General features: G+C 44.0%; 1 protein-coding gene across 1 annotated transcript; it reads right to left on the bottom strand.

Annotated features, from left to right (window-relative positions):
- Nucleotides 1–120,233: 120,233 nt before the first annotated feature.
- On the bottom strand, nt 120,234–265,213 carry LOC121276264 (fibroblast growth factor 10-like). The gene is made up of 3 exons (XM_041184530.1): nt 264,235–265,213; nt 134,341–134,444; nt 120,234–121,736 (listed from the first exon to the last, which is right to left on the bottom strand). The coding sequence occupies exons 1-3, from the start codon at nt 264,521–264,523 to the stop codon at nt 121,518–121,520; spliced, it is 612 nt and encodes a 203-aa protein (XP_041040464.1). The 5' UTR covers nt 264,524–265,213; the 3' UTR covers nt 120,234–121,517.
- Nucleotides 265,214–288,358: the final 23,145 nt, after the last annotated feature.

Genomic DNA, 288,358 nt, shown 5'->3' with positions numbered 1-288,358 from the left:
TCACTCCCACACCCACACCCACACTCACTCCTACACCGATATCCACATTCACTCCCACTCCTACACCCAAACTCACTCCCATGTTCACTCTAACACCCACACCCACACTCACTCCCACACCGACACTCATTCCCACACCGACAGCCACACTCACTCTCACACCCACACCCACACTCACTCCCACACCCACACCCACACTCAGGCCCACACCCACACCCACGCCCACAACCACGCCCATACACATGCTCACACTCACGCCCACACCAACACTCACTCCCACACCCAGACCCAAACTCACTCCTACACCCACACCCACACTCAATCCCACGCCCACACTCACCTCCACGCCACACTCTCCCACACCCACACCCACTCCCACGCCCACTATCTCTCCCATGCCCACACTCACTCCCACGCCCACACCCACACTCACTCCCAAACCCACACCCATGCTCACTCATACCCCTACACCCAAATTCAGTCCCACGCTCACTCTCACAGCTTCACCCACTCCCATACACACACGGGCACTCACTTCCACTCCCACTCCCACTCCCACTCCCACATTCACTCCCACATCCACACTCACTTCCAAACCCACACCCGGGCCCACCCTCACACCCACAACTTCACTCACTCCCATACCCACACCGGCACTCACTCCCACTCCCACTTCCACACTGACTCCCACACCCACACCCACACTCCGACACTCACACTCTCTCCCACATCCACACACACATCCAAACTTACTCCCACACCCATACCCACACTTACTCCCATGCTCACACTCACTCCCACGCCCACACTCACTCCCATGCCCACACTCACACCCACACCCACACCCAAACTCACTCCCACACCCACACCCACAATCACTCCTACACCCACAATCACTCCCACACCCACTCTCACACCCACACTCACACCCAAACTCACTCCCACACCCACAATCACTCCTACACCCACAATCACTCCCACACACACACTCACACCCACACCCACTCTCACACCCACACCCACACCCACACCCTCACTCAGTCCCACACCCACACCCACAATCACTCCCACACCCACACTCACTCTCACACCCACACTCACTCCCACACCCACACACACTTCCACACCCACACTCACTTCCAAACCCACACCAGGGCCCACTCTCACACCCACACCTTCATTCACTCCCATACCCACACCGGCACTCACTCCCACTCCCACACCCACACCGACTTTCACACCCACACTCACACCCACACTCACTCTCATACCCACACCCACACCCACACCCACACCCAATCTCACTCACACACCCACACCACAATCACTCCCACACCCACACTGACTCCCACACCCACACCGACTCCCACACCCACACTCACTCCCACACCCACATGCACGCCCTCACCCACTCTCAGATCCATGCCCACACCCACACCCAGGCCCATACCCATGCCCACAATCATGCCCACACTCATGCCCACACCCAGACTCAAACTCACTCCTACACCCACGCCCACACTCAATCCCATGCCCACACTCACTCCCACGCCACACTCTCTCCCACGCCACACTCTCTCCCATGCCCACACTCACTCCCACGCCCACACCCATACTCAATCCCACACCCACTCGCACGACCACACCCACACTCACTCCCACACCCACACACACTTCCACACCCACACTCACTTCCAAACCCACACCCGGGCCCACTCTCACACCCACACCTTCACTCACTCCCATACCCACACCGGCACTCACTCCCACTCCCACTCCCACATTGACTCCCACACCCACACCCACACCCACACTCCGACACTCACACTCTCTGCCACACCCACACTCACTCCCACACTCACACTCTCTCCCACATCCACACCCACGCTCACTCTCATACCCACACCCACACCCACACCCAATCTCACTCACACACCCACACCACAATCACTCCCACACCCACACTCACTCCCACACCCACACTCACTCCCACACCCACATTAACTCACACCCACACCGACACTCACACCCACACACACACCCACACTCACTCCCACTCCCACTCCCACACTCTCCCACGCCCACACTCCTTCCTATGCCCACACCCACTCCCATGCCCACACCCACTCCCACCCCCACACTCACTCCCAGGCCCTCACTCACTCCCACGCCCATACTCACTCCCACACACACACCCTAACGCACTCCCACGCCAATGCTCGCTTGCACAACCACCCTCACTCCCACACCAACACTCACTGCCACACCCACACTCACTCCCACACCCACACTCACTCCTACACCCATACCCACATTCACTCCCACTCCTACACCCAAACTCACTCCTATGCCCACATCCACACCCACACCCACGCTCACTCCCACCCCTACACCCAAACTCACTTCCACGCTCACTCTCACACCCACACCCACACCCACTCCCACACCCACACCGACACTCACTCCCACACCCACAACCACACCCACACTCACTCCCACACACACACGCACGCCCTCACCCACACTCAGATCCATGCCCACACCCACACCATGCCCATACCCATGCCCACACTCATGCCCACATTCATGCCCACACCCAGACCCAAATAGACTCCTACACCCATGCCCACACTCAATCCCATGCCCACAATCACTGCCATGCCACACTTTCTCCCATGCCCAACTCACTCCCTCACCCACTCGCACGACCACACCCACACTCACTCCCAAACCCACACCCACGCTCACTCATACTCCTACACCCAAACTCACTCCCACGCTCACTCTCACACCCACACCCACACTCACTCCCACACCCACACCCTCACTAACTTCCAAACCCACATCCGGGCACACTCTCACACCCACAGCTTCACCCACTCCCATACACACACCGGCACTCATTCCCACTCCCACTCCCACACTCACGCCCACACCCACACTCACTTCCAAACCCACACCCGGGCCCACTCTCACACCCACACCTTCACCCACTCTCATACCCACACCGGCACTCACTCCCACTCCCACTTCCACACTGACTCCCACACCCACACCCACACTCCGACACTCACACCCTCTCCCACATCCACATACACCCAAACTTACTCCCACACCTATACCCACACTTACTCCCACGCTCACACTCACTCCCATGCCCACTCTCACTCCCACGCCCACACTCACACCCACGCCCAGACCCACACTCACACCCACACCCACACCCACGCCCATACCCATGCCCACATCCACGCCCACACTCACACCCAAACTCACTCCTACATCCACGCCCACACTCACTCCCATGCCCATACTCACTCCCACGCCTACACTCTCTCCCATGCCCACTCCCACTCCTACACCCAAACTCACTCCCACGCTCACTCTCATACCCACACACACACTCACTCCCACACCCACACCCACACTAACTCTTACACCCATACTCACTCCCACACCCACACTAACTCTCACACCCACACCCACACTCACTCCCACACCCACACTGACTTTCACACCCACACCCACACCCACACTCACTCTCATACCCACACCCACACCCACTCTCACACCCACACCCACTCTTACTCCCACACCCACACCATAATCACTCCCACACCCACACTCACTCCCACACCCACACTAACTCTCACACCCACAACGACACTCACACCCACACTCACACCCAAACTCACTCCTACATCCATGCCCACACTCACTCCCACGCCCATACTCACTCCCATGCCTACACTCTCTCCCATGCCCACTCCCACTCCTACACCCAAACTCACTCCCACGCTCACTCTCATACCCACATCCACACTCACTCCCACACCCACACCCACACTAACTCTTACACCCACACTCACTCCCACACCCACACTAACTCTCACACCCACACCGACACCCACACCCACACCCACTCTCACACCCACACCCACACCCACTCTCACACCCACACCCACTCTCACACCCACACCCACCCTTACTCCCACACCCACACCATAATCACTCCCACACCCACACCCACACTCACTCCCACACCCACACTCACTCCCACACCCACACTAACTCTCACACCCACAACGACACTCACACCCACACACACACCCACACTCACTCTCACACCCACACCCATTCTCACACCCATACCCAGACCCACTCTCACACCTGCACCCACACTCACTCCCACTCCCACGCCCACACTCTCTCCCATGCCCACACCCACTCCCCCGCCCACACGCACTCCCACGCTCACACTCACTCCCATGCCCACACCCACTCCCACACTCACTCTCATACCTACACCCACACCCACACCCACTCTCACTCCCACACCCACACCATAATCACTCCCACTCTCACCCCCACACTCACTCCCACACCCACACTCACTTCCACATCCACACTAACTCGCAAACCCACAACGACACTCACACCCACACACACACCCACACTCACTCTCACGCCCACACCCACACCCACTCTCACACCCACACCCACACTCACTCCCACGCCCACACTCACTCCCACACCCACACTCTCTCCCACACCCACACTCTCTCTCATGCCCACACTCTCTCCCACACCCACACCCACTCCCACGCCCACACTCACTCCTACGCCCACACTCTCTCCCACACCCACACTCTCTCCCACGCCCAAACTCTCTCCCACACCACACTCACTCCCACGCCCACACCAACTCCCATGCCCACACTCACTCCCACGCTCACACTCACTCCCATGCCCACACCCACTCCCACCCCAACACTCTCTCCCATGCCCACACTCTCTCCCATGCCCACACTCTCTCCCACGCCCACACCCACTCCCACGCCCATGCCCACACCCACTCTCATGCCCATACTCAATCCCACGCCCACATCCAAACTCACTCCCACACCCATACTCACTCGCACACCCAACCTCACTCCCACACCCACACTGACTCTCACAACCACACTGTGTGGACTTGATTCAATTATACAAATCAGTTGAGCATGAGATCTAACATGATGATGATGGCATCTGTGGATGAAAGTCTTACCAAATCAGTAGAAAACACCCTCTAAACAAAATTGGATACTAACAGCAACACTTGGCAGTTGCCTCTGGACAAAGAATCCAGATTGTTAATTGCTTTTATAATTCCATTTGGTCTTTATTGTTTTAACAGGTCACCATTTGGAATTGCTTCTGCACCTGAGATATTCCAAAGAATGATGTCTCAGACCCTGAAACGAGTAATGTACCATCTGGACAACAGTCTCATACACGGTTTATTGAGGGAAGAACATGATCATTGAGTAAGAGCAGTCCTCAAAGTCCTACAAAAAGTGGGTTTGACATTAAACAAATAATGTGAATCTGCAAAGCATATGATAAAATTCTCAGGCTACATTGTCCAAGCTTTGGGAATTATGGTCGACCCACAGAAACCAAGGTTAATACTGAGTTCCCACAGCCTAAAACCCTCACAGAGTTACAAAGATTCCTTGGGATGGTCAACCAAATAGGCAAGCTCCTACTAAACTTGGCAGAGATCAATAAGCTGTTATGACAGCTTTTGAAACAAGGTCAACACTGGTGCTGGAATGTGGATCAGCAAAATGCTTTTGACAAGATCAAGATCTCCTAATTTCACCAGAAAATCTAGCGCACTATAATCCAGAGTTGTCAACAATTGTAGCAGCAGGTGCATCATCTTCAGGCTTGGGTGCAGTGCTGTTTCAAGTTCAAAAAGAAAACCAATTTATTACACCTCAAGATCCCTCATGGACACAGAGAAGAGGTATGCAACCATTGAGAAAGAAGCATTATCAGCAACATAGAGCTGGGAGAAGTTCTTTGATTATGTCAGGGGATTGAGTCTTAAGATGGAAACCAACCACTAACCTTTCGTTACTCTTCTTAACCTAAAGGAAATTGCAAAAATTCCATCTAGAATTCAATGTTTTAGACTGAGATTCATGAGATACAATTCATTTACTGAGCACGTTCAAGCAAAGTACCAGATGACAGTGGATGCATTGTCAGGAACAGCAGTAGAAGGAGTCAAGCTGGAAGATTTAACTTTTATTGAGGAAATGGAAGCATATACTTTATTCATTACCACACACCTACAAACTACTGAGAAGGGAGTAAAAGAAATTAAGCAAGCACAACAACAGGATAACGAGTACATACAAATAAAAGAGCATTGTGAGAATGGATGGCTGGATTATACTCCAAACAATCCAGTACTTCACCAATACTTGAAACATCACTACAGGAGTTCCTCAGGGTAGTGTCCGAGGCCCAACCATCTTCAGCTGCTTCAATGACCTTCCTTCCATCATAAGGTCAGAAGTGGGGATACTCGCTGATGATTGCACAATGTTCACCACCATTTGTGACTCCTCAGACACTGAAGCAGTCCATTTCCAAATGCAGCAAGACCTGGACAATATCCAGGCTTGGGCTAACAAATGGCAAGTAACATTTGCACTACACAAGTGTCAGGCAATGACCATCTCCAACCAGAGAGAATCCAACCATCGCCCCTGATGTTCAATGGCATTACCATCACTGAATCCCCCACTATCAACATCCTGGGGGTTACCATTGGCCAGAAACCGAACTGGACTAGTCATATAAATATAAGAGCAAGTCAGAGGCTAGGAATCATGCGATGAATAACTCACCTCCTGACTCCCCAAAGCCTGTCCCCCGTCTACAAAGGACAAGTCAGGAGTGTGATGGAATATTCCCCACTTGCCTGGATGAGTGCAGCTCCAACAACGCTCAAGAAGCTTGATACCGTCCAGGACAAAGCAACCTGCTTGATTTGCACCACATCCACAACCATTTAATCCCTCCAAAACCAATCTACAATGGAAAAACTGTGTACCATCTACAAGGTGCACTGCAGGAATTCACCAAGGCTCCTTCAACAGCACCTTCCAAATCCACAATCACTACCACCTAGAAAGACAAGGGCAGCAGATAGATGGGAACATCACCAGCTGGAAGTTCCCCTCCAAGTCACTCACCATCCTGACTTGGAAATATATCACCGTTCATTCACTGTCGCTGGGTCAAAATCCTGGAACTCCCTTCCTAACAGCACTGTGGGCATATCTACACCACATGGACTGCAGCAGCTCAAGAAGGCAGCTCACCACCACCTTATCAATGGCAACTCTGGTTGGGCAATAAATGCTGGCCCAGCCAGCGAAACCCACATCCCGTGAATGAATAAAAAACATCAGAGAAAACATCTCACAGTCATTGATGACTCCTTAGTTTTTAATGACAGACTAGTCATCCCTAAAACACTTTGACTTGACATTCTCCAAAAAATTCACCAAGGTCACTTGGGAATAGCAAAATATCGAGCAAGACTCCAGCAGTCACTCTGGGGGCCAGGCATCAGTCATTCCATTGAAGAGTTAATCACATATTGCCTTACATGTGCAGTGAACAGCCAACAGCAGAGTGAACCACTGGCTCCCTCCACTTTTCCTTCGCGGTCATGGTCGCTCCGGGGAATGGATTCTTTTCAGTTTAAAAGCAAAGTTTTCATCATCACTATTGATTACTACTCCAGCCTATTTGAAGTGAGTAGACTGCATAACACCGCAGTGGATGGAGACAGTCATTACATCACTAAGAAAAATCTTTGTGACATGTGGCATCCCAGATGTTGTGGTGTCAGACAAAAGTCCCCAGTTTGCTACTGAACTGTCCCATAACTTTGCGCAGGAATGCGGTTTTATGCATGTCACTGGTTCACCTAGAAATCTTTTGAACAATCAAGGAATTGATAAAAAAGAATGAGCCAAACTTAACTACAAAAACTCATCACTAATAAACGGGTTCTTGCCATCAGAACTATTGATGGGAAGATGACTGTGAACACAACTTGCAGCTCTACAACAAATGTTACAATCTAACATTACCTCAGCTGATCGTGAGAAAGTTAGGAAGTGTGCGGGGCAACAAAGAGACAGTCAAACTCGTAATTTCAACTTCAGGACAGTGGACAAGACTTTCAAGCCTTGCTACAGCTGGGAGAGAATGTGTGGATATGAGATCAACAGAAAGAAGGCATTGAAGGAAAGAGCTCCACAACTGAGATCTTACAGAATTGAGATAGGCCAAGGAAATATCGGAAGGAATCAAAAAACGTTCATATCATTGGGAAGGAAACCAATGGAACCTTGAACGTACTATTTAGATCCAGATGGAGACAAGGAACCAGAAACAAGTGGAAACTCTACAACCACCCAGGTGGAAGACACACCTATCAAACAAGACAGTGCAGTTCATCCTCAACCTTGAAACAAAATCAGGACCAGATCGGGGACATTGGTCAAGGTACCACAGAGACTAATCCTGTGAAGTCTGAGATTTTGTGAGGGAGATGTAGGAGGATTTATAAAGCTGGAATTAAGACTTGGGAGGAGATGTAGAGTAAAGGGTTAATATCAGGAGCACCTGATACTGCTGTAACCATGATGCAATGTCACATGACTAAGAGACTGAGATCTGATGGGAAGCAGAAGTACAATCTCGTGTAGAGTACTGAAATGTATATAGATCTGTAAATAAACAAGAAACAAGAATGGTTTTTATGAATAGCAGTTTTTGGTACCATTTTTAGGGTAACAGGAAAACACTAAAGAAACCCCCATCCAGACCCTGAACCCAAGACAAAATGCTAATTTTCATCCAGTCCTTGGTAGTTTTTTATTGACAGTTTTCCAACTAATTTCCTTACTACCTCAGCAGTACTGATTTTCTGCAATTTGACTTTGAGACAACAAACAAGATATTATTGCAGCCCAGCAGTGTGATCTAGCAGCCATCAGTTCAATTTGAGCTTTGAATTTAATAGATCTGGTAATTTGTAGACTAGCAGCAGAAAATTATTATGAAAACTGCTCTATCATTGTAACATGCTCAGCTGGTTCACTAATATTCTTCAGAAAAGAAAAGCTTAATCACCTCGAGGCATTTGGGGATGGACATCAAATGCTTACTTGTCAGTATTATCCTCATCTCATATTTATTGAAAAGTGTGACAGCGGAGTTTAATTGCGAAAATGGTGACAACAAGAAGTGTGAACAATGGAAAGCATGGGTTAGATGTAAGACTTTTACATAGAACTTAAAACATAAAAACATTCAATTTCACCCAACCAGCCCATGTTGTTGTTTATCCTCCATACAAGCAGTTCTAATCTATGTGCTCACTTTGTTCCCTTTATTTTCCTTTTATTCAACCGCTTAACCAAATTATCCTTATATATTATAAACATTAGCTGAGAAAATATATTGAAACTATTTTTGACTGAAGGGAACAGAAATAGAGTTAATCATAGCATCATAGAACAGTACAACACATAAGGAGACTATCTGACCCATCGAGTATGTGCTACTGTGTCAAACAGCAATCCAGTGAGCCCCACTCTCCCACTCTTTCGCCATATCCCTGCATTTCTTTCCTCCTTTAAATATTTATCCAAATTCCTTTTGAAGGTTAATATTGAATCTACATCCACAATACTATCAAGCAGTGCTTTCCAAGTCCTTCACACTCGTTGCATAATAAGGTTTTCTCTCAAATTACCTCACGCTCTTTTGTTAATCACCTTAAATCTGTGCCCCTTGGCTCTCAATCCTTCAGCCATTGGAAACAGTTTTTCTTCATTTTAGCCTATCTATCCACATAATTGAAGTCCCTTCTCTTATATCCCTTTGAAATTGTATCCTTTATTTTATATTGTCTTTCCTTTAACTTCCTACCAAAACCTATTATCAATGGGAGCCACATGCCTTCCACATTTGATTAGTAAATGCAAAGAATCCTCTTTATACTACAAGAAGAATTATAGTTGATCTGCATATGTGGAAGTGTTGATATTAGCTAAAAACAGGATGGACCATGTGAAGGTTGTTGTCTCCCACCCTTGAATGGTAGACTTCTCCAAAGCTCTACTTTAGCTCCAACCCTCTTCAACATCTGTGTGAGCCACATGCCCCCCCATCACATCTAGGAAGTTTGTCAATGCAGATGAACCGGCCATTGCTACCCAGGCAGCCACCCTGGGGATCTTAGCAGCATCTTCTCCTGGGACTTAGAAGTGATGAAGCAATATTTAAATTACTGGCACTGCTACCTAAATCCAGCTAAGACTACAGCCACTGCTTTCCACCTCAGCAACCAGTTGGCTAACAGTGAACACCAGGTCTCCTTTTGTGGCAAATTGTTCAGGTAAAAACCATAATGCAAGTACCTTGGAGTCACCTGGACCGCAGCCTCACGTAACACGAACACTTGAAAATGGTCGCAGAAAAGACCAAGGCCAAAGGTAAGAAGTCACTTGTGGGAGTAGCTAATAGGCCTCTTAACAATAGCTGCACTGTAGGACAGGATTTATAGGAATAAATAATGGGGGCTTGTAAGAAAGGCATGGCAATAATCATGGCTGATTTTAATCTAAACATAGACTGGACAATCAAATTGGCAAAGGTAGCCTGGAAGATGAGTTCATGGAATGATTTTGAAGCTATTTCCTGAAGCATCATATTCTAGAACAAACCAGAGAACAGGTTATTCTAGAGTGTGCAAAGAAGCAGGTTTAATTAATGACCCAAATGTAAAACTGCCTCTAGATAGCAGTGATCATAACATGAATGAATTTAACAATCTGTTTGAAGGAGAGAAGGGTGAGAAGTGGGGGTCTAAAGCTAGTATGTTAAACTTAAATAAAGGCAATTACAAGGGTATGAGGTTAGAGTTGACTAAATTGAATTTAGAAAATAGGTTAAAAGTAGGACACTAGAAAAACAGTGGCAGATATTTAAGGAGAGAGTCCATTGAGAAAAAAAGACTCTAGCAGAAAGATGTATCATCTGTGGCTAACTAAGAAAGTTAAAGATAGTATCAAATTGAAAGAAAAGGTATACAATACTGCCAAGATTAGTGGTAGGCCAGAAGCTTGGACAGATTTTGGAAATCAGCACTTAAGGCCACTAAAAAAATGAGGGAGAAATTAGGGCATGAGAGAAAGTGAGCTAGAAATATAAAAGCAAATAGCAAGAGTTTTACAAATATTTAAAAAGGTAAAGAGTAACTAAAATGAGCACTGATCCCTTATAGGGTAAGACTGGAAAATTAATAAGGAGAGGCAAAGAAATAGCAGAAGTGTTGAAAAGGTATTTTGCATCTGTCTGCACTGTAGAAGACACAAAAACATATCAGAATACGTGAAAATCAAGTGGTAAAAGGAAGGGAGGAACTTAAAACAATCACAATCATCATGGAAAAGGTACCGGGAAAACTATTGGAACTAAAAGTTGACAGGTCCTTGCATCTCTTGGCTTTTATACTAGGGTCTTAAAGGAATTGGCTGCAGAGATAGCAGATGCATAGGATGTGACCTTCCAGAATTCCCTAAGGCAGAATTTTATGCCCTGCAGGCAGGCTAGCGCCCAACCTGATTGAGCGTAAAATCATGTGAAAAGCCGTTGGATGAGATTCGCCACATCCTCCCACACCTGAGCAATCTTCAGGTTGGCGGGCGGGCATGGCTGTCAGAGCTGTGCCTGCCATCTATTAAAAGGCCACTTAAGGCCATTAAAAAGGCAATTGACCCCCATTTTAATTTGCTTGTGCGATTTTGCACCAGCAAAACGGGCAGTGGGCAGCCCACTTTTTGAAAAGCCTCATCCAAGGATGGGATAAAAAGGGTCAGCAGCATTGCCATTGTGAGTAGTGAGGAGTTTCAGAGATAGTGTGCTGCTGGTTGCTTATCTGAACTTGACAGCTTCATCTCTGTTCTGAGCTTCATTCTTAGCTCCATGCTCCACTTCAGGAATCATTGGTGTCTCCAGGACCTCCAGAGAATTTTGACCATGTGGGCCCATCCAAACATCAGACAGCCTTCTGTAACCCTGGTAATGGGGATTGTGGTCTCTGCTGGTGGCACCTCCTCTGGGGAGGAAGAGAGGGGCAGAAGGGAGAGGAGGCCAGGTGCCCAATGCAGCTTCCAAGGGAATGACCTGTGGGAGGAGAGGCGCAGACACAAGGGGCACAGGGCCAGCAGGTAGTCCAAGGCGGAAGGGGCCGCAGAAGGCGCCACTATCCTGCTGCCATGGTTTACAGGCAGCGATGCAGCTACCTCAATATGTCTGAGGTGCAATGCTGAAGGAGGCTCTGCCTTTCCAGGGAGACCATGACCTCCATTTGTCAGAGAATTGGGCCTGAGATCACCTGCAACTGTGTGGGTGGACAGCCCATGCCAGTAGCTCTGAAGGTCACAGTGGCCATCTATGCCTCTGGCTCTTTCCTGGGGTCAGTGGGAGATCTTTGTGGAGTGTCCCAATCAGCTGTCCACAGTTACGTCAAGCTGGTGACACAAGTTCTGTTCAGGTGGGTAATGACATTTATTCATTTCTGTATGGACGAGGTCAACCGGGCTGAGTGAGCCAGAGGGTTGCAGTGATTGCTGGGTTCCCCTGCATCCAGGGTGCAATCGACTGCACACATGTAGCCATCAAGGCGCCAGTGGGTCAGCTGGGTGCCTTCATCAACAGGAAGGGATTCCACTCAATGAACGTCCAGATATTTGGTGGCCACAAGACGCTTCAGAGAGTAGGTGTGATGCAGGTGCTTGGGGAACATGGTTGTCCTCTGGTGTCAGGGGTGGCCCTTCAGGATCCCGAGAGTGAACCCAGTGACAGCCTAAAAGGGAGAAGAAAGATTATGTCATTAGTTAAAGTCATCAAACAGTCACTGTGCATGCCAGTCAGCCTGGTGAGACAACAGAGATCTGCATCATAGTGTCCTCATCTTTCAATGATCAATGGGGACTCCAGGTTCAAAGCTCACCTCAATGAAGAGACTGCACTAGTATGAAATTCTCACCTCAGAGCACTGCACTCTTACCTTTGTCTGACACCTCAGCCTCACTGCGGCCACTTGAACAAGGTGCATGGTGCCTCTCGAGCTCCAAGGCCTCCTGCTCATAGCAAGGGAGAAGGAGGAGTTGTGGGGGACCTCCGCCAGTCTGCGATGTCTCAATATTGTTATGGGATGTCTTGTCCTGAAACGACAGAGGAGCATTGATTAGTCCACCCTGTACCTGCAGTGCCATTGCAGCCTGGCCAACCCCAGCTGAGGAGCACCTAGCAGGGCAGTTCTGGGTCATGGCCCTTGAGCCGCAAGGCACTCAGTCCAATCAGCCAGGGCTCACCCCCTTGGCCAGCTCTGACATGATTGACAGTTGGCACTCAAGCTCCAGCACCCTGAGCTCCACGGAGGATGATGGCCAGCCCAAAACAATTCAACACACTGACCCATGCCAACATGGTACTCACCCTTCCTGAGCACAGCAAATTAGTGAAGCGCTTCCAGTACTGCACCTAGATGCACCGCACCACATCGTGGCTGCTCACCCGAGTTGCTACCTCCTCCCATGTCCTCTTGGTGAGGTGCAGTGGCCTCCTCTTCCCATCTCTGGGGATAAGGGTGTCCCTCCTGGCAGCCGCCTCATCCAGGAGGGCGGTGAGGCACTCATCGGAAAAATGCCTAGTGCCCCCCCGACCTGCCCTCCTGCCTGGCGTTTGCTGGCACACTGGACCCCATCCTTGCAACGGCAGACAGATATCCTTCCCTGACAGCCTTTCTAGGGCTGCCTGGGCCAATTGTAAACAGGCCACCATTGGACCTGATGGACGTCAGGGCCCCGCTTGGCCCTTCCCAGCCAGTGACGAGCCGCATTTCACACTGTGCAGGGTTGAACTGGCCCGCCAGCGTGAAATCGCAGCCGGGCCACGATTACGGGTGGCGGTTGGATTTCTGACTGCCCTTGCTGAGTCCGCCTGTCAAGGGCAAAATTCTGCCCATGATGTTTGTTCCACAGGTGGGGATCAGCCAGGATGTAAGCAGAATTTATTAAAATGGATTAGCTTTCTAAACATCACCACAAAGATATCCTCTTTTGTAAATAACTTAGAAATTTAAATAGGTCAAGTACACGTGCAGAGGGATGTTGGGCCTGAGCTTCCACGGAGTGGTAATCAGAGTTGGATTGCCAGTCCGCTCCTAATTTCTTACCTGAAATCTTTTTCGATCCTATCTCACCTGACATTCCAACTGAGGCCGGGCGAGATCCAGGCAGTGCAGCGTATCCATGGGTCGGGTTGAGACTCGGGGAGGGGGGGTTCAGTTCAGGCCTCATTGGGGGTAGGGTGGTCGGGTCGGGCCTCGGGAGTTGGGGTGTCAGGTCGGGTCGGGCCTTGTGGAAGGTGGTCAGATTGGGTTGGACTTCGGGGGGATCGGGTGGATCCTTGTAGGGGTGGTGGATCAGGTCGGGCCTTGGGGCTGGTGGGGGGGGAGGGTTGCTGGTGTAGTCGGGTTGGACCTCAGGGGTGGCAGTGAAAGTCGGGAGTCGGGCCTTGGGGCGAGTCCCCATGTGGGGGTGAAGAGTCCTAGGATGTGGGGGGTTGGTGTTCTGTTGTGGGGAATCCCATGGCGGAGGGGGCGAAATTCGGTGGGGAGTAATCCTCGGAGGACAGGGAGTTCCATGGTGGGGGATGTTCCCCTTAAGCCACACAGCATCCTGACTTGGAAATATATCACTGTTCCTTCGCTGTCACTGGGTCAAAATCCTGGAGGTCCCTCCCTAACAGCACTGTGGGTTTACCTACATGACAGACACTGCAGCTGTTCAAGAAAGCAACTAACTATCACCTCTTCAAGGGCAATTAGGCTTGGACAATAAATGCTGGCCCAGCCAGTGACACCCACATCCCATGAATGAATAAAAATAAAATTCCATGTAGCTCTGTACCTTTGTCCATATGGACCTTTGTCCTCATTAGGCTCTCCTTTTCCATTAGGCCCACTCTGACATCTCTCTGAGTGAACTCCTGATGATATCCTTGCTTCACTTTGCAGTAACAGAATTCTCAGAACACCCAAGTGATGCCCAAAAGCATGCTCACAAACTGTTGCTGAGATGCTGCTCAGAGGCACGTGGAGAATAATTGCCCTACTCAGTTTGGATTAAATGGGGAAAAACCCAACGGATTCTGTCCTGCCCCAAAATGACCATCATTAACACCTGCCACCCCGGGAACCCCCCCCCACCCCCCGCCCCACCCCAACCCATACTGCCTCCTTTCCTTGGGCTGACAGGAGGTGATTTGTGGGCTTTTGTATCTTTAATGCAGCGGAAAGTTGTGTTTTTGGGCAGAATTGTCCCAGATTTGTATTAAATTCGGTAGCGGGCGGGAAAAAGGATATTTTACCCACCAGTAGCAATGGCAGCTTTTCACGCTGTATTGTCCCAATTCTGCCTCATTAATCATACATTCCCTGGAAATACGCTGTTTCGATGGTGGGTGGGCTCCGATTCACCCGCCACACCATCACTTTGCCGCTTCATTGGGCCAGGCACCGTGTTTAAAGTGCAGATGCGTGCACACCTCTCAGTGTTTCCAGCCCATGTCTGCTGCAAAGAAGACATGGCCCTGAAAGGCAAGAAGACTGCAGCCCCCTGGTTTAGTGACTCACCCCTCGAGTGCCTTTTGGATGCTGTGGAGACCCACCGTAATATGCTCTACCCCGCTCTGGCCGCAGGAGGGTCAGCAACATTACCACTCTGGCTTGGCAGGCGATTGCAGTGGTGGTCAGTGCCAATGCTGCAAAGTGGAAGTTGGCCATCCAGTGCAGATAGAGGATGAATGATCTCATCTGTGCCACCAGAGTAAGGCAACCACCTCATCACTCTAAACTCTCACACTCACAAGCCCTTCACGCATTCACTGGCATCTCACTCACTGCCAGCTCAAGGGACATCACCACTCACTCTCTCACACACACCCTAAATCTCCATCTGGCCTCATCTCCTCTGAATACTGCCTCGTCAGTCCTCACCACCTTGAGGCCACTTGTACAGATCAACTTGTGCCCCCATAGACACACTGGGATACCCCTTTCCCCAGTACAGCCCTCTCCCTGCAGCCTCTTCCCTTACCTGAGGCTACTTCTCACCCTTCCCCAAGCAATCCCTAGTCCTTCAGCCTTTGAGAAGCCACCCCCACCTTGTGGCTGTTCTGGTAGTTAGAGACCGGCCTGAGAGCTCCCCTAAGAGTGATGCAGTGTCGCCTGCGAAGCTTCAAAGCTTGGTGCTGATGACTGCGAATACTGCCTGAAGCAAGGTAGGCAAAAAACCTTAAAGTCCCAAGTGAAGTTCAGCCCGCCAGGTGCATGTTGCTTATGGACAGTTGTGAAACATGTTGGTGTGCAATCATGGCCGCCATTGACAGCTGGAGCGGATGATCACAAACTGGTTTCATGACGCTGTGAAACTGACTTTTGGCCTTCTGGCCATATTGTACGCTCATGTCACTGAACACAGCCGATGCCAGTGGGCATGGAAAATTCCACCCTTTGTGTCAGTCTTGTGTCTATCCTTCCCACCTCTGGAGGTGAATGCTTAGTCTGTTATGTTCCTTTCGTAAAAAAACAAAATATTTGAATTTCCTCAATCTTGCAAGAGGTAAATGCCAGACGCTGTACTGAACTATCGTGGTCAAGAGGTTACCAGGCTCAATCCTTAGTCTGTGCTCAGTTAGCCATTCTCAATGAAGCACTATGATTTTCCTCAGTTTCCCAGTGTGGGAGGATAAATCAGCTGGGACACTTCAAATTGCTGTCCAAATACCCCCAAGGATTCTCACAGTCAAAAAATCTGCTAGTATTAACCAGCACACACCAAGAATCTGCCCTTGATTCCCTTTTTTTCAATATCTAAATGCCCCCCTTTGACACATCTTCAGAAAGTATGGGAAAGTTCCCTAATCGTACTGGTAATACTCAGCCCAATGTCTCAACTCCTTCATTGATCCAGAGATTCTTGCTGAACTCTCCAACTTTCTGACATCAAGTCCCAAATGGGCTAAAACTTCCTTTAGCTAAATATTGGCAAATTTAAAACAATCTTTTTTGGCTACCACCAGCACCTATTAATCATTTTGGCCAGCAACCTCCCCATCTCATCCAGGAGGTTCAGGGCCTTGGTGTATTGCTTGACTCTGAGCTCAGCTTCATACCTTAATCTACTTCATTTCCAGCTTCCATACCCACATCTCTTCCAATTCCAGCGGCCCATGTTCATGCCTTCATCATACTGGTGCTCAACTCTCATAATGGTGCCCTGGTTGATCCTCTTGTCTGAAACCTCCACAACCTTATACTTGATCAAAACCTTCAACCTGTATAATGTATCTCCATCATCTCTGTTTTTCAAACCAGCCCTGGCTCATCATGCTCCAGCAAGTTGACTTCAAAATTCTTTTGCTTTTATTGGAATCTCTCCATGCCTTGCCTTGCCTTACCACAGTGCCTTCCTTCTGTTTTACATCCCACCTGCAGCCTTTACTCCTTTCCTGAATTTTTCTTTGTCCTTGCTCTCTTCATTCTGCCATCAGTATCCATTCTGCTCCTGCTCTTTGGGACACCCTGCCCAGTTCCCTCCACATGTCATCTCCGTCTTGATTTTCTTCAACCAGACTTTTGGACACTTCCCTCTTAACTCCCTCCATTTTCCCCTGCTGGCCTCTTGTTGCTTTGACCTTCTAATGGTCCATACTTTAGGGCATATACTTAAGGGGCTGGATGGTCTATTCCCATTCCTATGCCTCCTTCCATATGAAGAGTGCTTTGGAATTCAAACTGCTGTTTATAATCATACATGAAAATTGGGCAAAATACCAGAAGGCTACTGTAGAACAGTACCATTGTATCAATCAGTGTCTCCAGGGAAGGACAGGAGGAAACTGAGGAAGAAAAGGTCATTGTATTTTTTCATTATATCTGTTTTGTGATTTGGGAGGGAAGTAATAAAGCAATTTTATTCTTACATATTTCCTAATAAAGTTAAATCTCCTTTGAATCAGGGAACTATTACTTTCTAATCACCATATGAAAAGCCTTATTTTTCTCCACTAAAACATAAAAATAAGTAATGATGTCCAAAATATAATTCTGATCTATACAATGAGTTGTGTTAAAAGGTTATAATAACTTGAAGGGTCCAGATGGCGTTGTAAAGCAGGAAAACAAAGCCTGAGTAGTTTATCAATGTCATCTGAACCTCAACATATGTTACGTCCTTAAAATGCAGTCCAACTTGTAGTATTCTTTATAATATAAACCGGCTGAAGTTTATTTGGGCAATTTAATTCCTTCTTCAGCCAGCTGTTGTAGGTTGCTTTTTTGTGCCAGTGGCTTGTGTCATTGGTGAAGAACAACATATGGCAGATTCCCTGACCTAGGAATGTGATTTGGATAGCAGCGCTATCAATTCTTACTTCACAGCATGCTGAAGAGAAATATAATGCCCTGTACACCTAACATAAAAATACCACACAATCTGTCAGTTTATTACCCCAGCAGACAGTTGTAAGGAAAGAGAGCACATGAGGAGGAGTGCAGAGGCATTATTTCCTGGCCCAGAACAGCAACCAAACACATTTCATTCCAATAGTTCATAAACTTGCTGTCATTAAAAGGAACATTGCAAAATCCTTGATTTCCGTTACTCTATCAAAATATTCTATAAAATAGCACTATTGCAAAATGTAACCACCTGGAGTTTCCTTGGGGGTTCTTCAACAGAGATCAGGGAATTCCCAGGAAAAAGCTGTAAGTGGCCAAAAATAGGGCTTTAAGCCATTTCTGTGGGTACTTAAACAGTCTCATGTCACAGCTACAGCCAGAGATTGGGAAAATTGTGCAGATTTTCAGAGCAGAATGGTTGTACACTAATGTGACAGATCCCAGGACAAAACCAGCAGTTGAGGATAGTAGGCTCTACTTGTTATGTACAGGAAACATATGGATAATGGTCTGAACTATACCCTAGGCATTGGGGCTCCAGAATTATGGTGAAAAATGGTTCCCAAGTCTGCACTTGCCAGCAGTGGGTGTGGCTCAGCGTTTTTACCATAGATGGTCTCCTAAATGGCCGACTGTGGGCCTGCCATTCAATTAAGGGTACCAGGCATGTGGCTAATGTTGCCAGCCCAATCAGAGAGCCAGCAACCTTAGTAATGCCACCAGAACAGTTAGTCGTGCTGAGGCAGGTAGGAGATCTTGAGCTAAGTAAATGTTGTAGAGTGACTGAGTTGTGCTATTAATGATAGAGTTGATCAGCAGACACTTTTTGGGTGGAAACATTAAGTTTATTTACAAAATACTCAGCATCAACTGCACGTGTGCTTTCAACTCCAACTCTATCTCTACACTGACTGTTGAGGTAGCCCGTGTTACTCTTCAATTGGTTACTACAGATCATGTGATCTTGCCTAACAAGTATTATTCCTAAAGGCACATTACACACTAAATAAAACCATAATTACTACACTCCTCCCCCTTTAACATGGCTATGCACATTATATTTATATTTACAAGTACATATTTTTCAAGACAACATAATAGTTACACTGGGTAAGGAGTTTACAAGTTCAGCCTTTCAGGTGGTTTCGTGGTACATGTGGAACGTCGCAGATCCACACCTTCAGATTCTTTGTCAGGAACCTCCTTTTCCAAAGTTGCCTGAATATCAGGTGCTTTGGTGGGCATTTGCAGTTCTGTATCCTCAACTCTCACAAGAACATCACACATATCAGTCCTGGGTTGAGTATCCTCAACAGAGGAAACTCATGGCCCAATCATGACGACTGGTGGAATCAAATCTTGGTGATTTATCTCTATCTTCCTTAAATGGTCCACATATTTACAGATGATCTGGCCTTCCACTTCCACATGGTAAGATAGAGGTCCAGACACCGCACTTATTTCACCTGGTAACCACCTTCCCTGAAGTTTATCACGTATTCCGGTTTACCCATGGTAAATTTCCTCTCCCGACTATGCCAGTCATATCTAGTTTTCTGGCTTCCTTGACTCGTTCCCGTCTTCCCCTCTAAATTTGACATTATTAAGCTCTATCTCACACTGAGATGGTGTTTCAACAATAACTCCGCAAGTGTGACACTTATTGTTGTGTGAGGGGTAGTCCTGTAACAAAAAAGAAAGAATGCTAATTTGGTTGCTAAGGAACCGCTAGCTAGGTTTTTCATGCCTGCCTTGAACATTTGAACCACCCTTTCGGCCAGTTCGTTTGAGAAAGGGCGGTACGGTGCAGTTTTCACATGTGCGATGCAGTTGAGGCTGATAAACCATTGAAACTTAGCACTCGTAAATGCCATGCCGTTATCGGAAATAGTTATGTCTGCTAGACCGTGAATGGCAAAACTCTGATGTAGTTTCTCAGTTGTAGCGGCCGACGCTGGTGACTTCACCTCATATACGTCCAACCATTTTGAGTGGGCATTGACAATGAGCAGACACAATGTTCCCAGGAAAGGTCCAATGTAGTCAATGTGTAACTGCATCCAGGGTCTACCTGGCCACTCCCATGGGTGCAATGGAGCTGTCACTGACAACTTTTGCAGTTGTTGACATTGTGCACAGTGCTTTACCAAACTCTGCATTTCACAATCCATCCCAGGCTAACATAGATGGCTGTGTGCTATGGTCTTCATTCGGGAAATTCCTGGATGGGCACTGTGTAGTTCAATTAAAAGTGGCTCCCTTCCCTTTGAACTATCACTTGTGCTCCCCACAATAAGATGCCATCCTGGCTGGTTATTTCATGTCTTCTGTTGAAGTACGGTTTCATTTCATCAGATACGAGAACCAGTAACCAATCATGCAGCACTTGTTCTCTCACTTGAGATAGGACTGGGTTCCGACTTGTCCAGTCTCTGACCTGTCGAGCACATACCGCAAGGATTTCTAAGAGATTTAATAATAAATCAAATTCCTGTGGAACTGAGACTTGCTCGTCATTTTCTTGCAAAGGCAAATGACTAAGGGCATCAATATTTGAGATTTGATTGCCAGGCCTATGTATGAAAGTGTATTTGCATGCTGCCGGAATTAAAGCCCATTGTTGTATTCTTGCTGAGGCCATGGGTGGCACAGTCTTGTCCTCATTAAACAATCCTAGCCATGGTTTGTGGTCTGAAATGATTGTAAAATAATCGCCATGTACGTACTGGTGAAATTTCTTGACACCAAAGATGGTGGTCAGAACTTTTTTTATCGGCAACTATCTCTTTTCCGAAGTGGTGAGCGTTCTTGATACATAACTTATTGGCCGTTCCGTGCCATCGTCCATCCAATGAAAGAGCACTGTTCCCACTCTGTAGGGAGATGCATCACATGTCAATATCAATTCTTTCATTTGGTCATAATGCACTAATGGATTGGACGAGTACATCAATTGTTTCACCTTTATGAAAGCCTCTTTCTGCTGCACCTCCCAAGACCAACGTTGGTTGTTTTTGTGTAGATAATTCAGGGGGGTGAACACTGTAGACAAATTGTGTGAGAATCGCCCATAATCATTGATCATTCCCAGGAATGATTTGAGCTCCGAGGTGTTCTTTGATGCAGGTGCTTCTCTTATGGCTCTCACGTTCTCCTCAACTGGGTGGAGGTCCCGTGAATCTACCCGCTGACCCAAATAGATTATTTCCCTTGCTTGGAATGTGCACTTTTTTTAAATGCATGCTAGCTTGCAAGAAACATTTAAGACTTCTTATAAGTTTGCCAATTGCTCTTTTTCAGTGATTCCTGATACCAATACATTGTCTGAATAGAACACAACCTGGGGCAGTCCCTGCATGAGCTTTCCATTATCCTCAGAATGATGGCACAAGTGGAGGAGACACTGAAAGGCAATCATGTATGTTGGTACAATCGTTCGCGGGTATTAATGGTGACAAATTTCCAGGAGGCATTATCCAACTCTAATACATGATAAGCATGACTCTTGTCAAGCTTTGTTTACATTGTCCCTCCTGCAAGCTTTTGGAATGGGGTGCCCGTCTAGCTTAGCTACTTTATTAACCATCAGTTTGTAGTCTCCAGAAATTCAGATGCTTTGGTTGGGTTTAAGGATGGGGGCAATAGCTGCTGTGGGCCCATTCTGAGAACTGAACAGATTGCATAAAGCCCAGTTTCTCTAGTGTGTTCAGTTCAATGTTGACATTTTCTCGCAGGGCATTTGGCACCCGTCTTGCCTTCACGACGTGAAGGGTTGCTTCCGGATCCACATGATTCTTGGCCTGCAGGCCCTGGATTTTCCCCAGTTTGTCCTTGAAGACGGTGGCATACTTTCTAAGTAGCTCTGGTAACCCACATGCTCTCAACTGGAAGATTTCAGTCCATTCAAACTTAATCTCCTTTAATCAATTTCACTGCAGGAGGCTTGGCCCTTTGACTGCTACCACCATCAAGGGTAGCTTTGCTGATTGGCTTCCATAATGGACAGTCACTCTGCTCTGTCTTCACCCATATATGTTTTTAGCTTGGCGGCTGTTTCTACTAAACTTAATTGATGTTCACCATTATTCAAAAATCTGAAGGTATGTTCCTCAATTACTGTAGTGGAAGTTCCCATGTCCACTTCCATTCTAATGGGTTTGCCGTTTACTTTCACTGTGACAAATATTGGTTCAGTCTTTCCAACTTTCAGGTTAAACAAGTGTCTGAATTTGTTGTTTCAGACTCTTCCACACTGTAGATTTCATTGGGCTTCATCTTTTGTTTACAAGCCTGCTTGAATCTTTCCTTTCATTACCTCATTATATGCCCATTTCTATAATAGTAACATTCAATTTTTTTAAACTGCCAATCGCTAAAAGACTGATTGTTTCCACCTCTATTAAAATTATTCTTTAATTTTGCTGCTAAGTAATTTTTCTTTTTTCTTTGCCTAGCAGGGGCTGCTTCCTGCTTCACAGCGGAGTCTCGCTTTTTGCGTCTCTTTTGACTGGGCTTTCCCACCCGATGTGGAGGAACGCGCCATTTTGTGCACCCTATATTGCTTTTGAATCTCTTACTGTGCTTTCCATGGCCAGCACTATCTCTAGCACCTTCTTGAAATTCAGATTTATTTTGGAAAATAATCTTATCTGAATAGAGTCCTCTTTCACAACTCATACTAAACTGTGTCTGAGCATGTCATTTAGAGTCAAACTGAACTCACAATGTTCTGATGGCTCTTCAAATTTTCCACATAGCATGAAATTGTCTCACCTAGGGCTCGATTTTGCGAATTAAACCTACACCTCTGCATCGTGACTGAGGGCTTTGGTTGAAAATGAACCTCCTTGAGATCCACCAATTCATCAAAATTCTTTGAATCTGGGGCACTGGGCACCATCAAACTTCGAATCAAGCTGTAGCTTTGCTCCTACAAGTACTCAAGAGGATCGCTCACCTCTTCTCTTCCCCCATAATCTCATTTGCTTGAAATAAGAATGTGAGGCATTCTATGTATTGAGACCAATCTGTGACTGGTTCAAAAGGATTAATTCTCCCAAGTTGTGGCATTTTGAAAGGGGATAACTTCTTCAATTCTAACGGAGCTTGCTACTTACAATCACTGGGCGAGGTACAGTGCCAATTTCTTTCTAACTTGATTTCTTCTGTTCAATCCTGTTTTATCCTTGTTGCCAGTTTGTTTTAGGGTGGCTGAGCTGTACCATTAATGATAGAGTTGATCAGCAGACACTTCTTGGGTGGAAACATTAAGTTTATTTACATATACTCAGCAACAACTACACGTGTGCTTTCAACTCCAACGCTATCTCTACACTGACTGCTGAGGTACCCCGTGCTACTCTCCTATTGGTTACTACAGATCATGTGATCTTGTCTAACATATTATTGTTAAAGCTACAATACGCACTAAAGAAAACCATTGTTACTGCAGTAAATTTAACAAAAAATGAAAAATTCATGGGCCGAAAATTTGGAAGGGAACCCCCTTTGGGGAGTTCACTGGGGCCACAGGTGTTGCCTCCCCTGTGCAGCTGCCTCTTTGTGCCTTGGAGCTTCTGGATCCAATAGCCCCCTGGTCTCCTTCAGGGAGGCTACCTTGATTAAGCTGGTGGTCTCCCACACAGCAGGGGCTGCTCCACCTTCAGCAAAAGGCCAGTGGTTCCATAAAATGGCCCTTAATTTTTTTATTATTATTCATTCATGGGATGTGGGTGTTGCTGGCTAGGCCAGCATTTATTGCCCATGCCTAATTTCCCTTGAGAAGGTACTGGTCTGCTGCCTTCTTGAAGTCCATGCCATGTAGGTGCACCCACAGTGCTGTTCGGGAGGGAGTTCCAGGATTTTGACCCAGCAACAGTGAAGGAATGGTAATATATTTCAAAATCAGGATGGTGAGTAGCTTGATGGGGACTTCCAGGTGTTGGTGTTCCCATCTAACTGCTTCCCTTGTCCTACTAGATGGAAGATGGATGTTTGGAAGGTGCTGTTTAAGGAGGCTTGGTGAGTTCCTACAATGCATCTTGTAGATGGTACACACTGCTGCCACTGTGTGTGTTGGTGGTGGAGGGAGTGAATGCTTGTGGAAAGGGTGTCAATCAAGTGGGCTGCTTTGTCCTGGATGGTGTCAAGCTTCTTGTGTGCTGTTGGCCTTTAAGCATATAAATTGGCTGCCCACCTCCTTGGATTGGATTGCAGCTCACCACTGGAAACATGCCCCAGTGGTGGCCTGTGTTGTAGAGCTGTCCCAATGTGGCACCCCACTATTTCACTAGCCAATATCCACCTCCCAGTCTGCCACCGGGGGGCCAATAAAATCCTGCCCAATATGTTTGATGTAATTTTTTGTGGGTGAGATCATAAAATGCTTGCCCCGAAGGATGGTGAAAATAAGCTAGGAATAATTCAAATGTTGTTAATCAAATTAATTCTTCCCAAGAAGATATCCTAAGCCTTTATAAGATTGAAGGTTTCCAATAGCTTAACCTCTTGTTTGTAATGAGAACAGATCCAACTTCTCAAGCTGCTGTAAAACTCAGCCCACAGTGAATCTTTGCTGCATTTTTCAGTTGTTTTTATATCTGTCCAAAACATACCAGCCAAAATTGCACACAATACTCGAAGTGCAGTCTAACTGAGGTTTTGTATAAGTCAACATTACCTCCATGCTTTTGTATTTAAGATTGCGTACAAAACCAAGGATTCCTTTTGTCTTTTTTACTGCCTTAATTGCTTTTACTGCCATCTTTTGTGATCTGTGATCTGCAAATGAAGGTTCCATTGCTCCTCTATTCCTTCTTCTTAGCTGATCTTCTTGCTTTTCAATTTTTGCAGTGAGCCTAAATATATTGTGATAGCTTCCTAAATGTAGCCTTTTTTGGTGCCTGCAAGATTCGTTTTATTACCTAGGATGTGGTCAAGCAGTGCTTCCTTCCTTGAAGTAACAACATGTGCTGAACACATTACACTCCTCCTTCCCACCACAGGCATTTTAATTTAATTAAAATCTCCTATGGTCAATACACTCTTGTCTAATTTGTCTACAAATTTCATCCTAAAATTCCTTTCCACTGTTTGGCAGAATGATATAATCCCAGTATCATATTTTTCAGTTCATTCAAAAAGGATCCTACTTGAACAGCTGCTCTATTTTGCTTGTATGTTTTTCGCTTTTACTTTTAAATGACTTCCTTTTGAACAGTGGCCTTTTAAGGGCTGCATGCATGTTCTCCAGGGCTGCCTTCATCTTGCTCCCTGTACAAAGCTCAATTCATGCATCACTCAATGAGAATAGTTCATTGTTCTGCTTTTTTTAATGTGAAATTTCGGGATGTGGACGTTGTTGGCAAGACTGCCATTTATTGCTCATCCTTTGTTGCCCTGATCTGAATGGTTTGCTATGGCCACTTGAAAAGTCAGTCAAGAATAACCAGGATGGTGTCAAACTGAAGTCACATTTGGTCAGACTGTGTAAGAAAAGCAGGTTTTCTTCCCTAATGGATGTTAGTAACCAGTTGGGGTTTTATGATAATCCAACACTTACATGAACACTTTTTTTCAAATTACAGCACTTTTTTTAAAGATGTTTAAACTGAATTCAAATTATCCATAAGGAGTGTTGGAACATAGTGCGGAATCTTGCTGCCTTTGAAAATATTCTTCTATTGGGGATAAATGAAGGTCCTGTCCCCGAACGTCTGTGAGTCTCAACTGCTTGTGTGATCTTCCTGAAGCTGGCCGATTAAGAGGCCATCTCCGGGAGCCCCGTCCAATTAAGGACAGTGAGATCATGATGTTGCAGGCCCAATCAGAGGCTTCAAAATTTTGAATGGCCAACAGTCTCACTGGGAGAGATGGGCACTACATAGGCAGCAAGGAGAGTATGAGGCACTTCAACATGGAGGAACCCTCAGAGGTGTATATCAAAATCCAAACTAATAAAGGCCAAAGGCCATAGTCCCCTCAAAGTGGAGGGCAAACCCCTATTATTTGGGCTGCGGGTCTGGCCTTGCCTGTCTGCAGCCCCGTCATTGGGGCACAGAACTTTTGGCTACAATGGCCGTCTTGCCTGCTGCCAGGAGGCCACCTCCACAGAGTGAGCAAACAGGGAGGCCCACGCCAATGCCAGGAAGATTCTGAGTGGCGCCCTCACCGTTCCCTTCAATGGGCCCTTAATTGGTAATTATTGGTAACATGCCACTGCCAGGTGGGTATTCACTTCCATTGCTCATCCACTACTGGTAAGGTCACCCAGAGAAGAGAACCCATTGACCTGATGCCCTCATGTCCAAGTTTGCTCTAATCCCTGCCTTCGAACTTGTCTCATTAGGACTGAGAAAGTTCCAACCATAGTAACAGGAACAGGCCATTCATCCTCTTCAACCTGTTCCGTCATTCAATATAACCATGCACTTCAACTCCACTTGCCCACCTTTGCTCCATATTCCTTGATACCCTATTAATTGATCTCAAAGGATATACATTGGATATATGGCACAAAACAAGCCATTTGGCCCAGCCAGTGTTTATGTTCCGCTCACCTTTCCCCACCTAAATCTATCATTGTAACCCTCTATTTCTTTCCCTTCAAATGCTTGTTTATCTTCCACTTCAACCGGACGCTGGGGTAGCGAGCTCCACATTCTCATCGTCCTTTGGATAAAAAAGTTCATTCTGAATTCCCTATTGGATTTCTTAGTGAATATCTTATATTGATGGCCTCTAGTTATGCTTTCTCCAGAAGAGGAAACATTCTTTCTGTATCTACTCTGTCAAAGCCTTTAACAATTATAAAGACTTTCCCTGCGCCTCCTCCAGAACAAGAAAACAACACCCCACCACACTTGATATATGATTCTCTTAAGTAGTGTTTACAGTAACTCAAAACTTTATATAACATAGGGCACAGAAACAGGCCTTTCAGCCCAAACAATCCATGTCAGTGTTTATGATCCATTCAAACCTCCTCCCATCTTTCTCATCTAAATCTACAATCGTAACATTCTCCTCAAATGATTTTCTAGTTTCCCCTTAAATGCATCTATTTAAATCATTTCAACCATTCCCTGTAGTAGCAAATTCCACATTCTTATCATTTTTGAGTAAAGAAGTTTTGTCTAAATTCCCCATTGGATTTCTTAGTGCCTATTTAGGTTGATGGTCTCAAGTTATGTTTTTCCTCATAAGGGGAAGCATTCTCTTTGTATCCACTCTATCAAAATCTTTAATAATTTTAAAGATCCCTATTGTGTCAACCCTCAGCCTTCCTTTTTCCAACCTGTTAATTATCTGCTGATATGTATACCCACGCATTTCTGGTATCATCCTTGTAAATCTTCTCTGCACCCTCTCCTTTGCTTCTACAATCTTTTTTTTATAATATGCTGACCAGAACTGCATGCAGCACTCTAATTGTGGTCTAACCAAGGTTCGATACAGCTTCAGCATAATTTCCCTCTAGAAGTAAAGCCTTGTGCTTGATTAGTTTATTTATGCCTCGCTAATATGTTGCATAACTTTTAGTAATTGATGTATTTGTACTCCAAAATCCCTTTGTTCTTTTACCCCATCTGGATTTCCATCTTCCAAAGAATAAGTGCCCTCCCTATTTTTCCTATGAAATATACTATCACACATTCACCTTTGTTGAAAGCACAATACTGTGGATGCTTGAGATCTGAAATAAAAAAAGAAAATGCTGGAAAAACTCAGCAGGTCTAACAACATCTATGCAGAGGGAAACAGAATTAATGTTTCACGTCCATATGTGTTGTACGGTGGCCGCTTTGTGTTATTAATCTGAAGGCACTTCTTTGGGTGGAAACTTTAAGTTTATTTACAATATACTCAGCAGCAACTACATGTGTGCTTTCAGCTCCAACTCTGTCTCTGCATTGACTGCTGAGGTAGCCCACACTACTCTCCTATTGGTTACTACAGGTCATGTGATCCTCCTTAACAAGTATTATTCTTAAAGGTACTTTACACACTAAATAAAACCATAATTACTACATTTCTCCCCCTTTAATTCAGCTAAACATATTATATTTAAAGTACATATTTTTTAAGAAAACATAATGTTTACACTGGGTAAGGAATTTACAAGTTCAGACTTTCAGATGATTTACCGGTATGTGTGGAACATTGCAACTCCATGACTTCAGATTCTTTGTCAGGAACCTCCTTTTCTGGAGTTTCCTGAATATCAGGTGCTTCGGTGGGCACTTGCAGATCTGTATCCTCAACTCTCAGAGGAACATCAGACATGACTGTCCTGGGTTGAATATCCTCAACAGGAAATGCTGACCCAGCCATGATCACTGGTGGAACCAAATCTTGGTGATTTATTTCTCTCTTCCTTGAATGGTCCACATGTTTACTGATGATCCAGCCTTCTACCTCCATGTGGTAAGATAGATGTTCAGTAACCGTACTTATTTCACCCGGTAACCACTTTGGTCCTTCCCGGAAGTTTCTCATGAGTACCGGCTCTCCCATGATAAATTTCCTCTCGCAACTATGCCAGTCGTGTCTAGTTTTCTGACTTCTCTGATTCCTTTCCACCTTTCCCTCTAAATTCGGTGTTATTAAATTCAATCTCGTCCTGAGATAGTTTTTCAACAATAACTCGGCAGGTGTGACAGCTGTTGTTGTCTGAGGGGTAGTCCTGTAATGAAAAAGAAAGTGTGCTAGCTTGGTTGCTAAGGAATCTCCAGTTAGCTTTTTCATGCCTGCCTTGAACATTTGAAACACCCTTTCAGCCAGTCTGTTTGAGAAGGGTGGTAGGGTGCAGTTTTCACTTAAGTGATACCATTGAGGCCGATCAGCCATTGAAACTCAGCACACATGAATGATGTGTCATTATTGGAAATGATTACTTCTGTTAGTCCATGAATGGCAAAACTCTGACATAGTTTCTCAATTGTAGCGGCCGGCATTGGTGACTTCACATCATATACATCCAACCGTTTTGAATGGGCAGCGACAATGAGCAGAAACATTGTTCCCAAGAAAGGTCCAATGTATCAATGTGTAACTGCACCTAGGGTCTACCTGGCCACTCCCATGGGTGTAATGGAGCTGTCACTGGCAACTTTTGGAGTTGCTGACATTGTGCACAATGCTTTACCAAACTCTCTATTTCACTATTCATCCCAGGCTAACATAGACGGCTGTGTGCTATGGTCTTCATTCGGGAAATTCCTGGATGGGCACTGTGTAGTTCAATTAAAAGTGGCTCTCTTCCCTTTGGAGGAACTATCACTCATGCTCCCCACAATAAGATGCTTTCTTACCTGTTTATTTCATGTCTTTTGTTGAAGTATGGTTTCATTTCATCAGATACAGGCTCCTGTGACCAATCATGCAGCACTTATTCTCTCACTTGAGATAGGACTGGGTCCCGACTTGATCAGTCTCTGATCTGTCGAGCACATACTGGCAAGGATTTCTGAGAAATTTAACAATAAATCAAGTTCCTGTAGATCTGGGATGTGCTCATTATTTTTTTGTAAAGGCAAATGACTAAGGGCATTGGCGTTTGTGATTTGATTGCCAGGCCTGTGTACAAAAGTGTATTCATTGTACTCTGCTGAGGCTATGGGTGGTATAGCCTTGTCCTCACTAAGCCACGGTTTGTGGTCTGAAATGATTGTAAAATGATGGCTGTGTACGTACTGGTGAAATTTCTTGACATCAAAGATGATGGACAGGCCATTTTTTATCTGCAAGTATTCCTTTCTCTGCTGTGATGAGTGTTCTTGATACGTAACCTATTGGCCATTCACTGGTGGAACCAAATATTGGTGATTTATTTCTCTCTTCCTTGAATGGTCCACATGTTTACTGATGATCCAGCCTTCTACCTCCATGTGGTAAGATAGATGTTCAGTAACCGTACTTATTTCACCCGGTAACCACTTTGGTCCTTCCCGGAAGTTTCTTATGAATACCGGCCCTCCCATGATAAATTTCCTCTTGCAACTATACCAGTCGTGTCTAGTTTTCTGACTTCTCTGATTCCTTTCCACCTTCCCCTCTAAATTCGGTGTTATTAAACTCAATCTCGTCCTGAGATAGTGTTTCAACAATAACTCGGCAGGTGTGATAGCTGTTGTTGTCTGAGGGGTAGTCCTGTAATGAAGAAGAAAGTGTGCTAGCTTGGTTGCTAAGGAATCTCCAGTTAGCTTTTTCATGCCTGCCTTGAACACTTGAACCACCCTTTCAGCCAGTCCATTTGAGGAAGGGTGGTACGGTGCAGTTTTCACTTAAGTGATACTATTGAGGCTGATCAGCCATTGAAACTCAGCACACGTGAATGATGTGTCATTATTGGAAATGACTACTTCTGGTCTTTTGTTGAAGTACAGTTTCATTTCATCAGATACAGGCTCCTGTGACCAATCATGCAACACTTGTTCTCTCACTTGAGATAGGACTGGGTCCCAACTTGATCAGTCTCTGATCTGTCGAGCACATACTGATGAGAGTATGATCTGTTGTCCATCCGATGAGAGTGCATTGCTTGCATTCCGTAGGGAGATGCATCACATGTCAGCACCAATTTTTTCATCTGGTCGTAATGCACTAATAGATTGGACGAGTGCAGCAATTGTTTCACCTTCATAAAAGCTTCTTTCTGGGGCACCTCCAAAGACCAACACTGATTATTTTTGAGTAGAGAATGCTGAGGGGGCAGCACTATAGACAAATTGGGTAAGAATCACCTGTAATATTTGATCATTTCCAGGAATGATTTCAGCTCTGTGTTGTTTTTTGTCGCAAGTGCTTCTCTTATGGCTCTCACTTTCTCTTCAACTGGGTGGAGGCCCTGTGAATCTACCCAGTGACCCAAATAGATTACCTTCCTCACTTGGAATGCACACTTTTCTTTTTTTAAACACACTCCAGCTTGCAAGAAACATTTTAAGACTTCTTCTAAGCTTGCCAATTGCTCTTTTTCAGTGATTCCTGTTACCAATACATTGTCTAAATAGAACACAACTTGGGGTAGTCCCTGCATAAGCTTTCCATTATTCTCAGAATGATGGCACAAGTGGAGGAGACACTGAAAGGCAATCATGTATGTTGGTACAACCCTTCGTGGGTATTAATGATGACAAATTTCCAGAAGGCATTATCCAACTCTAATACATGATAAGCATGACTCTTGTCAAGCTTTGTGTACATTGTCCCTCCTGCCAGCTTGGCATACAGGTCTTTGATTTTTGAAATGGGGTGCTTGTCTAGCTTAGCTACTTTATTAACCATCAGTTTGTAGTCTCCAGAAATTCAGACGCATTGGTTGGGTTTAAGGACGGGCTCTATGGGTGCTGCCCATTCTGAGAACTGAACAGGTTGTATAATGCCCAGTTTCTCTAGTCTGTTCAGTTCAACACCGACTTTTTCTTGCAGAACATATGGTACTTGTTTCGCCTTCATGAAATGAGGGGTTGCTTCCGGATCCACACAACCCTTGGCCTGCAGGCCCTGGATTTTCCCCAGTTCATTCATGAAGATGGTGACATACTTTCTAAATAGTTCTGGTAACCCACTTGCTCTCAACTGGAAAATTTCAGCCCATTCAAACTTAATCTCCTTTAACCAATTTCACTGTAGGAGGCTTGGCCCTTCACCTGCTACCACCATCAAGGGTAGCTTTGCTGATTGACTTTCATAATGGACAGTCACTCTGCTTATGCCTTTTTAGCTAATTGTCTTCATCCGTATATGTTTTTAGCTTGGTATCTGTTTCTTCTAAACTTAATTGATTTTCAACATTATTCAAATATCTGAAGATATATTCCCCAATTACAGTAGTGGAAACTCCGATGTCTACTTCCATTCTAACGGGCTTGCTGTTTACTTTCACTGTGACAAATATTTTTCAATCTTTGTCTTTCCAACTTTCAGATTAACAATGAGTAAATGTCTGAATGTGTTGTTTCAGGCTCTTCTACATTGTAGATTTCATTGGGTTTCTTCTTTTGTTTACAAGCCTGCTTGAATCTTTCTTGCATTGCATCATTATATGCCCATTTCTATGAAAATAGTAACATTTGATTTTTTTTAAACTGCCAATCGCTAAAAGACTGATTGTTTCCACTTCTATTAAAATTATTCTTTAATTTCGCTGCTAAGTTACTTTTCTTTATTCTTTGGCTAGCAGGGGCTGCTTTCTGCTTCTCAGTGGAGTCTTGCTTTTTTGCGCCTCTTTTGCTTGAGGTTTCCTGCCCAATGTGGAGTACGGCGCCATTTTGCGCACCCTATATTGCTTTTGAATCTCTTACTGTGCTTTCCATGGTCAGCGCTTTCTCTAGCGAGTTCTTGAAATCCAGATTCACTTCAGGCAAAAATCTTTTCTGAATAGAATTGTCTTTCACATCACACACTAAATGATCTCTGAGCATGTCATTCAGAGTTGCACCGAACTCACAATGTTCCATTAGCTGCTTCAAATTTGCCACGCAGCATGCAATTGTCTCACCCGGGGCTCTATTTCATTAATTAAACCTGAATCTCTGAATTGTGACTGAGGGCTTTTGTTGAAAATGACCCTTCTTGAGACCCACCAATTCATAGAAATTCTTCGAATCTGGTTCACTGCGTGCTATCATACTTTGATCAAGCTGTAGGTTTTGCTCCTACAAGTACTCAAGAGGATTGCTTGCCTCTTCTCTTTCCCCATAATCTTGTTCACTTGAAAAAAGAATGTGAGGCACTGTATGTATTGAGACCAATGGTCTGTGGCTGGTTCAAAAGGGTCAAATCTCCCAAACTGTGACATTTTGAGAGGGGATATCTTCTTCACTTCTAACGGAGATTGCTACTTAGCAATCACTGGGTGAGATACAGTGCTGATTTCTTTTTAACTTGATTTCTTCTGTTTGATCCTGTTTTATCCTTGTTACCAGTTTGTTATAGGGTGCCCGAGTTGTACTATTAATGATAGCGTTGACCTGAAGACACTTCTTGGGTGGAAACATTAAGTTTATTTACCATATACTCAGCAGCAACTACATGTGTGCTTTCAGCTCCAACTCTATCTCTACACTGACTACTGAGGTAGCCCGTGCCACCCTCATACAGATCACGTGATCTTCCTTAACAAGTATTATTCTTAAAGGTACATTACACACTAAATAAAACCATATTTACTACAGTATAACTCTTCCTCAGAGCTAAAGAGAAGTAGAAAGTGATGGAATAAGGGGGGTGGAGCAGGTAAAGAAGCATAGACGGTCAGCGATAGGTGGGGGCTAAGGAGAGATTGACAAAGATGCCATGGTCACAAGACAAAGGGGGTGTTAATGGTAGTGGTAAGAGCTGATGAAGGCGCTGATAGTGGCATAAAGGTAAGAAAGCAGAATGTGCGAATAGCAGAACAAGGGTCAGCACTTTGTGAAAGAACAATATAGAACAAGTGACAGGTGGCCCTTTTGGGGGTGGGGTGGGGGGGGACAGTCGTTGGGGAAAAAGGATAGAAGAAGAGATAAAAAGGGATAAACCAATGAATAAATCAATAAAAATAAAAATAAGTGAATAAAAAATAAAATATACATTATAAAAAAGGGATTAAAAAAGAGGTGAAGATGGAAGACAGAGTTCATGATCTGAAGTTGTTGAACTCAATGTTAAGTCCAGAAGGCTGTAAAGTGCCTAATCGGAAGATAAGGTGCTTTTCCTTCAGTTTGCGTTGGGCTTCACTGGAACTTTGCAGCAGGCCAAGGACAGACATGTGGGCATGAGAGAAGGATGGTGTGTTGAAATGACAAGCGACAGGAAGGTCTGGATCATGCTTGAGGACAGACCGAAGGCGTTTCATAAAGCGCTCACCCAGTCTATGTTTGGTCTCCCCAATGTAGAGGAGACCACATTGGGAGTAGCAAATGCAAGGCCAAATTGAAGAAGATGCACGTGAAGCACTGCTTCACCTGAAAGAAGTGTTTGGGCCCTTGGACGGTGAGAAGGGAGGCGGTAACAGGGCAGGTGTTCCACCTTCTGTGATGTAATGGGAAGGTGCTGTGAGAAGGGGATGAGCTGTTGAGATTGATGGAGTGGACCTTTACCTTTAACTTTACTTTGTTTAACTCAGCGGTACAAAGGAGGGGAGAAGGATAGTGGCATCTTGCGTGGAACACAGGGACAGGAATAGGCCAGTCGGCCCATCGAGCCTTCTCTGTCATTCAATTTGATCATGCCTGATCATATACTTCAGTGCCACTTTCTTGTGCTATCCTCCTATCCGTTAATGTCATTAATTTCCAGAAACCTATTAATTCCTGTCTTGAACATGCTCAGTGATTGATTTGATTGATTGATTGAGCTTCCACAGCCCTCTGGGGTAGAGAATTCTAAAGATTCACCACCCTCTGAGTGAAGAAACTTCTCTTCGTCTCAATCCTAAATGGCCAACCCCTTAGCTGAGGCTGTGTTCCCTAGTTCTGGACTCACAGCCAGGGGATGCATCCTATCTACATCTACCTTGTCATGGTCTGTAAGCATTTTGTAAGTTTCAATGAGATCACCTCTCATTCTTCTAAGCTCTAGAGAATACAGGCCTAACTTTCTCAATCTCTCCTCATAAAACAATTTCACCATCCATGGGATTAGTCTTGTGAACCTCCATTGCAGTCCCCCTATGGTAAGTATATCCATCCATGTATAAGGAGACCAAAACTGTGCACAATACTCAATCTGTAGTTTCAGCTCTATACAATTGCAACAAGGCATTTTTACTTCATTATTCAAATGCCCTTGCAATGAAGGCCAATATTCCATTTACATTCCTAATTGCTTTCTGCACCTGCGTGCTAGCTTTTAGTGACTCATGAACAAGGATACATAGGTCCCTTTGGACATCAACACTTCCCAGCACCTCATCGTTTAAGAAATACTCTGCTCAGAGAAATGGAAGCTCGGGACTGACAAGAGTGAGTCAGTGGTGAGGGGGCATGTGGAGTGGAGTCGGATGCATGGAGGAATGAATTGGGAAGGGCCTGGTGCCCTGAGTGTGGTGGGATGTGCGGTTGGGTGGTTAGAACAGTCAAAGTCAGAACATGAGGAGCCTAAAGGTGTCAGTACTGTTCAAATGCATGTCCATCTCAGGGTGTTGGCTGGTAGAGTCCTTACAGGACTTTGAGTTCACCTACATCATTTCAATCATCTCCACGGAGGGTGATTTCAGACAATATCCTTTACAATGCATGGAAAGGAGGACCAACTGAGGCTGCAAGATAGTGTGATGAGGGCAAAGGAAATAACCAATGATAATATGAATTAAGTAGCTCTAAACTAGAGCACAGAACAAGGGATTTTGGGCCATTGGTGGATAGCAGACTAAAATCAACAGTAAAGTGCATGTCAACTGTAATGATATCTGAATGGGTCTTGGAACATGTAAAAAGAGAGCTGGAGCAAAAATCCCAGGACGAAATAATAAGTCCATACAAACCTGGCTTAGTTGTAGGAGACAGAGGGTGATGACATAAGGCTGCTTTAGTGACTGGAAGCCAGTGTTCAGTGGCGTACCATAGGGATCTGTGCTGGGTACCCTATTATTTGTCATTTATATAAACGACATAGATGACTATGTGGGGCTAGGATTAGTAAATTTGCGGATGACACAAAGATTGGCTGGATGGTTAACAGTGAGGTTGAGTGTCTTGGGCTACAGGATGGTCAAATGGGCAGATAAGTGGCAGATGAAATTTAACCCTGAAAAGTGTGAGGTGATACACTTTGGAAGGAGTAATTTGACAAGGAAGTATTCAATGAATGGCATGACACTAGGAAGTTCTGAGGAACAAAGGAAGCTTGGTGTATGTGTCCATAGATCTCTGAAGGCAGAGGGGCATGTTAGTGGGGTGGTGAAAAAGGCATATGGGACACTTGCCTTTATCAATGGAGGCATAGATTATAAAAGTAGGGAGGTCATGTTGGAGTTGTATAGAACCTTGGTGAGGCCACAGCTGGAGTACTGTGTGCAGTTCTGGTCACCATATTATAGGAAGGATGTGATTGCACTGGAAGGGGTGCAGAGGAGATTCACCAGGATGTTGCCTGGGATGAAACATTTAAGTTATGAAGAGAGGTTGGATAGATTTGGGTTGTTTTCGTTGGAGCAGAGAAGACTGAGAGGCGACCTGATCGAGGTGTTTAAGATTATGAGGGGCATGGGCAGGGTGGAGAGGGAGCAGCTGTTCCCCTTAGTTGAAGGGTCATTCATGAGGGGACACAAATTCAAGGTGAGGGGCAGGAAGTTTAGGGGGGATGTGAGGAAAAACTTTTACCCAGATGGCCATGATGGTCTGGAATGCACTGCCTGGGAGGGTGGTGGAGGCAGGTTGCCTCACATCCTTTAAAATGTACCTGGATGAGCACTTGGCATGTCATAACATTCAAGGCTATGGGCCAAGTGCTGGTAAATAGGATTAGGTAAGTAGGTCAGGTGTTTCTCACGTGTCGGTGCAGACTCGATGGGCCGAAGGGCCTCTTCTGCACTGTCTGATTCTGTGAGTCTGTGATTCCAGTGTTGTTAAACCTGAGGCACTGTGTACAATTCTGGTTGTCATATTACTGCAAGCAAATTTGCACATGGAGACAGTGCAGAAAAGGATCATCAAACTGATATCTAGCTTAAGGCATCTGAAATATGGAGAGAGAGAGTTTGAAAATTATTTGCTCTGGAGAAACAAAAGCTCCAGAGAAATAATTTTCAAATATCCAAGATTCTTAAGCGTATACATAAATGAACCCTTAATTTACATCGGGGATTATCACCAGAGCCAAGATAGAACATTTGGCTTTAATTACTTTACATAAGAGGGTGAAACATGTCAACATGAAGGTCTGGGTACTGCAGCAAATAGGTGAATAAGTATTGTTAGAAATGGCCCAAAATGTTAATGTTTTCCACATTTCATAGAACTCAGCCCAAGGAAAAGTTGTTTCAAATAGCTCAAGGTAAGAGGAGTAGGGGACACAGATTTAAGGATTTGAACAAGAGATGCAGGGGGGCATTTAAGGAAAAACTTTTTATGCAGTGAATATAAATGATCTGGAACTCAGTCTACAATTGAGGTTGAAATGGAGAACAATGCTTTCAAAAGGACATTGAATAGGCACCGGAGGGAAAAGACTTGCAAGGCTATGGGGTAGAACAGGGTAGTGGGGCTGACTGGATTGTTTTATAGAGAGCCGGCATAGACTTGATGGGCCAAATGGTCTCCTTCTGTGCTATAACAACTCTATGACTCCTCTTCATTTCTCTCTCACTTCCTGCCCAGCCTGTCAACGTCCTGACTTTATCTTCAGTACTAGCAAACCTTTCATTCTCTATTTTCCATGGCATTCCATAAGACAGTAGGGGCAACTTCACTGCACCATATTCTGTTGCTATATACATTCTCAGAAGTTGCTACTGGTCTCACAACTACTTCTCCCTCTTGGCTTCACCTGCTGCTTCTTTCCATCTTCACCTGTGCTAGCGTCAACTGGCACATATATAATGAAAACTCTTAACCTTGGCATATTAACCCACTTCCACTCTTCTTGCAAGATAAATTGGCATGTAACAGGGAGGAGGCAACCAATACGGAAGGAGATCCTGCCAAACTGCAAACACTGACCACGATGAAAACAGCCACCATGGAAGACATAGTGCAATCAGCATCAATGATGCTGCTAAATACATTCATGAACTGCAGACTAATTGGTGTTGCTCATAGTGTAGAAAGAGCCAAAGGGCTAGGAATTTCACGTTCATGGTAACTCTGCTGCAGACAATGTTGTGCTTGATGTAGCAGTTGGTTGTAGGTTTGCTTACATGACACAGCACAATTATGTATCAAAAACAAAAACAGAATTACCTGGAAAAACTCAGCAGGTCTGGCAGCATCGGCGGAGAAGAAAAGAGTTGACGTTTCGAGTCCTCATGACCCTTCGACAGAACTTCTGAAGTTCTGTCGAAGGGTCATGAGGACTCGAAACGTCAACTCTTTTCTTCTCCGCCGATGCTGCCAGACCTGCTGAGTTTTTCCAGGTAATTCTGTTTTTGTTTTGGATTTCCAGCATCCGCAGTTTTTTTGTTTTTTACAATTATGTATCAGTCTGTCTGGAAAATTAGATCCTTCTTAAGCATACACTTCTCTTCAGAGAACTGCTGATATCGATATTCTAGGGCCTATAAACTCAATTGGGATGGCAAGTATTCCTTCCAATCACTCTAACTCTAGCTGCAGCTGTTTGCTCCTCCCTAGGGAGATTCCGAGGAGGACATACATCAATAAAGCTCGACAATGGCATAATCCCCTTAAAATCCAGAACATAGATTAGCAACTAGAAGAGCTTTCAAATGCTTTAAAACCAAACACACACACAAACTACTGCAAGAAAAATGTCTCCAAAAGCCATACCTGGCAACAATTGAAACCCTTTAGGTAGCATTTAAAGGTAAAAGGAAAGGTTGAAGCATTTGCAACTATATTCAGCCAGAAGCGCCAAGTCGATGATCCATTTCAGCCTCTTCCTGAGGTCCCCACCATCGCAGATGCCAGCCTTCAGGCAACTTAATTGACTTCACTTAATATCAGGAAGCGACTGAAGGCACTGGATACTGCAAAGTCTATAGGCCCTGACAATATTCCAGCAACAGTACTGAAGACTTGTGCTCTAGAATTAGCTATGTCCTTAGCCAAGCTGTTCCAGTTCATCTACAACACTGGCATTTACCTGGCAATGTGGAAAATTGCCCAGGTATATCCTGTTCATAAAAAGCTGGACACATTCATGCCAGCCAATTATGGCCTCATCTATCTAAACTCAATCTTCAGCAAAGTGACGGAAGGTGCTGTCAACAGTGCCATCAAGTAGCACTTACTCAGCAATAAACTGCTCACTGATGCTCAATTTAGGTTCTGCCAGCACACTTGGCTCCTGAGCTCATTACAGCCTTGGTGAACAAAACAGCTGAATTCTAGAGATGTGGTGAAAGTCACTGCCTTTGATATCAAGGCAGCATTTGACCGAGCATGGCATCAAGGAGCCCTAGTAAATGGGAAGCGGGGGAAAACTCTGCCCTAGTTGGAGTCATAGCTAGCACAAAGAAAGATGGTTGTGGCTGTTGGAGGGCAATTGGCTCAGTCTAATGGCATTGCTGCAGGAGTTCCTCAGAGTAGTGTCCTCAGCCCAACTATCTTCAACTGCTTCATCAATAACATACAAATGGAATTAAGATAGAAACTACAATATCATTGACAAATTTTTTAAAATTAAAAATATGTGGATTGTTCTTTTCATAATGGAGATATTTGACATTCAACAAATGCAAATTGCTCTTTCAGGGACAGTGAGTCTGTTTAATAGTAATATTGAACTTAATACGCAATTAAAACCCACTTACACATCATTCACTAAGGTGTAACTTCTTCTCGTATTTTTTTACAGTTTATGATTTAAAGTTCTTGTCAGTTGAATTATTTCTAAGTGATTGCACGGTGGGGAGACTTCAGCAGCACACCGTCTGGAAGACCATGAAATCTTGGACTGCAACTTCTGGCTTTCCATGTTTAGCTACATATACGAGGATCCCAGAAATTATTGTCAGTATCAGAGAAGTAATTGCAGCAAAAGTGGACAATTACTACAAAATCTGAGCAAGTCAGTCATTGTGAAGCATGCAACAGTTAATTGTTTTCATTTTTGTTTTAACTTTTATTTAGAACATTAGAAACTTCAGTTACCCAGATAAAAATTGAAAGATGAAAGGATTTGGATTTTTTTTGAGTAACATGTATGATTTGCCTCCTCATTTCTCTTATACATAGGTTCTCTTGATTGGTGATTCAGGATTTGTTGTTTCCATACGTTTTTAGTAGTGTTTTGTAGGAGTTTTTGAGCAGCGATCCTCACTTTTGATTTGTGCATTCTACTTCTTCACTTCTGACTGCTACTATTTTGCTTTGAGCCATTCAACAGAGTGACATAAAATATATCATGGCAAAATGCTATGTGAAGCATGTAAGATATTCAAGACTTTTAACATATTAGAGATAACGATCTATAGCACATTACTATCAATGGTAGTATTTTAAAATTCATTCATAGGATGTGGGCTTCAGTGGCTGGACCAGCATTTATTGTCCATCCGTAATTGCCCTTGAGGAGGTGGTGGTGAGCTGCCTTCTTGAACCATTGCAGTCCCTGTGGTGTAGATATACCAACAGTGCTGTTAGGAAGGGAGTTCCAGGATTTTGACCCAGTGACAGTGAAGGAATGGCGATATATTTCCAAGTCAGGATGGTGAGTGACTTGGAGGGGAACTTCCAGGTGGTGCTGTTCCTATGTGTCTGCTGCCCTTATCCTTCTAGATGGTAGTGGTCATGGGTTTGGGAGGTGCTGTCTAGGGAGCCTTGGTGAATTCCTGCAGTGCACCTTGTAGATGGTACACATTTTTTCTACTGTACATTGGTTGTGGAGGGAGTGAAAGGTTGTGGATGTGGTGCAAATCAAGCAGGCTGCTCTGTCCTGGATGGTATCAAGCTTCTTGAGCATTGTTGGAGCTGGACTCATCCAGGCAATGGGGAGAATTCCATTACATTCTTGACTTGTGTCTTGTAGATGGTTGGCAGGCTTTGGGGAGTCAGGAGGTGAGTTACCCATCACAGGATTCCTAGCCTTTGACCTGCTCTTGTAGCCACAGTATTTATATGGCTAGTCCAGTTCAGTTTCTGGTCAATAGTAGACCCCAGGATATTGAAAGTGGGGGTGCCATTGAACATCAAGGAGCGATGGTTAGATTCTCTCTTGTTGGAGATGGTCATTGCCTGGCACTTGTGTGGCACAAATGTACTTGCCACTTGTTAGCCCAAGCTTACATATTGTCCAGGTCTTGCTGTATTTGGACATGGACTGCTTCAGTACCTGAGGAGTCATGAATGATGCTGAATATTGTGCAATCATCAGTGAACATTCCCACTTCTGACCTCTTGATGGAAGGAAGCTGAAGATGGTTGGGCAGAGGACACTACCCTGAAGAATTCCTGCTGTGATGCCCTGGAGCTGAGCTGACTGACCTCCAATAACTACAACCATCTTCCTTTGTGCTAGGTATGACTCCAACCACTGGAGAGTTTTCCTTGTGTTTCTCATTGACACCAGTTTTGCTCGGGCTGCTTGATGCCACACTTGGGCAAATGCAACCTTGACATCAAGGGCAGTTAATATCACCTCACCTCAGGAATTCAGCTCTTTTTTCCATGTTTGAAGCAAGGCTGTAATGAGGTCAGGAGCTGAGTTACCCTGTGGAACCCAAACTGGGCATCAGTGAGCTGGTTATTGCTAAGCAAGTGCCACTTGATAGCACTGTTGATGACCCCTTCCATTACTTTACTGATGATCGAGAGTAGACTGATGAGTCAGTAATTGGCTGGGTTGGGTTTGTCCTGCTTTTTGTGTACAGGACATACTTGATCAATTTTCCACAAAGCCGGGTAGATTCCAGTGTGCCATGAAGCTATTAATGTATATAATATTATTGGATTTTTAAAAAAAAGTTTAGTCTGTGGATGTGTCTTAATTGGAATAAAGCCAGCTAGTCTGGATGCTTTTATGTGTACTAGTTTTGAGATGTAAAAGAGGTAGAGTGCATTTGCATTTTGTTGAATAGATCATTCGAGAAGAGGAGTGAAATTTGGCACCTAGCCAGCAGAGACCAAGCAATGTTTATATTACTAAATCCCTCAGGGATTTTAAACAACTCAGCTTTACCAATGGCTGTGTCATAACACAATGTTGCAGTTGTGCTTGGACAGCTTGGCTAGGGGCATGGCAAGATCTGGAGCACAGGTCTTCAGTACTATTGCTGGAGTATTGTCAGGGTCCATAGTCTTTGCACTATCCAGTGCATTCAGCCATTTCCTGATATCATGTGGAGTGGATTGAATTGGCTGAAGACTAACATTTGTGTTGCTGAGGACCTCCGGATGAGGCCGAGATGAATCATCCACTCGATATTTCTGGCTGAACATTATAGAAACTGCTTCAGCCTTGCCTTTTGCACTGATGTGCTGGACTCCTCCATCATTGAGGGTGGTGATATTTGTGGAGCCTCCTCTTCCAGTGAGTTGTTTAATTGTCCACCACCATTCATGACTGGAGGTGGTAGGACTGCAGAGCTTCAATCTGATCCGTTGGTTGTGGAATTGCTTAGCTCTGTCTATCATTTGCTGCTTATGGTGTTAGGCATGCAAGTAGCCCTGTGTTGTAGCTTCACCAGGTTGAAACCTCATTTTTAGGTATGCCTGGTGCTGCTCCCTGCACTCTTCATTAAAGCAGGGTTGATCTCGTGGCTTGATGCCAGGTGGTCCGTCAGATTTCATTCATATTTTGAGACTTTGGCTGGGATTTTCCGGCCCCATCGTGGGCGGGACCCACCCCAGGCGAGGCAAAGCCCAGCCAGAAGTCCATTGACTTGCAACAGGACCAGAAGATCCTGGCGGCAGGTGGGTGTGGAAAATCCCCTCCTTTGTAGTGGTTTTATACAACTGATTGGCTTGCTAGACCATTTCAGAGTCAGCTGGCATCAAATCTAGGCCAAACCAGGTAAGGACGTAAAGGGAGGAGCATTAAAGGACATCAGTGAACCAGATGGGTTTTTACAACAATTGACAATGGTTTCATGGTCATCATCAGATTTTTAATTCCAGATTTTTATTGAATTCAAATTTCAGCATCTGCCATGGTGGGATTTGAACCTGTGCCCCCAGAGCATTACCCTGGGTCTCTGGATTACAAGTCCAGCGATAATATCACTATGCTATTGCTTCCCTAAAGCCATATGCATGTTTGATATGAAGTACTACAAAGCATAAATTATAGATTTCTATATTGATAGCCTTCTCAGAATAAATGTCTTGTTGTTGAATTTGTTTCAGAGTTTCTCTTGATTGTCCACTCATAAGTTCAGTGGTAAACCCCGTGGAGCAGATTTTGCAGTTGAAAAAGTGGTGAGGTTAATGATGCTCATGTTATACATGTGTAAGTGGTACAGCAAGGAAAGGCAGATGTGTGGTTAAAAGGCAACATCTAAAAGTCACTAAGTTATACTGCTCCGCTGTTTGCTCTGTGGAAACTGCGTGTTGCTGTCTTCTTCACCAATAACTTTCATTAAATATTGTGAAATTGCTGTTACTTGTCTAGTAACTTGCCATAGAAAGTTAGGTCTCATGCCCATTTTTATGATGTGATAATTGTTAATTACTGACAAATAATGTCTCTGGCAATGAAAATTAAATATTACAATAGTGGATGTTCTTTCCTTCTGGTATTTGTTGTTGGAAATTTTCACACTCCAATTTATCACAGAATTCACAAAGAGTCACAGAATTGTTACAATACAGAAGGAAGCCATTCAGCCCATTGTGTCTGCACTGGCTCTCTGAATGAACAATTCACTTGGTGTCATTCTTCTGCCTTCTCCTCGTTACCCTTCATATCCTTCCTTTTCAGATAACAGTTTAATTCCCTTTTGAATGCTTTAGTTGAAACTGTCTCCATCTCACTCTCAGGGAATGTATTCTAGAAATTAACAACTCGCTGCATGAAAAAGATTTTTCTCGTGTCTGTTTTACTTCTTTTGCCAATTATTATAAATTTGTGCCCTCTCATTCTTGATCCTTTCACATGTGGGAATAGTTTCTCCCTATCTACTCTGCTTAGACCCCTCATGATTTTGAATACCTCTATCAGGTCTCTTCTCAACCTTCTCTTCTGCAAGGAAAACAGTCCTAACTTCTCCAACTTAGCTTCGTATGTGAAGTTCTTCATTCCTGGAACGATTCCCATGAATCTTTTCTGCATTCTCTCTAATGCCGTCACATCCTTCCTAAAGTGCTGCACCAAGAACTGAATGCAATGCTCCAGCTAAGGCCAAACTAGTGTCTTCTACAAGTTCAACATAACTTCCTTATTCTTCTATTCTATGTTCCAATTAATAAAGCCCAGGATACTGTATGCTTTATAAACTGCGATCTTAGCCTATCCTGCCACCCTCAATGACTTATGCACATATATACCCAGGTTCCTCTGCTCCAGAACCCCCTTTCGAATTGTACCCTTCATTTTATATTGTCTCTCCATGTTCTTCCTACCAAAATGAATCATTTCACATTTCTCCATATTGAACTTCATCTGCCACCTAATTGCCCCCTCCACAGATTTGTCTATGTCCTTTTAAAGTTCTACACTTTCCTCTTCACAGTTCAATTGCTTCCAAGTTTCATATCATCTGCAAATTTTGAAATTGTGCCCTGCACACCATGGTCTAAGTCATTAATATATATCAGAAGTACAAGCGTCCCAACACTGACCCCTGTGGAATGTCACTACAAGCCTACCACCAGCCCAAAAAACATCCATTAACCATTATTCTCTGTTTCTTGTCACTCAGCCAATTTTGTATCCATGTTGCTACTGTCCCTTTTACTCCATGAGCTATAACTTTGTTCATAAGTTTGTTGTGCATCATTGTCACAAGTGCCTTTTGGAAGCCCATATACACAACATCAATAGCATTGCCCTCATCAACCCTCTCCATTACCTCTTCAAAAATATCCAACAAGTTAGTTAAACAGGATTTTCCCTTAAGAAATCCATGCTGGCTTTCCTTAACTAACCTACATCTGTCCATGTGACTATTCATTTTGTCCCTAATTATTGTCTATAAATTTCTCCACCACTGAAGTTAAACTGACTGATTGTAGTTGCTGTGCTTTTCTATACATTCTTTTTTGAACAAGGGTGTAATGCTTGTGATTCTCCAGTCCTCTGGCAGCACCCCTGAGACTCAGGAAGGCTGAAACATTATGGTCAGCACCTCTGCAATTTCCAATCTCATGTCCACCAGTATCCTTGGATGCATCTCATCCGGTCCTGGTACATTATCAACTTTAAATACAGACAACCTATCTAATATCTCCTCCTTATCAACTTTGAACACTTATCATGCCTGAATTACCTCCTCTTTCACCATGCCCTGGCAAAGACTGGTGCAAAGTATACGCTTAATACCTCAGTTTTTCCGGAGAAGAAAAGAGTTGACGTTTCGAGTCCTCATGACCCTTCAGCAGAACTGAGTGAATCTTAGGAAAGGAGTGAAATATAAGCTGGTTTAAGGTGGGGGTGGGGGTGGGGGGAGAGAGGTTGGGGGTGGTGCTGGGTGGTTGTAGGGACAAGCAAGCAGTGATAGGAACAATAATCAAAAGATGTCACAGACAAAAGAACAAAAGAACACAGAGGTGTTGATTTTGGTGATATTATCTAAACGAATGTGCTAGTTAAGAATGGATGGTAGGGCACTCAAGATACAGCTTTAGTAGGGGTGGGGTGGAAAGGCTAGCAGGGCATAAAAGATTTAAAAATAATGGAAATAGGTGGGAAAAGAAAAATCTATATAAATTATTGGAAAAAACAAAAGAAAGGGGGAATAAACAGAAAGGGGGTGGGGATGGAGGAGGGAGTTCAAGATCTAAAGTTGTTGAATTCAATATTCAGTCCGGAAGGCTGTAAAGTGCTTAGTTGGAAGACGAGGTGCTGTTCCTCCAGTTTGCGTTGGGCTTCACTGGAACAATTCAGCAAGCCAAGGACAGATGTGGGCAAGAAAGCAGGGTGGAGTGTTAAAATGGCAAGTGACAGGGAGGTTTGGATCATTCTTGCGGACAGACCGCAGGTGTTCTGCAAAGCGATCGCCCAGTTTACGTTTGGTCTCTCCAATGTAGAGGAGACCACGGTCTGTCCGCAAGAATTACCCAAACCTCCCTGTCGCTTGCCATTTTAACACTACACCCTGTTCTCTTGCCCACATCTCTGTCCTTGGCTTGCTGCATTGTTCCAGTGAAGCCCAACGCAAACTGGAGGAACAGCACCTCATCTTCCGACTAGGCACTTTATAGCCTTCCGAACTGAATATTGAATTCAACAACTTTAGGTCTTGAACCCCCTCCTCCATCCCCATCCCCTTTCCATTTCTTCCCCCTTCCTTTTGTTTTTTCCAATAAATTATATAGATTTTTCTTTTCCCATCTATTTCCATTATTTTTAAATCTTTTATGCCCTGCTAGCCCTTCCACCCCACCCCCACTAAAGCTGTATCTTGAGTGCCCTACCATCCATTCTTAATTAGCACATTCGTTTAGATAATATCACCAAAATCAACACCTGTGTTCTTTTGTTCTTTTGTTTGTGACATCTTTTGATTATCTGCTCCTATCACTGCTTGCTTGTCCCCACAACCACTCCAGCTCACCCCCCACCCCACCTTAAACCAGCTTATATTTCACTCCTTTCCTAAGATTTACTCAGTTCTGCTGAAGGGTCATGAGAACTCGAAACGTCAACTCTTTTCTTCTCCGCCGATGCTGCCAGACCTGCTGAGTTTTTCCAGGTAATTCTGTTTTTGTTTTGGATTTCCAGCATCCGCAGTTTTTTGCTTTTACCTCAGTTTTTCCCTTTCCCTTCATGCATAAATACCCTTGTTGATCCCTAATCATCCCCGTTTCTTCTTTTTTCACCCTTTTTACTGTTTATATGCTGATAGAAGACATTGGGATCTCCTTTTATGTTGACTACCAGTGTCTTTTCATGCTCCCTCTCTGATTATCTTACTTAATTTTTCACCTCCTTATTAATTCAATATTCAGCCTGGTACTCAATTGTATTTTCTACTTGACATCTGTCATAAGCATATATTTTCTATCTCCTTTGTCATCAAGGGAGCTCTACCTTTCCTATTTGAGGGAATATATCTTGACTGTACCCAAGCTATCCCTTCTTTGAAGGTAGCCCATTGTTCAGTGACTGTTTTTCCTGCCAACCTTTGACTCCAATTTCTTCAGATCTGTTCTTACACTATTGAAGTTGGCTTTCCCCAATTAAATTCCCCCATTTAAGTCCATTAGCAGCAATACTCACCAGCCAATCAACTTATGACTTTCCTGGTTTGATTTTTTTTTTCAAACCTGGCGTTCTGCAGCTGTAACAGCCTGCCTCCTCACTCAATTCTGTCTGCAAGGTAAGTGCTGGGCTTTCGCATCTGGCTCTCAGTTGATTCTCTCCCTTGGCTCTAGCAATTCCTTTCCAGGTCCACCTCTGGCTCTGCTCTTATCTCTGTCTGAAAGGTAAGTGTTGGGCCCTGAGTCTGCCTCTTAATTTATTCTCTCCCCCCTAGTTCTAGTGATTTCCTTTCAGTTCTGCCCCTGGCTCCACTCTTGGCTCTGTCTGTGAGAAAAGTTAGAAAAAGGTTAAAAAATGTTTTGCTTTCCCTTTATGCCTTTTTGTCTCTCTTTTGATTCTATCATTCTTTCTCCTGGATTAATCTTTCTGTACCTGATTTGACATTAAACGCATTGGTCTAGTTTATATTTCCTTCTCAGTCTTTGCTCTGATTATTACCCAATTCTTCAATCTAGTTGGTTAGGAAGATACACAGGTGTTTGCCCTTTTCACTCAGGCCCCAAATGCCTGGTCTCCCTCACTCGAATATAAGCTTGCACTTTCATTAATTTAGTGGGAGAAAATGAACTGATTTGTGCAGGGATGAGTTTTACCAGAATTTTAGCATTCCTACCACTGAAGTTGCAGTGGATAATTGGGATAACCCCACTGCCATGAAAATTAATGGCATCTGTGCTAAGATACTGGTTGCAAAATGGCAGTGGTGTATTTGTCATCCTTAAAAAAGCATTCCAGATATACCAATGAAATTCGGATTTAAATATTGAAAAGCATAGTTGGCCTGAATAGAAGCACAACAGGATATGACTAATGTTGTTCTCCATTGAAGCTTAATTCACTCCAAGAAAAAATTTAAACCAAAGTATAGAGTTATATGCGTACGGACTTTCTTGTGGTAAGAAGAACAGAATTTATGTAAAGTTCAAAACAATCCAAATTGATATAAAACCAAAAGAAAAATAAGTTATAGTTAAAACAGCTAAATTCCTCATGGTATTATGAAATCATGGAATCATGCTTGGATAATGTTCTGCAGAGTATTTTCAAATCCCTCAGATCATGCGATGAACTTAATAAAATCTGATTCATGTTTGTATCTGACAAAAAAGTACAGAAAGAGTAGAACTCTGGATCAGTAAAGGGTGCAAGTGACAAATTTGTGGCTCATAAAAGCTCCCATATTTTTAAAAATTTGATGAGGTCTCCTACTGAATCAAAGGAACACCTTCTTCCTGTCCCTCAAGCATCCAAAAAGTCCTGCTTGGGCTTGAGGAGGCAAGATAATCAATGATACGCATACTCTGAGGAGTTGTCTTGATATAAGTTATAGAAAAGTTCATGTTACTGAGCAGAGTTCAAACTTTTGCTCCTACCTCCTGCCAAAACAATAACACTGTAAAGCCATTTGGATTGCAATGGCAAATAAAGAGTACTTTTTTAAAAAAAACAGACCCTTCATTTTATTTAAGTAACTTGCCAATTCCATTTCAGCCAATCTTGACTAGCTGTGCTGCATTTACAATCTAATGTAGGTCTTTGTAATGATATAATGCAATCCAAATGTTATTCCCGAAAGTGCTGCTCACTGCTGTGCTTGCCTCTCCAGCTAGATGGCTGGGACACTCTCAACCATGGTCTTTTCTATGGTCACTGCTAATGTCATTCTCTGGTCAGCCAACAGTGGTCATGATTCATGCAAAAAGAACTAGCCTATATCTATTTTCAATCCCCTGACAATGAATGTCTCACCTCCCCAACGCTTTGAATCAGTTTGGTATTTCCTCCAATTAAGAGCTGAACACAGAACCTGGTTGTATGTTATACACTGTCATTGATTGAGCTACAGGCTGTGAATGGTTGCTTCCTAAGTTTTTGAAATAACTTTTTTCTACATATACTTTCATTGCAGCTACCTATCAACATTTTCAATTTTGGTAATCAGCCACATTTAGAACCATAGAACCTTAGAAAAGTTACAGTGCAGAAAGAGGCCATTGAGCCCATCGTGTCTGCGCCGGCTACAAAAAGCACCTGGTCCATAGCCTTGCAGGTTATAGTACTTTAGGTGCATGTCCAGGTACCTTTTAAATGAGTTGAGTGTTTCAGCCTCAACCATCAATTTAGGGAGTGAATTCCATATACCCAACGCCCTCTGGGTGAAAACGTTTTTCCTCATTTAAAAAAAAATTCATTCATGGGACATGGGTGTTGCTGGATAGGCCAGCATTTATTGCCCATCCCTAATGGTCCTTGTTCAGAGGGCATTTGAGAGTCAATCACATTGTTGTGGGTCTGGAGTCACATGTAGGCCAGTCTAGGTAAGGACAGCAGATTTCCTTCTTTAAAGGGCATTAGTGAACCAGGTGGGTTTTTACAACAATCAGCAATGGCTTCATGGTCATCTTCAGACTTTTAATTCCAGATTTTTATTGAATTCAAATTCCACCATCTGCTGTGGTGTGATTTGAACGCGGATCCCCCAGAACATTACCCTGGGTCACTAGTCCAGTGACAATACCACTGCTCCACTGCCTCCCTCTAATCCTTCTCCCAATCACCATAAAACTATTCCCCCTGGAAATTGACCCCCAGCTAGGGGAAACAGGTCTTTTCTGCCTACCCAATCAAGGTTCCTCATAATTTTGTACACCTCAATTAAGTCACCCCTCAGCCTCCTCTGTTCTAAGGAAAACAACCCTAGCCTATCCAATCTCCCCTCATAGCTGCAATTTTCAAGCCCTGGCAACATTTTTGTAAATCTCCTCTATAGTCACTCCAAAGCAATTATGTCCTTCCTGTAATGTGGTGATCAGAACTATACACAAAATCCCAGCTGTAGCCTAACCAGCATTTTCTCCAGTTTCATCATTACATCCCTGCTTTTGTATTCAATACCGTGCCCAATAAGGGAAAGCATTCCATATGCTTTCTTTACCACCTTATCCACCTGTCCTGTTACTTCAGGGGCCTGTGAACATACACACCAAGGCCTCTAACTTCCTCAACCCCTTTCAATATCCTCCCATTTATTGAATATTTCCTTGCTTTATTTGCCCTCCTCAAATGCATCACCTCACAGTTCTTTGGATTGAATTCCATTTGTCACTTTTCTGCCCACTGAACCAAACCATTGATATCATTCTGGCAAAAGCAAAATACTGTGGATGCTGGAGATCTGAAACAAAAACAGAAAATGCTGGAAAAACTCAACAGGTCTAACAGCTTCTGTGGAGAGAAAAACAGAGTTAATGACCCTTCAGAGCTAAAGAGAAGTAAAAATGTGATGAAATTTATACTGGTTAAGGGGGGTGGAGCAGGTGAAGCTGATCAGAAGGCCAGTGATCGGTGGGGGCAAAGGAGAGATTGCCAAGAATGTCATGGACAAAAGGACAAAGGGGCGTTAATAAGACCATAAGACCATAAGACATAGGAGCAGAAATTAGGCCATTCGGCCCATCGAGTCTGGTCTGCCATTCAATCATGGCTGATAAGTTTCTCAACCCCATTCTCCCGCCTTCTCCCCGTAACCTTTGATCCACTTACCAATCAAGAACCAGTTTATCTCGGTCTTAAATACACTCAATGACCTGGCCTCCACAGCCTTCTGTGGCAATGAATTCCATAGATTCACCACTCTCTGGCTAAAGAAGTTTCTCCTCATCTCTGTTCTAAAAGGTCTTCCCTTTACTCTGAGGCTGTGCCCTTGGGTCCTAGTCTCTCCTACTAATGGAAACATCTTCCCCACTTCAACTCTATCCAGGCCTTTCAGTATTCTGTAAGTTTCAGTCAGATCCCCCTCATCATTCTACACTCCATCAAGTATAGACCCAGAGTCCTCAACTCAGTTCCTCATATGTTAAGGATCATTCTCGTGAACCTCCTCTGGACCCTCTCAAGGGCCAGCACATCCTTCTTGAGATACGGGGCCCAAAATTGCTCACAATATTCTAAATGAGGTCTAACCAGAGCCTTATAAAGCCTCAGCAGCACATCCCTGCTTTTATATTCTAGTCCTCTCGAAATAAATGCCAACATTACATTTGCCTTGCTAACTACCGACTCAACCTGCAAGTTAACCTTAAGAGAATCCTGGACTAGGACTCCCAAGTCCCTTTGCACTCCAGATTTCTGAATTCTGTCCCTATTTAAAAATAGTCTGTGCCTCTATTCTTCCTACCAAAGTGCATGACCTCACACTTCCCCACATTGTATTCCATCTGCCACTTCTTTGCCCATTCTCCTAACCTGTCTAAATCCTTCTGCAGCCTCCCCACCTCCTCAATGCTACCTGTCCCTCCACCTATCTTTGTATCATCTGCAAACTTAGCCAGGATGCCCTCAGTTCCTTTATCTAGATCACTAATGTATAAAGTGAAAAGTTGTGGTCCCAACACTGACCCTTGTGAAACTCCACTAGTCACCGGCCCCTTATCCCCACTCTCTGCCTCCTGCCAGACAGCCAATCTTCTATCCATGCTAGTACCTTGTCTCAAACACCATGGGTTCTTATCTTCTGTGCAGCACCTTGACAAAGGCCTTCTGGAAGTCCAAGAAAGTAACATTCATTGGATCTCCTTTGTTTAACCTTACCTCCTCAAAGAATTCTAACAGATTTGTCAGGCATGACCTCCCCTTGATGAAACCATGCTGGCTTTGCCATATTTTACCATGCACTTCCAAGTATTCTGAAATCTCATCCTTAATAATGGACTCTAAAATCTTACCAATAACCGAGGTCAGACTAATCGGCCTGTAATTTCCCGTCTTTTGCCTCACTCCCTTCTTAAACAAGGGGGTTACGTTAGCAATTTTCCAGTCCTCCGGGACCTTCCCTGACTCCAATGATCGTGGTACTGGCTGAAGGAGGTGTTGATGGTGGCTTTAAGGCCAGAAAGCAGAATGTGATAATAGCAGGACAAGAGGAAGCACTCGGGAAAGAACTACATGCACAAGTGGCAGATGGCTCTTGTGGGTGTGGAGTGGGAGGAGGGGATGGTGGTGGGAAAAATATAGAAAATAGGATAAAAGGTGGGAATAAAACAATTAATAAAAATGAAAATAAATAAAAATAAAAATGTGGATAAAAAATAAAAATTAAAAAAATTAAAATTAATATTGAAAAAAGAGGCTACTAAAGGGGTGAGGATGGAGGAGAGGGTTCATGGTTTGAAGTTGTGGAGCTCAATGTTAAGTCTGGAAGGCTGTATAGTGCCTAATCAGAAAATGAGGCGCTGTTCCTCCAGTTTGCGTTGGGCTTCACTGGAACATTGCAGCAGGCCAAGGACGGACATGTGGGCATGAGAGCAGGATGGTGTGTTGAAATGGCAAGCAACAGGAAGGTCTGGGTTATGCTTGCGGACAGACCGAAGTTGTTCCACAAAGCGGTCACTCAGTCTGTGTTTGGTCTCTCCAATGTAGAGGAGACCGCATTGGGAGTAACGAACGTGGTTAAACAAATTGAAGGAGGTGCAAGTGAAGTGCTGCTTCACCTGAAAGGAGTGTTTGGGCCCTTGGACGGTGAGGAGGGGGGAAGTAAAGGGGCAGGGGGCAAGTAAAGGGGCAGGTGTTGCACCTTCTATGATTGCATGGGAAGGTGCCGTGGGAGGGGGTTGAGGTGCTGGGGGTGATGGAAGAGTGGGCCAAGGTGTCCCGGAGGGAATGGTCCCTACAGAAAGCCGACAGTGGGGGGGAAGGGAAGGTGTGCTTGGTGGTGGCGGAAATGGCAGAGGATAATCCGTTGAATGCGGAGACTGGTGGGATGTAAAGTGAGGACAAGGAGGACCCTATCGTGGTTCTCGGAGGGAGAGGAAGGTGTGAGGGCAGAGGTGCGGGAGGTGGGTTGGACACGGTTGAGAGCCCTATCAACTACAGTGGGTGGGAAACCTTGGTCAAGGAAGAAGGAAGACATGTCAGAACTGCTGTTTTGGAAAGTGGCATCATCAGAATAGATGTGACGGAGGCGAAGGAACTGAAAGAATAGGATGGAGTCCTTACAGGAAGCAGGGTGTGAGGAGCTGTACTCGATGTGGGAGTCGGTGGGCTTGTAATGAATATTGATGAATTGGCTATCACCAGAAATTGAGACAGAAAGGCCAAGGGAGGGAAGGGAAGTGTTAGAGATGTACCATGTGAAGGTGATGGAGGGGTGGAAATTTGAAGCAAAAGTGATAAATTTATCTCTTTATGGGGTATGTGGAACATTCCTTGCTCCAGTCCTACTCAGGCTCCCTCCCACAACTCTTACCGGTGCATCAATGGCTGTTTCGGTGCCGCTTCCTGCTTTCATCTGGACCTGGGCCATCCGTCACTTGTTCATGTTCTTCTTTCCAGAGTGCTCACCCTTATCCTGCTTTCTGACGCTAATGCCACCATCAGCACCTCCTTCAGCCAGTACCATTACCATTAACACCCCTTTGTCCTTTTGTTCATGATATCTTTGGCAATATCTCCTTTGCCCCCACCTATCGCTGGCCTTCTATCCAGCTTCACCTGCTCCACCCCCCTTGAACAGTATAAATTTCATTACATTTTTACTGCTCTTTAGCACTGAAGAAGAGTCATACGAACTCGAAACATTAATTCTGTTTTTCTTTCCACAGCTGCTGATATAATTCTGGAGATGACAGCTATCTTCTATCATCCACATTTTTGTGTCATCTGCAAATTTCCCAATCATGCCTTCCACATTTAAGTCCAAATTAATAAAATGTATGATAAACAGCAAGGGCCCCAACACTAATCCCTGTGATATGCCACTGGAAACTGCTTTCCATGCACAAAAATATCCATTGACCATCACCTATCACAGAGCCAATTTTGGATCCAAATTGTCACCTTCCCATGTATCCCATAAGATTTCACTTTTCTGACCAGTCTGTCATGTGGGGCCTTGTCAAATGTCTTACTAAATTCCATGTAGACAACATCCACTGCATAACCATAATCAATCCTCCTTTTTACTTACTCAAAAGATTCCATTAAGTTAGTAAGACACGATCTTCCCCTGACAAAACCATGCTGAATATCCCCGATCAATCTGTGCCTTTCTAAGTGACAGCTTATCCTGTCTCTCAGAATTAATACAAATAATTTGCCCACCACTGATGTTAGACTGACAGGCCTATAATTTTCTGGCATATCCTTCGCATCCTTTTAAATTTTGATTCAACATTCACAGACATCTAATCCTCTGCTACCTTGCCTGAATCTAGTGAGGATTGGAAAACGATCCTCAGAGCATCTGTTATTTCCTCCCTATGCTCCCTTTAACAACCTGGGATACAATCCATCCTCCGGTGCTGGTGATTTATCCACCTTCGAGGATACCAGTCCCTCTAGTACTTCCTCTCTCATTATGTTTATTGTATCAAATATTTCACACTCTTACTCTTTAATGAGAATGTCTGCATCATCCCTCCTTAATGAAGAGAAAGTACTCATTGAGAACCCTGCCCACATCTCCAGCATCAACACAGAAGTTATGTGCCCTACCCTTTCCTTAGTTATTCTCTTGCTCTTAATGTACTGTGAAAACATCTTTGGGTTTCCTTTAATTTTACCTGTCAATATTTTTTCATATCCTCTCTTTGCTCCCTAATTTCCTTTTTTATTTCACCCCTTTACTTTCTATACTCCTCTAGGCTTTCTACAGTATTAAGATTTTTGTGACTGTCATGAGCTCTTTTTCTGCTTTATCTCACCCTGTATGCCTCTGGATAACCAGGGGGCTCTATGTTTGGTAGTACCACCCTTTTTCTTTGTGGGGTCATGTCTAAACTGTGCCCAAAGAATCTCGCCTTTAAATGCCTCCCACAGATTTGACACTGTTTTCCCTTCTTGTAGCTGCACCCAGTCCGCTCTCGCCAGTTCATCTCTCAGCTTTGTAAAATTTGTCCTCCGCCAATTTAGAACTTTTACCCTGTTCTATCTTTGTCCTTTTCCACAATTATGTTCAAGCAGGTTCATAGCATCTCTCTGCATTAGAGAGAGGCAACTGATTATCGAGCTTGAGGGGCATCACTCCACAATAAACATGGGGCAAGGCAAAGGAGACTTCTTTTAACTAACATGGAGAGAGTCAATTGTGCAGCCTATGACAAACTTGAATGACATTAACCAGCTAATAGGAAACATGTTTCTATAAGGCAGCCCTTCTTTTCCCCTCAAGACTAAGCCATGCTTAATCAAGGATTTGTAAAATTCACCCAGAGTGGACCTTGTTGTTGTATGTTCCAATTTAATATCAGAAAATGGTTAGTACATCTTCTTGAATCATAACAAAATAAGAACAGGAGTTGGCCATTCACAACCTCACTCCTGTTCTGCCATTCAATTCGATCCTGGCTGAGAATCTGGGACAATATTACTACTACCTCATAAGCGTATTGCTAAGTACAACAGTGTGTCCTGAGGTGATTAGCAGATCCTTTCTTTTTACACTTTCCTTTTTGTCCTAAATATTTGCACCAACTCTCTTGTCTTTCTTCTTCTTGCCTTATCCTGCTTTCTCCTTCCCTGTCTTTCACAATAGCTAGTGTTGCTGGAATTTATGTTGTTTATTGTATAGCAGGCTGGTGGTCACATATGAGCATTGATTAAAATTTAAAGTATGTTGCCGTTGTGTTAGATTTTTAGTCCAGAAACAGCTAATTCCAAACCTTTGTACAGAGCCAATGAACCAGATGCTATTTCAACAGAAATATTGTGTGTTGTTTCATTTTTAAAATTTCAGTTTTAATAAAAACTAATAATTTTGTAGCACCAGATGTGATCTGAGGAATGATAATATAAATGTGCTTGTGATTCCCTTGTCCTTTCTTTTATGGACGTAGGAGAGTGTTTGTAAAGAGACAAATTAAAGATACACTGTCCACAACTGTTGTGATGGTAAAAGTGGTGTGATATTCTCAGCACTTCCTTTTATATTTTTTAAACCTGGTTGGGCCAACTCCCACAGGCATCACATTTTCCTCTTTAGAAATTCATTATGCTAACAGAGAGCATGAATTAGAAAACTGTCATGTCCAGCAAATGTAATGGTGTACTTTGAGGACACAGTTATAGCTGCTCCTGTGCTATTGTTGTGACTTATCCAGAATGGTGGCAGGAATCCCTGCAGATGCTGGTGAATGGGGTTTCCAGCACAATTCCAGCAACATTATGAAGCAGCTCTAAGGATATTCCTGGATATTGTGCTCTGGAAGGAAACATATTGAATAATGTGTAAATTAACTTTTAAAAGGTGTCTGATAAGATGTCACAAGGAATGCTTGTGGGCAAAATTAAAGGGAATGTGGTAGGGTGGACAGGGAGGGAGGAACTCAAGAAAATGACAATCACCAGGAAAGTGGTACTTAGCAAATTGTTGAAACTGTGGGTGATAGGTCCCCAGGTCCGGATGGACTCCATCCTAGGGTCTCAAAAGTGGGATAGTTGATGCGTTGGTTTTCATTTTCCGAAATTCACTAGGTTTGGGGAAGGTTCAATTAGATTGGAAAGTAGCAAATGTAACTCATTTATTCAAAAAGAGAGGGAGACAAGAAAGCAGGAAACTTTAGGCCAGCTAGCTTAACATCTGTCATTAGAAGCTATTATTAAAGATGTTATAAGAGGGAGCTTAGGTAATTTCAAGGTAATCAGACAGAGTCAACATGGTTTTGTGAAACGGAAATTACATTTAACCAATTTATTGGAGTTATTTGAGGAAGTAACATGTGCTGTGGATAATGAGGAACCATTGGATTTCAAGAAAGCATTTGATAAGGTGCCACATCTAAGGTTATTGCAGAAAATAAAAGCTCATGGTGTAGGGGGTAACATATTAGTATGGATAGAAGATTAGCTAGATAACAGGAAACAGAGAGTAGGCATAAATGAATCATTTTCTTTTATTCATTCATGGGATGTGGGCGTCACTGGCTAAGTCAGCATATATTGCCCATCCCTAATTGCCCTTGAGAACTGAATGGCTTGCTAGGCCATTTCAGAGGGAACTTAAGGGTCAGCCACATTGCTGTGAGTCTGGTGTCACATGCAGGTCATACCATGTAAGGACAGCAGATTTCCTTCCCCAAAGGACATTAGTGAACCAGATACGACAATCAATAATGGTTTCATGGTCTTCCTTAGAATTTTAATTCCCGATTATTTTTTAATAAATTCACATTTCACCACTTGCAATGGTGGGATTCGAACTCAGGTCCCTAGAGCATTACCCTGGATTACCAGTCCACTGACAAAACCACTACTTCACCCCTCTGGTTGGCAAGATGTAATGAGTGGTGTGCTACAGTGATCAGTGCTGGGGCCTCAACTTTTTACAATTTATGTAAATGATTTGGATGAAGAGACAGAGGTATGGTTGTTAAATTTACTGATGATATGAAGATAGGTAGAACTGGAAACTGAAGAGGACATATGAAGGCTGTAAAGGGAAAGCTAAGTGAGGAGGCAAAGATCAGGTGAATGGAGTACAATGTGGGAAAATGTGAAATTGTCCATTTTGGCAGGAAGAATAAAAAGAAGCATATTATCTAAATGGTGAGAGTTGCAGAGCACTGAAGAGTCATACAAACTCAAAATGTTAAGCTGTTCCTCTCTCTACGGCATCTCTGGCAATCTCTCTTTTGCCTCCACCTATCGCTGGCTTTCTATCTTCTTCTTTCTATTTCACCTGCTTCACCCCTCTTAAACAGTATAAATTTCATCACATTTTTATTTCTCCTTAGCTCTGAAGAAGAGTCAAGAGGACTTGAAATATTAACTCTGTTGTTTCTCTCCACAGATGTTGTTGGACCTGCTGAGTTTTTCCAGCATTTTCTGTCTTTGTTTCGGATTTCCAGCATCTGCAGTAATTTGTTTTTATATTAAAATAGTTGTGTTTGGACGTGGCATTGGCAAAGGTGAGGCTTTTGGTAGGAGATAGATTGAAATTGGGGAAGAGGTGGGTAATGGAAATGGCAATAGTTTTTGTGAAAAAGAGGAAATGGGGCCCAAAGTTCAGATGGTAGCTTAATAGGGCACTAACATTGCACCCTGAGACAGCCTGAGACAGCGGCTGGGAGGGGATAGAATTGATATTAAGGATTGGGAGTGTGTGGCAGGCTGAAGTTGGAGATAGATTTGATAGGGGTTGTTGGTGGGGGAGAGAGGTGATAAAGGGCTTTATATGATTCAGCCAAATGTGGGGGATGAATGACAAACTGGTTGTGTGCCAAGTGTGTCAAGTTTGCAGATCGCTTACTTAACAGTATGAAGATAAGTCAAGGCAGGCACTGAGCCAAGCCTGAACTGCTGGGACTATGGGGATTACATTAACAACTCTACTTAAGGTGTCAACCTTGGTTGATTGGTGCTACTCACACTTATTAAATCAGAAGGTTACTGGCTTAAGTCCCACTCCAAAGACTTGAACACATAATCCAGGCTGACAGTCTAGTGCACTACTGAGGGAGTGCAGCCCTGTTGGAGGTGCTATCCTTAGGTGAGAAGCTAAATCAATGTCGTATCTGCCCTCTCTGGTGAAGGTAAAAGAACCAATGCACAATTTGATGAAGAGCAGGAGAGATCTTCTAGTGTCCTAGCCAATATTTGTCCTTCAACTAAGATCATTAAAAATACAACTTATTTGTTTATATATTTCACTATTGTTTGTAGGATTTTAGTACCTACAAATTGGCTACTGTGTATTTCATCGGCTGTAAAGCATCCGCATGTCCTGGGGCAGAATTTTCCGTTGTGAGTTAGGGGGAGAGCGTGTGAGGGTGCGGGCCCGATTGCCGCCCGTGATCAGATCCGTGCTGCCTTTTTATGCAAGCGGGCAAATTAAGGCCCGCCTAGCGTATTTGCCAACTCCCATGGATAACAGGAGTATGCGGGCTGTGGTGGGCATGCACAGACCGCCGGGTCCAATGGCGAGCCAGCAGTCTCTTTGAAAGAAGGCCTGGCAGCCTCCTGTAGGCTGCTCACAATGGCCAATTCCAGGGTGCACCACAGGGGTTTGGCTGAGCAGGCCAGGCTGGAGGGAAGGGCAGCGGGGGGCCAAAGCGCCCCTCACTTTTCAGATGACTGCCTTGCTGCCCTCCTTGAGGAGGTGGCAGCACAGTGGGAGGTGCTGGTCCCCCAGGATGGGAGGAGGAGGCCCCCACACATGACGAAGCGTGCCTGGGAGGAGGTGGCGGAGGTGTGAGCTCCTGCAACTTGGTGCGGCACACCTGGATCCAGTGCCATAAGTGCTTCAACGATTTGTTGTGCTCTGGCAGGGTGAGTACCATGTTGGCATTGGGCATTCAACCCAGCAGGTAGCCTTACCCTCTGTGGCTTCATCACATCCCCCCTCAATAACCACCCCCCCTGCCCCATCCCCCCATACCCCCCGCCCCAACTCCCCCACCGACCGAGAGTCTTACTGTTGTGACTGCATTGAATCATGTAGGGCATTTTTCCTTCACTGGGTGAACAAAGAGATAGTGCCCATGCTTAGATCAGCCTTAGTGGTTCATGAGGAGATGATTTCACCCCCGCACTATGTGTTGCTCTTAGTCGCACATGGCTAGTCTGGGGGCAACCTGCAGGAGAGGCAGCTAGGCGCGTACTCTGAATTCCGGCACATGTCCTATTCATGGCGATGAGGTGGTGAATGGGGAGCTCAAGGTCTCCTGACAAAGAACCATCTGCTGCCCTTGACGCTGCACGTAGTTGTGCCTCCTTGTATTGGGAGCAAATACCATATGATTCCTAAAGTGATGTATGCAGCATGTGTCCAGGGTGGCCGTTGGGCGGGGGGGTGGGTTTGGGAGCAGGCGTACTATCTTTGTGTGAGTGATCAGCAGGGAGAGGAGATATTGGAGGCCTGATATGGGCCACTGTCGTTGGGGTGTGGCATGCATGTGCAGAATCCATGTGCAATTTGCCGTAATGAATGGTGTTCTCTCTTTCTCAGGAGAAGAATGCTCATAATGCCTTGGAGTGTGCAAAGACTGGAGACGGCCTGGCACATCTCCTCATGTTAAGTCGCTTCGAGCAGGAAGCCTTTGTGCTGGAGAGGTGGCATGCACCCAAGTCTACTGGTGTCGGTGAGGCTGGGGTGGAATGGGCAGGTACTTGTGGCCAACAGTGAGATCCGCAACGTCCTCCCAGCATCCATAGCACTGATGATTGTTTGATTTGTTATTGTTGCAACATTGCTTGGTCACAGAGTGACAGAGTCAGAGGCATGGAGCATAGAAAAAGGCTCTTTGGTCCTTCGAGAAACATGGGTCAAACACCTTCCAAGGTCGCCTTATCCCATTTCCCAGCACTATGCCAATTGGCTTGTATGCCATGGCATCGCTAGTGCACATCCAAATACTTTTTACATGTTATGAGGGTTTCTGCTTCTACCACCCTTTCAGGCAGTGAGTTCCAGATTCCCACCACCCTCTGTGTGCAAAATTTGCTCATCACATCCCCTGTAAACTTCATGCCCCCTACCTTAAATCTCTGCCACCTGGTTATTGGTCCCTCTGCCAAAGGGAAAAGTTCCTTTCTGTCTACCCTATCTATGCCCCTCATAAGTTTATACACCTCAATCATGTCCCCCCTCAATCTCCTCTGCTCCAGGGGAAATAACCCCAGTCTATGCAATCTCTCCTCATAAGTGAAACTCTCCAGGCCAGCCAATATCCTGGTAAACGTCTCTCCACTGCAATCACATCCCTCCCATAAAGCGGATGTCAGAACTGCACGCAATATTGTAGCTGTAGCCTAAGCAGCATTTTCTGCAGTTGGAACATTATCTCCCTGCTCCTATATTCTATGCTTCGGTTAATAAAGGAAAGTATGCCATATGCCTTCTTAATCACATTAAGGGACCAGGTGACATGCACACCAAGGTCCCTCTGATCCTTGTTACTTCCCATGGTCCTACCATTCATCATGTATTCCCGTGCCTTCTTTGTCCTGCACAAGTGCATCACCTCATACTTATCTACATTAAATTCCATTTGGCACTCATCAGCCCATCTGACCAGCCCATCTATATCCTCCTGTAATGTAAGGCCATCCTCCTCACTAGTTTCCACCTCACCAATGTTGCTGTCCATTGGTCCTGGAAGGTTGAGTGCATATTGAGCCAGGAGGAAAGGGATGAAGTGTGTCACTGTGTGGGTGCAAATTGATCCACCGTCCTTGTTGTTCATTTCAGCATCATCAGAGCATGGCCGGCAGGAGGAAGTGCAGATGACCCTTCTCACACCTGCGGGCCCTCAAGTCTCACCTGCATCACACAATTTCTGTGAGGCAGGCACCAGCGCAAACATTACTACCTCGGTAGGCATTGGAATATCAGCTAGTAACCCGGGGCACATTGGAGAAGGCACTTTACATTCGCTGGAGGAGCTGGCAGAGACTGAGAGAGCCGATGGTGCCAGCAGTCGGAGGACTGCAGGGGACCAGACACATGCTCAGTCGGTGCATGATGATGTGCCTCTGGAGTTGTCCGCCATGCAGCAGCTGCAGGAAATGCGCCAGGTGTGCGGGAGCATCAGGGGGAGATACATGAGGCTTTGCTGCACTTGGTGTCCGTGGTGGAGGAGTCCATGCGGAGCATCACTGATGCAACACGCCTCATTGCAGAGCGTCATGCTTCCTCCATGGAGAGAGTGGTGACTCTCGTGGAGAAGCGCCAGTGGCCACAGTTGGTCATTGCCAATGTGGGAGTTGGTGTGGTCTTCAAGTTTCCCAGCTCGTTGCCTATCCATCCACAGTGAGCAGGGAGGTCCGAGGCGACCTCACGTCAGTGCAGCAGCTGCCCGTTGTATCTGCGGGCTCCTCTCATGGCGCTCCGGATGAGGGTACCAGCTCCTCTGCCCCTCTCCCAGTGACTGTAGCATCCGGTGAGGCTGCGATGACTGGGGAGATGCCAGCTGTGGAACTGGCAGCTCACTCCCAGCTGGGCCCAGCCCAGGCTCCATGGGCCAGAGGACGGCCGCCAAGGTCATCGAGGCCAACAGGACAGCAGAGTCAGCAGGCTGGCTCAGATGTCACTCCGAGCGATGGGGCAGCACCAAGACATAGCAACTGCAAACGGAAATGTAAGGCATATTAGGCACACCATGGGTTTCTCGCTGATGCTTTTATGTTGGCCGAAGATTAGATCCTTAATATTGAGTTTTGCTTGCTTACAGTATTGTTTTGCAATTGGGAGAACATGATTTGAAAATTAAAATTCAGATGTGCGACCATGGCTGAGGGTGGCTCGTTTGTTCTGCATGTTTAAGAAAAATGACATGAGTGTTTGTTTGGACATTCAAATTTATGTATAAAGCCCTAAGTACCTGCTGATGACCTGGCAGATGTAGCACTTAGGTGCCGAGTATGGATGCACCAGGCAAGGCTGGTCCTGCTGATCCATTTGTGTGGAGCTGGCTGAAGGTTCAATGGATTAAAGCCTCCCGGGTGTCCCTGCCTCCTTGGTGTAGTCCCGGATCAGCGTCTACTCCCTCAGCATTCCCCTGTGTACGCTCATCCTCAGAATCAGTGCTGGACTCATCGTGTGCAGCCGCATCCACTGCACAACGTCTTCATTGTCCACCGCGTTCCCCCTTTCGAGCGCAAGATTGTGGGAAGCGCAGCATGCAACCACTATCACTGACACACAATCTGGGAGGGTACTGGAGTGCGCGTCCGGAGTGGTCCAGGCATTGGAAGCACATCTTGATAAGACCGATGGCTCTCTCCACCACAGCCCTTGTGCTGCCCTGGCTCCTATTGTACCGCTGCTCAGCTTCTGTTCTTGGATAGTGGAGAGGCGTCATGAGCCACCTTCTGAGGGGAAAGCCCTTGTCACCCAGCAGCCAACCATCCAGCCGGGCTGGAGCACTAAAGAGCCCCGGCACCTGGGAGTGTCTGAGGATGTAGGTGTCATGGGAACTGCCTAGGTACCTCTCACAGGCTTGTAGAATCTGCATCCTGTGGTCACAAACTATCTGCACGTTCATAGAGTGGAATCCCTTCCTGTTGACGAAGGCACTGGGCTCACCTGCTGGCACCTTGATGGCCACATGTGTACAGTCTACAGCACCCTGGACACGGGGGAAGCCAGTAATGGCTGCGAAGCTTCTAGCTCGCTGTGTTTGGCTTGCCTGGTCCCAGCGGAAGTGGATGAAGGTCAATGCATGCCTGAACAAAGTGTCTGTAACCTGCTTGACACAAGTGTGGACAGCTGATTGGGAGACACCACAAAGATCACCGACCGAGCTCTGGAAGGAGCCAGAGGCATAGAAGTTGAGGGCAACTGTGAGCTTCAGAACTGCTGGCATGCGGTGTCCACTCACACAGTTAGGGGAGATCTCAGGGTCAATCATCTGACAGATGTTGTTGACTGTCTCCCTTGAGAGATGGAGCCTCCTTCGGCACTGCACCTCAGACATATTGAGGTAGCTGCTTCTCTACCTGTATACCCTGGCAGCAGGTTAGTGGCACCTTCTATGGCCCCTTCCACCTTGGAGTACCTCTTGGCCTTGCGCTCCTCGTGCCTGTGCCTGACCTCCCAAAGGTAGCTCCCCTGGAGGCTGAATGTGCATTCCTGGCCTCCTCCCCCTTCTAGCCCTCCCTTCCTCCCCAGAGGAGCTGCCTCCAGTGGATATGTCAGATCCCATATCCAGGATAAGGGGAGGCTTCCGGAAAGCTATGGGCCCGATAAAGATTCCTGATTGCAGGGTGCTGAGCTGAAGGTTCAAAGCACACAGAGAGCTGCTGGAATTCATTCTGAACTGTTACAGGTCACACAGGCAAGTTTAAAATTTCTTCAAGAAATACTCCACAAAGCAGATTGACAACCCCACTGAGCCCTCTGATCACGGCCATGGATGAGGTTCACAGAAAAGTCTCTTACCTGCCTACCGGTTGTGCCTGTGCGCCGACCCGAAGATTGCACAGGTGCCAAAAAATCACCATTTATTGAAAACTAAATTAATAGCGGGCGCACATCAGACTTCATTGCATGCCTGCCCAGCAAAATATCACGATGGCGCACGGTGACATCGGGACGCTCACCCGATCTCACCGCGCGTCATTTTATGGGTGGACGTACAGGGCCTCTGCCCCCCCCCCGCCCCCTCCGCACCCCCCTGCCCCACCACCCACTCCGGCCCCTGCCCCCTCTGCCCCCCCGCTGCTTAGTATATTGTAAATAAATTTAATATTTCCACCCAACAAGTATCTGTAGATCAACTCTATCATTAATAGCAACTTGGCCAACCACACAACAGGTTCCCTAGCAAGCAGTGAGACTACATTGTCAGGTGCTATCTATATGGAAGTTAATCAGAAGTTGTAGCTTTTTTATTGCAGCGTGGAAGGACTGATGGATGTGGTATTGACATGCTGGTGGTGGAAGATCAGTTGAAGCATTGGACAATCAACTGCTGGCCAAGAATTCTAGCTGCAGTTGCTGCTTTCCATCTTCTGTTTCTCCTCTATCTTTGCTGTTGACCCTTCACTATCCAGTTGAGCACTGAAAGGTTCCTGGTTAGCACTACCTCAATTTTAAATTCCTCATCTTTGTTTGCAAATCCATCATGGCGTTGTCTTTTCCTATCTTTGTAATCTCCTCAACCCTACAACAGTCCTGAGATCTCAGCAATCTTCAGGAGACACCTGGTTCAACTTGTGAATTAAGGCCTTGGACAAAATGGCCATGTGTCAATCAGAACAGGAACAAATGTTCCTGGGAAATAAGAGTACCGATCTGAAGCGGCATTCCATTTTAAGGTTTACAAGACCAGTTCGGACCACTACTCTTATTTCCCAGCTTTTACTGTATTTTTCCTATTGGGAGGGCTGCAAGTGCAGTCTGACTTTATCACCTTGCTCCTGTCTGGCGAAGGAGTTAAAATTGGCCTTGGTGGTTACAAGACTTAAAAGTGATTACTTACTCTTAATGCAGTCTCAGTTTCAGTTTCCTGATGTGCACAACGGGTATAAGATAAAGGTTGATTGGACCTTTCATTTGTTGTGGGGTTGCTGCAGGCTTCACAGTTTCTAGGAAGAAGGCATTGGCAGGGCTGATCCAAAACTCACTACGGTGCCATTCCAGGATTAACATCTTGGAAGTCAGCCTGATAGGAACTTCCAAACCAATTAAGTGGTTTATATCAGTAATGTTATTAGTAGCTTAATGGTTGATAGTGTCCAGATGGTACCTCCAGACTGAAAAATTGCCCTATTAGTCATTGGTCAAGTGGTGTATTGCACATAGAGTGCCACACATAGCTAGGCATTGCAAGCAGAAATGAATGACCTTTGAATCATACATGACCAGAGAGTGAAACCCCTGCGGAAAGAATGCAACAGTTGGACTAATCTTTAGGAAGTGGTTTAAACTTGTTGGCAAGAGAACAGAGATTGTGTCTCGGCGAGTTTGTGAGACAACATATAATAGAGCGCATTATGCGCTCTAGAAGGTTTTATTTCCCTTCCAGTTGTTCCAGTATAGCACCTAGGTCTCTGCAACAACCCCTGCAACAACTGAAATTACTGCAGATCCATGATGTAAACTGTGCATACAGAGAGTGAGTTGGCCGCATTTTTTCAAGACACCGTAAGGTTGATTACGTAATCTCATGATTCACATCTCATTTTCAAGGACTGTATTCAATAAAAGCGGTGAACATTCCTTCTTTGTTTGATACTCAACACAATCATGTAATTCATATTGAGCTACAGCATCATGTTAGCAGCATTATATCCCTTGTGCACATCATCTTAACTGAAAATGATATGTGCGCAATCAAAATAAGCAGGCTGTCTTGTAGACACCACAAAGCTTTGCCATCTCATTCCCCCCTCAATCAGCTATTTGCCCAATACAACTCTTCCATTTAGATCTTCATGTATTCATTCCACTGTGACAGCTTGACTCAGCAGATATTGGCTCGAACATTTCCTTTGAACTTAAGAGGTCAGATATTCAAAATCCAAGATGCCCTGGTAACTGTTTCATGGAATATTAAAAATAAAGTGTCAACAGGGGCAGTTTGAAAACCATTTGGGAAAGACAGCTATCAAAATCACAAAGAAGCAAAGAAGCTAGTTAAAAATCTCAGAAAATAGAGGTTGCTTTTCCTGAAAGGAAGAGAAATATTATGGGCTGTATTTTCAACATGACGGAAGCATAAGATTGGACTTGCAGATCAGCTGCTAACACAGAAACCATCTGATGCCCATTTTCATTAATTTCAATGGATTTCAACATTTATTTGTAATTGCTGTCTCCTTACCTAAGGTTCAGCAATATTGAAAAAATAATCTGGGAAGAAAGAGAATGCCGGCATCAAAAATAAGTGAATGTCATTAAGAACCTATCTATTAAGGATTATGATTTTAATTGTTCAACTGTTGGTGGTCATGCCTGCAACTGCCTCATTCTAAATTCTAGAATTCCCTCTCTAAATCTCTCAAACTCTCTATCAAGCTTTCTTCCTTTAAGAGACTCCTTAAAACATACCTCTTTGACCAAGCTTTTGGCAATCTGCCTGAATATCTCTTTAAGTAGCTCAGTGTCTAATTTTGCTATATGGTGTTCCTGTGAAGTGCCTCGGCCATTTAATTAGGTGCAATGCACTATATAAATACAGTTACTGTTATGAAAATATTCTCATCGATGTGTGTTAATTATTACAGCGTTACAATCACAGGATTTGTATAAGAATCTGGATTTTCTGATGTTAGCACAGTTCAGGTTGTAGGGAAAAAAAAATACTTGAATTTATATAGTGCCTTTTGAAGATGCAGAAAATTTGGATTTATTTTAAAGTGTCAGCCAGGACCAGCAGCTAAGGCACCAAAGCATACACAGTCATAGCCTTACATGAAAGCTATAAACTTGTACAAAGGGCTCAGTTGTAAATTTGTAATTAGGAAATGGGAGACACACGAGCAGGGATACGGGATAACTCAATCAAGAAATGGGAAATTGCTTGCCATTTTAACACTCCACCCTGCTCTCTTGCCCACATGTCTGTCCTTGGCTTGCTGCATTGTTCCAGTGAAGCCCAACGCAAACTGGAGGAACAGCACCTCATCTTCCGACTAGGCACTTTACAGCCTTTCGGACTGAATATTGAATTCAACAACTTTAGGTCTTGAACTCCCTCCTCCATCCCCACCCCCTTTCTGTTTCTTCCCCCTTCCTTTTGTTTTTTCCAATAATTTATATAGATTTTTCTTTTCCCACCTATTTCCATTATTTTTAAATCTTTTATGCCACCCCCAACACCCACTAGAGCTATACCTTGAGTGCCCTACCATCCATTCTTAATTAGCACATTCGTTTAGATAATATCACCAACTTCAACACCTCTGTGTTCTTTTGTCTGTGACATCTTTTGATGATCTGCTCCTATCACTGCTTGCTTGTCCCTACAACCACACCCCCCCCAACTTCTCTCCCCCCACCCAAACACCCCCCCACCTTAAACCAGCTTATATTTCACCACTCTCCTTGGATTCACCTAGTTCTGTTGAAGGGTCACGAGGACTCGAAATGTCAACTCTTTTCTTCTCCGCCGATGCTGCCAGACCTGCTGAGTTTTTCCAGGTAATTCTGTTTTTGTTTTGGATTTCCAGCATCTGCAGTTTTTTGTTTTTATATAAGAAATGGGGAAGGACATTTCACACCGTTTGATAGCCATCTTCAAAAAAGACAATGCCCAGTCTCTGCACTGTAATTACTGTACAGGTACACAATTATCAGCTCACGGGGGTGGGGGGGTCATTGTGCTGTGGCCTAACTAATACCATTAAGATGTAACTGATAGTAAAAGATGTATAAACTCTGCTATTTCAAACTCGGTGGAGAAGCGCTTGGATTGCCCAGCATTTGCTCCCCGCATGCGTAATAAAGGAACCACTTGAATATTGCATCTGGACTCCAAGTGTTGAAATTTTGTACCAGAGTATTTCTCAGACCTTTCAATTGGCGCTGCAAGCAGGGTAAAAAAGATGCAGGACACCAATGGGAAACTGGGACAAGTCACAGTGTGAGTACATTTTTGTTCATACTGAATCTGACTCTGTCCCGATCCAGGAAGTGTCAGGCGCTCCGCGTATCCGAAACCTAGGCTCCAGGCAATAGTTCAAGGGGTGGTAAGGGTGGGGTAGAACCGCTTGAATTATAGATTGTTATAATTACATCCGGTATTAGTCGCAAGTAACGAGTTCGGTCAGAAAGGACCCAGGTAAGAACCGTACCACTGACGATAACTATACCTCGACTGTCTTACCCAGATATAGCCAGTAGTGACAAACTCAAGTAGGGACCAGAGGGATCCCTGAACCAGCATTTAGCTGACAAAATAAGAAATTGATAGGCAAAATGATAAAGAACAATTGGAACTCATTTGACTCACCCACTGATCAGGGAGACTGTATACATAGGTGAGGCTCCCACAGGGATTCCACAACAGCCCGAACATCTTCCATCGGGTCACAAGTGAGAAGCTGAGTCAGTGTGATGTAGAGTCTTATAACAGTACAATCTTATAATATGTAGATGATATCATCATAGCGTCAGAATCAGAAAGGGGCCACATTGGAGCCCTCTGGGTAATCTTAAGGACACTGAAAAATGCTGGATTTAAGATAAGCCCCAAAAAGGCGCAAGTAGGGCAAACACTGGTTAGGTACTTAGGACACGAGATCAGTCAGGGAAACAAGATTCTACCACAGGACAGGAAACTGACCCCAAATTGTGGACAATACACCCTGTTGAAACTGTATCATGAATCAGACCACAGCAGAAGGGGCAGTATGCTTAGTAGACTGCTTCAGAACTGGTGATGGACTGGCATTGGCAGGGATATAGCCAAGTAGTGTCAGAGATGCATCATTTGCACCGATCAAAGTAAGGCTATCATACCAGCTGCGCCCCAAGGATCCATGGGAAAACCTACAGATAGATTTTAAGGGAACCCTTCCGACAGCAGGGGAAAGAAATACTGCCTGGTCATAATCGACCAGTTCTCTAGGTGGATGGAGGCTTTCCCCACCAGGGACTGCAGCACCACCACGGTTGCAAAGATCCTCACTTTTGAAGTAGTACCAAGGTGGGGAATCCCTTTACAGATAGATTCGGATCAAGGAACGCATTTTACGAGCAGTGTTATGAAAAGGACGTGTGAGCTGCTCTGGGTAAAACAGAAATTTCACGTACCTTACCAACCACAAAGCTCAGGAATGACAGAACGTATGAACCGCACATTAAAAAATGCTATTGGAAAGGCAATCGCAGCAACTGGTAGGGGATGTGCTCCCTTGCATATTGATGCGACTGAGGGCCACTCCCAACAGGACAACTGGGTTAACCCTTTTATTAATGACCAGGAGGGCATAGCCATCAGAAGCGAGGATATGGGACCCATCGGAGATAAACTTATAAATAATATTAAGCCATTAGATGGACAGCTAAAGGAATTACAACAGGAACTGAAGGACCAACAGGCTATCAGGGATTTAGCAGAGAGGACAAAAAGGGGGCCCTCGTCACCATCGGCTGAGGTCAGAGACATGGTGTTTGTTCAAATCACCCCTAGCCAACCAGGTTTTGCCCCTAAATGGACTGGACCATACGAAATTATTTTGATCATTCTTGTGCCTGCGTCGATATGAAGGGAAAAGGTAGGTGGAAACACTGGTCGCAACTGAAAAGTTAAGTAAGAAAGACTGAATTACCTGGCAGTGGGTGGGAAAATGGGCAACGAGCAGTCCATACTGTATTAGTCAAGTGATTTAGGATTCATTCCCAATCTAGAGGACTGGCCATCCGAAAGACAAAGGGGGAATCCTCAACTACGGGGAGGGTCACTGTGGGCTGTGCACAAGGAGGGGTGAAAAGGAGAAAGCTGCCTCTTACATACGACCTAACCCCTGGTGATCACCAGCAGTATGCTTCATTACAGAAGTAACAATAACCGGGTAACCTCCACGCCAAGATGGAAAAAAGCTGGGTGTCGATAATCATTACCAGGGCCCTGGCTATCACAGCCACCGGAATACAGAACGTAAACTGTGAAGCAGCAGCTGGTATGGGCTTATACTACAAGAACGTCAGTGACAGATATTGCATGAAAGGAGGTGTGAATATCACAACAGAAAGGTCAATGCTCTTCAAGTGTGGCCCCCAGGTTATGCAACTATCCATTGGAATGAGCGATGGAGAGCGCCTAGGGTAGAGCTCGCATATGGGAATGGAACTCCAATGAGAAAATGAGGGCCCACTATGCTTCCAGATCAGCGATGGTTCGGACAGACCCTGGACATGTGCGAAGGGGGCACAAGTCCAGATACAATGTGTGAGAGATTTTTTGTAATTTACCTTCACACCCCGGGACAACAACAACTGGGGTCACTGTCCCGGGGAGGAGGACTTGGGAAGCACAGATACCTGGCATTGGATCTTGAGGCCCAATCACGCAGAGTTGACTACAATGGCCGACCCCGGACTGACACCACCCTGCTATCACAGGACACAATGACACCACAGAGACTATCTTGCCCAGACCTGACCCCTGGGCCACAGAATGGACTGGTACTGTATATGGACAGTGAACTATTGTATGATAATGTTAAACATGAAATTGTACCTGTAATTGTGAACCTGGCAGGTATACAAATGCCTGAGTATTGTAGTAACCAAGCGCCCCTACGAAAACCATACAAATTACTGAGTAAGGCTGTGATTAATCAGGCGGCCGACGCCACAGGCGCCATGAGATTCAGGGGACATGCTGCTTTCCACTGCCAGAAGAGAGGGTTAGTTAACAATGTACTGACAGGGGTGAACACAGGGACTTCCCTGGTAAACTCTCTCGACATTCAAGGAATCAACTCCAAGGTCACGAATCTTAAAGGGATCTTGAGGCAGCTGCTCATCAGAGCAGCGAGGGGTGGAGAAATGGCAGCGGCCCTAGGGTGCAAGAGTGTGGCATCTCTATTGGAAAGCATACAGATTATAGAGACCCATGCTAAAATCACCAACCAATTAATAGAAAGGGAGGAACGACAAGAGGACAGAACCCAAAAAAGCCAGCTGTGCCATGCTTATGGCCAGTGGGTGATTAGGCAATTAAGACACAATCTGGCCCAGATCCAAAGGGGGGAGGTACCGGGCTGGATCAACAGTACCTGGTTCAGGGGGATGGCCAAGAACCCAGGTATCATTGACGCCCGTACATTGAAAAGAATCACCAGGGTATATCCGGTGATTCAGAAGTACACCACAAACCAAATGAATGTGATAGGCATGGTATGGGCAATCCCCTCAGTCACAGCAGACACGGGCCTGCACCCTCAGTACCAACATTGGGTTAATCCAAGACAATGACTCCCTCCGGTACTACCCCATAGACATGCATGCCATACACAAGAATGAAGGCATATAGGCGGTATCACTGAGCTGGTGCAGGAGGAAAGGTAGCCTCACGATTTGCCCCCATCCAGTCGGAACTGGGGCGGCTGGACAAATGCAGGTACAACCAAATAGAGGGTTGTATGTTAGAAATTACCACAGAGAAAACCATCATACCCGCTCAGGATACAAGGGAAAGGGGGAATACTGTGTGACAATTACTGAGCAATCCTACATGTATGGGACCCTATATTGCAACATCACCACTTCCAACTTCTGCTTTAAACCCCAGCTCCCAGTTACTATCGGACACACGCGAATGATATACGTCCAACAAAGGGGTCAGGTCTCAGTCAACACCTCTGACACACTCCACGATACCCTGGAACAGTATGAGCAGCCTAAGCAGGCCCCAATTCCCCACCTCCCCGAAAGTTTGACAAAGATTAAAGGTGATTTACGAAAGGTGGTGAAACAGTATTATGTGTTACAGGCGGCATTTAAAAGGCTAATCAATGATACGGAAGAGCAGTTGAGAGATCTGACCATGGTAGGAGCAAGTGTGGGACTGGGGGCTGAATGTGGACATACACCCCAGGATAAGAATAATCCCTCATATACTTGTCGCTGTGCAGCTAGTGTTAGCATTGGTGTGGGGAATTGCAGCATGTCACACCTGTAAGAAGAAAGCCCTTATACATAGGGTAAAGATAATGTTAAAAGAGCAGCAATGGCTGTTGGGACAGGACACAATATTAATGTAGTAGGTTCTCAGCCTCCTGTCTTGGTGGCTGCGCACCACTGGAAAGACAGGAGTCTCGGAGATTTGGAAGATCATCGGATGAAGATTAATTGGCTAGCTTAACCTAACGGTTACGCACCCGAAAGGGACTGAAGATGCAGAAATTTTGGATTTATTTTAAAGTGCTAGCCAGGACCAGCAGCTAAGGCACCAAAGCATACACAAACACTCGCAGCCTTACATGAAAGCTTTAAAATTGTACAAAGGGCTCAGCTGTAAATTTGCAATTAGACACACGGGCGGGGACACGAGGTAACTCAGTCAAGAAATGGAGAAGTCCATTTCACACCGTCTGATAGCCATCTTCAAAAAAGACAATGCCCAGTCTCCGCACTGTAATTACTGTACAGGTACACAATTATCAGCCCACCGGGGGGTCATTGTGCTGTGGCCTTTATCTAACGAATACCATTAAGTTGTAACTGATAGTAAAAGATATATAAACTCTGCTCATTTCAACCTTGGTGGAGAAGTATTTGCTCCCCGCTTGCGTGATAAAGGAACCACTTGAATATTGCAACTGGACTCCGAGTGTTGAAATTTTGTACCAGAGTATTCCTCGGACCTTTCAATTTTATGACCACAGGATGCCCTAAAAGAACTTAAACCCAATGAAGTACTTTTAAAAGTGTAGTGACAGTTGCAATGTAGGAGATGGAGCAACCAATAAGATCACAGTGAACTCCCACAAACAATAAAAAAAAGCAAAACAAAAATAAAAATAAAAATACCTGGAAAAACTCAGCAGGTCTGGCAGCTTCTGTGGAGAGGAACACAGTTAACGTTTCGAGTCCGCATGACTCTTCAACAGAACTAAGTAAAACTAGAAGAGAGGTGAAATATAAACTGGTTTAAGGGGTGGGGGTGGGACAAGTCGAGCTGGATAGAATGCCAGTGGAGATAGCCAAAAGATTTCATAGACTAAAGGACAAAGAGGTGTTGGAGGTGGTGATATTAGCTAAGGCAAAAACAGAAACAGAAATACCTGGAAAAACTCAGCAGTTCTGGCAGCATCAGCGGAGAAGAGCACAGCTGATGTTTCAAGCCCTCATGACCCTTCAACAGAACTCAATAGATATTATCTAAGGAATGTGCTAATTAAAGGTAGAAAGCAAGACAAGCAAGGTACTGATAGCCCTAGTGGGGGTGGGGTGAAGGAATCGAAATAGGCTAAAAGGTAGAGATAAAACCCCCATGCATGCCCGCGTCATCATACGTCATTTTACACGCATGTATGTTGGGCCCGCCCGCCCCCGCACGCTAACTGTGAAAGTCTGTCCATTGTTTTGCATCTGACAATCTGGTTAGGGTGAAGATAGTTCTCCACAATTATTGATAGTTAAATGTCCCAGGGTCTTCAGCTATGATTGGTAAACCTTTGAAGATGTAACCAATCAAGCCCAGCTATCTTTTATTCATAATTACCTGGAAAAACTCAGCAGGTCTGGCAGCATCGGCGGAGAAGAAAAGAGTTAACGTTTCGAGTCCTCATGACCCTTCGACAGAACTTTATGAGGACTCGAAACATCAACTCTTTTCTTCTCCGCCGATGCTGCCAGACCTGCTGAGTTTTTCCAGGTAATTCTGTTTTTGTTTTGGATTTCCAGCATCCGCAGTTTTTTTGTTTTTATCTTTTATTCATTCTGTTTCTATCAGGAAGTTCCTCTGAAAGCATGGCATACACTGTGGTTAGGATGCTTCTAAGGAAACATCCAACATTACATTTAATGTGGATTCACATACACCAATCGGTCTGTTTTCCTCCATTTGTAAAGTCATGCTTCCAGATTTTTAACCAATTTTCCATTGGATAGATTTGGGAATGAGTTATATTAAAAGGTTGCATTTTAAAATCAAAGTGAGTTCACTCAGATTTAATCCTTATAGCCACATACACTGCAGCTATCGTGACAAAGAGTGGATTAATGTTTTAATAAGCCAACTGACCTTTTAACATTGAGGTGAGACAATAATTAATTTGTTATCTCACTTCAGAAGCCAATACAGTGCCCAGTCAAGATGGTATTCTTGTGTACCCAACAGAGCTACCTTCTGGATATATACTCTTGGCAGGGAGGTAGCAAGTTTATAAAAACAAAAAAACTGCAGATGCTGGAAATCCAAAACAAAAACAAAAACAGAATTACCTGGAAAAACTCAGCAGGTCTAGCAGCATCGGCGGAGAAGAAAAGAGTTGAGATTTCGAGTCCTCATGACCCTTCGACAGAACTTGAGTTCGAGTCCAAGAAAGAGTTGAAATATAAGCTGGTTTAAGGTGTGTGTGTGGGGGGCGGAAGCAAGTTTAGTTGACAGGCCTACTACAGTGAATCCCTGAATGGAGCTAGAAGAACAACCTTCTCACTCTCTGTGAACACAGCAAGGAAAAGGACAAAGGGATACATGTGGAATTCATCAGTGGGGATGGTCTGCTATGAAAAAGATTGTAAGATCATCAATATAAAACACAACCATGTACTTAGTGAAACTTCAAGCCATTGAGAGTTCTTTTTTAATATTATTAATCTTTATGCTTTCACTTTTTAACAAACACTAGACATAATGTCTGGACCTTGTCCATTTGCCTTATAATTTTTAAAAGGATCTATTAATTGCAGCCTCTGTGTTGAAGATTTAGTTGACAAAATACCTTCTATAATTGCACTTTACTGGTAAACCTTTTTGTGTTGTATTTGTGCTTTGTATTGAGTCTAGACAGTTATGTCACTGTCACTACATTCCTGGTAACAATGAGGTATTTTCATTGCTGCTGTTGTCACTCATTCAGTGATAGTCTCACACGCCAGCTTATGTTAAAAATTTGAAGCACTCTACATGATACACAAAATTTAAATCATGTATTCAGACAAGCAACAAAATTTGGCACAAACACACCATAATTGAAAACAGCAACAAACTGTCTCTGAAAGGACATGATAGAAACTTAGTATTTTGGTTGTTGTCCTACCAAAGGAATGTACCATGTCTGGAAGAGTAATTAATCCAAAGACTTCTTTTTAACTCCATTCTTCCTCATAGAAAACCCAAAGAAAAAGTAATAAAGGCAAGGATCTCCGTTCCTCCACACATTGACTTAACCAAACATGCAAAAAAACAACTCAGAAGAACAAAACAACATCAACAACAAAAAATGTTTTGGTATACAATATTGCTTAATTTCAACTCTTTGGTTTTAAACAACTGTCTCCACATCTGTTGGTTATTATTTGAATCCATTGCACAGTAGTTGTTTGATAATGAAGTACCAATTATAACTGCTTCACAATATAAAGATTTGCTTCACAGTTTAAAAATACCATTTACATTTTTGAAATATGAACAATGATGGTGGTAATTTTGAAAATTAACTTGTGGGTAATTTAAATCCATTCAGGTAAGAACTTAAGAAGAATAGTTGATTTTCATTTAGTTGCTGCTTCATTTACACCTATAATCAGAGTGGTAGTGTGGGCACCAGACTATGGGACAACCATGATCTGATGGAAATCCCAGTTCATTTAGTCACCCAGTTTGTCAAATGAGGAGGATATGGCTAGGCCCAGTGTCTGCATGGCCCACGTGAGCATCCCTGTGAGATACTTTTCTACAGACACCTTCAAGGGGGGTCTAGCTGCATTATCCAGTGTAGTGACCTATAGTCTCCTGTAGAATGCCGGTGTTACGTTGCAGAACCCCACACAAGTCAATGGTGCACTCCTCCACAATCTCTGGCCAGGTGTGAGAGCAAGCCCTTTGGAGAGTTGTTTCCTGGGTTATCTTTTCCACTAGCACTTTCCTGTTCACTTATGAACACTTGTGCACTGTGAATCACCCAGTGATAAGTAGTATGTCATAAATGATCAGCTGTCCTTTTTTACTAACAGGCAACTTGATGTTCATTCTTGATCATGTACAACTTAGAATTATCAGAAAGTAAAGCATGATTTTCTTTAAATAATTAAAATCCTCTATCTCATTACCTACATCACCTAGAGTGCCAGTTTCCATAACAATGTTGGGAAAGGCATGAACAACTGAGAAGGCTTCTTTGGGTGAGTTGTCCCCATTTCTTTCTGCAGCTGCTGGGCACTAGTTGTCTGAAGAACCCTGAAAAATAGTCATGGGACAAAGTTTGGCATATATTGGCAATAGCAAGCAGTAGCAGAGGAGTGGTAGTGAAATGCAGCTCAGATTCAAATGTCATGTGTGTGTCGGCAAACATGTGAGCTAGAGGGTTAAATGGAAAGAGAAAATAAAGCAAAAATGCCCAAATATCCTGCTTTGTGTGATCTACAGCCTTGCCATTTACAGAGCTTCAAGCCTTCCCTCTGCCAATGATGTCAATGGCTGCATTCTCCACGGGAACCTGAGTTAACAGTGTTGCGGGATCTCCTCCTCTGAGGACTTATTTTGATTGTGTGCAGTCTTCTCCTGCAAGGAAAGTGTGAGTGGGTCAGTGTGTGCTCTGTTGAAGGCTTGTGAAAGTGTTTGAGACAGCTTAATGTAGTGCGCATGCTGGGAAGGAGCAAGTGTGAGCAAAAGAGGAAAGCTGTTGTCAATAGCAATTGGAGGTGTTGAGTATATATGAGCAGAAGCAGAAAGAGGCGTAATGAAATTCCCAGTTGTGATTGGAGGAGAAACTTTTTGAATGGAGTGGGGAAGGATTTGTTAGTGTTACAGCTAAAACATACGGCAGGGCTAAGTGGAGAGTAAGAGAATATGAACATGCAAATTAGGAGCAGGAGTAGGCCATTCAGTAAGCATATGGCAGATCTGATTGTAGCCTCAATTTCACTTTCCCGTTGACCCCTGATACCCTTTGACTCCCTTCTTTGTCAAGAATCTATCTACCTCTGCCTTTAAAAATATTCAATGGGCCTACCTCCACCGGTCTTTAGGAAAGAGAGTTCCAAAGACTCCGTCCAAAGACTGAAAGAAAAAAATTCTCCTCATCTTTGTCTTAAATGAGAAACTTCTTATTTTTAAATTCAGTCCCCTAGTACTGATCCCTCCCACAAGGTGAAACATCCTCTCAGAATCTGCTCTGTCAAGTCCCCTCAGAGTCTTATTGTTATGACCGATCCCCTAGGTGAGGTCCCCCAATTTGTTATGATTCCAGACGAGATATCTGAGATACCCAAATTGTTATGCTCCTGGGTGAGGAGGGATGAACTGGCTCCATTTCTTTATTCAACCCCCTTGGTCGGTCGCAACAAAGTTAATTTACAAAGGACCCCTTCCTTCATGGATACCTTTCCCCAGTCCAAATGTATTGATGTTTTAGAAGGAGCCAAGTTAACCAGGTAAAAACAAACATGCAGTTTGCCCAGAAACTGCTTTCTTTTAACTCAGATCATGTCCAGAGTCTGGGATATAACTCACCAGGAGATGGTTTTGGCTGAGATGGTAATCAGTTTTTGCTGCATTGCATGCCTTCCTTTGAAGTGTCTCTGTCTGAAGGATGCCTTGGCACTTTTTTAGGTGTGACATTCTGTTCTCTCTGGACTAGGTTGGTCATGTGTAATCCACATAGAAATTTTCCAGCAAGTGGTTAGTTTACAGTCTCAGCCAGTTTTTGCTTGTAGGTCCTTCTTAAAAAAACACCTGACTTACCTAAAAGTTCAAAATGTCTGTAAGTAATTGATCTGTGGTCATAACATATATGTTTCAATGTGGAGAGGAGTCTTACCTTGATCTTACCTGGTGAGGTTAGTATTTTTTTTTCCAGAGCTGCAGCTACACCCATTGTTGCTGAATAATTTTCAGGGTCACTCGTTTGCAATTTGAAGGTCACCTCTTTTCTACAATCTTTACCCAGTAGCAGAGGAATGTTGCAGAACTTCATCTCAATTAGGTTTGTGACATTGTTCACATTCCCATTGAATAGCACCGTTACTTGCCTACTGTAATATGAATGAAGGAAAAGGCTACATCTGCTATCCTTTATTTCCACATAGGATTAAATGGAAAGGGTGATTTACCCGATGCTGTCTGACCTGAATCCTATCATTTTCAATTTTAAACTATTTTTCTGAGAAGGCAGAAAAAGCACTCATATTTCTTGGAATATTGTGAACTGCGAAGAGGATAATGATACACTTCAAGAGGACATAGATGTGTCAGTGGAATGAGCCAAAATGTGGCAGATGAGATTTAATGCAGAGAAGTGTGGTAACAAGAATTTTGGTAGCAAGAGTGAGGAGAGGCAATATGAAATAAAGAATACAGTTCTAAAGGAAGGGGCATTAGCAGAGGGGCCTTGGTATGTGTGTACATAAATCATTACAGGTGACAGGGCAGGTTGAGAAAGTGGTTAAAAAAGCATACAAGGCTTTATAAATAGAGGCAGAGAGTACAAAGCAAGGAAGCTATGATAAACCTGCACAAAAGACTGACATGGTCTCAACTAGATTATTGTGTCCAGTTCTGGGAACCACACTTTAGGAAGGATGTGAAGACTTTAGAGAGGGTGCAGAAAAGATTCACAAGAATTCCCCAGGGATGAGGAACCACAGTTATGCGGATAGATCGGAGAAGCTGAGGTTGTTCTTTTTGGAGAAGATTAATAGGATATTTGATAGAAGATTTCAAAACCATGAGGGGCCTGGACAGAGTAGATAGGGAGAAACTGTTCTTATTATCAGAAGGATCGAGAACCATAGAACATTGATTTAAGATGATTGGCAAAAGAATTAATGGTAGCATGAAGCAAACCTTTTTACACACTGTAAGTGATTAGGATCTGCCTGACCGTGCACTGGAGGCTTTCACGGCTTTCAAAAGAGAATTGGATAATTATCCAAAGAGAAAGGCAACAAGCGAAGACAATGGTGTGGTACTAGATGAGTGTCGCTTGTAGAGAGCCAGCATGGACATTCCTGGCCAATGGCCTCCTTTAGTACTGTAACCATTCCAGGAAGTCAGTGGGGTTCTTCTTAAAATATACAGGTTAAGATCCAATTATATCACCATACCCAGATTGCGATTTTAACCTTGACTAGGAGGAGCGCTCCTCTGGGCCTCGGATGGCAAGTGTAGACATTCCTTTCTCTGTCCTCTGCCCATCTTACATACTACAGGACCCCCCAACGGAATTTGGTCCTTGCGCTCACTTGAGTGCTGGCAGTTGCTAAGGACTGTCTTAAGTTCCACAGGCCGGCAGCTGCTTCCCACCCACTTGTAGACTGGCATTTAAAATCACCGCAGCCTCATTCTGCTGCAGATGAGAATCTAGCAAAACCAACAGTTTCTCACTAGGAACTTGATAAAAATAAAAATCCGTCCCCTTCCCCAACCCCAAGTACTTCTAAAATAAATTGGATTCTCTTTTATGCTGTTGTACAGAAATACCATGCAGCTTTCAGAGGGCTAATCTGCCACGCTGTATTTTTATGCTTTCCATATTGGGAGCTCATGCTGAATCATACTTACGAAACCATTCTCGAAAAGGAATGCTCATGAATTGCAGGCTGATTGCTTAAGTTCAAATAGTTGTGCTCTGAAATAAAAGGCAACAACCAAAGTTTTTGAAATTGATCCTTTGTGTGCTGGAGATACAATCACACCAACACCACAACAAAACGTATCAGACAGCACTTCTCGGTTATTGTTAATGAGAAGCAGAACCAATTAAAAGTTATTTTGTGGGTATCTCTGACCACTGAAATTGCTCTGGAAAGTCTATGCTGGGATGAACATGACAAATAAATTTAACCTTACAGCAACCACATTTAAAACCTGCACTTTTCTGGTTCAAATTCATAAGTCAGAAACCATTCTCTTGATATAAAGAAATTTACTGTAATGGTGGCACCAACAAAGCAAAGAGCCCATTACATCTTGCGGTAACGAACGGCCCACTCTTATTTGGAAGCATTCCATTGGATTGAGGAATCAAGGTAATGTGTTCAAGCAGCTTGGCATTACAAATTTATCCTCTCTAATGTGTTTAAATTGATGTTCTGGTGTAGCAGATTCTCCTTAAAGGCAAGACACAAATGTTCAGTTGTGAAGATCCTGGGGAAGAAATTTGTCTGCTCCCAATTTCAGGTGTGGTTGTGACACGTGATCAGTATGTGCCTGGTCCCATTGTGGCAGACAGCAGGCAACCGTAACACTGCCTCCTCATTTCGATGAGGAGTGTTGAGCCAAGCATGGCCTGCACTGCTGGCTAGCTGAATGTTCAACAGATAGTCTAACTGCATATGAGACTGTTATGTGGTCCAGCTGGCCTGCAGCTCTTAAAGGCAGTCTGTCCTGATAAATGGGAGCTGCACTGATTGAAAGGAAGCTGCTGCTAACTGCCAGAATTGAAATTATATATAATTGGGAACAAAGCAAATGGAGCACCACTAGAGCAGAGAGAGGGTTTGTAGGTTCATTGATGCAGCACTGGTGATCAATAGGAGGAGAGAGGCCATGATTCCACAGGATGCCAGGAAGCCCTCAAGAAATGCCCTCTGAAGGGAATGGGTGCAGACCAGGGAGGTCAATCCAAAAAGCTTGGCCTAGTGGACTTGGCAGCTGCATTGGAAGAAGTTCAGTGACCTCAACCAGATGGTCAAGATCAACGAATGCATTTTAGAGAATTGCAGGGTGAAATTTTCCATGCCTGCTGGCGTCAGGCGTCATGGTGGGCATGAGCAGACAATATGACGGGAAGACTAAAATTCAACTTCACGATGTCTTGAAACCAGTTTGCAATCATCCGCTCCACACGTCAGTGGTAGGCTGCGTTTCCTGCCGACAAACATCGGGAACTTCATTTTTATTCATCTGCATATGGAGGATATGCAGTTGATGGCAGTGCACAAGCACATTCAGGGGTTGTGGTGGGAGGGAAGCGGCCACACAATAGGGAAACCTATTCCTCTGCAGCTGAGACGGTTCAGGCGCAGCCACATTGATATGATTGAAGTTGGGCCTCTAGCTTCTCTGCCCACTCAATCAACGCAGAGGCATGAAAGTGCCACCAAGTGCTCCAGAGCTTTTCATCTCTCAGGTACAGACTACAAACTAATGAACGTTTTAGTGGACTGCAGAATAAGCATTTTAGTGGACGCCTGTGCACATTGTACAATCTCCTTGCTAAAGCTGGCCATGGACTGGTGAAGGCGCTCACAGCCCCTTGCAATGTCATCATTCAGGTTTGGACCAAGTCTCCCCCATGGTTCAAGCTACCAGAGCAGCCTTGCAGTGCGGGTTAGAAGAATGCCTGTGCCTGAGCTGAGAGCACAGCACGGAATCCAATGGGCAAAGCTGCCGCCAATCCATCAGGTGGAGAGGGGCGGAGGTAGGTGGGGTTTTGGGCAGTCATGTAGTGCACTAAACTCTGGCTATCTAAGTAGTGGCCAGCATTCTCTGGGAAGCGTTAAGAGGCCTTCAGACTTAACCAAGAGAGATTCTTAGTACATCCATGCTAATCCACACCTCTGTCTCTGACTGGACAGAGGGAGGAGCAGCACCCTCAGGAGGAAAGGGCGGTTGGGGCTCCCACGCACACTGCTGAAGAGTCACAATGAGCTGTCGCTGGTCGGTGCCTAGGTAGATCCAAGGTTTGTAGACGCCGCCTTTCATTCCTGCAGATGACTGACAACCAGTGTCACTGAGGACTGAGCATGTCCAGGTGTCCAGGGAACTTATCGGTCACATCTGCCACTTGCTGCAGGATTGGCGCCATGGGAACATGGGGAGCATCCACTGCAAATGGATATGAAAGTGACAGTGACACTCGATTTTTATGCCAGTGGCTCTTTTCAGGGCTCCACAGATGACCTCTGTGGGATATCACAAGCCCCCACCACAAATGGACGCCATCTTCGTGAAGGCCCATAACTTTGTGCATTTTTCCCGGGACCAGGAAAGCCAGGATGCAAGAGTGCTAGGATTTGCTGAGTTCTCAGGTTTCCCACAGGTGCAGGGTGCCAACAACTGCACTCACATGGTGCTCAGATCTCTGTGGCAACAAGTGGCCAACTGCGTCAACCACAAGTGATTCCATTTGCTGAATGTGCAGCTGGTGTGCGACCACTACAAGCACATTCTGCAGGTCCGCGCACGGTTTCCAGGGAGTGTCCACACTTCTACATTCTCAGTCAGTCACAGATCCCTGATGTCTTCCAGGATCCACAGAGGCTGCAGGGATGGCTCCTCAGGGACAAGGGATAGCCATAGAGGATGTGGCTGATGACATCCGTGCGGCTGCTTCAGACTGCAGCAGAGTAACAGTAAAAGCAGCAGCTCGCGCCTTGGTGGATCAAACCATCAGGACGCTGGAAATGCGATTCTGGTGCCTGGACCGGTCTGGTGAAGCCCTGCAATATGGTCCACAGAGGGTGTTACTCATCATCGTCTCCTGCTGCACCCCTTACGACCTGGTGTTGCAATGGGGAGAGGTGCTGGCTGAGGAGGAGATGGAGGACCTGGAACTCTCCTCCAATGCAGAGCATGTTGATGGGGATAAGGGTGAGGAGGTGCTTGATGATGAGGATTATGGTAATGAGGCCATCGCACTGGCCAGACGAGGCAGCTGTGTTTGGGAGGCCCTCATGGCTGCTAGATTTGTGGAGGATGATGACGATATGCAGTGAGGCCTAGATCCTCACATTGCACCTATGAACTTTTGACTCTGGTTTATGGCAGCACAGATACCCTCAGTGATAATGCTCCTGCCATGGAGACACAGTGGAGCCCCTAATAGTTGCTCGACTGCAGGAGGATGATGATGACATGCAGTGAAGACACTCCATAGATCTTCACATAGCCTCTGTGAATGTCTGACTCCTGTCTGTTCATGGGTAGCTTGCTTGCACTCTGTGATCAGGGTCATATCATAGAGATGCAGCTGTGAACCTTTAAAGGCATCAGATCCTTTGTCAGCCTTCAGCACCTGACCCCTTCAGGAGCACAGTGTCACTGGTCACAGATGCTGAAGATATGGTGGGGGAGGGGGCAGCCCCACCTTAAAGGTGCTGAGAGGACACAGAGAGAATGATGAAACTCTGTGATGCCTGCCCACAACTCTCTGGCAGCAATGACAAGCACCATTGAGGTGCAGGCATCACTAATGTGTCCAGGGAGTGTGAGGCTGGAACATCACTTTGGTCTGAATGCTCCAAAAAGTACAGGAAAGAGGTCCTGGACTGAGACACCTGCCTTTATCTTGTACAGGAACCAAGGTTTCACATCTGAGTGACACGAACACTGCTCATCGTAACAAGGAGCCATAGGCAGGGAGACATTCTTGGGAGTTTATATACAATAATGAACATAATGTACAAGTGATTAACAGCTATGCCCTTGCTGTGCAACTAACCTTCTGTCACATCTTGGTGCTCCCCGGACATCCATAGTGGAGGTGGAGGCAGCCTGCTGACTGCTATGCCTTGTCTGTGATGACCTTGAAGTGGGCGTCCCTTGGAAGGCAGAGACCTGCGGGATCTGCTGTGTGGCAGTGGTGCCCTCCTCAGTCTCTGGAGCTGGAGCTGCTGGGGACACAGGAAGAGGGGATTTGGATGGGCCGGATACCCCTGGAGTCACCTGGATGGATGGCCCTGGGTTGTGCACCTGCTGATCCTCCTCTTTATGGGTGCCCAAGGGCGCCTGGCTGACTCCTTAAGGAGAACGGGAAGCAGGAGTGAGATTGAGCAACCTGGCACCCTTCTCGCATTGACACTGCTGGAGGCCAACTATGGCATTAGCAATTGAGTTCAGCCCATGCAGCAGTCCAGGAACGACATCCTGGACCAAGGTGTCCATGGCGGCTGCCATCCCACCAGTGTTGACCTCGGTGCATTGGCATACCGGCGCTATCACCTCAGAGTGAAGGTGGACGGACTCCTCCATCTTGTCTTACATCCCTTCCTGTTCCCGAGCTTGCCTTTGCAGCTCCAATAACTGAAGTATGGCCGAGTCCAGAGGCTCATCATCTGACTCAGACTCAGCAGATTTCTGGCCTCCAGCAGTCCTCTGAGCACCAGAAAGTCCTGCTACCGCCTGCTGTGGATCAGGCAGTGTGATGTACTCATCAGGTTGTTACCCTGAAGCTACCCTAGAACTAGGTCCCACCAGGGTGTCTGACTCTGCGCTGGTGGAGGGTATGGGTGAGCGCTGTGACGGGTCTTCAATGAGGGTGCCTTCAGATTCATCTTCAGAGGCTTCACTGGGCTTGATTAGAGACCCTGGGTCATGGACTCTGTTGGCTGTTCGGCAGATGCGTCTTCAAAAACAAGGAGAGGTAATTGTGGTCTGTCCACAAGAATGACCCAAACCTCCCTGTCGCTTGCCATTTTAACACTCCACCCTGCTCTCTTGCCCACATGTCTGTCCTTGGCTTGCTGCATTGTTCCAGTGAAGCCCAACGCAAACTGGAGGAACAGCACCTCATCTTCCAACTAGGCACTTTACAGCCTTCTGGACTGAATACTGAATTCAACAACTTTAGATCTTGAACGCCCTCCTCCATCCCCACCCCCTTTCTGTTTCTTTCCCCTTCCTTTTGTTTTTTCCAATAATTTTTATAGAATTTTCTTTTCCCACCTATTTCCATTATTTTTAAATCTTTTATGCCCCGCTAGTCTTTTCACCCCAACACCACTAGAGCTGTACCTTGAGTGCCCTACCATCCATTCTTAATTAGCACATTCGTTTAGATAATATCACTACCTTCAACACCTCTGTGTTCTTTTGTTCTTTTGTCTGTGACATCTTTTGATTATCTGCTCCTATCACTGCTTGCTTTTCCCTACAACCACACCAACCACACCCCCCCAACTTCTCTACTGCCCCCCCCACCCCCCCACCACCTTAAACCAGCTTATATTTCACCCCTCTCCTTATATTCACTCAGTCCTGTGGAAGGGTCGTGAGGACTTGAAACATCAACTCTTTTCTTCTCCGCCGGTGCTGCCAGACCTGCTGAGTTTTTCCAGGTAATTCTGTTTTTGTTTTGAGAGATAATTAGTGCCTGGCAGTGACCTGAGAAAAAGGACACATCACTCACAGCATGGTTGTCTGATGGATGTTGCGCTGCTGGATCCTCACTTGGTAGACCAGCGCTGACCTCACCGTCAGCACAGGAATGGTCCAGACCCGCACCGGCCAGCTGGATGGCTCTGTTTTCAAAGTTCGTGAGGACCTTGAATTCAGGCATTCCTCCACCAGCCTGCGACCTTTCTCTCTTGTTGTGTGCCAGCTTGTCCTTCATGAATAGAGATGAGTGTAAGCAGGACACCTGCCAGGTCAGATGATAAGTATGCCTGGCATATGTGGGTGGTGAGTCGTGCCATGGGCAGGATGAGGACAATGAAGATGTGTGTGAGGAAGTGAATGGTGATGTCCCTTGAACTGGCAGTGAATGCTGGCCCAGCCAGTGACGCCCACATCCCATAAATGAATAAAAAAGTGAGGTGAGAGCATTGAGAAGAGTGACTTACCCTGGCGGAACGGAGGAGATCATTCATCCTCTTTTGGCACTGGGTGGCTGCCTTCTTTTGCAGTGCATTGGCACTGACCGCCATTGCCACTACCTCGCAACCTGGATTGGCAATGTTGCGTCCCCTCCCGTGGCCAGAGCGGGGGTAGAAGGAATCATGGTGGGGGGCCTCCACGGCACTCAAAAGGCACTGGAGGGATGCGTCACTAAACTGGGGCCTGCAGTCTTCTTGCCTTTCGGGGCCATGCTCTCTTTGCAATAATCTTGGGCTGAAAGCACTGGGAGGTGTACGTGCGGCTGCACTTTAATATGGAGCCTGGCGTGAGGAAGCGGTGAGGTGACGGCATAGCTGGTGACTGAGAGCATCCTGCCATCGAAATGGCATATTTCCTGGGAATGCATGATTAGCTAGGCGGGATTGGGATGATATGGCATGAAAAGCCACCAGTGTGGCTGGCGGGTGAAATGTTCTTTTGCCCACTCGCTACTGCACTTAGTGCAAATCTGGGACGCTTCCGCCAGTAGAGTGGCTATAGCATAGAAGGAGACTATTTGGCCTGTCGTATCCATTTGGTTGTCTGCAAGAGCAAATCAGCTAACCCAACTAACTCCCATGCCCTATCCCTGTAGCCCTGCAAACTGTTTCCCTTCAGGTGTGTGAAAAAACTTTTCTCTTGTTGCTGTTGGTTCTCTTGCCATTCACCTTAAATTGGTATCCCCTAGTTCTTGACCCTTCCACCAATGGGAACAGTTTCTGTCTGCATGACATCTCCTACCCACTACATCACCAACCTCTCACGCTGCTCACTGCACTTCAACTCACCTCACCTCATCCAGCAGCAGTTCTGAGCATTCAGGTATTCCACCTGACCTTCACATACCTTCCATTGGACTCATCTCTTGCTGTCATCACATATCCCCAGCTATTCAGTTATGGCAAACACATCACCCAAACAGTACAGTACAATTACTGACATTATACTTCTCTACAGGACAGGGTGGCACAAAATAGTAGGAAGCAGAAGAGCACCAGGGGATAACTGCAGCTTGCAACCGCATAGAGGAGATGATGCTGTGCATTTTGGATCAGGCTGCACCAGAGTCCATTGTCATCGGGAATATAAAGGTCCCTGCCTTATGACCCTCCTCAAATCTCAGCTTAATTTCACCCTGTGATCTAGCCTGATGAGCAACTCTTTCGAGTACAAACCCGCTTCCATCTGTTTCAGATGAAGTTACATTGTTTCATAGTTTGCCATTGTGAGATTTGAACTCTTGATCTTGGGGTTACAAACCCAGTACCATAACCACTTGTAGCCTGATGAGCAAGCTGCAGATGATGTGACACTGGACTAATTGCTTTGCACACCACACCTCTTCCTTCACCCCAAAACCTCCATTCTGATTTTCTGTTTTCATAGATATTGCCTGCCCAGTCACAGCATCCTTGGCAGAGCAACACCACAACACTGAAGTAGAAGAATCATCACTTGATGTGACTCCCACAGCCAGCAGCAGCGATACTAGCAAAGCAAAAACTTTAAAGGGTAGCATAGAGTTGGCATCAGCTCATGATGAATCATTGGGCTAGACTGGACAGCAGAAAGGCCAGGGGAAAGGAAGCTTGTATGCTAATTTGCCAGAGGGTGAGGTTGCAGACAAGTTCTGCTAAGGGGACTCAGACAAGTACTTCACTGGGCCAGCATACAAGAGAATGCTGATGAGCATGCATACTAAGATGCTTGGTGCATTGACAGGCCTGCCATAGAGCCTCCTTCACACATCAAGAGGTGTGAAAGTGTGGCTCCAACCTGACAGAATGCATGACGCAGAGTTTGGAGCCTATCCTTTCCAGCATGAATGTTGTGGCCAACTCCATAATGGCACTTACAGAGCTGTCCATCATTCAATGTCTGGTGGTCACTGTCTCAACTTCCACTGCAGTGCAGACAGAAGCCGCTGAATGTCTGGGTGCTGTATTGGAAGCTCAGACAAAGCTTTGACCCATTCTGCTGCTATGAAAGCTCTCATCGTCGTCTAGCAATCAGTGCTCCAATAGGATTGCTGAGGTGCTAGCCGGAGAAGTGTTAGTGTTTCCATGGTGCCTGAGGCTGATATTCTCCATCAGGATGACAACATTTGTCCTCCCACCACTGTCATTCTATAGGTGCCCTTACTGTTGGCTCTTAGCCAGCCAGCCCACACTGATACCATACATAATGACTCGATGGGGAAGACCGGACTCAACAAAAAACATATAAACTTTGTTACAAAGAATTTTTCAGGTGCTACATGCGCGATAAGGACTCTCGTCAGGAAGCCCCATCCCCCTGGATTGTGTGCGCTTAGGGGTCATTGGTTGGAGCCTCCCAGAATATCATGTGACCACTGATAGTCAGCAGGAGAGGCTACACCTTCAGCTATTCCATTTCCTCCCCCTTTAGTTTTTTATAATTTCTGTTTTCAGGGAAACATTTGAATATCAAACAACATATATATATATAAACAACTTCAGGTGATTAAAGATCAAGTCTCTGAGGTGCTCTACTTATACTGCTAGAGTGGTGTAGCTCTACTGCTTGAGGTTCCTCAACAAGATCTATAGGATCTTGAACTGCAGCAAGAGACATATCATTGGAAAGTGGCAGTTCTGGGTTTGGCAACTCTACAGAGGCATCAGGCATGTATATTCTAGGTTGATCGATCACCTCAGGAATTGACGGTTCGAAGTTAATCACAGGTGAAATGTCTTTCTAGCACAAATATGATCTATGTGCTTATGAATGATTCTATCTTTCACTTGTACTTGGAAAGGTAATGGACGAGTCTCTAAGAAAATGGAACCCAACAAGATCTACATTCAAAATTTTGCATGAATACAGTGTCACCTACAGTGAATGTGCGAGCTATGCTGTGCATATTGTGGTTCAATTTTTGATTACTCTGATTCCGCTCTACCTTCCCCTCTAAATTTGGAAACGCTAGGCTTAACCATGTATGTAGTGGGGGGGTTCATCAATAATCCAGACGGTGTGGAATTCATGGTCGAATGTGGTGTTATACAATAACTGAGAAGAAAGCAAGAAAATCGAGATTCTAGATACCTTCTGATAACCTTTTCATACCAGACATGAGAGTTTGTACAGTAATCTCAGCTAAACCATTCGATGAGGGATGGTAAGGGGCTGTATTTATATGTCTGATTCTATTCAGATCCATGAATTTCTGAAACTCTGTGCTAGTAAAGGCTGCACTGTTATCAGAAACAATGATTTCAGGTAGGCCATGTGTGCTAAACCAGTGACGTTGTTTCTCGATAGTTACACTCGATGTTGGCTATTTGATTCTGTATACATCCATCCATTTAGAATTGCGCCTACAACCAACAAAAACATGGTAGCTAAGAATGGCCCTACATAATCAATATGTAGTCTAACCCAAGGTCAACCAGGCCACTCCCATGGATGCAGGGGAGCTGAAACAGGCAACACTTGTAGTTGCTGACAATAGATACAGTGCTTGACCATGATTTCAATGTCTGGCCATCGGACATGGCTTCGCACAAGCATTTTCATCTTTGATATACTTGGATGCGCACTGTGAAGATCTGTCAAGAGCAGTTCTCTACCTTGTGAAGGGCCGATAACTCTTGATCCCCACAACAAATTCCATCTCGACAGCTTAAATTTGTATTTCTAGCACAGAATGGTCTCAAATTTTCAGATACAGGCAAATTTGACCATCTTTGCAAAACAAAGTCGACAACATTGGATCGCTGTTCGTCTAGTTTCTAATTTGCTTTGCGCAAACAGGTGAAAGGTTCAAGAAATTCAGTAATAGCACAAATTCTTGTGAAACAGGAGCATATACAATGCTATCTGGTAACAGGAGATAACTGGGTGCATCTGTATTTGCAATGTGTAAGCCAGCACAGTATATAAAGGCACACTCATACGCAGATAATATCAGAGCCCGTGGTATTCTTGTGATGTTATTGGCGGAATGGCCTTATCCTCACTGACTAAACCCACTAATGGTTTATGGTCCAACACAATGGTGAAATGTCATCCATGCAGATACTGGTGGAATTTCTTCATTCTGAGTATCACTGATAAACCTTCCTTTTCCAGCTGGGAATAACCCTTCTTGCATGTGGAGAGGGTTCTTTAGACATAGCCAATGTGCCTTTCTGATCCATTTCCCATTCTGTGTGATAACATGGCTCCTACACCATAAGGAGAAACATCACATGTTGATACCAACTCTTTTGATGGGTCATAGTGTATCAGTAAAATTGACAAGTGGAGCAGTTTCTTTACTTTCGCAAAGGCTTCTTCCTGTTATGAATTCCACGATCAAAAATGATTATTTTTTAACAAGTGTAACGGTGCCAACACAGTTGATAAGTTAGGCAAGAAGCAGCTATAGTAGTTGATCATACTCAGGAAGGACCTACGTTTGGTTATTTTTATGTCTTGGGTAAATGAGTTCGTTGGCTAACTGAACTCTGATGCTTTATTGGGACACAGGGCAGAGCAGCAGATCATACGTGTTCAGTCAGAAACCTCCAGAACTAGACTTACAGTTCCCAGTTGCCCGTGCTGTTGTCAGTGCTGTCACATGATCAGGACACTTGCATTCTCTTAAAAGGCCAGGGTACAACTTTACCACATCCCTCCCCCTTTACTTAAAAGTACAGCTAACAAGATTAAAACACAATAACTATTTACAGGTCAAGTCTCTCAGAAGGCCTCCTTTGACGGGTTGAGTATCGTAGCCCAACAACCTCGGCTGGTATTTACGAGACTTCCTTTTCAGGGGATGATTGCCCACTATGTCCTTCAGTGGAAATTCGCAGGTTTGGCTCCCCAACCTCCCCAGGTCCCATAGACCCCACCAGTGCTTCCAAATCATGTGACCTGTCCTCTACTTGTGGCACAAACTCAAGCGTGGGTGAAGACTGCATTTCTTTTTGTGGGACTGGTGTTCTTTTGTGGAAAAGGTCCACATGTCATCCAATTACTTGGCCGTTTACCGATATATTAAAGGAGGGGGGTCCAGTTACTGCACTCACCTGGCCTGACAGCCAATTGGGCCCATCTTCAAAATTCTTTGCGAGGACTGCATCTCCCACCGTGAAATTTCTTTTGCGACCATGACTATCATGCCTGGTCTTCTGCTCCTCTTGGCTTTTCTTCACCCTCCCCTCTAAATTCAGTCAGGTAAGGATCAGGCGGGTGCAGAGATGTCTCTTCATTAGTAGTTCTGCAGGGGCGATGCTGGTTGTCATGTGCGGCATTGTCCAGTATATGAACAAGAACCGGGACAATCTCATGCTGATGGAATCCCCTTCCATCTTCTTCATCCTTGATTTAAAGGTTTGGATTGCCTGCTCAGCCATGCCGTTTGATGCTGGGTGATAGGGTGAGGTTTTGATGTGGGTAATGCCGTTAAGGGTCGTGAACCTGTGGAACTCCCCGCTGTTAAAAGCGGTCCTGTTGTCCGATACGAGGACCTCTGGCAAATCATGCGCTGCAAAACTCCGCCACAAACGATCTATGGTGGCAGCTGACGTGGGCGACCGGACTTCATAGATGTCCATCCATCAGAAAGAGGAACATTGTGTCCAAGAAGGGAACAACGTAATCAATGTAGAGGCGCACCATGGCCCCCTCGCCATTCCCATGCATGTAATTAAGCTAAGTGGGGGGAGCTTTTTGCACCTGCTGGCATTGAGGACAGCTTTTGACCAGGGTTTTGATATCCAAGTGCATGCCTGGCCACCACAAATAGCTGCGTGTGAGCACTTTCATTCTGCTAATGCCTGATTGAGCGCTATTTAGCTCGGTTAATAACGGCCTTTGCCCCATCGGGGCATGATAATTCTTGCTCCCTAAAGTAATATGCGTCCTGGCAGGAGAGTTCATATTTGCGATCAGAATAGGGCTTCATCTCCTCGGATTTGGATCCACCTGACCAACTATTCAATGCCTACTCCCGGATGTTAGACAATAGTGGGTCCCGGCTTGTCCACTCACGGATTTGCCTGGTCTGAAGAGGGGAGGAATCCAGAAAATGTAGCACACAGACCAGTTCCTGGGGAATTGGAGCCTCCCTGTTATTAGCTGGCAAGGGAAGGAGGCTTAGTGAGTTGGCATGTGCGATTTGACTACCTGATCAGTGAACAAAAATGTGTTCATAGGTGGCTAATATTAGTTAGGGCCCCTGGAGAGTCCATCACAACCTATGTAGCAAACCTCAAGCAGTTGACAGAACACTGCGACTTCGGGGACACATTAAATAATTTGCTGTGGGACTGATTAGTTTGTGGAGTTCAGGACGGTGCCATTCAGCACCGTTTACTCACCGAGATCGATATTGACTTTAAATGTGCCCCAGAAATCCCCCTCGCCATGGAAAGTGTTGTGAGATATTTGCAGGCTTTGCAACACATAGAACATGGCACTGTTCTTCATGTGGGGTGGGAACCTACCGCCGAGCATGGCGCAAAAACCAGACCCACAGCATCGAAGCGAGGTGCAATGTCTGCTACTAGAAACAGGAAAAGGCCTAGTAGAAACACTTCAGCAGCGACTCCAAGATTAAGTTGTTATAGACATAGAGGTGACCACAGACTGGACACATGTAAACTCTAGGAGGCAAAATGCCATTATTGGCATAAGAAAGGTAACATAGTAAGGCAATGTAGGGCGGTCGAAACAGCCTATAAAGCAGCAAACCAACATGGCTGAATTAAAGAATACAGCAGAACCTGAAGCTGCCGACACCGACATTTATTCCTTGTACAACATAACCGCTGTAAAGACCGAATCTACCACTGTCATAATCCAGGTTAATGAGAATCCACTAATAATGGAGGTGATAAGGGTGCCTCAACTGCAGTGGTGGGAGAGCACACTTTCAAATACCTTAATGAAGGTACCCAGCCAATAAACCTGGAACCGACAACCACTAAATTAAAGACATTCACTTGAGAATCTATTCAATTAAAGGTGTTGCCACAGTACCAATGTCTTACAGGCAACAGACAGCCCAGCTGCCTATGATAATAATGAAAGGAGAAGGACGCAGTCTTTTAGGCTGAGACTGGCTACAGAAGATCAAGCTTGACTGGTCTGAGATATTTCACCTGAAAACAGGAGGAGATCCTTAATTGCTAAGGAAATATGACAGGGTATTTCAGGATGAATTAGGGAAGTTAAAAGGTGTGCAGGCCAAGATATATGTGGATTTTCAGGCGACACCACATTTCTTTAAGGCAGGACCTGTGCCTAATGCATTGAAGGAGAAGGTGGATGCAAAACTGTATCAGTTAGAAAAGCTGGGCAACCTGCCCAGCTCTCAAAATGGGCAGTATCCATAGTTCCAGTGGTTAAGACTGACCAAACCATATGCAACTGTGGGGATTGTAAACTGACCATAAATAAGGCAGCAAAACTAGACAAGTACCACATTCCAAAAATAGATGATTTATATGCAAAACTAGCTGGAGGTAAGTCCTATACAAAATTGGATGTGAGCCACATCTACCAAGGAGTAGTACGATAGTACATTAGGAGAATACGTGACTATTAACACACACAAGGGTCTTTATCAGTACTCGCCTACCCTTTGGAGTATCATCTGCACGCGCAATCTTCTAGAGGACAATGGAGGATCTTTTGCAAGATCGCTCCAGTGGGTACTCGTTCAGCCATGAGAGATAAGCAAAGGCATTCACGGGGCCTGCCCAGGCCAAGTTACAGCTGTTTGGCGTCACAATCCAGCAACACCTGCTGCTCACGTTCCATGATGGCATGGCCATGCTAGTGCTCTCCCCTGCTTGAGGTACCACGTGGGCTGCAGTGTGGTGGGTGTCATTTGCAGGCTTTAGGATTTCTGTAAATACAGAACAGAATGGAGTCCAATTTTGCGGTGCCGACATAATGGAGTGTCGGGTAGTGTGAGTGATTTCATTAAGTAGTCGACCAAGGTCAGGGCAGCACTGGAGTTTCCAGTCAGAAGTCCCAAGAGGATCAAATTAGGTTTTTTCTGTTTCTGATGGATGGTGTAAAGGTATCTTTTTCAACATTAATCAAAGTCTCCTTTTTGTTTTGTACGAAGTGAGTCTCTTTTACAAGTGCTAATAACATGGGCAACATTTCTACCTTGGCTCAATCACAGAAATACTAGTTCCAGAAAGGCTGGGGGCTGACATTGTTAATATTGCTCTAGGCCTGAAACACGAGCATTTATTTTTACCTCTGTCAGAATCCTGGGGGGGCGAGGGGAGCGTTTTTATGAAGTCCATAAGAGAGGGAAATGTGATGTGAAGGGTGCACGGCGAGATGCATAATGTTGATTTCCCAATGGAGAGTTGAAATGCAAAGATAAAGTCTGTGAGGTCTTTGCAGTGTGTCAAAAATGATGCTGGCTTGTGGCGGGTTCATACTTGTAGAACATTTGCATGTTATGAATACTCATTAACGTGAAACAGTTTTAAGTAAAGTTCTACCCTTGGGATAAAGCCAGTGGCGCACGAGAATCTCATGGCACACTGTTCACAATTATTTAAAAGTGACATGCACAAGTTGACTTTGTGCGGTTGTGACTAAGATGAACAGCTCTCCACATTGAGCTCTTTGCCATAAGGCGGTGAGTGTCGAAGAATTGGTGTTCGGGTGCTGGGAGGTGTGGTGGAGGGAAGGTCCTAACGTCCTGTTGTGGTGGTCCTGTAAGGCGGTGGGGATGGGCAGGTCAAGCAGGAATTTGGAAGATGGATGATGCGCCTAAAGACTGGGGTCAGTGCTATCAATGCTGGGATCCTAAGGGTTGAATTGAAAGCGCTGGATGGTGGATGGAACAGTCACAGTGAAAGGGGAAAGCTGTTCTTGGTATGGCAACAGGTCCAGAGTCAGGGTCAGGTATTGGAAGGTCTCATGGGGTGGGTCACGGGAGTGAACAAAAGTATGAAGGAGAATAAAGGAAGGGTTCAGGGTCACAGTGGGCATTGGGATGATCATTACTGTAGGCACATGGAGGAGAGATGGATTGTGCAGGGAAATGGTCAAAGAGTCCAGGCTAAGGTGGGGAGTTTCATGGGTGGGGAGAAGAAAGGTTATGTTGGGTAACTCAAGGGTGAAGGAGGCAAGTGTGATGATGACAGGGGCAGGGTCGAAGGTACGGGAACCGATCTCAAAAGCCACATGTACGATCCTTTTAGGGTCTCATGTCAAATGCAGTTTCTCTGAATGTAAGTTCGATTGATGTGGGAGGAAGATCATTTTGGGTGGGTGGAGTTCATCTTGCGCACAGTTGGCTGACTAAAGGGACTCCCTAATATTTGGTTAAATGGGTGAGAACCATGGACGATCATGCTGTCACATGAATGTCTGCCCTCTTCACACAGTGCATCTCATAGGCTGACGCACATTGGTGTCTAAAGGAGGTGACCAATGCCCTATTTAGCCGGGCTAAGGGGCAGGATTTTCCTGTCGGTGAGCAGGGGGCGGGGCCTGCTCGCCAACACTTATAATGACGCGCGGTGGTGTTGGGCAGAACTCCCGATGTCACAACACCCCATTTAAATTTTCCGGTAGGCAGGGGCGCAGCAAAATCAATTGTGCACCTGCCGACCTGTCAATGGCCAACTGAGGTCATTGACAGAGTCATTTAAGTAATTAATGGATCTGCCTGTCTAACCTTAAGGCCGGCGGGCAGGCCAGGAGCCCAGGTGGGAATTAGGAAAAACATGAAACCTCATCCACAGGCGGGATGAGGCTTCATGTAGGTTTTGAAAAATTTTATTAAATTTCTTAAAAAATTATAGACATATCCCAACTCATGTGACAGTGTTTCCATGCGGACGTCACACTGGGCGGGCCTTAATTGGTCCACCGACGTAAAATGGCGCTGTGCCCCCAATTGACGGTGGCAACCGGAGGTATGCCTGTGCACGCCCTCAATTCAACTTTACCTCTGACAGGGGGCCCAAGATTTTATCGACCTCAACACCAATGAAGACAGCCAGGCTGCATGGTCGGCCATGTTCAGTGTCGTCACTGGGTTTCCTTGAGTGCAGGATGTCACTGACTGCACTCATGTAGCCATAAAAGCTCCCTGGGAACAACCAGCTGCATTTGTAAATTGGAAAGTGTTTCACTCCATGAACGTACAACTAGTGTGCAACCACAGGAGAAGAATAATGCAATTCTGTGCTCATTTCCCAAGGAGTTGTCATGGCACATAAATCTTGTAAAACACATGGCACCTAAAGCCCCAGACCAGATTGATAGATGGATCCCTGGTGACAAGGGCTACGCCCTGTGTACATGTCTGACGATGCCAGTGAGGCATCCCCTGGGTGAGGCAGAGAGATGCTACAATTAAGCACGTGCATCCATCAGAGCCATCATCGTGCACATTATTAGGCTTCTTAAAATGCGCTTCTGTTGCCTTGACCAGTCTGGAGTGGCTCTGCAATATGCACTCCAGAGAATTTTCTGAACAGGAGTGGCCTGCTGTGCACTGCACAACCTGGCACTGCAACATAGACAGGTGTTGCAAAGGGAAGAGTGCAAGGAAGATCAGCCCTCTTCAGATGAAGAGGATTTGTTGCAGCATGAGGAAGAACCCAGAAATCCAAATGAGCTTTTTGGAGTGCCAGAGCCATGGAGAGACGTGCATGGGATGCCAGGGACAACCTGATCTACACAAGGTTCGCACAACAATGACACATCTGCATGACCATCGCTCCATCACCTTCCTGGGGTGTAGACCTGGCCCTGACATCCTTCCTTGCCAAGTTAATGATAAACCTGGGTCCTCTATCACCTCAGATAGAATGGGGAGTGCAGCTTTGTCAAGGACATCTTAGAGCTATGTGGGCATCCATGTGAGAGCCTGCCTTGCCCAATTATTCTGATCCAACACCATCTTTTCAGTGCTTTGATTGCAAGTGCATCTGTCTCATTTATAGCCACTGACAGTTTAAGTGGGTCAATATCCTCTAGTGTGCATAAATGGGGGGAACCATCTGCGCTTGCAATTAAAGCCATGTTCCACAGAATAGTCATCACCAATTTTTTCCCTAGTTTAGATAAACTAAATAGGAAATTCTTACCAGCCAATCACCTTTTTTTTTACTTATTCTTTCATGGGATGTAGGCATTGCTGGCTAGGCCAACATTTATTGTCCATCCCTAATTGTCCTTGATGGTGATCTGACTTCTTGAACTGCTGTAGCCCATGTGGTGTAGGAACACCCGCAGTGCTATTAGGAAGGGAGTTCCAGCGTCAGTGAAGGAATGGCGATATATTTCCAAGTCAATATGGTGTGTGGCTTGGAGGGGAACTTGAACCTGGTGCTGTTCCCATGCATCTGTTGCCCTTGTTCTTCCAGGTGGTAGATGCCAAGGGTTTGGAAGGTGCTGTTAAAGGACCCTTGATGAATTGCTGCAGTGCATCTTGTAGCACACTGCTGCCCGTGGATGAGGTGCCAACTAAGCGGGCCGCTTTGTCCTGGATGGTGTCAATCTTCTTGAGTGTTGTTGGAGCTGCACTCATCCAGGCAAGTGTTATGTGTTATTTCAGTCACAGAGGACCACATAAGTACCAACACTGTAAGACAAGATGATCCCGCAATGAACAACCAAGAAACACAAATGAGGAATACACAACCACAGCACACAACACAACACCTTGAAAACTACACAAGAACAAGATACCATTGCGTCATATGCCTATCAGAATGTTATCTTCATGTGTAAAGATGCTATACCATGACTCAATCTTGTTCAGCCTGATATTCACTTTAAAGTATATTCTCATGAAGTTTTTCTTTTTATCAAATGGGGAAAGGGGGATGATATGATATTGTAGGCAAGCCAAGGGGAGGCGATAGCATAGTGGTACTATTGCTGGGCTAGCAATCCAGAGAACCAGGGTAATGCCCTGGGGACCAGGGTTTGAATCCCACCATGGCAGATGGTGGAATTTGAATTCAATAAAAATCTGGAATTATAATGATGATTATGGTCATCTAATGATGACCATGAAGCCATTGTCGATTGTTGTAAAAACCCATCTGGTTCATTAATCCCCTTTAGGGAAGGAAATCTGTCAACCTTACCTGGTCCGGCCTACATGTGACTCCAGACCCACAGCAATGTGGTTGACTCTTAAATGCCCTCTGAAATGGCCTAACAAGGCGATCAGTTGTAACAAGTTGCTACAAAGTCACAAAAAAGGAATGAAGATGGACTACTTGGCATCGACTTAGGCACCGGAAATGACAACGGCAACTCAGCCCTATCGACCCTGCAAAGTCCTCTTTACTAACATCTGGGAGCTAGTGCCAAAATTGGGAGAGCTGTCTCACAGACTAGTCAAGTAACAGCTTGGCATAGTCATCCTCATGGAATTATACTTCATAGATAATGTCCCAGGCTCCACCATCATCAACCCTGGGCATGTCCTGTCCCACTGGCAGGACAGACTCAGCAGAGATGGCGGCACAGTAGTATACAGTCGGGAGGGAGTTGCCCTGGGAGTCCTCAACATCTATACCCGCCCCCATGAAGTCTCATGGCATCAGGTCAAACATGGGCAAGGAAACCTGCTAATTACAACATACCGCCCTCCCTCAGCTGATGAATCAGTGCTCCTCCATGTTGAACACCACTTGGAAGAAGCACTGAGAGCGACAAGGGTGCAGAATGTACTCTGGGTGAGGGATTTCAATATCTATCACCAAGAGTGGCTCGTAGCACCACTACTGGCCGAACTGGCTGATTCCAAAAGGACATAGCTGCTAGGCTAGGTCTGCTGCAGGAGGTGAGGGAAAATCATACTTGACCTCATCTTCACTAACCTGCCTGTTGCAAATGCATCTGTCCATGACAGTATCGGTAGGAGTGACCACCGCACAGTCATTGTGGAGACGAAGTCCCGCCTTCACATTGAGGATACCCTCCATTGTGTTTTGTGGCACTACCACCGTGCTAAATGGGATAGATTTCGAACAGATCTGGCAACTCTCGAATGTGAAGGCTGGACTTCATCTCCACAATGACTGTGCGGTGGTCACTCCTACTGATACTGTCATGGACAGGTGCATCCGTGGCTGGCAGGTTGGTGAGGATGAGGACAAGTATGTTTTTCCCTCTTGTTGGTTCCCTCACCAGCTGCCACAGACCCAGTCTAGCAGTTATGTCCTTTAGGACTTGATCAGCTTGGTGCCTCCAAGTTGAAGTCCCTCACCCAGAGTGCATTCTGTGCCCTTGCCACCCTCAGTGGTCCCTCCAAGTGGTGTTCAACATGGAGGAGCACTGACAGACCATGGTAATCAGCAGGAGGCTTCCTTGCCCATAATTGACTAGAGGCCATGAGACTTCATGGGGGCTGGAGCCTATGTTGAGGGCCTCCATGGGAACTCCCTCCCACTGTATGTCACTGTGCCACCACCTCTGCTGAACCAGGGATGGTGATGGTGTGTTTGGGACATGATCTGTAAGGTATATTCCATAAGGATGACTATGTCAGGTTGTTGCTTGACTAGCCTGTGAGACAGCTCTCCCAATTTTGGCACAAGCCCCCAGATATTAGTAAGGAGGACTTTGCAGGGTCAACAGGGCTCAGTTTGTCATTATCATTCCCAGTGCCTTGGTCAATCCAGTTCAGTTCCTTTTTATTGGCTTTTTAGCAGTTTGATACAAATGAATGGCTTGCTGGGCGGTTTCATAGGCATTTAAGAGTCAATCGCATTGTTGTGGATCTGGAGTTACATATAGGCCAGACCAGGTGTGAATCATTTCATGGTTTTTTAACTTTAGATTTTTATTGAATTCACGATCTGCTGTGGTCGGATTCAAACGCAGATCTCCAGAACATTAGCCTGGATCTCTGGATTACCAGTCCAGTGATAATACCACTACACCACCACCTCACCTGCCTCCTCTGCCACCTCCATCCAGGCTAGACATACAATTTTTGCAGATGCCAAAGTATAGTCTTTTCTATGTGGTCATAAATATATATATATATATATATATATATGTATATTATACATAAAAAATGTTTTTTTTTAACCTTCCTTTTCTAAGATTTTTTTGTGTAGAGGGTAGGCTTCCTCCAGTTATGTTCCTGCCTTCCTTTGCCTTGCCTGACCTAGCCTGCCTCGGCCTGACCTGGTCTGATGAAAGCTGGTTTGCCTACCATCAGGCTGTCTTCAAATGTCACTCTGATCAATTACTGCAAGGTGATAAAAACAAAAAACTGCGGATGCTGGAAAACCAAAGCAAAAACAGAATTACCTGGAAAAACTCAGCTGGTCTGGCAGCATCGGCAGAGAAGAAAAGAGTTGACGTTTCGAGTCCTCATGACCCTTCAACAGAACTGAGTGATATAAGGAGAGGGATGAAATATAAGCTGGTTTAAGGTGGGGGTGGGGGGTTGGGTGGGGGGAGAGAAGTGGAGGGGGGTGGTGTGGTTGTAGGGACAAAGAAGCAGTGATAGGAGCAGATCATCAAAAGATGTCACAGACAAAAGAACAAAAGAACACAGAGGTGTTGAAGTTGGTGATATTATCTAAAAGAATGTTCTAATTAAGAATGGATGGTAGGGCACTCAAGGTACAGCTCTAGTCAGGGTGGGGGGGCATAAAAGATTTAAAAATAATGGAAATAGGTGGGAAAAGAAAAATCTATATAAATTATTGGAAAAAACAAAAAGAAGGGGGAAGAAACAGAAAGGGGGTGGGGATGGAGGAGAAAGGTCAAGATCTAAAGTTGTTGAATTCAATATTCAGTCTGGAAGGCTGTAAAGTGCCTAGTCGGAAGATGAGGTGCTGTTCCTCCAGTTTGCGTTGGGCTTCACTAGAACAATGCAGCAAGCCAAGGACAGACATGTGGGCAAGAGAGCAGGGTGGAGTGTTAAAATGGCAAGCGACAGGGAGATTTGGGTCATTCTTGCGGACAGACCGCAGATGTTTTGCAAAGCAGTCGCCCAGTTTATGTTTGGTCTCTCCAATGTAGAGGAGACCGCATTGGGAGCAACAAATGCGGTAGACTAAGTAGACTAAGTTAGGGGGAAATGCACGTGAAATGCTGCTTCACTTGAAAGGAATGTTTGGGCCCTTGGACGGTGAGGAGAGAGGAAGTAAAGGGGCAGGTGTTGCATCTTTTGCGTGGGCATGGGGAGGTGCTATAGGTGGGGGTTGAGGAGTAGGGGGGGATGGAGGAGTGGACCAGGGTGTCTCGGAGGGAACGATCCCTACGGAATGCCACCGGGGGGTGAAGGAAAGATATGTTTGGTGGTGGCATCATGCTGGAGTTGGCGGAAATGGCGGAGGATGATCCTTTGAATGCGGAGACTGGTGGGGTGATAAATGAGGACAAGGGGGACCCTGTCATGTTTCTGGGAGGGAGGAGAAGGCGTGAGGGCGGATGCGTGGGACACGGTTGAGGGCCCTGTCAACGACCGTGGGTGGAAAACCTCGGTTAAGGAAGAAGGAGGACATATCAGAGGAACTGTTTTTGAAGGTAGCATCATCAGAACAGATGCGACGGAGGCAAAGGAACTGAGAGAATGGGATGGAGTCCTTACAGGAAGTGAGTTGTGAGGAGCTGTAGTCAAGGTAGCTGTGGGAGTCAGTAGGCTTGTAATGGATATTGGTGGACAGTCTATCACCAGAGATTGAGACAGAGAGGTCAAGAAAGGGGAGGGAAGTGTCAGAGATGGACCACATGAAAATGCTGGTGGAGTGGAGATTGGAAGCAAAATTAATAAATTTTTCCAAGTCCTGACGAGAGCATGAAGCAGCATCGAAGTAATCATCGATGTACCGGAGAAAGAGTTGTGGAAGGGGGCCGGAGTAGGACTGCAACAAGGAATGTTCTACATACCCCATAAAGAGACAGGCTTAGCTGGCCCCAGCTATGCCTGTCTCTTTATGGGGTATGTGGAACATTCCTTGTTGCAGTCCTACTCCGGCCCCCTTCCACAACTCTTTCTCCGGTACATCGATGATTACTTCGATGCTGCTTCATGCTCTCGTCGGGACTTGGAAAAATTTATTAATTTTGCTTCCAATCTCCACTCCACCAGCATTTTCATGTGGTCCATCTCTGACACTTCCCTCCCCTTTCTTGACCTCTCTGTCTCAATCTCTGGTGATAGACTGTCCACCAATATCCATTACAAGCCTACCGACTCCCACAGCTACCTCGACTACAGCTCCTCACACCCCGCTTCCTGTAAGGACTCCATCCCATTTTCTCAGTTCCTTCGCCTCTGTCGCATCTGTTCTGATGATGCTACCTTCAAAAACAGTTCCTCTGATATGTCCTCCTTCTTCCTTAACCGAGGTTTTCCACCCACGGTCGTTGACAGGGCCCTCAACCGTGTCTGGCCTGTCTCCCGCGCATCCACCCTCATGCCTTCTCTTCCCTCCCAGAAACATGATAGGGTCCCCCTTGTCCTCACTTATCACCCCACCAGCCTCCGCATTCAAAGGATCATCCTCCGCCATTTCCGCCAACTCCAGCATGATGCCACCACCAAACACATCTTCCCTTCACCCCCCCTGCGGCATTCCGTAGGAATCGTTCCCTCCGAGACACCCTGGTCCACTCCTCCATCCCCCCCACTCCTCAACCCCCACCAAGGCACCTCCCCATGCCCACGCAAAAGATGCCCCTTTACTTCCTCTCTCCTCACCGTCCAAGGGCCCAAACATTCCTTTCAAGTGAAGCAGCATTTCACTTGCATTTCCCCCCAACTTAGTCTACGGCATTTGTTGCTCCCAATGCGGTCTCCTCTACATTGGAGAGACCAAACGTAAACTGGGCGACTGCTTTGCAGAACACCTGCGGTCTGTCTGCAAGAATGACCCAAACCTCCCTGTCGCTTGCCATTTTAACACTCCACCCTGCTCTCTTGCCCACATGTCTGTCCTTGGCTTGCTGCATTGTTCCAGTGAAGCCCAACGCAAACTGGAGGAACAGCACCTTATCTTCCGACTAGGCACTTTACAGCCTTCCGGACTGAATATTGAATTCAACAACTTTAGGTCTTGAGCTCCCTCCCCCATCCCCACCCCTTTTCTGTTTCCCCCTTCCTTTTTTTTCCAATAAATTATATAGATTTTTCTTTTCCCACCTATTTCCATTATTTTTAAATCTTTTATGCCCCCCCACCCTGACTAGAGCTGTACCTTGAGTGCCCTACCATCCATTCTTAATTAGAACATTCGTTTAGATAATATTACCAAATTCAACACCTCTGTGTTCTTTTGTTCTTTTGTCTGTGTCATCTTTTGATGATCTGCTCCTATCACTGCTTGCTTGTCCCTACAACCACACCACCCCTCTCCACTTCTCTCCCCCACCCAACCCCCCACCCCCACCTTAAACCAGCTTATATTTCACCCTCTCTTTATATCGTTCAGTTCTGTGGAAGGGTCATGAGGACTCGAAACGTCAACTCTTTTCTTCTCTGCCGATGCTGCCAGACCAGCTGAGTTTTTCCAGGCAATTCTGTTTTAATTACTGCAAGGTGCCAGGAAATGCCCAGGTGTGATTGGCTCCTACAATTTTATTTCCTCCCTGCAGGGAGATGCTGCAGTCTCCATTTGCCACATTCCTGCTGCCCCTATTGGGAACTGAGCAGGTGTGGGGGGGAGGCGCGGGTGGGAGATCAAGTTGCCATCTATCCCCGTACTGTGGCACTATATTTGAACTTGCTCAGTGCTGCTGCGGATGAAAGTTCTGATGAGTACCTTGGTTGTGATTAGAGTGACAATTAACTGTGGTTGTCAACTTAAATTGTTTGAGGAACATAGAATGAGTGTTAGATCATCCTGTTTACTTAACAGGAATAGATGACAATCAGGATACTGCAAGTTAAAATGGTTTGCAGGAGCTTTTACATTTTCAAAAAGCACATTACTAAAAGGCTAGCCTACTGCTAATAGCGCACAACATATGGCCTTCATATAAGCTGAGTTATACAAAGTAAAATATGATGGCTGACCATTAACATACATTTTCCAGAATTTAATAAACAGAAACTTAATTTTAAGTTGAAAAGCAATAACATGCTGTAAAATTTCTAATGCTTACTGTAGGTAAGCATTGTGACAAGTTTTAAAAAGTATAGTCACAGGTTTTCTGACTCATTTTCCTTGTGATCATCCACTCCTGCATAACATGAGGTTTTTTTGCATCCCTTGGTTCTTAATCCATCTTACAAAAGAAAATTGAGCTGAGATATGGGGAGAATCCAAGGCATTTGGTTGTTATTACACCACAAATAGTTTATTCAGACATGCGAAAAATTACTGAAAGGGTACAAAGATTTTCTGGAATTTTTCTCTTTAAAGATTGACATGACACAAATTGTAAGGAGATGCCCCTATTTGCCCAAATATTTCCAGAAGGTTTTTGCAGCCAGTTATTAAATATATTATTTAACATTGCAACCCAGAAATGATTCTCTATTCCAGATCCCTCAGAGGCAAAGATTTTTTCAAAGTTGTTATGAGAATAAACAAACCTGAAATCCTAGCTTAGCACTTTCATGGCTCAGTTTGTATTTCATGGTTCTGTGTTGACCACATGGACCAGGAAAGTGTTAGGTTCAGTCCTTGGCCTGTGCTGAATGAACCTTTTTTGGCAAAGGGTGGGGTTTGGCACTCTTGTGTTACAAATGGCCTTGGTGCACCTCAGCTGGGGAAGTGAAGAAATAGTTAGGCTTCCCACTCCTGTTTATAATTCAGCCACTTACGCTGGAAAATATGGGTGTGTGGATATCAGATGAAGATAGGATATGTTTGGCATCAATTGAAATGCCTTCCCTCTACGTCCAGGTTTGAATATTCTGCCCACTATCACTGGCTATGTTCACACATGAACAATGACCCATAATGGCCACACAAAGTATATACGATAGACAAGCTAAATATTCTCAGCTTCAGGAACTGACCACTTGATCAAAGAGAAGAAGGTTACCCTCAATAACTATTTTATATCTTAAAAATAAAAGCTGAAAAAAACCTTGTTCATTGTAAATATTTATTAAAAGCTATAAAATCTGACTCCGATTAAATTTTATTGCATTACACATGAGTCATATTATGTTTTATGAGGTCTATGTCCCCCTGTTTAAATATAATGTTGTGAAATGGAACATGATGCTACTCACTCTGATCCAAATGACATAAATGGCCAAATTCCCCAAAGACTGGACAAGCAAGACTGACCTTTGTAAAGTTGGGAAATGCAAACTGAACTATTAGATTGACAGGGAAGTCTGCCCTTTCATTTGGAACAGTATGAATAGTACTTTCAGTAATGGACTGCTTTCTTTAATTGCATATTATATCCTTCAGTGTACATCTGCCTTTTCCACAAAATTACATGCTTATATGAGTCTTCCCTTGCACCAACAGCATAAAACTGGTATCAGGCTACAGCCTGGGAGAATTATAAAGCCTGATTCTTTGCATCTTTGCATTCAGTAGCAACTGAGTTGGGAGCAGTGTGGATGCTTGAAAGTAATTCAGAATAAAGTTTCCAGAAAATAAAACTTATGTGACCAAAGGGGAGTAGATTGCAACTCTTCTGGTGAAGTGAAGTGAATTATTTTCATGATTTAGATCTCTTTCAGATCTGTTTATTATCCCTACAATTATAATTGCTTAATAATTTAATTGTTGTCAAAGCTTATGAACCTGGTGACACAAAGATATGAGGCAACATCTGCAATTACTCATTGAATATTACTTAGTCACACTTAGACTTAGATCCTCCGGTCCCATGCGGAGCCAGACTCCGCCACTGGCCCCGGTCCATCCCAATCTCTTTTGCTCAAGCCCAAGTGGTATCCATTCTTGGAGGTTCTCCTTAAGTATACTTCACCAGGTCTTCTATGGCCAGCTCCATCTTCTTGTACTGTCTGGTGGTGTCCGAACCACTGCAGGACATATGTCCTGGAGGCAAAATACGTGTCCCGCCAGCCTCAGTCATCTCTCCCTCACGATGTCCCACAGGTGCCTCTGACCAGTCCTATATAACACTTCTTTGTTGGTAATGCTGTCTCTCCATGTGATACCCAGGATCTTATACTGGTGTAAGATGTCCAACTTACGTGACACCTCTGCAGTTCTCTTCCATGTCTCGCTGGCATAGATTGCAGTTGGTACTACTATGGACATGTAAGGTCGCAGCTTCACGCCCATGTTGATGGTAGATGCCCAGACCGTGTGGACCCGCTGAAAGACTGATGCTGCTTTGCCAATTCTTGTGTGGATGTCGATGTCTACATCACCCTCCCTGGAGATATTGCTTCCTAGGTAAGGGTAGTGGTCGGCATCCTCGATGCCATACAGTTGTCTTTGTCTTGGCCTTCTAGCAGTTGATGTGTAAGCCAATCTTGGTGCTGCTACTATCAAGACTGGTGGTCATCTCTTGGATCACATGCAATTCTTCAACCAACAAGGCGATGTCACCTGTGAGACCAGGTGCTAGGATGCTAAAGTCTGCATCTACCATTGGCTTCATCATGATGAAATCAAAAACCAAGAGGGAGAGGAATGCAGAGAAAATGCAGTCTTGCTATACTCCTATGATGATATTGAAGGAGTCCTAGGTGCCTGCGCAGTAGCTGGAGTCATGGTACAAGACTTTGAAGATGTTAATATATTACTCTAGGATGCATACTGTCTTGCATTGTACCACAGTAACTGTCGATAGAGTCTAACAACACTCAGCGTGATGGCTTTTCAATGGGAAGCATTGTGAGCCAACATAAGCCAAGATTTTGTGGTACAAGTAATGATGATAGTCAGCACCATTACTTCTCTGAAATTGACAGCTACTTCTGGAGTTCACTCATGCACAATTAAATGTGGAGATCCAGAAGCTACTGTCACTTATGTTTCCCCTGAGAGTGTGCTGCTGAAGTCCCCCCAATCTGCAATCAAATAGCAATCACTGAACTGATGAGAACTTGCCATTTAGACTATTAGGCTCACTGTAAAAACCCTTGATAAAGTTACATCTTTTTGAATGACTGGGATTTTAAGGAGATACTTAGTTCATAATTGCTACGAAGCAGCCTCACTGTGCCTGAAAAACTAAATTTATATCTGTGGAAGGTCAAATATCTCCATTTTTAAAAATATTCATCCACAGGAAGTGGGTGTCACTGGCTAGGCCAGCATTTATTGCCCATCCCTAATTGCCACTGAGAAGGTGAAGTTGAGCTGACTTCTTGAACTGCTGCAGTCCATGTGGTGCAGGTACATCCATAGTGCTGTAAGGGAGGAAGTTCCAGGACTTTGACCCAACGACTGTGAAGGGCCTGTGATATGGCTCCAAGTCAGGGTGGTGAGTGGCTTGGAGGGAAACTTCTAGGTGGTGATATTCCCATCTATCTTCTGCCCTTGTCCTTCTAGATGGTAGCGGTTGTGGGTTTGGAAAGTGCTGCTTAAGGAGTCTTGGTGAGTTCCTGCAGTGCACCTTGTAGATGGTACACACTGCTGCTACTGTTCGTCAGTGATGGAAACAGTGAATGTTTGTGGATGTGATGCCAATCAAGATGGTGTGGATGGTGTCAAGCTTCTTGAGTGTTGTTGGAGCTGCACTCATCCAGGAATGTGGAGAGTATTTGATCATGCTCCTGACTTGTGCCATGTAGATGGTGGACATGCTTTGAGGAGTCAGGAGGTGCATTACTTGCTGCAGGATTCCTAGCCTCTGACCTGCTCTTGCAGCCACAGTATTTATATGGTTAGTCCAGTTCAGTTTCTGGTCAATGGTAACCCCCAGGATGTTGATAGTAGGGGATTCAGTGACGGTAATGCCATTGAATGTCAAGGCGCGATGGCTAGATTACCTCTTGTTGGAGATGATCATTGGCTCACACTTGTGTGGCATGAATGTTCCTTGCCACTTGACAGCCCAAGCCTGGATATTGTCCAGGTCATGCTGTGTTTCGACATAGACTGCTTCAGTATCTGAGGAGTCACAAAAGGTGCTAAACATTGTGCAATCATCAGCGAACATCCCCACTTCTGACCTTATGATGGAAGGAACGTCATTGATGAAGCAGCTAAAGATGGTTGTGCCTAGGACACTACCCTGAGGAACTCCTGTCCTGGAACTGAAATGATTGACGTCCAACAACCTCAACCGTCTTCCTTTGTGCTAGGTACGACTCCAACCAATGGAGTTTTCCTCCTGATTCCGATTGACTCCAGTTTTGCTGGGGCTCTTAATGCCATGCTTGGTCAAATGTGGCCTCAATGTCAAGGGCAGTTACTCTCACCTCACCTCTAGGGTTCAGCTCTTTTTTCCCATGTTTGAACCAAGGCTGTAATGAGGTCAGAGCTGAGTGACCTTGGTGGAACCCAAACTGATCATCAGTGAGCAGGTCGTTGCTAAGCAAGTGCCGCTTGATAGCACTGTTGCTGACTCCTTCCATTACTTTTCTGATGATGGGGAGTCGGCTGATTGGAGAGTAATTGGCCAGCTTGGACTTGTCCTGCTTTTTGTGTACAGGACATACCTGGGCAATTTTCCACATAGCCAGCGTTGTAGCTATACTGGAACAGCTTGGCTAGGGGGTGTGGCAAGTTCTGGAGCACAAGTCTTCAGTACTATTGTCAGAATATTGATTATGATCATTCAATCCACATTTTTAAAATAAAATATCTTTTTTAAAAAGGTTGTTTATGATATTTTTGATTCTATCTTGATCCTGTGTAAGCAATAATCTTTAATTTTGCTTTCTTTAAAATTTTTAACTAATGGTGAAAATTTTGCTTCTTACATTGTTTTTTGTTAGAATACTGCAAAGTGCTTGTCCTCCTTGGTGATATCATTGTGGCTAGATGCCTGAAGTCACCCTTGACTTCACAGAATCACAGAATAGAGTCACAGAATCTTTACAGTGCAGCCCATTGGGCTGAATTTTCTGTTTGGCTGGCAGGGGGTGGGGGGGGGGGGGGGGGGGGGTGGGGGGGTGGGGGGGGGGGGGGGGGGGGGTAGCGGGAGTGGGTGTGGGCGGGTGCGAACCTGATCACCACCCACGATTGGGTTTGCACTGCTATTTTATGCAGGTGGACCAACTAAGGCCCACCCAGCGTATTTCTCGACTCCCGAGGATAGCCGGAGCGGGTGGGCAGTGGCGGGCGTGGACAGACCACAGGACCCAATGGCAACCCGGCAGCCTGTTTAAATGAAGGCCTGGCAGCCTTTTCTAGGCTGCTCATGATGACAAGTGAAAGGCCACAGCAGAGGGCTTCTGGTGAGCAGGCCAGTCCAGAGGGTAGGCCAGCGGAGCAGGCCAGGCTGGAGGGTAGGGCGGTGGGACAGTCCATGCCGGGTGGGTAGGGTGGGCGGTCAATGTGCCCCTTGTTTTTTGGATGACTGCCTTGCTGCCCTTCTCGAGGAGGTGGCAGCACGGCAGGAGGTGCTGGTTCCCCAGGGTGGGAAGAAGAGGCCCCCCCACATGACGAAATGTACCTGGGAGGAGGTGGTGGAGGTGGTGAGCTCCTGTGACGTGGTAAGGCACTCCTGGGTCCAGTGTCACACATGCTTCAATGCTTTGTTGCACTCTGGAAGGGTGAGTGCCATGTTGGCATTGGTCACTTAACCCAGCAGATCGGCTTGCCCCCCATGCTGCACCGCCCCCCCCCCACCCTCTCCCCCCCCTCAAGTCCAAGTGTCGTGACTGCACTGAATCATTGACAGCATGTCTTCTTCGCTGAGTGGGCAAGATGATACTGCCCATGCTGAGGTCAGCCTGAGAGAGTGATGAGGAGGTGGGTTTTGCTCCCGCAGCATGTATTACACTGAGTCCTACATGACTGGTGTGGGGCAACCTGGAGGAGCTGCAACTAGGCGCTATGCTTGAACTGCAGGACATGTCCAAGTCAGGGTGATGACATGCTGGGAAGGGAGCTTCATGGTGGCATGCCAATGAACCATCTGCTGCCCTGTGCACTCTACATGCTTGGGCCTCCTTGCTATAGAAGGATATACCATGTGGTGCCTAATATGATGTAGGCAGCATGTGTCCAAGCAGGGGGGGTGGGAGGGTGGGGAGCAAGCCTAGCACATTTGTGTGAGTGTTTGGCAGCAGCGGGGTGAGGAGGCACTGGAGCCCTGATATGTCCCACTCTGGTTGGGGTGGGCTGTGCGTGAAGAGAGTCCATGTACAATTTTCACTGATCAATGCTCATCTCTCATTTTCAGGAGAAGAATGCTCATAACGCGGCAGAAAGTGCGAGGACTGGCGGTGGTCAGGTACAGATTGCCATTCTTAGCCGGTTTGAACAGGAGGTCCTGGATCTGGAGAGGCGCCATGCATGCAGGTCCACTGGTGTCGGTGAGGCTGGGGTGCCACGGGCAGGTATGCATGCCCAGCAGTGAGGTCAGCGCCATCCTCCCAATAGCCATTGCACTGCTGAATGTTAAATGATTTAATTTTGCAACCTGGCTTGACCATTGCTTATGGAAGGATGAGCGCATAATGGTCCGGGGGACAGGGATGCACTTTATCATTGCCTCTATGCTAAGTGATCCACTGTTCTTGTTCTTCCTTTCAGCATCAGCGGAGCAGGGCTGGGAGGAGGAGCAGCAGAGGGCCCCTCTCACACCTGAGGGCCCTGAAGCCTCACCAGTGTCACACCATCTCTGCCAAGCAGGCACCAGCGCAGATACTAGCACTTTGGTGGGAGTTAGAACATCGGTTAGTGTCCCGAGGCACAGTGGTGAAGGCACTTCACAGCTGCTGGAGGAGTTGGCAGGGAAAGAGAGTGCCCATGGCACCAGCAGTCGAAGGACTGCAGGGGACCAGGCACATGCTCAGTGCGTGCCTGATGATGTGCCTTTGGAGTTGTCCACAATGCAGCAGGTGTAGGAAATGTGGCCAGGTTTGCGGGAACATTTGGCGGAGACATATGAGGCAATCCTTGGCTTGGTCTCCATTGTGGAGACTACACAGATGATCCCCAAAGCTATGAGCCACGTGTCCGAGCGCCAAGCGTCCTCCATGGAGAGATTGTTGACTCTCGTGGAGACCCTACTCCAGGACACCCGCCAGGGCTTCCTGGGGATGCGCTCTGACCAGCAAGCCCTCACATCAGCAATGACCTGAGCTGGTCAGTGCCAGTGTGGGAGATGGTGTGAGCATCAAGTTTCCAAGCTTGGTGCACATCCGTCCACGGTAAGCATGGACATCCAAAGCGACCTAACTTTGGCATAGCAGCTGCCTATCATCTCTGCGGGCTCCTCTCAGGGCGCTCCAGATGAGGGCGGTAGCTCCTTCGCCCCTCTCCCAGTGACCGTCTCATCCGGTGAGGCTGCGATGACTGGGGAGATGCCAGCTGTGGAACTGGCAGATCCCTCCCAGGCGGGGCCAGCACAGGCTCCACAGGCCAGAGGATGCCTGCCAAGGCCATCAAGGCCAAAAGAACAGCAAGTCAGCAGGCTGGCTCAGGTGTCACTCCGAGCGATGGGGTAATACCAAGACGTAGCAGCCGGAAATGAAAGCATAAGGCACCTTAGGCACACCACGGGTTTTTCATTGGTGCTTTTATGTTGGCCCGAGATGAGGCCCTTATGATGTTATTTGATTTGTAACACTTTTGTCTTTTTTTTGTAATAAGTTGCTTTGCTTGACACATTAATTTCAGATATGTCACAGAATCACAGAATCACACAGTGCAGAAGAGGCTCTTAGGCCCATCGAGTCTGCACCGACACGTGAGAAACACCTGACCTACCTACCTAATCCCATTTACCAGCACTTGGCCCATAGCCTTGAATGTTATGACGTACCATGTGCTCATCCAGGTAGTTTTTAAAGTGCCATGTCATCATGGCTGAGGGTGCCTCTTCTCTTCTGTATGTATATGGTTCTCATAACTCTAATGAGTGCTTTATTGGACATTCATTAACAAGGCCATTAGTTACTGTTGCTAACCTGGTAGATTTTGCACTGAGGTGTCAGGTATCAAGCCGACAGCCCAGGCTTGTCCTGGTGGATCATCTGTGGTGTGCTAGCTGAAGGTTTGTTGGATTTAAGCATCCCAGGTGTCCCTGCCTCCCTGGAGTATTTCCGGGTCAGCGTCTATCCCCTCAGCATTTCCCTGTGCATGCTTATCCTCGGACTCACTGCTGGACTCATTGTGTGCAGCCACAGCCACTGCGTCATTGTCTTCATCGTCCATTGCGTCTCCCCTTTTCAGCGCAAGATTGTGGAGAGTGCAGCATGCAACCACTATCACCAACACATGACTTGGGGAGTACTGGAGTGTGCCCCCTGAGCGGTCCAGGCATTGGAAGCACATCTTGAGAAGATTGATGGTTCTCTCCGCCACAGTCCTTGTGGAGGCGTGGCTCCTATTGTACCGCTGCTCAGCATCTGTTCTTGGATGGCGGAGAGGCGTCATGAGCCACCTTCTGAGGGGATAGCCCTTGACACCCAGCAGCCATTCATCCAGCCGGGCTGGAGCATTGAAGAACCGCGGCACCTGGGAGTGTCTGAGGATGTAGGCGCAGTGGGAGCTGCCTGGGTACCTTGCACAGACTTGTAGAATCAGCATCCTGTGATCACACACCACCTGTACGTTCATGGAGTGGAAGTCCTTCCTGTTGATGAAGGCACTGGGCTCACCTGCTGGCGCCTTGATGGCCACATGTGTACAGTCTACAATACCCTGGACACGGGGGAAGCCAGCAATGGCTGCGAAGCCTCCGGCTCGTTGTTTCTGGCTTGTCTGGTCCTAACGGTAGTTGATGAAGGTCAATGCACAGCTGATCAGAGCATCTGTCACCTGCTTGACACAAGTGTGGACAGGTGATTGGGAGACACCGCAAAGATCACCCACTGACCCTGGAAGGAGCCAGAGGCATAGAGGTTGAGGGCAGCTGTGACCTTTAGAGCCACTAGCATGGATGTCCACCCACACAGTTCACGGAGATCTCAGGCCCAATCATCTGACAGATATAGTTGACTGTCTCCCTTGAGAGATGGAGACTCCTTCGGCACTGCACCTCAGACATATTGAGGTAGCTGCTTCATCGCTTGTATACCCTGGCAGCAGGATAGTGGCATTTTCTGCAGCTTCTTCCACGTTGGACTTTCTGTTGGTTCTGAGCCGCTTGTGCCTGCCCCTGTCCTCCCAAAGGTGGCTCCCCTTGAGGCTGAATGTGCTCTCCTGGCCTCTACCCCCTTCTAGCCCTCCCTTCCTCCTCAGAGGATGTGCCTCCAGTGGAGAGTTCAGCTCCCATTCCCAGGCTAAGGGAAGGCTTCCTGAAACCTGCAGGCCCAGAAAAGATTACTCACTGCAGACTGCTGACCTGAAGGTTAAGAGTCTAGAATAAGCAGCTGGAATGCATTTTGAAGTATTATTGCAGATCACACAGGCAAGTTTGAAAAACTTTCAAAAATAAATACTTGACTACGCACATTCACGCCCCCAATGAGCCCTCTTCTCCTGCCCGTGGATGAGGTTGATACAAATGTGTTCTACCCGCCTGCCTATTGCGCCCGTGCGCCAACCTGAAGATTGCACAGGTGCCAAAAAATCGGCATTGATTGAATACTCAAGGGCCTTAAGTGGCCCGTTAATTAATGGCGGGCATGCGTTGGATATCATCATGTGCCCGCCCAGCAAAATATCATGATGGTGCATGGTGACTTCGGCACTCCTGCCCACCCCTGCACACCAAAGGGAAAGTTCAGCCCATTGAGTCTGCACTGGCTCTCTGAAAGAGCATTCTACCTGGTCACACTACCCTATCTTATCCCAGTAACCTTGCACATTATTTCTTTTCAGGTAGCAATCCCATTCCCTTTTGAACCTGGCATCAGGTTCACATTGATGTTGGAAAAGGGGAAATCCACTGCACAGAAATGGCTAGATCTTTGTGGGCTGCTTTCTTCATGAGCACCTGTGAAATCCTTGCCATTCTGTTTGTCTAAATCTTTCTGTTCAGCGAAAGCAATGGAAAGATGTAAATGCTTGCAGATTTATGTAGGTAGTTGTGTCTTATTAATTAATAATTAATATAATTACTGTCATTGTAATGGCATTTTTTATTCAGAAAATTTACTGAGTTCAGTGAAGAAAGAATGTGCATGGTGCCTTTCACAATCTCAGGATGCACCAAAACATTTTACAGTTTAAAGCACCTTTGAACTCCAACAGTGCAGAACTCCCAGGCAGAATCTTATACTGGCGGAATTCTACTGTCCTGCTGAGGTCAATGGACTTTTGAATGGCTCGCTGCATTTTATGGCCCTGCCTCCACCAAAATGGGGCTGTAAAGTTCTGCCCCTCATTGGACTGTCACCCTGTTATGTGCTCAAGTATTTGGAGTGGGACTTCAATCCACATCTTTCTGACTAATGGGTGAAAGTGCTACCATTGAATGAAGGCTAAGACTCCATCACATCTACCATAATTTTAAAGAACGTTGATCTATAGCGAAGCCTACTGTGATGCAGTGGAGTATTGTGATGCTACACCTACTGAAATGATTACAAGCTTCCCCAGTGGCCTACTTTGTTTTTTTCATTTATTCATGTGATGTGGGCATTGCTGGCAAGGCCAGTATTTATTACCCATCCCTAATTGCCCTTGAGAAGTTGGTGGTGAGCCACCTTCTTGAATACAACTTGTCATTGGCTTGCCAGGCCATTTCAGAGGGCAGTTAAGAGCCAGTGTATCTGGAGTCACATATAGGCCTGACCAGGTAATGGTAGCAGGTTTTCTTCTCTAAAGAATACTGGTGAACTAGATGAGTTTTTAATGACAATTTGGTAGTTTCATATCATTGTTGATATCAGTTTCTATTCTTGATTTGTTTAATTTAAATCCCACATCTGCTTTTGTGGGATTTGAACTCATGCATCTAAATCATGAGTTCAGGCCTCTGAATTTCTAGGCCAATAACAGAAGCATTATGCCACTGTACTCCAAGTACCTGTAAGGGACTTGTATGTGAAAACAATAGAGTGCCTTGTAAAGATTTCAGGCCACAATCCTGGCCAGGAGCTCTAGTTAGGCTCTAGTTCCCCTTCAATCTTATCCTGGTACGCTTGATCTCACCAGTCATACCAGTCACTGATTCCATTTCCACTGGCAGAAAGGCTGGAGTTTTCAGAACTCTGAGGTCCCTGCCTTTGGCTCTGCCTAATCCTATACCTCTGGCCTTATTAACAGTGGATGGACAGAGGCTGCACCTCTTACAAAACCAAATGGGTCTTCCTGAGCAAGGCAAGTTCCTGGTGTACTGGACCCCCTGGATTCTGGTCTTCCAATGGATTCCTGAGGAAGCTACGACAGGAATCCACCAGGAAGTCTATAGATTTTTAGGGTTATCTTGCTTAATATAAAAAAGATTGACAGTGTCTTCATTCTTATGGTGGGCTGCATTTCTACTTTAAGATGCAGTTATTTTTATTACATTTGCTATGGTATGAAAAGTAATGAAGCTGTTTACTTAATTGATATCCTGGGCAAATGCCAACTCATTAACGAATTTAAGGGATTATCATGTGAGTCATTCCTGCTGCCATCAACAAATTGTAATGATTAACACCTGGTAGATTTGACAGCTTAAAAATAGTATTATATCACTTCTGTGATAAAGATTCTGCTGCAGGAGCAGTGGAAAATTCATACAATGTAAGATTGAAAAAGCTGTCTGTAGGGTTCTATGATGGGTCAGTGTGTAAATAAACTGAGAAACCCAGATCTGAATATGGGTCTGTGTCGATCCCACACAAAAGTTATGTCTTCTTGGCACTATCACAATTATGTTGGAAATAGATAATCAGCCAACAATGTCCATAGCCATGATATAATCTGACAAAAGCTTTCTTGTAGCACAACTGATGAGTGCACTTTATAAAATGGCTGCACAATTTTCTGTAGAATAAATTTCAAAAAGTAAACCAGTGACAGGAAATCTCAACATACAATATTGTCTTTATTTTCATTATTTTACCAAAGAACAAAATAACTCTATGACTATTAAAACTTACTTAAGATCAGCTTTTCCTTGGACTAAATAATTAAATAAATAAATAGTGCTCCATTGTATGCCTATTGTTTATTGTAACCTTCTGTCTACTATTAGCCTAAAGGTTTCTACTGCTATGATGAATAGGGATTATGACAATTAAAAGAAAGGGGAAGGAAGAAAGATAGAAATGAATCTTATAAATGTATAGTAATTGTTGTGGTCTGGTAGTGTAGTGGTTTAGACACTCCCTTTATGCTGCTGTGGTTGCTGGCTCAGGTTCCAATTGTGGTTGACACTCAAATCTGCCAGCCACAAGTATAGTGTGTTTTGCGAATTCTTCGAAAGACCACTAGATGCCTTATGTTTATTAATAAATTGTGTTTTCTTTCTTTTCTGTCATATTCAGCTCTAGAAATTCTTTATATCTCAAGTGCAGCTTCTTGGTTTATTCCTGAAGAAATAGTGCGGCAGCAAAGGGTTTATTTTTATCATTTGAAATGTAACATGCTCCGTTTTTTTAATATTATACTATGATTATTACAATGAAAAAAAGATAATGATGTTACTCTCCAATTGGTAACAAACGCATTTGAAAATCTTATATTAAGATGTCAAGTTTCGTAGCTAATGCTTGCTCTATTCATGCAGCACTTCCATATTGTAGGATAATCATTTATTTTAATGAATGATGTAACTATGCATTACTGTAAACACTTAGGCTGGGATTTTCCGTGCCTGTCGGCATGTTCGGTGGCGTGAAGGGACATTATGACAAGAAGGCCAAAAATTGGTTTCATGACGTTGTGAAACCTATTTGCTATCGTTCATTCTGCCTGCCAATGGTAGGCCACATTACCTGCCATTTCATGTCGGGAACCTCATTGTAATACATCGGCATTTCATTATAAGGTCAACCTGCCAGACTCTTCCCTCCACAGTCCCCGCTGGATCAACCGTCCACATTGGTGGGGATAGACAACAGCACATAAGCGACGTGCACCTGGCGGGCTGCACTTCTCTCGGGACTTCAAGGTTGGTTTGCCTATCTTGTTTTGATCAGCACTAGCAGTCGTCAGCACTAGGCTTCACAGGCAGCACCACATCACTTTTACAGGGGTTCACAGGTAGGTCTCTATCTACCAGATTAGCCATATGTGGGTGGCTTTTCAACAGCTGCAGGGCAAGGTCTCGCTCGGGAAAGGGGGGGAAGTGGCCTCAGGCAAGGGAGGAGGCTGCAGTACAAGAGCAGTACTGGAGAAGGAGGGTATCCCAGGGTGTGTGTGGGGGCACATGTTGATCTATGCAAGTGGCTTCAAGATTGTGGGGACTGAGGAAGCAGTCTCCAGAGGAGATGAGGCCGGATGGACATGTGAGGATATGTCTTTGAGAATGGGTGGTGATGTCCCTTGAGCTGGCAGTGAGTGAGATGCCAGTGTGATGGGCTTGAGTGTGAGACTTTAGAGTGATGAGATGGTTACCATACCCTGGCTGCATGGGTGAGATCCATTCTTCTCTATTGGCATTGGATGGCCAACCTCTTCTATGCAGAATTGGCACTGACCACCTCTGCCACCGTCTGCCCATCCTGCAGCCAGAGCAGGGGTAGAGGATATCACAGCAGGCCTCCACAGCACCCAAATGGCATTCTAGTGATGTGTCATTAAACCTGGGGGCTGCAGTCTTTTTGCTTTTTGTGGATATCTTCACTTCAGTATTTGTGGACTGGAAGAACTGAGATGTGTGCGCGCGACTGAACTGATATGGCGCCCAGAGTGATGAGGCAGCGAGGTTATGGCGTGGCGGGTGAATGAGTGCCTGCCTGCTATGGAAATCGCGTGTTTCCTGGGAATGCATAAGTAATGTGGCGGGTTTGGGACGATATGGTGTAAAAACCCGCCATCACAGCCGGTGGGTTGTTTTACCTGCCCACCCACAACTGCACTTAGTGCAAATCTTGGATGATTCTGCCCTTAAAAATAGCTGCTAAGAAGAAGCTGGTCTAATTTCTTGCCATCTACAAAACCAAATCACACTTAATTCTTAAAGTGTATTTCTTTAAGTGCTACACCAAAATACGTTCTGCTGTTGAAGGTAGGCTCAAAAATGTTGAAGTTTTAGGCCTCTTTATTGGTTACCAGAACAATCCGGGCACAGCATATATATGCGGGTTTAACAGCAAAATTAAACACTTTCGCTAGCATTTTACATTGGTTGGGCAGGCTTGGCGGGAGCGGGCGGGGGTGGTTAAGGACCGCCCTGCATGGATCCCGAGCGGTAGCACTGAGTGCTACTTGTGCGGGTGGGGTGAAGGAGGGAGAGTCAGGTCCAACGCTCTTTCGCGCATGCATATGAAAGCACGCTTTAATCTCCCTGAGGCATGGAGCTGCCTCAGGGAGATTAAAGTGCTTTTTAAGAAAAAAATAAGGACAGTTAAAATTTAATGAAACATGTCCCCTCACGTGGCTGTGTCACATGAGATGGGACACATTTTTATCTTCAAAATAAAGTTTTTATATAATTAGCATTAGCTTAGGAAACCTCATCCCACTTGTGGATGAGGTTTCTTAAAAAAGGTAAAGGCCTCTTGGCCTTTACGCCTACCTGCCAACCATTAGGCTGCCAGCTAAACATTAGGTTGGTTGGGCAGTGTAAATTTGAAGTTAATTAGTACGTTAATGGCCTTAATAGGCCTTTCAAATATTGACGGGCGTACAGCCCACTCTGGTGCACGCCCGCTGAACTAAATATTGCGAGATGGTGTGATGATGTTGGGACACACACCCGACATCATCGCGCATCATTTTATGTTCCGGCGTGTCAGGCGCATGCCCGCACACCAAATGGAACATTCTTCCCTTTAGTTTGGTAGTCAGTAAAGCAATCATCACTGGGAGGCCTGAATTTCCAACTATTTTGAGTCCGTTTTCAAAAGCAAAAATACAAAAATACCATTTCCTAAATAACAAAAAATAAACAGGCCACTTTACAATGACAAAACATGAATAGATGTAGTACTAATCTTAATAGCAATAGCTTCATAAGCACAAACAAGTGGACTTTTTGGGCAGCATTTAGTGAAATATCACTTTAAGTTTGATTTTGTAGAAAAGTAAAAACTCCGTCCAGCTTCTTCTTAACAGCTATTTTAAATGTACAGTACAGTCACAATGAGTAACAATCACCATTTGATAGCAGTGGATAAGAACATTATGTGGTTCTGATGGGTTCCTTCACTTTCCAGTAAACCAATACCCATCAAGGTTACATGTTTTGTACCAGGTGTTGGAAGGAATTTCCACAGTAAGAAATAAAGCAATGCTCCTATGTGAAAGATATCTTTATGAGACAACTCTTCTGGCTAGGAGCCTTACCCACTGGGACTGCTTATTAAAAACTCAGTTCACAATCCCCTGTGTTTTTTCCTTCATCGAAATGAATGGATGGAAGTTTTTGGGCTGCAAGCTCCCATTTTGTTGTTCAGGCTGGATAAAGCTCCTTGCTGGGCGATCACCTTGGTAAAAATTACCCCTCTGATCTAATTCCGAGAACATCTTCATTAGGCACTTAAAAAAAAGGAATTCTATAGCAACACATAAAGCAAGAAGGCCAGATTTCGGAGTCAAGAAAATATATTATCAGCTCCCCTGAGGGGCCTAGTCAGCAGATGCACCATGTGGTTTGGTTGTGAGCCAGTACAAGCAAAGAAGAGGCAAGATCTGTGCTGAGTTAGGACATCTCTGCATGGACAACAGTGAGGGTTAGAAAATAAGCCTGTATATTCCCAGAATACAGAGGGCAAAAATTGACCAATTTTCCCACAGTTGATTCAATGATCCAATCAGAAAATGTGCAAATGTGAATGTTGGTTAAAAACCAAGTGGTGACCACTGTACATTGACCAACGCACCAGTCAGCTACCCAGGCATGAACAATAGTTACTCAGGCGAGGAGGCACTGAAGTATTGTCAGTTCCTGCAGGATTGTACTCCAAGCATAAATTGCTGCTATTAGTCTGAAGGGGAAAGAGGAGAAAACTGGAAAGGAAATAAAAATATTTCTCACTCCGAAGGTGAAAATTTGGGGAACTATTCCATTCAAGTTCTAATCCTTTCAACTGAAATACAAAATCTAGCTAAGATATATTGTCCCACGTGTGAGAGACAACCAACTTTATTAAAGAAACCAGGAGAGTGATCAAATGATTGTTTTCCACTATGCAATGTAGAAAACATCTTTTGTACAGCTATCGTTCAAACAAACAATAGATTAAATATCTGACATGCTGGCTAGAGATGCCTGGAATGACACAAGTTAAATAATTATGGGACACCAGTAACAAAGGGGTTAAATTCTAGAACAAATTAATCTACAGTCTGACTTGTCAAAAACTCTTCTTTGTACCAAAAATACTATTCCCAAACAACAAAAATAAACAAACCATTTTACAATAATGAAGTGTGAAGGGAATGCAGCATCAATATTAATCTTAATAGAAATATCTTTAAAAGTATTTAGAACAAAATACAATTTGACTACTACTTGTATTTTTCTACTCACTGCAAAAGAGGCTTAATGCAACTTACATAGTGTGTTACTATGAAAAAGGGACGTATACTGTTACTATTTTTGACCTGCTCTATCAAAATGAATCTAGTTTTCGTCAAAATGGTTGGGGCCATTTTAAGAAGATTAATAAGTTGTGATGTAATATTATTACTATTTTAATGACAAACATAAGTATTTATTTTCTAGAGATTATTTTCAATTAAGGATCATTACCAAGCTAATTTTACTACATCTTACTTTGTGGAGTCTTGCTGTCTCTGCAACGTAAGCACACTTTAAAAGTTGAATTCAGAATTGATCAACTGAACAGCAACTCAAGACTCATTTTGTTAGAGCAGCTTTACATTTCGTGCATTTATATATACTTTTGGAGCCTGTCTATTGTGCTGAAGTGTAGTTACAGAAAACAGTTGTTCTCGCATCTGACCCAAAGTGCTTCCAGATAAACGTTTGCGTGTTTAACCGCTCATTGGATAATCAGGCTTGAATGAGCATAATGTCTTTGATATGGGTTAGTACTCCATAAATAACATCTTCTCACAAAGATCATACAAGATTGTACAACTGCATTGCCTCTCGTGCTTCAGGTTGCATCACAAGATATTTTGCCATTGCCCGCCAGTGAAATACGTTCTCTCCAATTGCTTCAATCTTTACTGGCCTGGGAACTCCTTGTGCCAGTAACAATTATTTGAATATCAAAGGCTTGTTCCAAGTTTTACAAGCAGATGTCTGTGAGTTTACTGCCTGAGCGCTGATAATGTTCATTACTAAGACTTCCACATTTAATAGAGTCTTGCCAGGCTTGGAATGAAATGCAGTGTTGAATTAATACCAGGACTCATTACTGCGAAAGTGTGTCTTCATTGATTCTATTCTGATATTATGGAGACATCCTGTCTCACCACTATTGGTAGAAAATGGGCTGAAGGATGTTTCCGCCTCGTTTTGTGTCCTCTCCGTGGAGACCCTTTTCCATTTAAGGCCACAAACATTTGCCGTTCATTGTGCTTCCACTTCATGGAAGCATAGGTGTTGTAACCATTCTCTTCTATTCTTTCCTTAAGTTTGCAGTCATTATTAAACTCTTTCTGCAAAACAAAAATTAAAACAATGTTACAAAAATTGAACTTACAGATTTCTTTGGTGGCGGCATCATGGTGGGGTGGTAGAAATGGCGGAGAATGATCCTTTTTTAATACGGAGGCTGGTGAGGTGGAAAGTGAGGTCAAGAGGAACCCTATCATGGTTCTGGGAGGGAGGGGAAGGGGTGAGAGCTGATGTGCAGAAAATGGGTCGCACAGTCAATCATAGTAGGGGTAGAAATCCTCAGTTAAGGAAAAAGACATGTCAGAGGTAAAATTGTGAAAGGTAGCATCATCACAACAGACACTAGAAACAGATGGAGAAACTGGAAGGATGGATTGAAGCTCATACAGGAAGCTGGGCATGAGGATCAGCCAAGATAACTGTGGGAGGTAGTGGGCTTAGAATAAATATTAGGAGGCAGCCCATACCCAGAATTGGAGACAGAGAATTCAAGGAAGGGGAGGGACCTAGTGAAGGCACCCCTGGGAAGCAGCGTTCATAATATGATTGAATTTTGCATTCATTCTGAGGGAGAAATGAGTGTGTCCAATACCGTATTTTAAACTTAAAATAAGGGCAATCATGAGGGCATGAAAGTAGACCTCGCTAATGTGAACTGGCAAATGAGGTTAAGGGATATATTAGTGGCAGACATTTAAAGAGATATTTCAGAATACACCAAATATATACATTCCAATGAGACAGAAATTCCAATGGGAGGTTGGGACAAGAGAGCTGGATAGAGGGCCAGTAATAGGTGGAGATAACCAAAAGATGTCACAGACAAAAGGACAAAGAGGTGTTGAAGGTGGTGATAGTATCTAAGGAATGTGCTAATTAAGTGTAGAAAGCAGGACAAGCAAGGTACAGATAGCCCTAGTGGGGATGGGGTGGGATGAAGGAATCAAAAAAGTCTAAAAGGTAGAGATAAAACAATGGATGGAAATACATTTAAAAATAATGGAAATAGGTGGGAAAAGAAAAATCTATATAAATTATTGGAAAAAACAGAAAGGAGGGGGAAAAATCAGAAAGGGGATGGGGATGGAGAAGAGAGTGCATGATCTAAAATTGTTGAACTCAATATTCAGTCTGGAAGGTTGTAAAGTGCCTAGTCGGAAGATGAGGTGCTGTTCCTCCAGTTTACGTTGAGCTTCACTGGAACAATGCAGCAAGCCAAGGACAGACATGTGGGCATGAGAGCAGGGCGGAGCGCCGAAACGGCAAGCGACAGGGAGGTCTGGGCAATGCTTGCGGACAGAACGAAGGTGTTCCACAAAGTGGTCACCCAGTCTGCGTTTGGTCTCCCCAGTGTAGAGGAAACTGCATTGGGAGCAACGAATGCAGTAGACTAAGTTGAGGGAAGTACAGGTGAAATGCTGCTTTACTTGAAATGAGTGTTTGGGCCCTTGGACGGTGAGGAGAGGGGAAGTGAAGGGCCAGGTGTTGCATCTTCTGTGGTTGCATGGGAAGGTTCCGTGGGAGGGGGTTGAGGTGCAGGGGCGACGGAGCACTCCTTCCAGGTGAAGTAACAATTTACTTGTACGTATTCGAATTTCGTATACTGTATTCGCTGCTCACAATGCAGCCTCACTCGGGAATCCCGCCAGCTTCCCCGTCACCTGGATTAAATACCCCCTGATCCCCTGACCCATTAGTTTGCAGCGGAGCACCTTGGTGCTTGAGCAAAATTTTATTAATTTTGCTTCCAGTTTCCACCCCTCCATCGTTTCCGCAGGGTCTATCTCTGGCGCTTCCCTTCCCTTCCTTGACCTCTCTGTCTCTATTTCTGGTGATGGACTGTCCGCCAGTGTCCATTACAAGCCTACTGACTCCCACAGCTACCACGACTGCAGCTCCTCACACCCCGCTTCCTGTGGGGGCTCCGTCCCATTCTCCTCGGTTCCTTCGCCTCCGTCGCATCTGTTCTGATGATGCACATTCCTCAGACATGTCCTCCTTCTTCCTTAACTGAGGTTTTCCACCCACGGTGGTTGACAGGGCCCTCAACCGTGTCTGGCCCATCTCCTGCGCATCCGCCCTCACGCGTTCTCCTCCCTCCCAGAAACATGATAGGGTCCCCCTTGTCCTCACTTATCGCCCCACCAGCCTTCGCATTCGGGGGATCGTCCTCCGCCATTTCCGCCAACTCCAGCATGATGCCACCACCAAACACATCTTCCCTTCACCCCCCCCCCGGCGGCATTCTGTAGGGATCGTTCCCTCTGTGACACCCTGGTCAACTCCTCCGTTGCCCTCTGCACCTCAACCCCCTCCCACGGCACCTTCCCATGCAACCACAGAAGATGCAACACCTGCCCCTTTACTTACCCTCTCCTCACCATCCAAGGGCCCAAACACTCATTTCAACTGAAGCAGCATTTCACCTGTACTTCCCTCAACTTAGTCTACTGCATTCGTTGCGCCCCATGCGGTTTCCTCTACATTGGAGAGACCAAACGCAGACTGGGTGACCGCTTTGCAGAGCACTTTCATTCTGTCCACAAGTGTTACCCAGACCTTCCTGTCGCTTGCCATTTCAACACTCCACCCTGCTCTCATGCCCACATGTCTGTCCTTGGCTTGCTGCATTGTTCCAGTGAAGCTCAACGCAAACTGGAGGAACAGCACCTCATCTTCTGACTTGGCACTTTACAGCCTTTCGGACTGAATATTGAGTTCAACAATTTTAAATCATGATACTCTCTTCTCCATCCCCACCCCCTTTCTGATTTTTCCTCCTCCTTTTTGTTTTTTCCAATAATTTAAATAGATTTTTCTTTTCCCTGCTATTTCCATTATTTTTAAATGTATTTCCATCCATTGTTTTATCTCTCCCTTTTAGCCTTTTTTGATTCCTTCACCCCAGCCCACCCCCACTAGGGCTATCTGTCCTTGCTTGTCCTGCTTTCTACCCGTAATTAGCTCAATCCTTTAGATAATATCACCATCGTCAACACTTCTTTGTCCTTTTGTCTGTGACATCTTTTGGCTATCTCCACCTATTACTGGCCCTCTATCCAGCTCTCTTTTCCCAACTCCCCCTTAAACCAGCTTATATTTCACCCCTTTTCTATTTTTCCTTAGTTCTGTTGAAGAGTCATGTGGACTCGAAACGTTAACTGTGCTCCTCTCCGCAGATGCTGCCAGACCTGCTGAGTTTTTCCAGGTATTTTTGTTTTTGTTTTCAATTTCCAGCATCTGCAGTTTTTTGCTCCTTACTTTTATTCCAATGGGAGGGTCCACTATTCGTGGCTAACTAAAAACGTTCAAGGCAGCATTAAATTTAAAGAAAAAGCACATAATTACGTAAAGATTGGTGGCAGGTCAGAAGATTGGAAAGAATATAAAGAACAGCAAAGAATGACAAGAAGATTAATAAGGAGGGAAAAATTAGCGTATGAGAGAAAGCTAGCTGGAACGATAAAGATGGATAACAGTTTCTATAGATAATTAAATAAGAAAAGAGTTAACAAAGTGAGCATTGCTCCTATAGACAGTGCATCTTGGGAACTGATAATGGAAAGTAGGGAGATAACAGATGAATTAAACTGGTATTTTGGTCTTCACTATAGAGGACACAAGTAACATCCTGGAAATAGCTGTAAATCAGGAAATGGAAGGGAAATATGAAATCAGGAAAATTACAATCACCGGGGAAGTGGTATTGAGAAAATTGTTGGGCTTCAGGCTGACGAGTCCCCAGGTCTAGGTGGACTTCACCCTAAGTCTTAAAAGAATTGACCAGTGAGATTGTTGATGCACTGGTTTTAATTTTCCAAAATTCCCTAGATTTAGTGAAGGTTCCATTAGATTGGAAAATAGCAAATATTGCTCCTTTATTCAAAAAGGGAGGGAGACATAAAGCAGGAAACTATAGGCCAGTTAGTCTAATACCTGTCATAGGGAAAATGTTAGAAGCTATTATTAAAGATGTTATAGCAGGGCACTTAGAAAAATTCAAGGCAATCAGGCAGAGTCAACATGGTTTTGTAAAAGGGAAATCATATTTAACCAATTTATTGGAGTTCTTTGAAGGAGTCACATGTGCTGTGGATAAAGGGGAACCGGTGAATGTTCTATACTTAGATTTCCAGAAGGTATTTGATGAAGTGCCACATCGAAGGTTATTGCAGAAAATAAAAGCTCATGGTGTAGGGGGTAACATATTGGCACAGATAGAAGATTGACTATCTGACAGGAAGCAGAGAGTTGGCATAAATGGGTCTTTTTCTGGTTGGCAGGATGTAGCCAGTGGTGTGCCACAGGATCAGTGCTGGGGCCTCAACTTCTTACAATTTCTATAAATGACTTGGACGAAGGGTCCAAAGGAATGGTTGCTAAATTTGTGGATGACACAAAGATAGCTAGGAAAGTAAATTGCAAAGAGGATGTGAGGAGGCTACAAAGTGACATATATAGGTTAAGTTATTATGCAAGCACAGCAGGTAATTGGGAAAGCTAATAGGAAGCTTTATCGTGAGAGGAATTGATTACAAAAGTAGAGAGATTTTGCTTCAGCTATACAGGGCATTGGTGAGATCACATCTGGCGTATTGTGTATAGTACTGGTGTCATAATTTAAAGAAAGATGTAAATGTTTGAAAGTAGTTATGAGAAGGTTTATTAGGCTAAAATTAGGAACGGCCGGGTTGTCTGATGAGGAAAGGTTGGAAAGTTTAAGCTTGTATCTACTGGAATTTAGAAGAGTAACGGGCGACTTAATTGAAACCTTTAAGATCCTGAGGGGTCTTGACAGGGTGGATGTGGAGAGAATGCTTCCTCTTGTGGGAGAATCTAGAACTAGGGGTCACTGTTTAAAAATAAGCGTTGCTCATTTAAGGCAGAGGTGAGGATAATTTTTTTCTCTCAGAGGTTTGTGAGTCTTTGGAACCCTCTTCCTCAAAGGACAGTGAAAGCAGAGTCTTTGAATATTTTTAAGACAGAGCTAGATAGTTTCTTGATTAACAAGGGGATGAAAGATTATCAGGGGCAGAATTTTCTGCCTGTCGGGTGGGTGGTGCAGGAGCGGGCGTAGGTGGGTGCAGACCCAATCGCCGCCCGTGATTCGCGGCTCCCGAGGACAGCGGGAGTGGGCGGGCGGCGGCGGGGCTGCAGTGACCACCGGGTCCAGCGGTGACCCGGAGGCCTGTTAAAAAGGTTGCTGCAGCCTTTCAAAGGTTGTGAATCACGGCCAGTGGAAGGGCTCCCCAGAGAGGTGCTGGTGAGCAGGCCAGGCAGGAGGGTAGGGCAGGGGGGCACTGTGCCCCTCGTTTTTCTGATGATTGCCTTGCTGCTCTCCTCAAGGAGGTGGCAGCATGGTGGGAGGTCCTGGTACCTCAGGATAGGAGGAGGAGGCCCTCCCCACATGGCCAAACGTGCCTAGGAGGAGGTGGTAGAGGTGGTGAGCTCCCGTGACGTTGGGCAATGCACCTAGATCCGGTGTCACAAGTGTTCCAATGACCTGTTGTGGTCAGGAAGGGTGAGGACAATGTTGGCATTGGTCAATTAACCAACCCCAACCCCAACCCCCCCCCAGCCCTGGTGCGCAGCCCCCCCCTCCACAGCCCCACCACCAACAAGTCTGAGTGTAGTGACTGCATTGAATCATTGATGGCATGTGTCCTTCGCTGGGTGGGCCAGCAGATATTGCCCATGCTGAGGTCACCCTGAGAGGGTGGTGAAGAGATGGGTTCTGCACCCACAGCATGTGGTACACTGAGACCCACATGACTGTTTTGGGGGCAACCTGGAGGAGCTGCACCTAGGCGCAGAACTGGAACTCCAGGACATGTCAAAGTCAGGGTGATGACATGCTGGGAGGGGGGCTTCAAGGTGTCGTAGCACCAATCCATCTGCTGCCCTCTGCGCTCCACGTGCTTGTACCTCCTTGCTATGGAAGGTTAGACCGTGTGGTGCCTAATGTGAAGTAGGCAGAAGTTGGCCAAGGGGATGGGGGGTGGACATGCTTTGCATTTTTGTGTGAGTGTTCGGCAGCAGCAGGGTGAGGAGGCACTGCAGTCCTGCAATGTCCCACTCTGGTTGGGGTGGGCCGTCCGCAAAGAGAATCCAGGTACAAGTAGCACTAATCAATGCTCTTCTCTCCTTTTCAGGAGAAGAATGCACATAATGCAGCCAAGCGGTTGAGGACTGGTAGAGGGCCAGCCCAGTTGGCGATTCTCAGCCACTTCGAGCAGGAGGCTCTAGACCTGGAGAGGTGCCATACACACAGGTCCACCGGTGTCGGTGAGGCTGGGGAGCCACAGGCAGTTATGTTTGCCCAGCAGTGAGATCTCCATTGTTCTCCCAACAGCCATAGCAGTGTTGAATGTTTAGTGATTGAAGTTTGCAACATGCTTGACCATTGCTTATGGAAGGATGAGCACATAATGATCCAGGGGACAGGGATACACATTGACATTGTCTCCACGTTAACTGATCCAATGTCCTTGTTCTTCCTTTCAGCATCAGCAGAGCAGGGCTGTTAGGAGGAGCAGCAGAGGACCCCTCTCACACCTGAGGGCCCTGAAGTCTCACCAGCATCACACCATCTCTGTCAGGCAGGCACCAATGCAGATACTAGCACCTCGGTGAGAATTAGAGCATTGGCTAATGGTGAGGACAGTTCACAGTTGCTGGAGGAGCTGGTAGAGACAGAGAGTGCCCATGATGCCAGCAGTCGGAGGAATGCAGGAGACCAGTCACATGCGCAGTCGGTGCCTGATGATGTGCCTCTGGGGTCGTTTGTGATGCAGCAAATGCAGGAAATGCGGCCGAGTATGCGGGAGCATCTGGGGGAGATACATAAGCCTATCCTTGGCTTTGTGTCCGTGGTGGTGGAGTCTATGCAGACTATTGCAGAAACAATGAGCCACATGTCCGAGCGCCATGCCTCCTCCATGGAAAGAGTGGTGACTCTCGTAGAGAGGCTCCTCCTGGAGACTCGTCAGGGCTTCCTGGGGATGCGGTCCGACCAGCAAGCCCTCACATCGGCATTGACCTCAGCTGGTCAGTGCCAGTGTGGGAGATGGTCTGGGCACCAAGTTTCCCAACTCGGTGCCTATCCATCCATGGTGAACAGGGAGGTCCGAAGCGACCTCACGTTGTCGCAGCAGCTGCCTGTTGTCTCTGCGGGTTCCTCTCAGGGTGCTCCAGATGAGGGCGGCAGCTCCTCCGCCCCTCTGCCAGTGACCGTTGCATCTGGTGAGGCTACGACGACAGGGCAGATGCCAGCTGTGGAACTGGCAGCTCCTTCCCAGGCGGGGCCAGCACAGGCTCCATGGGCTAGAGAACGACCGCTAAGGTCATCGAGGCCAACAGGACAGCAGAGTCAGCAGGTTGTCCCAGATGCCACACCCAGCGATGGAGCAGCACCCGAAAATGTAAACATAAGGCACCTTTGGCACACCTCGGGTTTATCAGTGGTGCTTTTGTGTTGGCCCACAATGAGAACTTTATGAGTTGGCGTGATTTTTAACTTTTTTGTCATTTTGTTTTCTTAAGCTTCTTTGGTTGCAATATTAAATTCAGACATATCACCATGGCTGAGGGTGCCTCTTTTCCTCTGGAGGTGGATGGTTTCCAATAATGTTAAAAATGTGGGACATTTAGTTTTATTAGCAAGGCCCTTAGTTAATGTTCCTATCCAGGCAGATTTTGTACTTAGGCATCAAGTATGGAGCCTGCAGCCCAGGCTTGTCCTGGAGGTCCATATGTGGTGGGCTAGCTGAAGGGTTGATGGATTAAAGCATTCCAGGTGTCCCTGCCTCCCTGGAGTATTCCCGGGTCAGCGTCTACCCCCTCAGCATTTCCCTGTGTGTGCTCACCCTTGGACTCACTGCTGGACTGATGGTGTGCAGCCACAGCCACTGTGTCTACATCTTCATTGTCAATAACATCCCCTCTTTCCAGCGCAAGATTGTGGAGAGCGCAGCATGAAACCACAATCAGCGACACATGATCTGAGTGGTACTGGAGTGCGCCCCCTGAGCAGTCAAGGCATCGGAAGTGCTTCTTGAGAAGACCAATGCCTCTCCACCACAGCCCTTCTGGAGCCGTGGCTCCTATTCTACCACTGCTCAGCTTCTGTTCTTGGATGGCGGAGAGGCGTCATGAGCCACTTTCTGAGGGGAAAGCCCTTGTCACCCAGCAGCCATCCATCCAGCCGGGCTGGAGCACTGAAGAGCCCTGGCACCTGGGAGTGTCTGAGGATGTAGGCGTCGTGGGAGCTGCCTGGGTACCTTGCACAGACTTGTAGAATCTGCATCCTGTAATCACACACTATCTGCACGTTCATGGAGTGGAAGCCCTTCCTGTTGACGAAGGCACTGGGCTCACCTGCTGGCGCCTTGATGACCACATGTGTACAGCCTATTGCACCCTGGATACGGGGGAAGCCAGCAATGGCCGCGAAGCTTCTGACTCACTGTGTCTGGCTTGCCTGGCGGCAGCGGTAGTGGATGAACTTCAATACACGTCTGAATAGAGCGTCTGTAACCTGCTTGACAGAGGTGTGGACAGCTGATTGGGAGACACTGCAAAGATCACCCACTGACCCTTAGAAGGAGCCAGAGGCATAGAAGTTGAAGGCAGCTGTGACCTTTAGAGCCACTGGCATGGGGTGTCCACCCACACAGTTTGTGGAGATCTGAGGCCCAATCATCTGACAAATGTAGTTGACTGTCTCCCTTGAAAGACAGAGCCTCCTTCGGCACTGCGCCTCAGACATATTGAGGTAGCTGCTTCTCTGCTTGTATACCCTGGCAGCAGGATAGTGGTGTCTTCTGTGGCCCCTTCCACCTTGGACTACCTCTTGGCCCTGCGCCCCTTGTGCCTGCGCCTGTCCTCCCAAAGCTGGCTCCCCTGGAGCCTGAATGTGCACCCCTGGCCACCTCCCCCTTCTAGCCCACCCTTCCTCCTCAGGGGAGGTGCCTTCAGTGGAGAGTTCAGCTTCCATCCCCAGGCTAAGGGAAGGCTTCCTGAAACTACAAACCCAAAATATATTCCTCACTGCAGAGTGCTGGCCTGAAGGTTCTGATTCCAGACCAAGCAGCTGGAATGTGATTTGAAGTATTGCAGATCACAAAGGCAAGTATCAGTGACTTTGAAAAAACAATATTTGACAGGGCACACTCGCAAACCCACTGAGCCCTCTTGTCCCGCCCTTGGATGAGGTTTATACAAATGTGTCCTACCCGCCTGCCTGTTGCGCTCATGCGCCGACACAAAGATTGCATGAGCGCTGAAAAATCACCATCGATTGGCACCTCAAGGACCTTAAGTGGCCCATTAATTAATGGCTGGTGCGCATTGGCTATTATCGCACACCTGCCCAGCGAAATTTTGTGATGGCGTGCAGTGACGTCGAGACACTCAACCGACATCACCATGTGTCATTTTACATGCGAGCTTGCTGGGCACGCCCCTGCATGCCAACAGGAAAATTCTGGCCCAGTAGTAGGCAGGAATTTGGGGTTGAGGTTACAATCAGATTAGCTAAGATCTTATTTAATGGCGAGGCAGGCTTGAGGGGCTGAGTGGCCTAATTCATTTGCTCTTATGTTCGTACATATGTTTGTATGGAAGTGTGAGAGATGGATCATGTCAAGGTGAGGGAAGGGTGGAAATTGGAAGCAAAATTGATTAATTTTTCTCGTTCTAACTAACTAATCACTACTTAGTAATCTCCCACAATGAAATACCCTAATAAGTAACTGATGAATACTTATATAAGTATTATTGAGTCAATATCTTGGCAGTGCATTAACTTGAGGTGGCTCATAAAGCTATTTTTTAACTTTAGATTACCTTGACAATTTTGACATGGCTGTTTTACAAACTCATATTAAAAAACTTCACTTATCCTGATTGTCTACTATTGCCTGCATAAAACAGTGGACTTAATTGTTTATTCAATAATTTAAGAAGTTAAATGAAAACAAAATAAATTAAAATTCATTTGGTATTAGAGGTTGTGTATCACATTTTTTTGTTCAGATTGGTCCAGTGAATAAATTGTTTTCAGATTGCTTATTCATTGCTGGAAGTGATCTTTGTGGCCCTGTTCCACAGGGACGGTTATTCATGTATAATAGAGTGTGACTGTTCTCAAGATATGACAATATCATTTTATGCGGACATGAATCAGAGAGTTTATCAAGGATAGAACAATACAGCCATTCTGAATAGGAGGGAGTTGCTGGGATGGTGAAAACAAACCTGTTCAATGATTTACAAATCTGCAAGTAATAATTGGAGTAATTGTACTATTGCTGGTTAAACTGTCAAAATCATCACGCTTCCACTGAGTGTCTGGATTGTACTTTTATGTAACAAATTGTACTTTTTTACTTAAATGTTGATCTGATCCTGTTTACAAAATGCCAATATATCCATTCTAAGTTGAACTCATTAATATGTAGAACATTCCCAATAAATCTTATGGAAGAAGTTTGTTCTTCACATATAGAATTTTCTGGCCCATGTCCTCTCCCTTACATGTCCATCATCTCTTATTTCTACCCCACCCATCATCATGAACCCACAAAGCTCCTTACCTCAGTAAACTTCAATTTCAAAGTCAATTTCAGAAAATTTCAAAGTCTTTGATTCCAAACTCTCCATTTGCAATATTCAGTGTCATTGACAACCCCACCCCGGCTCATCACACCACACGATCTGAACAATCTTCCCTAGCAATACATCCTAGCCAGCTTTCTCTACTCCTTTAACCTTGGATTATTGCTGATTTCCTTTCCCCTCTTCTTCACCATTGGAGGCCATCCTTTCAATTATTGGGCTATAAATTGGACTTTGTTGCACATGCACAATGACAGTTTTGGGACCAACGTCTTGTGTTCAAAGAGATCTGAATAATGTCTGCTCAGAAACTGGGTAAGCCATTTTTCAGTCACCCCGGCAACTGCCTAACACAGGCATTAGATCCCTTAATTACGTAAGTGAGGGGCCTAACGTCCTTTATGGACCCCTCACATGAAAAGGTGGTGATAAGTGGGTCAGGCCTGCCCTACTCAGGTTCCTTCAGCTGCTGCCAACTGAAGGAAAGCTTTCTGAAAAGAATAACCTGTTGAGAAAACTTCCCGTGAGCCATAAGGAGTGTTTTGTCGACTATACAATGCCTCTCGATTGTGACCTTCCTCCCCCAACCCACCAACGCCTCGCCATCTGTCCCACTGTCCCTTCCAAGTAAAATGTTGCTACCTGTGAAGGTGAGAATGGTTTTGGCGCCTCACACAATAAATGTTAATGAGGTTCACAGCTCAATTTCGGGCTGACTTCACGAGTTGCTTGTGCAGCCCCAGTCCTCTGCTTTGAAAAGCTTCCAAAAAATCATTCCCTAGATTTCCCCAAACTTCTCTTTTTCAGCTGTTAACCAGCTACTTGCATTTGTAAGTGCTGTGAGAAGTTCCCTTACACTGGCAGCTTTATGTAACTTTTAAAATAAAAACAGAAAATGTTGCATATACTTAGCAGGTCAGGCAGCATCTCTGGAAATAGAACTTCAGCTTGGTACTTATGAACATACAAATTAGGAGCAGGAGTAGGCCATTCAGCCCTCGAGCCTGTTCTGCCATTTGATAAGATCATGGCTGATGTGGCCTCTACTCTACTTTCCTGTCTATCCACATATATCCTTTGACTTCCTTGTCAATCAAGAATCTATCTAACTCAGCCTTAAAAATATTCAGTGTCGCAGCTTCCACTACTCTCTGGGGACGAGAATTCCACTTACTAGCAACCCCGTGAGAGAACTGAGAGAAAAATTCCTCCTCATCTCTGTCTTAAATGGGAGACCCCTTATTTGATGATCTTCATTGACTTATAATATTAACTCTATTTCTCACTCAATGATTTTGCCAGAGTACTTCTGACACTTTCTGCTTTTATTTCAGATATCCAGATATCCTTTCAAAAGTCATTTTTATTTTGTTTATACAGCACACAATTACATATCTTCAAATACTGAAGGATAATGGCACATCTATGATCCTTGTTCTGTGCTGAGTTAGCTGAGTGGCAGTTGGAGTGCTACAGTTGCCCACTAGATTTGATGGAAAGGTGAATTAGCTAGTGTTCCTGTTCATGAATGTTGTATTAAAGGAAAGCATAGGCATGGGGACAAGTTTTTGCTGAACAATGACACTGTCACCGTTGACAAGCTCTATACTCATATATGAAGATTGTCCCTTTGGATGAGGTGAGTTACCAGATGGGGCCATGCAATATCTATGGAGCTGTACCCTGCTATGGGGTTGGCGCCTAAAGGACAGGTGGGGGGGGAAATTGGATGAGAAAAAAAATGATGCATTAAAAGGCATGTTTAGATCCCACAGTACCACAGAGTCCACAAGAGGAATAAAGTTAATACAGTAATTTTTCAACAATTAGTTCAATTAAATCTAATCTAATCAATCCAACCAACACAGCAGTAATCTGACAGTTGATATGTTCTGTGATTTAAGCTTTGGCCTGTTAGTAACTAAGTCAATTGCTGACCACATTATAATCTGCAGATAATTAAGCCATTAATCATTATAATCTCTTTTTAACTACATTATAATTGAAATGCTTTTAAAGAATACTTACTGAGCCATAGATCTTTCCTCTCTTGTTCATGGCCAAATAATAATTGCTGTTAATTGCTTTAATCGCCACAACCCCAACTTCCACAGACGTAATTTTCAGTATACCTGGAACAAAACAGAATAATCTTGTTACTATGAAGACCATAGCAGGGGTATTTCAGAGAATATAGTCTAAATACTACTGATTGCAAAAAGGAAAAAGATTTATATGGAGGCTGTAAAAACATCATATTCCTCATGCTGCACATGTGCTCCACAGAAGAAACAATGGCAATTCAAGGTGTCATGGAAATGAAGTTTAGACAATATGAACTATTTCACTGTAAACTCAAGTCCCCTCAGATACATTCAAGTTCTGCACAATGTGATAGTAATTTCTCAGTCTCACTGTGAGAAAGGACAGAAAAAGGATTGATGTAGCAGAAATTGTCACTAGGACCGTGGTTGGCTTGCAATGCTGAATCAACCAAGGACAAATGCTTCATCGCATCTGATCTGAATTTTACTGTAACAGAGATTAAATCATCGCCATTGAGCATGAAGTGAGGGAAAAGACTTTGATGGACATTTTGGCCTCTCCCTACCAACCTGTTTTTCTTCAGACAGGCGATACTGAGACTAAAATTGCAATGAGAAGCCTCCCGCTGTAGTAACAGGTGAAATAGACTGCTGCCTATTAACTGCTGTAAATAGTTGGAAGCCTCATTAATATGTATGTTAAGATCCGATGATGCTTATAGGATCTCAGTGTCATTTTAAAAATGAAAATGCGCTGTGCCTGTGCTGCTCAAGCTTTGGCCGCTGATGCTGATGATAAGTAGTTAAACCAGGGTAAAGAGATCACCACAGGCCATTCAGAAAAGGCCAACATTCAGTTCTGGGGCAGCTGCTACTGTGCCTCCACAAAAATCCTTCCGACTGCTGCCTAATTTCCCACCTCGCCCTACCCTCATAGTCCTGGCCCTATCCTGTAACCGACTCTGTCTGTTCAGGACCATGGTGAGGCTGCTGCACTTCCTGTTTGTTATGACCTCTTCCCACCATCAATCGGAGAGTTTCCTTTCAGTTTTGGAAATAGACAAGCAGCTTGTTGGGTCTATGCAAATGAGAGCCACCAAATGTTCGGTAACAATACGTGCAGCCAGCCCTTTGGCAAGAACATATTTGACTTAAAGGGAGCCAACATTAAAGCTCAGGTGACTGCACTTACAAAGGCAGTTTGTAAATGGACAATCACCAGAAATGGGCCAGGTTTCGTATCCCAGGAATGAACAGGACTTTTAACTGAACTTTTGAAAAAACAAGCTGGGGGCTGAAATTAAATAAATCAAACAGAGACAGAAATGATGATGCGATTTCATGAATATGTTAACTGAGAGATAGCTGATGCAATCAGACCACACAATGGTATGTGTTTGTCCAGATTTAAGTGACTGTCTTGACCATTGAACTCCTGTGGCCAAACTGTAAATAGCACTTATGAGTAAACAAGTTCCATTATGTCTGGGTTGGCACCCACATCCCTTAGCAATGCTAATTCTGAAGCTGCTTCAGAGGGTATAGCTTGTTCACCAATCTGATGATGCTGATAAACCCAAAATATTCCCCATTAAAACACCTTTATAAGTTAATGGGCTATTCATGAACCAGGATGTGGAATTGACACATGGTTTAAGATGTTACAATCAAAAGTAGGGTTTGCATCAATCATTATAATGGTGTGATTTTTGTACTATTAGAATCTTGCATTTAGGGACAGAGGCTGCGACTTGCAAGGATAACAGCAGCTGGGATTGATCATCACAGATGGGAACATACTTCTGTGAGTGATTGTCGGGGTGAGTAATGTTTGAGAGTAAAAAGAAACAGCTTTTATGGGTATTGAGTGAAATTGAAGGGAGCAGAGTAGTAACTTTTATAAGTTATCGGTGGTACAATGAACAGTTAAAATAACACTGAGTTGTACTGAGTTATGAGCCTTGACCCATTTACCCAAGCTGGATGGGTTCAACTCTGGAATTAGAGAGTAACCAGGGAGGTGGGGGTTCACCTAACTACACAGGCAGGTACTCCAATCTTTTGGGCCACTGACAACATAAGCTGAGAACGAAAATGGCTCAGGCATTGATTCCCTGATCAGCAGGATAATGTCACTCGAGCTTCTTGCACTTTGAAGAGAATTTCCATACTCTTGACTAGAATTGTCCTGGGTGGAGCAACTGAGACAGACTAATCATTCAGAGCTTCAACAAACATTGGAGCCAATGCTAAACTTGATGTTCTAACATTGGAGCTGCGGAGAAAAGCACATGATAAAATGTAGGTAGATCATACAGTAGACATCATGGGTGGAATTGTGCCAGAATTGCACTAATTCCAGTAGCGGGCGTGTAAATTGTTTTACTTGTTGGCCTGCCTCAATGGCGGGTTTTCAAGCTGTATCACCCCCTTCCTGCCTCATTATTTATGCAGTCACACAATGTTTCACTGGCAGGCTTCCACCGATTTGCACGCCGCACCCTCAGCTCACCGCTTCCGCACTCCGGGTGCCATATTTGAAGTGCAGCCATGCACACAGCTCTCAGTGCTTCCAGCCCAGGACTGCTGCACAGAAGACATGGCCCTGAAAGGCAAGAGGGCGGCAGCCCACTGTTTTTCTGACGCATCCCTGGAAGGCCTTTTGGACACCGTGGAGGTGCACCGTGATGTCCTCAAGCCCTGCTCTGGCCGCAGGAGGCCCATCAGTGTCACCACTCCTACTTGGGAGGCAGTGGTAGAGGTGGTCAGTGCCAAGTCTGCACAGAAGAGGTTGGCCATCCACTGCAGAAAGAGGATGAATGATCTCATCCGTGCTGCCAGGATAAGGTAACCATCTCATCACTCTAAACTCACACACTTACAAGACCATCACACAGTCACTGGCAGCTCACTCACTGCCAGCTCAAGGGACATCACCACTCACTCTCTAGCACACACCCTCACATCTCCACTGGAGGCTGCCTCCTTAGCCCTCACCCTCTTGAGGCCACTTGCACAGATTAACATGTGTCCCCACACACACTCTTTCCTCAGTACTGCCCTAGCCCTGCAGCCTCTTCCCTTGCCTGAGGCCAGTTCTCCCCATTCCCCAAGCAAGCCCTATCCCTGCACCCATTGAAAAGCCACCTCCGCCTTATGGCTGGTCTGGTACTTAGAGACCAGCTTGTGAGACCCCCTAAAATCGATGTGATGCTGTCTGTGAAGCCAGGCGCTGATGACCGCGAGTGCTGTCTGAAGCAAGATAGACAGACCAACCTCAAAATCCTGAGTGAAGTGCAGCTGACCAGGCAAGACGATAAGATGCAAATGCATTGGAATTAGGTTCCCAACGTTGGATGATGGGAAAGGCAGCCTGCCATTAATGGGTGGAGGGAATAATCACAAACTGGTTTCACAATGGCGTTAAACCAATTTTTGGCCTTCTCGCCATATTGTCCGCTCATGCCTGTCATGATGCCCGACGCCAAAGGGGATGGAAAAATTCCAGCCCAGGATAAATGATGTATCTTCTAAGTTTTTTTTTTCAACTCTTTCTTGGACTCGAACTCAAGTTCTGTTGAAGGGTCATGAGGACTCGAAACGTCAACTCTTTTCTTCTCCGCTGATGCTGCCAGACCTGCTGAGTTTTTCCAGGTAATTCTGTTTTGTTTTGGATTTCCAGCATCCGCAGTTTTTTTGTTTTTATCTTCTAAGTTTGTTTGGTAGGGGGAGATGGTGTTGTAATGGTAATATCACAGGGCTAGTAACCTAAATACCAAAGCTAATTCTCTGGGGACATGAATTCCAATTCCACCATATGAAATTTAAATTCAATTAGGTAAAAGAATCTGCACATGAATGTTAGCCTCAGTGATAGCGATCATAAAGCTTTCAATGATTATTGTTAAAAAAAGCTATCTGGTTCTGAAGAAGAGTTATACAGACTCAAAACGTTAACTCTGTCTTTGTCTCTCCACAGGTGCTGTCAGACCTGCTGAGCTTTTCCAGCACTATGTTTTTGTATCTGGTTCAATAATGTTGTTGAGGGAATGAAATCATCCTTACCTGGGCTTGCTTACATATTACTCCAGATCCAAAGCAATGTGGTTGCCTCATAAATGCTCTTTGCAATAGCTTAGCAAGCCACTCAGTTCAAAGGCAATTTGGGATGGGTAACAAATGCTGTGCTTGCCAGTGATGCCCACATCCCATGAAATAAATATGACTGATTATTATACTTATGAAAATCTACTTTGATATGCATAGTTTATCAATGTCCTAAGTAGGGCTTTACTTTTTAATAAATTAAATGTTTCAGAGCTGTTCAACATAAACAGTACAGACAACCATCAATTCCAACATTACCACATGACAAATAAAGCAATGTTGATGCCAATAGGCAAACATTTGGATACAATACTAAGCAATGTGGTAAGGTGGATTTAGCACACAAGTTAAATAATCATGAACCACCGACAAAAAAGGGGTTAAATGTTGATTTCCCACATGTTCTGTCACTTGTTGTTAGGTGAAAGTTCTGTGCTTATGAGGTTTTGGCCACTAATCTGAAGGTGTCCCTGGACTGAAGGTGGCATCTTGCGAGTGGACTTCCTCAGTAATAGGCAGATCTGAGTTTGCTAGAACTCAAATGTATTCTCTGTTTATTGTTGATTTTCTTCTGAGATGTAATGACAAGATGCGGGCAAGGACAGAGAACCAGATTGTCGGTGTTGGTTGCAGAATGATTTAGTTGCACGTCCTCGAGGTTTGTATGTACACTTCCTGCTCATGCTGCTACGCATTATTCAGCTACTGAGTAAACAAGGGCCAAGGTGACTGTCCGCAGGGTGTGAGCATCTGCTCCCCAGCTGGTCCCAGCTAAATTGTAGATTAAATTGATTGAATTGAGCCTAGTCTTTATTTTGGCTCTAGTTTTCTTCAGATGTTGACAGTTTGATAAACTACAATCCAGAACCACTTCAAGGTAATTTGAGGAGTTGCGTGTTCAGTTGTATAGAAGAGAGCACACAAGGACTTCTTTGCATGCTGGTTGTTCAAATAAAATACAGAGACAAATGTTTTATGAGGATTCAGACAAAGCTGCCACAGTTTATAATAGCTCTCAAGCCTTCTGCAAGCGTAGGTTCTGTTTGGGCATGAGTTCTCAATTAGATAGCTATCGCAAAGTTACCTGCATATCTAAATTTCCTCGACTGAGTTGGTAGGATGAATATGAAGAAGCAATGTTGCCAATACTGAACCACGGGAGAGAGGGAGATGTTAACTTTCACATGGTTCTAAGTGAAGGTCAAGTGAAGTGAAGTTCTAAGTGAAACTCAGATCTGCCTATTAATGAAGAAGTCCACTTGCAAGATGCCACCTTCAGTCTAGCATGACTAGTGACATTATCAAAATGACCAAAAGCTGATTGATGGGAACTAAATTAGGAACACTCAGCTCCATTTCATGTATGATCCTTAAATTTAACAGACAGGGAAGAATTTAATTGCATCAGCCCACACTGATTTATATCACTCCAACACCTATTTTCCCCAAAGCCCCACCTTGCTGTGTCCAAACATTCTAATTGGGCGCTAAAAGTAACCGCATATCACAGTTTGTGTTGTATAGAAGCAGCTGGCAAACCAATTGATATAATTTTACATAATCAGTCTTTATGACAACTGTAAGCCTAACTGAGCCAAGACTGAAGACTATTTCATCTGTTTAAAACCAATAATGCTTGTGGCATCATTGTTCGATATGTTTCTCAAATCATTAATTACATTTTTTTGCTCCAGTAATTGCTAATTATCTGCCAGGGAACTTTCAATACATGATCATACTGATGTCATGCAGAGGTTTGGACTCTATCATGTTCTCTTTCTTGCAGAGGCTGGATGATGGACTGCATTACAACCAGGTGAGGAAGGGTAGGATGACACCTCTCTTTTCCCACTCCTCATTTGGTCACAGCAGTGTTTTTACAAAGCATATGCTTTCCAATTCCCTGAGTGTTTATGGGCTGCGAGCATAAATGTCACAATCAGGCAGGTTTTCTTGAGGTATTTTTTAAAAAAAGAGAATATCTTTTATTGTGCTTAACCTGGCCTAAGAAAATAATAAAACATTCTCCAACTTTCACATACGTGCATTCAAGGCTCTCACACACACATATATATATTACAGAGATTAAGCAATTTAAAGTCCAGTAAAAAAGGGTATACAGTTGGTGGCATGGCTGGCTTCAAGTTGAACTCAGCGGTCCTTCTGAGTTTGAGGTTGAGAAGGTTTAAAATTTAGATAGTTTATCTGTTCTGAATATAGCAGCTGTATAGTTGAGTTATTTTATATATCTCTGTCTGCGGCACATGGAGAGTCAAAAAACAGCAGAAAGGGTTTGGAACTTGCAGATTGGATGGAAAGGTTGGGGTGAGGCAGGGGGTGTAACCTACTCAGGGTCTGGATTCTTTAGTGTCTCATTTGTTTGTGTTGGCCTGCAACAAAAACGGAGACTTAAATACACAAAGGTCCATCAATGAATCGTTCTCCAACTCTCCAGTGACCCAGATATGGCCATGGCTAGTGGATTCCAGTTGCCTGGTTCAGGTAATTAGATTATGTTGGGGCAACTTTTTTTTATGGCCAGAGTCCTATTGTGTAAGTGATTATGTCTAATGGTTTGTCCCCACCCAGTTGAATATCCAAATAATTTTCTAGATTCTTTGCTAATGGAGTAGGGATGGCCCCCATTCATACTCCTTCAAGGCAATGGTTCCTGGTGAGGTTGACTCTATTTCAATGGCTTTGGAATGTTGAAGGTACTCTGATGCAAATGTTTGGCCATTTCTTGCTGTGATTTTACTTCATTGGAATGTGGCTTTAGTCCTTTTAAAAATTCAATAAATGCTTTCCAGCCAGTAAATATATAGTCATTTTTTAAAAATTAAGCATGGCTTTATAACAACAGGACGTTGGCTTCAGTTGGATCATGTGCTCCTGGAAATCACTGAAAACCATGTTTTCATAGCAGGAGAAGTGGTGCTAATTGAGTTGGAACAAGTTGCTACCTCTCAGTATGAAAACATGTCTGGATTTTATGATCACCTTCATTCAATGCCTATCCTGCTGCCAGGATGGCATTTGCATCAAACTGTGCAAAAGCTTGCATGTTGTGCACTCTGCACCCAGGCCTTCTCAGACCTTCACTACCAGATTCACTATTGCTTGCCATGAACATCTCAAGAATCCTTCAAATGCAAATGCCCTCCATCCTCCATGTTGCAGGCACCATTTGCGGGCCTTGTACTAGCACTAGAATAAGGCACATGCTTTGGGTGTTCACAGACTTTTTTTTATTAGGTATAAAATGAAAATTGTTTTTGAAATCGTTTTGTACAGAGAGCATTCTTGTAATAACTGATGAGCTTGCAACATTTGTTGACAAGAATATCCATTTATTTGAGATGGGGAGCTCTTCAATGAGCTGCTGCCGAAGAGCTCCTGCTGCAGGCAAATATTGTACTCCTCCAGCTTCCTCACCATCCTCAATGTCATCAGTGACCTCTCCTTTTTTCACGCTGAATGTCATCCTCCATTGGTTGAGTCACGTATTGCCACATTACAGAGCAAAATTTTGCAGCATACAGCAAACCAGTATCATACAGAACTCTCTTCATGATTCCTATTGCAGAAAGCCACTAGACCTGCCCACACATGTAAGAAGTCACTTGCAGGAGTAATTTATAGACCCCTTGCCAAAATAACACTGAAGGACAGAGTATACAGAAAGAAATGAATGGGTTGTGTAAGAAAGTTATCACAATAATCATGGGTGACTGTGATCTACATGTAGATTGGATGAATCCGATTGGTAAAGATAGCCTGGAAAATAAATTTATTGAGTGTATTCAGGACAATTTCTTAGAGTAGTACCTTCTGGAATCAACCAGGAAGTTTGCTATTCTAGATCTTGTAGGGTGAAATGAGACAGTATGAATAAACTACCTCTAGGAGACAGCGATCAAAACATGATAGAATTTAACATTTAGTTTTAAGGGGAGAAGAGTGGGTTTAAGAGTATTGTTTTAAATCTAAACATAAGTATAAAGGCATGAAGGCAGAGCTAGCTAAAGTGAACTGGGAAACTAGGTAGGGACAGTCGAGTTGCAGTGGCAGACTTTTAAGGAGATATTTAATAACTCTCAGCAAAGATTTATCCCATTGAGAAAGAAAGACTCTTTGAGAAGGATGCATCATGCGTGGCTAAAGAAAGAAGTTAAGGGTAATATAAAATTGAAAGGAACACTGTACAAATCTGCAAAGATTAGTGGTAGGTCAGAAGATTGGACAGGTTTTAAGAACCAGTGAAAAATGACTAAAAAAAAATAAAGAGGGAGAAAGTACAATATGAGAGAAAGCTAGCTAGTGATATGTAATAAAATAGCAAGGTTTCTGCAAGCCTTTAAATAGCTTTGTTGGTCCTCCAGAGAGTGAGTCTGGAGAATTGATAATAGAAAACAAGGAAATGGCAGAGGCACTGAACAGGTATTTTGTTTCTGTCCTCACTGTAGAAAACTTAGGAAATTTCCCAAAGCTACTTGAAAATCAAGAGGTGAAATGGAAAGAGGAGCTTAAATAACCACCATCCTGACCATGGAAAGGGTTCTTGGAAAACTATTAGACCTGAAGGTTGACAGTCTCCCAGTACCAGGTGACCTGTATCCAAGGGTCTTAAAAGAAGTGCCTGAAGAGAAAATAGAAGCATTGGTTATAATATTCCAAAATTCCTTAGATTCTGGAAGGGTCCCAGTGGATTGGAAAATAGATAATGTGACACCTTCATTTAAGAAATGAGGGAGACAGAAAGCAGGAAAGGCCAGTTAGTCTAATATCTGCCATAGGGAAATTGCTAGAATCCATTATTAAAGAGATTATAGCAGGATACTGAGAAAATCATAATGGGATCAGGCAGAGTCAACATTGTTTTGTGAAGGGCAAAATCATATTTAACTAATATACTAAAGTTCATTGAGGAAGTAACAAGTAGGGTGGACAAAAGGGAACCTGTAGATGTGGTGCACTTGGATTTCCAAAAGGCATTTGATAAGGTGCCACAACAAAGGTTACTACACAAGATAAGATCACATGGAGTAACATTATTATGGATAAAAGGGTTGCTTAGCTAATAAGAAGCAGAGTATTGGGATAAATGGGTCTTTATCGGATTGGCAAACTGTAGTAGTGGAGTGCCACAGGGATCAGTGTTGGGGTCTCAACTATTTACAATCTGTATCAATGTCTTGGATGAAGGGACCGAACGTATGGTAACCAAATTTATCAATGACACCAAGATAGGTAGGAAAGTAAGTCGTCAAGAGGAGGTAAGCACTCTGCAAAGGGATATGGATAGATTAAGGTAGTGGGCAAAAATTTGGCAGATGGAGTATAATGTGGGAAAATATAAAATTATCCATTTTGGCAGGAAGAAAAGGAAAGCAGTATATTATTTAAATGGAGAGAGATTGCAGAACTCGGTGGTATAGAGAGATTTGGGTGTCCTGGAACAGGAATCTCAAAAAGTTACTATGCAGGTACAGCAAGAGATTAGGAAGGCAAATGAGATATTAGCATTTATTGCAAGGTGAATGGAATGTAAAAGTCGGGAAGTTTAACTGCAGCTGTACAGGGCCTTGGTGAGACTACGGACGGGATTTTCTGGCCCCGCCCAGTGCCGGATTGTCCCGTCCCGCTGAAAGTCAATGGACTTTTGGCTGGGCTGCCAAATCTCCTGCAGCAGATCCCACCAATATGGGGCTGAAAATCTCAGCCCACACCTGGACTACTGTGTAGTTTTGGTCTCCTTATTTGAAAAAGGATGTAATTATGTTGGAGGAAGTTCAAAGAAGGTTCAATCGACTCATTCCTGGGATGAAGGACTTATCTTATGAAGAAAGGTTGAGCAGATTGGACTTATCTCCATTGGAGTTTAGAAGAATGTGAGGTGATATTATTGAAACATACAAGATCCTGAGGGGGCTACATTGGGTGGATGCTGAGAGGATGTATGGGAGAGACTGAAACTTGGGTACACAGTATAAGAATAAGCTGTCTCCCTTGTAAGACAGAGCTGGGAAGGATTTCTTTTCTCTCAGACGGTCAGTAGTTTGTGAATTCTTGCCCCTAGAAAGCAGTGGAGGTTGTGTTATTGACTTTATTCAAGGCTGAGTTAGAGTTAGATTTTTGATGGACAAGGGAGTCAAGGGTTGTTGGGAGGTGGGGTGGAGTGCAGACAGAAAAGTGGAGTTGAGACCATTACCAAATCAGCTGTCATCTTTTGAATGGCAGAGCAGGCACAAAGGGCCCAACTGGCTACTGATACTCCTAAGTCCTATGCTCCTACATCCAGTCGTCTGTTCTGAGGGCTTTTGTTGACCCATGGGTCATAATTTGGCTGCTGAACATATATTCCTGCTAGAATTCATGAGCCAATTGTAGAAGAGATAGCTCTAAACCCAAGCAGCCACCTTCCTGTGCAGGGTGAAACATTGAGGGGTGGAGGATTGGCACAGTATAAAAGCTTCATGGCAGCTGCCAGCAAAGAGGGAGCTGACCTCCATCATGCGCTGTTAGTGCAGATGAACTTATGGTGATTCATGAAAGCAGTGGGGCTGTGTGAAGAAGCCTGCAGTGTGACATGGGTGCAATAAGTGAGGACCTGGGGTGTGGGGAATCTGCAATTGATGTGAACCCGAGAGCTCTATCCTGCTGCTTCTGCTTGTCCATTGGGAATGTGATGAAAGTGTTTGCTTTAAGAAACATTACCTCAGTCACCTGCTTAATGGAAACATGAACTGCAGACTGACTGGTGTTTGATATCCCTTGTGACAATCTGAAAGGAACCTGAGGCAAGGAAGTTCAGGGCTGCAGTGACCTTGACTGCTACTGGCAGTGCTGGCTGTCGATCATGCCAGAAAGAGTCCATTATGAAAAAGTGCAGTGACAAGTGCCACCCCCCACCACCCCCCACCACCACCCCCAAGATTTCATAATCTTCTGCAATTATTACGGCTTTTTAAAATTGTTTAATTAGCAAAAAGACTGTTTTGTCTTAAGTTTGGGGTCTAGATAGGGTTTCTTTAGGGTTTGCCTGTTACCCTAAGAATGCTACCATAGACTGTTACTCAGAAAAACCACTCCTGTTTATTTACAGATCTATATACATCTCAATACTCTATGTGAGGTTATACTTGTGCTCCCCACAAAATCTTAGTTATTTAATCATGTGATATTGCATCATAGTTACATCAGTATCAGGTACTCCTGATGTTAAATCCTTTATTCTACAAAGACCACTACCTAATTCAAGTCAAATATCTCCCAAAACCTTTCAGCATTTTACCAGGGAGCAGCTGAGAATCCTGCTGGCTGAACATGTGACACCTATGTCTTATGGATGCTAGCAGGAACTAGCAATGTGAACCATGGTGAAAGTGACTTTGGAGGTCCCAATTACATCAGCTTATGATGATTTGTATATCTTCATTGTGGCTGCTCTGAGGAGTTCTGGGCACCTAAATTGAGGTCCACCTGAAAACTGGACAATCATGTGTCCTATGTGATTTACTTTATCGCTACTATCTTGTTTGATAACAAGATGGAAATTGTCCCCATTAACTCCTTTGGATAATAATGGCAATTGTCAGTTTTAAGAAAACCAAGTTACACTGATTGGTCTTTTAGCTATTGACAGTCCCCTAGAGATGGATACAAATCTAAAACTCCCTCCTCCCACCTGGTGGAAACCAGAGTGGAGTGAAGGACTTGTCCACTGCTGTCCCATACTGATCTGGCTGGCTGCAATTTAAGTTGCAAGTGATAATGATACCTACCTGGAGTGAATGAAAGCTGGAAGAGATTCAGGTAGATTCAAATTTTCCATTTTTAAAGATTTTTCTTTTGTGCTAGGTAGAACAGGAGCACCCTGAAAAGAAACCTTATCACATCTGATTGTTGATCATGGGGAGAATTTTCTCCCTGTCAGGCGGGCCAGTTGGGAGCGGGCGGGTATGGAGCCGATCGCCACCCGCAATCGGCTGCGTGCCGCCATTTTGCGTAGGCGGACCAATTAAGGCTTGCCCAGTGTGACATGCACCCAGAAGTGCTCAGCGTTACCTGTGCGGGCGGGGGGAGGGAGGAGGGAGAGTCGGGGCCTGCGCTCTTTCACGCATGTGCACGAAGGAGTGCAGAAATCTCCCCGAGGCACGGAGCTGCCTCAGGGAGATTAACTTCAGTGTTAAAGTTGGGAAAAATAAAAAAATAAAATTATTCAGGCAGGTCCCTTCATGTGACAGTGTCACATGAGCTGGGACAAGTTTATAAATTTTCATTAAAATTTTTCTTTCATTTATAAAACATTCATGAAATCTCATCCCGCCCTCGGATGAGGTTTCATGATAAATGCAAAGGCCGCTTGGGCTCTTCGCCTGCTCGCCAACCTTAAGGTTGGACGGGCAGCTTTCTCAATAGGGCTAATTGGTTTTTAAATGGCCTTAACAGGCCTTTAACAGTTCGGCGGGCGCGCAGCCGACTCCGGTGCGCACCCACCGAATGGAAGGTCAGAATGGCGCGCAATGATACCGAGATGCACGCCTGACGTCACCGTGCATCATTTTACACTTTGGCATGTAGGGCCTGCCCCCACACGCCACACAGAAGATACTGCCCCATGAGTTGGGGGATAAATTCAGATGATGGTACTGTGCGATTTGCATCACAAGATAAACATTTAAAAACATTTTTCAGTAAAGGCAAAATGGAGCTAAAAAGCTTCATTCTCAGATTCCACAAATCTGCTTGTGCATTGGTTGTTTGCTGTGTTTTTGATTAATGCATAATCAATTACATGCAGCACTTTACCTTTTGGATTTACTTCCCTGCTGATAATTAAGATGCAGACTGCACGCAAACTAAATTCTGTACTGACAATGTGATTTTCTCTTTTCGTGTAGTCATAGTTTTCAGGAATTCCAGCCAACTGCTAGCAAAGAGTAAACTTCAGCTGAAGTCATTGGGAAAGTCATGCAGTAGATAATATAACAATTTTAGTTAATGGTCTCTCAAATTCTCTTGGTACTCCTTAAGGCTTACATTCTACAGAGATAAGTACAGAATATGTCCTATTTCCATGTCAACAGGAACTGTACTGTATTAGGGGTCTGAATTATTATACACTTGCCGTTAATAATTTCATTTTACATACGTGACAATTGCAATTTTTTAAATCAAGCAGAATATTTCCTATTTATTATCATAATTAAGACTATCTATTTTGACTGTGTGCTTTTTGAAGGGAGAGTTTACTCATATTTATTAAGGTTCAGTATTATGTCTCAAGTTGTCAGATACATGCAATAGGCAATAATTTCTCAATCAAACAGAAAAGCATGCAGACTAGACTTCATTTCATTAATAACTAAAGATATTCATGTTTGTTGCATTATGAACAACACAGCCATAGTGGATCTAGAATATCAAAGTGAAATTTTAACATTTAGAAACATTGAAAATAGAAGCAGGAGTGGGTCATTCGGCCCTTCGAGCCTGCTCTGCCACTCAATATGATCGTGGCTGATCTTCTATCTCAAAGCTCGCTCCCCATACCCCTTGATACATTTAGAGTCTAGAAATCTATCTATTTCCTTATTGGGCAGAATTTTCCCTCCTTTGGGGGGGTGGGGGGGGTGCAGTTCAGGAGTGGGCACGCCTCCGATTGACGCCCCTGATCGGGGGCACGCCACCATTTTACGTGGGCAGGCCAATTACGGCCCGCCCAGCATGACCTCCGCAAGGAAGTGCTATGCACTCCCTGTGCGGGCGGGGGGGATTCCCTCAGCTGAGAGTGTGCTCTTTTACGCATGTGCGCGAAAGAGTGCACTCATCTCCCTGAGGCTAAGTGCAGCCTCAGGGAGATCGGCTCCACAATAAAAAATCTTAAAAGCAGAAAAAAAACTTCCCTGACATTTCCCCTCAAGTGACACTGCTGCATGAGTCAGGACATGTCCATCACTTTTAAAAACACTTTTATTAAATTTTTAAAAACCTACATGAAACCTCATCCCACTAGTGGATGAGGTTTCAAGCTTTTTCCAATGCCTGCCAGGGCTCCTGGTTTGCCCGCCAACCTTAATATTGGACTGGCAGGTCCACTAATTACTTTAATTACTTTGTCAATGGCCTCAATAGGTCATTGACAGGTCAGCGGGTGCACAGCTGATTCAGCTGAGCCCCCACCGACCTGAAAATTGAAATGAGGCGGGGTGACGTCGGGAGTTCCACCTGACATCATCCCACGTTATTTTACGCGTCGGCGAGTGGGCCCCACCCTCCACTTGCCAACTGGGAAATCCTGGCCATTAAGTATATTCAGTAACTTGGCCTCCACAGCCCTCTGTGGTAGAGAATTCCATAGGTTCACCACTCTCTGAGTGAAGAAGTTTCTCCTTATCTCAGTCCTAAATGGCCTAAATGGAGATTGTGACCCCTTGTTCTAGGCCAGAGGCCAGAGAAAACATCACCCCTGCATCCAGTCTGTCCATCCCTGTCAGAATTTTATACATTTCAATGAGATCCCCTCTCATTCTTCTAAACACCAGCGAATACAGGCCTAGTTGACACAATCTCTCTTCATACGACAATCCTGCCATCCCAGAAATCAGTCTGGTGAACTATCACTGCATTCCCTCTATGGCAAGTATATCCTTTCTTAGGTAAGGAGACCAAAACTGCACACAATACTCCAGCTGTGGTCTTACCAAGGCCCTGTACGGCTGCAGTAAGATATCCTTGCTTCTGTACTCAAGTCCTCTCGCAACGAAGGCCAACATACCAGTTGCCTTCTTAATTGCTTGCTGCACCTGCGTGCTTGCTCAGTGATTCGTGTACAAGGACACCCAGGTCCCTTTGTACATCAACGTTTCCCAATCTATCACTATTTAAATAATACTCTACCATTCTGTTTTTCCTACCAGTGTAGATAACTTCACACTTATCCACGTTATACTACATCTGCCGTGCTTTTGCCCATTCACTCAACTTGTCTAAATCACCTTGAAGCCTCATAACATCCTCCTCACCATTCACATTCCCACCTAGTTCTGTGTCATCAGCAAACTTGGAAGTATTACATTCCCTCATCTAAATCACTGATATATATTGTGAATAGCTGGGACCCAAGCACTGATCCATGCAGTACCCCACTAGTCACCGCCTGCCATTCCGAGAAAGACCCATTTATTCCTACTCTGTTTCCTGTCTGCTAACCAATTCTCAATTCATGCCACTATATTACCCCAAATCCCATGTATTTTAATTTTACATACAAATGCCTTACGTGGGACTTTATCAAAAGCTTTCTGGAAATCCAACTACACCATGTCCACTGGTTCTCCCTTTTCTGCTAGTTATGTCCTCAAAAAACTCCAGTAGGTTTGTCAAACATAATTTCCCTTTCATAAATCCATGCTAACTTTGTCTAATCCCATGGATATTTTATAAGTGTCCTGTTATCACATCCTTTATAATACTCCAGCATTTTCCCTACTATTGATGTCAGGATAACCTGTCTGTAATTCACTGTTTTATCCCTCCCTCCTTTTTTAAATAGTGGAGTTACATTTATCACCGTCCAATCTGCCAGGACTGTTCCAGAATCTACAGAATTTTGGAAGATAACAACCACTATTTCCATGGCGACCTCCTTTAGTGCCCTGGGATGTAGATTATTGAGCCCTGGGTATTTATCGGCTTTCAGTTCCATTAATTTCTCCAGCACCTTTCTTTTAGTAATACTAATTTCCTTCAATTCCTCCTTCTCACTAGACCTTCAATTCCCTTGTATTTCTGTCTTCCTCTATGAAGACAGGACTAAAGTAATTGTTTAATTGCTCTGCCGTTACCTTGTTTTATATTATAAATTCTCCCATTTCAGACTGTATGGACCCTACATTTGTCTTCACCAATCACTTTCTTCTTACATCCTTATAGAAGCTTTTATAGTCCTCTTTTATGTTCCTTGCAAGTTCAAACTCATACTCTATTTTTCCCCTCTTAATCAATCTCTTGGTCCCCCTTTGCTGAATTTTAAACTGCTCCCAACCCTCAGGCTTGCTACTTTTTCGAGCAACTTTATATAACTTCTCTTTGAATCTTAAACTATACTTAGTTTCTTTTGTTAGCCATGGTTGGGCCACTTTTCCTGTTGTATTTTTGCACCAGAAAGGAATGTATAATAAATATTACAATGCATACATTCATTCCTTAAACATTAGCCATTGCCTTTCCACTGTCATGCCTTTTAATGAAGTTCCCCAATCTATCTTAGCAACTCACACATCATACCTTCATAGTTTCTTCTTTTTAAATTTAGGACCCTAATTTTGGATTGGACTACTTTACTTTCCAACCTAAGGAAGGATTCTAACATAACTGTTCCCTAAAGGACCCCACACAACAAGATTATTAATTAACCCCTTCTCATTGCACTAAACCAAATCTAGGATAGCCTGTTCCCTAGTCGGTTCCTCGATGTACTTGTCTAAAAACCATTTCGTACACACTCCAGGAATTCATCCGCCACAGTATTATTGCTAATTTGTTTTGCCCAGTCTATATGTAGATAAAAGTCACCCATGATTACTATAGCACCCTTGTTACAGCATCTCCAATTTCCTGTTTAATACCTTACCACTACTGTTTGGAGGCCTATAGATAACTCCCACTAATGTTTTCCGCTCCTTGTTGCTTCTTAGCTCCTGATCAACTTGATGTTGGAATGTGTGGGCAGTCTGACCAGGAGGTGCAGCAGGAGGCCCAGTTCACGTTAATAACCAGGCCTCATTTAGATGGAGCCAGTGAGATCATCAGGTTCAGGTTGGCACAATACAGCCACCTGACCAGCAGCAAGGTTCCATATCTTCTCTGAGTGGAATGTCTACGGTGAGCTTTGGGGTCCTATCTATTTAATAGGCTCTCATTGAGCAAAAATTCCTGAGGTAGACATCTCAGGTGCTTAACATTTGTTCAGCTGTTGAGTGGAAAAAGAGCAGCAAGTGGACCACTTTGATTTTAACTCCCATAAAGCCGCTATGGGTGAAGGGAAATACAATCGCTCTACAGTTCGTACAATTTGTCAGGTAAATGTACATTGATGGGTCATTCCTACTTCAATGGTTAAAAAATCAAATGCAAATTTTTATAAACTAATTGTTCTATTTAAATTTTTACCCTTGTTCACTTTTATGTAAATTATAAATCTTGCATTGTAATTATAGCTGTCCACCCATCTAATCTACTTAGAACTGTGTTTCACCATTAAACTCCTAATGAGGTCAGTCTTTGCAAAAAAAGATCCACATATTATATCCATTGTTCATCTTCCTTTTACCACTGAGAAACTAATTCAAAGATTAAAGGTCTTTGTGAAAATGTGCCAAACCTTTTCTTTTCTTGATCAGGGAAAGGAGCCAGTAAAACTGCGTGCTGTACTGAACTTTCATCAAGATAATACTGAAAGGGTAATGTTATGGAGTCACTCCAAGGTGGAACCCTGCACACCAGCAGTGCTTTAGTGATATTGTAGATGCACTTGCCATAATTTTCATCAGTTAAAATTAATAGGAATGGACAATCAAAACACAAGAAATGTGCCTGAGATTTCCTGGTAGGTTGCTGACATCATGGGGCTGAATTTTCTGGCTGACGTGCGGGTGGCGGGACCCGCACATCAGTGCTTAAAATGTCTCGCGCTGACTTTGCACGAGCATCCCGACGTCAGCGCGTGGCATTGTGGTGTTTAGATCGGCGGACGCACTATGCTGTGATGTGCACCCGCCATTAATTAATGATCTTGTTAAGGCCATTAAGTCACCAATTGACAAGAATTTTGAGGAGCCCGTGCGAACTTTGGCTCAGCGCACAGGCCCAACGGGCAGGTGGGTAGGTGATTTTTTAATCAAATCTCAACCACTGGTGGGGTGAGGTTTGCTTTCAGATTTTAAAAAGTTTAATAAAGTTTTTGTGTACTTTATAAACATGTCCCATCTCGTGTGACATTTTCACATGAGTGGGGCATGTTAATGATTTTTTTATTGTTCTATTATTAATCTTTCACAGCCTTTCAGCAATCTCCCCGAGGCACCACTTAGCCTCAGGGAGATGTGTGCTCTTTCGCGTGCATGCTCGCCGCCGAGTTGGTTGGGCCCGCCCTATCAAGGGCAAAATTCAGCCCCATGAAATCCATTAAATAGATCCTGCGAAAGAATTGCAGACTGATACAGTAAAGGAGGAGACCATTCGGCCCAGGCTGTGTTGACTCTTTACAGAGCTGTTTGGTTAATTCCACTCCCTTTCTTTCCCCAGAGCACTGTAAATGTTTGCCATTCAAGTACTTATCTAATTCTCTGTTGAATATTACTATTCAATCTGTTTCCACCATTCATTCAGTCCAGGCCATTAACAACTTGCTGTTTAAAAAATTGTTCCCTCATATCGCCTCTGGTTTATTTACCCACTACTTTAAATCTGTGTCCTCTGGTAACCAACCTTTCTGCCACTGCAATCAGTTTCTCATTATTTATTATATCAAAATCAATCATAGTTTTTAGCATCTCTGGCAGATTTCCTCTACTCCGCTCTAAGTAGAAAAACAGATTCTGTAATCTCTCCACAGAACTCATATTCTTCTTCCTGGTCCCATTCAATTAAATCTCTCATGCACCCTCTCCAAGACTTTGACATCCTTCCTAAAGTATGGTGCCAAGAATTCAGCACAATGGTCCACCTGAGGCCTAACCAGTGTTTTATAAGAGTTTGCATAACTTCCTATCCCTCTATTAATGAAGTTAAGAGTCCTATACCCCTTTTTAACAGCCTTCTCAACTTGTCATGTCACCTTCAGAGATTAGTGTACACACCCCTCAGGCCAGAAGTTTCCCCCCATTGGCAGGGGGGATGGTGGGGTTCTGCAGGAGCAGGTGGGAGCGGGCGCGAACCCAATCAGCGCCCCAGATTGGGACCACGCCGCCATTCTACAAGTGGGCCAATTAAGGCCTGCCCAGCATGCCATTCGCCCGGAAGCACTATGCACTCCCTGTGCGGACGGCGGGGGAGGGGTGGGGTGGGGGGGGGGGTTGCGGGGGGAGGATTCCCTGAGCGCATGCGCATGAAAGAGCGCAGAGATCTCCCTCAGACACCTCCGTGCCTCAGGGAGATTTGTTTCAGTGTTAAACTTTTAAATAAAGGATTTTTAAACTTTGACACATGCCCCCTCATATGACTGTGTCACATGAGCTGGGACATTTCATTAAGTTTTGGAAAAAATCTTACTGATTTTTTAAACACTTCATGAAAACTCATCCCGACCATGGATGAAGTTCCATGAAAAATGCAAAGGTCGCCTGGGCTCTTCACCTGCCCGCCAACCTTAAGGTTGGACGGGCAGCTCATTTAATCATTTTAATTAGTTTTGCCTTTGACAGTTCGGTGGGCGCGCAGCCGACTCGGCTAAGCACCCACCGAACTGATAATCTAAATGACGTGCAGTGATGTCAGGATGCACGCCTGATGTCACCGTGCATCACTTTACACATCGACAAGCAGGCCCCACCCCCCCGCTTGCCGATGGGAAATGATGCCCTCTGTTCCTGCACCCCCTTTTAAAATTCTGTCATTTAGTTCATGTTGCAGCTCCTCGTTCTTCCTACCAAAATATATAATTTCACAATTCTCTGTAATAGATTTCACCTGCCATGTGCCTGCCCATTTTATCAGTCTATCCACGCCCTCTGGAAGTCTGTTACTATCCTCCTCATCTGGATATGATGAGACAATCAAGAATTATGATGAACAGCATGCTCCCATACCAGCTTGTCAGACTGCATTTGCGTGCAGTAGTGCCCTGAAGATGCTACCGGGTTAGCAATTCAAAGGCCTGCACCAATAATCCAGAGGAAGTGAGTTTAGTTTCCACCATGCCTCTGAGAATTTAAATTCAGTTCAAAAAAATCTGGAAATTAAATAAAAAAAATAAAAATAAAAAGCTGGCATCAGGAAACCAAGACTATTGTAAAACCCCACCTGGTTACTGATGTCCTTTAGGGAAGTGAACCTGCAATCCTTACCTATTAGGCCCATATGTAATGCCACTTCCATTCTAATATAGTTTGGCCCAGAAAGCACTCAATTGTTAGGGATAGACAATATAAATGACCAAATCATAAGAATGAATTTTAAAAAATGAGAATATTCCCTTATAAAATACGGGCAGAATTTTACAGTCCCATGCGAGCAAGCTTGGGGCTGGTAAAATTCCCTTGGTGACCTTCCCACCACCTACCTGACCTGTCTGCAATTTTACAGGGGGTGAGTGAGGCCCACCTGCCCTTGCCACAATTGAGGCCCTTAAGTGACCAATTAATGGCCATTTAAAAACCACTTACTGCCAGGCCAAAATCCTGAGGCTGGTGGGTGGAACTCAACGATGGTGGGGGGAGATGCCCAGCAGGTTACTCTGTTTGGGTTTCGGAGGAAAAGAGAACTCCCTTTTCCAATCACACTCACCACCACCAAAGGATCATTAACCACTTTCAGGTTAGTTGCTGATTGATTTCTGCTGGCTGTTCCTAGTTAGTAGAAATGTTTGGAGCTTAATACTATTTTATTAAAGTTGGTGAAGTCTACACAGAGTGGTGTGGCATATGGCTCTCACTTCCAACGTTCTGCTCAGACTACTCGCTCCCAGCCATAGGTGCTGTAGTTTCTATCCCCCTTGGACTGCAGCATAACAGGGAGAATAAACAGAGGCGTCACAGAAAAGGACAAGTTGCTTGAAGATGGAGGAGGGGGAGGGGGAGGAGTGTTCTCAGCAAGAGGCCAGGGTCTAAGGAGAGCAATTCTCCTATCTCAACCTGAGTGAGAATTAGGGTGTGTGATGTTTGCATTTCACTAAGGATGCACTCACTCTACCATTGAAATCTACCATTGCTGAGGCTGAGAGCAGGGACTGTGGTCATGAAATTATTTTGTGCTGAGTCCCTTTCAGGTTGAAGCAGGCATCTCTAACTTCTTGCAGTTCACTGTCCTGTTGTATATGAGAGGTCACTGAATCTCAAAGACAGCAGATTACATTTCATTCTCTCTTGCCAAAGAGAAGCAGGCAGAGCAAACATGTGACTTTACCAGGATGGCAGGCTTTCCCATGGTGCAGGGCATCATTGACTGCACACATGTCACAACTTGGGAGATGTACAGCAACCTCAGAAATTTTCACTCCCTTAATATCCAGCTCCTGTGCCTACATACTCAGCCCTGAATAGAGGCCATTACATCACATGAAAGTGCAGTGGTTTCTCATAATCTAAGTTGCAGATATACCTAACATTCCATTACAAACTAAAGTGTAAGAAAACATGAAGGCAAAGAGACTTTTGATAGTATAAGAACTATTATTGGTTGGGTTTGGAAGCATTTTACTCCAAACAAAATGTAATTTATTTGGTTCTGTTGTGTAGCATTTTAGAGTCAGCTGCCATTCAGTTAAAGCCAAAAAATCATTTATCTTGGAAGGATTACAGTTTTTGTAAATATGAAAACAAAGCAATTGTCAAAATACTACTGCAATTTTATAACCTCCAATTTTCTTGCATTGGGCTTTAGCCTTAGGTACACAATGTTGGCCTTCATTCATTATCATTTGTTTCTCTTTAATCAACTCTGTGGTTATTACCTGTTTGTTACTTTCATGTTTGGATTTAGCTTCTTTTTGCTTCAATCTAATTTGTTATATTGAAGTTATTGTATATTTGATTCTATTTAACCTGAACAGACGTGTGCATATTCAATTTAATCAAAACAAAAACAATCAAAAACATTGGATTCAAATCAGTCAACAGCAGCCAAAGAGGCAACACACCAAACACGAGTGACAACCTTATGATTATTAGTACTTTCAATTTAAATTTCACAAATCTTAAAATATATTGCTAACAAATTATAAAAAATAAAATAATAAAAATTAATAACTATAATGGGCCTAAATCAGGCATCTTTTATATTTTAGGTAATAATGGACTATCTCAGAAAAGTTCTTCAAGAGTACAAGCTGTTTGGGTCTGGGGACATAACAAATTATAACGGTATTATTTGAATGAAATGAGCTGAACAAATACTCTCCCCTCCTGTAAAATATCAGCACAATGTAGTTGGTCAGAACAAAGGTGTGTGGCTTGATCTTTGGGAGAGTGCCACAAATCCATTTACAGCTCAGTGTGCCACAGTCTATGGGGAGAATTTTCTCTCCTTCGGGGGGGCTGAGTGGGAATGGGCACAGGTTGGCGCGCAGTCGATCGCCGCTTGCGATCGGCTGCGCACTGCCATTTTACGTGGGCGGGCCAATTCAGGTCTGCCCAGCATGACGCACAACTGGTGGTGCTCAGTGCCACCTGTGCGGGTGGGGGGAGGAGGGAGAGTTGGGGCCTGTGCTCTTTCGCACAAGCCTGCGAAAGTGTGCAGAAATCTCCCTGAGGCACAGAGCTGCCCCTCATGTGACCCTGTCACATGAGCTGGAACATGTCAATGAATTTTAATAAAAATATTTATTAAATTTATGAATCCTTCATGAAACCTCATCCCGCCTGTGGATGAGGTTCCATGAAAAATGCCAAGGCTGCCTGGGCTCTTTGCTTACCCGCCAACCTTAACATTGGATGGGCAGCCCTGACAATGACTTTAATGAGGTGAGTAATGGCCTTAACAGGCTTTTGACAGTTGGGCGGGCGTGCAGCCGACTCCGGTGTGTGCCCGCCGAACTGAAGATCGGAATGATGTGCAGTGACGTTGGGATGCACGCCTGATGTCACCCCACATGCTGACCAGAAGATTCTGCCCTATGGCTTGCTGCATCAAGTTTTACTGCTGATTCCACCAACCAGCCACCTGATGGAAGTGGAAATGTGCAGAAGAGCTTTTCTGGGGTTATCAATGTTATGATATCAGGGAAGAGTGGGCAGTTTGAATTCCAAGTTGATTTTCAGTAGAAAATACTGAAGTGGGCATGAAGTCTGGACATACATGCATGGGCAACATAAAATGTGGACAGTTGGTATATGTGTAGCTCATTGATGCAAAATCTATTCCCTGCATTGAATTCTTCAACATTCAATAGAGCATATGTTCATTCAAAGCTTTCATACTTTCGAGTATCAAGTAATTTCAGGGCTCATAGAGTCAAAATTGATCTTACTTAATTCCCATGCTCTGAGTAAGGTGCCGTATTTACAGGGATTGCAGGCCAGATATCTGGCTACAGCTGTCGATACTGGTACATGGAACCAACTCTGTATTTGGTGCCTTCAACATTCCTCTCTTTTTCGGTTCCACGGACTATATACATCCTCTGGTATCTTTACTAAGCAGCCAATCCTCATGTGGAAATCTAGAAAGAGAGTGTAGTACGGCTGGTTGACCATATGAGGTACCAAGGCCAAGTCCAATACTGTCCCCACTGGAAGTTCACACATCCATATATACAGCAAATGGAAAGCATGGAAAGTATGTACATCTCAAAAAAAAAAAGGAAAATTCAAACGGGGGGCCAATTTTTTCTTTGTGCGTGTGAGTGGAAAATCAGGCCCAAGTACATTCAAATTGCAGCGGAAAACAAAAAACTCATTTTCTCATTGGGGATTGTGTGCTTCAATTTTAAATGTTAAAATTAGGCAAGGCTAAAAAGCTATTATTAAGACATGGGCATTGGCCTCTGGCTAATTGGTTATCACTCGTGCCTAAAAAAGGTAATTAAAGATTTCTCTGGGAATTTATTATTTTCAGAAAACTCAGTTTACATCTAAACATATGCATTCCTAGGATATTGGGACACCTGTTCTATTGGGCCTCAGAGCCCATTTTCAACTCTGCATGCTGTTATAAAATAGGCGCAAAACCGTCTTTGTGTTTTCCTGAGGAATAAATGTGATGGGCTGTTGAAAACATTGGGGTCTTTATGCCTTGTGAAAGAGATTAAATCTACAAGAACCAAACCAATAGTAATAAGCAAGATTTGAAAAACTGATTGAACTAAATGACTGTACAGAAATTACAGGAATTTTGTGAGATATGTGGTTCATTGCTTTGTGACATTCATGTTAAAACTATTATCCAGTTGTATGATTGACAACGTGACTTGGTAAAACTGATTAACTTCCTGGTCTTTGCTTCAGTTTTTACCCACAGAATGTATTTTGTTTCTCAGTTTAGTCAATTATCAATGTGCTGCTCAGGATCCCTTCACCATGTTTGAAGTTGATTGATAATGTTTGATCAATACTCAGTGAGCTGAGAGGCCTGCTTTTTACATGTTTACAGGTTTTGGTTCCATCCAATCAGGCACCTTCTAAACGGGCACCTTTATAACCACAGTTGGCCATTGAACTTTCTGACAAGGTGTTTTACAGTTCCTTGTAAAGCTCACACAGGGTGAGCAGCTACAACTGAGGCAGCTGCTTCCTGTCACAACATGTGCATCGTGTTATTCCCCACTTGTCATTTACCTTAAACTGAAGCGGGAGATGGGGGTCAAGACTTTGGACTCTACATTATAATTAAACTTGACTTTACACTCATGAAGTTCAGACAGCAAGCTAGTTATTATAAGTAGTTATTCCTTTCACCTCTCCATACATCTCAACAATGAGCTGGGCAAATTAAAGACATGCGCTATCTAAATGAAGGGCAGATGAAGGTAATGTTTGGCAGGAGCAGGATTTGGTGCATTTAATTGAAGAAAAGCAATAAAATAGATTACACTGCCCTTAATTACCTTCATATATTAGTGCTTAGTTATATTTGTATCCTCCTTCACACCCTTGCATGGAAAAGTAGTGCAATAAAACTTAAACAAGCAGATGCAGTTAGGTCAAGAGTGGCAAAAATTCAATAAGCTTACATGAAACACTGAGGATGTCTGTGCTACTACTTTACTTCTGTACTTTGTGCTTCATATCCTCTGAGACTTTAGAGAATAACTTGTGGCATTATTGGAAGATTTAATTTATTTGCATTCTATTCTGAGCCCCTCTCTTGTGTGTTTCACTCAGTGCAATGATCATATCTTCAGCGTGCCAGCTCCTGATGGAACCCTGACTTCTGCAGCACAATCACTGCTACATTTCTAACTAAAACCACAAAATGAAATAATAGTTATAACAGGTCAATAGTCTAAGCTATATAAAATCTGCACCTCTCCATCCCTTCAAAAATCTCCTAAAAACATATGTGTTTGGCCACACCATATGGCTCCCCTAGTAATTTTTCATTTCCTGTCTGATGTCCCTAAGGTCTGTTTTAACTTGGTTCGCCAAGGAGGAATGAGATGGTGTCAGCCCTAAAATTAAAGTGCTGTACCTACTGCTTCATTTGTGCTCTGATTCTGCTCCCCTCCATCTTTCCCACTGCAGTTACAAAGGCAGTCCAGCTGCTTGCCTGAATCAGGGCTGAGTCCAATAGATTATTAATAGATTATTAATTAAATTAGAGTTGTATAATTGTCCTCTCAAGGTAAAAATGGATGGAGTGTGTGCCATGTACCATTGGTGCTGGGTGGTTTGTGCCCGAATTGACAGTTCTTAAAGGAGCTGCTGAAGGCTGCTTGCGAAATGGCTAAGGGAATATCCAACTTTTTTATCTTTTTATGTTGGTGGGGCTAGCAGGAACAGGAATGGTCCTTCTATAAAAAAAAGATCCTGGCTACTGCCAGCCCAGCCCAAGCTTCAGTCTGGGATTTTCTCATCCCCCTGCATGCTCTGACTGTTGGTCAGCTCAGCATGGGAGGTGATGAATTTTCCCTTCCTTACGGAACTGGAGAAGTGAAGTGGGATGTGCCTGCTTGTTACCCACAGCTTGTTAGCAGTGTGGAAATTAGGATCCTGCTGCTGTATGGCTTGGCCCTGCTGCCAGGAGAGTGGGCAGTAGCTGCACAGTACCAGTCACTCACACCCTCTGCCCACTGCCCTGCGGCCACTCATTCTTCACTAGTTGTTAAAATCATCCCTTGGCCTCCCCTTGCAACACACCCTGAGATTTCAGCTTGGATTTTAGATGCCAACAGGCTTCCAATGTGAAACTATGCCAGCGAGTTATTTGCACGCCCACCTGCGGCAGGCGGAGGCACTGCCAATTTTAATGTTTACCTCTCATTTAAATCCCAGCATAGAACTACCTTCTAGAAATGGCTTTGACTTCTGCTCAGGAGAGTGAGCTAAAATTCTGGATGACAGGATTGAGCTGGTGCCCGTGAGATACTTGGTTAGTTAGGTTAAGGGCATGTAATGTATGCTTGATATGTAGATAATGTAAGTAAATGGGCCCATGAGGTTTTAATGAAATAATGTGTTACTTTAGAATGATAAACCTGTATGAATTTGGTTATTTACATGCCATCTACTATGTAGCAATGTTTTGATGTCATATTTGAGATCCTTATTATTTCATCTTCACGGATAGGTATTATTCCACACCCATATGGGATAAAGATCAAAGATTTGCTTTAATTGCTCACTGTCACTGGGTAAAAATCCCGGAACTCCCTCCCTAAAAGTGATGCGGGTGTACCTACTTCACATGCACTGCAGCTGTTTAAGAAGGCAATTAGGGATGGGCAATAAATGCCCGCCTAGCCAGTGACACCCACACCCTATGAACAAATAAAAACTCAACAGAATCATGCCCTCAGACACCCCCTGCCAATATCTAACATACTCATTCAATATCTATATACATTTCTTGGATAAGGAATGAACATCACAATTTATTTGATTCATAGCAACATGTTGGAATGAATTACCTTGTTAATTATGGGCCTCAAAGCAGGATTATCTGCATTCCAACACAGGTTGTTGTAGTTTTAAATTATGGTAACATTACAATATGGAAGAAATACTGTAGCAGTATTGCATTACGAACGCTTTTCATTAAGGATCAATTTAATTTCAAATTATGAAGTCTCACAGAGGGACAACTGTTCAGTTTGGTTAGCTTTAGCTAGAACATGATAACATTCAATCGGTTGAATTATATGAGGCGCCAGATTCCCCGGGCCCCCCACGAGAAAGTTGGGGAACAGAATAAGAACATAAGAAATAGGAACAGGAGTGGACCATTTGGCCCCTCGAGCCTGCTCCGCCATTCAATAAGATCATGGTGGATCTTCTTGTATTTTGATTTCTACATTCCCATCTAACCCCGATAACCTTTGATTCCCGTGCCTTACAAGAATCTATCTACCTCTGCCTTAAAAATATTCAATGACCCCCGCCTCCACTACCTTCTGAGGCAGAGAATTACAAAGTCGTACAACCCTCTGAGGAAAAATTCTCCTTATCTCTGTCCTAAAAGGGCAACCCATAATTTTAAAATAGTGCCCCCTTGTTCCGGACTCAACCACAAGAGGAAACATCCTTTTGACGGCCACCTTGTCAAAGCCGTTCAGTCGTGTATACTTCAATCAAATCACCCCTCACTCTTCTAAACTCCAGTGGAAATAAGCCCAGCCTATCCAACCTTTCCTCATAAGACAACTCACTCATTCCAGGTATCAATCTAGTAAACCTTCTTTGAACAACCTCCAATGTCTTTACATCCTTCCTTAAGTAAGGAGACCAAAATTGCACACAGTATTCGAGGAGCGGTCTCAATGATGCCCTGTTTGACTGAAGTACAACATCCTTACTTTTATGTTCAATCCCTCTCGCAATAAAGGATAGCAGCCCATTAACCAAGGGTCATGAGGACTCGAAACGTCAACTCTTTTCTTCTCCGCCGATGCTGCCAGACCTGCTGAGTTTTTCCAGGTAATTCTGTTTTTGTTTTGGATTTCCAGCATCCGCAGTTTTTTGTTTTTATCTTCTTAATTACTTGTTGTATCTGTATACTAACTTTTTGTGACTCATGTACTAGAACACCTATATCTCTCTGCACCTCAGAATATCCAGCCGTTCTCTATTTAAGTAATACTCTGCTTTTTTGTTCTTTCTGCCAAAGTGAACAACTTCACATTTTCCTACATTAAACTCTATTTGCCAGATCTTTGCTCACTCACTCAACTTATCTATATCCATCTGCAACCTCCTTATGTCCTCTTCACAACATACCTTCCTACCTATCTTTGTTTCATCTGCAAACTTAGCTATCATGTCTTCACTCTCCTCATCTATGTCATTGATGTAAATTGTAAAAAGTTGAGGTCCCAGTACAGACCCCTGTGGGACTCCACTTGTCACATCCAGCCAATCAGAAAAAGCCCATTGATGCATATTCTCTGCTTTCTGCCAGCCAATCTTCTATCCATGCTAATATATTACCCACTACACCAAGCGCTTTTATTTTCCGTAATAATCTTTGATGTGGCACCTTATCAAATGTCTTCTGGAAATCCAAGTATTGTAAGTTTACAGGCTCCCTTTTATCCACTGCGCATGTTACTTCTTCAAAAAACTCCAATAAATTGGTTAAACTTGACTTTCCTTCAGAAAACCATGCTGATTCTTCCCTATTGCCTTGAGATCTTCTAAGTGCCCAGCTATAACCTCCTTAATGATAGGCTCTAATAACTTTCCCACGACAGACGTCAAACTAACTAGCCTATAGTTTCCTGTTTTCTGCCTCTCTCCCTTCTTGAATAGTTGGGTTATATTTGTTACATTCTAGTTTGATGGAACCTTTCCAGAATCTAGTGAATTTTTGAAAATTAACACCAGCGCATCAACTACCTCATCGGCCACCTTTTTTAAGACCCTAGGATGTAGTCCATTGGGACCCGGAGACTTGCCAGCCTGCAGCTCCATCCATTTGCTCAGTACCATTTCCCTAGTGATTTCAGTTTCACCAAGTTCCTTTCTCCTGTTCACCATCTGATTTGCAGCTATTACTGGAATGTTTTTTGTATCCTCCACAGTGAACATGGAAGCGAAATATTTATTCATGACCTCCACCATTTCCTTATTATCTACTAATAACTCCGCACTGTCACTCTTTAGAGGACCAACACTCACTTTACTTACTCTTTTCCTTTTTAAATGTCTATATAGAAACTCTTGCTATCCATTTTTACATTTCTAGCTAGCGTCCTCTCATACTCTAATTTCTTTCCCCTGATTAACCTTTAGTCATTCTCTGCCATTCTTTATATTCTGTCCAATCATGTGTCCTGCCACTCATCTTTGCAGAGTTGTATGCTTTTTCCTTAAGTTTGATGCTTTCCTTAACATCTTTAGTTAACCACGGATGGTGGGACCTCCCCTTAGAATTTTTCTTTAAAGTAGGAATGTACTTATTCTGAATACTCTGAAATATCCCCTTAAATGTCTGCTACTGCTTGTCTATTGATCTATTATCCTCTAGCCTAGTTTCCCAGTTCACTTCAGCTAACTCAGTGTTCATCCCCACAAAGTTGCCCTTATGTAAGTTTAGGATAACAGTCTTAGACCCACTCTTCTCCCTTTCAAACTGGATGTAAAATTCAATCATATTGTGGTCGCTGCTACCTAGGGGTGCCTTTACTCTGAGGCCATTAATTAATCCTGTCACATTACACAAGTCTAATATAACCTACTTTCTGGTTGGTTCCAGCCGGTGTTCCCCTGGGAAGTCCACCCTAGGGAACACCAACTTCCTAGCAACCGTTAATAGACTTTAGGTGGGGCTGCTGCCCTTCTGGATTAGGAACTCCTGCCTCAGAAAGCTGCTGGACAATTAGTGGCTCTCCAGCACTTCAGGGTAAAGGTATGCAGAGTTGGATTGGGATTTGAGTATGTGTGTGGGGGTCTCACAAGGTGCCAAGTTGGCAGGCCATGGTGAGAGGAGCAAGGGTTTGGATGGCTAGAATTTGAGAGACCATGGTGGTTATGGAGGACAATTTGGGGGGGGGTGGTGGGGGTTAACACCTTAGGGTGTCCTCCAATGAGCACACCACACCTATGCAGAGAAACCTGCTGGGCTGGCCATTTGGTGTGGGCCTCTCCAGCTGCTGGTTAAATCCTGGAGGTGATGGACTGAGGTCCTTAATTGGGAATTAATTGCTCTCTTATGACCCACTGGCGGGTGGGTCATCTGATGCCACCTCCACTGCTGGTATAATTGCAGTGGGGACAGGGGTGGGCAGCTAGGCAGAGGGTAGGCCACCTACTGGATTCAATGAGACCCCCACCCTGCCGGTGGGAGAGTGTAAAATGCTGCCCAATGACATTTGGTGACATGGTTCTTCCTGTGTAGGTGGACATGTACTTCATAATCTCTATTGGCTGTCTTTTCTCTACCTCAGAAAAATCAGATTAAAGCTGGTGCACTCAAGCATGGCTATCCAGAAATATCAGAAGCATTATGCAATATTTGGAGATATAAACAGAGCAGTCAGATTCTAACAGGGTTTAAAAATCTTCACAATTCATCATTTTGGAACAAATTGGTGATTGCTTGAAGCAAAAGGGCCAACAATCAGTAGAAATTGGCCCTAAAGTCTTACTTGCATGGCAAAAAGCACTGCAGTGACAGTGGTTCACAGGCAGATTAGGGATGGGGAACGAATACTGGCCTTTCCAGCGATGTCACATCTCATGAAAGAATAAAAGAAGCTCCTTGAATTTGGTTGCCCATCCAATTTGTCACCATCCTTTGCCTTCTAATAAATGAGATGCAAACCGTGATCCTCACCAATGGAGCCATCACAGATCCTATCTCAGTGATGACTGGGGTCAAACAAGGCTGTGTCATTGCACCAACCCTCTTCTCCATCTTCCTTGTTGAATACTGCACCTCACCTCCAGCATATTATCCACAGGTATGGAGATAATGTACAGAACAGAAGGGAAACTGTTCAATCTATGCCTAACCGGAGAATAGCTGCGTAATTCTGAGGTGCAGAGGGATCTAGGTGTTCTAATACATGAGTTACAAAAAGTTAGCATGCAGGTACAACAAATAATTAAGGAGGCAAATGGAATGCTATCCTTTATTGCGAGAGGGATTGAACATAAAAATAAGGATGTTATGCTTCAGTTATACAGGGCATTGTTGAGACCGCACCTCGGATACTGTGTGCAGTTTTGGTCACCTTACTTAAGGAAGGATGTAAATGCATTGGAGGAAATTCAGAGGAGATTTACAAGATTGACACCTGGAAAGAACGAGTTGTCTTATGAGGAAAGGTTGGATGGGCTGGACTTGTTTCCACTGGAGTTTAGAAGAGTGAGGGGTGATTTGATTGAAGTATGCAAGGTCCTAAACGGCCTTGACAAGGTGAACGTCAAAAGGATGTTTCCTATTGCGGGTGAGTCCAGAACTAGGGGGCACTGTTTTAGAAAATTACGGTCACCCTTTTAGGGCAGAGATGAGGAGAATTTTTTTTCTCTCAGGAGGTTCTGTGACTTTGGAACTCCCTGCCTCAGAAGATGTTGGAGGCGGGGCCATTGAATATTTTTAAGGCAGAGGTAGATAGATGCTTGTTAGATACGGGAATTGAAGGTTATTGGGGTTAGATGGGAATGTGGAATTTGAAACACAAGATCAGTCATGATCTTATTGAATGGCGGAGCAGGCTCGAGGGGCCGAATGTCTACTCCTGTTTCTATTTCTTAAGTTCTTATGTTCTATGCCTTCAATCCAAAATCAAAATCACTTCAACCTCAGTCACTGAGTTTCGAATGCAGATGATGCTTGTGCACGCTCACTCAAAAACTGAGCTCCAGGTCATTGCCGACTCCTTCTCTGAAGCATATGAGAAAATGGAACATACACTAAATACCTGGAAAACATGAACAAAAACAGAAAATGCTAGAAAATTTCAGCGTGTCTGACAGCATCTGTGGAGAGAAAGAAAAAACCATGTCAACATTTCAAGTCTGTATGACTCTTCTTCAGAGTCATACGGACTCGAAACATTAAATCTGTTTTTCTCAGACTTGCCGAGTTTTTCCAGAATTTTCTGTTTTTGGTTCAGATTTCCAGCATCCACAGTGTTTTGCTTTTACCTGGAAAACTAAGATCTTCTACCAACCATCTCCCACAGCACAACAGCTCCCCCCAATCCATTAAGATCAACAGCAAGATTCTGGAAAATGTGGATCATTTTCTATTTCTTGGGCACCTTCTCTTGATGAAGGCAGATAAAGACAACGAAACTCATCATCTCCAATGTGCCAGCTCAGCCTTCAGGTGACTGAGGAAATGAGTATTTGTGGACCAGGATCTCAAACCCATGACTCAGCTAATGGTTTACTATGAATCAGTGATTCTCACACTCCTATATTCTTTGTAGATTTGGACACCGTACTGCAGGTGCCTCAATACACTGGAGAAGTGCCACCGGTGCTGCCTTCAAATGATCCTCCAAACCCAGTGATTAGAAGTGCAATTCAACAGCAGCCCCCTCTCCCAAGTCAACATGCCCAGCTTTAAGCTATGCTGGGTAGGGCATGGTATTTGTTTGGCTGACACTTGAATCATGAAGCAACAGCTCTACGCGAAACTCTGTTGTAGCAGGAGACTCCCAGGAAGACAGTGGAAATGCTTTAAGGATGCCCTCAAAGCTCTGAAGAAGAGTCTTATGGACTCAAAACGTTAACTGTTTCTCTCTCCACAGCTGCTGCCAGACCTGCTGCGTTTTTCCAGCATTTTTTGTTTTTATTTCAGCGTAAAATGTTATTTTAGTAAACGAATGGCCAATCTATGGAACAACATGCCAAAGGAGATGATTGAAGCAGCATGTAATGATACAGAGAAATACACATTGGATTTCTTTCAGCAAATATTATTGAGTGATTTGGGGCATGACATATGATAAGTGTAGCATGCTTGTAAGGAACTAGTTGACTTTGGACATTTGGTTTCCAAAGCTTCAGAATAGGCTCGAAGGGCTGAATGGCCTACTCCTGCTCCTCAGTCCTACATTGTTCTACTACTGAGGCTTTGTAGAGATTTTTTTCTATAACTAGTCCACAACTCCACCAATGTTATATCAGGATGACAGAAGTTGAAATAGAGGGACCTTGTCTTTTTTCATCTAGCAATACCATTATTCGAAATGCTAATTGCGCTCAGAATCACAGAAATATTACAGCACAGAAGGAGGCCATTTAACCCATTGTGTCTGCACTGACTCTCCAAGCTAACAATCCCTTTAATGCCATTCTCCCCTCTTCTCCCCATAACCCTGCGCAGTTTCCTTTTCAAATATCAGTCTAATTCTCTTTTGAATGCTCTGATTGAACCTGCTTCCACTATACTCTCACGCAGTGCTTTCTAGACCGTAACCATTCGCTGCGTGATAAAGTTTTTTCTCATGTCACTTTTGTTTCTTTTGCCAATTACTTTAAATCTGTGCACTCTCGTTCTCGATCCTTTCACAAGTGGGAATAGTTTCTCCCTATCTACCCTGTCCAGACTGCTCATGTTTTTGAATACCTCCTATCAGATCTCCTCTCAGCCTTCTCTTCTCCAATCTCTCTGAATAACTGAAGTTCTTCATCCCTGGAACCATTCTCATGAACCTTTTTTGTACTCTCTCCAATGTCTTCACATTGTTCCTGAAATGTGGTACCCAAAACTGGATACAATATTCCAGCTGAGGCTGAACCAGTGTCTTATACAAGTTCAACATTAATACCTTGCTCTATTCTATAACCCTATTAATAAACCCTAGGAACTGAATTTTATCTCCCGCCTCCGTGAAATCACGGTCGGGCGCCCATTTCCCGACTGCTCCCGGGCCCGCTGATTGCGCACACCTACCAAAGGTAAAATTCAGGCCCAGGATACTATATGCTTTATTAGCCATGCTCCCATCCTGTCCTGCCATTGTCAATGATTTATGTACTTATATATCCGGGTCCCTCTGCACCTGCACACCCTTTAGAATTGTAGCTTTTATCTTATACTGTTTCTCCATATTCTTTCTACCAAAATGAATCGCTTCACATTTCTCCACATTGAACTTCATCTGCCACCTCTCTGTCTATTCTACCAACTTGTCTACATCCTTTCTGGAGTTCTAAACTATCGTCCTCACAGTTCACAATGCTTCCAAGTTTCGTATATCCGCAAAGTTTGAAATTGTGCCCTGTACACCAAAGTCTAGGTCATTCATATATATCAGGACAAGCAAGGGTCCCAACACTGACCCTTGCTGTACTCCACTACAAACCTTCCACCAGCCTGAGAAACACCTGGGGTTCTGCGGCTTCCTGTCACTCAGCCAATTCTGTATCGTGTTGCTGCTGTCCCTTTAATTCCATGAGCTATAACTACACATCCAAATCTGTTATGCGGCATTGTATCAAATGCCTTTTGGAAGTCTGTGTACGCCACATCAACAGCATTGCCCTCATCACTCCTCTCTGTTACCTTTCAAAAAACTCCAGCAAGTTAGTTAAACAAGGGCCTGAATTTCGTCTCCCCCGCCGGTAGGTTTTTAGGCATGAGGTGAGCGTGAAATAGGGCGAATTGGTTTCCCGCTGGGTTCCCGCCTGCCCCAACCTCTCACGGGTTTATGCTGGGGCAGGTGAGACCTTGGGCAGGCTTCCTGCCCTTGCCCCAACTGAGGCTCTTAAGTGGCCAATTATTGACCACTTAAGGGCCGTTTCCCACCTAGCCTCAATTTTTAGGCTGGCGGGAGGGTTTCCTCAGTATGGGGAAGCCCGAAAATAATCGGGATTAAGCCTCGGGAGGGAAGGGAAGGGAGGGGGGGTGCGCCCCCATCGGAAGACTACTTCTAACTTCGGACATCACCCCCCACCTTACCCTTAAGGTCTGGTGGCCACTGAACCTCCCTACGCCAGCCAAATCTCTCCACCAACACTCCAGGCCCCGACTCTCCAACCCCTCCCATCCCAAAAACTTACCTTTTCCTGCACACCTGAGACCTAGGTTCCGTGGACTGCATGAAGTCCCACTTCTGTCATATGAACATACGAATTAGGAGCAGAATTAGGCCATTTGGACCATTGAGCCTGCTCTGCCATCCAATAAGGTCATGACTGATCTGTTTTTATTTCGAGTTCCATGTTCCCATCTACCCCCAATAACCTGCGATTCCCTTGCCTAACAAGAATCTATCTACCTCTGCCTTAAAAATATTCAGTGACCGCGCCCCCACTGCCTTCTGAGGCAGAGTTCCAAAGTCGCACAACCATCTGAGAGAAAAAAATTCTCCTCATCTCTGTCCTAAAGGGCAATCCCTAATTTTAAAATAGTGCCTCCTACCTCTGGACTGACCCAAAAGGGAAAACATCTTTTCCACATTCACCTTGTCAAGACCATTCAGGATCTTATGTACTTCAATCAAGTCACCCCTCACTCTTCTAAACTCCAGTGGAAACAAGCTCAGTCTGTCCAACCTTTGCTCTTAAGACAGCCCACTCATTCCAGGTATCAATCTAGTAAACCTCCTTCGAACTGCCTCTAACGCATTTATATCCTTCCTTAAATGGGAGCAAAACTGCACACAGTACTCGAGATGTGGTCTCACCAATGTCCTCTATAACTGAAGCATAACATCATACTTTTAAGTTCAATTCCTCTCATAACATTCCATGAGCTTTCTTGATTACATGTCCAGTTTCCTAACTTTTTGTGACTCATGCACTAGAACACCTAGGTCTCTCTGCACCTTGGAATTCTGCAGTCGTTCTCCGTTTAAGTAATACTCTGCTTTTTTATGCTTCTTGCCAAAGTGAACAACTTCAACTTTTCCCAGGCTATATTCCATCTGACAGATTTTTGCCCATTGCCGCTTCTAGCGCTGCCACAATCAGATTGGCTGGCAGCTCTCTGAGGCGGGACATCCTCCTGGGTCAGGGCTGAAATCCCTCCTGCAGCCAATTAATCCTCACTGGAGTGTTAATTGACCATCTCACATAAGAGAGAACCTAATCTTGACATTTAATAGAATTACCATCACTGAATCCCCCACTATCAACATCCTGGAGGTTTCCATTGACCAGAAATTGAACTGAACTTGCCATATAAATAGTGTGGCTACAAGACCAGGGCTGAGGCTAGGAATCCTGTGGTGAGTAACTCACCTTCAGACTCCCAAAAGCCTGTCCACCATCTACAAGGCACAAGTCAGGAATGTGATGGAATACTCTCCACTTGCCTGGATTGAGTGCAGCTCCAACAGCATTCAAGAAACTGGACACCATTCAGGACATAGCAGCCCACTCGATTGGCACCGCATCCATAAATATTCACTCCCTCCTCCACCAACACACAGCAACAACAATGTGAACCACCTACAAGATGCACTGCTGCAACTCACCAAGGCTCCTTAGGTATCACCTTCCAAACCGATGACTGCTACCATCTAGAAGGACAAGGGCAGCAGATAGATGGGAAGACCACCAGTTGGAAGTTTCCCTCCAAGCCACTGTCTTGGAAATCTATGGCCGTTCCTTCACTGTCACTGGGTCAGAATCCTGGAACTCCCTTCATAACAGCACTGTGGGTCTACCTACACATATGGACTGCAGTGGTTCAAGAAGGCAGCACACCTACACCTTCTCAAGGGCAATTAGGGGTGGGCAATAAATGTTGGCCCAGCCAGCGAAGCCGTCTTCCTATGAATGAATTTTAAAAAAATGGTTGTGGGGTAGGTTGTGTTGGCGGGGATGTGTTCCTTGCTGACTCTTTGGATGGTTGGATGGGAAACCCTACCATCCTATAAATCATGGCCATGGCCATGATTTTTCCTTTAGAAATCTAGATTGAAGCCTAGATTAAAAATCTGGAATTAAAGTCTAATGATGACCATGCAACCATTGTCGATTGTCATAAAAACCTATCTGGTTCACTAATACCCTTTAGGGAAGGAAATCTGTCGGCCTTACCTGGTCTGGCCTACATGTGACCTACAGCAATGTGGTTGACCCTTAAATGCCCTCTGAAATGGCCCAGCAAGCCACTTAGTTGTATCAAACTGCTACGAAGCCTATAAGGAATGAAACTGGATGGACCACTTGGCATCAGATTAGGCACTGGAAATGACAGCAGCAAACTCAGCCCAGTTGACTCTGCAAAGTCTTCCTTACTAACATCTGGGGGCTAGTGCCAAAATTGGGAGAGCTGTCTCACAGACTAGTCAAGTAATAGCCTGACACTGTCATACTCACGGAATCATATCTTACAGATCATGTCCCGGACACCACGATCACCATTCCTAGGTATGTCCCACCGATAGGACAAACCTAGCAGAGGTGGCAGCACAGTGGTATACAGTTGGGAGAGAGTTGCCCTGGGAGTCCTTAACATCAACTCCAGTCCTCATGACGTCTCATGGCATCAGGTCAAACATGGGCAAGGAAATCTGCTGTTAATCACGTACTGCCCTCCCTTAGCTGATGAATCAGTGCCCCTCCACGTTGAACACCACTTGGTGGAAGCATTGAGGGTGGAAAGGGTGCAGAATGTATGCTGGGTGGGGGCCTTCGATGTCCATTAGCAAGATTGGCTTGGTAGCACCACTGCTGACCGAGCTAGTTGAGTCTTAAGGACATAGCTGCTAGACTGGGTCTGCGGCAGGTTGTGAGGGGACCAAAAAGATAGAAAAACATACTTGACCTCATCCTCACCAAACTGCCTGCTGCGGATGCTCCTGACTACGGCAGTATCAGTAGGAGTGACCACCGCACAGTCGTTGTGAAGACGAAGTCCCGCCATCACATTGAGAATACTCTCCATTATGTCGTGTGGCGCACTATCACTATGCTAAGTGGGATAGATTTCAAACAGATCTAGCAACTCAAGACTGGGCACATGAGGCATTATGGGCCATCAGCAGCAGCAGAATTGTACTCAACCACAATTTGAAACCTCATGGTCTGGCATATCCCCCACTCTACCATTACCACCAAGCCAAGAGATCAAGTCTGATTCAATGAACAGTGTAGGAGGGCATGCCAGGAGCAGCACCAGGCATACCTAAAAATGAGCTGTCAGCCTGGTGAAGCTATAACACAGGACTACTGCATGCCAAACAGCATAAGCAGCAAGTGATAAACAAGGCTAAGCGATTCCACAACCAACGGATCAGATCTAAGTTCTGCAGTCCTGCCACATCCAGTTGTGAATGGTGGTGGACAATTAAACAATTCACTTGAGGAGGAGGCTCCACAAATAACCTCATCCTCAATAATGGGAGAGCCCAGCACATCAGTGGAAAAGATAAGGCTAAAGCATTTGCAACAATCTTCATTCAGAAGTGCTGAGTGAATGATCCATCACAGCCTCCTCCAGAGGTCCCCAGCATCACAGATGCCAGCTTTCAGCCAATTCAATTCACTCCACTTAATATCAAGAAACGGCTGAAGGCACTGGATCCTGCAAAGTCTATGGGCCTTGACAATATTCCAGCAATAGTGCTGAAGACTTGTGCCACACCCCTAGGCAAGCTGCTCCAGTTCAGCTGCAATGCTGGCATCTACCTGGCAATGTGAAATGTTGCCCAGGTATGTCCTGTACACAAAAAGCAGAACAAATCCAACCTGGCCAATTACCGCCCCATCAGTCTATTCTCAATCATCAGTAAAGTGATGGAAGGTGTCATCAATAGCGCTAACAAATGGCAATTGCTGAGAAATAACCTGCTCACTGATGCTCAGTTTGTGTTCCGTCAGGGTCACTCAGTTCCTGACCTCATTACAGCTTTAGCTCAAATCTGGACAAAAGAGCTGAACTCCAGAAGTGAAGTGAGAGTGACTGCCCTTGACATCAAGGCAGCATTTGACCGAGTGTGGCATCAAGGAGCACTAGCAAAACTGGAGTGAATAGGAACCAGGGGAAAACCTTACTGCTGTTTGGAGTCATATCTAGCACAAAGGAAGATGGTTGTGATTGTTAGACGTCAATCATCTCAGTCCCAGGACATCACTGCAGGAGTTCCTCAGGGTAGTGTCCTAGGTGTAACGGTCTTCAGCTGCTTCATCAATGATCTTCCTTCCATCATAAGGTCAGAAGTGGGGATGTTCGCTGATGGTTGCACAATGTTCAGCACCATTCACGACTCCTAAGATGCTAAAGCAGCCCATGTCCAAATGCAGCAAGACCTGGACAATATCTTGGCTTGGGCTGACAAGTGGCAAGTAACATTCATGCCACACAAGTGCCAGGCAATGACCATCTCCAGCAAGAATGAATCTAGCCATTGCTCCATTCAATGGCATTACCATCCCTGAATCTTCCACTATCAACATCCTGGGTGTTACTATTGACCAGAAACTGACTGGACTCGGCATATGAATGCTGTGGCTACAAGATTATGTCAGAGGTTAGGAATCCTGTGGCGAGTAACTGGTCTCCTGACTCCCCATAACCCATCCAACATCTACAAGGCACATGTCAGGAGTGTGATGGAATTTTCTGCACTTGCCTGGATGAGTGCAGCTCCCACAACACTCAATAAGCTCAACACTATCCAAGACAAAGTATCCGTTTGACTGGCACCAAATCTACAAATATTCACTCCCTTCACCCCCGACGCACAGTGGCAGCAGTGCACGCCATCTACAAGATGCACTGCAGTAACTCACCAAGCCTCCTTAGACAGCACCTTCCAAACCCACAACTGCTGTCATCTAGAAGGGCAGCAAATAGATGGGAACACCATCAGCTGGCAGTTCCCCTCCAAGCCGCACGCCATCCTGACTTGGAACTATATTACTGTTCCTTCACTGTTGCTGGGTCAAAATCCTGAAACTTCCTCCCTAATGGCACTGTGGGTGTACCTACACCACATGGATTTCAGTGGTTCAAGAAGGCAGCTCTCCATCACCTTCTCAAAGGCAATTAAATATGGGTAATAAATGCTGGCCTAGCCAGCGACGCCCGCATCCCATGAATGAGTTAAAAAAATATGCTTGCATTTGTCTGTGTGACTATTAACTCTGTGCCTAATTATTGTTTCTAGAAATTTCCCCACCACCAACGTTCAACTGATTGGCATGTAATTGCTGGGCTTATCTTTACACCTTTTTTTGAACAAGGGTCTAACGTTTGCAATTCTCCAGTCCTCTGGCACTACCTGAGTTTATGGAAGGCTGAAAGGCTATGGACAGCACCTCCGCAATTTTCACTTTCCTCAGGGACGTCAGATGCATCTCATCCAGCCCTGGTGCCTTATCAACTAACTATACAGCGCTTATTCAATACTTCCTCCTTATTAATTTTAAACTACTCTAGTGTCTGAATGACCTCCTCTCTCACAAAGGCCTGGGTATCATCTTCCTTGGTAAAGACAGATGCAAAGTTTTCAATTAATACATCAGCCTCTATGTGTAAGTCCCCTTTTTGACCCTTAATTAACTCTATTCCTCCTTTTATCACCCTTTTATTATTTAGATGGCTATAGATGACTTTGCATATGAAAGCCATGAGCTGGATCTTCATCCACGAGGCGGGTAGCAGGAATTGGGAAAATTCCCGGCTCGGCCCATCTGCCTCAGGAGAAAGTGCCCGCAAGGATGGGATTTTCATTGGGAGGGCAAGGGCAGGGGCAGGGGTGGGCGTGGGCTGTGGTCAGGTCATCCAAGTCGGGTAGAAGTTCGGAGGCAGCCACAAGTGCTGCCGAGTGCTGAGGCAGGCTGTTTAAAATGCCCCTCTTGATGCTGTGGGACTTTGTTTCAGTTATAATAAAAACAGAAAGGCCCGCACCCCTCACAACCCTTCACCCTGCACACACCCCATGCCCCATCTATGCCACCTCATGTCCTCCATGCCAAGGTATGCCCTCCAAAGAAGGCACATGGCTCCTCATGCCCCATGTCAATTTTTGGAACTTATATGGTCATTCACCCATTACACACTGTATGGAAGCAATGAACATTTTGCGACAGTAGTATGTGTTAATAAAAGCTTTAAAGAAACTCAGTAATTAATTGATAACTCTCCACTTTCCATAAAAATCCTTTTTACTACAGCCCAATAAAAGTAGTAATTGCTCAGGCCATTTACAGTATCAATAGCTGTGACTACAAGCACTTGAAACCTCTTTATCTTATGTAAATAAACATTGTGAAATTGACAGCAGAGAGATCCAGAGCTGTAAATCAAGCAACATTTTCCTGCAGCTCAGGTGTTTCAACAGGCTAATGGATCTCAGCCACAAATACATAATGAGGCTTGGCTGAGAGCCCAGGAATCCATTGGCATAGGGTGTTGAAAGAACATAGCGGGTGGGTGCAGGGGAATATCTTGGCATGGGAGCAGTAGGTGCCATCGTGGATGTTTGGGGGCCCATACCTTAGACTCATAGATGTTTACAGCACAGAAGGGGGCCATTAAGCCCATCGTGTCTACGCCGTTTAACAAAGATTTTCCTACACTAATCCCATTTTCCAGCGCTTGGCCTATAGACCTGGAGGCTAAGGCAATGCAAGTGAATATCTAAATACTTCGTAAATGTTATGAGAGTTTCTGGCTCAACCACCCTTTCAAAGGCAGTGAGTTCCAGACTCCCACCATCCTCTGGGTGAAAGAATTTCTCCTCGACTCTCCTATTAGCCTTCTTCCTCTTACCCCCTGGTTATTGACCCCTCTACTAATGGAAAAAGTGCCTTCCTATCCACCCTATCTACGCTCCTCATAATCTTACACACCTCTATCAGGTCCCCTCTCAACCTTCACTGCTCTAAGGAAAGAACCCCAGCCTATCCAATCTTCCCTCATAGCTCAGACCCTCCAGCCCAGGCAGCATCCTGGTGAATCTCCTCTGCACCCTCTCCAGTACAATCACATCCTTTCTATAAAGTGGTGACCAGAACTGCACGCAGTACTCCAATTGTGGCCTAACCAGCGTGGGTGTTCATGAGGAGACCCCTTTGAGCTTACTTTTCAAAAAGTTTCCTCATGCAGACCATGGTTCATAATACTTCTGAGGTGCCATGAATCATAAGCCCCTTAAAAGCGGGTCCGACTCCATGAAAATTGCAGAGGTCTAGGTAATACCTGTTCCTGCAATCAAGGCGGCCAGACCAGGAATGCAGGATGTAGCCTTGTCATTCAACTGCAGTCCATGTCCTTAAAAGGCACCCCCGAAAATTGGAAACTCCGGGAATACGGTCAGAAATCCTGGAATCAGGAAATACCCGCCATTTTTAAAGGGTTCCTGAGTCATCCTGGCTTGGCAAAAATCCAGCTCAATGTAATTCAGATTCTGATATTATTCTAAATATGGATCTCATTGTTACACAACAGAGAATGAACATGTCCAATCCACTTCTGCACAAAAGGCGTCATCACTCATTCTCTTAATAGTGAACTCATGACTTTATGAAATAAATCGTGCAGCAAATGTCACACAATAATTAGCATACGTGGTGCATCATACACACGTTGTTTTACTCCTTATTTAGTCACATTCACATAAGCATTATAAACATTGGCAGTAATAGATATACCTGAAACTTCCAGTACAATCAGACATTCAACAGCTTCTCCATCCATTCAGATTAATGAATTAAGTTTTCTTAACCACTATCCAAACAAGTTTATGGATCACTGGTTTTGGAGATAGTTCTAGTTTTGCTTTAAAAACAATTAATTTATGGAGTACAAAAAAACAGAATGATAAATACCTGGAGATGATCTATGAGGAATGTCAGTTTATGAAAGGTCTCCACACATTGTACACAATGAGCACATTGGTCAACTTTACTAGTATGTTTACAAAATGATGCGCGAGATCATAAGATCATAATAAGGTCATAAGAAATAGCAGCAGGATTAGGCCATTCAACCCATCTACCCTGTTCAGCCATTCAATAAGATCATGGCAGACCTGGTCTGCTCCTGTCTTGACTCTTGTTGATCAAAAATCTGTCTTGAATATATTCAATGGCCCAGCCTCCACGGTTTTATGGGGGAGAGAATTATAAACACTAATGACCCTCTAAGAGATGAAATTCCTCTACAACTCCATCTTAAACAGGAGACCTCTTATTTTGAAACTGTGTCTCTTAATTCAAGATTCCCCCATGAGGGGAAGCATCCTCTCACCAGCTACCCTGTTAAGCTGCCTCAACATCTTTTGTGTTTCAATAAGCTCACCTATCATTCTTTGAAATTCCAGTGAGTATCAGCCCAACCTGCTCAATGTTTGCTTATAAGACAAACCCCTTCATCCCAGGAATCAGCCTAGTGAACCTTTTGTGAACTGCTTCTAGTGCAATTATATTCCTCCTTAAGTAAGGAGACTAAAACTGTTCACAGTACTCCAAGTGAAGTCTCACTAATGCCTTGGTTATAGCAAGACCTCTCTACTTTTATATTCCATCCCCCTTGCAATAAAAGCCAGCATTCATTTGCCTTCCTAAATACCTGCTGTACCTGAATGTTGATCTTTTTTGATTCATGTACAAGGACACCCAAATCCACCCCCCCCAACTAAGATGAGGTACAACCACACAGAATATTATATGCACTATTAAGTGAGAATATTTATACATTTGATACCCGTTAGACGACAGATATTTCTGGTAAAATTCATTACAAAGCAAGGATTATATATTACAAAGCGATATACAGTAGTTACTTGCTAATTTAATTCATTCTTTTTGGTCTAGCAGCATTAGAGATGTTATGAGAGGGAGAAGGGAAAAGACTTATTCTGTGTTGCAAAACATATCGGGTTCCCCACCATCTTTGGAGATGTAAATTAATAGCATCACCCTCCCAACCCTCAGGTTCAAGAGCATAAGCATAGAAGAGAAGGAAGGTGAAATTAGATGACAGAAGATGCTGGGAGATTTTCAAATCCTTTGCGATCAAAGGTAGGCAGTCTTCATGAAACAAAGGGATGGCATGAGAAGTCCACAGTGCCTAGTGATTTCACACAAAACTCATCTCTGACTGTCCTGACATCTTTTACCGAGGAAATGATACATCATTTCTGTTGGTCCAGATTGGAAAATCAGATACACTTCACAACATTAAAAGCATTTGTCCTGGCTGCTTAGTCCCAGAGCTTTGATGTGGTTTTGAAACTATCAACAACTTTTTTTCCCCTCTTACTCTTTCTCTTGTCTAACTGTGCTACGAGCTGAAAAGCACATAATACAACTGTATTGTAACAAAGCTCCATATACCTTTGAAATCAAACACAAAGCTTCACTGCTTACTTCTGTGGCCTTATTTAACAGGGAGCTTGCAAAGCTGACCAAAAGTACCTTATTAATTTTTTATCAATGGTTCAGCAATTGCATTGTTCTCCTTTTCTTATGATTCTTGCACACGAAAAGAAAATTGGCTGGTGCTTTGTTGATACAAAATACTTTGAAGAACAGATGAAGGTGAAGTATGAAAGAAGTTCTGGAGCCACCTGCTTGTGGTTATGTGGTAAAGAATAAAGAGCATTTCCTAAAGGCGAGATGGTGGTTGGATAAAAAAAAGTTAGTTAGCTAATAGATACAAATCAGAAATTATATAAAAAGGTTTATGAATCGTAGCAGTTAATCAATTGAAGGGGCACAACCATGAGAATTAGTATTTTCTGTGGACAGGGAGAAAAGAAAGAAGACTTTAGCATGATTCTGTTGTTACAAGATCTCACATGTTGATATGTTGCAATAAATAACAACAAATTGTATTTACGTAGTCTTTAACTTATTAAAGAGGAGCTTCACAGGAGCAAAATTTGACATTGAGCTATATGAAGAGATAGGGCAACTGACCAAAATCTTCTCCAAACAGGTTTATAGATTATTTTGAATGAAGAAAGAGAGGTAGAGATGCAGAAAGATTTAGAGAAGGAATTCCAAAGCTTTGGGTCTTGACAGTTCAAGGCACGGCCGCAAATAGTGGAGCAATTAAAATCATGGCTGCTTAAGAGGTCCATGGATAGAATTGAAAATAAAGATGAGAATTTTAAAATTGAGCTATTTCTTAGTCAGGAACTAATTTAGGTGAGTGAACAGATAGGGTGGCGGAAGAATGGGACATTTTTAAAACATTTTTCACAGGATGTAGGTATCACTGGCTAGGCCAGCATTTGTTGCCCAGCCCTAATTGCTCTCGAGAAGGTGGTGGTGAGCCGTCTTTGGGTTTTTGGATGACCGCAGGTTTATGGACAGTAGACATCCAGGACAGATTTTTGCTACCTCAGTAAAAAGTGCCCTGAAACACATGATTTTCATTCCAAGGGGGAGTGGGGGCAGAGGTAAGATCGAGTCGAACCCACGGATCTCAGAGGCAGATCAGTGGGAGAGGTGGTTGCTGACGACAAGAAGGACAGGTCATGTCTCAGGGTGTCCCTCGATGCAGTTACTGCAGTGAGGGAGAAACCCTGTTGAGGGTTGCTGGTTTATGGGAGCAGATGCCTTTCAGCAGTCAGGCGAGCAAGAATTTTAATTGTTGGTCAACTAGGAAAGTTACACTAGAAGAAATGGCCTATCATGGGCCTTCCATAGGAAACTATAGAGTTTAATGCTCCCTATTGACTTTATCTAATGAAGGACCACACAGAAATATCATAATTTTGGCAAAGCTTCACAACACCCAGCCATGGAGATGGCTGCATCTTGGCAGCTTCAGCAGGTTCTGACACTCTGCATTAAGTGAGATAATATAATGCCTCAGGGGCTGATTTTTAGACACCACATGAAGAACCTTCCACCTCCAATTACCCTTTCACCATCCATCCATCAGGGTGTGGGCAACGACATGTGCTTTCTACATCTCCCGCACAGTGGCAGTGATTGCAGACGAGTGTGATTCAGAAGGGAGCAGACCAGCAAGGCATGAGTGCTTGGGAATACATCATGTCATGTTAGCATGACAAGAACAAATGACAGGCCACCCAGTCTTCACGCTGCTCCGCTCACACTATTCACCCCAGCCAGTCTGTCCTGTCTCTCACTTCACTGCCCGAGACAAGGAATAAGCCACACAGATATGCTCTTCCCACTTTCACAGCCCCCCCAAACTCTGCCCCCACCTCCACTCCCTTGTCGTCTGCCATCAACCTCTATCTGTGAAGTGAGGCTCCTGTGTTCAAAGTTCAAATAAGCAGAGCTTTGCACAGGGAATCACACCTTTTAGGAGGCCTTCAGAAGCCTCCACCATAAATTTGTGACTCCCACACTGTGGGTTAAGGCACTTCTGGCAGCGAAAATAGTATCTGTAAACTCTCCACTAATTTTAAATGGACTGCTTGCCATTTTTAAAAGTCTTCCTAACTCCGCAAAAATGCTGCCCTGGGAAGCTGGCAAGGAGTGCATTGAAATAATCAAGACTAGAGGTGACAAGGTTTCAGCAGCACTGGTGGAGTCAGGCGATGTTATGGAGCTGGAAATATACGGTCCTAGGCATAGAGTGGATATACAGTCAGAAATTCATTGCTGGATTAACGTTGTGCCAGACAATTGCCAGGAAGAGGGATGGAGTTGGTAGTTAGGGAATAGAATTTGTGGCAGGCACCGGTTTTGGTCTTCTACTGTTTAGTTGGAGTAAATTTCATATATTTATAAACAAATTCACAGGGGGGCTTGATTCGCTCAGTTGAATTGGCGGTTCTCGGGTAATGCAGCATAATGCCAACAGCTAGGGTTTAATCCCCTAGCAGCTAAGGTAGTTCTTAGGCCATACCACCTTGTCTTGCCCCATTGTGATATCATGGTATAGGCCATGATTAGCAACCCTTGGACAATGGGGATGCTGCAAACATAGAGGAAACAAATTAATATATGTTTTTCCAGATACATTGCATGAAGGCAGTAAATCTTTAATTGTGTTGTGGAGTATGTTGCAAACTGTGTGATGGTGTTCCCTATTAATGATACCAACAGGACCGTCACTTAGTAAATATTGGCCCTAAGGTATAATTTGCCATGGTCAGCATCAACCTTTCAAATATGGCTACACTATCAACTGTGTTGTCGTTTTAAGCAAGCATACATGATTAGGATTGAGATAATTCATATTAAGCACATTTGAATATTTTCTTCTATTTTAAACTGTTCCTGTATCTTTGGAAAAAATTAGTGTGGTTCATATATCAAAATATGGTTTCTGGTACTGGCTGGGTTTTAAGGGGATAATTGCTTCCAGCAGCTGAAGTTTCTGAATACGGTTATGAGAGGTAGATCTGTGAATTTTCCAGCCACTGTTCCAAATTTCCATTTTTTTAAAAATGCAAATGGAGATAAGGATAATTTGTGGTTAATCTTAACTCTTCACCCATAATTAAAAGAAAATAGGTTGTAAAGAAATTTCTAGTGTTTACTCCCTTTAGCTATTTAATCAGGATTTTATAAACTATTCTACGGACCACCAGTGACTACACTTGTGACCTGAGTACTGCCAGGCAACAGGAACAACAAATGTTGGAAAAACTTAGCAGGTCAGGCAACATCTGTGGACAAAAACAAAGTTAACATTTCAGGTCGATTACTTTTCATCAGAGCTGCCAGGCAATAACTTCCAATGTAGGGCAGTGCAGTGCTGTGACAGTGTTAGAATATCAAGGAACAGTGCCACTATGTGAAGCAAGTCAGAGCCCCATTTCCCTCAGTCACCATTATCCGCCATGATAATGCCAGCTCACTGCTATCTGCCTTCTACTAGCTGGTTGAAGAGGAACAGTTCAATGAGGAATGCAGAGAGGCAAACAAATATGGCAAACACAGGAACTTCAAACCCTTAATAAAAACCAATATTGTTCTAGCCTATTAATTACTGTACCTAACAAAAAAAACAGAAAGTGCTGGAAAAAACTCATCAGGTCTGGTAGCACCTGTGGAGATAGAAACAGTGCAAACACTTCGAGTCCAATATGACTTGTCTTTGGAAATAAAGATTAGCAAAAATGTGATGGGTTTTATGCTGTTGAAAAAGGGGGTTGGGGGGAGGGTCAGGTAGGAAAAAGTTTTGAGGATGGGAGGGATTAGGTAACAAGGATGTCATGGAATAAAAGGCATAGGAAATGATAATGGCTGTAAAAAGGTAAAGAAACAAAGCATGGTTCCGGAGTAAGTGCTAATGACAGAATACAGTACAGCTCTGTCTGAAAGCAAAAACATAAAAACAAGATACAGACTGGCATTTAACAAAAAAAAATCAAGATGGAGGACAGACTCCATGGTCTGAAGTTGCTGAACTCAATGTTGAGCCCAGAGGACTGTAAAGTGCCTGATTGAAAAATGAGGTGCTGTGTCTCAAGCCTGTGCTGAACTTCACTGGAACATTGCAGCAGGCTGAGAAATGAAATGGAAGCATCAGATCAAGGTTGTGAATTAAAATGGAAGCAACTGGGGAGGGTGGGATCATATTTGTGGACTAAGCTAAGATGTTCCACAAAGTGGTCACCCAGTCTGCATTTGGTCTCACCAATGTAGAGGAGACCCCATGGTGAGCAGCGAATACAGTAGACTAAATTGGAAGATGCAGAAGTAAATTTCTGCTTCACCTGGAAGGAGTGTTTGGGGCCCTGGACAATGAGGAGAGAGGAGGTAAAAGGGCAGGTGTTGCGGCTCCCGTGATTGCATGGAAAGGTGCCATGGGAAGGGGACGAGGTGTTGGGGGTTATGAAGGAATGGAACAGGGTGTTGCGGAGGGAGCAGTCCCTTTGGAGTGCTGACAGGGTTGGGAGGGGAAGATGTGTTTGGTGGTGCTGGGGCATGGCGGTCCAACAAAGTTATATCTTCATGAGAAAAAGGGTGCTGATTGGTTGGCAAATCGACTTTGATTGATTGAGATGTTGCCATGGTAAATGCACCAGGAGCTTTTGTACCCCATTTATTGTATTTATTTAAAATATACACAAAATCTGGACAAGTTCCTTTTGCCTGCAGAGGACAGGTCCCTGCATATGAAAATATGTATCTTCTAGCAAGTGTTAAGTGAGCTACATGGCAAGCCTGACTGATAATTTTAAATTGATTCCTACTTGGCTGGTTGCCACTTCAATGCGTTTAAGCTCTATTATTTTTGGAATAATTTAAGTATAAGCCACACACTTTACTACTGGATATATGCTGGGCAAGAGAGGGTGTCATCGGGCTGGTGGTAGTTGCGTGTATTTTTACTTCTTCTAATGTATTTTTAATTCATTCTTGGATATTGGAAGTGCTGCCTAGCTCAGTATTTTTTGTCCCAACCGAATTACCCTAGAGAAGGTGGTAGTGAGCCTTCTTTGAACAACTGCCATGCGATGTCCATATGGTGAATATGCTTCCACATTGCTAAGAGATAGTTCCAGGACTTTAGCATAGGGATAATGAAAGAGTGGTGACATATGTCCAGGTGAGGATGGCATTTAGCTTGAAAGTGATGGTGTTCCCATGCACCATCTGCCTTTGTCCTTCAGGGTGGTGGAGTATTCGTGTTTGGGAGGTGCTGCTTGTAGAATCTCCAACAGTTCAAATTGCCACTGTGCAGCTGGAGTATTGCTCAGGTTCTTGAGGCACCTTATGGGGCAACCACTGAATTTACATGGAAGTTGGTCACTGTCAGTTTGGATCATTGGTAGTATTCTCACCTCCGGGTCAAAAAGTTGCAAGTTCAAAGCCCCATTCCAGGATTTAAGCACATATCCAGGTTGACATCTTGGTGCAATACTAAGGGATTAAGGGATTGCTGCATTGTAGAAGATGTTGCCCTTCAGAAGAGATGTTAAAATGATGTCTTAGTTGCCTGTTCAGGTGGGCATAAAAGATCCAATGGAAGTGTTAGAAAAAGAAAGTGGGGAGTTCTCCTGGCATCTTACCAACATTCAAACCTCAATCGAGACCATCAAAATAGGTGAAATGTTATTTACCCAATTTCATGTTTTCAAACTGCCTACTGTATTTTCCCACAAACCAGTGGTGACTACACTTCAAAAATAATCAATTGGTTGTGAAGTATTTTGGCACATCCTAAGAATGTGAAAAGTGTTTCACAAAGGTAAGTTCATTCTTTCTTGCGATTGAACCAAGTGGACAGTTGCAGACAGGCTCCCAATTTTCTTTATGTCCCCACCTATGTTGGAGTGCACTGGGTGGCTCAAGCACATTGTAGGTCTTATGTTATCAGCCTCATGTGATGGTTCACCCCTTCCACCAGCCTCATATGAAGAGTAACATCTTTACAATGCAGCTCCCAGACAATCTGGTGATATCTGACATTGAGTGGAGGCAGAGTGAAGCTGAGACAAGATGTGCTCTAACCTCCGACACAGTAGCACCTCACTGTTTAGGTCTTAGGCCCTTAAAGGCTGATTTTCTGAATGCTCCTAATGTACAGCACTGCCTGCAGGGAGCACAAATTGTGACCACACTCTTTACAATTTTTCCTCTATCTGATGCCAGAACATTGCATTAATCCTTAGTGGTTTGGTTTCCCTTCAAAGATCAGGGTTTTTTGAATAAATATCTTAAATTAAGTTGCTACTTTATTTGGCGTTGGAAGCAACTTGTAGTCAATCTAAATTTGTATGCAACTTTACACCTCCGGCAGTTCTTGGGAATTTTTATTTCCCCATGTAAAACCAATGCTGTTAAAGTCTTCAGCAATTGCAACACAGTTCCAAGGAAAGGCAGAGAAAAATTTGAGACTATAGGCTAATTCAACTTGGCTAAGAGAGAACAAAAACTGTTTTTTTCAAAAATAGTGCTGGTTCTGTGCATTTATAAGTGTTCCACTTTATAATGGATGTTACTACTTTATTTTTTTAGCTGAAGTAAAGAACAACTAGATTTTGGAGTTCTACTTGCTTGGAATAAATGGGTGAGTTGCTGTAAGGGAGTATGAATATAGTTGATGCTTTACTTGAATACAAACATAGTGTGGATTATAAGCAAACGTTTACCTGGCATTGGTGATGGTGACCTGCAGTACTTGAAAAGTAAGGGCATTAACAAGCACACGCTAACTGAAATGAATTCAAAACAAGATTTATATAGTGTGTTATCAAATCTCACAGAAACATTTCAAGATGCTTGTGAAGTGCAAACGTACAGCAAGTTTTATGCACAGAAAGATCCCACAAACAACGGTGAGATAAATACAAAATTAGGTGCTATAATGCATACAATTTCAGGCGGTTTTCTTTCTGATGAAATAGTCATCAATTTAAATTAAATCCAACTAAATGCAATTCCCCCACCACCCCCACACTAGAAAGTTGCATTCAGGTGGCTGGGAACTTAGTAACAACCCCTGTATGGTTCTCAGATCTGAACATCTGATTGACATGCCTTTTCAATTACTTCACAGTTTGTTCAGTAATAAATAGAGGAGGTTCTCTTTAAAGATAGCATTTTATGTTGACTTTGCATTTACTGGTAATGGCAGTGACTAGCACCTTTGATCTATTCTCTGCTGGTCTCTGCACTAGGCTTTTGTTATGAAGGGGGAGGGGGGCTGACTTCTATTCAATGAGCTGTACCCTGTAGTGGCTGGTCTCATTATTAAGGCAACACGCTCTCATGTGTCAACAAAAGATTTAATTAACCCTGCAGTGTCACCTACAACCCCACACTTTCCTTTTCTTTGTCTTCCATTGCAATCCCCATGTGGAATTTTGTCTATTATTGTAGTCAGGTACATTCATTTCTTGAATTAATGATAATCAAATGTTCTTCCTTTATCAGAAGGTGTACAATAATAGGGAAGATATTAAACAGCACAACTGGGTTGGTTTAATTCTATTTTCTTCCAATTTTTTCCCTTCCCTCTTGAAGTTGATGGATAGGAGGACATGATTCCACCAGCACTAGCAACACACCGTATCCGGCCTAATTGGCCATTCTTAATATGTCAGCATCGTCAGTGAGTGCTGACACATTTGACTGCAACAACTATGATAACTGAGCCTAATCCTTCTCACTTGGTATCTCCACTTGCCATTTCCAGCAGTGTGCTATTAATATAATAGTCTCTAATATAGAGGAAACAAGTTATACCCTTTCAATTCTGTTTCAAAAAGAAATGGGTTCATACTGTACTGTGATGCAGGAGCTGAAGGCTTTTTATTATTATCATTTTTATTGTTATCATTTTTATTAGTCTTTCATTTATGCTATTGTATTTTTACTATAACGCCATTTATTGAAAACAAAAAAAATTATTGATATTAAAAAAGAATAACAAACTTAAACCACAAGAATGTAAAAAGAATGTAAAAGATGCAAGAAAGGAAAAGGGCCTATAGGTTCTATCAAAGCTTGTGCCTTGAATTTGAACTGGCCATTCTTACATTCAATTGCAATTTGAACATTCTAGTATTTTTGTCCTTACTTTTTACATGTTGTCCTTGGGGTGTGGGCTCCCTGGAAATGAAGTATTTATTGCCCATTCTTATTTGCCCTGAGGGTGTTAAAACCCAACCATGTGGCGTGGGACTGAATGAGTCAGACATGACGTCTGCTTCACAATGCTGCCACAACTGGTTCTCTTGAATCAGCTTATACTTGTCTATGTGCTCAGTCATCCTGTTCCTGATGATAGATTCCAGTAACTTCCCCACAACTGATGGTAAATTGACTAATATAGTTGAATTGTTTGTGGAGGCCCTGAGCATGGTGGATATGGGAGTGTCTATGAATGCTGTCCACATGGACTTCCAGATCAAATTTGATAATGATCTGCACAAGAGATTAATATCAAAAATGGAAGCGCATAGAATTGAAGTGAGCATATGCCGTGTTGGTATTTATCTGGTTTCTCCCTCTCACCGTTCTTAAATAAGAGTGACACCTGCAATTTTCCAATCAAAATAACACAATTCCTGAAATTAGAGAACTTTGGAAAATTATGGCTAACACATCTGCAATTTTCTCACCTATTTATCTTAAATACTTTGGGATGGAAAGCAGCAGGCCCTGGAGATTTGTTTATCTTAACTCCCACTATTCTCTCAACAACCTTTTTTAAAACTTACATTAAATCTACTAACTTTCTTCCCTTGACTTATTTTTATGTTCCTTTGTACCACCAGTAATATGGCCTCTTCTGTCACTGTGAAAATGAACAGAAAGTACTAATTTAACTCGCCGTATTTTAACTGTTCGATGGCCTGTTAGTAGAGGAGCCCAGTTGTGGACAGGGAACCGGATATTTTAGCATTGCATTGTTTGGTGTTTTTTTTTAACCCAGTTAGCATCTGGCTTCTGGGTTTCCCGACAAGTTAGCATGATCAGATGTGAAACCAACTTGCATGAGTCTATTTCAGCTGAAGTATCCAAAGGAACTGTGCAAGGATGAAACTTAAAGCATTGCATAGTTTGCCGAAGCTTTTCATCTTGCACGCGTCAGAACAAAAGCAAGAATGCCATTCTTGCATTTATCCTGATACGAACATATGACCATACAAATTAAGAACAGGAGTAGGCCATTTGGCGCCGTGAGTCTGCTCCATCATTTTATAAGATCATGGCTGACCTGATTGTGGCCTCTACTTTCCTGTCTACCCCAATACCCCTTGACTCCCTCATTAGGCAAGAATCTATCTAACTAGCCTTAAAAATGTTAAATTACCCATCCTCTAATGCTTTCTGGAGAAGAGAGTTCCATAGATTAATGATCCTCTGAGAGAAAAAATATCTCCACAACTCATATAAATTGGGGTTTGAAACTGTGTCCCTTAATTTTAGCCTCCTCCACAAGAGGAAACATCCTCCCAATATCCACCCTTTCAAGTCCCCTGACGATCTTCTATGTTTCAATAAGACCTTCTCTAATTCTTCTAAACTCCAATGGATAAAGGCTCAACCTTTTCAGCCTTTCATAATAAGGCAACCCTTTGACCCTAAGAATCAGTCAAGTGAAGCTTCTCTGAAATGCTTCTAATGCAATGATATCCTTTTTTAAATAAGGAGATCAAAACTGTACACAGTGCTCCAGATTTGGTCTCACCAACATGGATAAAGGGTACAACTGTACAACTGTAGCAAAATATCCCTACTTTATATTCCACTTCTCTTGCAATAAACAACAACATCCCACTTGTCTTCCTAATCACTTGCTGTACCTGCATAGTAACTTGTTATGATTCATGTACCAGGAAACCCAGATCTCTCAGAGTTCTGCAATCTCTTTCCATTTAAATAATATGCTGGTTTTCTATTCTCCTTGCACAAGTGGACAAGTTCATATTTTCCCACATTCTACTTCAGCTGCCAATTTTTTGCCCACTCACTTAAACTGTCTATATCCCTTTGTAGCCTCCTCATGTCCTCTTCACAACTTACATAGACATAGAAACATAAAAACTAGGAGCAGGAATGGGCCATTCAGCCCTTTGAGCCTGCTCTCTGCCATTCAACATGATCATGGCTGATCATCTATCTCAATGCCATATTCCCACCTTCTCTCCATACAACTTGATACCCTTAATATCCAAAAATTTATTAATTTCTTTCTTGAATATGCTCATTGACCTGGCCTCCACAGCCTTCTGTGATAGAGAATTCCACAGATTGACCACGCTCTGAGTGAAGAAATCTTTCCTTATCTGAGTCTAAATGGCCTGCCCCATATCCTGAGACTGTGGCCCATGGTTCTAGACTCCCCAGCCAGGAGAAACATCCTCCCTGCATCCAGTTTGTCTAGCCCTGTTAGAATTTTATACATTTCAATCAGATCCCCCTTCATTCTTCTAAACTCTAGTGAATACAGGCCCAGTCGAACCAATCTCTCTTCATACGACAGTCCTGCCATCCCCGGTATCAGTCTAGAGAACCTTTGCTGCGCTCCCTCTATGTGAAGTATATCCTTTCTTAGGTAGAGAGACCAAAACTGCAGGCATGCTCTCACCAAGGCCCTGTATAACTGCAGTTAGACATCTTTACTTCTGAACTCAAATCCTCTTGCAATGAAGGCCAACATACCATTTGCCTTCCTAATTGTTTGCTGCACCTGCCTATTTACTTTCATTGACTGGTGTACAAGACACACAGATCCCTTTGTACATCCACATTTCCCAGTATATCACCATTTAATAATACTCTGCCTTTCTGTTTTTCACACCAAAGCGTATAATTTCACATTTATCCACGTTATACTGCATCTGCCCTGTGTTTTCCCACACACACAATTTGTCTAAATCTCCCTGAAGCCTCTTTGCATCCTCCTCACAACTCACAACCCCGCCCAGTTTTGCAAACTTGGAAATATTGCATTTGGTTTCCTCATCCAAGTAATTTATATATATCGTGAATAGCTGGGGCCCAAGCACTGATCCCTGCGGTACACCACTAGTCACCAGCTGCCACCTGGAAAAAGACCCATTTATTCCCACTCCCTGTTTCTGGTCTGTCAACTAATTCTCAATCCATGCCAGTATATTACCCCCAATCCCATATGCTTTAATTTTGCCCACTAGTTTCTTATGTGGGACCTTATCAAAAGCCTCCTTGAAATCCAAATACACCACATCCACTGGTTTTCCCTTATCTATTCTACTCGTTACATCCTCAAAAAACTCCAATAGATTAGTTAAGCATGATTTCCCTTTCATAAACCCATGCTGACTTTGTCTAATCCCGTTAATGCTTTCCAAGTGTTCTGTTACCATGTCTTTTATAATAGACTCTAGCATTTTCCCCACTACTGTTGAACTGAGGCCATTGACAGGGTCAATTAAGTAATTAAAGGACCTGCCTGTCCAACCTTAAGGCTGGCGGGCAGGCCAGGAGCCCCGACGGGAAATAGAAAGACCATGAAACCTCATCCACTGGCGGGATGAGGTTTCATGTAGATTTTAAAAACTTTTAGTAAAGATTTTGTAAAAATTATAGACATGGAAGGGAAATTTTTTTTTCTATTTTTAATATTTTTGAAAGTAGAGGCGATATTCCTGAGGCAGCACTTAGCCTCAGGGAGATGAGTGCGCTCTTTCATGCTCATGCGCGAAAGAGCGCACTCTCGATTTTGGGATTCCTCCCCTCCCGCACAGGGAGCACATAGCGCTGCCCTGCCAACGGCACACTGGGTGGGCCTTAATTGGCCCACTCACATAAAATGGTGCCATGCCTCCGATTGGGGGCGCTGATTGGAAGCATGCCTGCACGCACCCGCCCATTAACTTCCTCCCCAACAGGGGGAAAATGCAGCCCAGGGAGTGCACAGCACTTCCGGGTGCACGTCATGCTGGGTGGGTCTTAGTTAGCCTGCCCACATAAAATGGCGGAACGCAGCCGATCGCCTGCTCCTGACCAACACCACCCCCGCCACCCCCCGCCCCCCCCACCCCCAAAACGGGGAGAAAATTCTCCCCCTACTATCTTTTTTGTACTTGTAGCTAGCTTCCACTCTAATTTCTCAAGTTTTTTAGTAATTCTTTGCTGGTTTTTATATTCTGTCAAGTCTTCTGACCTACCACTGATCTTCACAGAAATGTATGCTTTTTCTTTCACTTTGATTCTATTTTTTGCTTTCTTAGCCACAAATGATGCATCCTTTTCCTAGGGCCTTTTTTTGCTCACTGGGATGTATTTTTGTTGAGTGTTGTGAAGCATCTCCTTAAATGTTTTCCGCAGGAGTAGGCCATTCAGTCCCTTGGGCCTGTTCCGCCATTTAACTAGATCATGGCTGATCTTCTACCTCACTATCCCCATATCGCTTAATGTTATTGGTATCCAGAGATCTATCGAACTCTGCCTCGAACAGACTCAATGACTGAGCCTCCACAGCCCTCTGGGATAGAGAATTCCAAAGATTTACCACCCTCCAACTGAAGAAAGTCCTCCCCATCTTGGTCCTAAATGGCCTACCTCTTATTCTGAGACTGTGTCCCCTGGTTCTAGACTGCCCGCCAACCAGGGGAAACATCCTTCCTGCATCTCAACTGGCCTAGCACTTAACCTAATTTCCCAATTCACTTAGGCCAGCTCTGTCCTCATTCCCTTCCTTTAAGTTAAAACACTCGCCTGAGATGCATTCTTCTCTCCCTTAAACTGAATGCAAAACTCAATCATGTAATGAACACTTCTACCTAGAGGCTCCTTTACTAGGCAGTCCTGTCTAATCTTGTCTCATTGGACATCACCAGGTCTCGAATAGCCTGCTTTGTTGGCCCTAGAATGTGCTGCTCTACCTTTGTCAATCTGATTTGTCCAATCTATATGTAGATTAAAACTACTTTTGTACCTTTCTCACAAGCTCTCATCATGGTATATGCTGACCTATAGTGTGGTTACTGTTAGGGGATCTATAAACTATTTCCATAAGTGACTCCTTATCTTTATTATTTCTTATCTCTAGCCAAATTGAATCTTTAGAGCTAAGTACCTCTCTCACTTTTGTAATAATGTCATCCTTGACAGTGACTCCACCACCTTCATGTTCTTCTGGAATGTCAAGTACGCTTGATTGTTTAGGACCCAACCTTGATCAACTTGCAGCAAAATCTCTATAACGGTTATCAGATCATACATATTTATTTCTATTTGAGCTGACAATTCATCTGTTTTGTTACGAATGCTAGCACATTCATATACGGAGGCCTGGATTCTGATCACCAACACCAAAGTGAGTAGTGGGAGTTGGGAAAATTCCCAGCTCGACCCACTTGCCTTGGGAGAATGTGCCCGTCATCGTCAGTGGCAGGGTGGTGATGTGGAGGGTGGGGTGGGGGGGCTGGTGTGGGGGTGGTGTCGGAGTACAGACTGCAGTCAAGCCAGCCAACCCAGGAAAGAGGACAGAGGCAGCTGCAAGGGATGCCAGGTGCAGAGGTGGTGGATTGTTAAAAGAGCTGCCTTGGTGCTGCTTTCCCAGTTTAAATAAAAACAGAAAAGCTCTCCACCCCTCACCTCTCACCCTCCCAACACACTCCCACTGCCCCATTCCTGCCACCTATGTCCCCCATGCCAGGCTATGTCCATTCACCCTCCCATGGCCATGCTTCCTACGCCAAGCTATGACCCCAATTATTCCCCATTGCCAATTATACCCCCTATTCAAAGCTTTGGCACTTCCATGCCCATTCACCAACTATACACTGTATATTTTTTTTCATTATTCATTCAAGGGATGTAGGAATCGCTGGCTAGGCCAGAATTTATTGTCCATCCCTAATTGCCCTTGAGAAGGTGTTGTTGAGCTGCCTTCTTGAACCACTGCAGTCATGTGGTGTAGGTACGCCCACAGTGCTGTTAGGAAGGGAATTCCAGGATTTTGACCCAGTGACAGTGAAGGAATGGCCATATAAATCCAAGTCAGGATGGTGAGTGGCTTGGAGGTGAACTTCCAGCTGGTGGTGTTCCCATGCATCTGCTGCCCTTGTCCTTCTAGATGGTAGAGGTCATGGGTTTGGAAGATGCTGCATAAGGAGCTTTGGTGTGTTTTTGCAGTGCATCTTGTAGACGGTGCACACTACTGCTATTGTGCGTCGGTGGTGGAGGGAGTGAATGCTTGTGGATGAGGTACCAATCAAGTGGGCTGCTTTGTCCTGGACGGTGTCACGCTCCTTAAGTGTTGTTGGAGCTGCACTCATCCAGGCAAGTGGAGAGTATTCTATCAGACTCTTGATTTGTGCCTTGTAGCTTGTGGACAGACTTTGGGCAGTCAGGAGGTGAGTTACCTATTGCTGGATTCCTAGCCTTTGACCTGCTCTTATAGCCATGGTATTTATATGGCTAGTGCAGTTCAGTGTCCTGTCAATGTTAACCACCAGGGTTTTGATAGTGGGGGATTCAGTGATGGTAATGCATTGAATGTCAAGGGGCGATGGTTAGATTGTCTCTTGTTGGAGATGGTCATTGCCTGGCATTTGTGTGGCGCAAATGTTACTTGCCGCTTGTCAGCCCAAGCCTGGACATTGTCCAGGTCTTGCTGTATTTGGACATGGACTGCTTCAGTATCTGAAGAGTTGTGAGTGGCGTTGAACATTGTGCAATCATCAGCAAACATCCCTACTTCTGACGTTATGATGGAAGAAATGTCATTGATGAAGCAGCTGAAGATGGTTGGGCCTAGGACACTACCCTGAGGAGCTCCTGCAGTGATGTCCTGGAGCTGAGGTGACTGATCTCCAACAACTACAATCATCTTCCTTTGTACTAGGTTTGAGTCTAGCCAGCGGAGAGCTTTCCCCCTGGTTTCCATTGACTCCAGTTTTGCTAGGGCTCCTTGATGCCTCACTCGGTGAAATGCTGCCTTGATGTCAATGGCAGTCTCTCTCACCTCACCTTTGGAGTTCAGGTCTTTTGTCTGTTTGAACAAAGGCTGTGATGAGGTCAGGAGCTGAGTAGCCCTGGCAGAACCCAAACTGGGTGTCAAGAGCAGGTTATTGCTCATTGTTGATCACCCCTTCCATCATTTTATTGATGATCAAGAGTAGATTGAGAGGGCAGTAATTGGTCAGGTTGGTTTTGTCTTGCTTTTTGTGTACAGGACATACCTGGGTAATTTTACACATTTCTGGGTAGATGCCACTGTTGCAGCTGTACTGAAACAGCTTGGGTAGGGGCGCGGCAAGTTCCAGAGCTCAAGTCTTCAATACTATTGCCGGAATATTGTCAGGGCCCAGAGCCTTTGCACTGTCTCCTGGGCTGTTTCTTGATATCACGTGAACTGAATGGAATTGGCTGAAGACTGGCATCTGTGATGCTGGGGATCTCTCGAGGAGGCTGAGATGGATCATTCAATAAGCATTTCTGGTTGAAGATTGTAGCAAATGCTTCAGCCTTATCTCTTACACTGGTGTGTTGGACTCCCCCATCATTGACGATGGGAATATTTGTGGAGCCTGGTCCTCCAATGAGTTGTTTGATTGTCCATCACCATTCATCCTTGGATGTGGCAGGATTGCAGAGCTTAGATCTAATCTATTGGTTGTGGAATCACTTATTTCTGTCTATCCCATGCTGCTTATGCTGTTTGACACGCAAGTAGTACCTGGAAAAACTCAGCAGGTCTGGCAGCATCGGCGGAGAAGAAAAGAATTGATGTTTTGAGTCCTCATGACTCTTCGACAGAAGAACTTCTGTTCTGTGGAAGGGTCATGAGGACTCGAAACGTCAACTCTTTTCTTCTCCTCCGATGCTGCCAGACCTGCTGAGTTTTTCCAGGTAATTCTGATTTTGTTTTGGATTTCCAGCATCCGCAGTTTTTTGTTTTTTACCTTATTTGTAGGTATGCCTGGTGCTGCTTTTGGCATGCCCTCCTGCACTCTTCATTGAATCAGGCTTGATCCTCTGCCTTGGTGGTAATGGTAAAGTGGGGTATATGCTGGGTCATAACGTTACAGATTGTGGTTGAGTACAATTCTGTTGCTGCTGATGGCCTACAGTGCCTCATGGCTGCCCAGTCTTGAGTTGCTAGACCTGATCGAAATCTATCTTAATTAGCATAGTGGTAGTACCACACAACACGATGGGGGGGTATTCTCAATGTGAAGACGGGACTTAGTCTCCATAAGAACTGTACGGTGGTCACTCCTACCGACACTGTCATGGACAGATGCATCTGCGGCAAGCAGGTTGGTGAGGGTGAGGTCAAGTGTGTTTTTCCCCCTGGTTGGTTCCCTCAACACATGCCGCAGACCCAGTCTAGCAGTTATGTCCTTTAAGACTCGGCCAGCTCGGTCAGTAGTGGTGCTACTGCTCTTTCTGATGGACATTGAAGTCCCCCAGAGTATATTCTGTGCCCTTGTCACCCTCAGTGCCTCCTCCAAATGGTGTTCAACATGGAGCGGCACTGATTCGTCAGCTGCATGTGGGTGGTACAGGGTAATCAGCAGGAAATTTCCTTGCCCGTGTTTCAACTGGTGCCATGAGGTTTGGAGTTGATGTGGAGGACTCACAGGGCAAACCCCTCCCAACTGTATATCACTGTGCCACCACCTCTGCTTGGTCTGTCCTGCCAGTGGGACTGTATAGGACAAATAAACCCTATAGTGGCAATAAGTTGTGTAACAAAAAAGCTTTAAAATTCATTCATTCATTCATTCATTACTTTCCACTATTTTAATGAGATGTCAGCTCACTACAGCCCAATATAAGTGTCAATCATCCAGACCCTTTAATTATCAATAGCATAAACTACAGGCACATGAAAGGTCTTAACCTTGTGTAAATAAATATCATGAAATTGACAGCAGAGATCAGGAAGCCAGAGCTGTCAATCAAGCAATGTTTTCTCTGGGGCTCAGGTGTTTTAGTACTCTAATGGATGTCTGGGTTCTTAGCCAAGAATACATAATAAGCCTAGCTGAGAGCCCAGACATCCCTTACTCTGATGTGACATCTGAATCCCAGGGGAGTTCTTGTCTCCAAGAAGCAGCCACTAACTCTGCTTCACAGTGTGTAGAGCTCAAGGAGGCTTGATTTGCACAAGATTAAAACATCATAACAACTCCCCAGGAATCTTGCAAATACGCATGATGATCATTTTATGGTTGCACACGCGCTAAACATTAATGGAGCGGAAGCTTTTGCAGTTAATGAAAACTCCATGGTGATTTGGGGGTGCCTAGATTGCCATATGTGTGCAGTTTTTTTTATCCATTCATGGGATGTGGGATTCGCTGGCTAGGCTAGCATTTATTGCCCATCCCTAATTGTCCTTGAGAAGGTGGTGATGAGCTGCCTTCTTGACTTCCATGGCCTGTGGGAATCCAACCAGAGCTGCAAAGCTGAGTGTCTGCACATTTTGGCTGACCTCAGACCAACCCGGCTGACAGTGGGGGTACAGATTTAGCTGCAGGAGGCCACAGTTGAGATCGGTGTGGGTGCGGTCCTTGGCAGTCAGTGGAAAGTGAGCTTTGCAGGCAGTTGGGGATCATGGGTTCCAGTGAGATGGGAATAATGGGGAGACCCAAGGGTTTCTTGGGCAGAGTCTTCTTGCTCCTTCTGGCTTACAACAAACAGATCTGCTGCCAGGTATCTGAGAGCGCAGGACCACACCCCACCCCCCATCCCCCACACCGATGTTGATTTTGCTGGTATACATCTTGGTACAAGACATCAATTTTTACATATTTATCGCCCTGTATTACCTGCAAAACTGCAATGTAAATCACCACATTGCTGTTGGTGTATATTTAAGGTGACAATAATTTTTCTTAAAAATCTGAATTGGTTTCATCGCGATATATCTAATTCCAACAAGAACCTAAATATTGAACCTTTTAGCTCCTGTACCTCATTAATGTCGTTTGTAGTCAAACTAGATTTTCCCACATAGGGAGTAAAATGGCAAACATGTGTTCAAACACTCAGACAGGAAACATTTCATTTTCTGCAAATCATGACCACAAGCGGTTTTTAATGAGTTTGAAAAAGATTTAACTTTTGCTTTGTAGCAGTGTTATCAAACTACAGTTCACAAACAGCAGACCTTACACAATCAGATTCTTAAAAACCATAATATCAATTAAAGTTCATTTCCTATTCCATACCGCACCCCCCACACCACACCCCCCCGCCCCATTTCAATGAATTAATGTTTTGAGGGTTAAATTTTATGAAAACTGACCCAGTTAAGCAACCCTAATTAAAATATATGATTATTCCACAAACTAAAAGCTAAAAGTAACCCTCAATCTTTCATGTTTTTATTCTCTTAAGGATATGTTACCACCTTACTGAAACACTATGGGCGGAATTTTCCATTCTGCAGACCAAGTGCGGGCAGGAAAGTCAGTATGATTCCTGCTGGGCGGTGGGACGGATTTTTGCCCTGGTTTTCTGCTTTTCAGCTCATTAATTTTGCACCAATGAGGAGCTTGTCAAATCTCATGGCGCGGAAACACTTGCCACACCATTGCCTCACGGGGGTCGAAGGTCCTGGCACTATATTTAAATGGCATGTGCACAGGCATTCACTCGTTGCAGGCCAGGTGTGTTGTGAACTTCTGCGTTACCATGGTGTCCAAGCGTAACAAACCCTCAGCTCCACGTTTCAGCAAGGCCTCCCTGGAGGTCCTCTTTACAAGGGATGGGAGCAGGAGGTCCTCCCACCTGGCCGCACCGGCCTGGGAGGTGGTCGCCAGGCAGGTCAGTGCCAGTGGCGCCCTGCAGTTTAGGAAATGATTAAATGATCTGAAGTGCTCCACCAGGGAAAGTGAAATGTACACTCACTTCAAACGCACACTCTTACAAAGGCATCAGGCAGTCTAAGGGTTGCAGTGAACAGGAATGTCATACATGACCAGCAGATAGGACATCAGCCCTGAATGTCTGCCAGCCACTGTAAGATCACCATTTCATGTAAAATTCTGCCCAAATGGCGTATTCATCCCTTACTGGAGAGGGCTCAGTATACACAACAGCCATGAATGCTTTTGTAATTCTCTTTCATCCATAGTTCTCATGGTCAATTCATCTGCAGGATGAGATTTCCCACAACCGATGGGAGACAGCGAAGACTGGAAGGGGTGCCCCTGAATTGAGGGCATTCTCCTCCCATGAGGACCAAGTGGCAGAGCTTGCTGGTAAGGACAGAGATCACACCTGCACAGAAGGCGAGGTCAGCCTCCCCAAACAAGTTAATGAAGGTCCATCTAGTAAACATCGACAACATGGGGACAATGACTGTGAGTGACTTATTATGTTGGAGCATGCCTAGTCAATCACTCATTATCTATTCTCTCTATTCCAGCAACTAGCAGGAAAAGGCAGAGGAAGGTGACAGGTAAGCACCTTAGCCCTAGCGCCCAGAGCACCTCAGAAGAAGAGGCAGAGGAGCATCTGAGGAAAACCTATCACTGCGTTCACCTGTATTGTAATATTTGTTCTTTAGATATCTCAATGATGAGATCTCGAGGCTTGTATATTTAAACATGAACCCTTTCATTGTTAACCTTTAAATATGTTTAACAATAGTTAATACTGTCATGCATGGTGTTGTTACCTCCATGCAGGCTGCTCCCAGAGTGTTGTCTCTAGACTGTTCTCTCAGTCTATTACCATGTGGCTCTACACATCATACAGTGGGTGGTGCTATTCTCCAATCCCAGATTAATCCTTGCTCTGCCAAGCACCTTTACATTACAATGCAGACACATCATACAACAAATTGCACCCTCCATGTGCGCAGATACATGCACCTCAGTGGATCCTAGTTCTAGAGTAGACTCAGGGTCATAATCTGGTGTCCACAGCAGGTGGAAGCAGTGGCAACTGAGGTCTCTGACACTTGGAGGACTGCTGGAGGTCAGGCCCCTGCTGAGTCCGAGTCAGATGATGAGCCTGTGCAATTGGCCCTGAGAGAAATGTTTGAGATGCAGAGACAGGCAGGGGAACATCAGGCAGAGTTGTCAGAGGGCATCACCAGACTGGATAGAATAAAGAATGGAGGAGTCCATCCACGTTCGTTCCAATGTCGTGGCTCTGGCATGCAAACGCATTGAAGTCTCCATTGGAAGAGTGACGGCTGCCTTGGAGACTCACGTCTAGCAGTTTCTGCTGGATTTGCGCTTGGGCGTGCACACCATAATTCTAGCCATGGGTGCATTCCAGCAGTAGCTAGGTGAGAGAGGGAATGGGGCACCTTGGCCTCACTGCAGGTGCCTCTTCTCCTCAAGGAGTCAAGGAGGTGCCCTTAGGTACTCAAAGAGAGAAGGAGCACCAGCCAGACACTCTAAAGGCATTCACTTAGGACACTCAAACTGCTAGACATGAGTCTCCAAGGCAGCCGCCACTCTTCCAATGGAGACTTCAATGCGTTTGCATGCCTGAGCCACGACATTGGAACGAACGTGGATGTACTCCTCCATTCTTTATTCTATCCAGTCTGGTGATGCCCTCTGACAACTCTGCCTGATGTTCCCCTGCCTGTCTCTGCATCTCAAACATTTCTCTCAGGGCCAATTGCACAGGCTCATCATCTGACTCGGACTCAGCAGGGGCCTGACCTCCAGCAGTCCTCCAAGTGTCAGAGACCTCAGTTGCCACTGCTTCCACCTGCTGTGGACACCAGCTTGTGACCCCGAGTCTACTCTAGAACTAGGATCCACTGAGGTGCATGTATCTGCGCACATGGCGAGTGCAAATTGTTGTATGATGTGTCACTCCAAATACTCTCTGCCTGTGCCCCCATCAACTCCAGCATGTCAGGCCAAGGTGGGTGCAGGCTCCCTCCATTTCCAAGGTAGAAATGCAGTCTCCAGCCCTTGTAGGCCAGGGCCATCCAGGCCTCAGGCCTCTAGACGATACCCGCCAAAGTCACCTCAGACAACGGGGCACAGCAGTTAGCAGGCTGCCTCCATCTCTGCTGTGGATGTCAGGGCTGCACTTAGGCTTGGCAGTAGAGTTAGAAAAATTAAGAAGTTTTGAAAGCACAATGGTGGCATGGGTGTTCATTCATGGTATATAATCTGTATTATTGTAAATATATTTTGTATTTATCCCCTTCCAAGGTTCAGGTATTGAATGGTTAATTGATGTGGTTCAAGGACCCATGTTCATTGAAGGGTACAAAATGAACCCCCCACCAATAATTATCTTCTGTCTTATCCCTCAATTCCATTAAGTCTCACTCAAACTCAGCACAGCGAATTGCCTTTAGTTCCACATCTGCCACATGAACATAGGCACTTCCTATATGAAAATGATGGCAGACATTACGTGACCTCATGAGAATAGTTCATCAAGGTTAGTGATTATCCTGATGCTGTAACACTGAAGTCTGTAGTTTGTGGATGTGGTAAGTGTTTCTCATGACCAACGCTGGAATCTTTTCACCTAAGTGCACTTTGCAATGTTTATTTTATGATTGTGAGGTTTTAGTAAAAGTAGTATTTATTGTCGAGTACCATGGACTTTCATGCCTCCGTGCAGCATTATTTTGTCTCTGCATTTAAGGCTGAATGTTATTCCTTGATTAGTTCCCACTCTCCCCCTGCATGACATTGAGCAATGGAAGTTGGTTCCAGTTGGTGACATTTGAAATGTCTACTAGACAGGAATGAATGTGCGATGTCAGAGGTGTGTGTTCATCCTGGTAAATCTGTCCACTTACCTGTCAGGATCTTACTTTGCTCCTGAACAGCTTCCTAGTGGCGCTTCACTGAATCCCTCTGTGAAGTCACAGAATGCAAATCAATAGGCAATTCATGGCATGACTGTGTACTCACTGACTTAGTGTTCATAGAGAGGATTGACCAATGTGATGGACAATGTTGAGGACTGTAATGCTATGAAAGCAATGATCCAGCACATCTCCTGAGTGATCAGCAGTATCTATGAAAGGAATAGGTTATCACTGACTGCTGTGTCCAAACTGACTGGGCCATGTCTCTCCTAAACATCACGGCAATGCAGGACTTAAACTTGGCAGGCTTCCAACAAACGCAGGGTTATGAGCGTTTGTCAATGCGAATGATGGTCCTGCTGACCCACTCTCTGTGGGGACAATGCTAACATAACTCTCAGCTTTGGGTTCATGCTGCCGTGCAATAGATCACTGCGCCATGATGTCCGATGGCATCTTGGGGCTGAGTATCATGATGTGGTCTCTGCATTATTCACGCATGAGAGCTGGCATTTGGAAAGATGGTGCTGTTCGGATGTGACTCCCTCTTGAGACAGTCAAGCACTAACCATTGGTGAAATTTTTTCATCTTCGAGCTGCCTGACTACTGTTAAGCTGCTGTTATGCTGGCATGAGTATAGACACGTGCAATAGCATTTCAGCCTCTTGAAGGATGCCATGGCCACTGACTTGTTGAAGCCACCATTGAAAGGGCTGCACTATGTGTAGTTGCTTAACGATGTGCGTGAGTGGACTGCTCAGCACGTTCCACAGTGATCACATGGTCCCTAGGCTAGTGCGCTTTCCAAGGACGACACTACCATTAGGATTGAAGGTGACTCGTGCTTCCTTCATGATCATTGTCAGATTGATTACCTTTCATGATATGTTGAAGATGACAATGAAGGTGTTGTTGTGTCCCCTGCATCGAAGCATGAAGAAAATCGCACTCGTCACAACTTGTCTTCATTTTACTCCTCCTGGATTCTTGTAGCTATGAGGTTCTCATGGGCATATCTGCTGTGTCTTGTCTGAACCCTCTCCCTCTCCAGATTCATCCCCTTCAATGTCCTCCTCATCTAAGATACGTCTAGCTCCTCCATGTCTCTCTTTGGCAACACATCCCTCCTTTGCAGCACTAGCATGGTAATGGCACAGCAAACACCAATGATGTGGGGCACTCTCTGCACTGAGTATTGGAGAGTTCCGCCTGACTGGTCCAAACATCTGAAATGCATCTTTAATAGTCTGCTCTATTAAGGGCCTTGTGGCGGAATGTGCAGAATTGTATCTCTCCTCACATGCACTCTGTGGCTAACAAGCATCATTAGCCATGTCTTATCACCGAGGGGCCAATTCTCAAAGTGTTGAGCTGCCTCGCATATCACTGGCACCTAAGAGTGAATCAAAATGTATGGGTCATGTGAGCTCCCTGGGTACCAAGCACAAATATGCTGGGTCTGCTTCCTGTGATCACAAATTAGCTGGACATTAAGAGAGTGAAATCCTTTGCTCTTAATGAATCTCACAGGCTGCTGCCAGGGAGCCCTCAAGGCCACATATGTGCAGCTGATGGACCCTGCACTTCTGGGAACACTGAGATCGCAGGGAATCCCACAGCTCTGGCAGCTTAGCTTGCTTCAACCATGCGGAACTGAAGGTTATTGAAAAGGGGAATCAGTCACCTTCTTTACACATTTGAATGTTGCCTATTGTGAGATTCTGCAAAGGTCCCCTGTGGAGTCCTGGAAGGATCTGCAGGCAAAGTTCAGTGTGGCAGTAACCTTCAAAGCAACTGGCACTGGATGCCCTCCAAGTCTGTGCAGCATGAATTCCTCACGGAGAATATGGAAATATGAGCTATCAAATCCCTAGACAAGTAAAGGATGTGCCCGCTCTTTCACTCATCTCTATGTATGAGCTGCATCTTCTGCAGGTGCTTGATCATGCAAAATGTGTTCGTGGGTTTGGCCCCTCCACTGTCATCATCTGGGACTTCCTGGGACCTGCTGGCTCTTGTTCCTCAGGGCAACAATTTTCCCCAAGCTATGCCAATCGGGGATGAGCCCTTCTTTGCTTCATTCTAATCAAGGCTATCAAGAAAGCAGCGTTGCCAGCAGCCTGAATTCTCCATTCCTCCTTGAATCTGTGAATGGATACAAGTGAGCAATCAATAGTAGTTTCTGTGGAATGGTCTCCCTCCATTTCCAAGGTAGGAATGCAGTCTCCAGCCCTTGACTTTCCCTCAGATACCAAGGCTACCCCTTGCAGGCTAATATCATCCTGGAGGATGACATATGACTGACCTTTCCCCTCAGGCATGACTACACATTCACAACAAGGGTCTTAATTGTGTTGGTTGTCTTCCAGTGGCCTTGACAATAACTATTGATACCCAATGCTTGCACTTATGTCCTTACTGCAAGCATGTTGCCTTGAATACCATGACCAGTGTACTTGGGACATGGAGGCCTGTGGGGCCCATGCTGCCTCTATACAGCAGACGTGGCCATTGACATTTTGACCCATTCTGCCACAAGGATCACTTGTCAATTAAGAACATATGCCTTGCAGCACCTAAACTTAATGGATTGTTGCCTGAAGAGCACCATTAGTAGAGGAGCCAATCTCATTCATATGCATTAGGCCCTTGAGACCCGCACTCAGCCGAGCCAGGCTCTGCATGGTTTGAGCAGGACTGTTACAGGGTGCCCCTTCAACCCAGCCAAGAATTGCTGTGCTGAACTTCTCCCATGCGCCCTGAGACCCCTGCCCATTTGATATTTCTAGCTTGTTTTTCGAACTGTGTCATTGTAAGGTGAGTTCAAAACTGGTGCTGCTAACCAGCTGCCAACCTACCCCTATCACCCACTAACTCCCTCCCACATCCTCACTGCCTCCTAATCCTCCTTTGTCCTATCACTATCCAGCCTCCTCCTGTACCTTTGAACCCACATTATCCATGTGGATATTCCTGTCTCCCCCTTGAAACTTTTAATGTTGATGTCCTTGTGCCCTTTGTCGACCTGACCACTTCCCTTTTTAAGGCCACATGCACCCTGACTTTTCATTCTCCCCCCCACTAACACTGCCATGAGACCATCCGTAATGCCTCCCATGACTTTTCAGCTACTGACTTACAGGAGACAGATGTCTTCCCTGAACATGACTGTGCCCTCTGCTTCACAGTACCATGACTCAAACCCCCAGGACCAAATTCCTTAGGTGACTGACCACACCCTGCGCACCATATGGTGCATGACCAACACTGTCCAGAGAGGCCTTCCCCCGCCCAAGACTGGGACCAAGACATGCATGCTATACCAAACCCTCTAACATGAACTATATAGCCCCAGGACAGTCTCTTCACTGTGCCTTTGACCAGCATGAACTCAGCCCCAGGACAGTCTCTGACTCTTCCTTGGACAGTGTTATAACTCTTGCCGCAGGGCCATCTTTCACTACTCCACTCTGTTGCTTGAGCATACCATAGTTCTGCTTCTGCCCCTCCCTCCCCTCCCATGTTCCACCCATTCCTGTCCCCAGTCCTGCCTCGGTCTCACCCCTTGTCTCCCATGTTCCACCCCCTACCCACCCCGCCCCACATAGTCCTGCCTCTGTCTCCCTGCTCCCTGCTGGTCTTGCCTCCCATGCCCAGCCTTGCTGCAGCTTGTGATACAGGCACCCAATATCTTGCAGCAACGCTCTTGAAGGGAAGGTGAAAGCAGTGTTTACTAACCTCCAAGTCATTGATGAACTGAAGTTCACCAGGTACGTGCCACTTATGTACAGTCAGGAAATGGACAATTCTAATTATCCGCTGGCGGGGCACTTAATTTTGGAGGGGGAATGTAATTCCAGTGAGTTGGGCTTTTAATGAGCATTCATGAGATGCAAAAGAATACAAATGTGATTACCAACATAGATCAGCAGGAAACTCGACCTGCCTTTAACCCGCCTGCCATCAAAGTGCATCTTGTTTCCAAGTTCTAAATTGTTTTAAGGAAAAGCGTAATTATTTGTATAAAATATGTTTTATGGCTCTGAAGTTTACAGAGTCTGTCCTACCTACACAAATGAATAAATTCTAGATTGTTCATGGTCAAATACACATTTTCAATTGCTTAGCTTTGATTAAAAGTAGTGGAAATTATATTGCAGTACATGGACTCGAAGTGGGATAAAAGACAAGCAGTGGTGGTGGTCCATACTGATCTAATGCCACAGATTACTTAATAAAAAGATCTTAATATGCTTACAGTTTGGCATATTTCAGCATATTTAGTTTCCATCACTAAAATAATCTACTATTTTCATTTTTTGTAAAGTACACAGTTGACTGTAATTATTCTTAAGGCTGGCTCCAATTCTGGTCAAGAACATATCAATATATAGTTTGAAAGAAAGAAGGAGTAGTATGCTACAGCAATGAGTTCACATAAGCAAATGCAATGTGGAATGTCATGTAGAACAGATGGCCACTTCTTAAGTCATAAAAAAATTTGAAGTTGGCAGACAAGATAAAACTGTAACAATACATACAAACTTAGGTTTTATAGTTATGAGGAGTGACTAGAGAACTAGGGCTCCTTTAACAGAATAAAAAAGGTTTATCAAAAATTGTGAAAGATTTTGATAAGTAGACTTGTACGAAACTATTTCCACTGATTAATAAAACAGTAATTGTCTGGAATACTCTTAAGATAGATAGCGTATAAATAAAGGGAGTAGTTAATAGTTAATAGTAGTTAAGCAGGCGGTTGTTAGGCGATGGAATGCCCGACCTGAAGTGGTAATGGAGGAAAAATCCACAATGGTTTTAAAAGGGAAGTGGATAAATATTTAAGAAAACAAAAATTTAAGGAGGTGTGCAGAAAGAGCAGGTTAATGGAGCTAAATGGAGCTCTTTCAAATTTGGTACAGACGTGATAATTGAAGCCTTTTTCACTGCTATAAAATTCTATGATTCCCTGTTCTAAAGGGTTTGTGGAGCAAAGAGGAACGCAGGATCACACTGTGTGGCTCATTCAGAGGAAAATCAATGGTACAGACTGGAAGAACCAGATGAATGATTTCCATTCTGTGACATTTTGATTCTATGCTGCATTATCTTGACATTAATTTGGGTTGACTCCACATGGGCTGCCCTCTTGTGTGAAGCTGCTAAGGGAGAAATAATTCAAGGTGCAATTCTAATGGTGATTTTAGTGACTGGGAACAACCTCACCTACATTAGTATGTGTTTGCTGGCTCACTTATCCGTCGATAAGATGATTATTGGTTTAGCTGTACTTGGAGGAAAAACTCACAGCTAATAATGGTACCACATAGATGAGGTAAGTGGGTACTAGATTTTCAGGGGGTAAGTTGCTTCAGTTAAGCTGCCAAACGTAGGAAAACCTTCCCAATAGGCTTCATTCAAATGACTCAAATGTAAACTTGACAACTTCACTCTATTGACAGTGGTAGAAAATTATGGTTTCTAAACAGGTTTGAGCAGCTGACTTAGGTGGACACTTCAATGCAGTGCTGAGGGAATGCTGCTCAGATATTCCATCTTTTGGATGAGAGGTTATCATGAAGTCTCAACCTGATGATTTCCAAGGTACTTAAAAAGAGATGAGGGTGGGGTGACAGGAGAGGTTACTAGGTTATTAATTTTCAACTTAGGCATTGTGACTGCCTAAAGAACAAAGTGACTGCACTTCAGAAAATTAGCTATTGGCTGTAAATTGCTGAGGAGCTTATAAGGTGTGATATAAGTTCATGTTGTTCTTTTCTTCTTTCTTAAATGAGATAAGAAATCTTACTAAAAAGCCCTGGTTAAATATCCTGAGACAAATAGACCAAGACAAAAACAGGTATAAATTATAATGTGTTATAAAATTGGTAGTGCAAGCCTTGCAATGTAAAATAATGTATAAAACTGGCATGGAAACTCACCACCTGGGACTGGGTTTCATATTACAGCACTTTCATCTGGTAAGTACAGACATTGAGCTGGCGTGACATTGGTATTGTTACCCACCAGAATTTATAACTTCACTAGAAATGAAGACATTGGAATGATGTAAGCAGGGTCTAATGTGATTGCTGCTGGCATCATCCCAGGACTTACAGCGCACGCAATCCAAAATAATCAGAGCGATACTCTTTTGCTGAATGTAGTGCAGCTGTGACTATGTCACTGTTGATGCCCAGGCAGGAAAAAGCAGGGCCTAGAGAGGTCAGTAATATAACAAAGATAGGCATACAGTTTGTATGTAACTCATTGACTGTCTAACTTTCCAAGCTTTAGTAAACAGAGTACCATAGGAACACTTATAAGATGGTGTATGGTTAACTGAGAAGTGTTCTAAGGGGAATGCCATATACCAGCCCTTCATGCAAAATTTCATACTGAAATTAGGGATCTCAGAAACAGTAGGACATTTGGGTTGTCCCAACTGGAACATAGTTTTAACAAGTTTGAATTTGAAATTGTTCATGTGCACTGTGCTGATTGTTAATGCTTACAATCCATTGAGAAGGCTATATTAAACAAGCACTGGACTGTTTAGGAGTAACATGGTGCAGTAAAAGTGAACAAAATAAATTACAAACCCTTTAGTGATGTCAATTTTGTGAAACCATCCCCACAGACACTGGTAATTTTTAAAAGAAAGGAATTCACACAAAGCCAACACAAAGAAAACCGATAGAAAGGATATCTATCATTCTTAAAAGTTAATAAGCCAATTATAATCAACACAATTAAAACATTAATTAACGGGCAGAGTATATTTCAAACAAAGAGTTAAATTTCCCTTTAAATATGCAGGACATCAAAGATATGCCTCACATAGTTACAAATACTTGCATTACTTGCCACACAAATGTGGGACCAAGTGAAATCTCACTGTCTTTCCATTCGGCGTTCATTACATAGGGTTGCTCACTTACCGCTCAATCATTTTGGCCCTTGAGTCACAATCACCAGCAGTTGCATTTGTTATGATCCCTAGTTAAGGTTACCCCTGGACAAATCTGATCCCAGAGTGGAACCCAGCTTGATAGATCCTAACTTTTCATTTGTTTGTTTAGATACATGGAGAGGAGCTACTGATCAGAGTCACCACAATCAGCAAATGAACTTTTAACAAAAACATAAAACATTAATTAAACCAGAAAAGATGAACTATATTACAATAATCCTTCACCCACAACTATACCTTTACAGATATATAAAGATTTGTAAGGATAACACAAGTTACAAAAGCTCTCTTATATTTTAATGCTGACAGTAAGTACACAGTCCATGTATCAATAGGTCAGACACACCACACTCTGAAATCAAGTGACAGATGCCACCTGAACCAGGTGCTATGGATCTTTCAGCAACTCCCCCCACCAGATGCTTGCCAACCAGTTTCACTGCACTCTGTCTTTCACTCTATTCTCTGAGACCTGTTTCAAAACTAGGACCTGCTTGAAGACAGCCAAACAGAAAACTGTCCCATTCGGAGAGAACCTTGCTTGTTTCTTATTTTCATGAATTTTGAGTGCATTCTGAACAGCCAAACAGAAAACATTGGCTGATCCAACCCCACTGCAATTAGCTTTCTATTTACCTTTTCTTTCTTAGCTGTTCACCCACATGGCAACTTCAGGTCACATGAGCATTTCTTGGAACTTAGTGATGTCATAATCAGAAAACTGATTTACTCTCTTTCAGAATGCTTCCCGGCTCACTTGGTCTTAAAGAGACATTGCACAAAAGAAAATACAGGATTTTCCCAACACTTGTGTCATATTTGAGGAGGGAGTAATCTGGAACTTTTAATATAGTATTTCTAGAAATATACTTTCCTCTCACTTTGTGAATGTTACATATGCTGAGAACCTTGTTTCCAGTAAAGGGGTCCGATTTATAACTACTGACGGAAAACAATTCTGAATCAGTACAATGTAATTAATGGGGAAGGAATTATACAAAGATCCAAGCATTTTTAGAAGAATATGTCACCGCCTCCTAGCGGGTTGACTAGCAGGTGTATGCAGCTATTTAACTAAAAAGGGATACATAAAAAAAATTTAATGCCTCAATAGAGTGCATGGTTATACGGTTAAACACCCTAACAGGTATTGCATGGCACAACACCCTATTAGAAAGCTGTAAAGCAGCTGGAGATTTAATACCAAACCTGTAATGGATGAAATCCAATGCTACTGGCTCAGCTACTACCTGCTCTCAGTCACACAATCTTCCCTCTCTGCAACACATGTAACACATTAACAATATGCACCATTAGTATGCATTCCTGCCTGCTACATAAGAGTTTAGCTCCAGATGGTTTGACCCTGTTTTTATTACCTTTGATAAATCACTGCCCTCTGTTACATCAACCTGTTTCTGTTTATTACACAGCCACAAATCATATATTGCCAGTGACTTCCTCCTCTTACTTTATCTAGTCATATGAGCCTTATCCTGCCTCAATGATAAGAAACTAAGTAGGGCAAATAATGGCTGAGACAGCAGGAGAACTTTTGGGAACTGGTACCCACAACATAATTAGATTGGATACAATAATAGAAGAGGAAGAGAAAGGTGCTAGATTGGAAAAAAGGTAAAGTTCAGCAAGACAAAAAAGGATCTAGCCTAAATTAACTTGGGCAAAAAGTTAGATCAGTAGTGGGGAATTTGAAACGAATAGAACAAAAAATAAATATCTTCCTTTAGAGCAAAACAGAGTGCATCAAGTACAGAGATCCACGAATAAAGTGACAGATTAAAACTAAACCGAGTATTAAAGAAATGCAAAAAATAATGGTGAGGAATATAAAAAGTGTAGTGGGGAGAACACAGGAAACAAGGGCTAGGAGCAAGAGTAGACCATATGGCCCATTATGCTTGCTGCACCATTCAATATGATCACGGCTGACCTTTGGCTTCAACTCCACTTTCCCGCCCACTCCCCATATCCCTTGATTCCCTGACAGACAAGAAATCTGTCTATTTCAGTCTGAAATGGAGCATCCACAATCCTCTGGGGTAGAGAATTCACCAATCCTTTGAGTGAAGCAATTTCTCCTCATCTCAGTCCTAAATGATGGGCCCTTATCCTGAGACAGTGCCCCCATGTTTTAGATTTCCCAACCAGCAGAAACAATTTCTCGGCATCCACCCTATCAAGCCCTTTCAGAATCTTGAAAAGGAAGATTAGAAAGGCAAAAAGGACTTTTAAAACAATTGATGACAACATAGAAGGAAATAATAAGAGGTCTTATAAGCATATAAAAGGTAAAATAATAATTAAAGAGAAGGTGTGTCTAATTTTGCTGGGTGAGAGCAAGTACAGTGACACATTAAATAAATATTTGGCCTCAGGTTTTACAAATGATGGCGAAAGTGAGAATTCAGGTGTAATATGGCAGGATGTGGAACAATTGATAGAGATGATATGAGCAAATAAATTTATCAAAATTAAAGTTATCGGGCCAGAATGGATTTGTTTAAGGAAAAAGACTTGAGACTTTCACAACTTTCACATGCTACAGCAAATACTTTCAAGTGTAATCAATGTTGTAATACAGGAAATGTGTCAGCCAATTTGCACACAGCAATATTCCACCAACAAGCAATGTGATAATGACCAGATTATCTGTTTAAATTACATCAGTTAAGGGATAACCATTGACCAGGACACTAATCCTAAACCTAAGTCTTCTTCTAAATAGTGTACAGGATGTTTCATATCCATTCAAAAGGGAAAAACTTTTGGATAAGATGTTAAACCTTTGTCAGTGCAGCACACCCTTTGCCTAGATTTTATGCTCAAGTCTCTGGGTAGAGGGAGGGTCGGTTTGGGGGGGTGGGGGGGGTGGCGGCAGGGAAAAACTTGAACTCACAGCCTGCAACTCAGAGGGGAGGGTCCCACCATTGAGCCACAGCCATCTGAAATAATAAGCATTTTGGGACTGTTGGTGTAGTGGGGCTATATTAACATTTTGCTGGTTGACTCCCTGACGAGGAAGAAAGTGGGAAGTATCTGGCCAGAAATTAATGTCAGGCATGACGGAAGCCACCAGCTGTGCCCAAGGTAAATGCAGTGACAGAAAGTGGGCATTTGAGGCAGTCAGTGGAATTGGGAAGTGGGCTGGTCAATTCATCGGGGAGGCCTACACTTCGCTTGTGAGGAGAGGAGGAGAAGATACCACCTGGCCTGACAAAGGAAAGAAAAACTATCTTGGATGGCCCTCTGCATTGGCCAACGTAAAAAAATTCTACTGACGTCAGTGGACTTGATAAAGTGAAGGCCTACTAGATTTGGTTAGACCTCTTAGGCCCTTAAAGTTTAAAATTACAGTCAACGAGATTGAGGCAGGAGACCAGCAGGTAAGTCTCTGCCTCCATTTTAACTGGCGCCCAACTCAGTTTCTTTCGGTTGAGGTGGGGGTGAGGTGTGGGGATTCCCCCATTGCTGACATCAAACCACCCTCTCAGGCTTTACTTGCATAAACCTTAACAAGGAAAAGGGGGAGGGCGGGAAGGAGATTAAAGTTAAACATAATATTTTATAAATTATTATTTTGATGTAAAGCCTGATATTTAAAGTAGGGGGCGTAAGTGATGTGGTTGAAGAAAGATTAGCTTCGAAGTACTATGCAGTACTCCTTAGGCCTGTCTATGAACGCTGAAGAGACATCTGATTTTCTGGTTTCATGCACACTCTTGCTAACGATGTACTTAGTTGAATGAAGACTTGGAAAAAATAAACGACTGAACAAATATCAGATGATCTGCACTGGGTTTTGTTTCTTACTTTGGGTTTTGAAATTAAGCCATTTGCCCTTCAGACATTTCACCATTTTTTTAAACTGAAAATCCAAACGGTTCTGCAGAACATTATCTTTAATATTTAACATGTGTAAGTCGGACAGTACTGAGAGGAACCCGTCTTTAAAATCTCTGATAACATTCATTAAAGCTAATGCTCTTGTCTGTTTGATCTATGTTGTTCAGACTTCATCTTCACAAACTATTACTTCCCACAGTATATTAATCCTTCCTCACAACTTATTCCAAAATGAGAATCAAACCATATCATTGTGGAACAATTATGATATTAAAGCAGATTTCTTACCACAATCTTTATCTTTTATATTGCAAAAGGAAAGCACAGGAACATTTGATCCAATTTTTAAGACACTGTTATTTAATTTAAAGTGCAACAAAACATAACCATTTACATGAGGGAAATAGAAACAATCTGATAACACTTGTAAATAGGTTTGTTTACCAGCTTGCCTTGGACACAAAGTTCTGCTACTTAATGAAAGTTAGTTATTTTAAATTGACCTGTATTTATATTGATTTTAATTACAGTTAAAGTTATAAGGGTATTTTGTTTTCATAAGATGATTTTGTGTTGTAAAATACGGTGAGATTTTAGCAGGTTTGCCTTAATATTGCAGCATCTTGCCACTGCCATATCAGAACCACATTTCTGCTTTGAAACAAACAAACCATAGCCACAAAACTCAGTTCCATTGTGCCTGGTTTTTTGATGCTATGAGTGCTGTTTTGGCCCCAAAGTGGCATTCCTGGCGTGCTGTGCCTGACGCCAGTCTAGTGAAGGCGATGGCACGCGTGCAGGAAGCAACTGCCCTAAGGTATGTAGTGTAGGCAAATTGTGCTGCCAATCAGCATGTAACAGATTTGATTCAAGCGCTGCTATTTTGGAGTCAAGCTCTTCAGCTAATGCTATCTCTTACCCTTGCACAGCTGAACATGCATTCATATGTAATTGGAAGTTCATCTTGGGATCAAGTAGGATGTCTGTGTTGGGGACCGAAGGAAATGGCTTCAATCTTCACAATATTTAATTGGAGGATGTTTCCACTGTGTCAGACAAGCAGAGTGATAAATCAGAGGCACTTGAGAAAGGTAATGGTGAGGTAGAGTATAGTTGTAAATCTTTCAACTAATTGAATTTAGACTACACTACATTTCGAAAATATGTCATTTTGGTTGCAAAGTGCTTTGGAGTGTCCTGAGGTCACAAAAGGGACTATATAAATAAAATTTCTTTCTTTCTTAAACCGGCAAAGGTAACATTGGCTCATTTGTTCTGCACCTTATTTATACTGACCATAACTGAATTGGTGAAAAAGTTGTGAGCTTAGCATTTTGTTCCCTACTTATTACGATAAACATTATGGGGTAGAGTTTCTGCTTTAAATATACAGTAATCGGGGATCCACGTTCAAGTTGCACCCAAAATTGTTTCTGTTCTGAAAAGTGTTTTTCTATGAGTTTCTGTTCAAACTCATTTGCATATTGCTGAATGTAAAATCTGCCATCAAGCAGTGCAATCAAGTAACATTTTAAGACATTTTTTTAAAAAGTTGCTTTAAAAATATTCTTTGATGCATTTAAAAGTGGTAATTTGGTAAAGTGTGATAAATACAGCTGAAAATAGGTTTATCACAAAAAAATGAACATTTTATATCACAGGGTCAACCCACTGCCTGGAGGAACACAATTTTAAATGACTGAAAAATATGCAAAATTATTTTCCAATTAGATTATGGTACAGCAGTCACCTTCTTAGTAACTTATACAAATGAAATACACACATAACCTTTTAAAATGTATCTGCTGGTGTCAAGGTGCCTAAAGTTTTCCAGCTTAACTTTGAGCCTCTTCAAAGGTCTGCAAACAAATACAATTAATGGAAACTCCCAAAAGTTATTAATTCACCCTGAGGCTAAGGTCAGTTTTATGGAGGAGGACTGCTTCACGTGTGATGTTTATAAAGCCAGTGCGAAACATTATAGAAACCCAATTTGCTTTGAGTACAATACTTAAAATATTACGATCTTTTGTTCCGTTAAGCTTAAAAAAGCCACCATAATTGAGTGCAAATGCCATGCTATCCCATTTAAGGATTCACATTTTCTAATGTGTATACATAAAACTTTAAAAGACCTTTATTTCCCCTCTTTCTTAGTGTAGTTTAGAAATGATCAGAAGTGTAGGACATATTGGCCTGAATTTTCCCATCGGCGATTTAGGGGCTGGACCTGCTCGCCGATGGGAAAATGACCCAGTCTCTAAATTTTTAGGAAGGCGGGCGGACAGCGAAATCAGCTGTCCACCTGCTGACCTGTCAATGGCCAAATGAGGCCATTGACAGGATCATTAAGATAATTAAAGAACTGCCCGCCCAACCTTAAGGCTGGTGGGCAGGCCAGGAGCCCCGGCGGGCTTCTGATTAAACAAAAGATCTCATCCACTGTCGGGATGAGGTTTCATGTCTGTTTTTAAAAAGTCTAATAAAGTTTATGTCCTTTTTATTAACATGTTCCATCTCATGTGGCATTGTCACATAAGGGGGACATGTTAATAATTTTTTAATTTTTCTATTTTTTGACTTTTCTTACCTGTTACTAATCTCCCTGAGACAGGACTTTGCCTCAGGGAGCAGTGCACTCTTTCATGTGCATGCACAAAAGAGTGCACTTTGACAGATGGGGAATCCCTCCCCCCCTCCCCGCACTGGGTGGGCCTTAATTGGCCCGCCCATTCAAAATGGCGGCAGGCCCTGTTTCGGTGGCGGGTGTCGGCTGTCTGCCTGCTGCTGAGCCCACCCGCCATCCAAGAACAAAATTCTGCCCATTGAGTCAACAGCAGTGAAAATCCAAGTGGAGAATAAGACTGTTGTCAGAGGGTATATGAAGTGGCTCTGTTTCTTTCAGGTACCATTCCCCAAGAAGGTATGGGTGACCATGGACCTATTGGATTGGTCCATGATTATGCTTGGCAAAGTACTGCAGTGGTTTGCTGTTGCCTTCTGCAGTATGGTTGACCAGGAAGCTCTCCCATTCTTTACTGCCTGCCATCAGGCATACCAGCAGGATTTACCGGTTGATAACAGGTTGATAATCAACCTGTTTGGCCACATTATGCACACACTTTCCATGGCCATCAAGTCCTGAAGTAGGACTTGAACCCAGAGCTTCTAGAAAGAGGGACACTATCATTGCACCACAAGGCCTCCCTGACCTGAAGTGGCTATGTTTATTAAATACTGCACCAAATGTTTTTCTCTAGTTAATGAATATTTTCATAATATCAACATGATAGCTTCTCTAACAGAGGTTAGCTCCCCGAATGCTGCAACTTAAATAAGGGATCAGTCATCACAATGTTGGGTCGACACATCATTAACAAATCAATTGAAATGTCAAAGAATGAGATTAACTACTGACTTTGTGATCATCAGTATCTATTTTTGTACATTAAGAAATTGGGGTAAAACCATACCCCTTTACTTTGTACTGTGGCGTACTTTACGATATAGAACATGATATTTGGCCTCTTCAGGTAAAGACTGCTCATGAAAAATAATCTTCCTGCAATTCCCTTTCTCCCATGATTAAGGGCCCTATATTTCCCCTGGTTCTGCTCTATTGATATAGGTTTGGCTGGTGGGACTTACACTGCCTCAAAACATGGACACCTGACCCCGGTCCATTTTTCAGGGTCAGAGGCATTTGGGATCGGCATCTAAGCCATTTATAGTGACGATGGATGGTTAGGGGCAAAGATTCTGTGGTTGTGTCTTGTAATGGCATAAGCAGCCCCTGCGGCCCAGGCTCGGCGAGCTCTGAAAATGTTGAAAGCCCCATGACATTCTGTGTGGAAGTTTTCCATAAAGCAATTCATTGCTCCAACCTTTGAAAATATAAATCTTCCCTTGAGGCCTTTGGTAAGTCTAAAAGGCAGGGATGCAGGTGTATTATCTCGAGTCTAGTTTGCTGGGGGAGCAAGAGATGGGAAATATGTTCTACGGCACATATCCCACATCCTGGAGCCGCCCATCTTAACCAATTAGAGGCCCAATTGAAGGCCAGCTTCTCGGTAGAGGACTGCCCACTGTAAGGGGAGATCTCCAGCTGCATGGATGCATCCTTCTTGCAGCTTCCCAGAGAGGAGCAATTGAAGCCAGAGGCCCTAAGGCCGAAGATAGCAATGACCACCCCTGTGACCCCGATGCTGTAGCTGGATGGGTACCCCTCTGAATGCCTGGGCCTGCTTGCTTGGCCCTGACAGAAAAATGAATCTCCTTCCCCTGTGCGATGGAGGCACTCCTGAGTTGCTGTCTCTGATTGGGCTGACAGCACATCAAACCACCTGCCAGCCTTAGCTGGATGTCAAGCCTGTAGGCGACCTCCAGGAAATGTTGGCCTGGGACCACATTTGGTTTCAATGCTAGTACTTACCCACTTTCAAGAAGATCTGAGCCAAGATCTTTAATCATCCTAACAATTGTGTTAATAGTGGCTACAGTGGGCAGAATAACTATGGAAGCTGATGAACAATGGAAGTTTGGTACTGTCCATGTTACATAGCTACTTGTAGAAAAATGTTGGTTTGTCAGCAGCAAATATTTGTGTTGGCAAGTTACACAACAACTAAGGCTGCTGATTAGTGCTTGGAAGGAGAATAATTAATAAAGTGTCAAAAATATTTGGATGACATCAAGAAAAGCTCCAAGGTAAGTGATTGCAATGTAAACTACATTCTGTACTGTATAGCATCATATTTTGTTCAGTCAATAAGAGTAGAAGAATCCTGCAGTTGACAAATAAATCATGCCTTAAGGAAAGAAAAGTCAGTGAAGCTGACGTCTTAAGGAATTCCACATAAAGAAGCTAATTCATAATTTGTAAATGAATCAACCACTAAGCCAGGAGATTCTTCAACATGAAATAATTGAGAAATTGGTGTATATACGGGAAGACCAGAAAAAAATTGAGAAGACCAACTAACCTTTTCATTTGTGTGCACAATTACAAGGAGCAAAAATGAATGATGTGGTCAACTGCAGGATGCATGGGCCAAGAAGCATACATTTATCTATACCTTATAAATACCACACCAAACTTGCATGCTTTATTGAATCCTATGGCCTTCCTGGTTCTTTTTTTCAATAAGAGTAACTGATTCTCCTCCTTGGTGGTACTGCACCCTTTTCAAACAAACCCTTCTGCTAGTAGTATTAATAATTAAAGAATACACGTGTGTATTATTTACTTGGATCTCATTCAAGTACACAGCTGTCAGTTCTTTATTAATATTAATTTTACTATACTCCTCAGACGGTCTCTCTTGGAACATTAATTTTACTTGTTTTTATTTGTTGATGGGATCTGAGCATTGCTGGTTATTGTTCATCCTTAATTCCCCTTGGGCAGTTAGTCTTCACCCACCTTCTTGCATCGCAGTTACAAGCCCCTCTTTTCTTCTTTATCATCTCTTTTAAGCCCCTTGACATCTGGTGGCGGGGGGGGGGGCTCTGGATTTGTTAGACCCACCCTTTATCTGTACTTGCTTTGAACCCTCACAATCTCTTCCTTGAATGCCTCCTACTGACCTGGCATTGATTTACCTTCCAGTGAGTTTGGAACTTACTGACTGAAAGGGTGGTAGAAGCAAAAACTTTCAGAACACTTAGAAAATATTTGAACATGTACTTGAAGCTACAAGACTGTGGGCCAAGATCCAGAAAGTGGGATTAGGCTGGATGGCCAGCGCAAGTATAATGGGCTGAAAGGTCTCATTCCGTGCTGTAAATGTCTACAATTCTACTTCTATGATGTGGAGCATGTACACCCTCGCCATGATTAGGCAATGAGTTCCAGGATTTTGACCCCAGTGATGGGCAAGGAACGACAATATATTTGTAAGCCAGGATAGCCTGGAAGGAAATTGAAGGTGGTGGTGTTGCCATGTATTTGCTGCTCTTATTCTGCTAGGTATTCGTGTTAGAAGTGATGGATTTGGAAGCTGCTTCTGCATTTATATGGTCTGTTTCATATGTAAGTATCAAGCTGAAGAATTGATTTAAATTATTCAGTTATGTGCACATCTTCACTACTCTTGATTGTTGTTTCTGTAGCTCACAGCCCTATAGTAGGTTTACTTTTTGTTCCTTTTCCCTGATATATTTGAAAAATATTGGGGCAATTTTAACCTAACTTACCATGGAAAGCCTAGTGGACCAGGTGGAATGCTAATATTAAACTTCGTCCAACGGGGCAATTTTATTTTTATATACCACCTGGTTTTGCTCTCCATTGAAGTCAATGGCCTGAATTTTACACTAGGAGCCGGGTCTGTGCTCCACCCCACACCCCCAGCCCGAAACCCCCACCACCCGCCCCCCACTCACACACAACCCCTGGCATGAAAATCATCCATGAGCCAGCCGGAGCTTGACCAGCTCACTCAGCAGACACTAAAAGGCCGTCAGATCTTTAATTGGCTTGAGGTGGGACTTCCAATCCCTTCCAAGAGGAAGTTCTGCCTCAGAGAACTTCCAGCCAATCAAATGACCAGCAGATCTCTTGTCACAGCAGCACTGCTGGGAATGATGGCCACTGCGGGGTTTGCAGCAATTCCTGAGGAAGGTGTTCAGCGATGGAGCCTGGATTGCGAGGTGAATCTGGGGTCTTGCTGGGACCAGGTTGGCAGGTCCCAACTATTGGGGTGAGGGGGAGGGTGGGGAGTAGGGGTGACAGTTTGGTGGGGTGGGGAATGTGGGCCGGAGTTCACACCCCAGGGGAGCAGGCTTCTGATGAGTACAGGGTGCCCAACTAGGAGACATACCACCTCCTTCCCAGCCCATCCCATCCATCATGGAGGTGGTATGTCTCCTTCCTCCATCTCTTTCTCCCCCTCTGTCTCTTCTTCCCGTCTCTCTCTCTCTGTCTCCCTGACCCACTGTCTTTCTCTCCCCCTCCCTCCCTTGGTCCCCCTCCCTCCTGCACTGTCCCACTCCCTCTCTATGTCCCTTTCCCCCTCCCTCTCCTTTTCCCCCCTTCCCTCTCTGTCCTCCTCCCTCTCTCTCTTCTTCTCTCTCTTTCCCGTCACTCTCTTTCCCTTCCTTCCCTGTCTCTCTCTCTCTCCCCTCTTCCCTCCCCCTTTCTCTCTCTGTCTCTCTCTCTCTCCCCCTACCATTCTCTCTCCCCTCCATCCCTCTCTCCTCCTCCCTCCCACATTCTCCCCCTCCCTCCCTCCCTCTCTGTCCTTTCACTTTCTCCCTCTCCCCTTCCCTTCTCTATGTCCCCCTTCCTCTCCCTCTTGCCCCTTCCCACCTGCACTGTCCCTCTCCCTCCCTCTCTCTGTCCCTTCCCTCTCTCCCTCCCGCTCTCCCTCTCCCCCCTCTCTCAATCCTGCTTCAGGGTGTGAATATTATCCAGACTGTTCCATCCCCGATCCCTGATCTCTGTCCTGGTCACTAACCCAGCCCCAGCAGCACAGACTTGGCCCCTGCGCCCACCTTCCACTTTTAGATATGGGTGTTGGGAAAAGCTGGTGGGAAAATCCACAAATCCTCAGAGAAATTCAGACTTTATGGTATTAGGGATCACCGTGGTGGTTGGCAGGCCCGATAGAAAGCTTTGGCGGGCCGGACTGTGGCCTATGGGTCATATATTAGGCAACCCTGGACTAGCAGTTGTAACAAATTCTAGTAGTTTCAGGCATACAAACAGTCATTTGGTACTGCAGAACTTGAGTATTACTGGAAAAAGAGACATTTTGTCTAAGCTTTTCGCCTTGTACTTTTCGGGACATTTTGCAAGAATACAAATCCAAGGGAGAGAGCAAATTTATACTGTATGAGAAGAGAGTCATGATTGGTTGGCAAGTGGACTTTGATTGGTTACCATGGAGAATGCACCAATTGATGGTGACTGACAGTTAACTGCCAAACATTGTTTGAAATTTAAACCAGGTAGCTTGGTCTGATTGGTCAAGGCATTGTCCCGATGAATTAACCAGCAAATGTCTGTCACTTATTTTGTTTAGCTGAAAAATGCGCAATGTGTGTACATATTCTTTCTGTCTGCAAAGAACTGGGCCCTGTGTATTAATATATGTAGCGTCCAATACACACAAATGCACCACACTGCGAGTCCAACTGACAATCTTAAATTGGTTGTCAGTGTAATTCTTAGCACACTATGGATTATTTAGCAAATGTCTAATCATGGAATCATATCTAATGTTGGACACTGTGTTTTGAGCTTTGTAAGCACAGGCTGGTTAGAGACGGTCTGTACCTTGCCTGTTGCGAAGAGCGGCTGGGACATGCTGTTTGATATGATCTGCCAGTCTTTGGGATGTACAGCCTACATACCTAGTATCACACTGGTACGAAAATTCATATACCACATTACTTATTTGTGTGATAGGCAGAACATCTTTTTGGCAAGATGACAGCATCCTGTTCATGGCAAATACCACTTGTGTTGCTACTGCATAGTAGCAGAGTGAAACAGCTAGCTTCACCTGTTGCTCAAATTGCCTTTGGCTCACCATGCAAGCTTAATTCTGAAATAGGATGCATCAAAGGTATCCTGAGGGATAATAGCTACCTTGATCAGATCATTTTGCCCTGTATATCATGCAAGCTCATGAATGAGCCTAAGGCCATCACTTTTGGCCCTGAAAAGTCCCCAGCCTACCTCAGGTTACTCTGGAAGGGCAAGGTATCTCAAAAATTTGAGCAACAGGTGAAGACCAAAAACTTGGACAAAGAGATAGGCTTTAATTTTTTAAAGAAGGAAAGTGAGGTAGAAAGGCAGAGAGCTGTAGGGAGGATATTCCAGAGCTTAGGGCCTAGATAGCTGAAGGCGTGGCCCTCAGTGGTGGAGTGGTTAAAATTGAGGATGCACAGAAGGCCAGAATTAGAGGAGTGGAGATATTTTGGAGGATTGTGGGGATGGAGGAGATTACAGATATAGGGAGGGGCAAGGCCATTGAGGGATTTGAAAACAAGGACAAAACTAATCAAATTAGAGGTAACGAAGGCATGTGAGGATTTCAGCAGTAGATGGGCAAAGGCAAGGTAAAGTCAGGGGATGTTATGAAGGTGGAAAAAGGCGGGCATAGTGATGGCACAAATATGAAGTTGGAAGATCATTTCAGGATCAAATATGGCTGTGAACTGATTTGCTTAATCTCAGACTGTTGGCAGATTGTAGCTATGGAATGGAGTTTGGAGAAGGGAATATACACAATAGGTTCAGTCTTCCTAATGTTTAATTGGAGGAAATTTCTGCTCCTCTACTACTGGATGTTGGGTAAGCAGTCTGATAATTTAGCAACAGTGTAGGAGTTGAGTGAGAGGGTGTTATGGTAGAGCTGGGTGCCGTCAGTATACATGTGATAACTAACTCTGTTATGCTTTTGGATGATGCAGCATACAGATGAGAAATAAAAGGAGACCAAGGATAGAATCCTGAAGGACACCAGAGGTAATGGTGTGGAAGCAGGAAGAGAAGCCATTGTAAGTGATTTTCTGGCTAGGATTAGATAGATAAGAATGGAACCAGGTGAGAGCAGTCCACCAAACTGGATGACAATGGCGAGGCATTGGAGGGCAGGACTACCACAGGCCCTGCAATTCAATCCCCCAGCAGGTGGATTCCTGTTTTGGCTGCCTCCACGTCTGCTTTAGCAGACTATAAGGACGGCAGGTGGGTTCCTCAGACTGCAGATTCAATCAAAGGGTCTGCCAGACAGGTAGCTGCTACCAATGTTCACTTGTGTCTGGCAAGATTGTAGGGAGGCATGGGCGCATCGGGGTGGTGACCTAACACCTTTATCTCCAACCATGTTCCTGGTTCTACAACACAAATGCAAAATACTGCAGATGCTGGGAAAAAACCCCCCAGAAACTTCTGGAAATACTCAGCATCATCTGTGCAGGGTAAAAACAAGTTAATATTTCAGGTCTGTGAACTTTCCCACCTCTGTGTGACCAGGAAGATTCTACTCGTAATGTTCATTTTTGCCTGGTTGTTTTGAATTTGATTGTGCTGTCTACAGGCACAGCAGTTTTACAGTTTGGAGATCAGTATTACTTTATTATAGAAGGGGTAAACTTTACATTGTACAGGAAAATTGTGCTGGCCACACTGATTGCTTTTCCTGGCCTTTCTGTATGTTCATAGATTGGAAAAGTAGTCAAATGGGTCAAATTAACCCTTTGCAGGAAGTAACGACTACTTTGTAAGACATTTTCACTTTCTTAAAATGTCCTTTTCCTGGCCTTTCTGTGTGTTCATAGATTGGAAAAGGACATTTTAAGAAAGTGAATATGTCCTAGGAAGTAGTCATTACTTCCTGCAAAGGGTTAATTCGACCCACTTGAGTATCAGTTAAAGCTCTAAACACATTTCCAAAGAGAGGGCATCCTGGGCTTGGCAAGGGTACAAACAAGGATAGTTAAATTGATAAATTGGTTGGAGCTCCTGTGCTATTAAGAATGATTATAGCCGGTATAGATTTTTATTTTGGAAGCATGGTGGCCTGGAGATGATCTTCTTGAGGTACTAAAGGAAATTAATCTGATCTGATGGATACACAGTTAAAGATTGGAGCACTGATAGAAATCAGAAAATGAACTACATGTTGACTGAAATTGAAAAATTGCAATTTACCTGTTGTAGCAAAGATTTGCTGTGAGTATAACTGAAGCTGCTTGTTTTACATGTTGCTGCAAGTACAGCTGCCAACATTATGTTGGTTGTTTCACACAAAAAAAACTACATATTTATCTTGGACTGCTGCACTAATGATCCCTTTATGGTGTAATGACTTGTCTAATTCTGGTAACCTTTGACACGTAATTTGGAAACAGAGCAGCCACCTAGTAAGTTGTCCATTGCTGTAGCTCCTCTGGAGAATTTCCACAATCCCACAGCTTCCTTTCATAATTTCTGTGGTTGAATTGAATCCAATTATTTTTAATAACTTACAACTAATAGCTCCCTTTCGTTTAGAATTTTCGAAATGCCTGGGTTTCAGAGCCACTGGTCTCAGTGAAGTTGCATTTGACTCTACAATGGTTTAAATTTCTAGATGCTTAATATTTGATTTATAAACATCTTCAATCTATAGAAGTTTACATTTAGTGTGAAATTATTTGATGTTGTTTCCTTTGTTTGTTCCTCTGTCTAACTATGTCATACACTATCAGGGTAGATGACCCATTCTGAGTCCTTGCCAATGGCTTTCTGAATCAACTAACAAGACACAGGTAAGACTGACCTAAGGACAGCTCTCATCAGGCTGTTCCCAACCCCCATTTCAGACAGGCGCTTGGCTTCACTCAACATCAGTTCATGTTGACACAACTGAAATCATCTTTTCTCTTTTCCTATGTTGGAGATCAAGTTGAATCCCCAATTTCATAGAGCTGTGTATTTGCTCCACAATTTGTTGAGTCACTGAGCTGCACCTCCCTCTCTTCTCTGATTAATCTGGATTTGATTACCATTGTTTTGAAATGATAAAAATACATTAAATTTATTGCTTGGCTTATATGTAAAATGGAGGGTTAAAAAAATCAGGCTGTGGACAAAGCATTTATAAAAGTAGTCATTTGGTAGTATAGAACTTGAGCATTGTTGAAAAAAAGAAATGTTGAAGCTTCTCATCTTGCACTCATCAGGACACTTAACAAGAATACCAATACAAGGGTAAAACAACAATTTATACTGTATGAGAAGAGAGTGCTGATCGGTTGGCAAGTGGACTCTGATAGATAGAGGCATTGCCATGGAGAATGCATCATTTGATGGTGACTGGCAGTTAACTGCTAAGCATTGTTAGAAATTTAAACCAGGCAGCTTGACCCTGATTGGTCGAGGCATTGCCAAAAATTGCCTACAGGTTTATAAAAGTCAAAACATTTGAATATTCTCCTCAAGATTGCTGAAGTTTCAATTATGTTCCAGGCAGATAAAATTGGTTGCATTCAAGCATAATTATAGTTGATCTTGTTAGTATGACTTTGTCAACAAACCATATTTTCCACGCAACATAAGAGACCCATTACTAACGCAGTCAAAAACTGGATTGAAACATTTAATTAAATAGTTGATGATGAAAACCAGATGAAGAAAGTGTTATCTGGTAAAGCAAAGGTCACACATTGATCTTTCTGTCTTGAATTGTATGTCATTTCTATTGTTTGACAAAACTCAGAATTAAACATTTTGAATCTTTGGAGTTACTTAACTGAAAAAGAAGCTCTTAAAGTTGCTACAATTCTACAAGGGTGGTAGAAGTCCAGAACTCTCTTCCACAATTGGCAGTTGATGTTGGATCAGCTGTTAATTTTAAATTTGAGATTAATAGATCTCTGTTGACCAAATTATTAAGGGATCCCAAATCTCTTTGGACTGACATTGATTCTATTTTTCACCATTTAGAATGCACTCTTGGGATCTATCCTTTTAGGATAAAAAGGATTTATCCTTTTTAGATGCAACATGCATTACCTCAGAATTTCCAATATTATACCAAATGCAGCCTGGGTGATCACTTTGCGGAACACCTTCGGTCTGTCTGCAAGCATGACCCAGACCTCCCTGTCGCTTGCCATTTCAACACACTGCCCTGCTCTCATGCCCACATGTCCAAGCTTGGCCTGATTCAATGTTCCAGTGAAGCTCAATGAAAACTGGAATAATAGCACCTCATATTCCGACTAGGCACTTTACAGCCTTCTGGACTTAATATTGAGTTCAAAAACTTTAGATCATGACCTCTCTCCTCCATCTCCACCCCCTTTCTGATCCCCCTTTTCCCAATAATTTATAATTTTTTATATATTTATATATATATATATATTTCTTTTCCCACCTATTTCCATTATTTTTAAATGTATTTCCATCCATTGTTTTATCTCTACTTTTTAGCCTATTTCGATCCCTTCCTCCCACCCCACCCCCACTAGGGCTATCTGTCACTTGCTCAACCTGCTTTCTACCCTTAATGTCATCATTAGCACATTCCTCAGCTAATATCACCACTGTCAACACCCCTTTGTCCTTTTGTCTATGACATCTTTGGCAATCTCCTCTTTGCCTCCACCTATCACTAGCCCTCTATCCAGCTCTACCTGTTCCAACCCCCTTCTACCAGCTTATATTCCACCTCATTTCTATAGTTCTTAGTTCTGATGAAGAGTCATACGGACTCGAAACGTTCCTCTCTGCAGATGCTGTCAGACCTGCTGAGTTTTTCCAGGTATTTTTGTTTTTGTTTCAGATTTCCAACATCCAAAGTATTTTGCTTTTATTTTTTCCAATATTTTATCTTTTTACATCTCTCTGTAATTTTGGCTCCACATATGCTGCAGTACGTTGGTACCTACATTGCTACATTTCTTGTAGGAAGACAGGGATTAATCCGAAAGTCAGCACAGAATTATTAAGGGGAGGTTGTGTCTGACTAATGTTATGACCTATGTATAATTTTTAAATTAAATTCATAAATGTATTTGTGTCTTAAGAGAGGTAAAAATATTTTCAGTTTCATTTAGGTTGTTTTAGAAACGAACCTTAGTCCCTGGGGGTTTGGATTGTGACTAAAAGTTTTCAAGTCTTTTGGGTTTCTTGTATATATATATTTTTAATGAGGTTTTACAGCCTCTTAAATGAAAGAAATGTGTTGAAAGGGGTTAAAAGTTTGGTGATTATGGGAAAAAACACACAAAGTAGAAAAACTTTACTGTTGCCTAGTGACAGTGGCCCAGGGACATAGACACAACAAAAGACAGAAGCTGAGAGGGAGAGAGTTCAGTGTGTATTAGAGACAGAGTACAGGAATTTTAAGCTCTCTGATAAGAAAAGCTAAAAGGCTATTGGGGACAGTAGTTGACTGAATAGTCAGTTATAGAACTCAGTAAAGTGATGAGTTTAGTAGAGGTGATACTGGAAGACTGAGTTTTAGGAACTCATTTTGTTTGCTCTGTAGTTGAAGAAAGAGTTATTTTGGAGTGTCGTTTTTGGGTGTCTCAGGGAAAGATACGAGTTGGGTGAGACGCATCAAGTGAATGCTCAGGAATTCACTGGAAGAAAACTGTTTGCAACTGTGCCAGTCCCAAACGAGAAACAATTAGGTTAAGCTGATGGTAACTTTTCATTGGTTTATGTGTTGGGATGGACAATAAATGCTGGCCGAGCCAGCGATCCCAACGTCCCCAAGAATGAATTAAAATAAGATATTGCTGGGGTAAAAGAATAGTGTGAATTTTAAGGGTCTTCTTGTGTTTGAATTGAGATCTTTCCAAACTTTTTGTCTGGTGTAATATAGTTCATTTTCCTTGTTTAATAAATATTTTATTCTTTGTATTAAAAGTTCATGAGCAGACTCCTGTGAATTTGTTCAGTAACTTACCTCAAAGGTTTTATAAAAAATGTTTGGTTCTATCAAGTCTGGTTTCACTCTGGGGTCTGATTTGTCCAGTATTAACATCAGCTGGGATTGTAACACTGACATGATTGAATTTTTTGAGGAAGTAAACAAGGAGGGTTGATGAAGGTAGCGCATTTGATATAGTCCATGTGGATTTTAGCAAGGCTTTTGAAAAGGTCCTAAATAGCAGACTGGTCACAAAAATAAAAGCCCCTAAGATCAGTGACAAGTTGGATCCAAAATTAGCTCAGAGGCAGGAAGCAAAGGATGGTTCTTGATAGATGTCAGATCACCTGAATACGCCTTGGTTTCTCTTAAGATTACATTCATTTTTTACCATTTAAAGGCCTGAATATGCTCACTGTCCTGCATAATAGAAGCAATTCTGTCAGCCCTTAAGTACAAAAATCATGGATAGGTTGGAGTAAAACTTACATTTATATTCAGGACTAAAAATGTTATTTTGTATTTTCTGACTGTATGTTGTCATGATAAAATATTTGCATAAATTCACGTTAGTTATACTGCCACCAGTTGGTGTAAAATTGTTAATTTTAAAGGTGAGTTGATGTACCAGTGTTGCAGTTCTGGTGTACAGTTCAGATTAAGCTTTCCACATGTAATAAGTCATTGCATTTCAAAAATGATTAATTGCATGTTCACACATTGAAGCAACTTAATGGCCAGGATTTTACATTGGTGGGGGTGGGCTCGGCAGGAGCGGGCAGGGGCAGTCGCGGAGCTGACCGCCACCTGCGTTCGGCTCGGCACTACGGTTTCATGTGGGCAGGCCAATTAAGGCTTGCCCAGCGTGGGTCACGAGTAGTAGCACTGAACGCTATCTGTGCGGGTGGGAGGAGGAGGGAGAATTGGGTCCAGCACCCAAGAACACTTCAATCTCCCCTGAGGCACAGAGCTGCCTCAGGGAGATTGAAGCACTTTCTAAAGAAATTATTAAAAGCATTAAAAATGTAATTTTCAAAATAAAGTCCTTATATAATCAATATTAGCTTTAGGAAATCTCATCCCGCTCGTGGCCTTTTCGCCTGCCCACCAACTGATAGGTTAGACGGGCAGCGTAAATTTGGAGTTAATTGGTACGTTAATGGCTTTTCAATTATCGGCGGGAGCACAGCCAACTCCGGCGCGCCCACCAAACGAAATATTGTGAGGCACGCAATGACATCGGGATGCATGTCTGACGTCATCGCGCGTCATTTTTTGTTCTGGCATGTCGGGCCCACCCCCGGACGCTGAATGCAAAGTTCTGTCCAATGTGATAAAGTGCTACATCAATGCAAATGGTACCTGGCATTTCTTCTCCACAGTAGCCTGCCAGTAAAAGGAGTTTCTAATGACTGAAACTTGAAGAGTGCACCTATCCAGGAATTTTGACCTGGATGGGTGCACTCTTTGAGGGGTAAAATTGTGCTTTGTCACAGCTGCAATAATTAATATGTTCTTTTAAATTCCTTTGTCCATTGTTTTAAGGGACACTAACTTTTTTGTTTTAAAATGCCATTATTAAAAAAGGGGACAGCAGCATTTCAAATAAATGTGTTAAATTGTTTTTTTTCTAATTTTGCACAAGCTAGGAATATTCTACTGCTAAGTTTTGAATGATTAATTCATGCTTGATATCCCTTGATATCTGATTGTTCTAAAATAATACGATTTTACATAATGCTTTTCCAAGCCTGCAATAGCAGTCTAGCTGATAAATTAAGTGATACATGATGTAACTAATAATTACAACATGATATGTGAGATGATTAAAGTGCTATGCTGTGCAAAATATCAATATAATAATTCCTTTAACTACATACAACAAATGTTTTCTGTCATCAGGAGCCAGCTTGCAGCGTGACACATTATGCTAGCAATCTTATATGCAACTACATACAGGCTACATATAGAACCTGAGACAGAATACTGAGACACATGACAAAGACAAATGGGTTTAGCACTCAGCTGAAGAGCTTCCATTTGGTTTGATAGTTTATAAATCCTTTACAACCCTTACTTCAAAACCATCAATAAATATTCACCATGATTTCCCAGGCTCCTGATATCTGTGATAATATGTCATCTAATACTGCAGAATTTTTATTTAATATCACAAAACTCATACATTGCCCTTTTCTGTTTTTGAAATGAAGATTGGTACATTATTTTTGGAAACAGAGTTTATGAATTTATTCGTTCAAATAGAATTTTCATTAAACAAAATCTCATTTTAATACCCCTTGTAATAATAATATGTAAAATTTCATATATCTTCTTGCACCCGAGGGAACTGAAGGTTCTGGGCAATAAACTTCTCCACAACCACTGTCAATACTACTCCACTACCAGTTCAAGAGGAATCAGTCAAAGCTGGTAAGAAAGACAGGGCTGATTTGTATAGCCAAGTGGTTATGGTACTGGGTTTGTAACCCCCAGATCAAGAGTTCAAATCTCACAATGGCAAACTATGAAACAATGTAACTTCATCTGAAACAGATGGAAACAGGTTTGTACTCAAAAGAGTTACAAACTAAGCACCTTTATCACACCATTCCACCTCAAAGTCACCAATGAGAATTTTGCAAATACAAATAATTTTTACAAACATATATGACAGGTCAAATTTAAGTAATGAAACCATTCTGGTAGTCAAAGCTTTTGGTTTGATTGTATTTGAAAAAAAAAGGTTGTTGTTTTAAGGGTCACCTTTGTCAGTGGGAGTTTGTAGGCATTGGCTGTGTCTGGCCCTCATTAGATTTTAGTGGGTCAGCCAGTTTCCTTTATGGACAGGGGAAAGTAACAAGCTACTACAAGCCTGCTGTGGGATTTTGACACTTTTAGTGCCTTGTGACATATGATCTGTGAAGACTGCGCTTTCTTCAAAAAGAAAATGCCAGGTCAATATGTGGGATGTCAAAAATTATGAGGGGCTACAATTTCACACGTTGACCCAATAGTGTTAACCTCCACTTGCAATGAATAGAACACAATGAAAAGAACAAGTACTCAGGTAAACAGAAGCAAGCATTTTAAATTAGTCATTTCTGTTTAAGTATGTGCTTTGGAATCCCACATATTCTTCGAAAAATATTTTAATCCTGATGAAATATAAAAAAAATCTGCAAAAAATATAACAGTGGGAAGAAAAAGATTGTTGGTGATTTCTACAAACTTACCAGTTTTGTAGACACAGGAATTGGCTAAACTGTGTTCCAAAAGTATGGGACATTAGGGAAATTGACTATATCCCAGGTTGAATAGGAATATTCAGTTGTTAGTTGGGTCATTTGTACTCTCTTTATGTGGCATTAGGGATGTGGCTATCCTGAAGGTACATCAAATTGATTGAAAAATAACCTGGTCTTTCCCTTCAGAAACAGATTGCCAATGGCTTGTAATTTATTAACAACAGTAATCACTTGTCAGCCATTTATATCACAGGAAAATGACACTAATTCTCACTAACAATCTCAGAAATTGCAGTGGTGATAACATAATTATAAATAAATGTAGGCCCCAAATACTCATGCCATTGTTGGCAAGATAGAGGGTAATGTGGCAGGATGGGGACTAATGTGTCAAGATAGGACATAATATGGCAGAGTGGGGATGTAATGTGGCAGGATAGAGGGTAATGTGGCAGGATGGGGGCTAATGTGGCAGGATGGGGGCTAATGTGGCAGGATAGGGGGTAATGTGGCAGGATGGGGGCTAATGTGTCAAGATAGGACATAATATGGCAGAGTGGGGATGTAATGTGGCAGGATGGAGGGTAATGTGGCAGGATAGAGGGTAATGTGGCAGGATGGGGGCTAATGTGGCAGGATAGAGGGTAATGTGGCAGGATGGGGGCTAATGTGGCAAGATAGAGGGTAATGTGGCAGGATGGGGACTAATGTGTCAAGATAGGACATAATATGGCAGAGTGGGGATGTAATGTGGCAGGATAGAGGGTAATGTGGCAGGATGGGGGCTACTGTGGCAGGATGGGGGCTAATGTGGCAGGATAGGGGGTAATGTGGCAGGATGGGGGCTAATGTGTCAAGATAGGACATAATATGGCAGAGTGGGGATGTAATGTGGCAGGATGGAGGGTAATGTGGCAGGATAGAGGGTAATGTGGCAGGATGGGGGCTAATGTGGCAGGATAGAGGGTAATGTGGCAGGATGGGGGCTAATGTGGCAAGATAGAGGGTAATGTGGCAGGATGGAGACTAATGTGTCAAGATAGGACATAATATGGCAGAGTGGGGATGTAATGTGGCAGGATAGAGGGTAATGTGGCAGGATGGGGGCTACTGTGGCAGGATGGGGGCTAATGTGGCAGGATAGGGGGTAATGTGGCAGGATGGGGGCTAATGTGTCAAGATAGGACATAATATGGCAGAGTGGGGATGTAATGTGGCAGGATGGAGGGTAATGTGGCAGGATGGGGGCTAATGTGGCAGGATGGGGGCTAATGTGGCAGGATAGGGGGTAATGTGGCAGGATGGGGGCTAATGTGGCAGGATGGGATAATGTGGCAGGGTGTAATGTGGCAGGATGGGGGGTAATGTGGCAGGCTGGGATAATGTGGAAGGTCTTAGGTGGCAGGATAGGGGGTAATGTAGTGGGGTGGGGGTAATGTGGTGGGATAGGGGTAATGTGGCAGGATGGGGGTACTGTGGCAGGATGGCATAATGTGGAAGGTCTTATGTAGCAGGATAGGGGGTAATGTGGTGGGATGGGGGCAAAGTGGCAGGGTGTAATGTGGCAGGATAGGGGTAATGTGGCAGGATGGAGGTGTAATGTGGCAGGATCACGGAATCACAGAATCTTAATGGCACAGAAGGAGGCCATTCAACCCAACATGTCTGCACCAGCTCTCCAAATGAGCATTGTGACCTAGTGCCATTTCCCTGCCTTTTCCCTGTACTCCTACACGTTGTTTCTATTCAAATAATCATCTAATGCCCTCTTGAAAGCCTTGGTTAAACCTTTCTCCACCACACTTCCAGGTAGTGCGTTCCAGACGCAAACCACTCGCTGTGTGAAAAAGTTTTTTCTCAAGTCACATTTGCTTCTTTTGCAAATCACTTTAAATCTGTGCTCTCTCATTCTTGATCCTTTTACGAGTGGAAACAGCTTCTGCCTATCTACTCTGTCCAGCCCCCTCATGATTTTGAACATCTCTACCAAATCTCCTCTCAGCCTTCTTCTCTCCAAGGAGAACAGCCCCAAACTTTCCAATCTATCCTTATAGCTGAAGTTTCTCATCCCTGGAACCATTCTGGCAAGCATCTTCTGCATTCTCTCCAATGTGTTCACCTTCTTCCTATAATGTGGTGCCCAGAACTGTACACAATGCTCCCGCTGATGTCTAAAGAGTGTCTTATATAAATTCAGCATAACCTCCCTGGCCTTGGTACTTTATGCTCCTATTAATAAAGCCCAGGATACTATATGATTTTTTAACTGCCCTCTCCACCTGTCCTGCCACCTTCAATGATATGCACATACGTACCCAAGTCTTTCTGCTCCTGCACCCCCCTGAAAATTTCACCCCTTATTTTATATTGTCTGCCAATGTTCTTCATACCAAAATGCATCATCTCACACTTCTCTGCATTGAACTTTATCTGTCACCCATCTGCCCACTCCAACAACTTGTCTATGTCCTCGTGAAGCTCCACACTGTCCCCCTCGCTGTTCACAACACTCCCAAGCTTCGTATCATCCGCAAACTTTGAAATTGTCCCCTGCACAACAAGATCAAATCATTTATATATATCATGAAAAGCAAGGGTCCCAATACTGACCCCTGTGGAACTCCACTACAAACCTTTCTCCAGCCTGTAAACTATCCGTTTATCATTACTCTCTGCTTCCTATTTTTCAGCCAATTTTGTATCCACGTTGCTACTGTCCCTTTTATTCCATGAGCAATAACTTTTCTCACAAGCCTGTTGTGTGGCACTGTATCAAATGCCTTTTCAAAGTCCATGTACGCCTCATCAACAGCATTACCCTCTTGGCCTTTTCTGTTACTTTTTCAAAAAACTCCAGCAAGTTAGTTAAATGCAATTTCCCCCTTAGAAATCCATGCTGGCTCTTCTTTATCAACCCATATTTTTCCATGTGACTACTAATTCTATCCTGAATTATTGTTTCTAGAATCTTGCCCACCACTGAAGTCAAACTGACTGGTCTGTAATTGCTGAGCATTTCCTTACAATCATTTCTGAACAAGGGCGAAATATTTTCAATTCTCCAGTCCTCTGGCATCATCCCTGAGTCTAGGGAAGACTGAAAGATTATGGCCAGCACCCCTGCAATTTCTACTCCCACTCCCTTCAATATCCTTGGATGCATCTCATCCGCCCCAGTGCCTTGTCAACTTTAAGTACTGACAGTCTATTCAACACTTCCTCCTGACCAATTTTGAATCCTTGGTTTCCTCATCTGTCATCATGACCTGATAGCACCTACATCCTTGGTAAAGACAGGTGCAAAGTGTTCATTTATTACCTCAGGTATGGCCCCATCATCCATGTGCAAATTCCCTTTTAGGTCCCTAATCGGCCCTACTCCTCCTTTTACCACCTTTTACTATTTATATGCCTATAGAAGACTTTGGGATTCCCCTTTATGTTGGTTGCCAGTCTTTCTCATATTCCCTCTTCACTTCTCTAATATGCTTTCCCACCTCCCCTCTGGGCCTTCTGTATTCCTCTTGGTTCTCAACTGCATTTTCTACCTGACACCTGTCATAAGCGCACTTTTTTTTCTTTATCTTACTTTCAATCTTCTTTTTCATCTAGGGAGCTCTGGATTTGTTTGTCCTACTTTTCCCTTTCGATGGACTATACCTTTCCTCTGCCCGAACTAATTCTTTTTTGAAAGTAGCCCTTCTTCTCAGCTACAGTTTTTCCTGCAAATCTTTCATCCCAATCTACCTGGCCCAGCTCTGTTCTTGCCCCATTGAAGTCGACTCTTGTCCAGTTAATTATTTTTACTCTGGGTTGCCTATTGTCCTTTTCTATCATCATCCTAAAATGTACAATACAATGATCACTGTCTCCGAAATGTTTCCCATTGACACTTGATCTACTTGGCCCATCTCATTTCCAAGAACCAGGTCCAACGGTGCATTTTTTTGTTGATTGGGCACACACTGCTGTAGGAAATTCTCCTGAACACAATCTAGGAACTTTTGCCCCTTTCTGCACTTTACACTACCATTGTCCCAGTCTACCTTGGATAATTAAAGTCCCCCATTTTAACTACTCTATCATGCCTGCATATCTGTAATTACCCTTCAGATTTGTTCTTCTGTGTCCTTCTCACTATTTGGCGGTCTATAGACTACATCGAACAATGTAATTGCACCCTTTTTATTCCTTAGCTCTAGCCAAATTGATTCTGTCCTTGAACCCCCTGGACATCCTCTTTCTCCAGCACAGCAACGCTCTCCTTAACCAAAACAAAAACAGAATTACCTGGAAAAACTCAGCAGGTCTGGCAGCATCGGCGGAGAAGAAAAGAGTTGACGTTTCAAGTCCTCATGACCCTTCAACAGAACTAGTTGAATCTGTTGAAGGGTCATGAGGACTCGAAACGTCAACTCATTTCTTCTCCACCGATGCTGACAGACCTGCTGAGTTTTTCCAGGTAATTCTGTTTTTGTTTTGGATTTCCAGCATCCGCAGTTTTTTGTTTTTATCTCCTTAACCAATATTGTCACCCCTCCTCCTTTCCTTCCTTTCTTATCACTTCTGAACTGCTTGTACCCATGAATATTTAACACCCAGTTCTGCCCTTCCTTGAGTCAGGTCTCTGTTATCACAATAACATCATATTTCCACATGACAATCTGCACCTTTAATTCCCCAATTGTATTTACTTATGCCATGCATTCACATTCATGCATAGTAACCCTGATTTAGACTTTGTTATTTTCTCCCTTACCCCGACTTTACCTATTAACTTACTATTCTCGATACTAGTGCTATCTGTCTCTCCCAGTATTTCGTGCACCCTGCTATTCCTCCCTAATATTTTATCTTGGTTCCCAAGTTAGTTTAAAGCCCTCCCAATAGCACTAGCAAAACACCCTGCAAGGAACTCAGTCCCAGCTCTGTTCAGGTGCAACCCGTCAGCTTGTACAGATGCCATCTCTCCCAGAGTCAGTGCCAGTGTCCCAGGAATCTAAAGCTCTCCTTCTTGCACCATCTTTCCAGCCACGCATTCATCTGCCTTATCCTCCTGATTCTGTACTCACTGGCACGTGGCACTGGGAGGAATCTAGAGATTACAACATTAGAGGTCCTGCTTGCTAATTTACTACCGCATCTCCCTTCCCACCTAAGTCATTGGTATCAATGTGGATCACCACCTCTGGCTGATCACTCTCCCCCAGAAGAATGTCCTGTAGCCGATCTATGACATCCTTGACCCTGGCACTAGGGAGGCATTATACCATCCTAGAGTCACGTCTACAGCCACAGAAATGCTGGTCTATTCCCCTAACCAATGAACCCCCTATCACTGTAGCTCTTCCTTTCTTCTTCCTCCCCTCTTGTACAGCAGGATAGGGGGTAATATGGCAGAATGGGGGTAATATGGCAGAATGGGGGTAATGTGGCAGGATGGGGGTAATATGGCAGGGAGTAACATGGTAGGATGGGGTAATGTGACAGGACAGTGGTAATGTGGTGCATTTCAATTTTCAGGGACAGATCTTCAGGGCCACTGTCAAAATTTCCCATTGCATTTTGGTGGAAGGAGCATCATCATTTTTATTAAGTTAATTAAAGTTTTTTTTTTACTGATGGTGCATGCAGACTGCACATCTCACGTTGTTGCAAAATTTCCACTACAATGCAAGATGACCTGGAATTGAACTGGAATCGTTTGGTCATTTTCCAAATTGACTGTGTTACAACTGCAACAGCTGCAAAGTCAACATATTTTTTACAAAGTGCCTTTTAATGCCCAGTGTTAAAAAAGATTGTCCAGTCAGTTCTGTCCTAACAATAGGGCTGAACCTTCCGAGGGTTGCCACCCTGCTCCTGTTTACTCACCTTGTATCGGAGCTCCACATTTCTTGCCTGGACTTCTGAACCAGGCTGCCTAAGAAATGTGGAGTGTATCTGTTCCTGGGGTCCTACCCTCATAATGTAGGAGCATTGGAGAAACCAAAACTTGCCCCCTTTCTACAGCACTAGCTGCTGTATATGTTAAGCTCAAATGCTTCAAAGAAAAGCCACTCAGGCAAGTTATGGAAAGAAGGTAAGTATGTAAGCTAAGTGGGTGAGGGGGTAGGGTGGGTCAGGGCAAATCAGGGGAAGGGGGCCGGGTCAGGGGCATTGGGGTGTGGGGATTGGGGGACGTAGTAAGGGGTGGGGCTTAGTCGGGGTTGGGGCATAGTTGGGAGATGAGGGAGTTTAGTGGGGAAGGTCGAGGGTGGTTGGGGGGGGTGAGGGGTGCTAGTCAGAAATGTGTGGTGGTAGGGTAGTTGGGGAAGAGGGTTTAATCGGGGAGCGGGGGGGTGGTCAGGAGTGTAGGAGTAGTTAAGGGCGGGGTATTTTTGGGGGTGGGGGTAGTCAGGGGATGGGGTGATAGTCAGGTGGTTGGGGGGTAGTTAGGGGTGGGCGGGTAGTCGGGGGGGTGAGCGAATAGTTGGGGGTGGGGGGCTGTTGGGGGTGTGGGTAGTCAGGGGTGGGGTGATAGTTGGGTGGTCGAGGAGGTACTCGTGTGGTTGGAGGGTGGATGATTAGTCAGGAGTGAGAGAGTAGTCTGGATGGAGAGTTGTTGGGGATGGGGGTAGTTGAGGGTGGGGTGATACTGTGTGCAATCCTGGTCGCCACATTATAGAAAGGATGTGATTGCACTGGAGGAGGTGCAGAGGAGATTCACCAGGATGAAACATTTAAGTTATGAAGAGAGGTTGGATAGACTTGGGTTGTTTTGTTGGAGCAGAGAAGACTGAAGGACGACCTGATCGAGGTGTACAAGATTATGAGGGGCATGGACAGGGTGGATAGCGAACAGCTGTTCCCCTTAGTTGAAGGGTCAGTCACAAGGGGGCATAAGTTCAAGGTGAGGGGCAGGAGGTTTAGGGGGTATGTGAGGAAAAACCTTTTTACCCAGAAGGTGGTAACGGTCTGGAATGCACTGCCTGGGAGGGTGGTGGAGGCGGGTTTTCTCATATCCTTTAAAAAGTACCTGGATGAGCACTTGGCACATCATAACATTCAAGGCTATGGGCCAAGTGCTGGTAAATGGGATTAGGTAGGTAGGTCAAGTGTTTCTCACATGTTGGTGCAGACTCGATGGACAGAAGGGCCTCTTCTGCTCTGTGATTTTGTGATTCTGTGATTCTGTGATAGTCCGACGGTCAGGGGGATATTCGAGCGGTGAGGGGGTGGACGAGTAGTCGGGGGGCCAGGGAAGTAGTTGGGGGGTTAGCCTGGGGTTGGGAGGATAGTCAGGGGTCGTGGTTGTAGATGTGTGGTTGGGGTTAGTCAGCGGGTTTGGGAGGGTAGTCGGGGTGTTGGGGGCGGTATTTGGATAGGTCAGGAGGGTAGTTAGGGAGTCAGGGGGTTAGTTCGGTGGTTATGTAGGGGTAGTCTGGTGGTTGGGGGTTGCGGGTACAGTTGGGGCGCAGGGGTGGTAGTTGAAGTCTAGTGGGGAGTTGGGTATGTCAGTAGTTTTGTTACCTCGGAGTTAGAACCGGTTTCAATCCTTCTAATGTTTTCTTGGTAACTATTCTGCTAAATGAATTGGAACTATCCGAAGTCTCCAACTCTAACTCAGAGTTTCAAAGGGTTCCAGCTGCAGGGAAATTACTCAACAGAAGTTGAAACTTCCTGGACAATTCCCATGGGGACTTCCGAGGGGTCACCCAGTGCATCTTCTTGGGTACCTCTGGGCTATGACCATCTGGAGACCGAAAGATCTGGGCCTAGATGTTCACATGAACAAAACTCAACTTTGCTGGAGCAGGGTATGCAATTCTAGAAATGATGGTGCTAACCTGATAAAGGCAGAATAACTCCGCCATAAATTATTTTATATGACAGTATTGGATTGGTTTAGGAATGGATGTAAATGTTAACTGAGTCATCAATGTAAATGCCAGCATTGATGGATGCTCAATGCAATTGTTAATATAAATTGGGCTAGCGGTTTCAACCTCTGTTAATTAAGTACTGATTTTGGTATGAATTGGGATATGATATTTATTTGGATATTAATTCACATGTCAGCATTTGTTGGTGGAATCTATCAAAATTCAACTCATTCTTTTCTGTGAAAATGAGCTGTAATTGTTGACATTCATTTTTAGAACTAACCAGGCTCCCAAGCTGTGATTTGAGCAAAAATTAAATCTGGCAAAATTAACTAAGTTAATTAACAATTTGGGCTATGTGGCCCATGGTCTTAATTCAGGAAGATTCTTCAAAATAACTTTAGCAAACATTACCCACCTCTTAAAATCACCTCCAATCCTCAGTTTGTTCTGGAACATTGCATTAAAATGTCTCAGTACACTCCACTTAATAAATTACTTTAGCAGTTTAATGACTATTATGCATCTTAGTATTATATGAGCTAACCCCAAAGAAAAGGGTAGACTCAACTGACACCCAAGACTGAGATACAGTGGTGCACTTACTGTCTTTAGGGGATAAGATGGAAGAGAATGTTTAGAAATTGTTATGGATACTAGGTAAGTATATTGGAGAGATGCACAGATCAATATAATGACACTTTGATATTTCTGCTAAAAAATGATCAGGCAGGAAACAGTGGCTAAGTATTAAAATATTAGTTCGGCGGGTGTGTCTACCGAACTGAATATCAGAATGACGCGTAGTGATGTCAGGATGCAAGCCCGATGTCACCGTACATCATTTTATGTGTCGACGAGCAGGACCCGCCCCTGCTCTCCGACCTGAAGATTCTGCCCTTGCTCTCTGGTTCCTCTTCCACATTAAAATCTAGTCTGCTCACCAGCAATCTCACTCTCTGTCTTTTTCTTGCGATGGACACTTTAATCACAGAAAATGGTTCATCTTCAGCGGCTAAGAACATTCTGGAAGAATTTGTGTTTTGTGTTCCTTCACTGTTGCTGGGTCAAAATCCTGGAACTCCCTTCCTAACAGCACGGTGGATATAGCTACACAACATGGACTGCAGCAGTTCAAGACGGCAGATCACCACCACCTTTTCAAGAGCAACTAGGGATGGGCAATAAATGCTGAATCAGACAGCGAAGTCCACATCCCATGAATGAATGAATAAAAAAAATTAAAGTAAATAGTTATTCAAGGCACAATTCCTGTCACAATTTAGCCCTGATACCTAATTATCTTGTGCAATAACCATTAAAATGCACAGTACAAATCTAATATTACTGGGAGGAGTGATTAACAAAGGTTTATCAAATCATTTTCTGCAAAAGACTCCCAATTGCCATTATGGGCTCCTAGGAAGATGTTGACTGGTGCAGCAACTGCAGTTGTGCAAAGTGGCAGTTGATTATGGCAGAAGATAACATAATGTTAATCGTCAGCGAGTGAGTTAAGAGGAAAACATGGATGTGAAGTTTGCAGTCTCTACCAGATAGCAGTTGATCTGCAATATTTCATCAAATTTGATGGTTCCTAGCTCTTGGTTAAAGACTGTGCCATACTGTCATTTGCAACACTGATAGCAGCAGTCAGCAATATTACACATAAACAATATTAATCATACAAAGTGATTGAGAAACAGAATAATTTTATATTTAGAAAAAATATTATGGTAATATATTGAAGAGAATGCCCTTGTGGATCATTCTGCCTGTAGATAACTCTATGGCTAGAATCTTCTGTTCTGGTGTCTAAGTTGGAAGGCGAGCACAGAAGTGAGAGTGATTCCTGCTGGGGTGGGGAGATGGGACGGCTGATCACGTGCAATCGTGCGCTGTTTAGCTCATTACATATGCATCCATGAGGTGCTCGCCAAATCTCACGGCAGGGCTGGGCAGGAAGTTGCCGTTACCTCACGGGGTCAGAGGTCCAGGCGCCATATTTAAAGGGCACCCTGACAGCCATTCACTCACTGCAGGTCAGGAACCCTGGATTCTGCAGATGCCAGGACGTTGCGGACCAGAAAATGTGCGGCCCCAAGGTTCAGCGAAGCCTCCCTACAGATTCTCCTCCAAGCTGTTCAGGAAAGGTGGGAAGTGCTATTTCCCAGGAATGGCAGCAGGAGGCCCTACGATCTGACCATGGCGGCCTGGCTGGAGGTTGCAGCAGGGGTCAGAAATCATGGGCCCATAGAGCTGCCCAGCAGCACAGGAAGAGGGTAAACAACCTGCTGCACTCCGTCAGGGTAAGTTGCACCGTCTACTCACTGCAAAGTGACGTTCCTAACGGCATCAGGCAGTGTAAAGGTGTGAGTGCACAGGGATGTCAGGCAGGAATTTGGGATGCAGGGCTCAGCAGCAGATGGGACGTGTGCATTGAATGTGTGGCAGTCGCTTCATGCTCTAAATCTTCTATCAGTTGCAGGATATCCTGCTTGTTAATCGCTTACTGGTGAGGGCTCAGCAACTTTCATAGGCATGCATGCTCCTAAAATGCTCATGCACCCATTGAGATGCTACACATTCCTTCTATCTGTCTGCAGGACAAAAGTGCCCACAATAAGAAGGAACAGGCTACGACTGGAGGCAGCATTTGGAACATTCGCGTCCTCGTTCCTTCTGAGGAGGGGGCTGCTGAGCTAGCTGGGGAGGAGCAGGACCATGTCTGTGCTGAAGGTGAGATAGGGCTCCCCAGGAAACCGGTGAGGATGCCACCAGTCTGCAGTTGTCAAATGTGCCCACAGAGTGAGACATTGCTTTACTTATAGAGCCTGCTTAGGCATCCACTAAATCTTTATTTTCTTACATTCCGGTTACCAGCAAGAAAAGTGGGTGGCCCACAATGGAGAAGCCCCAGCTCTATCTCCAATCTCGTCTCTGAGGAGGATGGCTCAGAAGCCTCAGAAGATACACTATCATGGTGTTCACCTGCACCCTCTACCAGCATAGAGACATTTACCTCGGCGGGTGCATGTTCTAGAGTAGGCTCAGGGTTACAATCTGGTGAGCACATCACTGACAGCTGATGTCGCTGACATTTGGAGGACTGATGTTGTGGCTTTGGCATGCGAGCGCTTGACTGCCTCCATGGCAGCCACACTGAAGACCAGGTGCAGGAGAACACACGGTGGCTACTGGTTATGTGCTCGGACCTGCACTCCATTGCGCTAGCCATGGGTGGAGCACAGCAGTGGCTAGGCGAGAGAGGGACAGGGGACCTTGGCTTCCCTCCAGGTGTCCCTTCTCCTCAAGGAATTGGGAAGGTGCCATTGGGCACTCACATGGAGGAAGAGTGCCAGCCAGATACCCCGGAGACACTTCAGCCTAGGACACTCCAAGGGTGCCTTGCCATTCCACCTCCCCTATGCCAGTGACCCCATCACCTCCAGTAGATCAGGCTGAAGACGGTGCACCTGGACCTGAGCAGGAGACCTTAACAGGCCAGGGCTGCCTAAGCCTAAGGCCACCAGAGCACATCCCCCAAAGTCATCACTGTCAACAGGGCTGCACCTAGATGTAGTAATAGAAAAAGAAAGACAAAGAAGTTTTGAAGTCACACAGGTGGCATGGGTACATAACCCTTGTATATGGTTTTGGCGCTTGCTAATCTATGTTCACTTGCACAGTTTGGAAGTGTCCTGAGTTCCATCTTGCTGCTAGTTGCTTCAATGGTCATGGCATTTAAAGGGTGTGAATTCTGGTCCCCATCAGAGCCTGATAATGAATTCCTATAGATTCACTTCTCTCACATTATCAACATAGTGATTACTCAATAATCTACATGTGCATGATTAAGCTCTGACCATCACTTGTGAGTGTGCCCTGGGCGTGCATCACATAAGCCACTCCTTGCAGCTCACCATGCTCCGGCCATTGAAAATGGTGTCTGCGCAGAGTGTTCAGCGAGATCATTGCATCTCCTGCTGTTGCTGCTCTGATGTGAGAGGTGGGTGGATGCAAGGAGTACTTGCGAGGGGAGTTAAACAAGCAATGTGAGTGGCAAGGAACACTGTAGATGCAGTTTCAGGGTTGAAAGAGTGAAGCTCTATGCTGTCTTCTTAACAGTGGAAAACCAGAAGCTTCCCTGTATGTTTGGAGAAAGTTGTGATGGGCATACCCAATTGTTGCTGGCCATCCTTGGTGCTTTATCATTCTGAGCTAACATGCAGGTGAAGGCTGCAAGTAAGGGGGCAACAGGCAAGATAGCTTTGGCTACAGGGGATTGATTATAGGATTAAAGAGGTTTGTGTGCAGTTGACTGAAGGCTTTGTCAGACCTCACATGGAGACTTGTTTGGCCCGCTCGTCCCCTTACCAAGGATTGCAGTAGACCTCACATAAAGGGTTTGCAACCAAAGTGCAACAGACCTCATTGAAGGACTAGGTCATTAACCCATGAGGTGAGAGAGAGTAGAATGGGCCTGTGCACTGCACTGTGCTGAGGGCTGTGAGGCTATCCATGTGAAGCATTAGCAGTTCTAACAGGCCTCTGCAGGGTCCATGCAGGAAAGATGTTTACCTTGGCTGGGGCGTCCACAATGACGGATCACAGTCTCGCACTAATACTAAGGCCATTTCAGACTGAGACTTATAGGAGTCTCTGCAATTGGAGCGTCCGGTTGCTGCTCAGTAACCCATAGTTCAGGTGAGGCACTTTCAGTGAGTAGACTTGAAATTAACTCGAAACTTTTTGGCATGATAAAGATCTCAAGAGATATGGGTTTATTATGGGTGAGTGGCGATCAGGTGGTTGGGGGGGGGTGGTGGGGGTGGGCAGGAACACAATTTTCTCTGATCAATCTACATAGAGAAGCGATCTTGAGGCAGCAAATGTTCTTATGCTGCTTCTCTCTGTGCAGCCATACACCTGGTTCCACCTGAAAGAGCTCTCTGTAAGGTCTGCCCCCCATTGGAGCAGGGGTGAGTGTGACATGAGTGCATCCCTGTCAAGGTTAGATTTCATGTTGCTTCCAAGTTGCCATGCACATGGACTTTGTGAGGGCATGGAAAAAATCTCGTTTCTACTTACACGTGTACAAGGTCATGAGAGAATGAATGCATCGCAGGTTCTAATGTGTGCATATAACGCCTGGGCTCTATATATCAGCAGTTTGGTGCATTGCAAATGACCAAACCACCAGCAGGGCAGATGTTAAGTAGTGCAATTTATTTCAGCTATCATAAATCATGGTATATTAGAGAAAAGTATAACATCATTAACCAGAAAGGAGTTGGACCTTCCAGCCAGCAGAGAACAGAAAACCAAAAAGTAAAGGAAATGTCTTGAATGTGTTAGCTATCAGATTGTCACCGGCCTGTCTGCCACGTTGTATGCTTGCAATAGCCTCTGCATGTTCTTCCCCAAAATCCTGACCCTCATCATCGCCATTCCCATCACTGTCTTCATTGTTGGAGGAGACACCTCATTCCTCCCAGGCATCCCCCAGTTGTTTCATAAAGTTGTGCCGGGTGCAGCAGACAATGATGATCTGGGACACTTTCCTATGACCTTGAACATGTGTAAGTAGAAATGAGGTTTTTCCCAAGCCCCTCCAAAGTCTGTGTGCTTGGCAACTTGGAAACAACATGAAATCTAACTGCATCAAGGTTGCACTGGTGTCACACTCACACATGCTCCCAGTATTAGACAGTCCTGCCTGAGAGGACCAAACATCTGAACCTTATCTTTAGGATGCCTATTGTCTGCTCAATCACGGATCTGGTGAAGGCATGTGGGGCATTGTAGCTCTCCTCAGCAGCAATGTGTGGACAGCTAGCTGGCATCATCAGCCATGCCTTCTGGGGGTATCGCTTGTCCCCAAGAAGCCAGCCCTGCAGTTGCTGAGGTCCTTCAAAAACTTGTGAACCTGAGAGTGGGTCAAAATGTAGGCGTTGTGAGAGCTCCCTGGGAACCCAGCACAAACATGTGATCACGTATCAGCTGCATGTTCAAAGAGTGGAATCCTTTTCTATTGATGAATGTGACTGGTTGTTACCAGGGAGCTCTCAAGGCCACATGTGTACATTCAATAGCCCCCTGCAGGAAACCAGTGATTGATGCAAAACCCATCGCTCTGCAGTCTGGCTTTCGGGTTCCAAGCAGAATTAGACAAATTGGTGTGCACTCCTGAACTGGGCATCTGTCATCTCCTGGAATCACTTGTGTATTGCTGACTGGGAGATGCCACACAGGTCCCCAGTGGATCTATGGAAGGAGCCACTAGCAAAGAAGTTTAAGGCAGCGGTGGCCTTTAATGTCACTGGCATGGGATTGCCTCCAAGTGCTTGCGGTTACAGGTCACCGTGGAGAAGCTGGCAGAGGTGAATAACACAATTTGAGATGTTCTAAGGTGCCTCTGGTATTGCCTTTCACTAGATAGGTACACTACCTGCAATATACCCCTGGATGGGCCAATGCTCGCTGTCACACTGGCCCCTGGTCGCCAGCATCTCAACATGCCTGAGGCCAGCTGTCTCTTGCTGCTCAGGCTGTTGCTCCTCTTGGCCCTGTGCCAACCTTTGCCAGTCCTTCCTCCTCCTCATTTAGGTGAGAGCCAGTAGAAAAGCAAGTTGCCTGAAGCCTGCATCATCTAGGCCTCAATGGATCTGTGAACGACTTGTAGCAATTAGTCTAGTGAGCACAGTCTTTTCATGTTTGCCTCAATCTCAGAGCCACCAAGCTAGTGCTAAACCCTGTGCCTGTCTTCCATCTAAACATGGCATCTCCACCTCACTCCTTCGTATTGAAGGACATCTTGGAAAAACAAAGATGAGTGTTCCTCCCATTCATACATAACTGTACATGCAGACACTGCTCTTTGACCGGGTGATGAGAGTCATGTACTAGAAACCTCCCTCTGACATTATTCAACCTGCCTCCCTACCCTTGAGACTCTACAGAGAGACCATTGGCAGCATAGAAAGACTAACCACATGAGCTCTTGTCAGCTGTGACCATTCACCTGGGAGGATGGAAGTTTGGAGTGATGAGTTGCCTGCCCTCCACCAGCCGTGCCCATTAGATGCAGCCACCTTCCTCCCTCCATTCATCCCTGCCTCTGACTGCAGCCAATGGCAAATCACACAGAATGAATGGCAGCTCCCGACCTTGCCGGGGTCTCAATGTGATGAGACCCACGAGTTGGGAACAAGCCTGCTGCCGTGTGGATTTCCCCATAAAGAGGTGAACACAACTGATGGTTGACATCCAGTTGCCTCATGATTATTAGGGTGTCCCTTTAGTCGGCCAGTTGTGCTGATCTTGAACTCCATCCACCTGAAAAGGTCTCCTCTCATGTCAAGGGATCACAGTTTCAGAGCAACAGTGTTGCATAGCTGAGAATCCCATAATGGTCTGCATGACATTTGAGACTCACTGCACCGCCTTCTAACCTCCAGTCATCCACCAACTTCCGCCCATCACCCTTCACCCACTCAATATAACCATTCCTCTTCCCTCTGTCACCCTGGAACCACCCCCTGTTAGCCTTACACCAATAACCATCACCCTCCACATGCCTTCCCTCCCCGCTGAGCTTACACTGATTATCATCCCCTTGTCCCTGACCACTCCCATTATCTGAGTCGCCTGTTTCATCTGTTTCATGACCCACCTGATGAAATCTTCAGTTAACTGACTATTAACCTGGACCAGTCACTCTATCGCATCCCACTCCCCCCATCTCACCGTGACTGTTCCCTCTGCTATCTAGTACCCTCAGTTCAACCCACAGGACCCTACTGTAGACAGCACCAACCCCAATCTCCAGGGCCATCTCTCTCCCACCACCCCTGCCTGGAAACCCCTTCCCTCGCCTAACCACAGGACCCCAGGCCCAACAAGCAAGGCCGCACCCTCCATCCCATGTTCCTGCACCCTTGCATTCCCTTGCTGCCTCCCTCCCTGCTTCAGACAGTCTGCCTTCCTTCCCCAAACATCTTCCTTCTTGCTCCGGTCAGCCTCCTTCTCTGCTCCAATCAGCCTCCCTCCCTGCTCCGGACAGCCTCCCTCCCTGCTCTGGTCAGCCTGCATCCTGTGTCCAGCATCTGCTCTACCTTTCCACCCTTAGATGGCCTTTAAAGTAACCAGAACTTAATTGTTAAAGTTCATCCCACCATTGGAAAACTGATTCCTGGCATCCCACCAAATTTAGGTTCCCTGTCTACCAAGCTTCCTGCTGTTGGCGGGACTGGAAGATTCTGCCCGGCAGCTCTCTTTACAAAGCGTATTTCTCCCTCCTTCCTGCCACATGATGTAAACGTCACAAGATGAAATGCACAAGAATAAATCAGAAATTACTTATTGCATTAACACAAACTGAATTTACGTTATACGAAATAGCTGATTGTTGGGAGTGAACTGAAAAGTTATGACACAACTTTGTGGTGCTGATCCCATTTACAAGACAGTTATATCACCAGCACCCTTTGATTTCATTACAGCTTTGTCATACAGTCTCAGCTATCTGTTACAGAAAATAGACAACAAGTTAAAATGATGTAAATCACAAAACCAGTTTAAAAATATGAAAGGAGGGAGCATGGGAAGGCTGGAGAGGTGATAAGGTGAAAGTTCAAAACTAAACAGCTTAGACAGGCAGTAAAATTACAGTTCCCCACATGTTCATAAATCTGGTATATATGTTTGTTTACATAGCTGGAATGTAAGATCTGATGCAAAGATTGGCAGGAAATTTTGTAATTTAAAATAACATTAAATCAATTGATTGCTAAGCATGACATTGACTATTGAGAGTATTGCTTCAGCAGAAACTGAATTAATCACAGATGATTTCTTGAACTATGATAGGAATTCATTCTCTGGTATTGAAGAAATGAATAATCACCTAAATATTGCTAAAGCATTTTGAAGAATACTGTATCTGTTTAATCTCTGATCACTGCATGTTTTAACTTGTATAGAGCAACTATATAGCCTTCTTTCATATGTTAATGATATTACAGTGTGGGAAAAGCAGTGTTTTTATGTTCTACTGCTGCAATTTGTAAAAGATTTGTGCTGTGAAATTTGGACCCATCGTGCCCATTTTTTGGATGTATAAGCATGGGGGCTAGCATGCGTGCGGGGACCATTCTGCAGAAATATTTAGAGTAGATAGATCTTTACATATCTCAATTTGTAATGCTGATTTGTTGGCAGCACTGCCATTTTGGAGCTCGTGGCTCCAGGTGGTGCTATGTTTTAAACACACAAAGTTGAACACACATTAAGCAGGAGTATATCCGTCCAGGGTCATCAGGCAGCAATTTTCCGATCTGAACCGCAGTGAGGAATAATATGTCAGATGTTTGCACTTCACTAAGGATATTCTCACTGAAACCTGCCACCTGCTGCAGCCACAACTGCAATCTCAGAGCAGGGCGAGGATGGTATTGCTAGTGGCTGTGAAGGTAGCTGTGGCCATGAATATCTGGCTCCTTCCAAACTAGGGTAGATGAAATTTGCAACATCTCCCAGTTTGTTGCCAACGTTGTGTATGAGAGATCACTGAGGCTCTGCATTCAAGTAGCTGAATACATTTCATTTTCTGTTTTCAGGGAGAAGCAACTGCAATGAGCATATGGCTTTGTGAAGATTGCAGCTTCCATGTGGTGCAGGATGTCATTGACTTTAACAAGACACTTTTCCAGCGTTGTGTGCCACAGAAAATGTGATATAGCAGATCGTTGGTCTGCTTAAGCAATTCTTTCACTGCCTGACCACTCTGCATTAGCCCTGCATTATGACAGAGTGCATGCTAAGATTTGTGGTAGTTTGCTATATGTTGTGTAACCTCGACAACATGAGGGAACAGCCCTTGGCACCAGTTACTTGGTAACCAGGAGCAGGGGAAAGGCTGGAAAAGGAGGAGGAGGAGGCCAAGGGTGAGGAAGGGTTGATGTATTTTTAATTTATTCTTCCATGGGATGCAGGATCGCTGGCTAGGCTTAGCTGACCAGCAAGCGTCTGGGGAGATAAGAGAAATTTTGTTTGCTTGAATTAAAAAATCTGCTGCTACCAGGCTGTGGGCTCCTTCTGACTGACTGACAAATACCTGACCTTGGAGAAGTTCTGTCTGAACATGTTTTTGAGCTCAGTGTATATCTTGGGAGCAAACTGTGAAGGAAGATTGCACCTCTTTCTCCTGCTCTCTCTCTCTCCCTGTATTGTCTGCAGCTCAGAGTGAGGGGGTTCAGCTTCAGCCAGAAAATCCTCATCTCAGTATGACTCATCAATATTTGACAGCCTGTGAAGCTGCGACAAGCGAGGGTTAACAAAGACAGTGTTTTAGCAAATATACTTTGGAATGGACTTTTAGACAACTACTGTGACCAATACTCTGTCTTTACATGCAGGAACACTAAGTCAATGGTGTCAAGACCTTTTTGAACTTTATCCTTTTTACGCTAACCTCTGCAGAGACCTTATTTGTGTTCTCCTTTTTTTATGTGTGTTAGTGCATGTGTTGGGATTTTAAAATGGTTAAATCATTACACTTCCTGATTAAAAACCAGTTTTGCAATTTGTTTTAAAAAATAAGTTTTGTTCATAACAAATCAATTATTCTGAGTTTATTGAAAGAAGCCAGGTTAAAGTCCCTTTTATTTTGGGTCTAGCAGTGGCAAAGGTAAGCAGTTGGCCATTTTGGTGAGTGATTTAAACATTTACACTTATGGTGTGACCTGTGGAGTAGTGGGGCTAGAGAAACTGTGCACGCTTCCCATCCCAGTCATAACAGAATGAAGGAACAGCAATATTGTTCCAAGTCAGGGTGGCGTGTGGCTTGGAGGGGAACTTGAAGGTAGTAGTGTTCCCATGCATCTGCTGCCCTTCTCCTTCTGGGTGGCAGAGGTCATGGATTTGGAAGGTGCTGTTAAAGGAGTCTTAGTGAATTGCTGTAGTGCACCTTGTAGATGGTATATACTGCTACCACGGTGCAGCATTGGTGGAGGGAATGAATGTTTAAAGTGATGGTAGGTGGGTTCCAATCAAGCGGGCAACAACACAGCCACTTTCTGGATGGGCTGTTTGCTATTGACTCCATCTATAATATCAGTAATTGCAACCCTAATTCCCCCTCACCAACAATCCCGTACCTAACCTTTCTGCTGTTGCTTACGATCACAGCGTTTGCTTGGCCACAAGGCAAAAACAAAACAAAAATTCCAAACCACATTTATAAATCATACCATGCTGGTTCAGCCTCAACTGGAGTATTGTGTCCAGTTCTGGGCACCACACTTTAGGAAGGATGTGAAGGCATTAGAGAAGATGCAAAAAAGATTCATGAGAATGTTTCCAGTGATGAGGATCTTCAGTTGGTAGATAGAATGGAAAAACTAGGGTCATTCTCTTTAGAGAAGAGAGGGTTGAGAAGAAGTTTGTCAGAGGTATTCAAAATCATGAGGAGTCTGGATAGAGCAGTTAGGGAGAAACTGTTCCCATTGGTTGAAGCATCGAGAACCAGAGGACACTGATTAAGGTGGCTGGCAAAAGAAATTAAGGCAACACAAGGAAAAACTTTTTTACACAGTGTGGTTAGGATCTGGAATGCATTGTCTGAAAGTGTGGTGGAGGCAGATTCAATTGTGGTCTTCAAAAGAGAAGTGGGTCATTATTTGAAGAGGAAAAGAATGCAGGCCTATGGTGAATCAGCAGGGAAGTGGCACTCACTGAATTGTTCTTGTAAGACCTGGTGCAGACACGATGGGCTGAATGGCCTCCTCTGTGCTGTGACCATTCTGTGGTTCTATGATATCACACATCTGTGTCATCTAATCACCCTTGTACATTTCCTTAGTGCCCGTCTTTCATGTTCCTTTGCCCACCCTGGTGCTCCTATCCCAGTGGCTACAGCATGATTTTCAGTGGTGCCGGTGGTTTCTTGCTGACCTTTAGCAAGTCTAGCCCTTGAAAGTACAACTTCAGACTGCATCAACTTGGGTGGAGTTAGCCTGGGCTGACTGACAGGGAATGGCATTCATGCAGTGCTGCTGGTGGGAGGATGAATGTTGTCATCCTGAGAGAAAACAGTAGATTTGTTCTTCAGAGAGTCACTGCCACTCGTCTGGGATAGCTCCTCAGCAGTCTGAGTAGCTTGTTGGAGGACAAATTATTGGATTGCTGTGACAACCTGCAAGCCCCTTTGAGCATTGGTATCCGCAGCTATGATGGCAACTGTCTGAGCCTGTGTGGCAGCAAGGTAGCTTGCATGAGAACAGTCTGAGCTCCCATTGCAGCACTCAGATGTTGGGTGACCTCTGTATGTTCTGTAGTGGAAGCAGAGACATTAACCATCAGACTTTGCATCATGATTGGGGCGGCAAGTGTTCTCATGGAGTTGGCCACCATTTCCATGCTGATAAGGATGGGCTGCAATCTCTGTGCACAGCCCTGTGCAAAGTTGGTGCTGAACTCCTCCCTCCCTGCTTCTTGGCATTCCATGCAGGCTTTCTGGCAAGCTGCCAATGTGCTAAGCAATTCTGTGCGCATTATCATCAGCTTTCAAAGTCCTCAGCTGAGTCCTCCAAGGCTATTTCTCCCACTGCCTTCATAAAGTTTGTCTAACGGGCCTTCTGGATGCGTGTGGGTAGATGGCATCTCTCCAGCTCTTCAGCACCTCTACCAATCTCATTTGTGCAGTTTAGGAAAATATTGGAGCCCACTTTCTGATATTTTATCCCATTCTTATGTCTTTTCCAGATCAAACTCACTTTAGCAAAGGCTTCCAGCACCTGATCCAGCCTGAATATGCTTCCTCTTTATGAGGTTCAAGTTTGCTTTGAGCAGTGCAGGCTAGCTTGAACTCATGCCAACCTCTTAAAATTTTGCACCCTCTCCTGAGGTGTGCATGCAGTCAAACAGCTGCTTGAAACTGGCTGCACACTACAATCATTTTCATGAGCACAAAGTTTGTGGGGATTATCCAATTCTGTGGCCTTATTCTTTTAGGCTTATTGCTTATGTCTGAATATATATTAAACAAAATAAATGATGAGTGCTGGAGCTGTTGATAGTATTTAAGTTCTTTATTTATCAGATGGTAGGATTTAATTATGTAATCTGAATCAATTGAATTTTTATACTTGATCATTTTAATTCACATTTATGAATTTAAAATGATTGGTTAAAGAACCAGTAGTGACTTTTTCCCGCAGCGTATGGAATGCAGCAGAATGGAATGCACTGCCTGAGAGTGAGGAGGCAGGTGGCTATCAAAATGGAATTGGGTAAGCACCTGAAGGGAAAAAATTTCAAGGGGCTATGGGAGAAAGGGCTGGGTAATGGGACGAGGGAATTGCTTGTACAGAGAAATGGCATGATGTTGGACGGACCGAAGGGCTTCCTTCAGTGCTTTGACCAATCTACGATTCTTATATGGTATATAATTACAATATAATATAACCCGTTTATTATCACACAATATTAAGTTATTCAGTAATGACAGCTGGGTTGCAGCCTTATCACAGGACTTTCATGATATCAAAACCTGACTTTTTTTTTATAAAAGCAAAATACTGTGGATTTTTTTTAACTTCATTCAGGGAATGTGGGCATTGTTGGCTCAGCCAGCATTTATTGCCCATCCCTAATTGCCCTTATTCAGAGTGTATTTAAGAGTCAACCACATTGCTGTGGGTCTGGAGTCACATGTAGGCCAGACCAGGTGAGGACAGCAGATTTCCTTCCCCAAAGGACATTAGTGAACCAAAGATGTTTGGATCAGATTGCTGCCTGGAAATCACTCCTGTTTATCTGTTCTTTATTATAATATATATACAGCAGAAGCAGAAGGTATTTATTTTGTTTTCACTTCAGTTGCCTGGGGCTCCCTGAGACTTGAATGCCAACACGCTCTTTGTAGCTGAAGTGTTTTGACGTCCGTATTGAAAAGAAAATGATCATGACATAATCACTGCAGATTTATTGATCATCTGTAGCTGATTACTAATCATTAACAGTCAGTTCAAATTATATCATGATAACTTATTATCATAGAAGCACCAAACTATAGCCTATTCATTTCTGTATTAAAATAAACATATTTTGCATCCTATTTAATGTTATGTTATTCAAGAAATTGGTATGTTATTCAGAATTGTGAATAATTAAAGTCTCTTGGACAACTTAATCTTGCTGATTTAGCCATAATATTACTATTTCAGTCTTGGACACCTACTCTTGCACAGTGGGTTAGCCAATCAGGAGGGAGCAATACCAATCCTCTAAATGACCTATGAACTAAAACTAGGGGGCAGTTAAGGATCAGCCTTTGCATGATAAAAGCCAAAACCAGCCAATTTCTGCAAAATTGAGTGAGGAGGCACTCAATATAGATGAATGATGGCTAACCCTGCCATCTCCAAAATCTAAGCGGGTCCCTGGCCATCAAAAAGCAAGCAGGTGGTCAGTGCAAATCTGCAGCCAGGCAGAACATTTAATCCAGCCATAATGAATCACTTAGAATGAATAAGAGGTTTGTTATTCCACATCTTAGTCATTTTAGTTCCAGGACATCACTGCAGGAGTTCCAACCATCTTTAGCTCCTTCATCAATGACCTTCCCTCCACCGTTAGGTCAGAATTGGGGATGTTCGTTGGTGATTGCACAATGTTCAGCACCATTTGCAACTCCTCAGATACTGAACCAGTCCATGTTGATATCAGCCCAAGGTTGAATGTTATCCAGATCCTGCTGCATTAGTGGCAAGTAACAATCATACCACACAAGTGCCAGGCAGTGACCATCTCCAATGGTGAGAATCTAATCATCTTCCCTTGACATTCAATGGCATCACCATCACTGATTCCAACACTATCAACATCCTGGGGGATTACCATTGGCTAGAAACTAAACTGGACCAGCCAAATAAATGCTATGGCTACAAGAGCAAGTCAGAGGCTGGGAATTTGGTGGTGAGTAACTCACCACCCAACTCCGCAATACCTGTCCACCATCTACAAGGCACAAGTCAGGAGTGATTGAGGAGGCACTCAATATAGATGACTGATGGCCAACCCTGCCATCTCCAAAATCTAAGGGGGTCTCTGGCCATCAAAAAGCAAGCAGGTGGTCAGTGCAAATCTGCAGCCAGGCAGAACATTTAATCCAGCCATAATGAATCACTTAGAATGAATAAGAGGTTTGTTATTCCACATCTTAGTCATTTTAGTTCCAGGACATCGCTGCAGGAGTTCCAACCATCTTTAGCTCCTTCATCAATGACCTTCCCTCCACCGTTAGGTCAGAATTGGGGATGTTCGTTGGTGATTGCACAATGTTCAGCACCATTTGCAACTCCTCAGATACTGAACCAGTCCATGTTGATATCAGCCCAAGGCTGAATGTTATCCAGATCCTGCTGCATTAGTGGCAAGTAACAATCACACCACACAAGTGCCAGGCAATGACCATCTCCAATGGTGAGAATCTAATCATCTTCCCTTGACATTCAATGGCATCATCATCACTGATTCCAACACTATCAACATCCTGGGGGATTACCATTGGCTAGAAACTAAACTGGACCAGCCATATAAATGCTATGGCTACAAGAGCAAGTCAGAGGCTGGGAATTTGGTGGTGAGTAACTCACCACCTGACTCCGCAATACCTGTCCACCATCTACAAGGCACAAGTCAGGAGTGTGATAGAACAGTCCCCACTTGTCTGGATGAGTGCAGCTCCCACAACACTCAAGAAGTTCAACACGATGCAGGAGAAAACAGGCCTCTTGATTAGCACCCCATTTACCACCTTAAACTTACACTCCGTCCACCACCAATGCATACTGGCCACTGAGTGTACCGTCTACAAAATACACTGCAGAAACTTGTCAAGCCTCCTTTGACAGCACCATCCCAACCCGTGATCTCTACCACTTAGAATGACAAGGGCAGCAAATAGATGGGAAAACCACCACATGCAAGTTCCACTCCAAGGCACTCACCACCCTGACTTGGAACTATATCACCGTTCATTCACTGTTGCTGGGACAAAATCCTGGAACTCCCTTCCCAACAACACTGTGGGTGTACCTACACCACTTCGACTGCAGCAGTTCAAGAAGGTGGCTCAGCACCACCTTCTTAAAGGCAATTAGGGATGGGAAACAAATGCTGGCCTTGCCAGCAATGCCCACATCCTATGAAAGAATTTTAAAAAAATCTAAACCCAAGTACAAGCACATATGTCGCCTACACAAGCTGCCAATATTCACACACTATTGACTAGAAGAAGTAAATGCTAACTTGAATGTTGGGCTGAGTATATATTTGTCATTGGTTACAATAAAGCAGCAGTGTTGCATTAAATGGTGGTAGACATTTTTTTCAAGAACTGTTTATGGAACTGTGAGAGAAGGTTGTTTGAGTATGGGTAGATGCAGTTTTCCCATACAGCAGTGGCATAACTGGGATATTCCTTAGAAGCCACATGGAATTAGTGCCCGGTGCACCATGTCTTTCTGGCTTTAGGTTGGATGATACTGCTAATTCCTCTTTGACAGTTCCACTGCTTACTCTGCCATTGCTTTGATATTACCCTCACCTTCATGTTCGATGACCTACCTTGGCTCCAGATTTGCCAACACCTTGATTTTAATATTCTCACCCTTGTTTACAAGTCCCTCTATGGCCTTGCCCTTCTATTAGCTACCTCCAACAGGGGAGGCAGTGGCATAGTGGTATTGTCACTGGACTAGTATTCCAGGGTAATTCTCTGGGAACCTGGGTTCAAATCTCACTAAGGCAGATGGTGAAATTTGGACTCAATAAAAATCTGGAATTAAAAGCCACAATACCATTGCCAGATGTTGTAAAAACCCATCTGGTTTGCTAATGTTCTTTATGGAAGGAAATCTGCCTGGTCAGGCCTACATGTGACTCCAGACCACAGCAATGTGGGTTGACTCTTAAATGCCCTCTATATTAGGGATGGGTGATAAATGCTGGCCTAGCTTCCTGTATTTCCCTGATTTTAATCACTCCATCACTGATGGCTGTGCCTTCAGCTGCTAAGGTATGGAATTCACTCCTCTCTGTCTCTCTCTCTCCTCCTTTTAGATGTTACTTTTAATATACCTCTTTGGCCAGGCTTTTGGTCATCTATCCCAGTACCATGTGTATATTTTGATTGACAAGCTCCTGTGAAGCACCTTGGGATATTTTCCTTTGTTAAAGGTGCTAAGACATACAAGGCTATGAGCCTAGTGATGAAAAATGGGATTAGACTGGTGCAGGTTCAATGGGCTGAAGGGCCTTTTTCTGTGCTGTAGACCTCTATGACTCTATGACTCTATAAATGCAAATAGTTGCCATTGATATCCTGGCTTTTGAGCTGCATGCTGAAACCTCTTTTTAGGGTGAAGTTATGAACTCTGCAGCAGATGACAATTATTCTGGATGAAGATCTGTAGTGTAAGGCTTCCCCTACTTAATCCAGATACGTGAAGCATTGCTCCAAGGTATCAGTATTATGTTTGTAAATAATTCATATTGGAGCATAAGCCTTATTGCACTTGTTGCTGCAGTTGAGACATGATCATCTTACGTTATCACTGCATATGGCATGGTGCCACCCTGATTCACCTTCAAATAAAGATAGCCCAAATGTCATGCCAACCATCAGTGTTCTGCACTGTATCAGCACATATGAGCGCTATAGAGGCTTCTTTGAACATCCCACCATTCCAGACCCAATCTGCTTGGACCCCATCCGACCTCCTTCAGCTCCATAATCTGGTGGATTATATACCACAAAGCCCTGGTCCTCCAGTAGGTGCACTCCCAGTGCCAATGGTCAGTATGGCCATCTGTGTAGTCTAGCTTGTGGATGATAGTTCCTACATATCATCTGAAGAGTTAATAACCCTGACCATTAGCACTAAGATTGGAAACCTCCTGGTACATAGGCCATTGGATTCAGTTTGCAGCAGTTGGGCGATATGGTTGACAATAGGGAAGGAGAAATAATTGGTACAAAGAAGGTGAGAGCTGCATTATAAGGGAAAGGGAAGTAGTTCACTAGAGAAGGGGAAAAGGCTGGCAAAAGAAGGGGGATAGGAGAAGATTGGCAAGGAAGGAAGAGAATTTGTTGGGAAATGGATAAGGGAATATGGTGATGTGGAGAAGGATGCAAGAAATGATTAGAAAGGGGAGGAGCAGAATGCTTGTTAAGTGGGAAATAGATGAGGAGGGAAAGGGGAAATAAATAGCTGAGAGAGAGGAATGGGTGGCAGTGAAAGAGGTAAAAGAAAATAAATGAAGTGGGAAGGGGAAATGAAAGAAAGAGGGAAAAGTGGAAATGAAGGAAAGAATGAAGGGGAAATGAAGGAAAAAGGGAAGGTGAAATGAAGGCAGGAGGGAAGAGAAAATGGATGCTAATGGAAGTGAAGGAATATTGTGTATAGCGACAGCTTAAATTACAAAGTCTGTGTAACAATTTGTTTTCATATGTTATCCCACTAATCTTATGTTTACAGCTCTTTGGGGACTTAGTTAGGTTGTTTTGGTAGCTATTCTTCAACTTTTGCCAACTTTCTGAGTTGGCATATCTGAAGCATTGGGGAGGTTCTGGAGCATGAGCAATTCATTTGATTTCTTGGGGAAGGTCATATACCATGTCCACACTTTTGGGATTTAACACAGAAGCTCAGTTAGCAACATGAGTGTAGCTATTGACCCTCTGCACTTTGGAAAATTCAGCAGTCCTGCACCATTATGTTACCTGCCCATGATGTAGTGGTGATGTCACTGGATTCCTAGTAGAAGCAGTCTGCAAGATAACTCAAATATTAACCTTTTCACATTGGGTAGAATCTTATGCCCTTTAAGAATAATTGTGGGTGAGACAATTACAGGATCCTGACCCCGCACTTGCCAAGAATGCATTTACCAGCGCAATCTTCAAGGAAGGGTCGCTTAATTAATCACCTCCACTTCTGCCGTCCAATTAAGAACGAGGCATGGGATCCTGAGGCGGCAATTCCAATCAGAGGGCCTGTAGCCATGCAAGAGCTGCAGCCCCACTGGCAGAAATAGGCGCTGCTGTGGGATTAGGACCATGAGGGAGGCACCCACTGCAGAGGTTTTTACTTTTATGAAAATAAAATGTGATCACAGCTGCCAGGCCACCCTGTGAATAGGAAACTCCTCCCCTGGCTGTGGCCCACTAATCCCTTCCCATGACAGGCTTTGGCCTTAACATGGGCCTGACTGCCTCTGGGAAGATTCCAGCGGCATCCCCAATTGATCCTTAATGGGGTACTTATTCATTCAAATTGGCTACCAGCCACTGCTGGCAAGATCTCTGGAGGTGTGACTGTTGACCTCCTGGGTCTACCGCTGTGGGACCGAGAAGATTCCACCCATCTTATCCAGCTGTGATTGACTCTGTGAGCACTTTAAAGAATGGACCTTTACTCCAATAGTACTAGAGTGGAATAGCCCTGAAAATCTTTGTTAACAACTTTGCTCCAGTTTTACAATTTACCCAACCTCTTTCGCCATTTTATCCCTTACAGTATGCCAATTTCTGTTCATTGTTTTTACTAATTTCTGTTTTGTTTTGTTTATTTCTAACCTTTAACAATGCTTTACGTTGATGTTATAGGTTAATAAAATGTGCCAATGGTTACGTATCATTTGCAGTCAAGGAGTGGGTGATTGGCAACCTGTGCTTAGGACTCCAGACAAAACTGAAAGTCACTACTATAATAAATAGAATTTTAAAACAAGGTGCAAGTGCAATGATTCCTATAACACTTCATAATTAAAGAGTTAATTTAACATTCAATTCTGTGTAAAATAATGCTCTCCTGAACCACATGCTAATAAGTAATTGAATTGGCCAGGGACAGCTGCCACTCAGTTTTCTCTCCTGCACTGTTGGCAAAGTGTCTGCTCTCCACTCCCACCAGACACAATGATTGAGACTCAGAAGTTAGGCACTTGGAGGGTTAAACCTGCAGTCAAACCTAAGGTTTCCTCTTCACCATATTTCCCCAGCTCAGGCACATTTTTGAGATAGTTGCCTCTTTATAATTTTAACAAGTAAATACAGTGCCCATTTTAATAAACTAATCACATATTGAAGACTAGGCATATGAGAAGTAAGTCACTTTTTTTGATTCACTTTTGGGATGTGAACATCATTGACCGGACCAGCATTTATTGTCTATCTGAATTCCTCTTGAAAAGGTGCTGGGGAGCTGCCTTCATGAACCACAGTTATGGTTTAGGTGCACCCATTGTACTTTTTTCTGCAGTAGGTTGATACAACTGAGTGATTGCTAGGCCATTTCAAAGGGCAATTAAGAGTCCACCACATTGCTACAGATCTGGAGTCACATGTAGACCAGGCTATCTAAGGATGGCAGATTTCATTCCCTGAAGGGCATTAGTGAACCAGATGGGTGTTTTACAACAATCCAATAGTTTCATGATCATTATTAATAAGACTATCATTTTAATCCAGATTCATTAATTAATTGAATTTAAAGTCTCTCTGCTGCCATAGTGGGATTTGAATTCCTGTCTCTGGTGCATTAGTCTAGGCTTCTAGATTATTAATCTAGTAACATTATCACTATGCTACTGTCCCTATGTAACTCTACCAATACATAGCCAGTGGGGCCAAAATTGGATAGCCCCTGAAATCAGTCGTGACGATCGTGATACACAAACTTTGTGCTACCTGCTAATTAAAATGATAATGGCATGCAGCCCTGTGCTGAATTCACTGCTGAATGGCTTCATGCTCAGCAGGGGTTCCAAGATCATGCAAGGCTGGCATCACTTAGGCTAGCCTGTACCACTTAAAGCTAGCCTGCACTGTTTAAATTCTGGCTGCAGCAAAGACTGGAAGTAATGAAAGAGGTGTTAAAGAGCGGCAAGAACCTTCAGATGTAATGACAGTGTTCCTTCAGTGATGCAACAGATCAAAGAGGGTGGCACAAGCTTCTGAAGCGTTGGAGGTCTTGGTACAGGAGGAAAGAGGTCATCTATCCACAGGGATCCAGGGGGCTCTTCAGGCAGATACTATGAAGGCAATGGGAATAGGTAGCCATTATTGTTGATACCAGCAGTCTCACTATGAGGACCTGGATGCAGTGCAGGAAGAAGTTTAATGACTTCAAATGAGTGCTCAAGGTCAGTGAATCCATCTTCACATGTCATGTCCTTGCAAATAAACCATAAGCGTCACACATTGCTCCACTTACCAGACCCCCTTCAGTACCTACCAACGATCTTCATCAACCATCACTCACACCACATATCCATAGCTACAGCTGACCCTTAACACTGCTTCAAGCTGCATACTTCCTCTCACGGCTTGTGCACATTGCTGGCTATGCAACTGTGGCAGGTACATCACCCAAACACATTGCCCAAAATGCAATAGTACACTTCCCTCTGGCAGGACAAGGTAGCCATAATTGGAGGCAGCAGCACCTAGCCAATGTGGGTGGGGACAGGCTACATGTCCTCACCCACATGGATGAAACAGAACTAGAAATCATTGGCGTAGCCACAGCTAAGGGTGTGACCAACAGCAAGGCTGAAGTCAATGAGGGTGACAATATGTGCCTGCCTAATCCATCTTCTGATATGCCACTTAGCCCACATCACGTCAATTGCATGATTTGCAAGTTGCAGGTGGTAGAACTATACACTTTTTATTCCACCCCCCCATAACCCCCGCCACTTTCCTCTCTTCCCAACTCTGCCATTATGCCTTTTATGCTTTCGGATACCCAAGAACTGCTGCCTGGCCGGGCAGTGGTGCAGAAAGCTGAACTCCTAAGGGAAGAAGGGGGTGATGAAAAACAAATAAAAACAGAAATACTGGTAAAACTCAGCAGGTCTGGCAGCATCTGTGGAGAGAGAAACAGAGTTAATGTTTCGAGTCCTAATGATTCTTCTTCAAAGCTAAAAAGAAGTAGGAATGTGATGTGATGGATTTTATACTGTTTAAGATGGGGTGGAGCAGGTGGAATGAGATAGAAGGTCAGGTATAGGTGACAGCTGAGGAGGGACTGACAAAGGTATCATGGACAAAAGGCAAAGGAAGTGTTAATGGTAGTGGCAAAGAGTAAAGAAGGTGCTGATAGTGACATAAAGGTAAGATAGCAGAGGGTGTTAACAGCAGAACAAGGGTCAGTACTCTGTGAAAGCACAAGATAGAAACAAGTGACAGATGGCCCTGTGGGGGGGGAGGGGTGGGGTGGTGCTGGGAAAAAAGGACAAAAAATGAATGAATGAATAAATAAATAAATTTTAAAAAAATTGAATTAAAGAAAGTCAAGATGGAGAAAAGAGCTCATGATCTGAAGTTGTTGAACTCAATGTTAAGTCTGGAAGGCTGTAAAATGCCTAGTCGGAAGATGAGGTGCTGTTCCTCCAGTTTGCGCTGAGCTTCACTGGAACATTGCAGCAGGCCAAGGACGGACATGTGGGCATGAGAGCAGAATGTGGTGTTGAAATGGCAAGCAATAGGAAGGTCTGGGTCATGCTTGCGGACAGACTGGAGGTGTTCCCCAAAGTGGTTATCCAGTACACGTTTAGTCTCCCCAAATAGAGGAGACCACATTGGGAGCAGTGAATAGAGTAGACACTGTATCTCAGCTTATTACCTTACAAGCCCAGCTTTCTGCCATGCAGATCCAAACTGTTGCCATCATGGCTGTGGAGTGCTCAAAGGGGCTTGCAGGGTATCACAGCAACCCAGAAATCTGTCCTCCAACAGATTATTAGATTGCTGAAGTGCCGCTCTGGGGAAGTGGCAGCGACACCCCGGAGCCCAAACCTGCTGGGCTCCCTCAGGATGGCAACATTCATGGCCCCACAAGGGCTACTCTGCCATTGCACCTCCTGTTGCCTGTCAGTCAACCAACTAGATTGTTGCCACCCATGCCAAGACTTGCCAGTCTTGTGCCAGAGCTGGTTGAGGTCATCCTGCAAGGTCATCCACGGTACCCCTATTGTAAGTTAACAGCCTTCCATCAGCCATGTTGCAGTCATTGGGGGAGCACTGCGTAGGAGCACGAGGACAGGCAAAGGGAATGCACAAGGGTAATTATTTGAGTTTTGTATGGAATATTGGAGGTTTTGTTGGCTAAAATTGGGGTGGAATGGTTGTTTTTTGATGGCTTTTATTTCAAGATTGTGGCCAAGAGGATCCTGTGATGATCTGTAAATGAGGGATTGTAGGGTGTGGGAATGTTAAACAATGATGATTTTGGGTTGTACCTGGAACTGGAATCACATCAGACACCCACACACAGCTTGTCCGCAACATGGATATCTTGCTGCTTTCTCTCTTCCTACCCCTTTTTTTCTACCCCTTTTCCTTTATTTTTCCTGACATGGTTCCTAATCCTCGGTGACATCGGCTGTGCCCTCTTGATGACCAGGTTGTGTGAATGCAGCAGACCATCATGAGTGCTCCTCCATTGGGGTCAAGACAGTGGAACCATTGCTTCAGCTCCCCAATCATCTGCTCAATGATCTTTCCTGTGGCAACATGGCTCTGGTTACAGACAGACTGGCCTGTAAAGTGCATAGCCCTTGTCACCTAGCAGTGACCCTCTGGCTTGAAAGATTGAGGGAACATTGAACTAGGGCAGAATGAAAGCACCGTGACTGCTGCCAGGATAGTAGGCATTCACCAGTATGTTGTGCTAAGCATGGTCACACACCAACTGAGTAGTAACCTTTCTGGTTCCAGCATATCTGAACAATGAGATGCGGCACCTGCAAAGCCATACATTTGCACTTGAAAGTATCCTCCACCAGGGGGAAGCACACTATCCTAGCAAAACCACATGCATGCTCTGCCTGTGCTCTCTTGGCATACAGAACCTCTGAAACCTCTCTGGTACAGCAATAGATAACATAATGGGAAATGTTAGATATGTGGCCTGCTGCAGCCAGAAATGATTCCAACTCAAAGAAATTTGTGACCATGGCAACCTTCACAGCCACTGACAGTGCTGTCTTCTCCCAGCTCTGAGACTGTAGGTCAACCTGTAAGTGGTGGCAGCATTTGTGAATCTCAGATGACACGTTATTCCTGGCTTATAGGTGGAGGTAAGAAAAGTGCTCTTGCAGACCCTAACTTGTCTTTTTATTTGCTGCCTCTGACCATCTCCCTCTTGTGCTTTAGCTCAAGTGTAGCTGCTACAATGGCACTCATGACTGACAGGAAGTGGTCTGACCAGAGCCCTTGCAGTCACAACTAATGCCTTTCCCAAGAGCAGCATCACTCACTGCAGACTTTACCAATTGTAGCCAACTCATCAAAACACACAGTTCTTCCACAAACTTAAACAGAGCCAGTAGAAATTAATCAGCAACAAACCTTCAAGTCATCATTTAAATTGCACTGCTATGGGGTCATTCCTGCTTGTTGTGTGTGTTTAATGGAGGGTGTTAACTAGAGTGGCTAGTTCCAGAATGGCAGCGCTTGTATCAAATCAGTGTTAGACACTGACTAGTATTGCAACCTGCCTACACTGCATGCTTCTGGCACATGCTTGTAACACCTGTGCCAGCAGCCTGCGTTTGGTGCAGGCAGCACCAGAAGTGAGTACAAATGGCATGGACATTATTATGGCACTAAAATGAAGCTACAAGCCAAATTTTGAGTCTACTACATTTTACAGGATTAGGCATTCCAGTTTTAGGTTTTCTCATAATGTATTTTGAGGCCTTGTGGTGCAATGGGTAATGTTCCTGCCTATAAGCCAGAAGTTACAGGTTCAAATCTCACCCCAGGACTTGCTGGCCAAGGAAGATGTGTTCACAACAGGGCCAAAACAGGTTGATCATCAATCTGCAAATCCTCCCAACACAATGGTAGGCAGTCAGAGAGGGAGAGATCTTTGCTCTGCCATGTGATGGAAAGAAAGTTGGAGCCTCTACCATCACTATCATTGCTGAAGATTACAACAAGCATGTGAAAGTGCATGTTTCCACAGCAATTCTGACTCTGAGTGATCGGTAACACTCACACATATATAAGAATTTACAACTACAATTGAGTCTAAGAACAAAACTTTCCCTAATTGTTACATTTTTTGAATTATAATGAATTAAACTGGAGGTATTTTTCACTCAATATAACAGTTGAGATGAAAAAAAATCACAACTTTCACCTTTGCTTAAAAGGCAATTAGTCCTACAACATCTTAAGTAAAGAGCTAATTTGTTGCTCAATTTTGAATAAAAGTAGCTCCAAACATATCATTCAGATTTGAGAAACGATAGCCATTGGTTATAGGCCATAGGTTAAACCGTAGTAAGACATCAATTTGGAGGGATTCCATAGGACAACGAGGCTTTATTTCCTTGTAATTACATAGCTTAAAAGATAACATCTTAATGTCACTATACTTGTGTTAAATTACTATCCTAGCCAATAATTATGTCACGCAGTCACACATCACTCCACAGCCCATTGTTTTTTTGCGTATTTGCTCTATGTTGCTGCCATCGGTATTGAATTGAAATCTCTTTCCAGGTTCTGTCAAAAAAGTTAAATTCAGATATTAAAGCTGAAGTGTGCCAATCTCTCAGCATTTCAATTAAAATGATTCTCATTTGACACTATTTTCTGTCTTCTTTTCATCCTGGTCTTTGCCCAGAAATGAAATGCTACGTTTTCTAAATGCTTCACAACAACTTTACTGGACTTTTTAGGATAAACTTCCTATACTTGAAAAATGAACAATCCTTGAAGTACAGCAGATTCAAGTTGAATGCAACACATTTAATCACATTTAGACTCCATTCTAACATTAATTAACTATGAAAGAGATGCACATTAACTGAAAACTGATATTAATTTTAATTCCAATATCTTTTATATACCCTAGTGGCCACTGATTATAAGTGTATGATTACAAGCTTAGGAAACCACAAACTAAATATGATTGAAGAGGTAGCTTATTCAGACTCATAAATTAATGGAGCAAATTGCCACCAAGTGTGGTGAGTGTTGGGTCTGCTGAATTACTGACAAAAGAAATATACACGTTTCTGATTAAGGAGTAGAAGGAGACAGACTTACTGCTGTTACAGGAAACAAATAAAATAACCTGTCAGGGGCACAAGCACAGACTATTGGCAAACTCTAAAATGAGCTGGCTGAATGGCCTTTTCACATATCCCAGTCTTAATACTTTATAATATATAACAGAAAACAGAACCTTGAAAGTTGCACTAGTTTGGATCTTAATTCAGACTAACTTTGTTTCTTGCTGAAAAGTGATTATTAATTTAAAATATATGATTGCTTTGACAATTTTTGTATTTTATTCTGATAAGGCAAGATCCAATTCATTTATGAGTGAAAGATTACTCTATCTCTTTCAGATGCTGTTTTGACCTACTGTGTTTTTCCAGAAGTTTGTTTTCTGTACAGTGTTTAAACGGAAAATAGTTTGGAGATTCAGTTTCATTAATAAGTGATTATACATATTTTCTCCACTTCTTTATTTATTATGCAATGGCGATTGTATACTTAAGAGATTGCAGAACACAGAAACACGACTTGCGCATTTTGGATGCTATGAAACAATAAATAAGGACAGATGGGGCCAAAGAGACCACAATTAATCTAATCTGGTCTCATGGTAAATGTTACTCTTGCGAAGCGGTGGGAATATGCCAAAACATTGACACTGATATTGTCAGAAGTTGCGTTGAAATAAAAAGAAATTTTCCATTTAACTAACTGAATGCCAATTTTTTCTCTACGTTTGTAAGGCACTCACAACTTTAAACAAAATCTTCACTGTTTAATACAAGACTCACGCAAAAGGAAAGCATGACAATTTTGAAAGGGTTTATTCTCCAAATAAACTGAGATGTAATGTATTTGTGTTGAGATACATTTTGCTAATCATAGTGTTTAGAAGTTTAAAATGCCAGAGGAATATGACAAGAATTCATAAAATTACAGAATACCACAAAGAACCACAAAGTGCCACATATGTTGCGGACAATACAGACATGGAATAGTATCGAGTTACCAACAAGAAGGCATCGTAGAAGACAAATAGCTGTAGTGGTGCCTTAACTTTGCCTCTTAAACTGCAATCACTCAAAGCAACATGCAGGAAAAGAAATCAAAAACAGAACCAGGCACATTTTTAAAACTTGTAGTAGACTCAGTGCCCTTAACTTTAAATAAAATGGCTTTAATGACACTCAGTAATTATTTTAAGGCTTTGACAACAATTTAGGGACCCCTTGGATAATGTTAACTGCTATAAAAGAAAATCATTATGCAATAATCATCCCAGCAATTATGCAAAAACTACTAATAACAGGCAACTGTTCATGCTTTAAAGCTCCCTCTTGAAGCATGCAAGAAGTCTGCATTTATGAAGCAATGTGTTTTTGCTAAAAAAAAAATCAGCCGTTCCAATTTTTACAAATGAAACTAAAGTAAATATTTTATTTTCTAACATATGGAAGAAACTGAATGAGGATTCCATACTCACTGAAAGGGCAGTTTTCCTTCTTTGTTCCACCGACCTTGCCATTTCTATCGATCTTGAGAAAGTACTTGGTGAAAGAGAACAGCCTCCTCCACCGCACATCTCCTTCCAGGTATTTGTAGCTGCGCACATGCCTTCCCAGGCTGGATGAAGAGCTTGTGATATTTGGAGACAACATATCTCTGCTGATGTCATTGCAGGCAACAGACGAAGAACAGATGAGGAAGAGGAGAAGGACATAAGCCAGGTATGTAAAGGCTGAGGCACCCTTTGTCAGTATCCATTTCCACATTGTACTGAAGCTCTTGGCACTAGAAAAAGTCTCATAAAAAGAAACATACTGGAATGCCAAGGACACTTATGCGGCAAGTCGAGTGTTTGTTGCTGGTCTTCTCTGTCTGGCCTCTGTTATCCTTTGAATGAAGTCCATCAATATCCATAGCTCAGGTGGTGAATCATCTCCAGTGTGGGACCTATTTTACCACCTTCCACGTTTGCAGAATTACTGAACTCCTCAAGTATTTCTTCAGTGTGTTTTCTTTATTTGTTTGGTCACATCAGGATTTTTTTTGTGAATGCCCTTTTCTGAGAACTAGTTGATAACATAGCTCCACAAAGGTGTACGTTGTGCTGCAGCGACCTCACTTTTTCTTGGCTACAGCATACAAAGCTGGTTCAAATCTGTTGAAGACACCCGACAGCTCAAGGGAAGCTGGTGGCTTTGAAGAGAGAGAAGTGTTTCGCCTTGTAGTAAACAGGTCAAACCCTGGTGAAAAATGTCAGTGATTACCACACTGAGGTGGGATGTGCTTACCGCAATGGTCAGCCTGTTATGGATCAGGCAGCAGTGGACATCTGAAACCATGTACTGGGAGAAAATTCCTTCTGAGGGAACTATGCAGATCACTGATTGTAAGCCTTCTGGAGCTTTCAGTCTTGCTAATTGCCGTTACTGTTCCTCTTTGCTCTGAAAGCCGGCCACCAGCATGGGTTGTATAGTCATGCTTTACTAATCTCACTCTCTTCCGGGCTGAACCCAACTCCCTCTAGGGAGCCCCTTTGGACTTGCTTTCCAGCGTGGGCTTTTTTGGCAGCGAAGTACTTGAGAGCCACCTGGAGCTTTCTGCTTTCTGACTGTTCCTGCACATGTGAAGGAGACCAGTCTGCAGAGTCCTGCAAACCAGATTATGTACTGGTCAGGAAGAGCAGAAAGACACAATTAGTTTCTTTTTTAACCTTTGCCAGCTTGAAGGAGGTCCTAATTTAATGAATCATCTGCTCTTTGCTTCTGTAGAAGAAACAAAGTGTTCACACTTCTAGTCACTGCTTTTTATTTTTAACCATGTAAGGATTCAGTCAGTTTAAGAGCTTCTTATGCTCACAGGATTAAAGAAACCTCTGTAAACAGTTTGTAATTACTAACATGACTCATTCTCAGGGTTACATTTTCTCTTCAAAGCTCATTTTGTATCATTACAAATGTTTTGATCATAAAAACACAATACTTTTCTCTTTAACAAAAGGCAAAGCATGTAGAAAACACATTCTAGGGAACTTTGTGATGCTATCTGTATAATAGATAACCAGACACATTTATGAGTCATTTAAAATTTATAGATTTTTATTCTCCTTTGTCTTTCAATCCCATCCACTGCATCAGTATTGCAGTGTCCCTCAGTGTCCCACTGCATTGTATCATTGGGTCACCTACTGGATTAACTTGAGAAAGCCTGAGAAAAGTTGTAGAGTAAAGATGCACTATGTAACGGAATTCAATCTCTCCCAATAGATGCAAGTCACTAACATAAATGTATGAATGTAGATTATATCTCTGTAATGAGGCCTGATTCATACTCAGTTACTTCAAAGGACTGAAATTCTACCTCCCTCTTAGTGGCAACAATCAGACCTTAATAGACTCCTTTATTAATTGTTTCTCTGTCCTATTTGAGAAAAAGGATTGTCCTTAATGCAAAGTTTCAAATTAAGGGCTGAGTTTAAATTAATCTTATTTTGTTTTTTGTTAGAAAGCTACATTTTTACAGTTGACTTTTTTAGATAACCATTATGATGAACATTCAGTTTATTTGGTCAGGTAGTAATTAAGACATTACCCTTTATTCCATTTTTCAGTGTCTGCTTTTTTAAAGTATATAAAAAAGCCTGTCTCTATGATCTGATTGGTAAAGCACAGATCTTTTTTTGTTGTTTTGCACTGTGATTGAATAGGAAAGGTGGCTTCAATTCAGGGCAGAGGTGGCTGCAGATCCTTTGGTGAGAAAGACAGTCATAAGAGACAGAAGAGGAGACTGAAAGCTCCAGCAGGGAGGCCTCTGAATCTGTCACTCTGCTATCAACGTTCAGACAATAACATTCTTCACTAAACCGCACTGATTGAAATTAACTCTCTGTGAACTGCCAGACATTTCCCACCTTGACCACTGAGCAAGGCAATCAGCCTTGTGATTAAATAACTGAGAATTGCTTCCCTGGTATGATCCTTTCAAAGATCCCCAAAGCCTTATACAACCTCTCTCAGTACTGATGTAAGTATCAGTAGTTGCCATCAGGATACATTTTATTGTCAAACTGGTATGATACTAACAGCAAACATGCCATTGACATGCTTTTTAATTTTAAAAAATATTTTGCTACTTTTTTTACAATGCTAACAATATCACTGAAATTAAAACAAATGTTATATTGACATTAAAGACTGATTAAGTCACTGTTCATTTACTGTAAATCCTTACCCATTCCTCACAGAGGTAGGATTCACTAAAGCCCCAATTATAGTATAAGCTTTGCTCTGCAATACAGTTATAATGAATTCAACTTGTGAAACTTGTGCTATAAACCGACAATGGTGCAACAACTCTCCCTTCTGGCCATGAGCTCCACACCAGTGGGACACTCATTGCTGCTGTTGTGGTATATACTATAGTCGTACCACAGAGTTTAGCTTTTGATCCTCACCACATTTCAAGGTACCTGGATGCCTGCGCAGCTGGATGTGCAGTAGGGTCCAGATGTGCAACAATATAAATACAGTAGATGTCAAAGCCTACTCAGCGACACCTAGATAAAGCTACACTGGCAGTTATTCTAGGTTTATGTGATGGTATGATTTACATTCCCTGTGAAGTATGGGAACTTCTTCCACTTCTCATTTGCAGGATGAATACAAAATTAAATGCTACATATTATAATCGGGTTAATGGTGAAGCATACAGCACAAAGTTTATTTGAATAACTCAGAAGATTATTGTTCAGTGGGCACACCAGTGACATTAAATAAGCTATTCTGATTTTTCCTTTCTGGTTAGAAGTTTTCAGCTCTATGTACTTAGAAGATTGATGCCTGTAATTTTATACTAAAACAAGTTCAAGAACTGCGATATTCTTTTAAAGTGGTGTGAGTGACTCTGGATCAGAAGTTGGAAAATAGCACATACTTTTTTTTTAAACTAGCAATTTGAACAAATTACTATTTATGTTTTCAGTCAGAACATGAAATTTTAGGATGTTTTTTGTAAGTTTTACCCAGATGTACTGAGCTCTCTTTTATGCTTGTTGTGGTGGTGTAAGACAAATGTCTTCCCAGCTACTGCTATAAAATAAAGCTTGCTTAATGGATATATTTAGATATCATTGGGTACTTTTATGGCAGCAGCATATTACAAACACATTGACATTTTAGAGCCAAGGAACCTATCTTTATTTTTCCAAGCTGTTATAAACTCTTCACAGGGAGAATAGTGTGTAGTAGTGGCAGGATTCACAGGCTGATTAACAGTCTTCAATAGGACAACTCCTTTCATGGCTTTGCCATCATTATACTTTTGTGGGCTCCTATAACCATTGTAATGGAGGAGGGCAGAAATAGTCCACTGGGCTGTACTAGTATCCCACTGGATGCCAGTTCAGAAGAGCCCGTTTGAGCTTCAGTCTTCACTCGTCAGGACTGTTCAAACCTTGCACCTTCTGACTCAGAGACAGAAATTACCACTAAGCTAAAGGTTCTCGTTATTTCCGAACTGTTATCTGGTTAGACCTGGTGTCGCTCCATCAAAATAACACTTTTAATATACAAATAACTTCCATCTCTGGAACTACAAGATGCCAGATGGAGACTATTTTTAAACTCATTTTTTTAAACACAATGGGAAAGACAACATCCCTCTTCTGGGTGGCAAATATAAAATGGTGGTTTTGCAGCCTGAAAATAGTGAACCATGGATTTAAAAAAGCTGAAATTGTTTGTTCCTTAATTGCAATGTGTAGTAAAATGCAAAATTAAGTGTTCCTGCACTTGCTCAGCCATAGGACTTTCATCGTTGAAGCTATGGAGTACAAAGTATGAAACTAATTCTTTGGGTTGAATTTTATTAATTTCAGTCCATGTCAGATCCAGTTATTCCCTATAGTACATATTACAAATAATTAAAGCTAACAACTGAATTTTTTTTTACAGTTGTCATTTTTGTTTCAATACACATTAGAGACTGGACAAACACATATTTTATCCAAGCAAAACTGCTCTAAGCACAGAATCCTAATATACTATTTTAAATCACCACTTATACAGCAGCCCACCAAATTTCTTATGCATTTCATAGGATCCAATTTTACTCCTAAAATTAGCATTTTAAAAAAATCTTTATCTAAGGAAACAGTGGAGACTCCCTACATTGTTGTCTTTTGGAACCATCCAAACAGCATGCAGTTGTTAAAGGTCATGCTTGAAAGAAGTGGTTTGATTTGAAATACTTCATATCAGCATTAAATGGGTTTTAGGTCACATTCAGTGGCCCAAACATTTACTAGAGGTAGATAAATATTTTTTTAATCTTTTGCTTCCCCTCTAATTTTAATTTATTTTTATTTCCTGCTTTTGATCTCTTTCGCTTCACCCCATGCCACAACAAAGAGGGGTAGGTAGCCTGTTGCCAAGATTCTACTAGTGTTTCCCTGTAACTGGCTGCTAACACAATTGTGACTGCAAATAGCGCTATCCCGATCTCAGACATTTCCTTCTTTCTCCAAAGAAACACTTTGCCGATACTGGGTTCCAGACCTACCTTTACATGTGTCACCCTTACAAATACAGACAAGTGTTTATATAGAATTGTGATCTGCCAATATATTTTTCCTATTTCTCATAGTTCTTCCATATTGACAGTTGTGCTAACTGTGCTAATTGAGGTTTGGATATCAGTTTGTGCAAAGTTTTATGCGTAAATCTATGGGCACAATTTTATGCTTGCTGTGCAGGTGCTTGCCCAACATGCCCGAACGTAAAATGACACACAATGATGTCAGGCGCGCATCCTGATGTCATCTGGCACTCATGCGATATTTCGTTTGGCGGGCGTGTGCCAGGGTCGGCTGCGCGCCCACCGATAATTGAAAGGATTATTAAGGCCATTAACAAGCTAATTAAAATCAAATTTATGCTGCCCATCCAACCTAACGGTTGGCGGGCAGGCGAAAAGGCCAAACGGCCTTTACATTTTTTAGGAAACCTCATCCACGAGCGGGATGAGGTTTTCTAAAGCAAATAAGCGTTAAATAAAAACTTTATTTTTGACTTAAAAATATGTCCCAGCTCATGTGACAGTCACATGAGGGAAATGTATTTTAAAATTTTACTGTCTTTATTAATCTTTTAAAAAGCGCTTCAATCTTCCTGAGACAGCTCTGTGACTTAGGGAGATTGAAGCGCTCTTTCACGTGCATGTGTAAACTGTGCACCAGGCTCGCTCTCCCTCCTCCGCTTGCCCACACAGGTAGCGCTGAGTGCTGCCACTCGCGATCCACGCAGGTGGCGCCGAGCCTGCCCAATGAGGGAAGAATTCTGGCCTAAGTGTTTTCATTCTGGATGCATTACATTGTCCTTGTGGGTTTCTCTGTATTATGTTGCTATTTGGTTAGTTGCAGTCCTTTGTGCAGAAGAATAAATGAAGAGGAAGTTTCTTTATTTTCTTGTCCCACCTCTGTCCTCTGCTTCAGTCACAAAGCATTCTCCCAATGAAAATATGACCTCTGCCCAGTCAGATGCTAGAATGGCCTGGGGATCTCATTCTCAAAGTTTCCCTCAGGTTTGCACCATGTTAATTCCCAATGTAATGACCTCTAGATATAAAGCTGGGCTGCTGGGAAGACTGTGAGAAAATACAAAGTGCTTTTTGTATTAATATCATGACTGGACTCTGGGTGCCTTTGACAGAAGAGAACTGAAACCATGCTGTTGCAAACGAGTGACCATTCATCGACTATATATACTATTCACAGAGACAGACTTTAGCAGGACTCCATTATAACCTTCTTCCATCAATTTCCAGTTACATGCGATCTGACATTGCTGATGATGCACTCTAGCAACATAGCTATTAACCTTTTATACTACGCTTTTCTAGAGGGAGGAAAAGAAGGATATCCAGAATCTATCCAAATTACCCCTGTAGGTGGCTGCTTAAACAGCTTCATAGACAAAGAACTGGGACCATGTCACTTGCTTGGCCTATTGCCCATGCAATAGTGCAACATGAGTGATAAAATCAGGAGAAGAACATAAATTTGGAAAGGAAAGTGGCAATTAAGTTGCTACTGTATCACAAACCAAATAGTTTTTTCCCACTTGTTGCAGTTAAATTAAACAGCGCATTGGATGCAACTGAAGCCTATAAAACACAACTATTTACATTTGTCTAGCCCTGTCCCAAAGCATTTAGCATTTTACGGTAGGACTGGTCAACAATGAGCAGGAGATAGGCGAGAAGATAGTGATAACAGAAGACATGATCAAAGAGGGGGTTTTGAGGATGGCTTTTGAAGAAGAGGAGAGTTTTCAGTGGAGAGAGATTTAGAAAGAGAATTCCAGAGTTAAATTCCATGAAAGCTTGGACATCAAGAGTGAATGAGGGTAAGGAATATGCTGTGGATCAGAGATGGGATCTAGGCCTGAAGATGATGACACAAATAGGATAAAGCAAGGACATGAAGAGGATTATACATGAGATTTTAAAGTTGATGCATAAGCAAACAGGGAAAAATAGTGTTCAGCAAGAGGTGAAGGGTGTGTGGGATCTTGTCCTGGGCAGGATACACACCCCAAAGATGTAGATGAGTTGGAGTTTGTATAGGTTAGAGCTGGGGTGTGTGGGCTTGAGGTGTCAAAGGTATAGATGAGGGCCTCAGCACTGGAGAAGGAAAAGCAGGGGCATGGGAGGGCAATGTTCCTGGGGTGCAAGAACATGATCTTGGCAATTGGTCAGATATGGAGGTGAAGATATGTTTAGCATTGAATAGGGCACAGGGACTTTTCACCTGTGTTCAGCCTTAATGCACACAATAGCATGCATTTATATGGTCGATTTAACATAATTAAACATTCCAAGACACTTCAAAGAAAATTGAGCCGTGGTGGTAGAAGGGAGGTGACTGAAGCGTGATCAAAGAGGTAGATTTCAAAGATGCTTTTGAAGGACGGGAGGGAGATTTTAAATTTTGTTTTTATTTTCCTTGTGAGGCAAGGAGGAATAGGATGGAAAGTTGGGCAAACAGCATTGCAGGCTTATGTTCCATTCCAATTTTCCTGTCATGCGCTCAACCAAGCTGATGTTTTATGCCTCAGTGCTAAAAAGGAAAATTTGCCCAAATATCATTTCACACCTTTATATGGCAAATGTTCAAGCTCAGTTATGATAAAACATAGATTCCATTTGTTCTAACCCACAGGCAGTAAAAAGCAAATATATCGCTTTATTAAAATCTCACTTATTCTGAGCTCTGCTGTTTATAGGTAAGGCCATTAATAAGCACATTGTGCCAAATGGCACTTAAAAATAATGGAAGAAATTACAACTGATCCACAATGTCATTGTGTTTTTATTTTCGAATATCTCTTTTGATTTTACATTTGGCAGAGGTTCATAGACATCAGATATCTGGACAGCTTAGTTCCTTGAAAGAACTGCTTGCCCCTTCTCACTCACTTCCTTCTCTTCCTAAATGTGTATTGCTGACACCTTTAGCTATCTCAGAAGCTATTGAAATAGTTATTCTTGAGGCATTTTCCATACATGTTGAATAATAAATGTCAAGAGTGAATTGCAGATGTGTTATATTACCTTGACTGATATCTACAGCAAAGAAACAGGCCAAACGATGCCAGTATTTATGGTCCACTTGAGCCTCCTCCCATTATACATCATCTCAACCTGTCAACATACCTTTTATTCCTTTCTCCCTCATGTTTAGCTAGTTTCCCCTTAAATACATCTGTGCTAATTGCCTCAACTATTCCTTGCTTAGCGAGTTTCAAATTCTCACCGCTCACTGAATTTCTTATTGGATTTATTAGTGACTATCTTAAATTTAAGAGCCCTGGTCTCATTCTATATTAATTTGGGACTGGTATCAGTTCTATGTAAATAAATGCTTTGGTGATGTGTTTTTCTACAATGTACTCTTGAGCAATGATTTAGCTTAATCAATATGATCATTAATGTGTCATGGTGAGTGCATGGACCAGGATACTAAAGGTTAGCTGACATTTGTTTTAAGAAAATATTTTTAGTTCTAATAGGGTGGATTTTCATGGAGTTGGGAGACTTTATGGGGGTGTAGAAATGGCAGCCGGGACCCAATTCTGGGATTCCCAAGTCCATTCCTGGAGGCCCCAATTTTCACCAGTGCAGATTAAGGGTGGGGCTGATGTGGGTCATGAGCCCGCACCCTGCACTCCGGACCTGGCTGGCTCCATTGCAGAGATAGGCATGTCCTAGTCTTTTCATGGAGTCAGACCAGCTTTAAAATGACTTGTAATTCACGGCATCTCAGAGGTGTTGTGAGCCACTGTCTGGATGAGGGAACCTTTTAAAAGTAAGTTCAAAAGATCGTATCCTAGCCCTCCATAATAAGCTATAACCCTCCACCCACACACATGGCCCCTCAAAACCTCCATGCCAAACTATGTCCCTCAAACTATCCATCATGGTATCTCATAATCTCCATGCCAAACTACACTGCTCAGCTCACCTCCCATGGCCCCTCATATACGCCATGCCAAGCTATAGCAATTCCATGCCCATTCATCCACTATACACCCTGTACAGAACCAATTAACCCAAGTGTAACAATAAGATGTGTGAACAAGATTTAAAAAACAGTATTTCATTCATAATGTTCTACTATCTTAAATAAACTCCTTTCACTACAGCCCCATAAAAGTGTTAATCATCATGTCAATCATGAGCAGGCATGGATGGGGCATGCGGAGTGTGTGGGGGTGAGGGGGTGTGAAGCATGTGGACTAGATGTTCTTTGTTTTTTTGTCATTATCACTACTGGGACAAAGTCCCAGAGCACCAAACTGGGCCTTTTAAGCTGCTCACCTCAGTGCTCAGCAGCCCCTGTGGCTAGCCTCCAAACTCTTGCTAGGGAAGGTGAGCCCGACTCCAGTTAGCACCCACCACTGCACCCCCCCCCCCCCCCCCCCCCCCCCCAACTCCCCCCCATTCCCCCAGAATGAAAATCTTGTCTTTGCTGGCACTTTCTCCAAGGCAGACAGGTTGGACTGGATGGCCAGCTGCCTGACCAGGAGAGGGAAACACTGCTGAGGCCACGAGGAAAGTACGAGGACATCTCAAAATGGAGGATGAAGCCTTCCGCGGGAATGATTATGGCTGAGGTCATTTCAGCCTTGTGGCTCCGTCATTGGGTGTTTGAGAGGAATCGTCAATACCTCTCCAGCCTGTAGCTTATATGCTCCAGAATGAGCTGGGGGAATGATGTCCAAGGCTGGGAAAGTTCCATGGGCGTGCAGTCATGGTCCTTGATTGGGGCTTTAAATGGAGCTTTTGTCTGCCCTCCTCTGGCGTGGGCTGCTGATTCCCCTGGGAAAGTTGGCCTGAGGCAGGCGATGATGGGAGCTGTCCCGACAGGTTTTCCCACTACTTTCCTGGCCTGTCTGCATGGAGCTAGGAAAATTCAGCCTGTGGAATTTGTGGGGAAGGAATTTTAAAAACAATTTCAAAGAAGGCCTCTGAACCAGGGACATGAGTAGTGCGTGTGGTGGCAGGGTAGGGCTAGAGGGCAATCAGATTCCTATGGTAGAGGGCGGGGGGGGGGGGTGATATCCAGCAACCTTGAACCAGTAGGCCAGATTACAGTGGTATTTCTAGAGCTCATTATACAGAGGGCACTACTGATGCACCAAAATTGTCAAAGGTCCATTCCATTGTTCCTTCCCACCCGCTGTGAGTTTCACTGGGGTCAGTATGAATTGCAACCTTGAAGATTTCCTAGACCAATATTTTTTTTTGACCCTATTACAATGGATTGCACACTCTCTAAGCAAGAAAGCATTGATTGCCTTGACCAATTTTATAGCTTTTTCCAACCACTGGACTCTTGACTTTTATTAATAATTGAGTAAGCAAAAGGGAAAATTTCCTCTCTTCATTACTTCAAGTGAAATCATAAAATAATATGTATATTTATTGTCCATTTGCATAAAGGAGTTAATTCCATACTGTCAATTGTTCCTCTACATAAAATTAAATAAAATTATGGCCCAGATCTTCCACTCTCTAGATCGTCAGAAACTGAACATACCCCAGAAGATGTGCCATGGGACCCATGGGAAGCTCCAAAGACTCTGTGGGAATTGCCCGGGAAGCCTAAACAATCTCTTACTTACTGGATCTTCTGAGAAGGTCTCCAACTCTGAGTTAGAGTCGGTGACTTTGGACAGTTCCAACTTACTTACCTGGATAGTTACCCAGAAAATATTACACAGAAAAATCCTAGTCTAACTCCTGGGTAACTATACAACTGACTCGCCCAATCACCCACACTGACCCCCCCCCCACCGATTATCCCCCAGACTTCCATGACTACCCTCCACACTCCCCAACTCCCCCAACTCCCCCTCTCACCTGACTAAATTAGCTCCACCACACAACTAACCTCCTGACACCGTGGCTACCCCCTCAGTCCCTGATTCCTCACCTGACCCTCCTGACTGCACCCCAATTCCTCTCTGACCTGATCTGCCTAGCTCCTGGCATGATCTGACTCACCCTCCCTAACCCTCCGATTCCCCCTGACCCGAGCTGCCTAGCCCCGACCTGATCTGACTCACGCTCCCTTACCTCCCAATTCCCGCTGACTGACCTGACCACACCCCGCTACCCGACTACTGCCCTAAGGCCTGATCACCCTCCTGATCCCCCCCCCCCCCACCGATTACCTCCCTCACCCCTGACTCCACCCCCAGCTCCCAACTTCCCCTGATTAGACCTGACTAGCCCCCACCACCCAAAACACCTCCCTTGCCCCACCGACTACCTCCCTCACCCCTGGCTCCTCCCCCAACCCCCAACTACCCACGACCCAACCTGACTGTCGCCCACCACCCGACCTGCCCCATGATTCCCGACCCAACCTGACTAGTCCCCAACCTGACAACCCCTCCCAAACCGACCCGACTACCCCCACCGACCCACCTACCCACTCATTCATTCACCTTCCACCTTACCCACCTACCCACCTTACACACCTGCCACCCATACCCACCTGCCTCCCTGTCACTCTATCTCCTGCCACCCTACTAACCTGCTACCCTACACCCTTACCCACTTACCTTTACTCCACAGCTTTTTAAAGAAGTTTTGGGAAATTTAAACACTTTATTTACCAGAATACGGCAGCTTGTGTCGTAAAAAGTGGGTGTGGTTTGTCTTCCCTGAAGATCCAGTGCTTCGAGGAAGCAGCTCCATTTCAGCTATGCTTTCCAGAAATGCATGGAGCAGAAAAGCGGGAGAGGAGTGGCAATTACCACTCTTTGGAAGATTCGGGGAAATCTTTTGCTAGGTTATTATTATAAACCAAGGACAGCTTAGGAGAATATGTTGGCCTGAAAATCCTGTTGTTGGGGAGGGTGCAGTCTGGTTGGATCATCTGCTGGGGCAATGGTAGGGGTTAGGGGCGGGGGGAGAAGGCTGTGATTTGGTGCAGAATCTAATGTGAAATCCAGCTATCCCCGGAATTGTGCCCATTCCAACCTCATTAGGCCCAATGGAACTCTCATCAGCTGAGAGCTGGTGTGAGTTCCTTTGAGGTCCTCATAAAGGTTTCAAGAATGCTCAAAGGAGAGTTAATAAATCCCAGAAGGGATTGATTATCTTCAACAATCAGGCATGTAGCTCCTTTTGGAGCATTACTAAAATATCTTTGTTTGTTCTTCAGGCTTTTGCAGGCCTGGCTGAATGGATGTGTGTGCTCTACTTTCATTGGCAGAAGAGGCCAAGACCACCAAAGCGCCTTTAGAGATGTGGGCTGCCTGCCTTGTGTGTTTAAGATCCAATCCAGCTTGGGGTGGGGCCTATGGCAGTCAATGGTGGCAGATAGTTCATAGGCCCTGCCGTATGTAAGCTTGTGAAGCAAGACTCAGGAAGCTTGATTCCTTTTCCATGATTTGATGTAAAGAGGAAAACACCCCGTTCGGTCCCCTCCACTAGGTGTTACGATGAGCTGCTGAGGCTGTGCGCTATATCATTCTCTCAAAAATGGCTTACAGAATCACAGAATCACAGAATCTCATAGTGCAGAAGAGGCCCTTTAGCCCATCGAGTCTGCACCGACACGTAAGAAACACCTGACCTACCTACCTAATCCCATTTACCAGTACTTGGCCCATAGCCTTGAATGTTATGACGTGCCAGGTGTTCATCCAAGTACTTTTTAAAGGATGTGAGGCAACCCACCTCCACCACCCTCCCAAGCAGTTCATTCACCACCGTCACCATCCTCTGGGTAAAAAGGTTTTTCCTCACATCCCCCCCTAAACCACCTGCCCCTCACCTTGAACTTATGTCCCTTCGTGACTGACCCTTCAACTAAGGGGAACAGCTGCTCCCTATCCACCCTGTCCATGCCCCTCATAATCTTGTACACTTCAATTAGGTCGCCCCTCAGTCTTCTCTGCTCCAACGAAAACAACCCAAGTCTATCCAACCTCTCATCATAACTTAAATGTTTCATCCCAGGTAACATCCTGGTGGATCTCCTCTGCAACCCCTCCAGTGCAATCACATCCTTCCTATAATGTGGCGACCAGAACTGCACACAGTACTCCAGCTGTGGCTTCACCAAGGTTCTATATGACTCCAGCATGACCTCCCTACTTTTGTAATCTATGCCTCGATTGATAAAGGCAAGTGTCCCATATGCCTTTTTCACCACCCCACTAACATGCCCCTCCGCCTTCAGAGATCTATGGACACACACGCCAAGGTCCCTTTGTTCCTCAGAACTTCCTAGTGCCATGCCATTCATTGAATTCTTCCTTGTCAAATTACTACATCCAAAGTATCACCTCACACTTTTCAGGTTTAAATTCCATCTGCCATTTATCTGCCCATTTGACCATCCCGTCTATATCTTCCTGTAGCCCAAGACACTCATCCTCACTGTTAACCATCTGACCAATCTTTGTGTCATCCGCAAACTTACTAATCCTCCCCTCCAAATAGTCATCTATGTTGTTTATGTAAATGACCCATTTGTTTAGTTTATATCAGATATTGTTTCTACATAAGCAATTGTTATTAAAATTAGTTTTTTTGTGAAACAGCTAAATCAGCTTCTGCAACCGTTCAACCTTCGCTATCAAATACTTAAATTATCACATAAATAAAATAATGATATTGTTACAAGTTATGAAACAGTCACTAGTTAGTACAGAACTTGAATATTGCTGAAAAGAGAGACATGTTGCTGAGCCTTTTTGTCTTGTGCTCATTAGGACAAGTGCAAGAATATTACATTTCAAACAATCACAACAATTTATGCTGCAGGAGAAAAGGGGGTTGATTAGTTGGCAGTTTTATCTGTTAGATTAAAGCACATCATGTACACCCCCCAATTTCAGAACATTGAGGCTTGGAATATTGAGTTGGAGTCCAGAATCATCTCACAATGTTTTTCTTGTTAGCCTTCTGTAGTCAAATTGTCTCCATTGCACACATCCTATTCCACGTTAAATGCAGCTCCTACATCATCCCTGTCCTCACCAATCTTTGTTGATTCCCCAGCCCTCCAGCACATCAAAATCCTGTTTCTTGTCTATAAGTTCCCCCATAGCCTCATTGCTCCCCAGTCGTTGCAACTTTTCTCATCCTTATGTTGCAACGTGTACCTGTCTACTCTTTGAGCTCTGGCCTTCACTTTTGCCCTAACAGCTTTCAGCTCTCTTTTGCTTACATTCTGTAATGCTCTCTAACCCAGTCTCCTTTCAAAATTCTACTCCTTTATTCAAAAGTCTCAAATCCACCCCTTTGTTATCATCTTCAATTACCACCATTAACACATCTTGCTGTCTGGTTATTTTTGCCTCAGAACCACTTTGAGTCTTCTATTATGTCAAAGATTCTTTTTGGAGCCGTTAGCTTATGAGAGCATTTTCGACATTCCTATAGTTCTGTTTCATTGAATCTTAGTGAAATTAACCCACAAGATATTTCCCATTATTATTATGAAGTAATATTAACAAAAATGAACAATAGTCCAACTTATTTAATTCATAATATCCTTGAAATGAACTATAAAGTTTTATTTATTTTGGATTTCAATTCAGAATTAGTGTTTGAAATTACAAAAGGGAAGAAAAGCTGCAACTCAGTTTATACTTTATAAAGTTCTAGTTAAAAAGTTAACCCACACACACAATAAGCTTGGCACAGCTTTAGGAAAAAAACTATTGTAGTTTTCAAACACAAGCGAATCAAACTTTCTAATGCACTACTGAAGCTAATCACAGAATGCAAATTCGTTTGGGTCCAACCTCCCCAGGGAACTTACCAAATTGACGAGCTGAATTGAAGGCACAAGTTTTTGAGAGTAAATTCAAAAAAATGAAATAGCCACTGTTTCAGAAACCCAGAGACTGTCTAAGAATGTTTGTTTTATAAAATCTCACCAAAGGAATCTCTCTACAATGCATGATGTGTACTGTGAATCATGCTTTCTAAGGGCTTTGTGCTCTTACTGACTGCACATTCTCTTCCTTTACTATTGTGCACCTTTTTTTTCTCTTTTTTTTTAAGAAGTCTTTGTTCATTGTACTGAGAGCCCACAAAAGAAACTGCAAATCTACTCTTTTGTACAGACAGTTGGATACCATGTCAAAGTGTTCAGTTTAGCCAAATGGAACTTGCATCACTTTGGCCATTGGCTGGGTCTCCAGTTGTGGTTTGAGACTCACCTGAGTAACTTGAGAGTTCTGTTCAATTTCCCTTCACTTGGCTTTCACAGACCAGTACTTTTTACTTCACCTCATCTGTCTGCTATCATGTTAACAAGCTGAAGTGAATTTCTGCAGAGTATTGACAACATAATAAAACTGGATTTGGATTTCACCCTGTAAAGAATGACTCACTTCTTAGGTTTTAAAATTCTAGCTAGGTGCTTTCATCTGCTTCAGTGATCAAAACAGCTGACTTAGCAGATGACCAAATGAGATACAAAAAGGTAACTTAGTTTCACTGCCCCAACTAAGGTTTTGTCCCCTCTGAATCTGTCTGCTTACAGGTACCTATATAAAGAGAATAGGGCAGTAAGCGTGAACCTTTCATTAAAGGTGCAAAGGTTCATGGTTGGGGGAAGGGAGGGGTGCTGGGGGAAAGAATCTGCAACAACATTTTAAAAGCAACAATTTATTCCCCAAATCAAAAAAGAAATGAGCTGTAAAGGCAGCAGCAGAAATACAAAGCACTGATGGTGTACAAGACATGAATTATAGTTCTTACAATTATTACCACAAAAGTGGTAGCGTTGTCTCCATTTAAGTGGGGATGAACATCCAGAAATTTTAATTATGTTGTTGCTGCATTAAATACAGTGAAAGCCTGATAAGATGACATCATTAGGATGGGTTGGAATTCTGATCCAAAGGTAATCGTGGGCTGGATTTTATGGCCCTCCGCTGGCATGTTTGAAGGCGTTGGCTTCCAGCCCACCCCTGACCAATTTCTTAATTTAAAAGGGGTGGTGGAGTCATTGGGTGGCCTGCTTGCCCTTGGGCCTATTGAAGGCCTTAAAAGGCCAATTAATGGCCACTTAAGTGCCTCATTGTGCTTCAGCTGCTATCTTACCCCATGGCAAGAGAGGCCAAGCCAAACAGGTAGCCTGGTAGGTTTTTCTGGGCTAGGGCGTCAGGCAAGAAGTTGGGGAGGAGCCACCTTTTGGGGAAGTGTCCATTGGAGGCATGCCCCAAGGTCATACCTCCTTTAACCCTCCTGCCCCCCACCTCCCTCACCCTACTTGCTGTAGGCTGCCAGCCAGCCACAGCTGGTACCCTAGATTAACTCAAGGCTGGCGTCCATAACCACTGGGATTGGCTGCACTCTCAACAATTGCCATCACTCAAACCTGGTGCTGCTGGGCTATAGAGCAGCTGGCCAATCAGATTGGCTGGCAGCTCTTTAAGGCGGGACTTCCTCCTCATGAGAAATGGAAGTCTCACCATGAACCAATTAATGCTCCACCAAGTGTGAAATGGCCAAGGGGGAGCTGGCTTTTTTTTTGGCATGCTGCCAACAGACTTTTTGTTTGGGAGGCAGGAGGGGTGACAAACATGGTGCCACCCCCCACCTAGAGTTTAGCCCTGTATAGGGATGTTCTAACACTAAAGAAAAAATTGTTGTAAAATGAAGCTTAAAATATTTGTAATTTTAAATGATCTTTGACATTATCACTTGCTTTTTTGATTGCAATTAAACTTAACGCAATATTGTCACAGGCCTTCTCATGTAAGCGCTCAAACTCATGTTTTTCCCTTGTCTAACAAAGGTATTGCTGGGGTGCTAGTCATTTTCTGGTACTTTATCTAAGTGGCTTTGCTTCAGCCCAGACAATGAATGTTGGCAAGATGTTTCACTACAAAAAAAACGGATCAGCTCAGTCCACTCCTCACCTGATATCCACTTTTCTGCATCAGTCATAGGACCATGATCAGGAGTGGAAACTCTGGCTGAGGTAATTTGTCGTTTCCCTACAACCGCTCTTGCTGAGATTAGTTAACTCAAGACAGACCAGCAACTGAACCTGGGATATTCCGGCAACTTACCACGCCTCCTTTGATAGCACCTTCCAAACACACAACCTTTATCACGTAGAAGAATGAGGGACACAAACGCATGGAAACACCACCCATTGCAAGTTACCCTCCAAGCTACACACCACCTTGAATTGGAATGATATCGTTGTCATACCTTCACTGTCACTCTGTCAAAAAGATTGAACTCCCTTCCTAACAGCATTAAGGTGTACCTACACTACATGGATTGCATTGGTTCAAGAAGATGGCTCACCACCACCTTCTCAGGGCAATTAGGAGTGGGCAACAAATGTTGGCCTAGCCAGTATTGCTCACATCCCATGAATGAATAAAAAATAGTAATCATAATAGTGGAGTGCTATTGGCACAGACCCACTGACCTTGGCCATTCTATATGTTCATTAATTAGAGGTGTTTATCATAAGTAAATCATGCATTTAATCATCCTCAGCATTGCATTACAAGCAGGTTAATGTTAAATCTATTTATCAACAATACAATCTTTCAAAGGTTTCCAAAGATTTACATTCCTGAAACTTCAAATGCTTTATCATTATACAGTACTACTTCAGCTTACTTTCTTCCTAGTGTCTGCACATCAGGCAAAAGGTGCTGATATGAGTAATCTGACAGATACCGTCAAAGCTGTTGACGTTTATCTGAGAATAATTGACTTTAGGTAACTTCTGAGGGAAATTAAAGGTTAATTGCTGGGGAGATATCGCCGTGAATACTAAATTCAGTACCTATAACCACCTGTTTCATTAAGAGCCCATTATAAGAACTGACAATTCCTGTGACTTTTGTAGATAGTGTTGGGATAGGTATTTTCAACGTTAGAGCTGTAATGCTATGCAACAAGGATTTGTAGTGATTTAACAGTGAAAGTATATCAGCTTGTGGTTATGTAATCTGGGCACCACAAATAATTCACAATATTTTTTGAGATTTGTTTTCATCTGCTTTTTTTCTGGAACTTAAAATTTTACTAAATAAAGAATTAAACAAAAATAAAATGTAAAAGCAGTCTTCTGTGTGTAGGCTCTGTGTTGGGGGTCTCGTCTCCTTCCAGCTGGATCTCTGCATCCATCCTATCTTCCCACAGGAGGGACATTTGGCTGAGGAGAATCCAGCTGAGGATGTGAGGAAAAACATTTTTACTCAGAGGGTGGTGATGGTCTGGAATGCACTGCCTGGGAGGGTGGTGGAGGCGGGTTGCCTCACATCCTTTAAAAAGTACCTGGATGAGCACTTGGTGCGTCATAGCATTCAAGGCTATAGGCCAAGTGCTGGTAAATGGGATTAGATAAGTAGGTCAGGTTTTTCTCATGTGTTGGTGCAGACACGATGGGCCGAAGGGCCTCTTCTGCACTCTGGTTCTGTGATTCTGAGTCTGTGAAGGAGGAGAGAAGCTGCAAAGGGGAGAGAGGCTTTGAATGGGAGAGAGGCTGTGAAGGGGATAGAGTCTGTGAAGGAAGAGAGAGGCTGCAAAGGGGAGAGAGGCTGTGAGGGAGAGAGAACAGTTTTTAAACCTGTCAGCAAAGGAATGCTTAGCTAACTGGGAGCCAGGAAAACGTGAAAGTCAATGAGGTAATGAATGTCTTACAATTCAATGTGGAGCCTATAGCATAAGGCTGCATAAATTCAGGAGTTACCAAATGGGAAAAAATGTAGTGGATGCAATTCCAATGAACACTGAGTTAATTGGATAATTTAATACTGAACAATTTTATTTCATAAGAAAGATTTGCGTTTATGTGTTATCACATGTGAAAGCGTTTCACATACTGTGAATTACATGGGGTGTAGTGATTGTGTTAGAGACAAACATGCAACCATTTTTCATATACTAAGATCCCAAATACTAATGAACCACTTGCACTTTTATAGTAAAATAAAATCAAAATACTGCGGATGCTGGAAGTGTAGTTACTTTTGTAATGAAGGAAATGTAATGAAGTTATGAAATGTAATGAGATCAATTTATTTAGGATAGTCTAGGACTAGGGAGCATAATCTAAAATATAGTACCAGATCTTTCAGGAGTGAAATTAGGATACACTTCTACACACAATGGGTGGTAGAATTTTGGAAACCTCTTCCACAAGCAGCAATTGATGCTCGATCAATATCAATGTTAGATCAATTGTTAAATTTAAATCTGAGATTAAAATTGAAAATGCAGTAGAAAGGGTAGTAACTGCTTGGTTAAAATCTACCAGATTTGTGTATATGAAAACACATTATCTGTGAACAAACCAGACCAAAGAAGGCATATTTAGGGTGATGACAGTTGTGTGGAAAAAAGGAACTTTTGTTGCTCACTTATGCCTATTGTTTACATGTACTAATTTAGATAATGTAGCAGCTAGGAAATTAATGCATTTGTTGTTGTGTTGTGTGTTGTAGCTTTACCTTTACTGGAGGGGTAATGATTATTGAGGGTATTGATGGATTTTTCTAATTCTGCTCTGTGCAAGTCCAAATACCCGATATGTCAACACAAATACAGAAAGTAATATTAGTAAGTGACCGTACCACCTGATAAAAGAGCTAGTGATAATGAAAAAGGAGCCCCTGAAAATCAAAATGTAGCCCCCAAAAATGAAAAACTTTCCCTCAAGAAAATCTTAAGCAGAGCCCTTGGAAAAAAATATTTTGACCCCTGTAAGGTGGAGAGCTAAAGTAGCTGCACCCTTGCCACGGTGAAGGCTAACAGCAGGGGGGTGCAGCTCAAAGTGAGTGAAGTCCAAGACAGGTGAAATGACTTCCAAGAAGTTGGCAATCTGTCTAGTGCTGAAATTACTCTCTTAGAAGGAGTGATGTGAGTATAAGCCTCTTACTTGGCCATTACTGGAGGTCTGGTGTGGACTTGCCTTTCCCTGATATCAACAGTGATGCCATTAAGCAGCCAATCACATTAATGTATTCTCACAGACAGCAAATCGGGAAGTAAAATACACTAACATCTTTCATTTTTAATTAAATTTTACATAGAGCAGGATAAATGATTGGAACACTCACATGGGATTAAGGTAGGAACTGAAATATCATACGCAAACTTTAAAAATAACTAAAAACATGATTTTTTTTGTCATGTTGGGGAAATTTGACATTCCGCAAATATAAACTTCATTTCCCAGGGCTAGAAAGGTTTATCAGCAGGAATTAGGAAATTTGTGCACTGCTGAAAACTCAGTAAGACCTCAGTCAATAAGGTGTAACTTTTTAAATAGTTCCCACTGTAAGACTAATAGCGTAAAAGTTTTCACCAATTCAATTATTTTTAGTTGATTGCTGTCTGAGGGAATTTCAACAGTGAACACTATGGGGAAGCATAGAATCACTGACAGAAGCTTCTGGATTTTCATTTAACTGCACATAGGCTCTAGAAGTTATTGTCACTTTCATAGGAGTAATGACGGCAAGCACTGTCAGTTTCACTGTCATGACTAGTACAAAAACAAGGCCCTTGAGATGGTGCTCTATCTGCTTACTATCAGTATTGCTTCATAATCAGTTGGTTGAGTTGAACCTGGAGCAAAGGGGAAATCGACCACCTCCCCTTTTCATAAAATTGAATTTGTTTTCTGCAAATAGTTATTTGTAGTACAGCTGATGTGAACAAATTCTCAGCAGCTCAATTGAACTTTTGTGAAAGGAAAACGTATGCTAGACAGTCCTAAATGCAAGATAGAGTATCCTATCGCAGGTGGAAGGACAATCTAACAGACTGACTAAGGACCGACAACAGTAACTTGTTGAGCCTCCTGTAGTAGCGGGCAGAAGAAAAAGACAAATAATCCTGGTATTCAATCCTTACAAGCATCCGGTTGTAAAGCAGGCACTCCAATGCCTGAGCTGGGGATACTGACCTTTCTAAGTCATTGTATTCATGTGGCTTAGTGTACAAGGTGTCTCGTGGTATCTGGCTGGCAGCTGGAGGTAAAAGTGTTTTTGATTAACTTTAAGCGATAATGAAAGCCATGACAGCGCTCTTACTAAGACATTAGTTCTTTCTGATGTCTCATATAAAACTGCGGAAGTCTGACTGTATTTTACACTCTTTCTGATTCTTAGCTCAAATCAATTATGGCATTTCTCGGCACAATTTCATCAGGGGCCATTATTTTTGTCAGGCCTTCCAGAAGTCAAAGGTTCAACACTTCTGTGGAAGATGAAGAAATTCAGTGTGCTAATGAGAAAACAGATCCCATTATTTCCCCTCCTATACTGGGTGTATGGAAGTTATTAGGTGTAAAATGCAAATACAAGATTGTTGACTGGACTTACAGATGTCAGGGTAATGGGCGGGGAAGTGAGTTTATGCAAATGAACATGCATTAAGAAAGAAACTTTGTGGGATAACACTAAAATTCATTCTGTTTCTGTGACAGTGTAGAAGATAGAAATAAGTTAATTTTGTGAAAGGTCATCATTTTATGTACTGACCTGCACCTTGATTTATTGTGATAACGTGGAAAAAAAACAACCACGTGGCTACAGGCTAGGAGACTTGATTCGCATTGCGGAGCACTGCATGTTATCCAATAATAACTGGCCCAACAGGAAGGAACTCACATTTATAAACAGATTACAAATTATTCTCATTTGGAAAAAAATTACATAAAATGGAAACAATCATTTAAAAACAATCTAAAATTTGTTACCATGAATAACAGGGGAGGCAATGGCGTAGTGGTATTGTCACTAGGCTAATAATCCAGATGACCCAGGGTAATGCTCTGGGAACCTGGGATTGAATCCTACCATGGCAGATGGTGGAATCTGAATTCAATAAAAATCTAGAAATAAAAATCTAATGATGACTATGAAGCCATTGTCAATTGTTGTAAAAACCTATCTGGTCCACTAATGTCTTTTAGCGAAGGAAATCTGCTGTCCTCACCTGTTCTGACCTACTTGTGACTCTAGATCCACAGCAATGTGGTTGACTCTTAACTGCCCTCTAAACAAGGGTAATTAGAGATGGGTAATAAATGCTTGCCTAGCCAGTGATGCCCACCATTCATGAATGAGTAAAAACAAAATTAATTATCTGAACATGTTATTGTTGCTGGGTTCACCCTTTTTGCTTTCTTTATAAGAGAAAAAATAACAGATAAATGAAGGAGCAGCTCTTTCTAAAATACTCCATGGGCAGAATTTTACAGTCCCCTGCCAGTAGGTTTGCAGGTGGGGTGGGTAGGGAATGGACCTGTAAAATTCCCTGGATGGCCTTCCCGCCTGCCCTGTGCAATTTTTTGGGGCCAGCTGAGACCTAAGCCAGCCTGCTTGCCCTTGCTCCAATTGAAGCTCTTAAGTGGACAATTAATGGCCACTGAAGAGTTGTTTCAAACTTGAGGCTGGTGGGAGGAATTCAGGGGTAGAGACAAACCTGGCATTGGGTGGGAAGGGGGTGCGGGGGCACCTCCCTCAATGGCCTACTTTCCACATTCGGCCCTACCCTGCTTCCCCCCCTCCAACTCCACAAGGTTTTTCCCTCAAAAATGCTCCCTCTCTCCCTTGTATCTCCATTAAGACCTCCACCCCACTCTCACCACCTCCTCAGGCCTTGCTGCCCCACCCCACCATGAGACACCCCCACATTTACCTGGTCCTGGACTCTGGGACTTAGAATCTGGGGACGGCTTGTAGTCCCAGTCCAGGCCACTGCTGCTACAGGAGCTACTCGGACTATGGAGCTGCTGGCCAATCACATTGGCCAGCAGCTCTCTGCAGCGGGGCTTCCTCCAGAGTGAGGGCTGTAACTCCTGTCTCCAGCAAATTAATGCTCCTTGTTGCTGTGGGACAGCTGGTGTCGGCGGCAATGTGTTTCCCGTTGTCTCTTCTGATGGCAGGCTGGGAAACCTCACCATCCGAAAAGTCCTGCCCCAGATTGGGGAAGTCTTTCTCTGGTTGCTATGGGTCAGTAAAATTATAAGTAGTGGTAACATTTGCTCTGTTTGCTAATTCAAATGGAATTTAAATGCATACTTTAAAAATGCATTTAAGATTTCATCAGTGAAATTGAACATAAGAAATCTCTACACAACGCAAGCAGTGCCACAAACCTATAGGAAGCAGAAGAAGTCTTCCTGAATGGTGACTTGCTGAGTATTTGGTTAGGAATATCTATAATCTGCACTTTGATGCACAATTAATACATTTTAAACCTGAACTGGTGGACTTGTACAACTATAACTTCACCAGCTGGCCTTTGAACAGGCTCCATTACACAGGTGGCATCAATAAACTGATAGAAGGCTGTAGGCTAAACTTCCCATTCCACTTTACGCTGAAACAAAAGATATGCAGACTGTTTTAAAAAAAAATCTATGGAGAAAACTTTACCCCCTTTGGGGGTGGTTGTGTGGGGGCAGGCTCGGGCGGGTGTGGACCCGATCGGCGCCCCTGATTGGGTCCGTGCCGCCATTTTACATGGGCGGGCCAATTAAGGTCCACCCAGCCTGATGCGTGCCCGCAAGCGCTGAGCGTTACCTGTACGGGTGGTGGGGGGTTGCGGGGGGGGGGGGGTTCCCTCAGATGGGGGTGTGCTCTTTTGTGCATGCATGTGAAAGAGCGCAGAAATCTCCCTGAGGCACAGAGGTGCCTCAGGGAGATAAGCTTTAAGTTTTAAAAATTTTAATGAAGAAAAAACATTTATGATATGTCCCCTCATGTGACAGTGTCACATGAGCTGGGACATGTCAATGTACTTTAATGAAAACATTTAATTAATTTATAAACTCTTCATGAAATCTCATACCGCCCGTGGATGAGGTTCCATGAAAAATGCGAAGGCCGCCTGGGCTCTTCGCCTGCCCACCAACCTTAAGGTTGGTCAGGCAGCTTTCTCAATAGGGTTAATTAGTTAATTAATGGCCTTAACAGGCCTTTGACAGTTTGGCGGGTGCGCAGCCGACTCAGCTGCGCGCCCGCCGAACTGAAAAATCTAAATGATGTGCGGTGACGTCAGGATGCACGCCCAACATCACCTTG

Source organism: Carcharodon carcharias, chromosome 1 (genome assembly GCF_017639515.1).
Source record: "Carcharodon carcharias isolate sCarCar2 chromosome 1, sCarCar2.pri, whole genome shotgun sequence".
NCBI classification, from domain to species: Eukaryota; Metazoa; Chordata; class Chondrichthyes; order Lamniformes; family Lamnidae; genus Carcharodon; species Carcharodon carcharias.
Note: the sequence above shows the minus strand (reverse complement) of the source record. Positions and strands in the feature narration are given on the sequence as shown.

What these genes read in the sequence shown, in the direction of transcription:
- LOC121276264 (XM_041184530.1), bottom strand. Translation starts at nt 264,523, where the DNA reads ATGTGGAAATGGATACTGACAAAGGGTGCCTCAGCCTTTACATACCTG. An exon ending in GAAGGAAAACTGCCCTTTCA is followed by an intron (nt 134,445 to 264,234) that starts GTGAGTATGGAA and finishes GTTTTGTTCCAG; the next exon opens with GTATACTGAAAATTACGTCT. An exon ending in GAGGAAAGATCTATGGCTCA is followed by an intron (nt 121,737 to 134,340) that starts GTAAGTATTCTT and finishes TTTGTTTTGCAG; the next exon opens with AAAGAGTTTAATAATGACTG.